A 218475-nucleotide genomic window follows, 5' to 3' on the forward strand; every position below is an offset into this window, starting at 1 on the left:
CCCGCTCGGCGGCGCCCGGGGCTCCCCGACTGCGGCGGGGGAGATTGGGCGCGGTCCCGCCGGGGAAGTTGCTCGGTCTCCCCGGGCTCTGGCTGCTTTGCTGTCCCCGGGAGTCCCCAAACCCTCTTCTTTGGATTCCGGAGCATGAGGTCAGCAGGGAACCACCGACCTCCCCCCTCCCGCGTGGGGATCTTTGAGGCCCCCACAAGATAGGTGCTGAATCCTGGCCACAGGCAGGGGGCTGAATTCTGGATCCTAACGTCACTGGATCCCCTTCCATCTCCTAGGATGCCCATGATCCGGTCAGCCTTGGGATCCAGAAAAGCAGGTTCGGTTTCAATGTCAACCAAAGCCTTTAAGGAAGATAACAAACCAATAAAGAGGTCCACGCCAAAGAGATAATACATCCCAAAGGATTTTTTTTTGAATTATCCACTCCATAGGCCTTGTTCTTTGTCGTGTAATATTTTGAGTTTTATTTTCTTTGCCAAATGGTGGGTTAGTAAGCTCTGGATCACAGTTATAGTTTTCGCCTTAACTAACCCTTTGACCTTTACAAGCCATTTGTTATGTTTCCCGTTTCACGCTCGGTGTGGATCAATGAGTGATTGGTTGGTAATGCCCTTCTGGTGAAAGGAATTCTAGAATTCTATACTGCTAATTCTTTTAATTGGTTTCTAATAAAGCCGTGTTTTTTCTGTTCTTTTTCTTGCTCTTTTTTCTCTTCTTTCCTTCCTTCTTTCCTCTCTCTTCTTTCTTTTTCCCTTTCTTTTTTCTTTCCCTCTTCCTTTCTTTTTTTTATTTTAATTGTAAGGTGATGTGCAGAGGGGTTACTGTTAAATAAGTAAGGTAGTGATTACATTTCTTGTCTAACTTGGTACCCCTTCTCTCATTTTTCTCCCTCTTTCCCTCCTCTCCCTCCCACCCTCCCTTCCTTCCTCCTTCCTTCCTTCCTTGATTCCTTCTTTCCTTCCTTTCTTTCTTTCTTCCTTCCTTCCTTCCTCCTTCTTCCTTCTTTCCTTCCTTCCTCTTCCTTCATTCTTTCCTTTTTAGACAGGGTCTTGCCATCTAGCCCACAAAATAAGAAATTAGCCAATCAAAAGTAGTCTTACAATCCTTGTCTACATGCTTCTGTGCCTCTTTGGCTGGCTAGCTTCCCTGTTGTGTCTATTTTATACAGGCATCCCAATAGCCTTTGTTATTCCTACTGACATCCTTGGTTTTATTAGGCAGTAACCTCAGTGCCAAATAGCCATCACATCCAGTGAATTGAGGCCAACCTGAGCAATATAATAAAACCTCCTTTGGATGGAGGTTTGAATCCAGACCAGGCAGGAGATTTTGTGAGACTCTTCTCCCCAGTTAACCACAAAAAGCCACAAAAGGGGGGCTGGGAAGGTGGCTCAGTGGTAGAGCGCTTGCCTTGCATGCATGAGGCCCTGTGTTCGATTCTTCAGCACCATATAAGCAAAAAGAAAAAAGCTGGAAGTGGCGCTGTGGCTCAAGTGGTAGAGTGCTAGCCTTGAGCTGAAGAGCTGAGGGACAGCAGCGCCCAGGCCCAGAGTTCAGGCCTCAAGACCGGACCCTCCCCCCCCCAAAAAAAAAGAAAAAAAAAGCCACAAAAGGAGGTATGGCTCAAGTGGTGGAGCACTAGCTATGAGCAGAAAAAGCTAAAGGACAGCATCCAGGCTCTGAATTCAAGTCCCAGGGCTGGTGAGCACGCATGCGCGCGAGCACGCATGCGCGCGCGCGCGCGCGCGCGCACACACACACACACACACACACACACACACACAATGTTGGGAATAAGGAGACAATGCAGTAGAAAGAAAATTGGGCTTGTGAGCATTTCTTTCTGGTCCTGGGCTTTGAACTCTAGGCCTGGGCATTGAATTCTAGGCCTGTTTATTGTCCATTAGTTCCTTTGGCTCAAGACTAGGACTCTACCACTTGAGCTACAGCACCACTTCCTGCTTTTTCTGTAATTAATTAGAGATGAGTCTCTTGGACTTTCCTGTCTGTGGTGGCTTTGAACCACAATCCTCAGATCTCACCCTTCTGAGTAGCTAAGATTATAGGTGTGAGCCACCAGTGCCCAGCCTGGTGAATGTTTGTTTTTTTTTTCCCTTGGTCAGGCATGGGGCCTGAACTCCGTCTGGGCGCTGTCCCTCAGCTCTTCAGCTCAAGGCTGCGCTCTACCACTGGAGCTAAAACACCACTTCCGGCTTTTTCTGCTTATGTGGTGCCCAGCAATCAAACCCAGGGTCTCATGCATGCAAGGCAAACACTCTACCACTGAGCCACCTTCCCAGCCCTGGTGAGTATTCTAATTTGTGAGATCTAATGCATTGCCTTTATTTAAACTGAACTGCTGCAGGTTTAAAAGGAGACAAATGATTACAAATTTCAAAACAGCAATTTGAATGGAGCACTGTTTGGGATACAATCACAAAGCTACTGCTGTTTTTTCAAAGAACTTTAGACACAAGAAATAATCCTTCTGTGAGAAGGGTGGTGAGAAAAAAGAAATTAGGAATCATTTCTGTATGACCTAGATTTTTCTATATGATATAGATTTTTCCTGGAAATAGGCAGAGAAAGTAATTCTAGAAATAGTAACTTTGAGCCGGGCATTGATGGCTCATGCTTGTAACCCTAACTACTCAGGCGGCTGAGATCTGAGGATCGTGGTTCAAAGCCAGCCCGGGCAGGAAAGTCTGTGAGACTCTTATCTCCAATACACCACTAGAAAACCGGACGTGGCTCAAGCGGTAGTAGAGCACTCGCCTTGAGCTAAAGAGTGCAGGACAGAGCCCAAGCCCAGAGTTCAAGCCCGTAACCGACCAAAAAAAAAAAAAAAAAAACAACCAAAAAACCAGAAATAGCAAGTGGTATGTGTGTGTGTGTGTGTGTGTGTGTGCGCGCGCGTGCATGCGTGTGTGTGTGCGTGCATGCGTGTGTGTGTGTGTGTGTGCGCGTGCATGCGTGTGTGTGTGTGTGTGCGTGTGTGTTGAAACTTTAACCAGGGCCTCATGCTCTCACTTGACCTTTTCACTTAAAGCTAGTGCTCTACTATTTGATCCACAGCTCCTCTTTTGACTTTTTGCTGGTTAACTAGAGACCAGAGTCTCATAAACTTGTCTCCCTGGGCTGGCTTAGAACTGATCTCAAGCAGGGAGCCAGTAGCTCAAGCCTGTAATTGTAGCTACTCAAGAGGCTGGGATCTGAGAATCGTGGTTAAAAGCCAACCCTGGGCAGGAAAGTTTGTGAGATTCTAATCTCCAATTAACCACCAGAAAACCAGCAGTGGTGCTATGGCTCAAGTGGTAGAGCATTGGCCCTGAACTGAAGACCTGAGGGACAGCACCCAAGCCCACAGTTCAAGCCCCATGACCAAAAAAACCACACACACACACACACACACACACACACACACACACACACACACACACAAAAGAACTGATCTCAGATCTCAGCTTCCTGAGTAGCTAGGATTTACAGGTATGAGTAAGTTCAATAGACTAAAATGTTTTGGAATATGAAGTATAAGTTAACATTTAAAAGTGAAATAGTTTAGGAGTAGAGTGCTTGCCTAGCATGCATGAAGCCTTGGGTTTGATTCCTTAGTATCACACAAACAGAAAAATCCAGAAGTGGTGCTGTGGCTCAAGTGGTAGAATGCTAACCTTGAGCAAAAGAAGCTCAAGGACAGTGCCCAGGCCTTGAGTTCAAATCCCAGGAATGAAAAAAGGGGGGGGGGGGAATAGTACCCAACATGCTTTAAAGTGTGCTATGAATCAAATCAAATAAGGTATCTAATTTCTTTCTCTGAGCCACACTCTGAAAAGCAGCTGAAGATATCCAGATTTCTTCATTCCATAGCCAGTTACACAACCCAGGGATGAAATTTTGATTTCAGAGCTGATAAGAATTCTAAAACCAGGCATGGTAGCACATGACTGTAATTCCCATACTCAGGAGGTGGGGGCAGGAGGATCATAAATTTAAGGCCACCCTCAACTATATTACAAAGAAGAAGAAAAAAACATGAAGAATGTTCTAAAGGGATAAGAAGAACCAAGGATAGTGACTTAAGATAGGAGAAATGAGAAGAATGCTTATTTCTGGGTGAGTGCAATGCTATCTCTTACTCTTTAAAGACATTGTCTTGTCTAGATTCTTAGCATGCTGCACATAACTATGAGTACATGATCACTCATATTACCAACATCTGTTTCCAGCCCTGAAACCAAACAAATCTATTCCTCCGCATTCTCTGTCTCTCTCACCCCCACCCCATCCCCTCCCTCTAATTTATTTACTTGTTTATTTTTTTTGCTAGTAGGGGCCTTGAACTCAGGGCCTGGGCACTCTCCTTGAAAATTTTTATTCACGTCTAACACTTTTTCACTTGAGGCACAATCCCATTTCTGGTTTTTTAGTGGGTAATTGGAGGTAAGTATTTCAAGGACTTTCATGTCCAGGCTAGCTTTGAACCAGATCTCAGCTACTTGAGTACCTAGGGTTACAGGTGTGAGCTATTGGTTGACCAGCTACAACATAGTTTTAATAATTGGTCACATACTAAATACTTTACTACCACTTAAATAATATGAAATCTTGCTGGGCACCAGTGGCTAATGCCTGTAACCTTAGCTACTCAGAGGCTGAAATCTGAGGATTGAGGCTCATAGCCATCCAGATCAGGAAAGCCCATGATACTCTTTCCCATTAACCAGAAATGGTACTGTAGCTCAAAGTATAGAGCACTAGCCTTGAGAGAAAAGACCAGAGATAGTGCCCAGGCCCTGAGTTCCAGTCCTATGACTAACTAAAAAAAAGAAAAGAAAAGAAAAAGAAAAAGAAATCTTTTGTTCTCTTGAAAATAAGGTATACAAGCCAAAAGAATATTTGAGTAAGATTCATGTGAATTCATTTGAAATGTCAACTATATAGGACAATTTCACATATTCACCAGGGGTTTGAAAACTGGCAAAATCTGAAAATACTAAGTTTTTTCAAGAATTGACAGCAATGGGGAACTCTCCCCATTGCTCTCTCTATAGCCTGGGCCTGGGTGATGTCTGTTAGCTTCTTCACTCCATGATGGCACTCTACCACTTCAGCCACAGTTTGGCAATTTTTTTGTTTTTTGGCAGTTAATTGGAGGTAAGAGTCTCATAGACTTTTCTGCCAGGTCTAACTTTGAGTTGTGATCCTCAGATCTCAGCCTCCTCAATAGCCACTGGTGCCCAGTGTACGCACGCGCTCTCTCTCTCTCTCTCTCTCTCTCTCTCTCTCTCTCTCTCTCTCTCTCTCTGTGTCTCTGTGTCTGTGTCTGTGTCTGTCTGTCTGTCTCTCTCTCTCTTTCATCGTGTGTTTGTATGTGTGTCCCTCTCTTCCCTGTCTCTGATATAATCTTTCTACAGCTCATATTGGCCTCAAACCTATAATCTTCCTGTATCAGCCTCCCACATATTGGAAATTTCCTTAGGTTGTGTATCTATGTGTGCCAGTACTAATGCTTGAACTCAGGGCCTTCAGCTCTGGTTCACATGTTTGTACCCAACTGGTACAAATTTCCAGCCCATGGAAATTTCTAAGTTACTGGGAACATCCTGTGTTTTTGTTGTAATTTCTGCAGAGGCTTCTTGAGGGAAAAAGAAACGTGGGAATCTTGCAAACCTGATGGTACATAGGTAGGCTGCAAAACTCCAACTATAGAGTTTTCTCACAACTGATAGTTCTTCCTTTTCTTCTAGGATGATACCAAAACAATCATCTCCTTCAGCTCATTGGCAACAGATAACCTTAAAACCTGCTGTGGTTGCATTAACAAAGTAACTTGCTTAAACAGTAGAAATTAATTTCCTTGCAGTCTGGAACTTGGTTGATCATTTCCAAAGTCAAGATGTCTGCCTGGTAGCTTCCACTGTGAGCTGTAGCTGTGTGGGAGAATGTATGCCATAGGTCTGTCCTGGCTTCTTCTGGTGGTTTGTTGGTTAGCTTTGCTCCTCGGTTTGTTACATTGCCCTGCCTTCCTGTCCACTGGGTGTCCCCTTTGCCTGTCTGTCTCAAAATGTTTCCCTCCCTTTTCTTTATGTTACTCAAATTTTATTTGATTACATAGAACAAACTAAATGTAATGGTTTGGAGAAAACTAATAACATCCATCATTCAATACTTATCACAGTGAGTAGAAACAAAGGCAGTTGACAGTAAAACACAATTACAATTTAGAAACCCTAAAGGGTTTCTATCCACTCTGAAGTGTTTACATTTAATGTTACCTGTGGGAACAGCCCTTTTTTTGCTCATCTCTTTGCAAACTGGTAGGCCTCAAGACTCACCCTTCTGAAAATGTTTCCTTTTTATAAGAACACTAGATATATTAAACAGCTTTCCCACCCCTCGTGGCCTCATTATAACTTGATTACCATCATAAAGAATGATCCCCAAGTGGGGCTGGGAAGGTGGCTCAGTGGAAGAGCGCTTGCCTTGCATGCATGAGGCCCTGGGTTCAATTCCCCAGCACCACATAAGCAAAAAGAAAAAAAGCCGGAAGTGGCGCTGTGGCTCAAGTGGTAGAGCGCTAGCCTAGAGCTAAAGAGCTGAGGGACAGCACCCAGGCCCAGAGTTCAGGCCCTACGACTGGACCCAAAAGAAAAGAAAAGAATTTATCCCCAAATAAGGATACATTCTGAGGTAAGAGTAAGACTCTAAAGCATTTTGTTTTGGCGGCAGGTTGACACAATTCGGCGCATTGAACAGCTTTCAAAACTATGACCTAGCTGAATGCTGGTGGTTCATGCCTGTGATCCTAGTTATTCAGGAGGCTGAGATCTGAGAATAACACTTCAAAGCCACCTGGGGCAGAAAAAGTCCATAAGACTCTTATTTCCAGTTAACTACCAAAAAACTAGAAGTACAGCTATAACTCAAGTAATAGAGTGCCAACCTTGCTGGAAAAACCCAAGTGAATGGGTAAGGCCCTGAGTTCAAGCCCTAGTACCAGCACAGAAAACAAAACAAAGCACCAGCACCTAAAATTAATTTATATGATTTTTCTGTTTTGGGTTTTTTGTGGGGTTTTTTGCCAGTTATGGAGCCTGAACTCTGGGCTTGGGCGCTATCCCTCAGCTCTTCAGCTCAAGGCTAGCACTCTACCACTTGAGCCACAGCACCACTTCTGGCTTTTTCTGCTTATGTGGTGCTAAGGAATCAAACCCAGGGCCTCATGCATGCAAGGTGAGCATTCTACCACTGAGCCACTTTCCCAACCCCTTCATATGTTTTTTCTGTTGGTGTGGATAACTTCGTTAAGTAGATTGATTTTTTAAATTTCTTACAAATATGAGATGAGGTATAATTTATAGCATAAAATATAAAAATATAGTATTATAATATAAGCCAGAGCTGGACGCCAGTGGCTCACAACTATAATTCTAGTTACTCAGGAGGCTGAGATCTGAGGATGATGATTCAAAGCCAGCTCATGCAGGAAATGCATAGTAGACAAGATGAGGCTGAGCACCAACAGCACAAATTTATTCAGTGGCCAAAAAAGAAAAAAGCTTGAACACAGCTTGCAAATCAATTACTCAAAAGTAGGGTAAAGAAGTCATAAGTACAGGGTAAAAGAAATAGGAAACAGGTTGCCAGTGGCCCTCATCTGTCATCCTAGCTACTCAGGAGGCTGAGATCTGAGGGCTGAGGTTTGAAATCAGTCTGAGCAGGAAAGTCTGTGACACTCTTATCTTCAATTAACCTCCAAAGAGCCAGAAGTGGAGCTGTGCCTCAAGCAGTAGAGCTCTAGTTGTGCGACAAAGCTAAGGGATAGCACCCAAGCCCTGAGTTCAAGACCCAGCACTAGGCCATGCGCTAGTGGCTCACCTAGCTACTCAGGAGCCTGAGATCTGAGGATCGGGGTTCAAAGCCAGCCTGGGCAGGAAAGTCTGTAAGACTCTTATCTCCAATAAACCACCAGAAAACTAGAAGTGGCACTGTGGCTCAAGTGGTAGAGTGCTAGCCTTAAGCTGAAGAGTTTAGGGACAGCACCCAGGCCCAGAGTTCAAGCCCCATGACCAAAAAAAAAAAAAAAAAAAGACTCAGTAGTAGCATGTGTGCGCGCATGCGCGTGTGCGCGCGCGCGCGCGCGCGCGTGCGCACACACACACACACACACACACACACACACACACACACACACACACACACACACACCAAGCTGGATGTGTGGTGCACATCTGTAGTCCCAGTCATGTGGGAGGCCTGTCCAGACAAAAAACATGATACCCTGTCTGAAAAACAAACTAAGAGCAAAAGGATTAGGATATCACTCAAGTGGTAGAACAAAACAACAAGGACAAAAAGCCAGGTGGGGTCTGGGAAGGTGGCTTAGTGGTAGAGTGTTTGCCTTGCATGCATGAGGCCCTGGGTTCGATTCCTCAGCACCACATAAGCAGAAAAAAAAGCCAGAAGTAGTGCTGTGGCTCAGGTGGTAGAGCGCTAGCCTTGAACAAAGAAGCTCAGGGATAGTGCCCAGGCCCTGAGTTCAAGGACTGGCAAAAAGAAAAAAAAAGACAACAAGAACAAAAATGCTAGGTGGGGATAGCCTAGGTGTAATCACATATTTTCCTAGAATAGAGAAATTTCTCAGAACTCAAGCTGTACCTGTTTTACTTTCTGGTGCTTCCTATCTTGATTCTTGATTGGTAGATCTCTCTCTCTCTCTCTCTCTCTCTCTCTCTCTGTATGTGTGTGTGTGTGTGTGTGTGTGTGTGTGTGTGTGTCTGTCTGTCTGTCTGTCTGTCTCTGTCTCTGTCTCTCTTGGGGCCTTGGGCTTGTTCTCCAGGCCTGGGTGCTGTCTCTGAGCTCCTTTTGCTCAAGGCTAGCGCTTGAACACTTAAGTCACAGCACCACTTCTGGCTTTTTCTGTGATTAATTGGAGAAGACTGTGGAGAAAAGTCTGTGAAAAGACTTTTCTGCCCAGGCTGGCTTTGAACCACGATTCTCAGACTTCAACCTCCTAGTTACCAGAATTACAGGCATGAGACACAGCCTCTGGCATTATTTTCTTAGCAGTAGATACATAGCATAGTGTGGAAATTAGATGATAATGAAGCTAGAGTCTAAGGGTGTTCACTTTGGCAACTGTCTTAAATTCAACTGGCTTTGACTAGTCTGCCCCAGAGGACCTTTTGGCTTATAGATGTCTTCACAATAAGTAAGACTAGGGCTGGGTTGGAATTCCAGTAGGACATAGAGGAAGGACACTAAGCAATATTAGCAGAAAAATTACCACCACTGACAAGAGCCTGTAATATGCCAAATATGGTACTCTTCACTACTTTCATTTCATTTAAGTATAACAATAATCCCAAAAGTTAAATATTATTCCTATTTCAGAAAGTTTTAAGGAATATAAACTTGAAGCAGATATAATTGGATGATTCTAAAAGCCAAAGCGTAATGTTCATGGAAAGAGGGCTGATAGCTCTCATGGTTGTGCATACCTATAATCCCAGCACTTCAGAGACAGATGCTGGAGGATTCCAAGTTCAATCCCAGGCAATGATAAATTGGTCTGTTGCTAGTGGTTGGGGCATTCCAGATGTTCCCCAATTTCTGTGGTACAGTCAAGATTAGGATACTGACCCAGGTGAGATCAAAGAGCCAATAAAGAAAAGAACCATGGGTACTGGTAACTCATGGATACTGATAACTCATGCCTGTAATTCTGTCTACTCAGAGGCAGAGATCTGAGAATCCCATTAGTTAACTACCAAAAAAATAGGAAGTAGAGCTGTGGCTAAAGTGGCAAAATGCCAGCTTTGTATGAAAAAATGCCTAGATATTAAGTTCAAACTCCAGTACCTGTATCAAAAGTAAAAAGAAGCAGGGCGCCAATGGTTCACGCCTATAATCCTAGCTACTCAGGAGGCTCAGATCTGAGGATCTCGGTTAAAAGCCAGCCTGGGCAGCCTGTGAGAGTCTTATCTCCAATTAACCACCAGAAAACCGGAAGTGACACTGCGGCTCAAGTGGTGCTCTTGCCTTGAGCCAGGCTCAGTGTTCAAGCCCCGTGACCAACAACAACAACAAAAGTAAAAAGAAAAAACAATGGCTGGGCTGGGAATGTGTTTTACTGGTAGAGTGTTTGCCTAGCATGCATGAAGCCTGGGTTCAATTCCTCAGTACCACATAAACAGAAAAAGCCATAAGTGGCACTGTAGCTCAAGCGGTAGAGTGCTAGCCTTGAGCCAAAGAAGCTCAGGGACAGTGCCCAGGCCCTGAGTTCAAGCCCCAGGACTGGAAAAAAAAAAAAGGGCTTATCAACAAAGCAGAAGTATACTTCCAGACTCAAGAAAGAAGCTAAATAAGAATCAACTGCTTTCCTGGGGACCTTACATCTCAAAGGGGGAGACAAGCAAGTTGGGTAAGGATTGGCAGTATATTAGCTGTTGGGGCTTGGGTTTTATCCAGTAGGGTATGTTTATTAGGTAGTACAAAACTGATGCTCTCCTCGGTGAGGTTCACCAAAAAAATTGGCAATGCCTCAGAGTACCCTGTATGTAGGGAAGCTAAAACATTTGTTCCTTTTTGACCATCCCACTTCAGCCTTGATACCCAGTGTGGGTTCTTCTAAAAGAATGCAGAGCCATTATCTTAATCATTGGCCCAGGGTGTGAGCCATCTTGGGCTTTAAAATGGAATCTTTCACCTGAGGCATTTTCTCCTTCCTACTCAAGCTTACCTAAGCTACCTAGTAACAACCAAGTAAACAAATAAGACTAACGATCTAGGTAGAGGTACTTGTAAATATCTGGTCCATCTTAAGTGATTAAAAAGTAGAAATGGTACTCACTGGAACACTATGTTGAAAATAAACTATACAAGTTGTGAATCAGGATAAGAGGGAAAAACTGAGAGAGAGCAAGGGAAGGCGTGACATTATCCAAAAAGAAATATAGTTACATAAGTAACCCCTCTGTACATCACCTTTATAATAATGACAATTAAAAAATTAAAGTAAATATATAAATAAGGACAGAGGAGACTAACATTTTGAAAAATGTAATTAACAAAGAGTTAACATATCCATATTGAACAAAGCAGTCCAAACCTTTCTATCACAGTTTATAAACATTGGTTGTACATGAAACCCTTCTTCCAAATAGAAACACATATTACTCTCCCTGAACACACTGTAGTTTTCTCAAATAAGATAGGGTTAGTGGAAAATTAAAGAGGTGAATTGCATGATGGATAGAGACCAAGGCTGAAACTGGACTTTTAGTCCCAGGCCTTAAGCCCTAGAGTTCCTCAAGTCTTGTCTGGGCCACTTACCCATACACACCAATTAAACCAGCAGAGACGAAGAAAATGCCAGAAATGGTTCTATGTGGTTTTTTTTGTTTTGTTTTTTTGGGGGTTTTTTTTGGGTCCGGTCATGGGGCCTGAACTCTGGGTCTGAGAACTGTCCCTCAGCTCTTCAGTTCAAGGCTAGCACTCTACCACTTGAGCCACAGTGCCACTTCCGGCTTTTTCTTTTTGCTTATGTGGTGCTGAGGAATCGAACCCAGGGCCTCAGGCATGCAAGGCAAGCGCTCTACCACTGAGCCACCTTCCCAGCCCCGGAAATGGTTCTATGGCTCAAATGTAGAGCACTAGCCTTGAGCTGAAGAGATGAGGGACAGCGCTCAGGCCCAGAGTTTAGGCTCCATGACCAAAAAAAAAAAAAAAAAAGAGCTGAATTTTAGCAGTAAAAATCCACTGGGGCCTACATGGCCAACCAAGACCAACACTAACTGTCCTTTGCTTCCTTATGATGGCATCTCCATTTTATTAGCTTTGTTAAATTAGCTATTCCTCATCATTCATTTGATGCCAGGAAGCTCATAAATATAAGGACAGCAAAGGGGAATGAACCCTATTCTGGGAAAATCCTGATCCATTACTGCAAATCCCCCTCTCTGCCTTAACTCATGAAGAAACTCCCTTTCCATTTAGTTTGAGTGATGCAATCTCTCTTGAGAGTCTTCTTCTGTGCTGTAATAAAACATCCTCCTAATTCCTTACATTGTCTCATCTCTGAATTATTCCTCTGACTGGGACAAGAACCTGAAAACTGGGTAGAGGTTGCAGGCATCCCTCAGTGTCTTTTAGATGTCTAAGTCTTCATCACCACATGTACGCTTTTACTTTTTTTGTGCTGAGACATGAACAGGACAGTATTTTCATTCTGACAACATAGGGAAACACCTTAATATATGGTGAAGTAACAATATGAAAACCATTTAGGACTTTTTTTGCGGGGTGGGGAGGGTGGGGGGATGGCTGTACTGGGTCATGAACTCAGGGCCTGGTGCTGTCCCTTAGTTTTTTCACTCAAGGCTAGTGCTTTACCACTTGAGTTATACCTCCACTTCCAGCTTTTTTGTTGGTTATTAGAGATAAAAAGTTGAAAGGATTTTCTTGCCCTGGTTGGCTTTGAACTGTGATCCTTGTAACTTAGCCACCTGAGTAGGTTAGCGTTATAGGCAAGTGCCACTGGCACCCAATGGCATTTAGGATTCTAAGGAGCAACCCTGAAAACCACAACTACCTACATCCCTCTAGACTGCAGTGTAAGGGAAACTTTGGTCTGAATTGCGCTTGGCGTCTTTGTAACATCAATTTTACCTGAATTCTACATTTTGGGAGGGAGGCCTTTTGCCAGGCCTTGTGGTCTGGCAAATACTTTTCTATTTGAGCATGTCTCCTCTATCCTATTTTTATTTTCACTGTTCATCTGTTCAAACCCCAAATCAGAGTTAGAGTGAACTGGATTGAGTTAAAAAATGATCACCAGCCAGGCGCTGGTGGCTCACGCCTGTAATCCTAGCTACTCAGGAGGCTGAGATCTGAGGATCGCGGTTCAAAGCCAGCCCGGGCAGGAGAGACCATGAGACTCCTATCTCCAATAAACCACCAGAAAACCGGAAGTGGCGCTGTAGCTCAAGTGGTAGAGCGCTCGCCTTGAGCTGAAGAGCTGAGGGACAGCGCCCAGGCCCAGAGTTCAAGCCCCACGACCGACAAAAAAAAAAAAAACAAAAAAAATGCTCACCACTTTGCCATTCCTGAGAATGAACAGAGTTTATGAGTAGAGTTCTTGAATAATTCTTCAAACTAAAAAGGATTATTTCAATAGGATGATTTTTTTTTTTAATTTGGTGCTGGTCCTGGGGCTTGAACTCAGGGCCTGAGCACTATTGCTAAGCTTTTTTTTTTTTTTGGTCCGGTTGTGGGGCCTGCACTCTGGGCCTGAGCGCTGTCCCTCAGCTCTTCAGCTCAAGACTAGCGCTCTACCACTTGAGCCACAGCGCCATTTCCGGCTTTTTTTCTTTTTGCTTATGTGGTGCTGAGGAATCGAACCCAGGGCCTCAGGCATGCAAGGCAAGCGCTCTACCACTGAGCCAACTTCCCAGCCCTGTTGCTAAGCTTTTTTGCTCAAGGCTTATGTTCTACCACTTGAGTCATACCTCTACTTCCAGCTTTTTTTTTTTTTTTTTGAGGGGGTGATAGTTAATTGCAGATAAGAGTCTTGTAGACTTTCATGACCAGGCTAGCTTCAAACCATGATCTTTGCGGCTTAGCCTACTGAATAACTAGGATTACAGTAGCCACCAGCACCCAACCAATAGGGTGAATTTATACCATTTAGGCAATTTGGTAAGGAGGTTTAGCCTTCCTTTCTTCCTTCCTTCCCTCCCTCCCTCCTCCCTCCCTCCCTTCCTTCCTTTCCTCCCTTCCTCTTCACTCAAGGCTGACTCTCTCACTTGAGCTACATTTCCACTTCCAACTTTTTGTTGGTTAATAGAGATAAGATCTCTTGGATTTGTCTGCCTGAGCAGGCTTCCAACCTCACTCAACCCTGAGATCTGTCTCCTGAGTAGCTAAGATTATAGATATGAGACACTGATGTCCAACTAATTGCAAATTTTAGAACTTAGTGTTTTATTTTATTTATGTCTAATATAGTTTGTTTTGATATTTTAAACATTTTAGCTATGCTTTGATTAGTAATTATCATAAATTTAAATAATTGCATATTAAGTCCCCTAAACATTTAATGCCTTCAGCAAATTCCCTTAGACATTACAAACTGCAGTCACACATTTAAATTTCTCTTCAGCACTTCAAATACTTAACAATCCAATCAAACTTCTTCAGCATTTAAAGAGTATTTACAGGCATAATAAGGCAAATTTTGTACAGTTAATATTTTTAAATGCTTACATAGCAATTATAAACTTAATTAGCTAAATCTTCTAAGTTTTTTACTTAAAAATGTATTTTAACATGTTAGGTTCTCTTAATATGAAATACCGCAAATCATGAATAAAGCATGAAACTATATAAATGACCAAAAAAAATTAGTATAACACCTGTACACAGATTTAACATTACAGCTGGGCACCAGTGGCTCATGCCTTTAATCCTAGCTATTCGATATTCAGGAGGCTAAGATCTGAGGATCACGGTTCAAAGCCAGCCCGGGCAGGAGAGTCTATGAGACTCTTATCTCCAACAAACCACTAGAAAACTGGAAGTGGTGCTGTGGCTCAAGTGGTAGAGCGTTCGCCTTGAGCTGAGGGACAGTGCCTAAGCCCAGAGTTCAAGCCCTATGACCGACAAAAAAAAAGAAAAAGAAAAAGAAAAAAAATTAACATTACAGCCAGGCACCAGTGGCTCATGCCTACAATGTTATCTACTAAGAAGGCTGAGATTGAAGGACCACAGTATAAAGCCAGCATGGGCAAGAAAGTTCATGAGATTTTTTTGTTGTTGTTGTGGGGCCTGAACTCTGGGCCTGGGCACTGTCCTTCAGTTCTTCAGCTCAAGGCTAGTGCTCTACCACTTGAGCCACAGCGCCACTTCCGACTTTTTCTGCTTATGTGGTGCTGAGGAATCGAACCCAGGGCCTCATGCATGCAAAGCAAGCACTTTACCACTGAGCCACCTTCCCAGCCCTCATGAGATTCTTATAGCCAATTAACTATCAAAAAGCCAGAAGTAGAGTTGTGGCTCACGTAATAAAGCACTAGACTTGAACAAAAAGATCAGGGACAATGCCCAGGCCCTGAGTTTAAGTCCCAGAACTGGAACAGCAGTACTGAAAATTAACAGTATAATTTGGGATACTTTTTAAATAAAATATCTAAAAACTTTTCAGAGCTAGTAGTGAAGCTCAGTGATAGATTGCTATGTTTGCAATCTTTAGACTACTACCACAGTATTTTTATTTTCTGCCAGTCATGGGGCTTGAACTCAGGGCTTGGGCCCTGTTCCAGAGCTTCATTTGCTCAAAGTTAGCACTCTACCACTTGAGCCACAGTGCACTTATGGCTTTTTCTGTTAATATGGTATTGAGGAATCAAATCCAGGGCTTCATGCATGCTAGGCAAGCACTCTACCACTAAAGCACATTCTCAGCCTCTGAGGGTTTTTCCCTCAACACTGGAGTTTGAACTCAAGAGTCTCCTACTTTGTAGGTAGAAGGTATCCCAATTGAGCCATACCTCAAGCCCTTGTTTTTTGAGATAGGATCTTACTCTGTCTTATTTTGCACCTAGACCATTATCCACCTATTTTAGGCAACCCTTGGTAGATGAGATGAATGGCACACATCACCATACAAGATTTTTCTATTGAAATGGAAGTATTATGAACTTTTTTCACCCTATCTGGCCTGGGATCTCAATCTGCCCAATCTCAGCTTCTCATGTAGCTTGGATGATAGATGTGTGCAACTGCATTCAGCTATTGGGTAAGAAGGGATCTTGCATATATTCCTAGGCTGGCCTTAAGTGAAGTAAGCCAGGCCCAAAGAAACATAGGTCCTATGGTTTCCCTTATTTGAAATAACTAGTATATGTCTGGGACAAGTAGAAAAGGCAAAAACTATGTACATACGACCAGATAAGATGAAGTTAAGGAAAGTAAACCCCAAGATAGGGACACAAGTGGTTTTTTCTTTCTTGCTATTGTTTCTAATGTAGTTATAAGGTTCCATGTGATATTTTTGTTGCTTTGTATGTTGCTCTCCCATGGTACAACTCTGTTTTCACTGTATTTGATGTCAGTATAATTTGGGGAGGGGAAGGGAAAAAACAAAATGTTTAAATAGGGATACAGGTTGACCCATTGTAACAATGAGATGTATAAGACACTATGTTGAAAAATGAACTTTACAATTTAGGGCAGGGACAGTGTAGTTGTGAAGGTGGGAGGGAAAGGAAGATAGGGGAAAAACAAAGGAGGAGGCAACAATGCTTGATAAGAAATGTACTCATTACCTGGCTCATGTAACTGTAACCCCTCTGTACACTATTTTCACAATAAAACACATTTAAAAAACCATAATTTTACAGTCTCAGTCTTCAAAAAAGCTAGCTTAAGCCAGGTACCAGTGGCTCATGCTTGTAATCCTAGCTACTTCAGGAGGCTGAGATCTGAGGAAGGAGGTTCAAAGCCAGCCCAGGCAGCAAAGTTCATGAGACTCTTTTTTTTTTTTTTTTGTCAGTTGTGAGGCTTGAACTCTGGGCCTGGGCACTGTCCCTCAGCTCTTCAGCTCAAGGTTAACGCTCTACCACTTGAGCCACAGCGCCACTTCCAGCCTTTTTTGAAGGCTGAGATCTGAGAATTTAAGTTTAAATTCAGCCTGCCCGGACAAGTCTAGAATTAACAAGCACAAATCCAGAAGTGGAAATGTGGCTCAATGATATAGCACCAGTCATGAGAGAAAAAACTGAACAAGAGCAAGAAGCCCTGAGGTCAAGTCCCAATACCTGTGCATGTACATATGTCCATCCGCACACACACATGCGCACACTCACACAGCACACTCACAAATGTAAGCCCAATACCACTAGCTCATGCTTGCCATACTAATTATTATTATTATTGTTGTTGTTGTTGTTGTTTTTATTGCCGGTCCTGGGGCTTGAATTCAGGTCTTCCTCTTCCTATTCTTCCTCTTGTTCCTTGTCTTTTTCCTCTTCTTGTTCTTCCTCCTCCTCCTCCTCCTCTCCCTTCTTTCTTTCTTTTTTTTTTTTTTTTTTTGTCGGTAGTGGGGTTTGAATTCTGGGCTTGTGCGCTGTCCTTGTGCTCTTCAGCTCAAAGCGAGTGCTCTCCACTTGAGCCACAGCACCACTTCCGGTTTTCTAGCAGTTTATTGGAGATAGGAGTCTCACGGCCCGGCGCTGGTGGGTCACGCCTGTAATCCTAGGTACTGAGCAGGCTGAGATCTGAGGATCGCGGTTCAAAGCCAGCCCGGGCAGGAGAGACCATGAGACTCCTATCTCCAATAAACCACCAGAAAACCAGAAGTGGCGCTGTAGCTCAAGTGGTAGAGTGCTCGCCTTGAGCTGAAGAGCTGAGGGACAGCGCCCAGGCCCAGAGTTCAAGTCCCACGACCGACCAAAAAAAAGAGTCTCACGAACTTTCCTGCCTGGGCTGGCTTTGAACCACGATCCTCAGATCTCAGCCTCCTCAGTACCTAGGATTACAGGCAGAAGCCACCGGCACCAGGCTTCTTCTTCTTCTTCATGGGGCTTTACCTCAGAGCCTGAGCTTTGTTCCTGAACTCTTTTGCTCAAGGCTAGTGCTCTACCACTTTGAGCCACAGTGCTACTTCTGATTTTCTGGTAGTTAATTAGAGATGAGAGGCCCTGGGTTTGATTCCTCAGCACCACATAAGCAGAAAAAGCTGGAAGTGGTGCTGTGGCTCAAGTGGTAGAGCACTAGCCTTGAACTGAAGAGCTGAGGGACAGCGCCCAGACCCAGAGTTCAGGCACCCTGACTGGCAAAAAAATAATAAAAAAATAAAAAGGGCTGGAAGCTTTGCTCAAGTAGAAGAGTGCCTGAATATCAAGTATGAAACCATAGGTTCAAATCCCAGGACTTCCAAAAAAGAATTTATCAAAAGAATAAGTTTCACCGGGTACCAGTGGCTCATGCCTATAATCCTAGCTACTCAAGAGGCTGAGATCTGAGGATCTCAGTTCAAAGCCAGCAGGGGCAGGAAAGTCCATGAGACTCTTATCTCCAATAAACCACTCGAAAACTGGAAGTGGTGCTATGGCTCAAGCAGTAGAACACTTGCCTTGAGCTGAAGAGCGCAAGGACAGCACCCAAGCCCAGAGTTCAAGCCCCACGACTGACCAAAAAAAAAGAATAAGTTTCATTCTAATAAATGAGCAAATGATCTGAATAGATACTTCTCAAAAAAGTACAAATAGCCAATAAAGACATGAAAAATGCCCAATATCTTTAGCTATCAGGGAACTGCAAATCATAACTACATTGAGATTTTACCTTAACCCACTCAGAATGACTATTACTAAAGCAAAAAACAAAAAATCAGGGCTGGGAAGGTGACTCAGTGGTAGAGCGCTTGCCTTGCATGCCTAAGGCCCTGGGTTTGATTCCTCAGCAAACACATAAGCAAAAAGAAAAAAGCCAGAAGTGGCGCTGTGGCTCAAGTGGTAGAGTGCTAGGCTTGAGCTGAAGAGCTGAGGGACAGCGCCCAGGCCCACGGTTCAGGCCCCACAACTGGACCAAAAAAAAAAAAAAATCACTAATGCTATGATGATATGGCACTGGGGTAGGTGGGGGAGATGAAAGAATTGTCATATGATTTCGTTGTAATGTAATTTAGTCTAGGCAATATGGAAGTTTCTCAAAACCCCCAATATAGAACATCCAGATGATCCAACTCTACCACACACACATAAATTCCTAGAGGAAATGATGTCAACACATACAAAAGGTACATACATAGCCACATTTGGCACAGCAAGTTTCACAGTAGCTAAGCTGTAGACACAACCTAGGTGCACATCAACAGATAAATGGATAAAGTATGACGGGTATACACAAAGCCTTAATGATGAATAAAATCACACAGTTTGCAGGAGAGCAGGTGGAACTGGAGGTCACCCTACTAAGAGAAATGAGGGGGAAGGTAAGGGAAAAGCAAAGTGTTAACATTCTGGTCAGAGGTAGTTGGGTTCTTTTTTCTGGATTTGACAAGTGACATTTACAGACAATGGAAGGGAAGAACAAAGTACTAAAGAGTGTATTTAGGGAGGACAGAAAGGCAATATTTATGCAGGAGGAAGGGGGTCCAACAGAGGGTTATTTACAGAACTTTGTCTAGAGCTCTTCCTGGAACTTTTGAGAGGAAATTCCCAGACTTTTATGACGATTGGTCATTTAGTGATGAGAATATGCAACTTGGCCTTAACTGAGAAGTCCCCTACGTGTCTGAGCATCTTTTATCCAATCAGGTAATTGGTCAAGCACTGCCCTGAAGCCTGTGTTGGCTAGGGGATTAAACAGTCTACATTCTTTCCTAAATCAGAGAAGTGATCGTGATCATGTGCTGTTCCTGCCCTGAGGCTCATGCTGACTATGAAGTTGCACCATCTCAAGAATGAAATGCCATTTCATAATCCTTCTTTATACCAGAGACCTCCACTCTAACTACTTCACCAGTATCTTCCTTCTGACTCATTAGGGAGGGTGGATATGGTGAAAGCATGATGTATGAATGTAAGCTCTGCACAGGGATACCTCCCTACCTCTTGGCTAAGTTTCTGCCCAGTATCTGTTACCTAGGTAACTAGCAGATCTGGAAGTAGCCACATTCCCCTCTGGCTAGGTCACATCATGGGCCACCTCTGGTCACGTGCCACCTATCTGACCATCTGAGGGTCCCAGGCCCTGAGGTCACATCCGGATCCAGTGTGGCCACACCTTTCCCCTACCTGGCCACGCCTCTTCCTGTCCCTGGCCTAGATAAGTCCTGGCCCAGGGGGTGGGTCGCCCCCATTCTTTTTCAGCCATGCCTCTCCACTATGCATGGTGGGGGCAGCAGTTTGGTAAATAAACTTCTTTTCCTGCCTGAATAGCATGTGGTGTTGTCTTCATCGGCTTCCTAATGAAACCTACCTACTTAATATACCTTACAGAATGTATTTAATGTCATAATGAAACTCATTGATTTGTATAGTTAACTCTAATAAAAATGTTTACTTTGCAGGGCTCTGGTGGCTCACAACTGTAATTCAAGCTACTCAGGAGGCTGAGATCTGAGGATTTCGGTTCAAAGGTAGCCCCAGGAGGAAAGTCTGTGAGACTGTTGTCTCCAACTAACCACCAGGAAACCGAAAGTGGTGTTGTGGCTCAAGTGGTAGAGCACTAGCCTTGAGCTGAAGAGCTGAGGGACAGTGTCCAGGCCCAGAGTTCAAGCCCCCATGACCACCACCACCACTAACAAAAAATGCTTACTTTAAAATTAGAAACTGTGTTAGTCAGCTTACTGTTGCTGTGACAAAATACTTGAGATAAATCAACATAAAAGAGGAAAGGTCTATTTTGTCTCAGTTTCAGAGGCTAAGTCTATTGGTTTTTTGACCTGTTTATTTTTAGATCATGGTGGAATTATGTGTTGGAAAAATCTGTTCACCACATGGTGGTTAAGGAAGCACAAAGAAAGTTTGCTTTTTTCCTTCTTCTTCCTCTTCTTCACCAGTCCTGGGGCTTGAACTCAGGGCTGAGCTCTGTCCCATTTGACGCACAGCGCCACTTCTGGCTTTTCTGTGTATGTGGTACTGATGAATCGAACCCAGGGCTTCAGGCATGCTAGGCAAGTACTCTACCACTAAGCCACATACCCAGACTGAGACTTTGCTTTTTATAACACAGCTTTTCCCTCCAAACTCATTAACTTAAGAATCCGTAAATAGATTTATGGGTCAGAGCTTTCATGATTAAATCACTTTCCAAAGGCCCCAGCTCTGAACAGTACTACTTTGGGGACCAAGCCTTCAACATGGGTTTTTGAGGAATAGTTAAGATTTAAATCCTTAACACATGAGCTGGGAAGGTGGCTCGGTGGTAGAGCGCTTGCCTTGCATGCTTGAGGCCCTGGGTTCCATTCCTCAGCACCACATAAGCAGAAAAAAAAAAAAAAGCTGGAAGTGGTGCTATGGCTCAAGTGGTAGAGTGCTAGCCTTGAGCTGAAGAGCTGAGGGTCAGCGCCCAGGCCCAGAGTTCAGGCCCCACAGCCGGATCCAAAAAAAAATATAAAAAATGAAAAAATAAATCCTAACACATGCCAAGCTGGTAAAATGGTGTGTGTGTGTGTGTGTGTGTGTGTGTGTGTGTGTGTGTGTGTGTGTGTGTGTGTGCGCGCGCGCACATGCGCACACGTGCGTGCTGGTACTGGGTCTTGAATTCAGGACCAGGGTGCCTCCCAAGTAGCCTGAGTTTACAGGCATGCACCACCACACCAGAACTGGTTTACTGAATAATCATAAAGAGTAAAGTGTGGTGGTACCAACTGTAAACTCAGCTGCTTGGGATATATTTAAGGTTAGTACAGGCAAAAGATAGGAAGTTCTTTCCCTCTCTGTCTCTGTTTCTCTGTTTCCCTCTCTTTCTTTCTCTCTCTCTCTCTCTCTCTCTCTCTCTCTCTCTCTCTCTCTCTCTCTCTCTCTCTCTCTCTCTCTCTGTGGCAGTAATTGGATTTTAATTTAGGGCCTTGACCTGTTATCCTAGCTACTTGAAAGTTTACATAGAAAGCCTACCCAGATAAAATTATCTTGAGATCCTATCAGAAAACCAAAGTTAAAGCAAAATGACTGATATGGCTGAAGAGTGTTAGAGTTTGACCAGCAAGCTCCAGGTCAATTTTAATCTCTGATACTACCCACTGCCCTCCCCCCTCCACCCACAAATATGCTAAAAAGAAATGAAGAAAAAGTTTATGGAAGGAATTATTTTATTTGGAGACATAACTTTGCTATGATCTTTATAATATTTTAAAGAGGATTTAAGAGACTTAAGTGGAAGAGTCCCTTTCTACAAGGCAAATTATGGACTCATAGGGACTTTGTACTATGTAAAATTATCTAAACCAGAACTTTAGTCACTAGAATTTCTTTCCTCTTTTATCATTAATACTGAGGACAATTGAGAGGCAGAAGTGAAGCATCTTGCATATATTCTCAGTTAGCTGACAGTTTTTATAATTTCTGGGCCAAGTGTGTGAACAATGTTGGCAACCTCCGATGTCAGTGAGGAAGAAATGAGGACTCTAGTTTGTCCTGATGGCTTCCAGTTGTCCTTTTGGCCTTCCATTTGCCCTTGCTCTTATGTGACATTCCTTCCACGCCCTTCACTAAACTGATTCATAGTGTCTTCAGTTCTGCACCAGAGGTAGACAGAAGCAAAGCACAGACACATTCAATCCCCTAGGGGTTGACATAATTGAGTTAGATGTAATCCCTGTCATATACTCCTTATTTTTCGTCACTCAAGGTTGTGCTTCTCTGATTAAACCATAATGCATGTGTCCTCTTATCCTTTTCTTAATCTAACCCCCAAATCCATGTCTTTTATTTGGATCTTGTGTGTGTGTGTGTGTGTGTGTGTGTGTGTGTGTGTGTGTGTGTGTGTGTGTGTGTTCTGGGGCTTTGAACTCACCACCTGGGTGCTGTTCTTGAGATTTTTTTGCTCTACCACTTGAGCTACAGCTCTGCTTTAAGCTGTTTCGGTAGTTAACTGGAGATAAGGGTCTCATGGACTTTATTGCCCAGGTCAGGTATGAATCATGATCCTCTGATCTAAACCTCCTGAGTAGCTAGTCTTATAGGTGTGAGCAACCAGCACCCAGGCCATTTTTCTGCTTTTAGACATGGAAGTAAACTGTGTTGACCATATTTATCCTTATTCATCTTAGCTTTTTCAGCTCCTGCTGATATCGACACCTCCTATCCTGTTTTGCTTACTTGTCATTTCAGGTATGTGTTTTGTGTGTGTAAAACTATAAAGTTTTACTATGCATTTCAGATATTGCCTTCCCCTGCTCTAGACTGATTGCCTTGAGGGAGAAATTTTAAAACTCAAGAAGCTATCACCAAAGTAATCACTATTTAGAAAATGTGAAGTTTCTCCTTCAATTATGGTATTTAATACAAATTATTAATAATATTTTTCTTTTGCAAGGTAATAACAGTTGATAAGGGAATATTGCTGAAGCCCATCTAGACAAAAAATAATTTCACATCCAATCCCAATGCAAATATAATTGGTAGATTACTTGCAGTTTGGGACATAATCTTCATTAGCATGAAAATGACTTACAAGTTGGCTACAGATTCATTTTTTGTAAAGGTTACTCAAGAATGAACCATTTGCTGGTAGCTCATGCCTGTGAGCCTAGCTACTCAGGAGGCTGAGATCTGAGGATCATGGTTCAAAGCCAGCCTGGGCAAGAAAGTCCCTGAGATTCTTATCTCCAATAAACCACTAGAAAACTGGAAGTGGCAGTGTGGCTCACGTGGTAGAGCTCTAGCCTTGAGCTGAAGAGTGCAGGGACAGTGCCCAAGCCTAGAGTTCAAGCCCCACAACCAACAAAACAAGAAAGAAAGAAAGAAAGAAAGAAAGAGGGGCTGGGAAGGTGGCTCAAGTGGTAGAGCGCTTGCCTTGCATGCTCGAGGCCCTGGGTTCGATTCCTCAGCACCACATAAGCAAAAAGAAAAAAGCCGGAAGTGGCGCTGTGGCTCAAGTAGTAGAGCGCTAGCCTTGAGCTGAAGAGCTGAGGGACAGCGCCCAGGTCCAGAGTTCAGGCCCCACGACTGCCCCCTCCCCCCCAAAAAAGAAAGAAAGAAAGAAAGAGAGAGAGAGAAAGAGAGAAAGAAAGAAAGCCATTTGCTGAGTGCTGGTGGCTCACACCTGTAACACTAGCTACTCAGGAGGCTGAAGCCTGAATATCGAGGTTCAAAACCAGCCCAGGGAGAAAAATCCCCATGAGATGCTTATCTCCAATTAGTCTCCTAAAAACAGGAAGCAGTGTTATGGCTCAAGTGGTACAGAGCTAATCGTGAGCACAAAGAGGCTCAGAGATAGTGTCCAGGTCCTGAGTTCAAGCCCCACAACTGGGAAAAAAAAAAAAGAAGAAGAAATTATTTATGGTGAGCCAAGTTCAAAGAGACAAATGGACTATATTCTCTCTGATATGTAGAAGTTAGAGTTAAAATACACTGGGATATGATAAATTATAGATTCTAGACTCACACAAAGTAGAGACCAAAAGAAGATACTTAGGAGAGAAACACAAAGGCACAATGCCTATATATATGTATAATAAAATATATACATGCTGAAACAAACTCCAAGATATGGAAAGAGACCTCTTTTTTTTCTTTCTTTCTAGTTTTTAGTTTTTGATGATTCTGACTTGTTTACCTTATGTATGGTGTATTCAAGTATATATCTTCAGAGGGGTTGGAGGGAGGGTAAGAACTCAAGAGAAAAGGGGTGGAAAAGTACAGTGGTGGAGCTCACTGGACATTGATGAAAGTGAACTATACAACTTGTGGGAGGAGACAGGAGGGACTGGGAGAAAATGTACCAAACATTCTCTGGAGAGGGAATGAGAAGACACTGTATGAAAGGAAATGTACTCATTACCTGACTCATGTAATTGTAATCTCTCTGAAAGCACCTCTATCAATAAATTTATAAAAAGAACCACTTATGAAAGGATTGCCCTAAATAAATTAAGAATTAAAGACTAAAATAGAGACAGCCTCTATTATTATTATAATAATCATTATTATTATTATTTGTGTGTGTGTGTTGATACTGGGGCTTAAACTCTGGGCCTGGGAACTGTCCCTTAACTTTCTGGCTTAAGGCTGGTGCTTTACCACTTAAGCCATCCCTCTACTTCTATTTTTTTGGGGGGGGGTCCGGTCGTGGGGCCTGAACTCTGGGCCTGGGCGCTGTCCCTCAGCTCTTCACCTTAAGGCTAGCACTCTACCACTTGAGCCACAGCGCCACTTCCAGCTTTTTTCTTTTTTGCTTATGTGGTGCTGAGGAATCAAACCCAGGGCCTCATGCATGCCAGGCAAGCCCTCTACCACTGAGCCACTTTCCCAGCCCTACTTCTATTTTTTGAGATGGTTAATTAAAGATAAGGGTCTCACAGATAAGAGTGTCACAAATGTTCCTTTTTCTATTATGTGGTACTGAAGAATCGAACCCAAGTCTTCATGCATGCTAGGCAAACATTTTACCACTAAGCCACATTCCCAGTCCCCAAAAGATTAGTTTTGGCTGGGCACCAGTGGCTCATGCCTGTAATCCTAGCTACTCAGGAGGCTGAGATCTGAGGATCATGGTTTAAAGCCAGCCTGGGGAAAGTCTGTGAGACTCTTTTTTTTTTTTTTTTTTGTCTATGAGACTCTTATCTCCAATAAACCACCAGAAAACTGGAAGTGGTGCTGTGGCTCAAATGGTAGAGTGCTTGCTTGGGCTGAAGAGCTGAGGAACAGTGTCCAAGCCCAGAGTTCAAGCCCCACTGATAAAAAAAAGTTTAGTTTTGATTGAAGTGCCAAGTTTCAATATTATTTTAATCACAAATGACACAATTCTGTTTGCTACATTTTTAAAATTATTTATGTATCTTTTGTTGGTCATGGGGCTTGAACTCTGGGCTTGGGTGCTATCCTTGTACTCTTCAGCTCAAGGCTAGTGCTCTACCACGTGAACCACAGTGCCTCTTCCAGTTTTCTAGTGGTTAATTGGAGATAAGAGTCTCACAGTCTTTTCTGACCAGATTGGCTTTGTACTGTGATTCTCAGATCTCAGCCTCCTCAGTAGCTAGGATTACAAGCATGAGCTACTGGCACTCGGCTCTCCGTACATTTTTATATTTACCACATCTAGTTCTGGCTCTAGTAACTTTGGGTCATTTCCAGTCATTAAAATTTCCCTTACAGAATGAAGATTTAGGGCTGTGAGTATGGCTCAAATAGTAGTATACCTGAGTAACAACTATGAGGCCCAGAGTTCAAACCCAAGTACAGAAAAAATTACTATGAGGAGATTTTAAAAAATGTCATTTGGCTGTTCAAGTACCATATAATATGCTAATAATATATTATAATTTAGAATATGTATAGTTTTTAATTTTTTTTTATAGTACTGGGGTTTGAACTTCAGGTCTTATATTTGCCAGGCAAGCGCTTGACCACTTTTATGGGTTTTTTTGTTTGTTTGTTTTTTGCCCGTGATGGGGCTTGAACTCTGGGCCTGGGCCCTGTCCCTCAGCTCTTCAGCTCAAGGCTAGCGTTCTACCACTTGAGCCACAGTGCCACTTCCAGTTTTCTGGAGGTTTATTGGAGATAAGAGTCTCAAGAACTTTCTTGCCTTGGCTGGCTTTGAACCATAATCCTCAGATCTAATCTCTTGAGTAGCTAGAATTACAGGCCTGAGCTACCTGCGCAGGGCCACTTTTATGTATTATTATCCAAATAGGGTTTCACATTTTTGTCAGTGCTGGCCTGGATAGTGATCTTCCTATTTATGCTTTCTGTATAGCTGATTTAGCAAGAATGACAGGAATATTTCACTACACCCAGTATTTTATTGGCTGTGATAAGATCTCACAGCTTTTTGTTTTTTTGGCCTTCAATTGTGCACTGTACAAATCTTAGGCTCCTGACTTCTTAGGTTTATATGCATGAGCCACACCTTGACATATCTAGTTTTTTGTTTGTGTTTGTTTTTAACAAGGTGACTACTTGGAAAGTAATATTTATTCAAACTATCAGATTAATGAGTAAATACCCTCATTACTTCATTAGACTTTCCACCCAAAAACAGCAATATTGCTGCTTTTGTAAACTTCTGGGTGGTAAGCTATAGAATCTCACAGATCCTTCCAAGCTTTCCCATTCCCAGTATTAAAATAACATCCTCGGAAATGGTGCTGTGGCTCAAGCGGTAGAGCGCTCACCTTGAGCTGAAGAGCGCAGGGACAGCGCCCAAGCCCAGAGTTCAAGACCCACGACTGACCAAAAAAAAAAAAAATATATATATATATATATATATATATAATAATATCCTCATGGGGCTGGGAAGGTGGCTCAGTGGTAGAGTGTTTGCCTTGCATGCATGAGGCCCTCAGTTCGATTCCTCAGCACCACACAAGCAGAAAAAGCCAAAGTGGAGCTGAGGCTCAAGTGGTAGAGCACTAGTCTACAGATGAAGAGCTGAGGGACAGTGCCCAGGCCCAGAGTTCAGGCCCCACAACAGACCAAAAACTAACAAACAAACATGTTTGGTTGTTTTTGTAAGTTGTGAAAGCCTCTGGAATTTGAAGCATCATTACAGTAGTTATTATCATAGAACAGAGGGTTATAGAGACAATGTGAAAAGCAGTTTTATTAAAGGTGCCTAAAAAGGTAATTAGTAAAAGGTAAAAGAGTGGGGGGTTCCTATTTGAGGCCTCTCTCTGGATAGTCTTGCTACTTTCTTTTACATCTTTCCTTTCACTTTCAAATAAACTTATTTATTTATTTATTTATTTGTTTATTTGGTGCTGTTCCTGAGGCTTGAACTCAGGGCCTAGGTGATGTCCCTGAGCTCTGAGCTTTTGTGCTCAAAGCTAGCACTCTACCTCTACCACTTAAACTATAGCTTCACTTTCAGCTTCTTATATTGATGATTGATTGGAAGTAGAAATTTCATGGACTTTCTTCCCTAGGCTGGCTTTGAACCGCAATCTTAAAATCTGAGTCTCCTGAGTAGCTAGAATTACAAGTCTGAGTCACTGGTGCCTAACTTTGTTTACCTGCCTTTCCTCCTTCCTTCCTGCCTTTCTTCCTTTCCCTCCTCTCCTCTCCCTCCCTCTCTCCCTTCCTTCCTTTTCTCTTTTAAAATAATTTGTTGTTATTATTAGGGTGTTGTACAGAGTAGTTATAATGAGTACAATGATTTTTATTTTTGTCAGTTGTTGTGGGGGCTGAACTCTGGGCCTGGGCTCTGTCCCTCAGCTCTTCAGCTCAAGGCTAGTGCTCTACCTCTTGAGCCACAGCTCCACTTCTGGCTTTTTTTGGCTTATGTGGTGCTAAGGAATCGAACCCAGGGCCTCATGCATGCGAGGCAAGCACTCTACCACTGAGCCAACTTCCCAGCCTGTACATTGTTATTTTGGACAATGAAACCCCTTCCTTTAATTTTCCTCATTTCCCCTTCCCATCCTGTCTTCAGGTTAAATAGGTCATTTTCCATATAGTGTTTACTGAATAACATGATTGCAGTTCTTCACCTTTCCTCCCTCCCTTTCTGTACCCACCCCTTTAACCTGCCCTAAAAGAAAGAAAGAAAGAAAAAAAAACAACCCAAATCTAAAACAAACACCACTACTACCACCTACAAAAAAAAAAAAAAAAGCTCTCATGTTTCTCTTTCCTGGAGTTTATTTCAACAACAAAAAGTATTTTAAATGTTCAGAGAAGTTACTTAAAACACACACACACACACACCAAACCTAAAATAGTAGGAAGTAGAATCCCTACTATACAGGAAGCTCATTTAGTATTAATTAATTTATATTTGCTGGTACTAGGGCTTGAACTCTGGACCTGGGAGTTGTCTTGCTTTGTTTCTCAAAGCTGATGCTCTACCACTTTGGCCATAGCTCTATGTCTGTCTTTTTGATGGTTACTTGGGGATAAGAGTCACATGGATTTCTTTTCCCAGCTTGCTTGGAACTGTGATCCTTAAATCTCAGTCTCCAGAGTAGCTAGTATTACAGATGTGCACCAGTGGCAAACAGCAAGAAAAGTGGTAAAATAATTCTGTAGGGTTGGTAATGTGACTTAGTGGTAAAGTGCTTGCCTAGCATGCATGGAGCCCTGGATTCGCTTCCTCAGTACCATATAAACAGAAAAAATACAGAAGTGGTGCTGAGGCTCAAGTGGTAGAATGCTAGCCTTGAGCACAGAGAGGCTCAAAGACAGTGTTCAGGCCCTGAGTTCAAGCTCCAGAACCCACAAAAAAACACACCAAAATCTGTAAATGAAATTCTGCTTTTCACTTAGTGGCTTAGAGATAATTTCTCTCCATGAGGTTCGCTCATTCTTTATTTAAGCCTCAAAACCCCATAGGGTAGGTATTCTTTTCATTTTAATGAAGAAAGTGAAGTAAGCAAGGGAAAGAGAGTTGCCCAAAGCCACACAGATATCATATAGTGAGCACCAGGTTTTACCCTACTTACTTACTGGAATTCTAATCTCATTGTATTTCTCTCTTTACAGCAAACTTTTAAGCTCAGACAACGTCTGTATATTATATTGAATGGAAGTTACTTGCAGTGTTTTTCTGAAGTATTTCTAAAAGACCTGCCATGCAGGCTGCATGAAAGCATGAATATCAGAGGCAGAGGAAATCCTGCAACAATCTGAAAGAAGGAAAACTGTGTTAGTCAGACTTTTTACATCTGTGTCATTTGGGTTCTCAAATTCAGAGGTTTCCATCTACCATCACTTGACTCTATGCATCTGGACCAATTGTGAGGCAGAGAGTTATGACAGTGGGAGTATGTTCTTTACTTCCTGTCAGACTGGAGGCACAGAGAGGGAATGGGACTAGACACAGCTTCTAAGGACAGGTCTCTACTTACTTCCACCTTCCAATCTCCATCTTGTAAAGTTCCCCGAATCTCCCAAAATAGGGCCAGCAGCTGGGGACCAAGCCCTCAATAGCCCTATGGGGGATATTTCATATTCAAACTCTGTTAGAGAAAGGCTAACTGGAAGCTGAGAGAAGGGAGAGCTGTGAAAATAGTTGAATATTATTGATTATAGTAGGTTGGCTTTGGCAAAAATACTTTAATTCGGCCAAGACAAATGTCACCTATGCTCAATTAAGGGGGTAGGAAGTGAACATCATTATGCATCTCCTGAGCAAAAGTATTTTTTCTGGAGCTTATGGGCTTAGCTGGAGCCAGGACACACGGTTTAACATGGGGTCCTGTCTCCAGCACCCCATACCCACTTCCCCAAAGCGTTTTTCTACCATCTCTAGTACCCCTACATCTACTTCCTCCAAGTGTTTGTCTGCCATAAGTGGTCATTGCTAAGTTATAGGCTATGGACCCTCAAAAATCTTACAGATTTTGGGGCTGGGAAGGTGGCTCAGTGGTAGAGCACTTGCCTTACATGCCTGAGGCCCTTGGTTCGATTCCTCAGCACCACATAAGCAAAAAGAAAAAAAAGCCAGAAGTGGGGCTGTGGCTCAGGTGATAGAGCGCTAGCCTTGAGCTGAAGAGCTGAGGGATAGTGCCCAGGCCCAGAGTTCAGGCCCAACGACCGGACCCCCAAAAAAAAGAAAAAAAAAAAGTTTACAGTGTGGGGCTTGGAAAGTGGCTCAGTGGTAGAGCGCTTGCCTTGCATGCCTGAGGCCCTGGGTTCGATTCCTCAGCACCACATAAGCAAAAAGAAAAAAGCCGGAAGTGGTGCTGTGGCTCAAGTGGTAGAGCGCTAGCCTTGAGCTGAAGAGCTGAGGGATAGCACCAAGGCCCAGAGTTCAAGCCCCATGACTGGACCCAAAAAAAAAAAAAATCTTACAGATTTTGCCAAATAATCCACCAGAAATAGCTGTAACCTTTTAGTCTATCTACTAGCAATTTGTTGCTTCAATTTTGTTTTTTTTTTTTTTTTTAAATTTTATTTTATTGTAAAGCTACTATACAGAGGGTTACAGTTACATGAGTGAGGTAATGAGTACACTTCCTCTTGAACATTGTTACCCCCTCCATTGTTTTCCCCCTACCATCCCCTCCCTCCCTCCCTTCCCCGAGGTTCTTTTTTTTTTAAATTGTGATTAAATGATTACATAATTTCAAAGTCACAAGTTCATTCTAACTTCCCTGGAGCAAATTGTCTACCACAGTCTGTAATATATAACAGTGTTCACATGTTATATACCATGTTTGTGATCAGCAGCATGGGCAATTTTGTTTTGATTGCAAAAAGTTCACAGTAGAAAAAAAGAAATACCTTAAAAATTATTGATATACTTAGAGGAAAGGTAAAGACAGACGGTCCCGGATAGAAAAGTATATATTCCTGAGAAAAGGTTAGAGGAAGATGTTCAGAAAATGAGTAAAAGGGTTTATCCTAGGCCTGTTTTTCTTATATGGATGTATGAAACAAAAGAAGAAAGGCAGAAGAGATGGTGTAGGAGGACTGCTTGAATGTGAGTGTGTGTGTGTGTGTGTGTGTGTGCGCGCGTGCTGTTCCTGGGCTTGAATTTGGGACACAGGGGCTATCCCTTGGCTTTTGTGGTCAAGGTTAACACTCTACCTCTTGTGCCACAGCTCCATTTTAAGCTTTTTTTTTGGTGGTTAATCAGAGAAAGGAGTCTCATGAATTTTCATGCCTGGGCTGGCTTTAAACTATGATCCTTAGAGCTCAGCTTCCTAAGTAGCTAGGATTACAGGTATGTGCCGCTGATGCCCTGGAAAAATGAGAAGGCAGGTGACTAAGACAGTATAGGAACCCTTAACTCCATGAATTATTAGAAAAAGTGTACCCTGGTTTAAAAAGTTGTTAAGTGCTGTGTATTATACATCATATTTCTAGAGTTACATATTAATATAGTAAAGATTCTGAAAAAGGGCTGGAAAGGTGGCTCAGTGGTAGAGTGCTTGCCTTGCATGCATGAGGCCCTGGGTTTGATTCCTCAGCACCACATAAGCAGAAAAGGCCAGAAGTGGTGCTGTGGCTCAAGTGGTAGAGCGCTCACCTTGAGCTGAAGAGCTGAGGGACAGTGCCCAGGCCCAGAGTTCAGGCCCCATGACCAACAACAACAAAAAAGATTCTGAAAAAGTCCTGTGGTAAACATGTTTAATTCAGAATTTCTGACTTTCCTGATGTTAGAACAATTATTTATATACAAATTAGCATTTATCAGAAGCAGAGATGCATTAATGAGAATTTGAGAAAAATGGCCAACAATACCCAGCTTGTTTTCACAAAAGTGATTTATTTGAAAACAAAGAAAAAACAAAGCAAAACAACCCAGGGATTAAACACTATATACCTACTTCTCAGAAGTAAAAAGCTAAAATTAAATCATAATACTCAAGCTTATATTTCTACTATTAAGTTAACATATTCATAAAATGAAGTTGGGAAAGTAGTAAAAACCTAATCTTGGGCTGGGAAGGTGGCTCAGTAGTAGAGCACTAGCTTTGCATGCATGAGGCCCTGGGTTCGATTCCTTAGCACCACATTAGCAAAAAAGAAAAAAGCTGGAAGTAGCGCTGTGGCTCAAGTGGTAGAGCACTAGCCTTGAGCTGAAGAGCTGAGGGACAGTGCCCAGCCAGGCCCAGAGTTCAGGCCCCACGACTGGACCAAAAAAACCCAAAACCTAATCTTGTCATTTTATTTTTACTTTTTTGGTTGTGAGGCTTGAACTCAAAGGCCTAGGCACTGTCCCTGAGTTCATCTGCTCAAGGCAAGACTTTTAGCACTTCAAGCCACAGTGCCAGTGCCACTTCTAGTTTTCTTGTGGTTAATTAGAAAGTCTCATGGACTTTCCTGACTGGACTGGCTTCAAACTGCAATCCTCAGATCTCAGCCTCCTGAATAGTTAGGATTACAGGTATGAGCCACCGGGCTACTCTTGTCATTTTAGCTACCTTACTGAAACTACTTGTTAAAGTTTTGGGGTAATTATTTTATTTCCATAAGTCAGTCATGGGCCTGGGAGCTGTCCTTCAGCTGTCCCTAAGGCTAACCCTCTGCTACTTGAGCCATACATAGCACCACTTCTGGCTTTTTCTGCTTATGTGGTGCTGAGGAATCAAACCCAGGGCCTCATGCATGCAATGCAAGCACTCTACTACTGAGCCACCTTTCCAGTCTAGGCTTTTTTATTAATATCACAAATAGCACACACAAATTCCGTATCATGGTAAATATATACAATGTGTCATAAATACTTCCTTTTGGTTTATGGTATTTTGTTGTTGTTGTTTCTGTTGCTTGTGGGGCTTGAACTCTGGGCCTGGGTGCTATCGTTGAGGTCTTCAGTTTAAGGTGAATGCTCTACTACTTGAGCCACAGAGCCACTTCCGCTTTTCTGGTGGCTTATTGGAGGTAAGAATCTCATGGACTTTCCTACCTGGGCTGGCTTTGAACTGCCATTCTCAGATCTCAGCCTCCTTAGTAGCTAGGATTACAGGTATGAACAACTGGCGCCTGGCTTACTTGTTTGTGTTTATCTTTTTCTTTTTTATCCACAGAGGCTCTAGGGGTTGAACTGAGGGTCATGTGCTTGCTAAGCAGGCTCTACCTCTTGAGACACAATCCCTGCTCTATAACAATCATTTTAATAGCTACATAATATTTGAATCTTGTTGCACTTGACCACTTGAGTCATACCTCCAGCTGTATCTGCACAATTATTCTAAGTGTATAGTCTTATTTGTTTAATTATTTCCATAGGTTTTTTTTTTTGTCGGTTGTGGAGCCTGAACTCTGGGCTTGGGCGCTATCCCTCAGCTCTTCAGCTTAAGGCAAGCACTCTACCCCTTGAGCAACAGTGCCACTTCTGTTTTTCTAGTGATTTGTTGGAGATTAGAGTCTCACGGACTTTCCTGCCCAGACTGGCTTTGAACCATGATCCTCAGATCTCAGCTTCGTGAGTAGCTAGGATTGAAGGAGTGAGCCACTAGCATCTGGCTTAATTATTTGGATAGTTTTGAGAATTTAGGTTGTGTGCTAGGTGTGGTGACATATGACTATAATTTCAGGACTTGGGAGCTGAAGACAGGAGATTGGTAACCTTTTTTTTTTGGGGGGGGGGGGTAAGTCATTGGGCCTGAACTCTGGGTCTGGGCACTGTCCCTCAGCTCTTCAGCTCAAGGATAGCGCTCTACCTCTTGAGCCAAAGCACCACTTCTGGCTTTTTCTGCTTATGTGGCGTAGAGGAATTGAACCCAGGACCTCATGCATGCAAGGCAAGCACTCTACCACTGGGCCACCTTCCCAGTCCCAGACTGTTAACTTTGAGGTCAGCCTGAGCTACATAGTGAGGAAAGTAGAAAACCAACAACGTAAAAAAGAATTTAGTTGCCCCTCCACCCAACTTTTTTTGTTTTCGGCTTTCCTTAAGTAATATTGCAATGAGAGTGCTAGATTAAAGAAGTCATTATAGTTATTTTTCTAGGATTTGCTAGTAGAATAGTAATAGTTCAAACACAATGACTGATAAAAATAGTCAAGTTGTTTTTGGGGAAATGTATAATCAGTGATCTATACACACACACACACACACACACACATACACATACATTTAATTAAAAAACTTAGGGCTGGGAAGGTGGCTCAGTGGTAGAGTGCTTGCCTTGCATGCATGAGGCCCTGGGTTTGATTCCTCAGTACCACATAAGCAGAAAAAGCCAGAAGTGGTGCTGTGGCTCAAGTGGTAGAGCACTAACCTTGAGCTGAAGAGCTGAGGGACAGTGCCTAGGCCCAGAGTTCAGGCCCCACGACTGACCAAAGAAAGAACATTTAAAAATTTAACATTTAGCTATATTAAATTTAAATTTGGGGACTAGGAAGGTGGCTTAGCGGTAGAGTGCTTGCCTAGCATGCATAAGCCCTGGGCTTGATTCCTCAGTACCACATAAACAAAAAAAAGCCAGAAGTGGTGCTGTGGCTCAAGGGGTACAGTGCTAGCCTTGAGCAAAAGAAGCTCAAGGACAGTGCCCAGGTCCTGAGTTCAAGCCCCAGAACTAGCAAAACAGAAATGAAACAAAAACAAATTTAAATTTTGTTACAGTTGTATGTTTCTCAAATTGATGGATATTTACCAATCTTAATCTGTCACTTAATTCATTACCTGCCTTCACTGGTTTTGTAACATTCTGCAGTCTAATAGATATGCTACAAATTTCTTCTTTTTCTTTTCTTTTCTTTTTTTTTTGCGGTCCAGTTGTGAGGCCTGAACTCTGGGCCTGGGCACTGTGCCTCAGCTATTCAGCTAAAGGTGAGTGCTCTACCACTTGAACCACAGTGTCACTTCCAGCCTTTTTTTTTTTCTGCTTATGTGGTGCTGAGGAATCGAACCCAGGGCCTCATGCACGCAAGGCAAGCGCCCCACCACTGAGCCACCTTCCCAGTCCTACACATTTCTTTACCCAGGCAATAGATACACTTTTAAAAATTATTCATTTATTTTGCATGCCAGTCCTAGGGCTTAATTCAGGGCTTGGGCACTGTCCCTGACCTTTTTGCTCAAGTCTAGTACTTTACCACTTGAGCCACAGTTTCACTTCTAGAAGCTTTTTTGGTAGTTTAGTGGAGATGAGAGTCTGACAGACTTTTGTGCCCCAGCTGGCTTTGATCTGTGATCCTCAGATCTCAGCCCCCTGAGTAGCTAGGATTACAGGTATGAGCTACCGGCCGCCCGGCTATGTCTGGGTTTTTTTGGGAGGGTATTTATTTAAATTTATTTATATTTGGTGCTGGTTCTGGGGCTTGAACCCAAGACCTGGACACTGTCCCTGAGCTACTGTGCTAAGGCTAGTGCCCTATAACTTGAGCCATAGCTTTACTCTGGCTTTTTTGTGATTAATTAAAGAGTATCAGTCTTCAGTCCTACCTGGGCTTGCTTTGAGTCCTCAGATCTCAGCCTTGTGAGCAGCTAGGATTTCAGGCATGAGCCCACTAGCACCCAACAAGTTGTTTTTTTTTTTAATTTTTATTACTATACAGCATTGTGACATTTCAAGGATGTTTACAGTATTCCACTGAATCTCATATCCTCTATTACTCCCCTTTCTACTTGTCCAGTAATTGTGTGTGTGTGTGTGTGTGTGTGTGTGTCTGTCTTCAGGGCCTAGGTACTGTTCCTGAGCTTTTTTTTTCTTTTTTTCTGCCAGTCCTGGGGCTTGAACTCAGGGCCTAGGCTCAGTCCCTGAGCCTCTCTGTGCTCAAGGCTAGCAGCGCTCTACCACTTGAGCCACAGGGCCACTTCTGGCCTTTTCTGTTTATGTGGTCCTGAGGAATTGAACCCAGGGCTTCATGCATGCTAGGCAAGCACTCTAACACTAAGTAACATTCCCAGCCCCTTCTCAGCTTTTTTTGTTCAAGGCTAGTATCTACTAACTTCCAGCCACAGCTCTACTTCCAACTTTTTTTGGTAGTTTATTGGGGATAAGTATCATGGACTTTCCTGCTCAAGCTGATTCAGTGAACCTTAGATCTCAGCCTCCTAAGTACCTACGCCTCCTGAGTACCTAGGCCAAGTTATTCTTGAGACTTTATCTTACAGATTTTACACATTAGAACTTGTTTGGTACATACTAGGACTCAGTAGATTTTCAATTAAGGTTTGCATAATGTGCTTAATCTGATATGAATTTACCAAATCTCTGTTGTCTCACTGTCAATGCCCCCTTCTTTGTCAAGGCATCCTAAGATACATCTACTCATTTAACGATGTCAAAACACATAATACAAACAAACAAACAAAAAAAACCCAAAAAGACATAGTGGTTCACACCTGTAATCCTAGCTACTCAGGAGGCTGAGATCTGAGGACCGCAGTTCAAAGCCAGGCCAGGCAGCAAAGTCTATGAAACTTTTATCTCCAATAAAACACCAGAAAACTGGAGGTGGTGTTGTGGCTCAAGTGGTAGAGTGCTAGCCTTGAGCAAAAGAAGCTCAGGGAAAGTGCCCAATCCGAGTTCAAGCCCCAGAACTGGCAAACATAAATCAATCAATAAATAAAATCTTGTAATGGGGTTGGGAAGATGGCTCCATGGTAGAGTTCTTGCCTTGCATGCAAGAGGCTCTGGGTTCGATTCCTCAGCACCACATCAGCAGAAAAAGCCTGAAGTGGTGCTGTGGCTCAAGTTGTTTAGCGTTCGCCTTGAAGTAAATTTAGAGCTGAGGGACAGCACCCAGGCCCAGAGGTCAGGCCCCACCACCAACCAAAAAGCAAGCAAGCAAACAAACAAAAAAAAACTCACCTTGTAATAATTTCTACTTGTTCTCAAGAAAAAGTCCAACCCTTTAACCATTCCAAGGACTTTTTGGTCTCTGCTCAGATTTGGTCTCTGTCATTATTTTCCCTAACAATGTAAGATCTTTTCTATGCTTAGACTTTTTACACAAGCCTGTTTGTTTAGAATGTTTTCTTTATACTTATTACTACTGGTAGGAATTAAGCAATAAATAGTAATAGCTAAAATGAACTGAATTCTTACTAAACATAGGGTACCTTATACACAAAATTAGTTTATAGATCCTGAAGAACTTGGGCTGGGAAGTTGGCTCAGTGGTAGAGTGCTTGCCTTGCATGCCTGAGGCCCTGGGTTTTGATTCCTCAGCACCACATAAGCAAAAAGAAAAAAGCCAGAAGTGGTACTGTAGCTCAAGTGGTAGAGTGCTAGCCTTGAGCTAAAGAGTTGAGGGACAGACAGCACCCAGCCCAGAGTTCAGGCCCCACGACCGGACCCCAAAAAAACCCAAAAAACCAGATCCTGAAGAACTTTTCTTATTCCCAATAGTACAAATTAGGTACAGAGAAGCAACTTACCTAGAATAACATACATATAGAGTGTGGTGACTGGGATTCAAACCCAGATCTGTCTGAATTAATGTTCTCTTTTTTTGATACTGAGGACTGAACCTAGAATGTTGCACTTGCTAGGCAAGCACTTTGCCACTGAGCTACATCACACCCTCAACTGTTTTCAATCCTGATATTATTGTTTCTACAGGAAGTATAGAATCTTTAATTTTCTCTAATAGCTAATGTGATTTGGTTAGTCCTGAAGATAAAGATGTAGGTTTATAATGAACCACCTATGTATTTCCTATCTCCTTAACCAGAGCATAAATATCCATTTAAATTAAAGTAAGAATCCATGTAGTTCACTTTTGCTTCCCTGGCTTCTTCCACAATTCCAGTTACAAGTAATGAACATAAAATATTTGCCTCCTGATACATATGATGGGCAATAAAATTTTTGCTGAATATTGGGTCAATGAAAATGCTTTCAAACAGAAAGAAGGGTATTAATAAGTTGGGCACTGGTGTCTCACACCTGCAATCCTAGCTAATCAAGAGGCTGAGATCTGAGGATCTCAGTTCAAAGCTGGCTCAGGAAAGTAAGTAAAACTCCTTCAATTAACCAGCTAAGTGTTCAAAATGGAGATGTGACTCATTCAAATGGCAAAGTACCACCAGCTTTGAGCACAAGTAAGCCAGGGACAGGGCATAGGTTTTAAATTTAAGCCTTTAGTACTAGTGTGTGCATGCACACATGCAGATATAAATGTTAAATTCAGCTATGTGACATAATGAAGCTTGCCAATCTGTGATATAGCAGAATACAATTTAACCCTTTTTTTTCCAGTGTGTTATTGGTGCAGTATCTGTTCTTTTGTGACTTCTTGTCTACTTGTCAGAATTCCTTAAATTCATCACATACCTGCTCTTCACCAGTGATATGCCTTTTGATTGAAATCTTTTTACAGAGAAAAAGCTAAGTGTCAGTTTTAGGTTCATTGCTTAACTTTCAAAATGCTTTAAACATTTTACTCTTTCTTTCTTTGTATTTAGTTTTACCCAAGACTAGCGCCTACTCCCTGCCTTGAGTCATAGCTTCACTTCTGGATTTTTGGTAATCAGGAGATATTAAAAGTCATTTGGGATTTCCAGCCCGGGATAGCTTCGAACCACCATCCTCAAATTTCAACCTCCTGAGTAGCTAGGATTTACAAAAACATTTCTTTTTGGAAAGAATATAGTGTGTGTGTGTGTGTGTGTGTGTATTCCTTAAAAGCAAATCCTAGGCTGACCAGAGCAAAGCCCAGTGTTGTTCTGGCGGCATCTCATTTTTTTTTCATAAAAAAAACTTACAGGGGCCTGTGGCAACATAATTGCAGAGAAAACAGGTGCCGCACGGGGGGGGGGGGGAGGGAAGAGGGGGGGCCGAAACTGAGCTTCTTTTAGACTCAGCCCCGCAGCTCTCCACACGGAGGGGGGGGGGACGGGGGCGGGGGAGGACGGGGACGGGACGGGGAGGGAGGAGAGGGAGGCGGGAGAGGAAGCGGCTCGCGGCCCCAGGTGCAGCTCCTCCAAACCCTCCATTTCCGTTTGTTCAATTAAAAAGAAAAAAAAGTGACACCTGGTGAGAGAGGAGAGCCTGCGGCGGGGAAAGGTAGCTGGTCTCGTGAGGCCACCCGACGTCGCCCGGGACCGGGGCACCTCGAACACCGGCCGTCGGCTCGCGGACGCCCCCCGCGGGGTGGGGAGGACGGGAGAACCGGCTCTTCTCGCGTCCTCCCCCCCTTCTCCCCCTCCCACCCCTCCACTCCCCCCTTCCTATCCCTCAACGCGCTCTCCCTACCCACAAGCCACCGCGCCCCGCGCGCAGGCGCAGCGGCGACGGCCGTCTCAGGAAGAGGAAAATGGAATAAACAACTCGGAGGAACCCGAGCGCGAGGGAGCGAGTGGAGGCAGAATTTAAAAATAAACCGGCCCCTCCGTCCTTCCCGCCCGCTGGCCGGCCGCCGCCTCTCCTGGCTCTCTCAGGCCCGCGCCCATCAAGGCGCCGTCTGGGCCCGTGCGCCCACCCCGTCCGTCGTCCCGCGCGGCCCCTTTAAGAGAAGAGAAGGAGCGAGTGAGTGAGAGAGAGAATCCCGGCTCTCCCCCCCCCTCCAGCCCCCTCCTCCCCTCTCCCCTCCCCCTCTCCCCGGGCGGCTCCGGCTCCCGCTGCGGGACGACCCGCCCGCCCAGCCGCGTCGCGGGCCTCGGCCGCGTCTGCCTTCCCTCCCCCGTCTATGGTGGCCTTGGCGGCGGCGTTGGCGGCGGCCGAGGCTGCGGCGGTGCCATGAACAGTGGCGGCGGCCTCCCGCCCCCCTCGGCCGCCGCCTCCTCTCCCTCGTCCTCGCTGGCGGCGGCGGCGGCCCCGCCGGGGGTCGGGGGTGTCCCCGGCGGGCCGGCGGCGGCGGCGGCGGCGGCGGCGGCGGGAGTGAAGCTGAAGTACTGCCGCTACTACGCCAAGGACAAGACTTGCTTCTACGGGGAGGAGTGTCAGTTCCTGCATGAGGACCCGGCCGCCGGGGCCGCCCCGGGCCTCAGCCTCCATAGCAACAGCGTCCCCCTGGCTCTGGCCGGGGCGCCGGGGGCCGGCTTCCCGCCGGGAGCCGTGCCAGGAGGGGGAGCCGGACCGCCCCCGGGACCCAAGAAGCCGGACCTGGGGGCTCCGGGGGCGGCCGCCGCGGCCGGCGTTGGAGGAGGCAGCAGCGGGGGACTCGATGGACCGCGGCTAGCCAGTGAGTTGTGTGGCCGGGGCGGGGAAGGAGGGCCCTGTCGGCCTCGGGGCGCGGCGCCGGGGGAAAGGCCTGGGCCGGATGAGGCCCTGACTGCTGGTGGGAACCGAGCCCGGCCCGCGAGTTTCTCCCCCTCCTTTCCCCCCCGCCCTGCGCCGGGTGGTAGGAGAGGCCTAGGCCCGGTCCGAGCCTGCCTGCCAGCCTTCCTTCCTTCCTTCCTTCCTTCCTTCTTCCTGCTGGCCTTCTCCGCTGCCTTTAGAGAGCCCGGGAGCCAGAGGAGGCTGGGTTCCCGGGGAACGTGGGTGGGTGGACTGGGGTGCTGGGGGGGGCTGGAAGGCCGGGGGATGGGCTGTGGCCTGCCGAGTGGGGAAAAAAGGGGTGCCGTTTCCGCGGTGTGTGTGTGTGGAGAGGGGCCGGGTTTGCGAGCACATGTGTTTTGCGTGTTCGTGTGGAGTGGTTATCTACCGTGCGCTGAGGTTCTCGTGTGTGTGTGTGTGTGTGTGTGTGTGTGTGTGTGTGTGTGTGTGTGTAGGGGTGTGTGTGTGGGGGAGGTGAGGGTCAGGCTTAGGGCTTGCCGGAGTCGATTAAAAATGAAAAAAAAAGTTGAAGGCTCTGGGGGAGCGAAAGGTTTTCCAGGTAGGGCATTGCTTTCTAAGGATGAGCAGGGAGTGGGAACTTCGAGAGTTTAGGAATTTCACAAGACTTGCTTTGCATTTCAACATAGTTTCCTGAAAGTTTAGACCAAGTTAACCGGTGTCAGTAGGTATCTATCTAGTCTCCCACAACTTCGAAGCAGTCACACTGAACGTTGTATCTTGAAAAGTTTCATTGTGCTTCGGCACGCGTTTGTGTGCGATTGTGCCCGGTAAGGCTGTTTTACATAGTCTTAGGCAGTTGATAAAGCCTGGCATTTGTCATTTAGCTGTGACTGGATTTTGTAACTGTCATCTGTCCTGAAAAGAGTACGGAGGTCCCAAATTTTGCTCTTTTGTGTCTTATAAATCGTTTCCAACCAAATGAGTTCTGAATGGCTTTTAGATCTTGAAATAATGATAGGCAGAACTTTTTTCTTTTTCTGTTTTAACACAGCACTTGATCCATATATCTCCTCCCTTCTCAAAGATTGTATTTCTTTTGGAATGATAAACTTGACCTTGCAAAAGATGGTACTTCCTTTGGAGTGATGGACATGACCTTGTTTTGTGGTGCAAGGTCCAGAACTTAGATCCTTGTACATGCTGGAGAAGGGCCTCTACCTTTGTAGCTCAAAGGGCTTGACTTCAGTGCAAAGCAGATACATTTGATAAGGCAGATAGCTTAGAAAATTAACTTGTAGCCAGGTGCTGGTGACTTTGGCCTGTAATCCTAGCTACTCAGGAGGCTGAGATCTGAGGATCTCCTGCCCAGCTAGCCTGGACAGGAAAGTCCTGGGACTACTATCTCCAATGAACCTCAAGAAAACCGGAACTGGAGCTGTGGTTCAAAATGGTAGAGCTCTAGCCTTGAGCGGAAAAAGCTCAAGGACAGTGCCAAGACTGAGTTTAAGCCCTATGACCCACCAAAAAAAAAAAAAAAAAAGGAAAAGAAAAGAAAAAAAGACATTTCAATATTCTAGTGTTTTGTTTAACAACAACAAAAGGGTTGGTGGAACTTATCCTTCCCCTTATTTTTGTGTTTTTGCTGGAGCTTGAACTCAGGGCCTGGGAACTGTTCCTGAACTTTTTTGCTCAAGGCTAGAGGTCTACCACTTGGGCCACAGCTTCACTTCGGGCTTTTTTGGTGGTTTATTGGAGTCTCATGGACTTTTCTGCTCAGGCTGGCTTCTAACAATGATCCCCAGATCTCAGTCTCCTGAGTAGTTAGAGTAACAGCCAACCATACCTGGCTGGAATTTAACCTTTTTGAAAAGCAGCTTTGTTGTTTTCAAGGTACATTTCTCAATTTAAGGATGTTTGAACCAAGCGCTTGTGGCTCCCACCTGTAATCTTAAGTTATTCAGGAGACTTGAGATTTTTTTGCTTTCTCAAATCGAGAGAAGTTTGCTAGACTATTTTCAAAATAACCAGTGAAAAGTGCAATTGTCAAGTCTTGAGATCAAATCCCAATACTCCCCCCTAAAAAAAGTTTGATGCTGGTTAGTATTCAATATAATAGATGATCTTTCTTTTTTATAGCTTTTTTTTTTTTTTTTTTTGGATCTGGTTGTGGGGCCTGAACTCTGGGCCTGGGCGCTGTCCTTTAGCTCTTCAGCTCAAGGCTAGCACTCTACCACTTGAGCCACAGCACCATTTCCGGCTTTTTTCTTTTTACCTATGTGGTGCTGAGGAATCGAACCCAGGGCCTCATACATGCAAGGCAGGTGCTCTACCACTGAGCCACCTTCCCAGCCCTACATGAGACTCTTATCTCCAGTAAACCACCAATAAAACCGGAGGTGGCGCTGTGGCTCAAGTGGTAGAGCTCTTGCCTTGAGCTGAAGAGCTGAGGGACAATGGTAGAGCTCTTGCCTTGAGCTGAAGAGCTGAGGGACAGCGTCCAGGCCCAGAGTTTAAGCTGCACCACCGACCAAAAAAAAGAAAAGTAGTTTTGACTTGAAACATAGGAAAGGATTTAAACTGGTGAAGATGGTAAAACTAGCGAAGCACACAGCAGCTGGAGGAAAAAAGCAGTGGCTCAAAGGTGGGACAGTTAATGCTAGGGAAGTATTTAAAACGAACTCTTAGGTTTCTAATTGTTGCTTGATTTAAATAGAAAATTTATATTTGGACTCCAGTGCTTGGTTTAATTTGGCAAGCTTCTTGATATTTCAGTAATAACAGGTTGTGATTCCTAGCTAGGATAAAATTACTGTATAGTCCCCACCACCTGTGGCTCACACCTGTAATCTTAGCTACTCAGGAAGCTGAGATCTGAGGATCATGGTTCAGTGAGACTCTTACCTTCAATTAACCATCAAAAACCCCACAAGAGCCCCCCCAACAGTCCAACATGAACCCTCCCCCCCACCCCAAATAAACCCCAGACAAACAAAACCAGAAGTGGAGTTGTGGCTCAAGTGGTAGAGTGCCAGCCTTGAGGACAGCACCCACTCTCCTGAGTGCAAATTTCAGGACCAATGCACATACACATGAATGTTTCATATTATAAGTGGCTTGTAAAGTTGATCATGAATGTGGGAAGATGATGGTATTGGAGATTAAAGACAGTTCTGAATTTTTAAAAAATTTTATTTATCATTTTTTGAGTCCGGTTGTGGGGCCTGAACTCTGGGCCTGGGCGCTGTCCCTCAGCTCTTCAGCTCAAGGATAGCACTCTACCACTTGAGCCACAGAGCCACTTCCGGCTTTTTTCTTTTTGCTTATGTGGTGCTGAGGAATCGAACCCAGGGCCTCAGGCATGCAAGGCAAGCGCTCTACCACTGAGCCACCTTCCCAGCCCCCAGTTCTGAATTTTTACACCTGGTTTACTTATTATTAGCTTTCATATGTTCATACTATCTCCTTTTTTTTTTTTTTTTTTTTGCCAGTACTGAGGTTTGAGCTCTCTTGAGTAGATTATTGGAGGTAAGAGTCACCGACTTGCTCTGGTAGGCTTTGAACCATAGTCCTCAAATCTCAGCTTCCTGAGTAGCTAGGATTACAGGTGTGAGCCACCAATGTGCCTGGCTGTAGTACATTTTTTTAAATTAAGCTTAATTTACAGGTTATGTTCAGCAATTCAGACAATACATTCTGAATAATGCTTTTAGAAGAACATTAAGCTGGGCATGGTAGCTCACACCTGGTATCCTAGCTACTTAGGAGGCTAAGATCTGAGGATTCCAAACCAGCCTGGGAAGAAAAACCCATGAGACTCTTATCTTCAATTAATTCCCCCCCAGAAAAGTTGGAAGTGGAGCTGTAGCTCAAGTAGTAAGAGGGCTAGCCTTGAACACAAAAGCTCAGGGACAGCACCCAGTTCCTGAGTTCAAGCATCAGTGCGCATGCGCGCGCGCGCGCGCGCGCACGCACGCACGCACACACACACACACACGTTTAAATTTTACTCTGCTAACCTGATTTTTTTTTTTTTTTTTGTCACTTGTGGGACTTGAACTCTGGGCATTGTCCCTCTGCTCTTCAGCTCAAGGCTAGCGCCCTCCCATTTGAGCCACAGTGCTACTTCCGGTTTTCTGAGTGGTTTATTGGAGATAAGAGTCTCCTGGGCTGGCTTTGAACCTGGATCCTCAGATCTTAGCCTCATGAATAGCTAGGATTACAGGTGTGAGCCACCAGCACCCGGCTGCTAACCTGATTTTTATATTATCATTAAGGCAATTTCCTTTTATTTTTTGACTGTCATTTATTTTGTTTTGTTTTTTGCCAGTCCTGGGGCTTGAACTCAGGGAGGGCCTGGGTACTGTCCCTGAGTTGCTTTTGCTCAAGGATAGCATTCTACCACTTGAGCCATAGTGCTATTTCTTTTTATGTTTTACTGCAGAATTGAACCCAGGGCTTTGTACATGCTAGGCAAGCACTCTACCACCAAACCATATTCCAAGTTCTTGACCATCATTTTAAATGTAAGGATTTTGAGCTGAAAGTCATTAGCCCACCTGGTATGTAATAAACTAGATAGTAATAAACTAGATAGCCTGTAGAAGTATTGTTTGACCTTCATGATGTCTTGTATGTTTATGTTACGAGTGTTTAGATTTTCTTTTTGTGTGTGCTGGTATTATGGCTTTAATTCTGGGCCTTTCACTCTCCCTCGGTGTTTTATTCAAGTCTGATGCTCTACCACTTGTTACTCTTCCATATCTGGCTTTTTACTGGATAATTGGAGATGTCTCATAGACATTCTTGCCTAGGTTAGCTTTGAATTAGAATCCTCAAATCTCAGCCTCTTTTGTAGCTGGGATTACAGGTGTAGCCAGCAGCATTGGGCTTGTTTTTAGACTTTTTGTTGAGGTACTTGTAGAAACTGCTGTCAGTCTGTTTCTGTTGTTAGAATACAATACCATAGACTGAATAATTTGTAAAGAAATGTATTTCTCACTGTTCTGTTGACTGGGATGTTCAATATCAAGGTGCTAGTGTCTGGAGTGGGCCTTCATGTTGCCTCATTCCATGTCAGACAAGCAAGAAAGTATAAATAAGAGCACGACGATTCTGGGTGCTGGTGTCTCATGCCTATAATCCTAGCTACTGAGATCTGAGATCCTTGCTACTGAGTCTGAGATCTGAGGCTCACAGTTCAGAGCCAGCCAGGGCAGGAAAGTCCATGAGACTCTTTATCTCCAATAAACCCCAGAAAACTGGAAGTGGTGCTTTGACTCAAAGTGGTATAGTGCTAGTGCCCAGCTTTATGCTCAGGGGCATGCCCCGGCCCTTAGTTCAAGCTCCATAACTGACCAAAATAAAAAAAGCATGCACAAGACTGGGCACCGGTGGTTCACTCATGTAATCCTAGCTACTAAGGAGGCTGACATCTGAGGATCATGGTTTAGAGCCAGCCCTAGCAGGAAAGTCCGAGATTCTTATCTCTAATAAACCACCAGAAAACCCGAGGTGGCGCTGTAGCCCAAGTGGAAGAGCGATAGCTTTTAGCTGAAGAGCTCAGGGATAGAGCCTAGGCCCAGGCCCAGAGTTCAAGTCCCACGACCAAAAAAAAAAAAAAAAAAGAGTGCATAAGGATGCTCTCAGATTTGGCTTTATAAATTCAGAGTTAACTAATTCAGTGTTTAAGTAATAACATTAATTTGTTCATAAGGGCAGAACCCTTGTTGACCTACCTCTTATTAGATCTTACCTCCCAGTACTGTGAATTATGGGTTAGAAACTCTAAGGAATTCATTCCATTCAATCATCCTGCCACTGAGCCTCCAAATTCATGACCTTCATGACCTTCTTTATATGAAATATATTCATTCTGTGTGTGTTGGTCCTGGCACTGTCCCTGGGCTTTTGTGCTCAAGGCTAGTGCTCTACCGCTTGAGTCCCAGCTTCACTTTTGTTTTTTTTGGTGCTTTATTGGAGATAAGAACCTCACAGACTTTCTGTCTGGGCTGACTTTGAACTGAAGTCCTCAGATCTCAGCCTCCTGAGCAGGTGGGAGCCACTGACACCAGGTTAAGTCCTGAAAGTTTTAGTTCATTCCTTTATCAACTTAAAAGTCCATGGTCAAATCTCATCTAAAGCACACATTGGTGAACTAACCGGAAGAATGTTTCATTCTATGTTAAGTCCATCTTCAGTCCCCTACCCCAGCTTGTGAAGTTAATAAATTATTTGAGTCCAGAATTCAGTGGTGGAGCAGTTACAAGATAGTCATTCTCAAAAGGGTAACTTGTCCTAAGTCTACAACCTGACAGGGAAAAGTCTTTAAACTGGGGAATAATCCTTCTTGATTCCTACGAGAGAAAGAGAGAGAGAGAGAGAGAGAGAGAGAGAGAGAGAGAGAGAGAGTGTATGTATGTGTATGTTGGGTCCCCCAAGGCTTCTTGGCAGCCCCAACCTTGTAGTTCTGGGCTCCCATCTGTTCAAGTAGCTTTTACTGGTTGGAGTCTGTTATCTGCTGCTTTTCCAGGCCAAAGGTGCATACTAGTGGCTTAAAGGACTATAGTGTTTGGCATTGTCCTAATGAGGACAGTGTCACCACAAGTCATTGTAGGGCTTTCATGCTATCCAAGACATCCTTTAAAATTAGGTGAATTCCACCATTGCCTCACTGTTGTTGTATTCTGTCTGTGTGCTTACAGAGGCAGTACCATAGGGACACTGCCAGTGTTTATAGCCTATACTTCTGTAGCAATGGCCTATGCTGTTCCTGGGCCTTCTTGAGTTGTAGCTACTAGGAGTGGGACAGCTGGGCCTGAGGTGATTCTTGTTATCAGGCAAGTTGAGGGCATCCTGGCTGGGTCCCCCAAACCAAGCTCTGGACCTGTGACTGGGGAAGCAGTTTTAAAAAAATTGTTCTCTGGGGCTGGGAAGGTGACTAAGTGGGAGAGCGCTTGCCCTGCATGCATGAGGCCCTGGGTTTGATTCCTCAGCACCACATAAGCAAAAAGAAAAAAGCCGGAAGTGACGCTGTGGCTCAAGTGGTAGAGCGCTAGCCTTGAGCTGAAGAGCTGAGGGACAGCGCACAGGCCCAGAGTTCAGGCCCCACGACCGGACCCCTCAAAAAAAATTGTTTAAAAAAAATTGTTCTCTGGAAGTCACATATTTTCTTCAGGTGGCATATTCTTCAGTGACTAATATAGTCTGTTTAGTTTTTTTGTGATGTGCTGTGAGCCCAGACTAGAGAGATTAATTTAATTATAGTACTTATCTTTAAATTTATTATTGTTGCTGTTATTATTAAGTAGTTGTACAAAGGGGTTCAAATTCCATAAGTCAGGTTATGAGTACAATGCTTCTTGGTCATTGTCACCTCTTCCTTCATTTTCCCCTCTCCCATCATTCAGAGAAGTTGCGCCTTTAGTTTCCTCCCCTAAGTATACCATCCTTATAATCAGTTTATGTGTGAATGCATCTCAATGCATGTATTATCATACATAGTTGTATTCAAACTTTTATTGAATATTTTCATGCCAAGTATTTTGTTAACTGTTAGGGAATATAGAAATGAATCAAACATTGTCTTGGCCATTTATAATTACACAGGCTAATAAAGAAATTTGAAATGTATTATTTATGGTATGGCTCAATATGCTATAGGTATAAAATGTATGTATAGGTATAAAATGATAGGTATAAAATGTATGATGGGGCTGGGAAGGTGGCTCCGTGGTAGAGTTCTGCCTTGCATGCCTGAGGCCCTGGGTTCGATTCCTCAGCACCACATAAGCAAAAAAGAAAAAAGCGGGAAGTGGTGCTGTGGCTCAAGTGGTAGAGCGCTAGCCTTGAGCTGAAGAGCTGAGGGACCGCGCCCAGGCCCAGAGTTCAAGCCCCATGACTGGACCCCCCCCAAAAAAATGTATGATAAAATGTATGATAGATAAACTTTGTTCAGGCATATTTTAGAAGGTTTCATAACATGTAGCATTGAAGTTTTTTTTTAAAAATATATTGTTATTTTAGAGGTGATATACAGTGGGTTACATTTATATACATCAGATAATGAGTTTATTTGCTTTTGCATAATGTCAACTGTTCCCCATTCTCTCTTTTTCTCACTCCCAGCTCCACCCATGAGTTGCATATCACTTTCATCCAGTGCATTCCACTGCTCACTTTTTTTCTTTTTGCTTATGTGGTGCTGAGGAATCGAACCCAGGGCCTCATGCATGCAAGGCAAGCGCTCTACCACTGGGCCACCTTCCCAGCTGCACTTTTTTTTTTTTAACCTTTTTCCCTCAGATTCTGTGCCCTCCCACACAGATGGGCACATGAATACACAATATTTAAGGTAAATAATGCAGAGTAAACAGAAAAAGAAAAAAACAAATTAAGAAAAAAGGCCTTTGTTTCCACATCTTTGGAGTTTGTTTCAGTATGTATATTATTTTATATACATGTGAAGAGGTGCTTGGGTATTGCACCTTTGTGATTCTCTCCTAAAACTGTCCTCTTTTGGTCTCACTATGAGTCTTTAGAATCCTGTGTATGTATTTTTTTTTTTGGTTGTTGTGGGGCATGAACTCTGTACCTGGCCACTGTCCCTCAGCTCTTCAGCTCAAGGCTAGCACTCTACTACTTGAGTCACAGCACCACTTCCGGCTTTTTCTGTTCATGTGGTGCTGAGGAATCAAACCCAGGGCTTCATGCATGCAAAAGCAAGCACTCAACCAATGAGCCACCTTCCCAGCCCCGAATCCTGTGTAATTTGGCATTATCCTACTGCATTTTAGATCTAACTTCCTTATATCAGGTAGAACTTGCGCTATTTGTCTCTCTGACTTACCTCACTTAACATGATTTGTTCTAGTTCTATTCCTTTCCCTGTAAATGAAATTATTTTCAATTAGCAATAATCGCGCCTCGGATAAACCTCATTGGCTACGATACTGCCACTGCGCAAAGCTGAAATTATTTTATTCTTTTTTTTTTTTGTTGGTCATGGGGCTTGAACTCTGGGCCTGGGCACTCTCCCTGAGCTCAGCTCAAGATGAGCCCTCTACCACTTGAAACACAGCACCACTTCGGTTTTCTTGTGGTTAATTGGAAATAAGAGTCTCACAGACTTTTCCTTCCCTAGGCTGCCTTTGAACCGCCTATCCTCAGATCTCATCCTCCTAAGTAGCTAGGATTACAGGTGTGAGCCACTAGTGCCTGGCTAGTTCATTCTTTCTAATGGCTGTGTAAAATTCCATTGAATATAGGTACCACATTTTTTGGGTTTGCTGGGCTGTTTGCATATTTTGGCTATTGTGAATAGTGTGGGTATCCTTATATCCTGGCTCATGATGCTCAGTGTAGATGCCAAGGAGTGGTATGGCTGGGTCATAGTGAAAGTCTATGTTTAGTTTTTTGAGGAACTTCCAGACTGCTTTCCAGAGTGGTTGTACTAGTTTATGTTCCCACCAGCAGTTCAGTAGGGTTCCCTTTTCCCCACATCCCTGCCATTTGTTTTTTTTTGGTAGGAAAGAAGAGAATTGTTGGCAGATGACAGATTTTTAGAGAGAGTGCATTGTACGTAGTTTTGTTCACTAGTCATTTGATGATGTGGCAAGAATTCAGGCTGAAATTTGGATAGTGGCATTACATGCTAGGTTATAGCCACAATTTGAAGGCCTTTCTGGCATTGTAATAAGTGATCTGTGTTTTAAACAACCAAAGATTTTCTTTCCTCCCTTTCTCCTTAATTAATTAGTTCAGTTTTTGCCTCTTAGGATGGAAGCAGGGAAACCGTTTAGAATAAAAGTCTTTTAACACTTGAAGGAAAAATTGCAAAGGACTTGTTTTAGGGTAGTCAAAATAATAGAGGGCACATCTGAGGGATTTGTAAAGCAATTTCTTGGAGGGGAGATAGCTAAGGAACAGAAAGGAATGGCTTGGTACTATATTTGAGGTTTCAGCTAAAAAGAACATGTCATATACCTACTCAGACATTTAGTAATGTGCAGTTGGAAATGTGAATTTAGCATCAGCTGAGAATATAGTAGTGTAAAGCCTTTGAAATAAGACTGTATAGGTTTCAAATACTATTTCTGACACTCCCACTCTGGTGGACAATAATCATACCTATTATAAAGGACTGTTGAGATTGTGCATATGAAGCCAGTAAATAGTTGATAGTATTACTTTTATCTTTTTTTCTATATAGCTATAATAACCAGGAAGGAATGTTTCAAAGCAAAAGAATAAGAGCCCAGGCCCACAACTGCGTACCCCCTCCCCCCAAGAAAAAGAGTTTAGGGCTGGGAATGTGGCTTAGTTGCAGAGTGCTTGCCTAGCATGCTTGAAGCCCTGTGTTCAATTCCTCAGTACCACATAGAGAAAGCCAGAGGTAGCACTGTGGCTCAAGTGGTAGCTTGCTAGCCTTGAGCACAGAGAGGCTCAGGGACAGTGCCCAGGCCCTGAGTTCAAGGTCCAGAACTGGCAAAAAAACAAAAAAAAGGTTAAAGGGGAAAGATTGGTCTAGTTAGATTGCTAGAAATCTAGCTTAAGTACTTTCAGGACATTGTTAGTCCTTTATAGAATTACCTCAGTTAGGTTGTGGTTTAACATTATGTTCTGTATTTCTCTTGAGGATAAAAAGTTTTCTAAACATTTTCTTTTTGTCTGTTTGAAGATGCCATGGTATTTAATGCTTTGCATATAAGAATAATGGTAGTGGGCTGGGAATGTGGCTTAGTGGTAGAGTGCTTGCCTAGCATGCATGAAGCCCTGGGTTCAATTCCTCAGTACCACATAAGCCAGAATTGTCACTGTGGCTCAAGTGATAGAGTGCTAGCCTTGAGCCAAAGAAGCTCAGGGACAGAGCTCAGGCCCCAGGATCGGAAAACAAATTGTAGTGATTTTCCTTAAGAGTTTAGTAGTAGGAAAAGGTTCTCTCCCTTCTCTCCTTCCCTTTTGCTGTAATACATTGTTATTTGCTATTTTACTAGCATTACTATAATAAAGTATCTTAGGCTGTGGACTTTATATAAAAAAAAGGTTTGTTTAGCAGTACTAATTTGTAGGCTATAAGTTTTGTGAGTCTCTCTTAGCTGAAACTTGGCAGGTGGTATCATGGCAGGAGCTTATGAAAGAAGCCAAAGAACTGGGAGAGCCCAGTGTTGCTCTTCTAAAACAACCTTCCCAGAGAGGGAAGGTTATTATCTTGTTACAGATCTTAAGGATCCCTGAAGAACAGCTTTCTTTTTAAGCATAATGGCTTCAGTGACCCAATCACTTTCTACTAGATTTCATCTTTTGAAAGTTCTATCACCTCTTAATAACACCACATGAGAACAAGCTTCTGGTATGTATATATGAAACTTTGGGAGATATTCAAACTATGTCTATAAACTACATAGTATGAGGTGAACAGTTTATTTCTTATTTTCACTCTACTACTCTTGAGTCCTTTTAGCTTTAGTTATTCTGTGATAGGGTCTCCTGTTTTTGCCCAGACAGGCTGTGACTTTGATGTTCCTGTCTTTGCTTCTCAGCTGGGATGGCAGGTGTATTACCATTCCTGTCTTTTGGGGTTTTGCTTTCTTTGTTGCCTGAGCTGGCCTTGAACTTCAGTCCTTCCAATTTCTCCCTCCTATGTAGTTGGAATGACAGATGTGAACCACTGTACTTGGCTTAGGTTAAGAATTTCTCCTCCCTCCCTTATTTATGTTTTTATTTTGGGTCTGGTCATGGGGTCTGAACTCTGGGCCTGGGAGCTGTCCCTCAGCTCTTCACCTCAAGGCTAGCACTCTACCACTGAGCCACAGTGCCACTTCTGGCTTGTTTCTTTTTGCTTATGTGGTGCTGAGGAATCAAACCCAGGGCCTCCTGCATGCAAGGCAAGCGCTCTACCACTGAGCCACCTTCCCAGCCCATTATTATTATTATATTTTTGATGGGTCATGGGGCTTAAACTCTGGCCTGGGTGCTGTCCCTGGCTCTTCAGCTGAAGGTTAACGCTCTACCACTTGAGTCACAGCACCACTTCCGGCTTTTCCTGCTTATGTGGTGCTGAGGAATTGAACCCAGAGCCTCATGCATGCAAGGCAAGCACTCTACCACTAAGCCACCTTCCCAGCCCTGATCCAGCGGTTATTCAACAGTGTGTTGTTCAATGTCCATGTATTTGAGTATTTTCTGTGGTATCTTTTGCTGTTGAGTTCTAGTTTAGTTCCATTGTGATCAGATAAAATACAGGGAATTATATAAATTTTTTAATATTTAGCTAAGCTTGTTGAATGTCTAGGTTATAACCTGTTTTGGAGAAAGTTCTATGGATGTTGAGAAATAGGTATTATTTGGTTACTGGGTGAAATAATCTGTAAATGTCTAGTAAGTCTATTTGGGTTAAGATGTCATTTAGAGTTTTATTTTTGTTGTTTTGTTGCTCTTTTGTTTGGGTGATCTATCCTTTATTGAGAGTGACGTGTTAAAATATCTCACTATTTATCGTGTTGGAATCTATCAGTTTTTGTAAATCTTAAAAATGTTAAATATATTTGGGTGTGCTAGATGGGTACTGGTGGCTCATGCCAGTAATCTTAGCTCAGGATGTTGAGGTCTGAAAATTGTGGTTTGAAGCTAGCCCTGGTAGGAAAGTCTGAGACTCTTATCTCCAACTAACCACTAGAAAAGTAGAAGTGGCTCTGTGGCTCAAAGTGCTATTCTTGAGTAAAAAAGACCTCAGGCACAATGCCCAGGCCCTAGATTCAAGCTCCATGACTGGTGGGGGGCGGGGGTTGGGGGGGAGGAGAGAAATTGGGTGTGTCACTGTTTGCTGCACACACACATATATACCTCTCTCTCCTTCCTTCCTTCCTTCCTTCCTTCCTTCCTTCCTTCCTTCCTTCCTTCCTTCCTTCCTTCCTTCCTTCCTTCCTTCCTTCCTTCCTTCCTTCCTCTTTCTCTTTCTCTCTTTCTCTTCTCTCTCTTTCTCTTTCTCTCTCTCTCTTTCTCTTTCTCTCTTTCTCTTTCTTGGTACTGGATTGAACCCAGGACATGGCACTTGCTAGGGAAGCACTTTGCCACTGAGCTACATCCCAGCCTTTGCATATATTTCGACCAGTACAATTTATTTTCTTTTCTTTCTTCTTTTTTTTAGGGGGTCCGGTCGTGGGCCTGAAATCTGGGCCTGGGCCCTGTCCCTCAGCTCTTCAGCTCAAGGCTAGTGCTCTACCATTTGAGCCACAGCGCCATTTCTGGCTTTTTTTTTTTCTGCTTATGTGGTGCTGAGGAATTGAACCCAGGACCTCATGCATGCAAGGCAAGTGCTCTACCACTGAGCCACCTTCCCAGTCCTTTTCTTTTCTTTTTCTTTTTTTTGGGTCCGGTTGTGGGGCCTGAACTCTAGGCCTGGGCGCTGTCCCTCAACTCTTCAGCTCAAGGCTAGTGCTCTACCACTTGAGCCACAGCGCCACTTCTGGCTTTTTTCTTTTTGCTTATGTGGTGCTGAGGAATCAAACCCAGGGCCTCATGCATGCAAGGCAAACACTCTACCACTGAGCCACCTTCCCAGCTCCTTTTTTTTTTTGGTCGTTTTTGGGCTTGAACTCTGGGCCTGAGCTGTCCCTGAGCTCTTCAGCTCAAGGCTAGCACTCTACCACTTGAGCCACAGTTCCACTTCCAGTTTCCTGGTGGTTAATTGCAAATGAGTCTCATGGACTTTCCTGCCCAGGCTGGCTTTGAACCGGGATTCTCAGATCTCAGCCTCCTGAGTAGCTAGGATTACAGACGTGAGCCTCTGGCTGGCTCCTGGCTACATTTTCTTCTTTATGGATTATTCCCTTTATTAAAGTGACCTTCTTTATCTCATACTCATATTATGAGATGACAGTAGGTGTCCTTCTTCCTTCTTATGGGATATGTGTGCTTGGAAGATCTTTTTCCATCCTTCCTTGAAGAATTTGTGTTTATATTTGACAGTGAGATGTATTTCTTTGAGTTAAAAGAAAGGTTTTTTTACTTTTTTGTGTGTGTCAGTCCTGGGGCTTGAACTCAGGGCCTGGGCACTGTCCCTGAGCTTCTTTTGCTTAAGGCTAGTGCTTTACACTTAAGCCACAGTGCCACTTCTGGCCTTTTCTGTTTATGTGGTACTAAGGAATTGAACTCACGGCTTCATGCATACTAGTCAAGCTTTCTACCACTAAGCCACATTCCCAGCCCAGGTTTTTTACTTTATAGGTTTGCTGCTTGATGCCTCATGATTAGAGAATTGAGTGCCTTGATGTTTAATGTTACTAATGAAAAATATCATGTTTACTGTCATTTTGTTATATTTTTGTTACTTCCTTCCTCTTCCTGTTTTACTGCACTAATCTTCTAGTAGTGTTTATTCATTGTTGTAGTGCTTTGATTTTTATTGTCTTCTTCTGAGACTGTGCTTCCTTATGGTTTCCTTTGTAGTGTTGGTTTAGTGTTCATAACCTGCTTTATTTATTTTTTATTTTATTTTATTTTATTTTTTTGTCACTCGTGGGGCTTGAACTCTGGGCTTGGGCACTGTCCTTGTGCTCTTCAGCTCAAGGTGAGCGTTCTACCGCTTGAGCCACAGCACCACTTCCACAGCACCACTTCTGGTTTTCTAGCAGTTTATTGGAGATAAAAATCTCACGAACTTTCCTACCCGGGCTGGCTTTGAACGGAGATCCTCTGATCTCAGCCTTCTGAGTAGCTAGGATTACAGGCGTGGGCCACCGGTGCCCTACACCCAAACCCGCGTCCAACACATCAATTGAATACTGAATACACTGAATACACTAATTTGAGATTGATTACATCTTTCTAGGCTTTCCTTGCAATTTGCGTTTGCATTGAGAAATCTTCAGTTATTCTGTTCTTCTTTCCCTTGCAATAATGTTTCCTCTTTACTTTTGCTGCCTTTAGAATTGTTTTTATTTTTTCATCGTTTGTGGAGCTTGAACTCTGGGCATCGGTGCTGTGCATCAGGCTTCAGTTCAAGGCTAGTGCTCTACCACCTGAGCCACAGAGCCCACTTCTGGCTTCTTCTGTTTATTTGGTGCTGAGGAATCAAACCCAGGGCCTCATGCATGTCAGGCAAGCACTCAACCACTGAGCCACCTTCCCAGCCCTAGAATTCTTAATTTTTTAAGAGTCTACTAGTTCTTGGATGTCCCTTTGTTTTTTGTTTGTTCGTTTTGGTCCTGGGACTTGAACTCAGGCCTGGGTGCTGTCCCTAAGCTTTTTTGCTCAAGGTTAGCACTCTACCACTTTGAGCCACAGCACCAATTCTCAGTCTTCTGAGTAGCTAGGATTACAGGCTGAGCCACCAGTCCCCAGCTCCTTTGATATGTGTTGAGTGATTTTTTTTCCCAGTACCTTTGTTCTAAGTCTGCTTATCTTCAATCTCTGATACTCTGTTTTCAATTTTCTTTATTCTGTTGCCTAGGCTTTGATCTGCATTTTGTAGTAGGGTGATAGAGGTCTTCATGCTTTCCATATCTTTGTTGATTTTTGTCCCTTATGATCTGCATTGCCTTCATTATAGTTCACCTTGCTGTTTTTCTGCCTTGATAATTCTAGTTTTTTGAGGATCTGCTCTGTTATTTCATCACCATTTTTATCATTGCTTTAGTGTTTCTTCTTCACTCTCAATCCTCCACTGTGTGATTGGTGCTTTTTGAGGGTGACATGTTGTCCGTTGATACATGAATTTTGTGATCTTTTGCTGTGATGTACTTTGTGAGGGCTCTTCCATGTAGGTAAAGGGATAGTTAAATGATGGGGAATGTTGATGTGAGAGCTAAAAGTAAGAAAAATTAGGGTTCTTAGGGAAGGATGGGGAAGAATACTGTGCCAGAGAATACAGCAGAGAATAGAAATCCAGGTTTATAGATAAAAGAGAACAAGAAAGAAGGAGAAGACAAGGAATGAGAGAAAAAAAAGGGAAAAAGAAGAAAAACCATATAATCTACTCCAATTCAGAGGACAAAATTGAGCTGGGTACCTGTGGGACACACCTGTAATCCTAGCTACTCAGGAGGCTGAGATCTGAGAACTGGAATTTGAAGCTAGCCTAGGGCCTCACAACACTGTCACCAATGCTGGTTAAAATGGTTTGGAGTCAGATGGAGAACTGAAAAAGATGACTTAATTCCCCCCCCCCCCCAGTCCCTCCCCTTCCCTGCCCCCTTTTCTTTCCTAAGTGAAAGTCATGGGAAAGAAGACTTAAAAACTTGATCTCTTTTCATGACTTGTCACAAAAACATTATCCTAAGTATTGGAAACATGGTGTTTGTCGTTATTTGTTACTGTTTTCTACAGCATAATCTTTTTTTTAAATAAGGTTTTTTTTTTTTTTATTGTGAAAATACCATACAGAGGGGTTACAATTACATGAGCAAGATAATGAGTACATTTCTTACCAAGAATTGTTGCCTCCTCCTTTGTTTTTCTTCTACCATCCCTGCTCTCCCATCTTCACGACTACACTCTCCCCCCTCCCAGGAGCTAGGATTATAGGTGTGAACCATCAGTGCCCAGCCAATATTTTTCATACATTTGCTTTCAGTTGTAGATATTAGTGGCAGGTGTGTGTGTGTGTGTGTGTGTGTGTGTGTGTGTGTGTGTGTGTGTGTGTGTGTGTGTGTGTGTGTGTGTGTGTGTGTGTGTGTGTGTGTGTTTGGTTGATGTTCTTAGTGACTGATTGGAGAAAGGCAACTCTTACTGAAGCTTAGCTTTACTAATAAGGCATATGGCTTTGTACTTAAGTGGCAGCTTAGATAGTAGTGGGATGCAAGTACTCAGGAAGTTGCATCCAAAACACCTTGTCTAGTAGGTTGTGATATCCTAAGACTGCCTGTTAGGATACTGAATTCTACCCCTGTGTTTCCTTTGCAGACTTACCTAAGTGTGAGAGTGGTGGTCTGTTTCAAAAGATGTAAGGAAACAGTCTAGACAAACTAGAAATTGCAGTGGTTTATGTTCTACTACCCTTTGGTTATAAAGTAGAAAACTTGACAAGGAAGTTAGAAAGGCAAGTGTGATTTCTTCATGGTATGTGTGGTAGCGGTTAAGTAATTAGTATAAAATGCTGTTTCTGTGGGGGAAAGTAATCAACATGAACATTGTTTAGCAGCTTTTTAGAGTAGAGCAAATCTTGATCTTGCTTTGTATTGTGAATGAGGAAATAAGCATGTGTCAGTGTCTTAAGACTTTGAAATTTATTTAGGAACACTGAAGCAAAATCAGTGATTTTTCTTCTTGGATAATTTTAAATCCATTCATTTTCCTTTTCTTGCAGTTCCTGGAATGGATGGAGGTGCTTTAACTGATACAAGTCTCACAGATTCCTATTTCAGTACCAGCTTTATTGGAATGAATGGATTTGGAAGCCCTGTGGAAACAAAATATCCCTTAATACAGGTATATTCTTTGTGAGAATTTATAGTGCACTAAAAGTGAAATTTATTACAAGTGCAGGGCATACCTAGAGGATTCATTTATTCCTACACTGTTTGAATTGAGAAGAGTTTGAGATGATGAGATGGGGTAAGCCATCTCCTGTAGAGTTATAAGAGATTTCAAAGGGTAGAGGCTGGGAAGGGGAAATGGTATTAGAATATATAGGGTATGTTCGGGTATATATGTATGCTGATTAAACTTGGTGTGTTGGTGGGTAGGTGGGTGGGTCATTGGACTGGTCAGTCCACTTAAATGTCATATATAAGATGTGAATTTGAAGGGCTTTCCAGATTGGAAAGACATAGAGGATATAGAGTATATCAGGAAAGCAGAGGACAGGTTTAGAAAATAGAAGATAACCTGATATTTCTAAAGTGTATGAAGGATAATATAAATTGTGAGGCTATTAGAGCATTTAGTTACTTTAGATAGTTGGCTATTGGAAATCATACTTTGTGTATAAGGAAGCTTGGTAGTTATCTATGTCTTGTTTAAGCTAGTGAATTATGGAAGTGAATTCAAAATAGATCTGTAATTTTGCCTTAAATTAACCTGGCCAGTGAGAAAAAATTTTTGAAGTTGATATCTCAAGTTTTTCAGGTTTGTACAGAGAGTTGTATTCTAACATTTATAGGAAAATTAATTTGTCAATCATGCAAAAGATGGATTGAATAGAGAATGAAGCAAATGGGGTTAGTCTTAATTGTTGACAGTTGACATTGTGTGTGTGTGTGTGTGTGTGTGTGTGTGTGTGTGTGTGTGTGTATGTATATTTATTTTATTTTTCAGAGAATGACTAATAGTAGCAGCTCCCCAAGCCTTCTAAATGACAGTGCCAAGCCATATGCAGGCCATGGTAAGTCCTGGTTCCTTTTGCTTGTGTGTGTGTGTGTGTATACACATTTTGAATTCTATAAGCACCATGCCTGTTACAGAAAATCTGAAAACTAGGAACAGATATTAAGTAGAAAGTAAGATGAATCTGTGATTTTTGCATGTTACATACAAGGATAAGAATTAAAATTCTTATTCCACAATTTTTCTTTATATATCACTGCATATAATAACAAAGATCACATTAAATATACTTTAATCAAGAATGCTTTTCAAGCACTGTGGATTAGGTGCAATTATTTAATTTCACAATTTACTCCTGGTTCCCCTACCTCATCCCCCTTTTTATTTTTGGTGCTAGCTGGGGCTTGAACTCTGAGCTTCACACTCTAGCTATTTCCATTCAAGAAGCTATACCTCAAGCCACATATCCACTTATGGCATTTTTCTGGTTAATTGGAATCTCTTTATTTGCCTAAGCTAGTTCTGACCCTTTTTACCTGAGTAGCTGGGCTTATAGTCATTAGTTACTGGTGTCTGACTACTTTACTTTGTCTCGTATGTGTGTCCTGATAAGGGTGGTGACTAGTGTTCTACTGGTGTGTGTGTGTGTCCTGATATGGGTGGTGACTAGTGTTCTACTATTGGTGTGTGTGTGTGTGTGTGTCTCTCTCTTGTCTGTCTGTCCTGATATGGGTGGTCATTAGTTACTGGTGTCTGACTACTAGTGCTTTACTACTGGAGCCACAGCTTCACTTCTGGCTTTTTGATGGATAATTGTAGATAAGAGTTACTTTTCTGCCCTGGCTGGCCTTGAAGCATCATTCTTTTTTTTTTTCTTTTGGTCAGTGGGGCCTTTTTTAAAAAATATTTTTAAATTGAGATTGAGTGATTACATAAATTTCACAGTATTGTGAGATAGTGACACTTAGTTAAAGTTTCAAACACATTTTAACCTTCAGGAGGCAAATTGTCATTATCATGGTCTATAATGTTTGTGAATTCTATGAGCTTTGACAATACAACTATTTCTTCCACTTTGGGTGATACGTACATTTCTTTCCTTGTGCTTAGTGTAAACTTGAACCATGAGTCTTAGTTCTCAGCCTTCTGAGTTGCTAGGATTGCAAGTATGAGCTATCAGTACCTGGCTTTACATTCTATTTTTTAAAAAAAGTCCTACAGTAGTCTCTGCATCAGTAAGTTATTTATTTTTTGACCAGTATTAGGGCTTGACTTGGCCTCATGCTCTTACTTGACTATTTCATTAAGGCTGATTCTCGACCACTGAAGCCACATTTCCATTTCTAGCTTTTTACTAGTTAATTAGATTTGTTTGTTGGGTTTGTTTTGAACAAGGATCCTCATATCTAAGTCTCCAAAGGAGCTTGGATTACAGGTGGAACCCACCAGTGCCTGGCTCAGGAAGATGATAATAATAATGGTGAGAACAAGAGTTTGCATGTTGATTTGGTTATGATAAGAGTTTTATGTATGTATATCAGATTTCTATCACTATTTAGAAATTTCTATCTTGTGCTATTGAAAAGTAACATTTTCATAGTGGATAAAATGCAAAAAGGTAATTTTCCGCATTATGTATTTTATTTTTTGTCAGTCGTGGAGCTTGAACTCTGGGCTTGGGAACTGTCCCTCAGCTCTTCAGCTCAAGGCTAGCACTCTACTACTTGAGCCACAGCACCTCTTCTGGCTTTTTCTGTTTATGTGGTGTTTAGGAATTCAACCCAGAGCCTCATGCATGCGAAGCAAGCAATCTACCATGGAGCCACCTTCCCAGCCCAGCATTGTGTATTTTAATATTCCCATAGAGTTTAAATGTTGCATTTCATTTCAGATTTTTTTGTTTGATTCTTTGTTTTTTTTGTCGGTTGTGGGGCCTGAACTCTGGGTCTGGGCACCATCCCTGAGCTCTTCAGCTCAAGGTTAGTGTTCTACCACTTGAGACACAGTGCTACTTCTGGCTTTTTCTGCTTATGTGGTGCTGAGGAGTCGAACCCAAGGCCTCATGCATGCAAGGCAAGCATTCTTACCACTGAGCCACCTTCCCAGCCCCTGTTTGATTCTTTTGTTGTTTTTTTTTGTTAGTACTAGAGCTTAAACTTGTGCTTAGGGGCCTTGTGCTTAGGAGGTAAAAACACTTGACCCTAGCCTGCAACTTCCTTTGTTTTTAGTCTCTTCCCTTTCTCTCTCTTCCCTTCTCTCCTCCCCCCCCCCCCACTCCTCTCTCCCCTCTCACCTTGTCTCCCCAGTTTCCCCTCTCCCCTCACCCACCCCCTTTCTGTCTTTCAGTCTTAGCTAAATAGCAGTGGCTCATGCCTGTAATCCTTGGTACTCAGGAGGATGAGAACAGGGCAGTTCAAAGTCAGTTTGGGTAGGAAAGTCTGGAAACTCTTTTAATTTCAATTAACCATCAACAAGCTGGAAGTAGTGCTATGGCTCAAGTGGTAGAGCACTGACTTTGAGCAAAAAGCCCAAGGATAATGCCTAGGCTCTGAGTTTAAGCCCTGCAACCCCACCTTCCCCCAAAACAAAAACAAAATGATTGAATTTTACCCCATTTGAACCTGGGTAGGGATTTACCTACCTACAGCTTTTTCCTATCACATAACTGGGACCATAAATGTGCATCATCATTCCTAACTTATTGATTGAGATTTGGTATATAACTTTTTGCCCTGTCTAGGAGAGATTTTTCTGATCTCCACCTCCTTACTAGCTAAGAGCTAGTTAAACTTGTGCCCAGTATAAATGCTGACTTTTCAGTGCTCTCAAAGTTAGCACAAATATGAATAATAATGAGAGCCAACAGTGTAAAAATTGTAATTTTGCTATTGTAATAGCTTTCTTTATTAGCTATTTGATAAATTAATGTTAACATCAATGAATTGTTAGATGAAAATCCAGATAGAAAAAGAAATTAAGATATGTACTCTATATATGTACTATATTATGGAATAATTTAAAGTTCTTGTAATGAGGACATTTATTTTTTTTAACTTTACAGATAATCTACAGAGATTTAGAAATATAAGAGCTTTTTTCAAAGCTTAAAAGTGAAAGTAAAATATTTCCTTGTACTTGGAAGGCTGATTTTTGAGGATTGTAGTTCAAAGCCAGTTCAGGCAGAAAATTAACCACCAAAAAGCTGAAGTTGGAGCTGTGGCTCAAGTAGGCTATCCTTGAGTGAAAAAAGCTCAGGAACTGTATCCAGGCCCTGAGCTCAAGCCCTATTACTGACACGCAGTTTTTTTTTTTTTTTTTACTGAATCTCATGAATACCTTTTCAGAATCTTGTTATATGTAAAATGACAAATAACAGATATAATTTTGTTTAATTTAGAATTTGTGAAATCGTGAAACTTACCTTTAAATTCTTTGGATTCTGTTACTATGTTAAAGCATTTAATATTTCCATTTTTATACACTATACACTTTATACACTGTATGTTTCTAGTAGGAGCATAAAATAGATGTTGATAAATTTGCAAGTATGGAATGGTTTGTAGAGTAGATGACTTTAAGACCTTGCTAACGTATTTGTTTCTAAGTCTATAACTCTGGTTAGCTTCCCTGTTCTGTTTTTATCCTTCTCAGGATTTGGTCTTAAGAACACAAACATTAACTATAAATCAACTTAGATGCCCGGCCGGTGGCTCATGCCTATAATCCTAGCTACTCAGGAGGCTGAGATCTGAAGATTGTGGTTCAAAGCTTGCCCGGGCAGGAAAGTCCAGGAAAGTTCCTGAGATTCTTATCTCCAATAAACCACTAGAAAACTGGAAGTGCCACTGTGGCTCAAGTGGTAGAGCTCTCGCTTTGAGCTGAAGAGCACAGGACAGCGCCCAAGCCCAGAGTTCAAGCCCCACGACTGACCCCAAAAAACCCCCCAAAACAAAAAATATAGCTTCCTATTATAAACACATAGCAACACTATTTGGAGGTTTTTTTCATATTGGATTTTCCTGTTTAGATCAAACAGATGTATACTAATCAATGAGTTTCTGAATAGTTATATGAATACCACATATAGTATAAAGAAGTATTCATCAGTTTAATCCACTCAGATAGTAGTCTGTGAACATCCACTGAGTTATGTGGCTTATGACTGATTATAGGCATTGTTAAGTTACTATTTATTATTACATTTGTGGGTTACTTGAGTTGCCTGTGTGGAAACTTATGTAACTTGCCTTCCAGATCCTCTAACTTCATCTGCTTCATCCTTGTTTAATGACTTTGGTGCCCTCAACATCTCTCAGAGAAGAAAGGTAAGTAAAATTTGAAAAGTGAAACGAAATAGAATTTAGAGGTGATTTTGGGAGTGTTATCTGCTTATTGTCAATGTTCTTTTATCTGGGATGGTGTGGGTGCTTTTATGTAGTTTGAAATATTTTTCTCGCCTTTTATCCTTTGCTTGTACTTCTTATACATGGAATTTTATTTGATCTCTGTGAACCCATTGTCTAATTTGTGAAGGATGAAATTCTGTTTATTTTTGCCCATGCTCTTTATCTTAAATGGGTACTTAAGATGACATGTAATGATACAATGGCTGTTTATGTGACCAAATGTAGGCATGTTAATCATGATTTAATTTTATTTGCAACTATTTTGCCTCAATTGCAAAGTTCTCCTGTGAATTCCTCATAACCTAAAATTTTGAATTTTTTTTTCCTTCTGCTACTGGGACTTGAGTTTAGGTCCTTAAGTTCTTCCTTGGCTGGTGTTCTATTAATTGAGCCACACTTTCAGACTGCTTTTTGCTGGTTTTTCAGAATCAGATGGCGAAACTCTTTTGCCCGAACTGGCTTTTAATTTTTTAATTAGGATTACAGATGTTGAGTCACAAGGGCCTGGCCAAGTTTCCAACATTTTATAATTGATCCGACTATTTAAAACCAATACAAAAACTATTCTCTCTCTCTCTGTCTCTCCGTCTCTCCGTCTCTCCGTCTCTCCGTCTCTCCGTGTCTCTCTCTCTCTCCCCCTCCCTCTTCTTCTCTCTCTCCCTCTCTCTCCCTCTCTCTCCCTCCCTCTCCCTCCCTCTCCCTCCCCCTCCCTCCCTCTCCCTCTCCCTCCCTCCCCCTCCCTCTCCCTCAGTCCCCCTCCCTGCCCAACCCCTCTCTATTAGGTAGGGTTGTTTTTTTGAGAGAGTACTGCTGTCAAGCCCAGGCAGGCCTACAATTCTGCTTCAGACTCTGCTTCAGACTCCCCACTGCTGGCCCTAAAGTGTTTGCCACCATACCCAATTCTTAAAACATTTTTATGTTAGGGGCTAGGAATGTGGCTTAGTGGTAGAGTGCTCAGTTCCTCAGTACCATGTACACAGAAAAAGCTGGAAGGGGCACTGTGGCTCAAGTGATAGAATGGTAACCTTGAGCAAAAGAAGCTCAAGGACTGTGCCCAGTCCCTGACTTCACACCCAGGATTGGGAGGGGGGAACCCAAACATTTCTTTAGAAATTGTATTTAATTTGGAATTGAAGTTAATAGACTATATATAGAATTTCATCCTTTTTGTGTGTGTGAGCGTGCGTGCGCGCTTGTGTGTGTGTGTATGTGTATGTGTATGTCTGTCCTGGGGCTTAACTCAGGGATTGGTTGCTATCCCTAAGCTGCTTTTACTCAAGTTAGTGCTCTAGCCAGGCACTGGTGGCTCACTCCTTTAATCCTAGCTACTATGGAAGCTGTGATCTGAGGATCATGGTTCAGAGCTAGCCTGGGTAGGAAAGTCCATGAGACTGAGAAAACAAGAAGTGGTGCTGTGGCTCAAGTGGTAGAGTGCTCACCTTGAGCTGAAGAGCTGAGGGACAGCGCCCAGGCCGAGTTTAATCCACAACCAACCAAAAAAAAAAGTTAGTACTCTATGACTTGAGTCACAGTTCCACTTTTGGCTTTTTCTTTTACAAGTAGTTTATTGGAGATAAGAGTCTCACAGACTTTTCTTTCCAGGCTACCTTTGAACCATGATGTTCAGATCTCAGCCTCCTGAATATCTAGGATTACACACACGTGAGCTACCGGTGCCTGGTGATTTTGATATTACTTTATTAGACTGATTATGTGACAAGTAGAGCTGAGTAGGATGATGCCTTTGTTTTAATAGTCATGTGGAGGAAGGGTCCTTTCTTGGTTAGGATCTGTAACAGCTACAGACGTTGAAGAGCTTACACGTTTTAAAGTGACAGTAAACTATGAAGTTAACAAAGTTTTGTTTTCAAAATCATGGAAAAAAAAGACACCAAGTAAAATACAAGGTTTATTATTATTATTTTTTGGGTCCGGTCGTGGGGCCTGAACTCTGGGCCTGGGCGCTGTGCCTCAGCTCTTCAGCTCAAGGCTAGTGCTCTACCACTTGAGCCACAGCACCACTTCCGGCTTTTTTCTTTTTGCTTATGTGGTGCTGAGGAATCGAATACAGGGCCTCGAGCATGCAAGGCAAGCGCGCTACCACTGAGCCACCTTCCCAGCCCCAAATAACAAGGTTTAGAAAAAGTGATATGAGCATAAGGTTCTTAGGGGAAGAATCAGACCCAGAGGGTAGTATAAAATGCAGTTCAGGAAGACTGATGGTGTTGGTTGTGACTTATACTTACCTTGAATCTCATTAAGTTGTACACTTAGATATATGTGTTTACATGTCAGCCATTCTATAACGAAGTGGTTTAAAAAATTCAGGAAGACTAGATGTGTTCAAGGCAAAACAGATTTTGAGGGCAGGTATAAGCACATTAAGATCTACCTAATAGTTGATTTTGAGACATGGATAAGAACAGGGCAGCTGTGCTTTTTGTTTTTATATGGAGACCTTTCACATACTAGACAGGCACTTTAACACAGAGCCTTATCCCATCCCATCCCTGATTTTATAAATTTCTTAGAGTATGTCACCAAGAATGTTTATTCTTGCTTTGCATACTTTTCTCAGTGGGTGAAATGTTTAGTTTCTAAATTGACATGCTAGAAGCAGAAGAGAGTTGATCTTTTGGCAATAGAGAGGGCAGTGAGCAGAACCTGTTAACATGTGAGTGAAGTACAAGACACTAAATAACCAAATTATTCTGAAGCTCCTTATAGGAAAACAGGAAGCTTGAATAATTTGTTTGGGAGGGGCGGGAAATGGCTTTTTCTTATTTTTAAATCAGATAATCAGTTATTATAATGAGTAGCCTCCCCCCCACTCCCCCCCCCCCCCCCCCCCCCCCCCGGTCTGGTTATGGGGCTTGAATTCAGTCAGGACTTGGGCCTTGAGCTCCTTTGTCCAAGGCTAGCACCTTACCACTTTGAGCCACAGCTTCATTTTGAGTTTTTGAGTGGTTAATTGGAGATAAGAGTTTCACAGGGACTTTTCTGCCAGGGCTGACTTTGAACTGCAATCCTCCTCTGATCTCAGCCTCCTGAGTAGGTAGGATTAGAGGCATGAGCCACCAGCACCTGACAAGTAGCATTTCTGATATATGAAAAGATAATAAATACTTAAAAGTACTCTTAATATTGTGTCTTAAAGATGAAGTATAATTTAGAGTCACAGTTTTTTAAAATTTTGTTTTGCTGATACTGTGGTTGAACTCAGGCTTCTTTCTCTTCCTTGGTTTTTTACTTTTTTTTTTTTTTGACTACCATCCCTGGTCACTTTTTTTTTTTTTTTGTCGGTCATGCGGGCTGAACTCTGGGCCCTGGCACTGTCCCTCAGCTTTTTAGCTCAAGGCTAGTGTTCTACCACTTGACCCACAGTGCAACTTCTGGCTCTTTTCTGCTTATGTGGTGCTGAGGAATCGAGCCCAGGGCCTCATGCATGCAAGGCAAGCACTCTACCACTGAGCCAACCTCCCAGCCCTTTTACTCCTTTTTTACTCCTTTTTTCACTCCTTTTTTTGTTGGTTCTGGGGCCTGAACTCTGGGCTTGGGCACTGTCCCTCAGCTCTTAGCTCAGAGCTAGTAGCACTCTACCACTTGATCCACAGTGCCACTTCCAGCTTTTTCTGTTTATGTGGTGCTGAGGATCGAGCCCAGGGCCTCTTGCATGTGAGGCAAGCATTCTACCACTGAGCCACTTTCCCAGCCCTGGCTTTTTTACTCATAACTGGCACATTACTGCTTGAGCAACTCTCCAGCTTTTGCTGGTTATGTGGAGATGAGAGTCTCAGATTTGTATGTCTACACTGGCTCTGTACCATTTTTGTTTCCTGAGTAGTTAGGATTATAGGGGCGAGCCTCTGGTGCCTGGCCTGACATTCTTTCTTTATTTTTTTGGACAGTGTGAGGCCTGAACTCTGGGCCTGGGCACTGTCCCTCAGCTCTTCAGCTCAAGGCTAGCACTCTACCACTTGAGCCACATTGCCACTTCGGTTTTTTCTGCTCATGTGGTGCTGAGGAATCGAACCCAGGGCCTTGTGCATGCAAGGCAAGCACTGTATCACTGAGCCACCTTCCCAGCCCCCTGACATTTATTTCTGAGAAAGTTGTAACAATCACTGGGGATTGAAAGTGGGAAGATACAGGGGTGTGTGTGTGTGTGTGTGTGTGTGTGTGTGTGTGTGTGTGTGTGTGTGTGTGTGTGTGTGTGTGTGTGTGTGTGTGTGTGTGTGTGTGTGTGTGTGTGTGTGTGTGTGTGTGTGTGTGTGTGTGTGTGTGTGTGTGTGTGTGTGTTTTCCTGGGGTTTGAATTTGAAAGTGGGAAGATACAGGGGTGTGTGTGTGTGTGTGTGTGTGTGTGTGTGTGTGTGTGTGTGTGTTTTCCTGGGGTTTGAATTTATGCCTGGCATTTTCCCTGAGCTTTTGTGTGCAAGGGTAGTACTCTTACCATTTTGAGCCACAATGTCATTTCTGGCTTTTTGGCAGTTAGTTGGAGATAAGATTCTCATGGACTTTCCTGTCTGGGCAGGCTTTGAACTGTGATCCTCAGATCTCATTCTCCTGAATGGGACTGTGATCCTCAGATCTCATTCTCCTGAATAGGATTACAAGTATGAACCACTGATACCCAGCTAGTGTGTGTGCTTTTTAAAAGAAAGTTATTTTAGGGCTGGGAAGGTGGCTCAGTGGTAGAGCGCTTGCCTTGCATGCATGAGGCCCTGGGTTCGATTCCTCAGCACCACATAAGCAAAAAGAAAAAAGCCGGAAGTGACGCTGTGGCTCAAGTGGTAGAGCACTAGCCTTGAGCTGAAGAGCTGAGGGACAGTGCCCAGGCCCAGAGTTCAGGCCCCACGATCAGACCCCCGCCCCCCAAAAAAAAAAAAGTTATTTTAGAGGAAAATAAGGAAATAAAGTATTATTTTAATGTGATCTCAATATTTGTGGAGCTAATAACATAGTTCTTAGAGGAAGCAGACTAATATAATGAAATGAGTATTCTGTTGTTTTTTTTTTTTCCTCCCATGTACTGGGGTTTGAAGTAGGATATAGAGGCAAGCACTCTATTTTCTGAGCTATAACTCTAGTCTTTTTTTTTTTTTTGGGTCCGGTCGTGGGGCCTGAACTCTGGGCCTAGGCGCTGTCCCTCAGCTCTTCAGCTCAAGGCTAGCAGTCTAGCACTTGAGCCACAGCGCCACTTCCAACTTTTTTCTTTTTTGCTTATGTGGTGCTGAGGAATTGAACTCAGGGCCTCATGCATGCAAGGCGAGCACTCTACCACCGAGCCACCTTCCCAGCCCCTAACTCTAGTCTTAATGAGCTATACCTCTAGTCTTTAGTTGTTTTTCAAATACAGTTTGCTTTTTTGCCCCTACTGACCTCAGACTGTGATCCTCCTACCTATGGCTTCCTTAGGAATCTAGTTGCTCACTACCTCTCCTGGCCTTTTTTATTTTATTTTATTTCTTTATTGTGAAAATACCGTACAGAGGGGTTACAATTATGTGGGCAAGATAATGAGTACGTTTCTTATCAAGCATTGTTGCCTCCTCCTTTGGTCTCATGACCAACCCTCCCCCCCCCCCCCAAAAAAAATATATATATATGGTAGAACAATTTGAATTCTTCCTTTATGTTCTGTGGGAGAGTTAAGTCCCCCAAGACACTAGTTGTTGAAAATGAGAGCTAATATACTAGAGACTAATAATACATGAGGAAAACTTTGTAGTAGGGTAGGTTTAATGAAAATTTCAACACTGATATGAAGGGACAGAGGCTGGGAGTTGGGTGTAGATGAGTAAAAGGACTGTCATGAAGTGACTTGAGTTGCAGGATTTCAAATGTGATTTAGACAAGCAATAAAAATTTGTGTAAGAGGGCTGGGAAGGTGGCTCAGTGGTAGAGCACTTGCCTTGCATGCATGAGGCCCTGGGTTCGATTCCTCAGCATCACATAAGCAGAAAAAAAAAGCCAGAAGTAGCACTGTGGCTCAAGTGATAGAGCGCTAGCCTTGAGGTGAAGAGCTGAGGGACAGAGTTCAGGCCCCACGACCGGACCCCCCTTCCCCCCCCCCAAAAAAAAAAAACACAACAAAACTTGTGTAAGAATGTCTCTGGGAACTAGGCCCTTTTCAATAAAAATAGATGTTGAAATAAAATAAAATAAATAGATGCAGGTTTCTTGCCAAGTCTGTGTATGGATCAACTACATATCTGATTGGTATAAATCCTAGGCATAAATGAGAAGTTTTTATCTTCTGTGCCTGGTGTTCTTGTCTCTTGCTAGGCTAATGACCTACTTCTTCTCTTTTTTATTCACTTAGTCATCTTCCTATTCTATTTTACTCCTTCACTGTACCTAAAGCAAAAACAACAACAGCAAAACCTGAAACCAACTACCAAATCTTCCATTTACATTTGTTTGGTTGCCTCCTCCTCAGGATGAGAAAGTGTGGTCAGATCATCTGGTGTGGCTTATTGAGAGATATTGATGTAGGAGGTACAGTTTTGGATTATTCTGGAGAGAAAATTTTAGTTTTACTAGTATTTTTCTGTACTTCCCTTTTTTGAATCCAGTTTGTGTCTCCTTTTGCCCACTTCTATCTTAAAAAAATCTCTGCATCTATTACTATAAAGATGACTGGTGACAAATATTTCATAATTTCTGCTAAGTTTAACATGGAGTGTTTTTTTTAAAAGCATTTTCTAAAGTTTTTAAAAGGTAACTTATTATTTTTGTTCTGGTGGGAATGGAACTTAAGCTCAGTGGTATAGATAGTCTCTTGTAGAAACTTGTGGACTCCCAAGTTCCTAGGCAAGGGAGCACCCATGCATGATTCCTACTTACAGTTGTTCAGAACCTCTTATTTCAAAAAGCAAACATTAAGAATAGTACTAAACCAGTAGTTTGAAGGAATAGTTAAGATTTTAGATTTTGGAGTTGGATACAAGGCAGTTAAATTTTAGTATCCTTTTCTTCACTGATTATTTTTGTGTCTTTAAATTTGATTTGTAAACTGTTTTGTTAGGTTTTTACAAAGAGGTAGCCGAGTAAGAACAGCACCAGCACACACGTGGTATTCAGGTAAGGGGTAGGTTTATTCAGTAGACCTGCTGGGACCAGGCAAGGTTGGCACTCCACATGGCTGGGAAAGGCCTGGGAGTGAGAGAGAGCTGGGAAAGAGAGGAAAGAGCTAGAAAAGAGCAGAGAGAGCAGAGAGCTAGAAAAGAGCAGAGAGAGAGCAAAGAGGAACAGAGAGAGCTAGAAAAAGAACAGCAAGAGAAAGAGAAAGAGAAAGAGAGAGAGAGAGAATATCTGGGCCTGGGCTAGGCCTTATCTAGGGTATGGGCGGGGAAAGGTGTGGCCACATCAAATTCAGATGTGACCTCAGCGGATACAGATGTGACCTCTTCCAGGTGTCCCAGTTGCCTAGGTAACGCAGGTATTGGGTGGAGATTGCTGCGTGGAGGGTGGAGTCTGCCAGGAGAGGACCTTACATGTTTGTCTTCATTTTCAAAATGAAAAATTAACATGCATAGTGCTTGTGTACATTTGTTTTGAGGACTGTGGGATATGTTTTTTGGCACAGAAGGCCCAATAAATGGTAGCTAATATTGGTACATAATGTTGGATGGTCATTTTCAAGTCTTGTTTGGAAATAAACTTTTTTTTTTTTTTGAAATAAACTATTTTTAAATACCATTTTCCACTTAGTTGGGATTAGCCTGTCTGGAAAAGTAAGTCTGTGGCTGATCAGAAGATGTCAGCTTTGAGGTGTCGAAGCCCTTCATGTCCTAAGCATTGTATTCCCCTCTCCACAGTAGTTTCCTGTTAGCTTCTTAATCACATCCTTTAACTTTGGAGAAAATCAGTGTAATAACTCCTTTTTTTTTTTTTTTGTCGGTCGTGGGGCTTGAACTCGGCCTGGGTGCTGTCCCTCAGCTCTTCAGCTCAAGGCGAACGCTCTACCACTTGAGCTACAGCGCCACTTCCGGTTTTCTGGTGGTCTATTGGAGATAGGAGTCTCACAGTCTCTCCTACCCGGGCTGGCTTTGAACTGCGATCCTCAGATCTCAGCCTCCTGAGTAGCTAGGATTACAGGCGTGAGCCACCAGCGCCTGGCAATAACTCCTATTTTTTGTGATGTATTGGCAGGAAGAACAAGTTTGATTTTATTTATGTTGGATGATTTTTTTATTACAGGTAATATAGGAAATTTACATATTCTGTTAAAAACATCTCACATTTTGTTATTTAATGATTCCAATAATTCTTTGAATTTTTTTCATTTTAGGATTGGAAGATTTAAGAACTTAGAATAAGATAGGTAATACTTAATTATATTTCAGATGAAAGGGAAAAAATCTCTTATGTAAGGCAGTATGAGGAGAGTACAATGACTGAGTCTTCATTAGGTGAAAAACCATGAGATAATGGAGAAAGGCTATGGGTGATTCCAAGAAAATAGAGCTTTTTCTTTTTAATGGTTACTACTTTTCCAGTAATGTTATTTCAGTGTTAATTTTTGTTTGTTTGTTTGTTTGTGTCAGTCTTGGGGCCTGAACTCTGGGCCTGGGCCTCAGCTCTTCAGCTCAAGGATAGCACTCTACCATTTGAGCCACAGCACCACTTCTGGCCTTTCCTGTTTATGTGGTGCTGAGGAATTGAACCCAGGGCCTCATGCATTTGAGGCAAGCCCTCTACCACTTAAGCCACCTTCCCAGCCCCATTCAGTGCTAATTTCTAACAACCTAGTTTCTGAGGCAAGAGCACACAACTGTAAGAGTTCAGTTTTTCAGAATGTAGCACAAATGTATATTCCTAATTATAGGGTCTGTTTTTTTTTTACTGTTGCATACACTGAGTTATTACTATCTTTTATATATTTGTAATTTTGTAGGCAAAGTTTTTTGTTTATTTGTGATTCCTAATGCTTTTGAACGTCTTTTGTTTTTATTGGCTATTGGTGTTGGATGTTCACATCTTTTCTATTGGGCTATCCTTTTTTAATATTTGTTGTATGAGCTCTTGTAAATTAGAGATTGAAAGTTCTGCAATTAGATCTTTACATTCTAGCTGGGCGCCAGTGGCTCATGCCTGTAATCCTAGCTACTCAGGAGGCTGAGATCTGAGGATCGTGATTCAAAGCCAGCCCGGGCAGGAAAGTCTGTGAGACTCTTATCTCCAATAAACTACTAGAAAACCGGAAGTGCGCTGTGCCTCTAGTGGTAGAGCGCTCGCCTTGAGCTGAAGAGCGCTCTGCCCAAGCAGAGTTCAAGCCCTGCGACCGACCAAAAAAAAATAGATTTTTACATTAATTCCTCATTTTGTATTTTGGTTTTCACAAGTAACTTATGCTATCAGTTTTGAACTGTCATTCTAATTCACATTGTTTTAAGTGCTTTAAAAGGAATAAAATATTAACCTTATTTCTGTTAACATAGTAATCCCCAATCTGATGAGTTAGTAATTTTGAACACAGATGTCATTTTCATTTAATGAAGTTGAATACTTATTAGTAACTAACTTGCCTTAAAAATGACTAGGTATTCCCACTTCAGTAGAACATATTTTTGTCTTATTTATTTGTTTGTTTGTTTGTTTCTTATTTATCCTTATGTCTGAATCAATTTTTTTCTTTCCTTTTTTTTTGTCGATCATGGGGCTTGAACTCTGAGCCTGGGTGCTGTCTCTGAGCTCTTCACCTTAAGGCTAGCACTCTACCACTTGAGCTGCACTGCCACTTCTGGTTTTCTGGTGGTTAATTGGAGATAAGATTCTTACAGACTTTTCTGCCCACGGTAGCTAACTTCCACTGCAATCCTCAGATCTCAGCCTCCTGAGAAACTAGGATTACAAACATGAGCCTACCAGTATGTCTGGTGGTGTGCAGTGAACACCTATTTTGTTGAAATAGATTTAAATTCATGTATTACAAGGAAATTTTGTCCTACTGATTGACTAAAAACTAGTTTTTATTTTTAAAGGTATGTGTGTGATAGGATTTTTTATTTTACCATATTTAAACATACGAACTGAAACTAGTCCCTCATGTAGGACTGTTAACCATAATCGTCACTTAGTTTCCCAGCTTTGGAGATTTTTCAATTTGTTTTTATATAATAATAGTATAGTAAAACCAAATATTGGACTTAAGATGCTGATTAGGCTTTTTACACTCTACTGTAGTTACAAAATGTAATAATTGGTATTAAGAACTTGTTCTTACTGGTGTTTTATCTGTTTTCGTAGGAAGTTAACATGCTAACATGTTAGCCTAAGTTTAAGGTAAAATTTAGCCAAAACCATGCTGTTTTCCTCAACTCTGTTGCAGTCTTCAAATTTGTTCTTTCATTTTCAAAATGGGAAGGAGAAACTCTTATTTCTTTGAATTACATCTTCTAGCTGTTGGTTCTCATGATTCAAAGCATCCAATAAGATTCAAATGATTTGAGTAATTTCAGGTTTTGCTAGAATAACATGATTATTCTAGAATAACATGATTATTCAGGGAGACTAGCCTGGTATTCTGACCTACCTCTACCTTCTACATAGTTGGGATTGGAAGTATGGATGCATGGCTATTAGACCAGGTTTTTGTTTTTGTTTTGTTTTGTTTTCATTTCAAGATTGAATTTAAGCAAAAGGAAAACTTTTGCCCAAGTAGGTAATTTTATAGTGATGATTGCTTTTGGTAAGGACTGAAATTATTAAAACAATAAGCATCATTACAGGTGATGGCTTATTGCAGAAATAACTTTCTTGACAAAAACCTTTCACTCTAAATATTTAAACAACTTTAGCATTTATTTCACTAAGTCTTGCACTTTGGTTCTACTTTAAAGTAAAACAATATGAAAAATTATGAATGAGTTGAGTTTTTTTTGAAGTTTTTGTCTTGCTAAGCAATTAATATTCCAAGTGATTTTACATTATTGATGGTGCTGAGGTTTAAACTCAGGCTGACTTGAATTGTGCTCTCAGTTTTTTTGTGTTTTTAGTTATTTCAGAAAATTTCCTGTCTCCTGCTTCCTGGTAGCTCATGTTACAAGTATAAGTTGTAATGTTCAGCTTATCTATTGAGATGGTGTCTCTGCTCACTTTTCCCATAAAATTAAAAAAATCTTTTGTAAAATTGAGAGTGTGTGTGTCTGTGTGTCTTGGTCCTGGGGCTTACACTCAGGACCTGTGTACTTTCCTTGTATGGACTGTTGTGGTCAAGGTAGTTCTCTAGCTCTTTGATCTATAGCTCCATTTCTAGCATTTTGGTGATCATTGGAAATAAGAATTTCATGGACGTTCCTGTCAGGGCTGGTGTAGAACCATGATCCTCAGATCTCAGCCTCCTGAGTAGCTAGGATTATATGTATGAGCCACCAATAGCACCCCGCCTGTCATGGTATATTGACTGGTATTTATACTTTGGATCTTTTCAGTATTACCTAGGAGTTTTTATTTTTGGATTAGACTTTAATCTCTGGCTGTTCACTGGAAAACACTTTGTAAAGGTATATGTTTGGAGATCTCTACCTAAGAGGAAAAATGTTAGTTACAGGTTTTTAGCCTAGGGTTAAGGGGAGCAAACAGTAAATGAGTTCCTATTTGGAAAAATAAGAAACATAATTATATAAAGAAGGCTTTTTGTGAGAGTGATGATACATTGGATATATTAAAAACTTTATAATGCATATCTGTATAGGAGATAATTGATTTTTTTGGGGGGAGGGGGTCGTAGGGCCTGAATTCTGGGTTTAGGCGCTATCCCTCAGCTCTTCAGCTCAAGGCTAGTGCTATACTACTTGAGCCACAGTGCCACTCTTATTTTTTTCTGCTTATGTGGTGCTGAGGAATAGAACCCAGGGCCTGAGCCACCTTCCCAGCTCCGCATTGATTATTTAACTGGATCAAAAAGTGAGTTTGAGGGTTGGGAAGGTGGCTCAATTGGTAGAGTGCTTGCTTTGCTTGCATGAGGCCCTGGGTTCAATTCCACATAAGCAGAAAAAAACTGGAAATGGCGCTGTGGCTCAAGTGGTAGAGTGCTAGCCTTGAGCAAAAGAAGCTCAGAGACAATGCCCTGAGTTCAATCCCCGGGACTGGCAATACAAAACAAAACAAAACCAAAAAACAAAAAGTGAGTCTGACTGCAATTTGGTTGGACTGTAATTTGTATAAGTTTTGTTGGCAGGTTGTGATTTTAAACAAACAATATGTGTTGGATTTTTGTGATAGCACAGTATTTTCTTTTTTTGGTCAGTTGTGGGGCTTGAACTCTGGGACTGGATGCTGTCCCTGAGCTCTTCAGCTCAAGGCTAAGCCCTCTACCACTTGAGCCACAGCGCCACTTCCAGTTTTCTAGTGGTTTATTGGAGATAAGAGTCTCACGGGCAGGGACTTTCCTGCCCGGGCTGGCTTTGAACTGTGATCTTCAGATTTCAGCCTCCTGAATAGCTAGGATTACAGGCGTGAGCCACCAACGCCCAGTTAGTATTTTCTTAAATATACATATTCCCCCCCAGAGAAAACAGACAATCATTATATGTCATCATCTTAGTTTTCTACCTGAATACAAAAATGTGTAAGTTTAATATTATGCTCTCTCCAAGGATTTAGCTAGCTAAAACTTGATTTAAAATTGTCTCACTTAAAATGTGAGATGTGTAAATTATGAAGTACACATCTTCATCCACAGAAGTTCCTAGTAATCTAGATGTGTAGAGGATTACTGGATTGGTCAAAGATTGCATAAGAGTGGAACTAGTTTTACCATCATAAATATCTTTTATAGTATTGTAATTATGCTATATAGGTAGGTAATCTCGTTGCTTTTCTTAGTAGAAGCTTAATTTTTTTTTGTCTACCTTAAAGACAGTATTATATAGGTCATTGGTGGAGAATCTGATTTTCATAGAATATTTCTATAAGCATTATTTGTAAAGTTTTTGAAACTTACATTAAGTGAATCAGATGTTTTCTTTAAATTAATTCCTTTTATATTAGAATTTTTGGTATTTGGAGATATGATCTGGCTTTGTAGCTCAGGCTAACGTTGAACTTGAGTTCTTTTCTTCTTGTCTCAGACTTCTGTATGTTGGTATTACAGGCAAGAGCTACCATGTCCAGTTATACCATAAGCTTTAAGGAATTTTCTAGCTATGGTGTATATATGTTTTTAAAGATTTTTTTTTTTTTTTTGGGTCCGGTCGTGGGGCCTGAACTCTGGGCCTGGGCACTGTCCCTCAGCTCTTCAGCTCAAGACTAGCGCTCTACCACTTGAGCCACAGAGCCACTTCCAGCTTTTTTCTTTTTTGCTTATGTAGTGCTGAGGAATCGAACCCAGGGCCTCTTGCATGCAAGGCAAGTGTTCTACCACCGAGCCACCTTCCCAGCCCATTTAAAGATATTTAATTTTAACTATTTTTGGCAGTTATAACTCATGACAGAACGGAGTAAATTTAACTTTCTTCAGTTTTAAAACTCAAGCATGTATCAGTTTATTATTTTCTAAAGGAGAAATATATTCCTTTTAAGATACAGTTTAGTGCAAATTTGCTGTAATCAATAGATTGTAGAAGCTGTGATCTAATAATTTTCCTTTCCTTTCCTTTTCTTTCCTTTCCTTTTTTTTTTTTTTTTTTTTTTTTGGTCGCTTTTGGGTCTTGAACTCTGGGCCTGGGTGCTGTCCCTGAGCTCTTCAGCGCAAGGCTAGCTCTCTACCACTTGAGCCACTTCCGGTTTTCTGGTAGTTAATTGGAAATAAGAGTCTCACAAACTTTCCTGCCTGGGCTGGCTTTGAACCAAGATCCTCAGATCTCAGCCTCCTGAGTAGCTAGGATTACAGGCATGAGCCACCGGTGCCCAGCTGATCATCTAGTAATTTTCACATGTAAAGTTAAAATGTTTTACTGACTTCATTATAATAATGATGCATTTATGATTTTTATTGGACAGTTTATTAGAAATTCAAATTAGTGAATTTTGAATGAAATTTGTGTTATTTGTAGCTTGAAATTATTTCTTTTAAGTACTTTAGATTGAATACACACACTTGACAGAGTGACTTGTACTCTGGTTCATTGAACAAAAGTAAATTGTTTCTTTTAATGTACAAAATTGTTCATGAAGAATTGATTGTAACAATTCAAAACAGTTTGAATGATCATCAGAGGAGAAATATTTATCGCAGCATTGTGTGCAGAGTTTGGAAGCAAAAAAGAATGGTCCTTCGTTGTTTTCTAAGCCTCCATCTGTCTCATTTCTGCACTGTCACCGGGAAGATGATAGATGAGGGCTTCCCTGAGCTTTCTAGTTTCTACTCAAAATCACAGGTCCTTGACATTCACTCATGAAGAGCATTTTGTGGAATTTTCACAACAAAAAAATCTCACAAGATAGAAGTTGCAGTATGGATTTATTTTTGTATGACAGGATAAAGCAGGAATGAGTGGGGGAAAAAGAGAAATAAAAGAGGGTAACAAGTTTGACAAGAGACGTACTTATTACCTTATGTAACCGTAACCCCTCTAAACTTCACCTTGACAATTAAAAAAAAAAGAGAGAGAAACGTTCCTATTCTTCATGCAGGAAATCGAAGCTAAAGTTTCTTAGGGTGGGTGCGTGCGTGCCTGCGCGCGCGTGTGTGTGTGCGCGCGCGTGCATGTGTGTGTGTGTGTATGCATTCACATCTGCGCACCTCATCCAAGGGCTTGAACCTAGGGCTGGACACTCACTGTCTCTTAGCATTTTTGCTCAAGGGTAGCACTCAGTCACTTTAGCCACAGCTCTACTTCCAGCTTTTTGGTAGTTGGTTAGAAGTAAGAGTTGCAGGGACTTCCCTGCCAGTGCAGACTTTCTGAGGTGCTCAACTTCCTAGGTAGCTAGAATTGCAGGTGTGAACCACTGGTGCCCAGCAGTAAAATAGTTTTTTATTAAGTCATTCCTTAGCATCAGCAGCTAGCTTCCTTTAACTGGGGGATAGTTCTCATTGGGAAATAAGGTTAGCAAGATGAGTTGGTAAGAAAGATAAAGTTTGCAGAATTTAAAAATTTGTATTGTATGTCCTTGAAGCCATTTCTTCATAAATACAGTAAAAATAGGTAAGTTCTAGTGGGGGAAATAGTTGTAAAGTATTTACTTAGTTCACTTTTATTCATTAAGTAGCCTCAAAATCAGGCTACAGTACATCTGAAACAACTAATGTTTTATATATTACTTATTCTGCTAGTACTATGGGTTATCTTAGGGGTGAAGGGTGGGAGCTGGTGGGAGTGATATGGGCATTAGAATGTCTTAAAGATTTTCCTTGTTTCCTATCCCATCATTCCTGATACCATCTATATGTTAGTTACTTTAGTTTAGACTAGTGTGGGGATGTAGGAGTGGCCTGGTCTCTTTCCTTCTTTTTCCTAGCCAAGGAAGTATCGCCTGGGGATGCTGGAGGAGAGGCTAGTTCCGATGGGATCAAAGGCACGGAAAGCAAAGAACCCTATTGGCTGCCTTGCTGACAGGTGTAAATCAGGAGTACCCATCAATATGGTTTGGTGGAACAGAGTCACAGAAAACAATTTACAGGTAAAAAAATAATTTTATTAGACATTCTTTGAAAATGGATATCTTGGCTGCCTTCTGTGTCTGTGGGGAGTGGGGGGTATGAAAGGATTGGATGGCTCAGCTGAAATACTGAGGTGATTTGAAAAAATTACATCATAGTAAAGTTAATAACCTATTACCTAAACTTGGGGGTTTGAACTCAAAACTCCCATCCTTGGCCTATTTATTTTTGCTTTATTATTTTCAGATAGGGTCTCTCTCTTTTTTTTGCCTGGGCCTATCTGTATTGTCTAGTCCTGTTCCACCTTTTTTTGCTCAGATGGAGTCTCACCAAGTTTTTGGCCCTGGCTATCCTTGAACATAGTAACAATTGTGGGTGACTGGGCTCAGCCTAACTAAATGTTATTATATTTGTAGAGTTTTGACTTTTTCCTGCTTTGGAAAGTGTATTTCTTTTTAATTGTTTTGTTTTTGCCAGTCCTGGGGCTTAAACTCGGGCTGGGTGTTGTCTATGAGCCTCTTTGTGCTCAAGGCTAGCACTCTACCACTTGAGCCGCAGGCCACTTCTGGCTTTCTCTGAATGTTTATTAGAGATAAAAGTCTTCTATAGGCTTTCCTGCCTGGGCTGACTTTGAACTGAATCCTCAGATCTCAGCCTCCTAAGTAGCTAGGATTACAGGTCTGAGCCATTGGCACCCAACTTTAATTCTTCTTTTATATTTTGTTAACATTTGAGGCCTTTTTTTTTTCTCCCCTTTTTGGTAGTGCTAGGGATCAAACCCAGCACATCCAGGTTACTTAGGGCACTAATACTCAAAACATATTATAAAATATATTATAAGAATAAGTTTTATTATTTGGTATTTGAACACTGGAAAGTTCTATGTTATGTCTTTGTACATTGTTAGTAGGAAATAAAAGCTATTTAAAGAAACAAGCTTCAGCAATATGTTTTCATAGGGTTATTACAGATATGTCAGACTTTGACTATCCTAACAATGCCAAACAATAAAAATGAGGTTTTGTAGATCAATGACTAGCTTCTACATAACATTGTAAATGACCTACAAAATAATTTGTGTTCCATTTTTAACTTGGATTATAATTATTACACTTGCTAGTCATATAGTAGGGATAACTTTGTTAATATGCTACATTAACAAAATAGCTTGGTTTTATATCTATCTAACTTCAAAAGAAATCCTACAATATTTTATTGTGTTCAATATTAATATGGTAGCAATGTCTGTGTTGCTTTGGATAAAAGATTATAAAGACATTTTTCCAGGAATATAGCAAAATATGACATTTGTCCCTGTTGACTTTGGAAGTGGTTTTCTGAAAATAAGGGAACAGTGTACTTTAAATTAGAAAGTTTGGATATATTATGAATAGTAATATAGTTTTAACTAAATTTTTCTTGTCTTTGAGATCAGTGGGAAAGATAATTAACTTGGGTTATTATAGTTGCTTTTGAGCTTTCAAAATAAAGTCTGAAAATACATTGGGCCCCAACTATTAAAAGCAGCTGTGATAGAGACTGTCTACTGCAGAGGTATGGACACTATTTTGACCTCTCTGCCCTGATTCTAGAGATGATTCTGAAGTGCCTCTTTTAGCATGGTTTGAAAAAATGATTAAGTTAGAATAAGACTATATATTTGTTATGCTTTAGTTTTAATTAAAACAGCTAGTAGAACATTCAATGTATTAACACTGAACAGGTGTCATGAACCTGATACATACTTTAAATACTACTGCTAGTTTATGCTTCAAATAGTTATTTTCTTTTAAGGACATAAGGTATTTTATCCCCCATATTTGCAGTGTTATAAGCCCTAAAATTTTCCACATAGATCTGTCACTTTTCTTTTTTTTTTTTTTTGCCGGTCGTGGGGCTTGAACTCTGGGCCTGGGTGTTGTCCCTTAGCTCTTCAGCTCAAGGCTAGCACTCTACCACTTGAGCCACAGCACCACTTCTGACTTTTTCTGCTTATGTGGTGCTAAGGAATCAAACCCAGCCCCATGAATGCAGGGCAAGCACTCTACCACTGAGCCACCTTCCCAACCCCATGTCACATGTTGAAGTATTGAAAAATACCCATCTAATCTCCCTTATCTTTGGGATCCCTAAACTGAGGCCTTGGAGTAGAGTATTAAGAACAAAGAGTATGCCAGTGTATTCTCTTTCTTTTTCCCGTGGTAGTTTTATTGTAGATGAAAAACAATTTATGTAAATCTGATTTCATATCAATTGAATATAAATTAGTTTGATACTGATTTTTGGCTTTGATACTTACCTTTTAATATGATTTAATTTTTTTGCCATAAAATTAAAAAAATTTACAGCCAGATATATTAGTCTTTTTATTTTTATTTTGTTCCATTTGTTTCCCTAGGTCTTCTCTAATTTTAAGGGAAGAAAAGAAACATTTGTTTTTTTCCAAAATTATAGCTTTTCTTTTCTTTTCTTTCTTTCTTTCTTTTTTTTTGGTAATGGTCCTGGGGATTTAACTAGGGCCTAGATACTATCCCTGGGATTTTGTGCTTCATACTAGCACTCTATTACTTGAGCCACAGCTCCACTTCCTGCTTTTTTGTAGTTAGAGATAAGAGTCTCATAGACTTTCCTACACAGGCTGGCTTCAAACCTTGATTCTCAGATCTCAACCTCTCCTGTATTGCTTAGGATTATAGGCTTGAACTGCCAGTGTCTGGCAGCTATGCTTTTTAAAAGGACAAATTTGTGTCAGGTACTAAGAATAAGCTTTTCCCATATAGAGTCTTTTGGTCTTCTTAATAGCTTATTGTTTTTAAATGTTACTGCTAAATGAAGAAGCTTTTATTCAGAGAGAGCTAGGTTTAGAGTAGAGGAGGAGGGGCTGGGAAGGACGTTCAGTGGTAGAGTGCTTACCTTCTATGCATGAAGCCCTGGGTTTGATTCCTTAGTACCACCACATAAGCAGAAAAAGCCGGAAATGGCGCTGTGATTCTAGTGGTAGAGTGCTATCCTTGAGCTGAAGAGCTGAGGGTCAGCGCCCAGGCCCAGAATTCAGCCCCCAGGACCAACAAAAAAAAGAGTAGAGGAGGAGAAATTTGAAGCCATATTTGTCAGATTCAAAATCTCATTTCTGTATGATGTATCTCTAGTTGGAATAAAAAGGACCAGAATTGTTTGGATTATATAAATGGTTTAACTGAAGTATTTGAAAGACACCTTGTTTTGAAAATAATAAATGATTCCATAGATTTCTAGACATGAAATGTATGTGGTTAGGAGTAACTATAACATTTAGAAATACCAGTGCTTTTTCCTTGTAGTATGTCTTTATCTCAGTGACATTTTATTTAGTTTTTTTCTAGACTTTGAGCATTTTTTACATTGATTTCCTAATCTTGACCCAACACCTTGGACTTTTTTCACTTCCTTTTTCTACTTCTGAAAACAAAAACTAATCAGCCAGCAAAAAAATTGAACGATAACATCTCAGTCTAGTGTTTGAAGTCCGGAGGCAGTATGTTGCACTTACTCCTTCTGTGTTGGAATATTATAAATGATTGTAGTATCTTGCCAGTGATTCCCATCCTATCATTTTATTGTAATCTTTTGATTTATTTTCTTCCAAGAATCTTAGATAAAGCCTCTTGATAGGCTGCACATGCCATTTATAAGACAGTGGTTTATATTTCCATTTAAAAATATATGGACTCAATGAATATGAATACCTGCTCAATATACATGAAAATAGAACTGAGAATCTTCGAGAGGATGGGTAACATTGGGGTAGATGGGAGGGGAAGAATGATAGGAGGGTGACACAGATCAAAATGGACTGTACAAATAAATTTACATGTTGAGCTGGGTGCCGGTGGCTCACGCCTGTAATCCTAACTACTCAGGAGGCTGAGATCTGAGGATTGAGGCTCAAAGCCAGCCCAGGCAGGAAAGTCTGTGAAACTCTTTATCTCCAATAAACCACCAGAAAACCAGAAGTGGCACTGTAGCTCAAGTAGTAGAGCTCTAGCCTTGAGCTGAAGAGCTGAGGGACAGTGCTCAGGCCCAGAGTTCAAGCCCCATGACCGACCAAAAAAAAAAAAAAAATTACATGTTGAATCGAAATTTCTTTGCACAACTGTTTATATATATATATTTTTATTGTAAAGATACTGTACACAAGGGTTTTGACACAACTATTTAAAAATAATAATTTTCTGTTTCTAATTGCTACTACTTAAGAGCCAAAGAAATACAATATTTTTTTAAGATCTCTTGTAGCTTTGCAGAAAAAGGGTTTATTCTTTGTGTGGCTGCCTGAAATGTTGATAAAAATTATCTTAGTGTTGGTGGGACAATCTGAGGGCTTGAATTTGGTGCCTAGACATTGTATGTGGGCTTTTTTCTTTTGCTCACTGTTGGTGTTCTTCCAATTGAGCTACTACTCCCTTCACTTGTTTTTTTTTTTTTTTTTCTGAGTAGTTTTTTTTTTTTTTTTTTTGAGATAAGAGTCTCACAGACTTTCCTGCTTGGGCTGGTTTCAAAATGCAATCCACATATCTAAGCTTTCTGAGTAGCTAGGGTTACAGGCCTGAGCCATCAGCTCTGAATACTTCTGCTCTTTTATCTCTCCCTCTCTGCCTCTTTCTCTCTTTCCCTCTCTTTCCCCTTTTCCCTCTCTCCCTCTCTCCCCTCTGTGATCTGTCTCTCCTCTTCTCCCTCTCTCTCACCCTCCCTCTCTCCCCCTGTGATCACACTCTCCCTCTCTCCTTCTTTCCCCCCATGGTTGCTCTCCCCCTCTCTCCCCTCTGTGATTTTAGGTAGGTTTTCCTTCCCAAAAGTTGAAAGACAACATTCATTTAATATTGTATTTGACAGATATGAAAATTGTGCTTTAGAAAAGGCTAATGATAGTAAGTGATAGAGCCTAGGATTCTATTCAGTATCTACTTAATTCTAAATCCTGAGATTTTCCTAATATATTGTTTGCCTCTGACCTCCTTCTGTCTCTGTTTTACAGAAGTCTGCATTATCTTTCTCCCTGTTTTCTTTTTTTTTGCAGTTACAGATATGGTTATGCTTTTTTTCTTTTTTTTGCTGTGTTGGTACTGGGGCTTGAATTTAACTGCCTCAAGCTCTTGCTTGGATTTTTTTACTCACAGCTGTACTCTACCATTCTATCATTTTAACCCATGCCTCCAGTGCAGGCTATTTATACTGCTTTTACATAAATGTCTTCTATGTTTTTTGTAAAATCTTTTTAGGATCTGTCCCTTCCCTCCTTCCCAAGGCTGTCTTTCCTTATATGTCAACATATCTGACATACACTGGTTCTAATCATATGGGAGTTTTTATATTATACATAATGACCTTGTCAGCTCTCAGGATCCTTATTATCCTTGCCTTACTGTTCAGAGTCTTAAACTGCACAGTTCTTCATTTCTTTTCCTTGGGAGATAGCTAAAATGCTGATTTCCCTTCCTCAGATATCTGGAGGAAATTACATACATTACTGATTCCATAATACTTGATGTTTGAGTTATTTCATTGTTTTTTAATTAATTAACTAATTAATTAATTAATTGCCAGTCTTGGGGCTTGAACTCTGGGGCCAGGCACTGTTCCTGAGCTTCTTTTGCTCAAGGCTAGCACTCTACCATTTGAGCCGCAGAGCCATTCGGGCCTTTTCTGTGTATTTGGTGCTGAATCATCGAACCTAGAGCTCCATGCATGGTAGGCAAGCACTCTACTACTAAGCCACATTACCAGCCCTTGTGTTGTTGTTGTTTTTTTGTTAGTGGTGGGGCTTGTACGCTGGGCCTGGGTATTGTCCTTCAGCTCTTCAGCTCAAGGCAAGCGCTCTACCACTTGAGCCACAGCACCACTTCTGGTTTTCTGGTGGAGATAAGAGTCTCATGGACTTTCTTGCCTGGGCTGGCTTTGAACCACTATCCTCAGATCTCAGCCTCCTGAGTAGCAAGGATTACAGGTGTGCTTTTTATATTTTATAGTCACCATTTGTTGCCACTGATAGTTAGCTCTGATTTCACAACTGATTCAGAACATAAGATAGTGATTTCTTTTGAAATGTTAAAGATTGTTTAGTCTTTAAAAACTCAACATTTAACATTTTCCAAATAGTCCTTGATGTGATGCCATCTTCAGAGGCTTGACGGTCTAATTATTTGTGTGTGTGTGTGTGTGTGTGTGTGTGTGTGTGTGTGTGTGTGTGTGTGTGTGTGTGTGTGTGTGTGTGTGTGTGTGTGTGTGTGTGTGTGTGTGTGTGTGTGTGTGTGTGTGTGTGTGTGCGCGCGCGCTAATCCTGGGGCTGGAACTCAGGGCCTATCCCTGAGCTGTTTTGCACAAGGCTAGCACTCTACTACTTGAGCCACAGCACCATGTTAGGCTTTTTGCTGGTTAATTGAAGATAAAAATCTCATGGACTTTTCCTGCTTAGTCTGGCTTGGAACTGTGATGGCCAGATCTCAGCTTTCTGAGTAGCTAAGATTATAGGTCTGAGCCAACAGCACTCAGCTGTTTCATATTCTTTTGTGTTTCATATTCTTTTGTGTTTCATAGTCTTCTCATGATACCAGCCCACATACCAAGTAGATCAGATGAGTTGTAACATCAGCATCCTTTGTGCAAATTCCCTGTTATCTTTTCTTTAGTTTTTACTTAGGATATTTACCTACCTTCTGCCCTACACATTTATAATGTGAATTCAAGGGTTCTGCTTTATTCTATGATTACACAAGCTGTTGCTTGTGTTTAAAACCTCCCTCCCTCCCTCCTTCCTTCCCTTTTTGGGTCTGGTTATGGAGCCTGAACTCTGGGCCTGGGTGCTGTCCCTCAGCTCTTCAGCTAAAGACTAGCACTCCTTACCACTTGAACCACAGAGCCACTTCAGGCTTTTTTTTTGTTTTCCTGCTTATGTGGTGCTGAGGAATCGAACTCAGGGCCTTATGCATGCAAGGCAAGTGCTCTACCACTGAGCCACCTTCCCAGCCCCTTCTTTCTTTCTGTCTGTCTGTCTGAACTCTGGGCACTGTCCCTCAGCTCTTTAGCTCAGGGCTAGCACTCTACCTACCACTTGAGCTGCAGTACAACTTTGGACTTTTTTTCTGCTTATGTGGTGCTAAGGAATTGAACCCAGGGCCTCATGCATGCAAGGCAAGCACTCTACCACTGAGCCACCTTCCCAGCCCAGGATTTCAGTTTCTAAATCATGGTTTATTCTTTGAATTTCACCTTTATTACCATATGTCCTAAAATTGATCTTTATATTTATTTGGAATTTAGTCTGTAGTTACATTTATTGTGTATAGCACCTAGTGGTATTTTGTTTTATATTTTAAAGTTAACTTGAATATTTTTAAAAATTAGTTTTAACTTAATGTGTGTTTTCCTGTAAGAATAAGATACTGATGCGAATGAAAGGATTAGGGAAGTGGATGATTTTGCAGAGTCCTCAGAGTATGATGAGTTAAGACATATCTAAAGGTAATGATAGGTGAAACAAAATCATAGTCATTTTGTTTGAGTTCTTTTGGATCATAAATTATTAAGTATTATTGTTGCTTTAAAGCATCCAGCAAAATATTTTAAGTGAATGAGAACTATTAGACCATTGGACATGTCAGAGGACCCAGCTGACTCCATTGTCCATTTACCAATTTCTCTTAATGTGATTTAAAAAAAAATTGTTATTATAAAGATGATGTATAGCCGGGTGCTGGTGGCTCACGCCTGTAATCCTAGCTACTCAGAAGGCTAAGATCTGAGGATCATGGTTCAAAGCCAGCCTAGCCAGGAAAGTCTGTGAGACTCTATCTCCAATTAACCACCAGAAAACCAGAAGTGGCACCGTGGCTCAAGTGGTAGAGCGCTTGCCTTGAGCTGAAGAGCTGAGGGACAGTACCCAGGCCCAGAGTTCAAGCCCCATGACTGACGACGACCAAAAAGGTGATGTACAGAAGGGTTCCAGTTACATAAGTCAGATAATGAGTACATTTCATTTTGGACAGTGCCACTCCTTCCCTTGCTGTCTGTTTTACCCTCCCATCCCTACCCACAAGTTGTATAGTTCATTTTCAACATATGGTCTAGTGAGTACCACTGCTGCATTTATTCTCCCTTTGTCCCTCTGTTTCTGTGTCCCCCTTACCCTCCCAAAGATAGACAAACAAGACAAAAAGAAAAGAAAACAAAAACAACAAAGGAAAGACCATTTCCTGGAGTTTAATTCTATAAACATTTCATGTGATCAGAGGTTCATAGGCATTGTGCCTTTGTATTCCTCCCTTAAGAGTCTGCTTCTTTGGTCTTACTGTGGGTAAATGTCTATAGAGTCCTGTATAGTTTATCAGGTCCTAATATTTTAGATCTAGCTTCCACATATGAGAGAAAACATTTGTCATTTGTCTCTCTGAACTTGGCTTACCTTACTTAACACAGTTTGTTCTAGGTCCATCCATTTCCCTGCAAATGACATACTGCTTTTGTAATTGCTGTGTAAAATTGCATTGTGAATATGTACTGAATTTTTTTTTTAGGACATCTGGGCTGTTTCTGTAACTTGGCTATTGTATAGTGCCGCAGCGAACATGGATTATATCTCTATGGTATTCTGGTTTGTGATGTTCTGGATGCTCAGGATTAGTATGGCTGGGTCTAGGGAAGATCTATGTTTTAGTTTTTTGAGGAAACTCCAGACTGCTGTCCAGAGTGGTTGTACTAGTTTGACATTCCTACCAACAGTGCAGTAGGGTTCCTTTCCAGCATTTGTTGTTGTTTGAATTCATTATGTTGGCCTGGGGATGAGATGGAATTTCAGTCATTTTGATTTATATTTTCTTTATGGCTAGGGGTGACTAGCATTTCCTCATGTGTTTCTTTGCCATTCTTACTTCTTCTGAGAAGTCATTCTCTCCATAGCCTCTTTGCCCATTTAGTGATTGGTTTATTAGTTTTGGGCTAATAATTCTTGAGCTCCTTGTATATTCTGGATACTATGTCTTTGTCAGATGTATTACTGATGAAGATCTTCTCCTAGTCCTTTGGCTGTCTTTCTAGTTTAGAAACTGTCCTTTGCTCTCAAACATGTTTTTCATTCACACATATCTGAATACATTCCTTCATAAAATTATCTGCTCTCTATTTAGCTTTGTTATTGATGTCACTCATTTCTGAGCTTTTCTTAATTCTTCTTTCTTTTTGACCTCTACCACATCATTCATCTTCTGAAAACTTGTTTGTACTACTTCAAATTGTTTCTTCTTGCTACTGACTTATAATTTGGATCTTCCTTCATCTTCCTGTCATATTCTTGTCTATTTTCCTATTTTTGGTCTTACCTCTCATATCTGATCTTATTTTCTCACCTTTGTTATTTCTCATCTTTGTTGCTTCTCGCCTTTGTTGTCTTGTTTTTATTTATTTCTGTAGACCTACTGAACTACTTGTGGAACCTTGCAAAAAGGCTTTTTCTGGCTTCTGCCTTTGGGCATTCTCTTTGAACATGTGTTGGGTAATACTCCTTTCTTGTCTTGATTCAGGAAATTGGTCATTGTCTTTATTTTTTGGTCTTTAGCTGGGTTTGATTTCTTTTTTCTTTTTTTTTTTGTCGGTTGTGGGGCTTGAACTCTGGGCCTGGACGCTGTCCCTCAGCTCTTCACTCGCTCAAGGCGAGCGCTGTACCACTTGAGCTACAGCGCCACTTCTGGTTTTCTGGTGGTTTATTGGAGATAGGAGTCTCATGGTCTCTCCTGCCCGGGCTGGCTTTGAACCGCGATCCTCAGATCTCAGCCTCCTGAGTAGCTAGGATTACAGGCGTGAGCCACCAGCGCCCGGCAGCTGGGTTTGATTTCAAGGTTTCATTTTTGCTTGTCACTTTAATGTTCAACTTATGCATATGATTTTGCGACTTAGGTTGTGCAATGCTGTTACTGCTCACTTTTTTCCCTAGCTTTTTCTATTGTTCCAATTAATTAGTTATATAACTTGCCATATAGACTTGTAGTACATAGCACATTGCATGTAATGTTGCTTAGACTTTTGTTTGGGTGTATGGAATTGAATTCAGGGTACATTGTACACCTGTGAATTGCTATCCTGTGAACTTATTGAACAGATTGTGTGTGTGTGTGTGTGTGTATGCATCTTCTCCATACAATGTGCTTTTGTTTTTTTAAATTGTTATTATAAAGGTGATGTACAGAGGTGTTGCAGTTACATAAGTCAGGTAAAGAGTACATTTCATTTTGGACAGTGTCACCCCTTCCCTCTCCTTCTCTCCCCCCCACTCACAATTTGTATAGTTCATTTTAAACATAGTGTCTAGTGAGTATCACTGCTGTATTTGTTTAGTTTGTCCTTCCATTTCTGTGCCTCCCCCTCCCACAAAGCTATAAATGAACAAGACCGAAAAGAAAATGAAAAAGCAATAAAGAGAAAACTTGTTTGCATTTCTGGAGTTCATTTTAATAACTACTATTTTATATGATCAGATGCACATTGGCATTGTGCCTTTGAGTTCCTTTCCTAAGAGTATGCTCCTTCGGTCTCACTGTGTGTTAGTGCTTAGAGCAGTACTTTTATGTATTGTCCATATGGAATACAAATGTCTAACCATATGTAGAGAAAAAGGTATGGAATAACATCTAGTGGCCCATTATACTAGTAATTGGAGCACCTAGAGAGGCAGGTGCTTATTTAAAAAAATATTTTGAGAAATAATGGACATGTATATTCCAAAGGTGAGGTAAACTATAAATTCATAGATCCAAGGAGCCAAATGAACCTCAAACTCAAGAAACATGAAAAAAGTTACACCTAGCCACATCAAAGACAGTCCTAGAGAAAAGAAGAACATTTTTAGGAGCCAAAGAAATAATATAAACCAGGACTGGGAAGGTGGCTCAGTGGTAGAGTGCTTGCCTTGCATGAATGAGGCCCTGGGTTCGATTCCTCAGCACCACATAAGCAAAAAGAAAAAAGCTAGAAGTGGCACTGTGGCTCAAGTGGTGGAGGGCTAGCCTTGAACTGAAGAGCTGAGGGATAGTGCCCAGGCCCAGAGTTCAGGCCTCACGATCGGAAAAAAAAAAAAAAGAAAAGAAATAATATAAACCATACTGGAGCAATATTCATAAAATAGATGAAGAAAAAAATATCAGCCTAAGATTCTGTATTTTGAAAAAATTGTCTTGTAGGAATGCCAAATGAGTAAATTCAAATTAGGTATATAGTTTAGTTATCACAGCAATGCTAATTTCATGGTTTTGGAGAGAGAGAGAAAGAGAAAGAGAGAGAGAGAGAGAGTATAACCATTATGTTGGTGAAAGGTTCTATTTATTTATTTATTTATTTATTTATTTATTTTTTTGTCGGTCGTGGGGCTTGAACTCTGGGCCTGGGCGCTGTCCCTCAGCTCTTCAGCTCAAGGCTAGCGCTCTACCACTTGAGCTACAGCGCCACTTCCGTTTTCTGGTGGTTTAGTGGAGATAGGAGTCTCATGGTCTCTCCTTCCCTGGGCTGGGTTTGAACCGCGATCCTCAGATCTCAGCCTCCTGAGTAGCTAGGATTACAGGTGTGAGCCACCAGCGCCCGGTGAAAGGTTCTATTTATTGTGAAACGTAAATTTATATTAAATTTATTTTGTGAATAGCAAAATAGCTGTGGGTATAATTCAGTGTTTTCCCAAGGCCTTCAATTCAGTCCCTAGCACTGCAAAACAAATGAAAGAAATGAGAAAATGAAGTAAATGCTTTAAGACATTAAAAACCTTACAGAGTGACAGACTGGGATGCTTCTATAATTACAACACCAGTTTCAAGGCCAGTCTGGGATACATGTATAGACTGCTGGAAAAAATTCACTACCAACAGATCTATTTCAATAAATACTAAAAGAAGATAGAAGGAAAGTAATTCCCTATGGAAATCTGGATCGTCAACAGAAACTGTGAGTAAATGCGAGAAACTTACTTAAGTTTTTTCAAAAGTAATTTTTGAGACCCAGAGTAGTAACAATGAACTTACAGTATTTATAAACATGTAAAAAAATAGGACAATAGCAAAATGTTGGAGAGGAGAAATAGAAGTATAATTGGCGACCTTCTACTGTATCTGAGGTAGTAAAGATAATTAGATGATGGTCAGGGTCAGTATTATGGATTGAATTATGCCCATTGCTCCATATATGTTGAAACCCTAAACCCTAATGTAACTATTTGGACAGGAATCTTTACAGATTTAATTAAGGTTAAATTAATTAATGTTTAATTAAGTTTAAGCCATAAGGATGGCATCCTAACGCAGTATAACTATTGGCCTTATAAAACAAGGAAGAGACTATATATGATTTGAATACACAGAAAGACAATGTGAAGATACAGTTGGAAGGTATCTGTTTCAAGACCAAGCCAGATGCTGGTGGCTCACACCTGTAATCCTAGCTACTCAGGATCTGAGGATTGTGGTTCAAAGCCAGCCTGGGCAGGAAAGTCCATGAGACTCTTATCTCCAATAAACCATTCGAAAACTGGAAGTGGCGCTGAGGCTCAAGTGGTAGAGCACTGGCCTTGAGCTGAAGAGCACAGGAACAGAGCCCAAGCCCAGAGTTCAAGCGCTGCGACGGACCAAAAAAAAAAAAAACAAGACCAACAGATTCAGGAAAAACTACCTATGGTACCACCATGATCTTGGTGGTAAGAAAGTTTCTTTTGTATAGTTTCTGATGTCTTGATATGGCATTCCTAGAAGACGTTAATACAGTTGGTGATAAGCTACAGATACATACTTGAAATTTAAGGCAACCAGTAATAGAACAGATTTTCAGCTAATAGTGAAGCAAGAGTACAAAAGAAAATCATAAAAATATTCAGTGGATCCCAGAATGAGAGAGAGGAGTAAAAAAGAACATCAAGTGAAACAATTATATTATTGAGACATTAAATTGTCCGAACATCACAGTAAGAGGAAGTGATTTTCAGGTTGAATTATAATAGGCTTGTTGAGTGTTAGTAGTTCATGCCAATAATCATAATAGGCTTGCTGAGTGCTAGTAGCTCATGTAAATAATCATAGCTGCTGAAATCTGAGAATTGAGATTCAGCCCTGGGCATTCATTTTTAATTAACCAGTCTAAAAACAAACCAGAAGTGGAGGCATTCCTCAAGTGGTACAACATGGAGGGGGGGGGGGGGGGCTCAAGTTCAAGTACAGAAACCAAATCCTAATACAAGTCTCAGTTATATGATGCTAACAGTTAGAAACTTTAAACAAAACAAAAAATGTTAAAGTTGAGCCACACTACTCAAGATAGCTGGAACTGCATATTATTTGAATTAACTAGGCTTAAAAGTAGAAATTGATTCCAGAGAGAGTTATTTGGAAGAGAGTCTGGGACTGGAGTGACAGGAAGACCATAAGTTTGAACTTTGTTTTTGTTTTTTTTTTGGTCAGCCGTGGGGCTTGAGCTCTGGGCCTGGGCGCTGTCCTTCAGCTCTTCAGCTCAAGGCTAGCGCTCTACCACTTGAGCTACAGCGCCACTTCCAGTTTTCTGGTGGTTTATTGGAGATAGGAGTCTCAGAGTTTCTCCTGCCTGGGCTGGCTTTGAACCGCGATCCTCAGATCTCAGCCTCCTGAGTAGCTAGGATTACAGGCGTGAGCCACCAGCGCCCAGCTGAACTTTGTTTTTTTTTTTTTAAAGAAAAATCAGAGGATAAAAAACAACAAGGAAATGGACATACCATTCTTAAATGTTGATGTACCTAAAAATAAGTTGTGGTTTGTTTTTTTTTTTGTTCCCCCTCCTCCCCCCCCAAAGCTTGAACTACTCAGAGCTTGGGTGATGTTCCTGAGCTGCTTTGTGCTCAAAGCTAGTGCTCTACCACATGAGCCACAGCAGCACTTCCAGCTTTTTCTGTTTATGTGGTACTGAGGAATCGAATCCAGTTTATTGGAGGTAAAAGTCTCACAAACTTTCTTGCCCAGGCTGACTTCAAATCATGATCCTCAGATCTCAGCCTTCTGACAAGGATTACAGATGTGAGTCACCAGGCACCCAGTTTTAATAATAGCTTTAAACTACATGAGATAAAGCCTGCTAGAAATGGAAAGAGAAATAGGCAATATTAGGCACTTTTTTTCTCCCTCTCAATAGTAGGAAACAGCCAATATGAAATAGAAAACTTGAATAAATTAAATCCTACAAGTTAGCCAAGTGCTGGTGGATCCCACCCATAATCCTAACTATGCAGAAATCAGGGGATCGCATATTGAAGCCAGCCCAGGCAGAAATGTTCATGAGAGTCATTTCCAGGTACCCACCAGAAAAGTCAGAAGTGTAGCTATGGTTCAGGTGGTAGAACACCAGCCCTGAGTATAAAAGCTAAGGCACAGTGCCTAGACTCTGAGTTTAAGTCCTAGTACCAGCAACTCTTCCCCCTCCCCCCCAAAAAAATCCAGTTTTTTTTTTTTTGGTCGGTCGTGGGGCTCAAACTCGGCCTGGGCGCTGTCCCTCAGCTCTTCAGCTCAAGGCGAGCACTCTACCACTTGAGCTACAGCGCCACTTCCGGTTTTCTGGTGGTTTATTGGAGATAGGAGTCTCATGGTCTCTCCTGCCCGGGCTGGCTTTGAACCGCGATCCTCAGATCTCAGCCTCCTGAGTAGCTAGGATTACAGGTGTGAGCCACCAGCGCCCGGCTCCAGTTTGTTTTTTGTGATTGGCATTTTATAGAGCACTGCCTACTAATGACTAAATACATCTTCTCAAAGTGACTTGGAACATCGACCAAGATAGACGAATTTTGCTAAGTCATGAAACACTCCAGTAAATTTAAAAGAATTCATATCGTACAGATTTCTGGCATTACAATGTGTCCTGATCAAAATTAGCCCTACTAGCACCCTTCTTTACCTTTCTTTTAATACAATTTCAGCAGGCTTCAGTGCTGAGATTTTTTTTTTTTTGCCAGTCCTGGAACTTGAACTCAGGGCCTGGGCATTGTCCCTGAGCTTCTTTCGCTTACAGCTATTGCTCTACCACTTGAGCCACAGCACCATTTCTGGCTTTTTCTGTTTATGTGGTACTGAGGAACTGAATCCAGGGCTTCATGCATGTGACACAAACACTCTACCACTAAGCCATAATCCTAGTCTGAGATATATTTTGAACTGAGTAGAATAAAAAACATCAAAAGTTTTGGGATACTACTAAATCAGAATCAGACATATATAACACCAAATGCCTATATTAGAAAAGGATTCTAGGATGGGAATGTGGCTTAATGGTATTGTGCTTGCCTAGCATACATGATGCTCTGGGTTTGATTTCTCAGTACCACATAAACAGAAAAAGCCAGAAGTGGCACTGTGGCTCAAGTGGTAGAGTATTAGCCTTGAGCAAAAAAAAGAAGCTCAGGTACAGTGCCTAGGCCCTGAGTTCAAGCCCTAGGACTAGCAGGAAAAAAAAAAAAAGATTCTAAAATCCATGAGTATAAAGTCAGCCTGAAGAACTAGAAAAAAACAGCAGGTTGAAACCCTCCTAAAGCACAAGAAAATCATATCAGCATCAATAGAAAACGGTAACAATGGAAAAAAAATTAATGAAACCAGAAGCCTGTTCATTTTTTTTGTTTTGTTTTGTTTTTCGTTTTTTTGGTTGGTCATGGGGCTTGAACTCTGGGCCTGGGCACTGTCCCTGTGCTCTTCAGCTCAAGGCGAGCAGTCTACTGCTTGAGCCACAGTGCCACTTCCTGTTTTCGAGTGGTTTATTGGAGATTAAGAGTCTCATGGACTTTCCTGCCTGGGCTGGCTTTGAACTGCAATCATCAGATCTCAGCCTCCTGAGTAGCTAGGATTACAGGCCTGAGCTATAGCGCCCAGCTCTGTTTTTTTTATTTATTTTTTATTTTTTTACATTTTTTAATTTTTTCCCCAGTACTGGGACTTGAACCCAGGGCTTGGGCACTGTCCCTGAGCTTCTTTTGCTCAAGGCTAGCACTCTACCACTTGAAGTCACAGTGCCACTTCTGGCCTTTTCTGTTTATGTGGTACTGAAGAATCGAATCCAGGGCTTCATGCATGCTAGGTAAGCACTGTACCACTGAGCCGCAACCATTCCCAGCCCAGTCTAAATGCCTTCATTGGTGAATTTTACTTAATAGTAGAGAAATATTTGAAAGAAATAGTACATATTCATCATGAACTTTACCTGAAAACAATAAAGGAAAGAAATACTTTCTAGCTTATTTTATATGATTCCAAAAGCTAGAACCAATGCCCTCATATCCATAGTTGCATTGTTCACGAAATTTTTTAAAGACAGACTACATAATAGTGGCAAAACTTTAGAACAAGTAGATCTTGTTTCTTGGTTCATTATTTTAGAAAGTCACTTAATTCAATTAGCCAAATAAAATCAGCATAATGATCTAAGTAGATGGAACGTATTTGACAAAAATCAAGTATCTGTTCCTTATGAAAATTCAGTAAACTGGAAAGAAATACAAGGGATTCTTATAAAATACATCTATGAAAAAAATTACAAATAACATACTCTATGCTAGGAAGCTAAATGCAAAAACTAAGTTCAAAATAAATATAAAATCAGTATATCCAACTAAACTCTATTGCTATACCAATGGTAATATCAAAAAAGATATGTTCATGCCTTAATTCCCAAAGAATGAATTTTATCTTTTTTTTTTTTTTTTTTTGGTTGGTCCTAGAGCTTGAACTCTGGGCTTGTTCCTGGGCTCTTCAGCTCAAGGCTAACTCTACGACTTGAGCCACAGCACCACTTATGGTTTTCTGGTGGTTACTTGGAGATGAGAGTCTCACGGACTTTCCTGCCTGGGCTGGCTTTGAATTGGGATCCTCAGATCTAACTTCTGAGTAGATAGGATTACAGGCGTGAGCTACGGGCGCCTGGCATGAATTTTATTCTATTTGAAAAAAGTGTATTAGAAAATAAAAGATATTAAGATGAGATCATCTGGAATTATCCAGTGGGTCTTAAATCCAACAATAATTGTTCTTACAAGGCTGAAATACAGGGGCTGGGAAGGTGGCTCAGTGGTAGAGTGCTTACCTTGCATGCTTGAGGCCCTGGGTTCGATTCCTTAGCACCACATAAGCAAAAAGAAAAAAGCTGGAAGTGGCGCTGTGGTAGAGCACTAGCCTTGAGCTGAAGAGCTGAGGGACAGCGCCCAGGCCCAGAGTTCAGGCCCACGACCGGACCCCCCCCCCCCCCCCCAAAAAAAAAAAAAAAAAGCAAGGCTGAAATATATTACACACATAAGAGAAGGTGATTGGAACATGTAGCAGAAATTGAAGTGATGTAGTATAACCACAATAAGCTGAAGAATTCAAAAGGCTAATATAGATAGATTTTACTCTAGACTTTTTGGAGGGGATATCAATCTGCCAACCCTCCTGTTTTGGACTTCTGGCCTTCAGAATTGTATGAGAATAAATTACTGTTAATGGTAAGCCACCACCTTTGTGGTGATTGTTCTAGCAGCCAATAGGAAATAGCAATAGTCAATCATAAGGTAAAATTAAAACTATACCATATTAACATAAAAATTATATAAAATTTGAATCTTAGGAGCTTGGTTCAAAGTCAACTCAGGGTAGGAAAGTCTGGGAGACTCTTATCTCCAATTAACTACCAAAAAGCTGGAAGCTCAAATGGCAAAGCAAAAAAGTTGTGGGACATAACCCAGGTCCTAAGTTCTAACTCTTAAGGATCATTGTGACAAAAGGTATGAACATTTAAAATTGAGAAACAACATTGAGAAAAATTAAAGACCTAAATTTGGGAGACTCAGTAATTGCTAAGGTGTCAGTCCCCAAAATTGATGAGATCCAAGATTTTTTTTTTTTTTTTTTTTGGGTCAGGTCGTGAGGCCTGAACTCTGGGCCTGGGCGCTGTCCCTCAGCTCTTCAGCTCAAGTCTAGCACACTACCATTTGAGCCTTAGCACCACTTCCGGCTTTTTTTTTCTTCTGCTTATGTGGTGCTGAGGAATCAAACCCAGGGCCTCACGCATGCAAGGCAAGCGCTCTACCACTGAGCCACCTTCCCAGCCCCCCAAGATAATTTATAAAATGAAGTCTTGGCATATTATTAAGTAGAAACCAGAGACTTTATTCCATTATTTGTATGAAAATGAAAAGGAATGTTAAGCCAGAGCAATTTAAAACAAGATGAAAAAGATGTAGTGCTTATATTACCTGAATTACTTTTATAGTAGCTGCACTGAACAAGACAATGTGACATTGACATAAAGATAAACAGATTTTTCTCCACAGAATAGAGAGTTTCTTTATTGAAATTAACTTGTGAGTTAAGTTTCCGGACACACTATTCAGTGGAGAAAGATCCTTTTAGGAAATTATGTTAGAACAGTTGAAAATATATGTGCTTAGAAAGAAAAATGTTCTAAATGAGATCATAGGCTTAAATGTAAAGTATAAAGCTACAAAATACAGGAAGAAACGAGTAAAATGTCTGTGGCTTTGATTAGGTAAATGTTTAGATTTATGGGTCTATTAAAAAGAAAGTGGGTTGTTTGAAAGAGAAATAAAAGATAAACCATATTCTGAGAGAAAATATTTGTAAATTATATGACAAAAGGAATTTTGTCTAGAATATATAAAGAACTCTCAAAGTAACACAATAGAGAACAAAACATTTAATAAAATGACCCCAACATGTTAACACTTTATCAAAGAAGAGATAGAATAGCTAATATTATTATTATTAATAACAAACAGCAGTACATAGTCATAAGAAGTGCAGATTTAGCCAGGCTCTGTGGCTCACGCCTGTAATCCTAGCTATTCAGAAGGCTGAGATCTGAGGATCATGGTTCAAAGCCACCCAGGCAGGAAAGTCCGTGAGACTCTTATCTCCAATAAACCCCTCGAAAACCGGAAGTGGTGCTGTAGCTCAAGTGGTAGTGCCCTTGCCTAGAGCTAAAGAGCTCGCCTTGAGCTGAAGAGCGCAGGGATAGTGCCCAGACCCAGAGTTCAAGCCCCACGACTGACTCTCCCCCAAAAAATGCAGATTTAAGCCAAAAAATGTCGAATACAACAGTGAACAGATATGTTATCTCAGCAGTTGAGAGTTCCAGTCAAGCTTGTGTTTCAGAAAATAAAAACTCAGTGCATAACCATATATGAGTACATAACTAGGATGTTTAAAATGAAAAATACGTTGGTTTTTTGGTTTTGTTTTATTTTTGTTTTTTGTTGGTCATGGGGCTTGAACTCTGGGCCTGGGCACTGTCCCTCAGCTCTTCAGCTCAAGGCAAGCACTCTACCAACTTGAGCTACAGCGCCACTTCCAAAGCATACATTCTTGAGAACAGAGAAACCTGTTCCCCTATACAGCACTTTTGGAAATAATGAAACAGGACAACTAGTTTCTTTAAAAAGGTTATGTATAGTCTGGGTGCTATTGGCTCACGCATTCATGAGTCTGAGATTTGAGGGTGGAGATGGAAAGCCTACCTGGGCAGGAAAGTCCATGAGACTTTATCTCCAATTAACTACCAGAAAAGTGGAGCTGTGGCTCAAAGTGGTAGAGCACTAGTCTTGAGCAGAAAAGCTCAGGAACAGCATGTAGTCCCTGAGTTCATGCCTTCTGGTTGTTATGTGTACATACTTACAATGTGTAAGTATTCAATGTTGATAATTAAGCAGAAGTAACAAAATATATGTACATAAAAGGACCCGTATATGATCGCTTATAGTAACTTAATTTGTAATAACTCAAAATTGGAAAAATCTAGTAGATGAAGGGATTAACAAATTGTGTTACTGTTTGGTAATATTGTTGATTACTGATCAAATATTATAGATGGAATGGAATAGATGACTCTGATGCAGAGTAAAAAAGAAGCCAGTTGAAAAACTTAGAGGCATATACAATTGGTTTATATATAATTCTAGAAAATTCAAACTTACAGTGACTTAAAGTTGATCAGTTATTTGGAAACATGATGGTAAAAAAAAGTTTGAAGAAGGGCTTTAAAGAAGTTTAGAAAAACTTAGTGATGATGGATGTATTGAGTAAATGTATTTGGATAATGGCTTTAGGGCTGTGTATGTTATGAGTTATCAAAACTTGTATATGAGCAATTATTTTATCTCAGTTATAAATGGAGATGCTAAGAACAGGTTCTAGTTCACTCAGTATCTTAGATGATAACATCTTAATAAAGCCATTAAAGCTGGATAAACTGAGTTCATTTTTGAGAAGCTAAATATTATGCAAGATAGTTTGTAGGGTCATGAGTTTTCAGTGTGGTTTTCAAAACCCTGAACAATAGTAGAGAATTCAAGTAGTTTCTTGGTCATTCTTCCATCACTATGAAACAACTTTGTTTTGCTTTGCTATACAATATATTTTACAATATCATGTAAAAAGAATTTTCATTCAATGTGAACCTGTTCCTGTTTTTCTAATTAGAAATATAATGGATGTCTGTTTTATCTTAATTGCCCTGCATATTATACTGGGCCCTTACTTTATGGATACTTTACTAAAGTCTGCTTTTAATAATGTCCACTGGGTATTAAAAACTGCATTTTACTTAAAAAACATGTTTGTTTTGGGTAATGTGATAGTAGAAAAGTATCAACTTGTATTTAACTTGGGGTTAGAACCCCATCAAAAAATTACTTCATTAGTAAATGAACCTATATTGATCAGTTGTCTATTGATGGTTATCAGTTGGGTTATGTGGTTGTCTGGATTTAATGCTATCTCATTTAAGATATAATCAATGATGTAATACTACTTTTGTGTGTGCTGGTACTGAGGCTTGAACTCAAGAGTCTAGCGCTCTATAACTTGGCTTTTATACTCAAGGGTGACATCCTCCCAATCGTCACTTCTGGACTTTTTGTGCTAGCTAGTTAATTGGATAAGAGGCTCTGGGATTTGTCCTGGGAACTTCTAGCAAGAACTGGCTTTGAATCTTAATCCTCAAAGCTCAGCCTCTTGAATAATGAGGATTATAGTTGGGAGACACTGGCACCTGGCCTATAAATAATTCTTGTAACATGTCAAAATTGTATGCCTTCTGTTTTCACTAAGTTTTTATAGTTTTAATAAATTTATTTATATTTTAAGTCAGTAATATTAAAATAATTTTAAACTAGTAATATTTTAAGAATGAATCTTTATATTGTAATCATTATTTTAAGGAGTTTTATGGGGCTGGGAAGGTGGTAGAATGCTTGCCTTAGCATGCATGAAACCCTGGGTTTGATTCCTTAGTACCACATACACAGAAAAAGCCGTAAGTGGCGCTGTGGCTCAAAGTAGAGTGCTATCCTTGAGCAAAAGAACCTTGGGGTCGGTGCCTAGGCCCTGGGTTCAAGCCCCATGACTGGCCAAAAAAATTTTTTTTTTTTACCATGAAAAATACTTTGGGTTAGTTTAAAGATACTTGAGAGCTAATCTAGCTGCAGTTAATTTATTTATACTGTTTGTTCATTATAGATTTCTTCCTGACATGGTGTCATTATTGATATAACCTAAATCATATATAGGACTGTTTCTCCTTTTCTCTCTGGTATCAATTCCTGCAGAAGAATAAAACAAATACCCAAACCATCCACTTAAGGACCTTCTTAGGAAAGGAAGCTGTTCTTTTAAGTTTCAGTTTTTATTTATTTATTTATTTATTTTAATTTTAATTTTTATTTTTTGTCAGTCATGGGCCTGAACTCTGGGCCTGGGCGCTGTCCCTCAGCTCTTCAGCTCAAGGCTAGCGCTCGACCACTTGAGCTACAGCACCACTTCCGGCTTTTTCTGCTTATGTGGTGCTGAGGAATTGAACCCAGGGCTTCATGCATGCAAGGCAAGCACTCTACCACTGAGCCACCTTCCCAGCCCAAGTTTCAGTTTTTAGGTTATTTATTTATTTGGTCTGGGTCCTAAGGCTTGAACTCAGGGCCTGGGCACTGCCCCTGAGCTTTTTTGCTCAAAGCTAGTGCTCTACCACTTGAACTTCAGCTCCACTTCAAGCTTTTTGCTGGTTAATTGGAGATAAGAATCTCACAGACTTCAGTCCTCAGATTTCACCTTTCTGAGTAGCTAGGATTACAGGCATAAGCCACCAGCACTTGGCTCAAGCTCTTATTTTAAATTCCAACCCACCGTTGAGTAGGTTTTGGACATCTGTGGTTATCTCTAGAAATTTCAATTAATGTGTTAACTTTAATAGTTTCATTAATTGTAATATACTGTAATGAATTTGAAAGCTCTTTAAGTTTGTTATAAAATTCTATTTATGATTGGTTAAAAACACAATGAGCTTTTGTCTCTATTTTCTTCTTTATAGTTCTGTAAAAATAGGCTTTCAAAATAAAATAGGTTTAAGTTGGAGAAGCTCAGTTTCAAACCCAGATAGTCTGGTATTCATTGTAATTATAGCACATATATGAAAAGCTGTTTATTTCTCAGCAAGATTCTAAAAATGTTACATGTGGATATTATTTCCTTATCCAATTTTGCAGTCTCCCTAGGAATTCATTAGTTCTAAAGTCTCATTTCTTAGGCATTTCTACTCCTAAGTTATGTGATAATTTTATTTTGACTGTCTTCTCTAAGGATAGATTTAGGGTTAACTGCTGCACATGAGATCTGATGGACTTACTTGTCCTTTCTGCAACCATTTATTTTTTATTTTTTTGGCCAGTCCTGGAGCTTGAACTCAGGGCCTAGGCGCTGTCCTTGAGCTTCTTTTGCTCAAGGTTAGCACTCTACCACTTGAGCCATAGTGCCACTTCTGGCTTTTTCTGTGTATGTGGTACTGAGGAATCAAAACCAGGGTTTCATGCATGCTAGGTACACACTTTACCAGTGAGCCACATTCCCAGTCCCCAATGTATTCTTTTGTAACAGGAAGTACTGCATTAGTAAAATGCCATGGTTGGTTTTCTTTTCCAGAAATTCTTTGGCCATCCCTTAGAGAACATGTCATTCTTTAAGAAAAACTTCAGAATCTGAAAGAGTTAAAAAATAAATTTATATATAAAACTTTTTTTTCTTTTTGGAATATACATTTTAGCTTAGCCTGGTATTTCATATCTTTGATGTATAAGTAATAGAGACTTGTTCTCTTTTTGAGGTGTATTTTACGTAACCATATACTTAGAAATTCCATATTTTATTAATATGTGTCTTATTTTCTCTGACTCAATTGTTAATGCTACGTTAAGTTTATACTTAGATTAGCCCATTGACTCATTATCTCTTAATTCTCCATTTGAACTCTGGTGATTTAAAATATCATTCATACCAAATAAAGAGGTTGTTTTGGTAGTGCTTATTAGTTGCTTATTTTTTTTAATCTCGTATAGAAATGAAACCAGACATGAATTTAATGTAGTTTGATAAGGCCAGAAGAACAATCAATGCCATAATATCTCTGAAAAAAAGTATTTTTAGTGTAGAAAGATTCATGTGATACTTTGTAGGTATTGGGTCCTCTATATTTAACTTTTCCTATTTCCTAATTGTTCCTATATATTGTTTTTCAGTCTTTTTCTTGTCTTTGTCCTATTAGTGAAATACATGCCACTATGTTGTCAAAATGTGTGTGCTTACAAAGAAGGAAGTGATTGATTTGGAAAGAAAGGCACTTTTAACCTCTATCTGTTAGAAGTGGTTTAAAGATACTAAAATTGAAACTTGTGTTTAGTTGTTTTTTTTTTTTGTCGGTCGTGGGGGCTGAACTCTGGGCCTGGGCGCTGTCTCTCAGCTCTTCAGCTCAAGGCTAGCACCCTACCACTGGAGCCACAGCTTCACTTCTGGCTTTTTTATGCTTATGTGGTGCTGAGGAATTGAACCCAAGACCTCATGCATGTGAGGCAAGCACTTTACCACTGAGCCAACTTCCCAGCCCGAAACTTGTGTTTAGTTTTGAGGTCGTTTTAATCTCCTACTTCTCTAAAATGTTAGCGTAGTTTGATAAGATGACAATAAAGGCAAAATTTACGTTGGGCAGAGATTAAAATTCTACAAATGAAAGGCTTAGATTTTAAAGTGGATTTTCAAGTTTGCTTTCACAAGTGTAATTGTACTACACTAACACCTAAAAATTAAAACCCTTGCAAATACTATCATTAAAATGGTTACTCTGTAAGAAAAGCACTGTAGAATAATACCGAGTAGAGACAAGCATTTTTTTGGGGGGGGGGGGTCCAGAAGTGTGTTAACTTCTATATTTGATTTTTAAATAGACACCAAATCCTACTGCAAGCGAGTTTATTCCTAAAGGAGGATCAACCTCCAGGCTGAGTAACGTGTCCCAGTCAAATATGTCTGCCTTCTCTCAAGTTTTCTCTCACCCATCCATGGGAAGCCCTGCTACTGCTGGATTAGCACCAGGTAAGTTGAGTAATTATTTCCAGTGAGTTCCAGATACAAATCTGTAAGCATCATTTTTTTTTTAATTTGTCAGAACAGAAATTGTATATTTCAATTAATTACTTTAAAACACATTATATATAAGTTTTATGTTGTAGCTTTTGGTACCTCAGATTGAATGTATAATTGAGAATTCTAAAACAAAATTTAAATATCAAGCAATTATATGTGAGGATTTTTTTAAAGCAAAAAAATAAACCTAAAGATGTTTGTTTGGAAAAAATTCTGAATCTTGGTGTTTCCCTTGTTTTAAAAGCATCAGCGGTGCTCTTTCAACCTTGTATAAAGATATAGAAATAGAGGAAATATTAATGTGTATATATGACTCAAAGCCTTCCTTTTGTACTGTTTTTTTTTAAGTAGTCCCATGTCATTTCAAACATATCTTTCCAGATGTTTTTAGATGAATTCTAAATACCTTTCAGATGTTTGATTACAAATGCTGTATTAATAATTTAAAATTGGATAAAGTATTTGAAACAGTAGGAAAACCATGCAACATCAGGAATCATTGTAGTTAGGAAAATTTACATCCCAATCATTTTCTTTCTGATATATCCATAATGACAGAAGAATTGAGCAAATGCACTTGTACTTTTTGTTTTGTTTTGTTGATTGTGGGCTTGAACTCAGGGCCTGGCACTGTCTCTGAGCCTCTTTGTGCTCAGGGTAAGTGCTCTACAATTTGAGCACAGCACCACTTTCAGTTTTTGAGTGGTTAGTTGAGATAAGATTCTCAGGGGACTTTTCTACCTGGGCTGGCTTTAAACTGAGATCCTCAGATTTCAGCCTCTTGAGTAGCTAGCTAGGATTATAGGTGTGTGTGCCTGGCTGTTCCTGGGGTTTTGAACATAGTTCAAGGTGACCTTTTGAGGGACACATAATCCTTCAAAGTCTTTTATCTTAAAAATTCACACTATAATGAATAGATTTTTAACGTAAAAATATGAAAAATGTCTTAGATAATGAACATTGTCCATTCCCACTAGTGTATGCCTTGGTTTGGAATGCAAGGTAAACATATTGCTGAGTAGGTTATTGTTGAGTAGGTTATTATCCTGCGATATATTTCAGCTCCATACACAGATTGTTTCTGCATCCTGTACCAGAAAATCATCACTTTGTCTTGGACAAAACAAAAATGAAACAAATGAAATACTTGTATACTAGAACAAAACCAAAAGACTTAGCTTTATCATTTGAGAGCTAGACTGCCTTCACAGCTTAATTCAACAAAGTGAATCTTGGTTTGTTACATCTGCATCAATATCTACATTAATAAGAATGGTAGAAGATAAAATATTGCAGTATTGAGTACAGCATCTGTCTAAGCAAATAAAGTATGAGTGACCCAGAACTTCTGTTGCTAAAACTTTTATCAGTACTCTCTTTCTCTCTTGCTGTCCCTACTCATCCCCTAGTATCTTAACTCCTTCCACTTGTCCCTTTACTATGTTTTCTACCATGTTCTTTTTTTTGGGGGGGGGGGGGGGGTTTCTGATCGTGGGGCCTGAACTCTGGGCCTGGGCGCTTTCCCTCAGCTCTTCAGCTCAAGGCTAGTGCTCTACCACTTGAGCCACAGCACCACTTCCAGCTTTTTTCTTTTTGCTTATGTGGTGCTGAGGAATCGAACCTAGGGCCTCATGCATGCAAGGCAAGCGTTCTACCACTGAGCCACCTTCCCAGCCCTACCATGTCTTTTTATAGATTAAGTTAAAACTAGTATACTTGCACTGCTTCCCTAGAGAGCAGTGCCAAAAGGGCATAACTCTAATAGCCTGAAAGTTTTATTTGTAAATAATACATATCATGATTTTTCCTCCATTGAAGTGAATTCACATTATTTATAGAAGTATAATCTACAAAGTTGCTATCTAAGTTTCTTAAAGAGACATTGTCTATACTTACCAGTAAAGTTGTAATCTACTATTATGTATCTTTTTTTTTTTTTTTTTTTGGGTCGGGTAGTGGGGCCTGAACTCTGGGCCTGGGTGCAGTCCTTCAGCTCTTCAGCTCAAGGCAAGCGCTCTACCACTGAGCCACCTTCCCAGCCCCTCTTGATTGAATTGTATCAGAAGTAAATATAAATGTGTTTATAAACATATATTTATAAATTAGATAATCAAAAGCAAATATATTTACATATAATATATATGCATATGTATAGATCTTATATGTAAATATACAATATATACACATATGTCTATATGTAATATTTACACACATACACCTCCCTCCCCTACACACACACCCACCACTGTTGTGGGGCTTGAACTCAGCTTGAGCACTGTCCCTGAGGACTCAAGTATAGGGCTACCACTTTGAGCCACAGTTCTACTTCTCGTTTTCTGGTGGTTAATTGGAGATAAGAATCTCACAGACTTTTTTGCCCAGGCTGGCTTTGAATCGTGTTCCTCAGATTTCAGCCTCCTGAGCAGCTAAGGTTACAGATGTAAGCCACCAGCACCCGGCAAAGTAAATATTTTTATTTGCATATTAGATCAGACTTTCTAGATTTGACATTTTCACAGATAAAAATGCTGGGGATCAACAAACCATGTTGAACACCTCTACTACTGAACTATACCCATAGTTCTCCAAAATAATCTTTTAAAGTAATGGGGCATTAAAAATAATAATAGCATTTTTAAATTTTGGAAACATTTAGTTAAAATATCCATTAGTATTGTGGTATTTCTTTAAGTGTTTTTTAGTAATTGTTTATAGGTGTGTGTCCCAGTTGGGCACAACAATTTATTTATTTATTATTGTGAAAATACTGTACAGAGGGGTTACATTTACATGGGCAAGATAGTGAGTACATTTCTTATCAAGCATTGTAGCCTCCTCCTTTGTTTACCCTTCGGGGCACAACGATTTAAATGTAGGGTGAAATTGACTGACTTTAAAACTAACATAGCTACTGCTTATTCTTCTATAAAACCTTAGTATTAGAATGGTCATTTTACTTCCTAGTAATAATGAAAGCAATTCCAGACCTATTTGAAATAAGTCAAAACCTTAATTAGATTCTTCAATTTTTTTACAACTTATTTCAAAAGTGTTTTATTCATGTGACAGTATTTTTTCTAAAAATACTGAAATGATAATGTCTTTGCATTTGTATTATTCTTCATCTTAGCTTATGTCTTAACTGCAGATTTAGCAAAGAATAAATAACTTAAATATGCTTTTATTTCAGAAAATTATTTTACTCCCTTCAACATCTATTATTTCTTACCTGTAAATACCTGGAGAACGTTCTGGGCATTTTCATTTTAGATTACAATAGTATAATCATATAAGATTATATGCTTTCTTTACTTTGTGATGCTTTAATACTATACTTTTCTATTATCAGCCTAATATATTGATAATTTATATATATAGCACCTTTTTTCGTTAGTTTTTTTGGTGTCGTTCTTTAGGCTTGAACTCAGGGCCTAGGTGCTGTCCATGAGCTTTTGTGCTTAAAACTAGTACTCTACCACTTGAGCCACAGCTCCACTTTTGTAGTTTTGGTTCTGAATTTGAGATAAGAATCTTGGACTTTCCTACCCAGGCTGGCTTTGAACCTTGATATTCAGATCTCAGCCATAGGAGTGGCTAGGTTTGGTGTGAACCACCAGTGTTTGGCTTTTTCTTTCAATTTTGATTATCCTAAAGGCTGTTGCTCTTGACAGTTGCCAAGTTACTATTTTTCTAAAAAATAAACCTTAGTTTGACATTTCTAGTTTCATTTTCTTTATGGATATCTAAACGTGTGTGTGTGCGCTCACGTACGCAACACAGTTTTTTTGTTAATAAAAAATGTAAAATATAAAAAATGTAAAAATATTTTAGCAAAATTGAGTTAGTCGTTAAGATTTGGCATTTCCATACATGACAAAAGAACAAAATTGTAATGTCTGGTACAGAGTAGGTCCTGAGTGGGTCAGCTTTGTTTTTCAAAATTTGTTTTGATCATTTAAAAAATTACAAATTACATTTTTAGCAAGTTTCAATGTACAGTAAGTAAAACATACAAAACAATTTGAATTTATAGCTAATTATAGTTGACATTAAAAGCACTAATAGGGGCTGGGAAGGTGGCTCAGTGTTGGATTGCTTGCCTTACATGCCTGAGGCCCTGAGTTCGATTCCTCAGCACCACATAAGCAGAAAAAGCCAGAAGTGGGGCTGACGCTCATGTGGTAGAGTGCTAGCCTTCAGCTGAAGAGCTGAGGGACAGCGCCCAGGCCCAGCTTTCAGGCCCCACGACCGACCAAAAAAATAAATAAAAGCACTAACAATATGTGATTATATTAAACTTCTATTGAATTGTATAGGTACCAATTTTTTATTTTTAAGAAATCAAGAGTATAGAGTTGGTGTTATTATGCTCATTTAACTAAGAAACAATAGCTACATTTCTAATCATAGTAAGTATTTGTAAGAATATTTAAGGCAGAAGTGGCGCTGTGGCTTTAGTGGTAGAGCGCTCGCCTTGAGTTGAAGAGCTGAGGGACAGCGCCTAGGCCCAGAGTTCAAGCCCCACAACCAACAAAAAAAAAAAAAAGAATATTTAGGGCATGGTACCTAACTTGGGCTTCATTCTCTTTAAGAACACTTGTAATTACATGTATGTTTTCTATTTGTAAATAGATATTTTTCTCTGGTTACAACCTTCATTATCATGAGTTTTACAAATTTCCAAAAGTTCAGAATCATTAAATTATCACCCTTAACAAAATTAACTGAGTGTGTTATATTAAGAATACTTTTCTAAGTAATTTATAGTCTAAAGATATATTTTTCTAGTGCTTCTTGCTTAGCAAAGATTTTTTAATAAGCCTTTAGGAGTGAAATTATGACTACTGAGCATTTGAAATGATAGTTTAATCTTTTATGCCACAAAAATAACTTAATTGTGAAAACAAATTGATAACTGTTCTTTTGATTCAGGTTTTTCCTTTAAAACTTCAGTTTGATCATAGACTTAGCCAGTGAATTCTTAAGAGTAATTATGTATTAAATTGATATTATTGCAATAAGATTTTAAGAGGTAGTACAGGAGCACCATATACTTCTGAGTAGTATTCAGATTTTATATCACAAGGTGGTTTGTGCATAGTTGAGACTCTGGAATCCAGCCTCTCTTGTTCTGTTTAGTTGTATGTGGGTATTGGAGAGGGGCAGAGATAAATTTGAATTTGGAAATGTTACTATTGATTTATTTTTATTTATTTTTTGGGGGGGGTTCTGGTCGTGGGGCTTGAACTCTAGGCCTGGGCGCTGTCCCTCAGCTCTTCAGCTCAAGGCTAGGGCTCTACCACTTGAGCCACAGCACCACTTCCAGCTTTTTTCTTTTTGCTTATGTGGTGCTGGGGAATCGAACCCAGGGCCTCATGCATGCAAGGCAAGCACTCTACCACTGAGCCACCTTGCGAGCCCCTGATTTATTTTTTTAATAATTTTTTTTTGATTGTGAAAATACTGTACAGAGGGGTAGCAGTTATATGAGCAAGGTAATGAGTACATTTCTTATCAAGCATTGTTGCCTCCTTTGTTTTTCCCCTACCATCTCTTCCTTCCCTACTATCGATTTATAAATGAAGAAAAGAGTCATAATGACTTTAGCATTTACACGTACTTATTTGGTAAAGATGGGGAGCATACAACATTTTGGACCATTAAATATATTTTTGTTGCAAATTATTGTGGTTAATTGATTTAGAGAGAAGAGTAATTATTGTACTAAACTCAGCATTATTAACAATCATTTTAAAAACAATTTTGTTATGGGGCTTTTGTTCTGTGTTCTCTGATTGGATTCAGGATCTCAGACATGCTAGGCAAGTGTTCTGCCACTTAGTCATATCCTGGCCTGTTTAGGTTTTTTTTTTTTTTTTTTAAAGTAGTCATAGACAGTGGTTCTCATTCAAGAAATTAAATTTTAGAAGTACAATGCATCAAGATCAATGTCATCCCTTCTGTGTTCTTTTGTCACCCCTTTTGTGTTCTCCTCCATTTCTCCCAACCTTTCCTATATTCTCAGGTTTTTATAAAGGATGAACATGAGGAGAATACTTTTTTTTTTGGTCGGTCATGGGGCTTAAACTCTGGGCCTGGGTGCTGTCCCTCAGCTCTTCAGCTCAAGGCGAGCGCTCTACCACTTGAGCTACAGCGCCACTTCCGGTTTTGTGGTGGTTTATTGGAGATAGGAGTCTAATGGTCTCTCCTGCCCGGGGTGGCTTTGAACCTCGATCCTCAGATCTCAGCCTCCTGAGTAGCTAGGATTACAGGCGTGAGCCACCAGCGCCCGGCTTGAGGAGAATACTTCTTATATCTGTTTTATGAGATACTGAACAACCATTTAATACAGTCTGAAGGTGATAGTGCCACATTGATGAGTCAACTGGCCAATACTGTTCTTTTTATTTTTATCTTGGCAAACACATTGAAGGGATGAGTCAGGATGGGAAAGAAGGAAAAATGAATATTTACTCAGTCTTGTTCACAGAAACCAAAATATTTTAATTAATTTATTAATTTTTTGTCAGTTGTGGGGCCTGAACTCTGGGCCTGGACACTGTCCTTGAGCTCTTCAGCTCAAGGCTAGCACTCTACCACTTGAGCCACAGCACCACTTCTGCTTGTGTGGTGCTGAGGAATTGAACCCAGGGCCTCAGGTATGCAAGGCAAGCACTCTACCACTGAGCACCTTCCAAGCCCAAAATATTTTACAAGTGTGTGTTAAAATAGCTCTTCTATTATGTTGACAAGACCCCTTTTAGTTTTAAAATTCTGTGCTAAAAATAATAAAGCTCTGATTCTTTTTTTTTTGGTTGTTGGTTTTTTTTTTTTTTTTTGGTCGTGGGGCTTGAACTCTGGGACTGGGCGCTGTCACTCAGCTCTTCAGCTCAAGGCGAGTGCTCTACCACTTGAGCCACAGCGCCACTTCCAAAGCTCTGATTCTTTAGCTCTGTGACATTTCATGTCACAGATGGGGAAATGGAGGTTTAATGTATCTAAATTGCATTGTAGTTGACTTAGGTAGTAATATAATATTGGTTATTCATCAAACTAGTCATAGTACCCTATTAGAAGAGCAATGAGATTCTTGACAAATTATTAATCTAGCTTCTGCTAAGTTACCTACAAGTTGTGAAGATTTCATTAGCAGCAAGGCAACCTGGTCTACATATTAACAGTTTGAATTGAAATGAGATATGTGTTATGTCCAACTGAACTCTGTTTTGTCTTCTGTCTGCTAGTATTAGTTGAATCGGATAAATCAAAATGTTTTCTTATTAGGCCTTTCAAGTTAACTTTATTCATTTGACTAGTTTTTGTTTGTATCTGTAAAATGAGTTGACTTCTAAGACTGTAAGATGAGAGAATTGGGGAAAATATTATTGAAACTAAACAAAATGTGTAGGTCAAACATGACCTCTAAAGACTGGAACACTATTGTAGATGAAGTTAAATCCACAGATGTATTTGGCTGTATTATTATTGTGACATATAATCTAAGATTATACCATTGGCAAAGTAGGAAATTTACCAATAGGGTGAATCTGTGGTTTTGTAAAGGATCTTAGCTTATATTTAAATTTTTACTATGTGTCTTTGGCTCTATATTTATATACCCAAGGCCTCAATACTTGTGCGTGTGTGTGGTGTGTGTGTGTATGTCCCTGTCCGTGTGTCCATGTGTATCCTGAGGTTTGAACCCTGCGCCTGGGCATTGTCTCTATAAGTTCTTCTGCTCAAGGCTATTGCTCTACCACTTGAGCATCAGTTCCACTTCATGGACTTTCCCACCTGGGCTGGCTTCAAGCAGCAATCCTCAAATAGCAGCCTCTTAAGTAGCTAGGACTACAGACAAGCCATCAGTGCCTGGCTGGACCTCAGTACTCTTAATCTATCACTTTTATGTTTATTAAGTAGTATAATTATTGATACATAGTTTTTAAACATCTCCATCATGAAGAGCATATAACTACAAATTTCCCTTGTAATTATTTTTCAATGCTTACCCTTATATATCAGTTCAGTGTGGTTACTTGTATAATTCTGCTATGAATTTACTTTGATGTTCAGTCTGAACTGATTTCTCTGAATTATATATACTTCTAATAGACATAATTTAGGATTGTCCTAGGTTATCAGTCTAGGTTTCCAAGGCATATTACACATCCAGGTTGCCTTAAGACAAGAACAGGCCATTTTTCATCACCACAAATGTAGAGGTGATTGATGCTTAATAAGTGCTTACTCATTTTATTACTCAAAATTTCTTTTTATCTTGGGAAATAATTCATTTTGCTCATGTTGTGCCCTGCCACTTGAGCCACACCTCCAGTTCCATGAGGAATAACTTTATAATTAATTCATGAGTATTTCTTAAGTGTAGTAAAGTTTAATGTTTCGCTAAACTTGTATGAAAAGACTTTAAAAAATCATAAATGCCCAGTTTTTGTAGATGAATAATAGTGAAATGAGGAACAAAAAATGTGCCTGTTTAGAAAGTTTAATAGCATGAAAACTGAGTCATTGTGTGTTGTGAGATACTCTTCAGCATTCTTAAAAGCAGTTTTAAAGCATTTGTGTTTGCAATTGCATGTTTTCAGTTTTTGGTAACTACTTTGTTTTTCAGGTATATTCAGCAGAATCACTCAAAACTTTGAAAGGTTCTTTAGTTTTCTTCATTAAGAGGAGTTAGTAAAAACAACAACTATTAAGATCAGGTTTCCCCCAAAGTTTTTGTGAAGAGGAGCTTTTTCATTGCCCCTAGAAGGGGCTGCTGTGTATACATACATGCAGATCCAGATTGTGATGTCCCAGGAAAGGTGGCTGACAGTAGAACTATAGGAACGTAACCAGGTTGGGAATGCCACCTGGCTATTTTCCTGTCCCAGTTGGGAATTTCAGGAAACTGAGGCAAGACGTTTATGGCGCAGAGGGGAATGTGGCTGCTGCAGCTGGCTTGGAAACCTGTCAGGTAAGGATTAAGTAGTGACCAGTAGATAAAGACTACTGGTTGGGAAATCCTTGGTTAATGTGTCTTGCAAGAATGGAGAGTTCCTCTTGTGGACTTCTCAGTGTGAATTGCATTATCTTGACTGTCTTATCCCAAACTAAGGGGTAGGGGCTGGATGGGAGTGGGCAGGATTTCCCTTCAACTTATAGGTACAGATTCAGTGATCTACAACTGCAGCAGAGTTCCTGTGGCTTTTGGACTACTTTCATTGGATTATGACTCGATGGCCCTTAGAACATGGTACTTTGTTTCTTATTTAGGGTCTTCATTTCTGTAAGATGAAGATAATATTAGGTGATTGGAAAAGTCTTTTAAATCTTAAAATTCTGTTCTTCAGTGATGTAGGTTTATAGGAAATTGAGGACAGTAAAGTAAAAGACAAATGAACACAGTTTAGAAACAGCAAAAAGAGAAGAATTAGAAGGATTTTAAATGGAACATGGGCTTTTGGTAAATTCTGTATAGATAGAAAATTCTACACATTTACATTTTTGCTTCATAGGTAAGGGTCCTGTTTCAGTAATACAAGATTAACCTGGGGTGAACAGAGAATTTGAGTGGTTTGGAATGACCTGAAAGGCAGAGACTATGTGAATTAATTAATGCTTGAGAACATTCATGAATCTTAGCTCAATGTGGAGAATTATAAGTTAGTGGGTTTGCTTTGTTTTGTTTTCTGTTCTCTACAAATCAAATTGGTTTGGAGCACTGGAAACCATTTCTGTATCTTTTGATTTACTGGCACCTAATACATTGTAATTGTCCAGTGGAGAGATAGTATTTGATGAACAAATCCATCATGCCCTGTGTTACCTGTACAGTTGTGAACAGTCCTCAACTCTTTTTTTTTTGGTGCTAGTCCTGGAACTTGAACTCAGGCCCTGGGTGCTGTCCTTGGGCTTTTGTGCTCAAGGCTAGCACTCTACTACTTGAACCACAGCCTCACCTGCAGTGTTTATATTTTTTAACTGGAAATGAGAGTCTCATGGATTTTCTTGCCCAGGTTGACTTTGAACTGCAATTCTTAAATCTCAGCCAGAGTAGCTAGGATTACAGGTGTGAGCTACCAGTGCCCAGCTAGTCCTCTATTTCTGTTAGATAATTCTTCAACTGTCCCTTCATTCTAAGCTTCATTTTTTGTCTTTCATATGTGCAGTAGAGCATGTGGGAAGAGATATAGTAAAAGAGTTATAGATGTAGCCTGTTCAAATCCCTAGCACACGTAGACTTGTAAACCCTTACTATGAATGCTAGTGAATGCCTGGATGTGAACTGAATTTTTAGTTCTAGATTCTTTAGTTTTTTTTTTTTTTTTTTTTTTTTTTCCTCCCTGTTGGTGGTAAGGAGTCACTCTACCATTTGAGTCATATCCCCAGTTCTTTTTTGCCTTTGCCATTTTTGTGATATTGTTTAAGTTTGTTTGTTGGTAACTGTTTTTTCCTTCTAACAGCTCAAATAGCTGGGATGACAGGCATGTACCATCAAACTCAGCCTGTTGGTTGAGATAGAAATTTACTAACTTCCCCTAAGCTGGTCTTGGATAAAAATCTTAAGAGTGGTGTTCCTAGAAATAGTAACTGGTAGCTAATAGTTGTGTGATTGGGATGAGCAGTGTTCCTTTGATAAAACAGTATATAGATAAATAGAATTTATTATGTTTTTAGTCACCGACTACTTGGCTTACTATGGGCCATAAATCTGGTCGTCCACAGTCTGAAGTAATGGTGGTTAAACTTCTACAACAAGTTGATCACAAGTATAGTTACTAAATATGACAAAAGGCCATGTCTTGCTTTGTAAGTATGAGACAAGTTCAGATTAGTTAGGACCCTCCTGTACACAGCATGTCATTGTTAAGCCAAGTGACCTTTTAGCATACCTCTAGTCAGCTAGAAGGAAGGAGGCATGGAGGAGTATGAGTGGAAAACTTGGAAGCCATATGCAAATTACTCTATAAACTCTGGATTTAATGCCTTTTTTTAAAACTGTTTTTTGTCTTTTCTTTTTTGGTACTGGGGATCGAACCCAGGATGTTGTATTTGCTAGGCAAGCACTTTGCCACTGAGCTACATCCCAGCCCTGGATTTAATGCTTTTAAAAGTAGTTAGGACACACACACACACACACACAGACACACACACACACACACACACACACACACACACACACGCACACACACACGCACACACGGCTTGAACTTGGGGCCTGGAAGCTGTCTCTCTCACACACACACACTTTGTTCTAATCTTGGGTCCTGGAAGCTGTCAATGAGTTCCTGAGATCCTCAGATCTCAGACATCTGAGTAGCTAGGATTACAGGTATGAGCCACTAGCTCCAGACTGAATCTACTTTTTTTGGGGGGGGGGGGTGTCAGTCATGGGGCTTGAATGCAGGGCCTGGTTGCTGCCCCTGAGCTCTTTTACTTAAGGCTAGTGCTCTACCACTTTGAGCCACAGGGCCACTTCCAGTTTTTAAGTAGTTAATTGGAGATGAGAGTCTCATAGGAACTTTTCTGTCTGGGTTGGCTTTTCTGTCCAGGTTGGCTTGGAACCATGATCCTCAGATCTCAGCCTCTTGAGTAGCTAGGAATATAGGCGTGAGCCACCACCCTGGCATGTATTTACTTTTAAAATATCACCAAGCAGATCTAGTAACCAAATTAATAGTTGTCATCCATAGAAATGAGTCTTTCCATCATAGTTGATTTTTTTCTTACTAGATAATTATAGTTTTAATCATTAGAAATTTTTATTTTTACTAATGTTTTGCTAGAAAGATTACCAAATTTTACTGTTTGCTTGTTTTAGGCAAACTTGTTTTGTTGATTTCTGCTGAACGCTGTGTGCCTCAAATAATTGTATTGAACCAGAATATGTTTTAGGTACCAGAGTTGTAGAGTACTTTGTTTCAATATTATATAATTATTTAGATTCTTTATTCTTTTCATTGGCCTTCTGCTCCAGTATATTTAGATTTTAGCTTCTTAAAGGTAAGGATTTTCTTTTCCCTAAATCTGATCAGTGCCTAAAAGTAGCATCTTCAATAGTCTTATTCAGGAAAGCCTATATGAACCATTTTGGTCTTTTATTTTAATCACTTGTTGACCTGTTACTGATGATGCTGTTTATTAATATTCTTAACTTGAGGACAGTACCTTCTAAAATTTGAGATTCTATCTACTCAGAGACTTTTTAAAACCCAACACTTGATGGGTTGTATGTCCAGAGTTGCTGATTTTTAGTAGGTTTGGAGGAGTCAAAAGATTTGCTTTCCTAATGTGTTTACTACTGCTGTGGCTGCTGCTTTGCTATTGCTACATATCCTGGGACAGTATTTTAAAATTAGCTCCTTTATTTAGGTTTTTAATGTCTTCTATTTCCTTTGGAAACTCCTCTTCTTCCTCCTCTTAACCTGCTGAAAGCTAAGAACACAAATGAATTTTAAATACTTCACTTTCAGTTAAGAGATTTTTTTGTTGTTGTTGTTGGTTGTGGGGGCTGAACTCTGAGCCTGGGTGCTGTCCCTTAGCTCTTAGCTCAAGGCTAGCACTCTACCACTTGAGCCACAGTGCCACTTCGGCTTTTTCTGCATATGTGGTGCTAAGGAATCGAACCCAGGATCTCATGCATGCAAGGCAAACACTCTACCACTGAGCCATCTTCCCAGCCCCACGAGAAATATTTTGAATCAAGTACTTGATTGTTGCATGTGAACTAGGTACATGGGCATTAGATTATCCTTTGAGGCTAGTTTTACTTCATTTTTGATTTGTGTTGCTGTTCTGAATAACTGAAGTTATGTTGAATTCATTGTTGCAGGGGTTATTGAAGCTCAATGAAGATCACAATACAATAAAACTGGGCATCAGGGATTTCTACTTTGGTAATGTTAATAGGACAAAATAATTTAAATTAATTATATGACATCTAATAAAGTTTTTCAGACTGCTTGGAAAATAAGTAGTTTAAATTCTGTGGCTATTTAAAGTCTCCCTCCCTCCCTCCCTCCTTCCTTCCTTTCCCCTCCCTCCCTCCCTCCTTCCTCTTTTCCCCCTCCCTCCCTCCCTCCTTCCCTCCCTCCCTTCCATTTGAATTTTTGACACGTCTTGTGTATTTAGGCAGCAGTTTGACCATACATGGTTCAAGAACATTCAAACAATAAGTCAAATATAAAAAGATACTAAAGATTGGTCTTTAACATAAATTTGCTTGCTATCCTTATATGGGGGCCATGCTAATCTCTGTATTTTTTCCCAATTTTTGTAGTGAATGCAGGGAAAAGAAGTGCATTCAGTGTAAGCTGAACCAAACTCTCCATGTTGTATTTGAATATGTGTGTTTTAAAACTGTCACAAGCAAGGTATGGGGACATGCTGTATAATTACAGTACTTAGGAAGCTGCAGCAGGAGGATCACAAGATTGAGACTAGCTTTTTCTTTAATAGTTTAGTCTGCCATGAGCCTAAATTTTGGGTGTTTCATTAATGGAAAATTGTTATTACACTGTACAAAAAGTATTGCTTTTAATGATAGCTATTTTTTGACTTATTCCTTCTGTGATAAATGTGCAGATAGAAGAAGCTCTACCAGTTGAAACTTTAGAAAGAAAAATAGATGAAATGCATATTTCACTGAGAATTCAATTTTCATACATGTAAAAACAAATGATATTCACAGTGTTGGATATTCTTTTCAGTGTTAGGCAAGAATCAGATTTCAAGACAAAATTACTTGTTTGAGATGAGAAAATAATTTTGTCCAAATTCATTTCATTTAATTATATCTTTTCATTCCCTTCATCTTTCCTCTTATACTTCCTTTTCTGCCTCATCCTTCCCTCTCTCCTTTAATTAATTAGTTTGTGCTATTGGGGTCAGAATTGGAGGCTTGTGAATGTTAGGCCAATTGAGTAACAGCCTCAGGCCCCTCAGTTGTTAATGCCCCCTTTTGTCATGTTGTTTTAAAGTCATAATCTGATAATAGAAAAGTAACATTTATAAGTAAGATCACTTGGGGAATTATGCCTCTATTTTATAATAGTTGATCAATGTAAATCCTACTATTCTATCAATGAGTTTTTAGGTTAAACCCATTCTGAAATTTTTACTAATATTTACAGATTAGGATAGTATGTTCTTACACTTTTTTTCTTCAAGCATAATATTATTAAACTTAATAGAATTATGAAAAGCAGTCTTTTGATGTAATTGGAAGAATCATAGTAGTTTTGTATGTTTACCTTTTTTTTTTGTCAGTTGTGGGACTTGAACTCTGGGCTTGGGCACTGTCCCTGAGCTCTTCAGTTCAAGGCTAGCACTCTACCACTTGAGTCACAAAGCCACTTCCAGTTTTCTGGTAGTTTATTGGAGATAAGAATCTTACGGACTTTCCTGCCCGGGCTGGCTTTGAGCCGTGATCCTCAGATCTCAGCCTCCTAAGTAGTTTTACAGGTGTGAGCCACTGGCACCTGGCTATGGTTACCATTCTTAAATAAAAACAATAGAGTTAGTTGTACTAAGTAACTTCATGTGATTATCCTAAATTACTAACTATACAATCTTAATTTGAATAGTTATATGGTAGAGTTTTGTGTTTTTGCTTGGTGTTTGTATTTATGTTACCTTTGTGCTAATATTCCATTTTACTCTTTATTTTTACTAGTTACTTCATATTACTGTTTACAGATTGGTTATGTTCCAGGCACAGTGGCACATACTTAGGGTCCCAGCACTTAGGATACTGAGGCAGATTGCTTCTCGGCCTTTTGGCTAAGATCAAGTGTAGGATACTGAGGCAGAAAACTTGTCATTTCATAACTTGAAACACCGAGATCCTGAGTATGGTGGCAAATGTGTGCAGTACTTGCTACTGATAATATTAGGTCTGATCTGAAAACCAAACTAAGTGGAAAAAGACTGGCAGAAAGATTCAAGTGAGAGCACTTTCCTGGGAAGCATCAGTGCCACAGAAGTAGACAGACTGATGGATAGATAATTTGATCTCTTCTATGTAGAAGAAACAAGATTTTGGTGATTTGTTCAAATACATCTTTTTCTAATAATTTAGAAATTATAATACTCCCATTGCAATTAGGACTTCTTTTCTTTTGAGAAAGATACATTGGTATAGTTTGTGACATGTGTGCACATGTGTACACATGCCAGTCCTGGGGCTTGAATTCAGGGACTAGGCACTGTCCCTGAGATTTTTCCTCAAGGCTAATACTTTACTACTTGAGCTCTACTTCTGGCTCTTTGGTGGTTAAATGGAGATAAGCATCTTACTGTCTTTTCTACCTCACCTGGCTTCAAACTGTGGTTAGCAGGTATCAGTCTCCTGGGTAGCTAGGATTACAGGTGTGAGTCATTGGCACCCGGTTTCTTTCTGCATGTATCTTTAGTCTTACTCTTTGACTCTTCTTGTGTACGTATTCCTACCATACTGGCCTTCTTCAAATACAGTAAGCTTCTCCTGACTCCTATTATTGGCATTTGTTTTTCCACTTGTTCTACCCGTAGCTTAGCAGGTTCTTCCTTTCAAGTCTCAACTATGTGTAAGCTGCTGGTGCCCAGCTGTATGTTCATTTTTTTTTTTTTTTATGTTGCCGATTAATTTGTCTTTTGAACATTTTATCTATTCCTTGAAGAAAATTTAATCAGAATATAGTTGCAATGGGCTCTCATTATTATGGCAAATATTAGGTTGAAAGTTTTTCTGAAATCCAATCGTGATTTGTATAAAAATATTATAGGCTCAAATAATTTTTTATAGAAAGCAGTTTAATAGAAAGTTTTGGTGTTACATATTAAATAAAATGACTTGACAATATGCTGATGCATATCCCAACTATTTTAAATATTGAAAATGTTAATTTTTGTTGAGATTAAAAACTTCTTAGTAAAGAAATTTAGGTTTTTCTTCTCATAACTCCTGAACCATTTCGTATCAACTTACAGTCACAATGTTATGACCCTAACAGAATTCCCTAGAGAAGCTTTTCAGTAGATGCTTAGACGTGGTTTTATTATAAAGTGGTACTATGTCTAAATTAAAACCAGTGGAGAACACAAACCACTCTGTAATGCAATTTACACAAAATTATAAAAAGTAATCCTTGCTGCTTTAATAGTTTGAAGTAGTACCTGTTACTAGTCTATTAGTTAGGTTCACTTTACTAATGAAATATTTCTAATGAATTTATTTCCTGCTTAATCCATTAATACTAGAAAGGGTAAATTCTTAAAAATTCTTAAAAGTTAAATTGGCTCAATGTTAATCTATGAAAATTTACCAAGGATATGCCTCATCATTTTCCAAGCTACATTACTGCCAAGTGTGATGCAAACTTGTAATCTCAGAAGTTTAGAGGCTGGAGCCAGAAGAATTGTTAGTTTAAGGACAGCCCAGGCTCCATAGCAAGATACTGTCTCAAAAAAGTATATTGTTTCCTATGATTCTCTAAATTCACCTATCCTGTTTCTCACCCAGACCCTTACTTTACTTTCCCTCCAGTTCAGGTACAAGTCTGTTTTAAGAATACCTTTTTAGTGGGCTCTAGTGCCTTATACCTACAATCCTAGTTACTCAGGAGGCTGAGATCAAAGGATCATGTTTAGAAGCCAGCCCCAGCAGGAAAGACAACCACCACAAAGCCAGAAGTAAAGCTGTGGCCCAAATGCTAGCTATCAAACATGGAGTGCTAGTTATCAAACATGGAGACCTACAGTAAATATGAAAATTGAAAACTTTTAAGAGCTTAAGGATTTCATTTCATGATGAATCTGGTTTGAGGAAGCTTTCATTGATTCATTTCATGATGAATTTGGTTTGATGAAGCTTTCATAAGTAGTACAGATTATAATTGCCTGTGATGCTTTGAAAATATGCACCCCCCTGTCCCCATCAAAGACCTAATAAATCAGAAACCTTAGATTTGGAGTAATGATATTCATCTATATTTTAAAATCAACAGAAAAAAAAAACCCCAACAGGTTCTGTTACTTCTTCTAGAAGGGGAATAAACCAACTGTAGAAAAATTTAAGGGAAGGTTAATTTTGTCTGATTTAAGTGAGAATATAGTGAGGCTAGATAGAATGTTTTTAGCTATCTTTAACGCTTTAGAATCCATGAAGTTTTTGTTGTTTTTTTTGAAGCATAATATAGCAGTGTTCTTTCTTAGATCTGGTACTGAAATATAGGCTTAAAGTAGGATTCTTCTTAGTAGGATAGGAAAATTTAGCCTTCCTTTGGAAAAGCTATGGTAGGACAGGGCCATTTGCAAGTAGGTACTATAATTTTTGTCGTTTATTTTAAGCACAGCATGCACCTGGCTTGCAAAACATGTTGGTCAAATATCACGCTAAAAAGTTGGTCAAATAACACAATAATAATGCATAATACTTGCAAATAACCATGACTTAACTGACATGAAAAATTCTATTTCATATAGCTCTTAGTCACTGATTTGGATTTTGATCTCTCATATATTTTTGAAATAACTTGTGTGATAAGCAGAGTAGTTGTCTTTGAGATATCCAAACAGTATATTTTGTTTTAAAATTAGAATAGCTAGGCAATTGAAAAGGTTAAGTGGTAGTGGAATATGGAAAATAGCATACAGTTAGATTTTTCTTATATTAAACATATCTGATACTCTCTAAAATCTTGAACATTTTTTCCCACTACCTTCCCAGAGTTGGACACTTTTATTTTGGGAATTTAGAATTGGAGAAAGAGATTATTGGGGGAAAAAAACGGGAAAGATGGATAGGAACATTCTTTATATAGCAGGAACTGGGAACTGGAAGCCTTAATTTACCTACCATTTATGCTCCCAGGGAACCTGTGAGTCAAGAATGCTGAAACTTAATTAGAGCTTAGGACAGTGGTTTTCAAGCATTCTTTTTAAAAACTTGAAAACTGGTGAGGTCTGAATTTAATCTCCAAAGCTAAAATTATCATTAAAATCGGCATTTGCAGTGTTAGGTGTATTGAATGAACTGAAAAAAACTTACTCAGTAAGTATAAGAAGGCTATTTGAAATTGTTGAATGAAATAGCTTGAAACTTGATAATTAGTGTAACTATTCATCAGTTTCTTCTGTATTTTTGTCATGATAACATGAAAATTATGGTTTTCATGGATAAAGTATACACTCAGTTTCATCAATTTTATGTGGTCATTTGTGCAGTTAAAGATTATTGGAATCACTGCTTTATAAAATCTATATGTAAGTTACACACGTGACAGTATGAGGGCTTTAGTTTAAGACCTGTAGGAAAATATCCTAACTCAACACAAATGAAGTATGTTGGTATGTTAAAAACCAAGTGTATACTAATTTGAGCCTGCACTTGTGTTTTACCCATCTAATAAGTAAACAGAAAGTATACTTGGAGAATCCCAAAGCATTTCTAGAAGCCTAGTAGGGTTTTACTTAATACACTTTCAGGTATTGATAAAGAAGAGAATTTACTAATAAAGAAGTTACAGATACTGAGAGGGGAAGCTTTTCTTGTTAGAGATTCTCATTGGAACCACAGGATACATAAGATTATATGAGTAATTTTTTTGTCTTTCTTCCAGTAGTGTGTAACAGGTAAATTGCTTATAGTGATGGCCTTATTTTCCCTGAATTCTAGTTGAGACAGGATTGGTAAATGATGTATCAGTCAGTTACTACTAAAAAATAATTACTGAAGTATCAAATGCCTATATTTTAATCAGTATAATTTTCAAGACAATGTATAATAACTACTATGTTGCCTTTTGCAAATCTGAGCTCTGTCGCACTGAGATCATTAGTTGAGTATCAAGAATTTTTTCATAGTATAACTTAAAAATAAGTAGCTTTGAATAGGTTAAATATCTTCATACTTGGTTCATTAATAACTGATAATTTTTTAAACATGAAGAATCATGGGTCATCTTCATAATTGGACATAATGTTGAGTAATATGTTATGAAAACATTTGAGTGATAGAACAAAATATTCCATTATTTGCAAATTAGTTTGAGCAGTTCAGTTAAGTTTTTTCCTTTAATCTTCCTCATCAATAATAGTATATACTATAGTAGACATTAACTCATGAAATGGAAAGACTCCCTTTTGTTGTGTTGTATTTAGAAACCCAAAGACGACACATTTTTTTTAAACGTGCTTGGAAAGGCAAGTCACTATTTCAGAACTTGAAAAAGAATATTACTCTTTAGATTATGATTCAGAACGGTTTTCTTCTAACTGTTGAAAGAACTGCACATAAAAAGTTATGTAACATTTCTTTAGACATGTCCACTGCTAATAGGTGGAGACATTTAGTTTCTCTCTCTCCCACCCCTCTCACACACACACACGCACACGCTCATGTACACAATAAACCTAAAACAGAAGCCAACCTGGTCCTTGGAATACTTAATGGTTTATATTCCCTGCATATTTCTTGCTCTGTTAGAATAGATAAGATTTTGATGGTAGCTTCTCTTGTATACTTTTTGGCTGTTTAACATTCTTGCTGTAAATGAGTGAGTGAAAGTTTTCAAATGCCTGTGGCATAAAGATACCTTCAGTTTACAGCCTACTTCTGTAGTTGAAAGGAAGTTGATCTTTTTTTTTTTTTTCTTTTTCTTTTTTGGACCCAATAACTTTGTCCTGTCCACTTGGGTGTTGAAAGAGCTTATGAGCAGTAGCTGTTCTGATTTTTGTTGGTTGTTTTCTCTAGGGAACAAGCTCTACCCTCTGAGTCAGCACTGGACTTGAAGATAAATCCTACAATTCATGAAACTGACTGATTCGACTAAAGGATGGATAGTTTGGGCAGCGTTGGACAGCTCTATGAGGGGTCTGTTTGTTTAACTGAAGGGATTGTTGAGTTCAGCAACTTTTAATTCCCCAAATAAGGGGTTGCTGTTGTGAAAACAGGGTTTATAAAGGAATCAATTCGGACACAGTTAACATCAGTATTCCTATTGACTCTGTTTTCATTTATCATCAGACATGGAACAATTCTTTAACATGAAAGAATTTTACTGTTACTTGTTACCAGCAAGAATTTATATATGTTCTGAGACGTTAGTGTAGGATTTTTGCATTTTGCTTATGAATCCAAGTTATCCTTTTTTGACATTTGTCTCCAAAAAACTTTTTGGCCCCCGGGTTACTTATTTAACCTTTGCAAAGGTAATATGCATTTATGGCTTGATTTGAGGAATAAACAGGACTCAGTTTGATTAATATTTTATTAGATCAGTGGATAATTTAATTTCAGATTATGGCTAGTATTGTTATGTGCTTTTTTAATAATAATTTTTGAATACTAATGTAATTTTGACGTTAAAATACATAGTTTTCATCAGTCTTGGAGGAGGTTAATTATATAACAAAAGTGGATTTTTAATCTGAAACATGCTGATTGGTGTGGTGTGGTATACAACCATAATTCTAGCTTTATGGGAGGAATAGGTAGGATGTTTATGGTCCAAACCAGCCTGGGAGAAAACCATGAGACAGTGTGAAAAATAATTAATGTAAAAAGAGTGATGGGGCCTGGCTCAGATAGTAGAGTTTCTGCCTAACAAGTGTAAAACCCTTAGTTTAAACCCTAGGACTACAAATAAGTAAAATAAAAATGCTCTGGAAAAAACAATATTATACCTTAATTATCTAAGTCCTAGTAAATTGTTCAGTGATACTTTGAATTACCTTACTGAACATTTTTTTAAAAAACAAGCTAAAGGATAAATTGTGTTTCAAGTATTTGTAAGATTATACGAGTTACAGAAATAATGGGAATTCCATGTAACCAATATTTTGAATAGATTCTAGATTCCAGTAGTTATTCACCATGGCATTTGGACTTTATAGACAAATGAACTTACATATAACTTAGGGTTTAATACTTGCATGATTATTATGACCTTAAGTACTGCTTATTAAGAATATTTTGAGATAGTTTTAAGAATTCTTGGGGCTGGAAATGTGGCTGAGTGGTAGAGCCTTGCATGCGTGAGGCCCTGGGCTCGATTCCTCAGCACCACACAAGTAGAAAAAACAAAAAGCTGAAGTGGCGCTGTGGCTCAAGTGGTAGAGGGCTAGCCTTGAGCTGAAGAGCTGAGGGACAGCGCCCAGGCCCAGAGTTCAGGCCCCATGACTGACAAAGAAAAAAAAAAGAATTTTTTATAAAACTTAGTTTGAAGAGTGAAATTATTAAGGGAAAAAACTAGTTTAACTTTTACTTACTAATTTTGTTGATATTTTTAGATGATGGGTTGGTTTATTTTGTGTACTCTATTCTTTAATTATTAGATCCACAGTTCAAACATACACCTGAACTTGCTATCATGCTTGTTCCAGTCATATCTTTGTGTCTTTCAGTATTTCCTTTTTTCACCCCATTTGGTTGCTTAAGAGGGATAGCGAAATGTTCTCAACTTAAAGTTTGGTAAAATGTTAACTTTATATTTGATGGTAAGATCTTGAAGAATTATTGTCATTAATCCCCTGGTACATAAAAGTGGCCAAAATTATAACAAAATTTTTCATATTCTTAGATTCTAAGATGCCATTTCTTCTTTCTTTTTCTTTTTTTCCCTTGTCTGTATAGGGTTTGAACTCATGGCCTGGGTGCTATTTCTGAGCTTTTCTAGTACATTATCACTTGAGCCACAGCTCCACTTATCGTTTACTGATGGCTAATTGGAGATAAGTGTCTCACAGACTTTCCTGCCCAGGCTGGCTTTGAACCATGATCCTCAGATCTCAGCCTTTTGAGTATCTAGCATTATAGTTGTGAGCTATCAGTGCCTGGCTATGATGCTGTTTCTTATAAAGTGTATCTCAGCAGTTAAATAACATTTTGGGGAAAAATAGAAATTTTTAACTTTTACAAAAAATAATAAAAGGAAAATTGAGACATTTTGTTCTAATTTTTAAAAGACAATAAATTTTAGATTAGGTCTTTAAACTCAGAAATACTCTGATTTATTGTTGTACATACCCTGTATACTTGGTTTCATAGTATTTTGTTTCTTTTCATGAAACCTAGTTCTATAGTTTCAAAAAAAGGTATCATTTTTTCAAAAAAAGTATAATTTTCAGTCTTATTAATGAAGAGTGACAAAGTTTGATGGATAGAGATTTGAATTAGTCATATTAATTTATTTCAATCATGATATTTTAGAATATGGCCTGAAATTTAAAATTGCATTTTTCTCCTTTTTCCTCTATATTTTCTTTCTAGCTAACATTTTTTACAGCCATTAATAGTTTTAAGTTAAACAGCATGAGGTTGCTCCACAGACTGTAATAACTGGAGGGACTAACGGTCAGTTCTCATTTCTATCATTAATGACTTAACGAACCGCTGAAGTATGTTTAGCCCCAATTTAACAGTTTGTAAGAGCGGAGAAAGAACTTGGTCTTCCTCTGGCTTGAAATTTTTTAATAACTTTTTATATATTTGTGTGTGTGTGTGTGTGCCCGTGCGTGCGCACACATGCCAGTCCTGGGGCACCTCCCCTCCCTTCTCCCCTCTCCTCTGTCCTGGGACTTGAACTCAAGACCTGGGCACTGTCCCTGAGCTGCTTTTGCTCAAGGCTAGCACTCTACCACTTGAGCTCTGGCACTGATTCTGGCTTATTCTGTTTATAAGGTACTGAAGAATCAAACCCAGGGCTTCATGCCTGCTAGGCAAGCACTACTACTAAGCCACTTTCCAGCCCCAGTGTTTCCATATTTCTTAACTGAACTAATAACTTGTGCAAAAAAAAAAAAAAGTAGAGTTGCACATCATGAAGCCTTATTTGTAATGTGCTCCCTCCCTCCCTCCCTCCTTCCCTCCCTCTCTCCCTCCTCTCCCTTTCCCCCTCCCTCCCCCTCTCCCTTTTCCTTCTTTCTTCCTTCTTGCCAGTCCTGGGGCTTGAACTCAGGGCCTGGGCACTGTCTCTGAGCTTCTTTTGCTCAAGGTTAGCACTCTACCATGTGAGCCACAGCACCACTCTAGCCTTTTCTGTTTATGTGGTACTGAGGAATTGAACTCAGGGCTTATGCATGTTAGCCAAGCACTCTACCACTAAGCCACATTCCCAGCCCTTGCTTTTTTCTTTAAAATGATTGTTATCTTTGAACTTTAGGTTGTCAGTCCTTAAAAATTAAAAAGTTGAATTACAGTATTTTAAGCCCCCTCTTGTTTTCTTTTTCCTTTTTTTCTTCTTGTTTTGTTTGCTTTTTTCTTCTTATATTCTTTTGAATAGAATGCTAGAAATCAAACTCAGACCCTTGTATGTGCTAGGCATGTAGGTTGCCTTTTAGAAAGCAGTGCTCAGCTATTTGAGAGGTACAAGTATGAGGGTCATGGTTTGAGGTTGGCTTAGGCAGAAACATGAGACCCCACCTGAAATATAAAAAGCTCTTGGAGTATAGCTTAGATAACAGAATGTTTGCCTAGCAAACATGAAGTCCTGAGTTCAGTTTTCAATACCACAAAAAAGGATATTTTTGTGTTGCAGATCTCTTAACTATAAATATCTTCCTGGGTTTTTAAGGTTATTTCTTAAGCTGTTTTTCAGAACTAAAATTTCTGTGACAGTGACTTTAATTATAATTTTAAGATGTTGGAATTTAGCAAGGCACTAGTGGCCTATTCCTGTAGTCCTAGCTACTCAGGAGGTTGAGACCTGGAGGATCACACTTTGAAGATGACCTAGGCAGAAAAATCTGAATGACTCTCTCTCTCAATTAATCAGCAAAATTCCTGGCTATAGGCATGGCTCAAATAATACAAGAAAGCAAACTGAGTCAGAGCATGAAGTTCTGAGTTCAAGCCTTAGTACTGGCACCAAAAAAAAAAAAAAAAAAGCAAGCAAACAGATTTTTCTTACGTAAACCCAGTTACAACCTATACCTACAGAAATATTATTAATAGATGGGGCTGGGAAGGTAGCTCAGTGGTAGAGCGCTTGCCTTGCATGCCTGAGGCCCTGGGTTTGATTCCTCAGCACCACATAAGCAAAAAGAAAAAAGCCAGAAGTGGTGCTGTGGCTCAAGTGGTAGAGCGCTAGCCTTGAGCTGAAGAGCTGAGGGACAGTGCCCAGGCCCAGAGTTCAGGTCCCACGACTGGATTCCACCCCCCCCCCGCCAAAAAAAAGAAATATTATTAATAGAACAATTTATTAATAACAATGAGATTTTTAATGTAGTTTGAATATGTAAAACTTGGATGATTTAATAATTTTAATATGCAAAAAATAAAACATGAAACCAGGTATAATGGCTTATGCCTGTAGTTCCAACTACTTGGTAGGCAGGGAATGGGAGGATCAAAATTTCATGCTACCTGGATACAACAGTTAGTGAGATACCATCTCAATTAAGTCAGGTGTGGTAGGGCTTATGTGTGATTGCAGTTACACAAATGGCTGTAAATTGGAGGATCATGGTCTGAGACCAACCCTGGGCAAAACTGTACTTCAGAAATAACAAGAGCAAAAGTATTTGGGATGTGGCTCAAATGATAGAGCATCTGACTAGTAAGGATGAGGTTCTGAGTTTAAACCCTCGTACGATCTTAAGAAAAAAGTAAAATATAATTTAATTATATTAGTAAATATTTTCTATTAAAGTTAGTAACTAGAATTTTAAGGTACAGAGTTTGTTTCATTAATGTATATATTTAAATACTTCAGGTACTAGAGATTTTAATTGATGATACGAACTTTGCTATGTTTCCCAGTCACTAATATAGATCGTGTGAGTGTATATGGGATGTAAAAGTAGTGTGATCAACATGTTCATTGCTATAACTTAAGAATTTTTTACTTTTTTTTCCCCCTGTCTTCAGCTCAAGGTGAGTGCTCTGCCACTTGAGCCACAGTGCCACTTCCAGTTTTCTGGTAATTGGAGATAAGAGTCTCATGGACTTTCTTGCCCAGGTTGGCTTTGAACCAGGATCCTCAGATCTCAGCCTCCCGAGTAGCTAGCATTACAGATGTGAGCCACTGGTACTTGGCAAGTTTTTTACTTTTAAAAAACATCCCTTGGGGCTGGGAAGGTGGCTCAGTGGTAGAGTGCTTGCCTTGCATGCCTGAGGCCCTGGGTTCGATTCCTCAGCACCACATAAGCAAAAAGAAAAAAGCCAGAAGTGTCACTATGGCTCAAGTGGTAGAGTGCTAGCCTTGAGCTGAAGAGCTGAGGGACAGTGCCCAGGCCCAGAGTTCAGGCCCCACAACCGGACTCCTCCCCCCCACCCCCCCAAAAAAAAAAAACCCCAAAAAATCATCCTTTAGCCATGTGTTCAGATGAAAGACAAGAAAAACAGTCCAAGAACTCTTTTTAATTGTATATTTTTCTGTAACAGTTTTATTTGTATAGCACAAATATGAGAAAATGATGACTTATTAGAGACAGTTCATAGTATCTGTGTAGAAATGAGAGAACAGAAACCTGTGAGATTGTCCTACAGTATCCTTAGAAACCCTGTAAGATTGTCCCTCAGCCATGTGAGAAGTTGGAAGACTTCCCACAGTTCGCAGACTAGTAAGAGTGATTTACTGTGCCTAAATTCTTTTGGTCCAACAGTGATTTATGCTGCACACTCGCTTTCCCTCTAGGAATCTTGGGTTCTGGTGTGTATGCTAGGCATGGGAGAAAGTCTAATATAAACCTTGGGCACCAACTTCTCTCATGAGTAGATAAATTGCACACAGTACTAGGTGCAGTGTATACTTTATGACTTTTCATAAGGAGGAGAGAATATATGAGACTCACCATGAATCCTCCAGTTTTTAATCATGTCTTTTTCTCTTGAGATATGGCTGTGTGCCAAATGGTAAGTCTTAGCTGTGAATGCTACTATATGCTATGTGTTTTAAGTTGTAGCTGATTTCTGAATGTAGGAGTGGTCTTTGTCTTAGGGACGGACCTTACTGAGAAGCTTTAAGTATTGTAAGGTGGTTTTACTTTATATGGGAATGATGAGCACTGAATTTCTTCATTGCTGGTGATATTCTGGAACATCTTAATATCTTATTTCAAAAATGTTTTTCCAAAGTAGGGTTCCACTGTGTATAGTTACCTATATTTGAGGAATTTGTTTGACAGTTTATATTGATTATAAATAACCTCCATGACATTGAAACCTAATTGCAATAGTAGCTACACTGAAGCACCTCCTTAAATGGATTTTGTCCTAATGAGTAATATGAATGGGCTAAAAAACAAAAGTTTGTCTCTCTAGTACTTAAAATAACAAACGGAAAAAAAGGCACTTTGAATTCAACTTTGAAGTTGGGCTTTTGTACTCAGTCTGATTCATCATGAGGAAAGTCAAACTGGAGTAATACGCTTTTAAAAACTGTTAGAATTTGAGGATAAAAATAAAGTAGTTGTATTTGTGGCTATAACTTAGTACTATCTAACTTTATGAGGCAGATGTGTAACTTTACCTATGAATGTAATCATATTAAATTCCTTATTATGGCTATGTTCAGAAGGTAATACTTCCTCTCTTTGTCCTTAATTCAGGTTCATCTTCTCAAGATGTATAGTTTATTAATTTATAATCTAAATTCTTCTCAATATACTTAGACATTTATTTTTGAAAATTTACTTTGTGTGTTGGAGTATCATTAAAACATAGTTTGACCTAGGTTTGTCTAGTCCACAATGATTAGTCCACAATGATTATGAAAAGAATGATATTAGTAATCAGACTGCTCTTTCAGGAGACTATCCCTTTTCCAGATTCCTCCAAAGTCTTGTTTTTTTGTTGTTGTTTCATACATATGGGTTGTTTGTGTTTGCCTGACTGACATCTATCTGTGCTGCTTAGTGGCAGGACCATTTGCTTTTGTTCTTCTATCTTGCTATATTTAATACTTCTGGTGGTGATGGTATGTGCCATTTCTAAGAACTGATGGATTAGTTGTTGATTTATTTCCATTTTAGTTGTTGATACCAGAAAAAGAGAAAATTTTCACATTTACATTGATTTCGTTTTAACATACTTCATTTTTGCTAACAATGTGCAAGTGAAAAATGTTTCAAAAGTATGAACTCTAGAGCACTAGTGTTGGCAGGGATATTGACCATATACTATTTTTATAAAGAAGCAGACTTGGAGACATGGTTACACAAAACAGCCTGTAGCCTCAGGGAAACGTATCTTCAGTGGATTGAACAGTGTCCTCTTCTTTACAGCATTATCTTACTCATGAGCATGGGTTCTGTGTCGGTGTTTTTCAAGTTGTTTTTCATATGTTAACATAGAATTTTCCATGAAATCTTAATTTTTTTGTGTTCAGTTCTTATATATATTGTTGGATTTATTCATACATACTTTAATATTGGTTGATATCATAATTGGTTTCTATTAAAATACAAAATTTTTCTAATCAGTTGTTTTTCCTGTAAAGGTATGAAGTTTGATTTTTTTTCACATTGAAAATTTCTAACATATTAGAGATTCTTGTATTTGGACAGTTAAGTTTTCTACAAATGATAATTTTATTTCTTCCTTTGAAATCTATTTTACAGTGGCGCTGTGGCTTAAGTGGTAGAGCACTCTCCTTGAGCTGAAGAGCGCAGGGACAGCGCCCAAGCCAAGTTCAAGCCTCATAACCAATCAAAAAAATAAAAAAGAAAGACTGAAATCTATTTTACTGTTGTATTAAGCTGGCTAGGGTCTTTAGTATATATAACATAAAAAAGAAAGTGGTCAGAGTTGACCACTTGGTCAACTATGCTATTGTCTTTGTTTTTGTTTGGTCTTACTAGCTCCTTCTTTTAAAAAGAATATTAATGTTTTCCAGTTTTGAATAATCTTTATTCTGGGATTATATATACATTTGATTGAAGAAAATATTTCCTAGAATGAGTATAAAATGTAGAAATAACCTTAACATTATTCAGTGATTGCGAATAAGCTACAGGATAAACAAGATAAGTTTCCACTATTAAGGTATTCATGGTTTAATTTTTTACTTTATGGTTTTCCTCCTTTCAGTTGTTTGTAGTTATTATGATAATGAAAAGTTTTAACACGACTGACTATTGGTGGTGGCTCACACCTATAATCCTAGTTAACCAGGTGGGTGAAATACGAGGATCAGGTGAGGTTTGAAATCAGTCCCAGGCAAACAAATCCTAGAGACTCCTATCTCCATTAGCCAGCAAAAAGCTAGAAGTGGAGCTGTGGCTCAAGTGGTAGATCACCAACCTTGAGCAAAAAAAGTCAAGGGAAAATGCAGGCCTTGAGTTCAAGGATCAGTACTGCCATCAGAAAGAAAAAAAAAAGTTTTACATGACTAGGTATTGCTAAATTGTCTTTAAAAATATCAAAAGTGCAGGTGACTCACACTTGTATTCCTAGTTATTAAGTAGGCTGAGATGTGAGGATCATGGTTCAAAGTCAGCCTGGGCAGGAAAGTCTGTGAGAATCTTTAACCACCAAAAAGCCAGAAATGGAGCTGTGTCCCAAGTGGTATAGGTCTTCCACAAGAAAGCTTAGGGACCGTGCCCAGGCCACGAGTTCCAGTCCCAGGATTGGCAAATCCTGTCCCCCCCCCCTCCCCAGGTCAAAAGTATATGGCAATAGGTCAATTTCCCTTTTAATAATTTCTAATCTTTTTTCTTCATGCCAGTCTTGAGACTTTATTTATTTACTTTTTTTTTTTTTTTTTTGGCCTGTCCTGGGTTTTGAACTCAGAGTCTGGGTGCTGTCCTTGAGCCTCTTTGTGCTCAAGACTAGTGTTCTACCACCACTTCCGGCTTTCTCTGAGTAGTTTATTGGAGATAAGAGTCTCACAAACTTTCCTGCCTAAGTTGATTTCCGCCACAATCCTCAGATTTCACCCTCCTGGGTAGCTAAGATTACAGGTGTTAGCCACTGGGGCCCAGCAAGAGACTATTGAGTCAGTTTGATTGCATTGCTTTTCAGTAAAAAAAATGTTTGAAGCATTTGATTTTCTATAAACAGCTAATATAATTGGTCCATTTTCCATTGCTTGCTTTCTATTTTTAAAATAGTTCGAAGAGCAATATATTGTGCAAAGTAGCTCTTCATTTAAAATGTCCCAAATGTTTTTGCTCTGTAGCAACTTCTATATATGTTTTGGTAACTTTTAGTTTTGAAAATGTTTAATGCATTTCCTTTCTTGATACTTGAATTTTGTGTCTTTATTGTAACATTGTAGTCTTAAAAATAATATCCTGAGAACCTTTTGGTTTCATTATAAACTCTTAAATATTCATTCTAAATATTTATCTGCCATATATGTGACTAATAAAAAGATTGATGTTTATGAGCTTCTTTCCATTATTTGCAGTTTATCACATCTAACTATTGTATAGTCCATTTTGTTCCTAAAGTTTGAAATATATCACTTGTTTCATGGTTATTTTTTTCATATAAAATATGTGATGTCAGTTTTGGTGTCTTATTCTGCTGTTGCTCTACTGTTCATATGAGCCTTTATCAGGCATCTATAATACAAGTTTTGATTATTTTTTAATGTCTAGCTAGCAGTAATACCCTATTTTTAAATTTATGTTTCTTATTTACTGATCTTTCTTAATTTTCTGAGCTATTCTCAATGTCTTTGCTAATTGTTTTATTTTTCTGACATAGCATTATGTTTTTAGGTAATTTTAAGGTAGACTTGGAATCTGTAAAATGATATGTATGTATATTTACTTTGTGTAGGTTATCTTTTATTTCTTTGAGAATTTTAATTTTTTCTTCATAAAGGGTCTCATCATTGAGATGTTTTAAATCTTTTCTGCTTAGATGTGTTATATCTTTATTGCTAGTTAAGGTTAAATGAGTTATGTATTTGAATTTTATTGTTTTCCTGCCCTTTTCATTATAATAATTCTTAAGCCCTTTTTCTCCATCAATAATTTGAATATTATTTTTGTTACGATTCATAAATCAAATTTCTTCCTTGAAATGTATATGGGTTAGCCAGGTGACTGTGTATGACTTAACTTGTAATCTGTAAGCTATAGGAGGCTGAAATCTGAGGAGCATAGTTTGAATCCAGCCCAGGCAGGAAAACCTTTGAGACTTTATCTTGTTAACCAGAAAGAAGTCTGAAATGGAGGTGTGGCTCAAGTGGTAGAGCAAAAAAGATAAGGGACAGTGCCCAGGCCTGAGTTAAATTCCCAGCACTAGCACGTGTGTATGCACGCACATACAATGAATAGTTCAATAGATTTTACTATTTTTACAAGTTTCTACCACTACTAACATCTAATTCTATAACTTTTTCTAATTTTTTTACTTACTAGTACTTTGTACTTAGTTAAACCTTGTACTTACATTTTCTTACACTTTTGCCTTCTTTTAGTCTTTGAAAAGGACTAATTTACTTTCTGACTATGAATTTTCAGTTGGCACCTTTCATATGAATAGAGTCTAATATATGGCTTTTTTGTGTTTGATATCTTTCAGTTAATGCTTTAAGGTTCATCTGTGTTATAAAATGTATAATCTTTTTTGAGTGGATAAAATTATATAGATACATATTTCACTTAGACTTTTTGGCAATTATTTTTATTTTATTTTATTTTTTATTTATTTTTCTTTTTTTTCTTTTTTTTGGGGGTCCGGTTGTGGGGCCTGAACTCTGAGCCTGGGTGCTGTCCCTCAGCTCTTCAGCTCAAAGCTAACGCTCTACCACTTGAGCCACAGCGCCACTTCCGGCTTTTTTCTTTTTGCTTATGTGGTGCTAAGGAATCAAACCCAGGGCCTCAGGCATGCAAGGCAAGCACTCTACCACTGAGCCACCTTCCCAGCCCCTTGGCAATTATTTTTAATGCTTATGTGGATATAATATGTCTCTTCTGTTGGCTAGTATACATAGTGTTGGAATATTCAGGGTGGACGGTAACTCTGTTTAACATTTTGAACAACTGTTATCAAGGCAGCCAAGTATTGCATAAGTGAGAGTTATTTTTGTTTCCTTGTTGGTGCTTGCTATCATGCATATTTTAATTACAGTTGTCTCTAGTGGTATGTCACTGTGGTTTTGATTTTCTTGCTCCTAATGATTGTGAATATGCCTGTTAACATTTGTCTTTTTTGAAGGAATGTGTATTTTAATCCTTTATTCAGTTTTTACTTCAGCTGTTTATTTATATAGAGTTGTGTTCTCTTTATATTCAACATACTAAACTTCTATTAAAGATGTAATTTACAAAAATTTTCACACATTCTCTTAAGTTGTCTTTTCACTTTCTTGATAGCTTCCTGTGAAATACAAAAATGTTTAATGTTGAAGGCCAGTTAAAATATTTAAGTGCTGTTTCCATTGGTTACTTCAGAGTTAGGTCTTTATGTGTTCACTCACACGGATTCTGGGTCTTGAACTTGGCGCCTGGGCATTGTCCCTTAGCCTTTTCACTCAAGGGTGGCTCTCTGACATTTGAGCCACAACTCCACTTTCTACTTATTGGTGGTTAATTGGAATTAAGAGTCTCATGTACTTATTGCTTGCACTGGTTTTGAACCATGATGTTCAGATCTCACTCAGCCTCTTGAGTAATTAGGATTGCAAAAGTGAGCCATTGGAAGCCAGCTAGGTCGAATATCTTTAATCATTGCTAAAGGACAAGATGGTTTATACCTACTTTTTTTGTTTGTTTGTTTTTTAAGTATTTCATGATTTTCTAGTTTTTTAGGTGGGTTTTTTTTTTGGCGGGGGTGGGGGTGGTTGGTTGTGGGGCTTGAACTCTGGGCCTGGATGCTGTCCCTCAGCTCTTCATCTCATGGCTAGCATTCTACCACTTGAGCCAGTGCACCGGTTCTAGTTTTCTGAGTGGTTTTATTGGAAATAAGAGTCTCACAGACTTTCTTGCCCGGGCTGGCTTTGAACCATGATCTTCAGATCTCCGCCTCCTGAGTAGCTAAGATTACAGGCATGAGCCACCAGCGCCTGGCCTGCTTTTTAGGTTTTTGATGCATCTTGAAATATTTCTTGCATTGAATGTGAAGTATATAGTATAAAGTAGTTGCTACATTTTATATATCTTGTTTAACTGTATTTTGTTTTGAGACAGCCTATTACTGTAGTCTCTTCTGGCCTTGAACTTACAGACATACACTATTGCTTGTTTTTATTTTTATTTCATGCCTAGATTTTTACTTAGCAGGCTTTAGTAAGTGTAAGATTGTTGAAGTGATGGGTAGTAAAAATGTTTAATAAAATTGTTTCCCTCATATTTCGAGCTAGGAATTGAACCCACATTGTCACACATAGTAGTCAAGTACTCTACCAACTATTGGGCTGTATAGCCAGTTAATATAATAATTTTTAGTTGTCTAGAGTTTTAGCTGTAGATGGACTTTAACCAATTTTGATTTGTCTGCCTGGGCTGACTCAAAACTGTTTTGTTCAGATCTCAGTTTTCTGAGTAGCATTATCAGCATAAGCCACCACTGCTCACCATGTACACCTTTTTGTTTTTTTTTTGTCGGTTGTGGGGCTTGAACTCTGGGCCTGGGCGCTGTCCCTCAGCTCTTCAGCCCAAGGCGAGCGCTCTACCACTTGAGCTACAGCGCCACTTCCGGTTTTCTGGTGGTTTATTGGAGATAGGAGTCTCACGGTCTTTCCTGCCCAGGCTGGCTTTGAACCGCGATCCTCAGATCTCAGCCTCCTGAGTAGCTAGGATTACAGGCGTGAGCCACCAGCGCCCGGCTTATGTACACCTTTTTTATGGGCTGATGGATGGATATTTTCTGCTTGTATATTTACTGATTGGTTTAATGTTGTTTGTTTTTTTAAAAAAAATTTTATTCTTTAGTTCCATTTTATATATTTTACAGGGGAAAGGCTTTATTCCATATACCTCTGTTGTCATTAAGGCTTCAACTTGTGGGTACCTATCTATATCTGATGTGATTCTCTATAGCAAAAACTCTTGGCTTCAAGTTCTGCTTTAGTTTTGTGCTTTTGGAGCCCTTCCACCCTTCGTTCCTTTCAGTACCTAGATTTGAATTTCAGAATCTTGTGCTTGTAGACAGGTGCTCTGTGATTTGAGCCATGTCCCCAGCACTTTTTTTGTTTCTCTTTTTAAAGTTATTTCAATTAAAAAAATTTGCTGATTTGTTGTTTTGGTCAGTCCTAGGGCTTAAAGGTCTGGGCACTGTCCCTGAGCTTTTGTACTTAAGGTTATTGCTCTTTCACTTAAGCATCAGCTCTACCTTTGACATTTTGATGGTTAATTGGAGATGAAAGTCTTTCAGGCTAGTCTGCTTGGGCTGGCTTCAAATAATGATCCTCAGATCTCAGCCTCCTGAATAACTGGGATTACAGGCATGAGCCATGGGCGTGCAGATTTGGATGTTGTATTCTATTTTGTGGTTTTATGTAATTATAATATTGGTGAGTGTTGAAGGAAAGTGATTGTCTTTCATTTTCCAGAAATAGCATTGTTCATGTACTAAGAGTGTTGATTCGATATAAATAAATTGTGTTATAATTTACCTCAGTGAATTTTATTACTGGTTGCAAGTCTTTTTTTTTTTTTTTTTTTTTTTTTTTGGGTCCGGTAGTGGGGCCTGAACTCTGGGCCTGGGCGCTGTCCCTCAGCTCTTCAGCTCAAGGCTAGCGCTCTACCACTTGAGCCACAGCGCCACTTCTGGCTTTTTTCTTTTTGCTTATGTGGTGCTGAGGAATCGAACCCAGGGCCTCGAGCATGCAAGGCAAGCACTCTACCACTGAGTCACCTTCCCAGCCCGGTTGCAAGTCTTTTTATGTTTGTCTCAGGGTTTCAGAAATTTAATGGACATCTAAATAGAATGATACTTTTATCTCCATAAATTAGCCTTAGAACTGGAAAGAAATTCTTTGTTCTTTGCCCTGGTCAATTCCTCTAGTGGATATTGATGTGTTATTACTTGCTTTTTATTTGAATTGAGTGCTTTTTAGAAGCATTTTTTATATGTGCTAGCATAACTCAGTTTATCATATGCAACTTAGATTTTTCTTTGCAGTTACAATTATTATATGATGTCACTAAAGTTTCATTGGAATATAAAAAGCTAAAATACTAAAGCAAAATATTCTTAATTTGGGATGTTTTTAATATGGAACACGTCACGAATTTGTTTGTCTTCCTTCCTAAGGGGCCATGCTAATCTCTGTATCATTCCAATCTTGGTATATGTGCTGCCGAAGTGAGCACAATTTGGGATGTTTTGAATATTCCTTTTTATTCTTCTAGATTGTCTTTATGCTGATATTTTGCCTATTAATTTATCTGACATCTAATGGATTTCTAAAATCTTTTTTTTGCTGGGTCTGAATGCTTTCTCCAAGCTTGTTTTGCTCAAGGCTAGCACGCCACCATTTTAGCCACAGCATCACTTCTGGCTTTTTCTGAGTAGTTAATTGGAAATAAAATTGTCCCACAGACTTTCCTGCCCGGGCTGTCTTCAAACCATGATCCTTGGATCTCAGCCTCTTGAGTAGCTAGGATTACAGGAATGAGCCACCAGTGCCTGGTTAATTTCTAAAATCTTTTAAAGAAAATATTCCTGTGGATAGACATTGCATGCATGTATAGTAGAAGATGTCATTTTTTATTTTTTTTATTTTTTATGTGTTTTTTTTTTATTGGGAAAATACTGTACAGAGGGGTTACAATTACATGGGCAAGATAATGAGTACATTTCCTATCAAGCATTGTAGCCTCCTCCTTTGTTTCCCCTTCCCATCCCTTCCTATCCTCCTCCTGCTCCCCCCCAATCCTCCCCGCTCTCCCCCCCCCCCCACCAAAGTTGTAAAGTTCATTTTCGACATAACGACTTGTACATCTCATTGTTGCAATGGGTCCACCTGTATCCCTATTTAAATGATTTTTTTTCCCCTTCTCCTCCACAAATTATACCGACATCAAATACAGTGAAAGCAGGGGTTATACTGTGGGGGAAGGACATACAAAGCAACAAAGAAATAATCTTATAAATGTGTTAGAAACAATCGCATGAAAGAAAAAAACATTTGAATACATATCTTAGGGTTCATTTCCCTTAACATCACCTTTTCTGACCTTTTCTGCTTGACTCAGACATATACTAGATATTGCAAATAAGGGAACCCATGGGACCTATGTTTCTTTGGGCCTGGCTTACTTAATATAATTTTTCACAAGTCTTTCCATTTCCTAACAAATGGGGCAATGTCATTCTTTCTGATGGAGGCATAGAATTCCATTGTGTATATATACCACATTTTCTTGATCCATTCATCTACTGAGGGGCATCTGGGTTGGTTCCATATCTTAGCTATAGTAAACAGATGCTGGAGGGGATGTGGACAGAAGGGAACCTTACTGCATTGTTGGTGGGAGTGTAAACTTGTTCAACCACTTTGGAAAGTAGCATGGAGGTTCCTCAAAAGACTCCACATAGAGCTCCCCTATAACCCAGCAATCCCACTTTTGGAATTTACCCAAATGTTTACAAACAAGACCACACTAAAGCTACCAGCACTAAAGCTACTAAATGAAAATGTCATTTTTAACTCACAATTCTTAAGTTTGGATCAGCTTCCCTTGATTTGAACCAAATTGTTTAATTTAGACTTCACATACACACACATGCAAATCCTGGGGCTTGAACTCAGGGTCTGGGCTGAGCTTTTATGCTCAAGGCTAGCATTCTACAACTTGAACCACAGCTTTACTTGAAGCTTTTTTAAGTCTCATGATCTTTTACTGCTCAGGTTGGCTTCAAACTGTGATCCTTAGATTTTTAGTCCCCTGAGTTGTGAGGATTGCAGGTATGAATCACTGGCACCCAGCTAGACCTCTTTCTTTTTCTTTTTTTTTTTTTTTTGGGTCCAATCGTGGGGCCTGAACTCTGGGCCTGGGCGCTGTCCCTCAGCTCTTCAGCTCAAGGCTAGCGCTCTTCCACTTGAGTCACAGCGCCACGTCCGGCTTTTTTCTTTTTGCTTATGTGGTGCTGAGGAATCGAACCCAGGGCCTCAGGCATGCAACACAAGTGCTCTACCACTGAGCCACCTTCCCAGCCCCCCAGCTAGACCTCTTTCTTTCAACTAGTTTCTGTAGTTTTCTGTGTTTATTTGTAATAAATATTATATGTAATTGGTATGCTATAATTTTGTCATAATATTAGATACAAAATAGCTCTAATATTATTTGGCTCAGTACTTTAACATTTTGTCAATAATATAGGGGATACATAGCTCCTGTGTCTAGGTTTCATGTTTTAGTGATGGGTGATTAATTTCATTTATAGTTTCCTATAGAATTTACTACTCTGTCTCCTTGTGAAGTGAGTATGCTTACTGTTGGCATGTTTACTTTGAGTGTATTTAACTAACTCTACTCAGCCTCAGCTCATCACAGTGTTGTAAATTTGTACTAAAATAATTACACAAGATTGGAATTTTTCTTTTTCTCTAGATGAGAAAAACCCAAAATGTTGTATTGATACTATATAGTATAAATTCTGTCATACATGAATTTCCATAACTGATCTTTGATTGATTGTAGTACTCTGGTTAAATATATTCAACCTTAAAGAGAGTCCCTAAATTTTATCAGACTTATATACCTATAGCAGTTTGTGCTCCCCTTTACCCCAGCTTTAAAATAACCATGCTGAATATATTGAAAAGTATTGTGTATTCCCTTTCTTTTCTTCCATGTAAGATAGAAATTGAGCAATATACAGTACTACGTATTAACTGAGATTGCCCATCTCGGAATGTTGATTCAGTTGTTTAGTAATCTATATTCATTCTTAGAATAACGCCTTTAATTTTTTTTTTTTAACTAGTCCTGGGATTTGGACTCAGGGCCTGGGAACTATCTATGAGCTTCTTTTGCTCAAGGCGTAACACTCTACCACTTGAGCCACAGAGCCACTTTAGGATTTTTCTGTTTATGTGGTTCTGAGGAATCGAACACAGGGCTTCATGCATGCTAGTCATGCATTCTACTACTAAATCACATTCCCAGCTTCCTTTGATCTTTAAATTAACTAACCCGTATTTGTACCTTTGTCTTTTCTTTTTTTGCCGTTCCTGGGCCTTGAGCTCTGGGCCTGGGCATTGTCCCTTAGCTCCTTTTGCTCAAATCTAGAAGTCTACCACTTGAGCTACAGCACTACTTCCAGCTTTTTATGTGATTAATTGGAGAGAAGAGTCTCATTGACTTTCAAATTCAGGCTGGGTTGGAACCAGATCCTCAGATCTCAGCCTCCTGTGTAGCGAGGATTACAGCATGAGCCACTAGTGCCTGGCTAGAATAATTCTTTCATCTTTTAAGTTTTTTCCTTAATATGGTATGCATTCTTCCCAGAGTAGTTGTGAGAGTAAAGTTGACTGACACATATGGAACATTTCAGTTAGGGCCAGACACAGGGAAAGTACTCAAGGATTGTAGCTATATTATGGATAATAAATGTAAAGGTAGCAAACTAATCTTTTGTTTGGTGGCTTTACCAATTTTATCTTGGAAAGGTTTGGAGACTGGATTTAAGAGAATCTGTACTAGATAAGTGGAGGGGTATTAACTATTTAATAATTCTAATAATTTGTGCCAGCAATTCTAATAATTCTCACAATTGCAGTTAAATGTATAATAATGTAAAAACATTTGTCATTAAAAGTCAAATCAGGCTTTTATCATAGAGCAGTAACATTGTTTAGAAAGGGCTTTAGGTTTTTTAAAGTTTTTCTTAGGCACATGGAAGACATATTGAGAATTTTGGACCTATTTCAGTGTCAGTGCAATAGATTTTGGCTACAGCTGTAAGGGTACCTTATTGGAAATGTGGTGACTTGACTTTGAGTCCTGGCTTTGATGTTAACTTTGTATGTCTTTGATTAAATAACAAATTTCCTGAATCTGAGTTCTGATCTATGTTATAATATGTAAACCCAGCATGCCTCTTAAACCTATGTATTTAGAGTTGCCAGAAAATCAGATAAAATAATTGTATTGGGGCTCCTTAGCAAGTGCAAGAATCACTTGAAAGCTTTTTTTGTTTTTAACTTGCATGGTTTCTGAAAACAGCTTTTGGTGTCTTATGAATTATTTGGAAATAAATCCCCTATTGTAATTTTATGACCATAGGAATTTTGGTAACTTTTTCTTTGTTCAGTACATAGGCATTCTTTCAGATTTCATCTGTATTTATGCAAGTTGTTTGCAGCATATTAATTTATGTATTTTGTATGTCATCATGTCTTTTACACGTGGTTTGATCTTGTCTACTTAGATAGCTTATAACTTCCTGCAGGATAAGGACATGTGCCATTTCCTTTTCTATACAGTACATGCATGGAAAGGGTATTCTTATACTGAGTATTTATTGGTTATAGGTGAGAAAACTCTCTGGAATAGTAATATCAGCCTTATATATGTATCTACCATAATTTTTAGTTGTTTTCATGTATGCCTGTTTAAAAATTAAAAGCTATTCAACAGTATACTGTTTTAGTTTAGTTCCCCCCTCTCCCCTCCTCTGGTCCTGGGACTTGAATTCTAGGGCAGGGTGGTATTCCTGAGCTTCTCTTTGTTCAAGACTAGCACTCTATCAGTTGAGCCACAGTGCCATTTCTAGCCTTTTCTGAGTAGTTTATTTCTGAGTCTCATTGACATTCCTTCTGGAATGGCTTCCAACTGCAGTCCTCAAATATCAGTCTCCTGAGTAGCTAGGATTACAGGTGTGAGCCACCAGTACCTGGTCTACTTTAGTTTTTTTTTTTTTTTTTTTTAAGTGGTATTTAAACTGCATGTATTGGAATTTAGTTTTAATTATTTTTTTTCTTTTTCAAACTGTCTTCTGTTTGGCCGAAAAATAGTTTATTTTTTTAAAAATGTAAGTAGCTGTACAAAGGAATTACCATATAACAAAGCAGTTTATGAATACAGTGCATCTTGAATCAGTGTCACCTATCATCATTCTCATCCACCCACCCTGACTCACCCCTTCCTTTAACTTTGTAGATTTTGTATTATATACATTGAATTCTTGGCTGCATTACCCACCCCTTTCTCCTCTTCATTTTTCTACTCCAAAGGGAGTAGACTGAGGAATTTTTAATGCCATATTTTTGGGGAATGACATTTCTTGAAAATAGTCATGATTGAACAGAATTCTTAAGAAAGAATTAATTAGAAAGTCATGATAACAGAATTTTTAATGATGTTAATACAAAGTGTAATGAATATCAGTTCTCATATTTCCCACTCTGATTAAATTAATTTGATGTTTTTTCTGGAGATTCTTTTTTTTTTTTGGTTGGTCGTGGGGCTTGAACTCTGGGCTTGGGCGCTGTCCCTCAGCCCTTCAGCTCAAGGCAAGCGCTCTACCACTTGAGCCACAGTACCACTTCCAGTTTTCTGAGTGGTTTATTCCTGTCAGGGCTGCCTTTGAACCTCGATCCTCAGATCTCAGCCTCCTGAGTAGCTAGGATTACAGGCATGAGCCACCGTGCCCGGCTCTGGAGATTCTTATTAGTGATAATGCCAGCTCTGAGACTATTCTTGAAATCATTATGCTAAATTTTTGAAAATGACTACATTTTAAAAGAATCCTTTGTATTTGCTTTAATCAGAACTTCCCTTAAAAGAAAATGAGATTAATATTATGCCATTTACCTTTATGCTTAAAATTTGTTAAAGATGATGTTTCTTCCAAACAAATGTTTCGTGTTATTTTCTCTAATAAAGTTATATTACTAGACACTAAAGATTTTTTCTGCATCTTCCTCAGGAATGTCATTGTCTGCTGGATCTTCCCCTCTCCATTCCCCCAAGATTACTCCACATACTTCTCCTGCTCCCAGAAGAAGAAGCCACACTCCAAATCCAGCAAGTTACATGGTGCCTTCTAGTGCCTCTACACCTGTTAATAATCCTGTTTCTCAGAACCCATCTTCTGGTCAGGTGATCCAGAAGGAAACTGTCGGTGGAACTACTTACTTCTATACCGACACAACTCCAGCACCTTTGACTGGAATGGTATGTGTACATTAAAGTGAATTACTGTACTGTTACAAAATTTTCTTCTTGTTAATGGAGAGGCTTATTCCAATCCCTTGGGTCTTTTTATTGTAAAGTATTGTTTTAATAATGCAGTCTCATCTCAGATTACCATGATTCTGCCTTCCTAATAACTTTTTTTTACTCAAATCTTTACTTCCGTTAGAAATTAGGTTATATTCGTGGTTGTTTAGGATGTATTTTACATTTGAGGTTATGTGGTACATGTGCTAGCTAGAGTTGATGTGCACAAACTTGATTCTAGATAATGACTAGGTAGCTTGACATTTAGGGAAGAAGCTGAAGAAAGTGGAAAGTATTTATCAGCAGTCACTGAAAGCAAAGTGGTGATAAACCCTACCTCTTTTTGGATTTTTGGTATTTTTTTTAACTTCTGTTGTTTTTTTGTTTGTTTGTTTTTGTTTTGGTCCTTTCTTTTTTGGTACTGGGAATCAAACTCAGGATATTGCACTTAGTACGCAAGCATTTTGCCACTGAACTACATCCCGGCCCAGAGTTTGCCTCCGATGAAGTAGTAATTTAACACTCAGATGTAGGAAGTATAAGGGCAGTTACTAATAAGGGCTTACAGTGTGGGCCATTGCTAAGGATGGAGAAGATTCAGACCAGAAGGAGCTTTGATTATGATCTAGGAAAGAGCTACCAAGGAATTGGTGATATAAGGAGAGGAATTGTGGAGCAAAGAAGTAGGCCCACAGAGAAGGTAACTACAAGGACCAAGAAAGGAAGAATATGCTCAAAATGAAAATTGTCTTCCAAGTGAATGGATGTCAGGAGTGAAGGAGAAAGGACAAGAGTGCAAGAGAGACAGCAGGAAGAGCAGTGAGGTCTGGAGGCAGGAGAATAGAATGTTGTCATGCTACAGCGTTAGTTGAACGTTAGTTTCATTATTATGAGTACATTCAAAAATTACTCTCTTCATCTTATGGACTTTAGTAGATAGAGGGCTTACCATTTAGGAAATCAAATTCCATTAAAATATTCAGCAAATTTAAGCTATAGATATCTGGTAATCATAGATGATAGCTTTATGAAAAGCATATTTGGATTTCAGTAAGCACATTTGTGTTCTTGTCCTCCATCCCTCCCTTCTTAGACTAGGATTTGAGCCTTGAGCTTGCTAGCTAAGTCCTCTACCAGCTGAGTCACATCCTAACCATTTTATAGCTTTACCTATGTTTTAGATAGAGTATGGTACGTATGCCTGGGGTCTGCCCTCACACCTTGATCTTCCTACTTAAGGTCTTCAACATATCTGGGATAACAGCTGTGCCCTATTACATGGAGCTTATTGTTGAGAGGTGTTCTCACTAACTTTTTGCCTTGAACCATGGTCTTTCTGATTTCTGTCTCCTGAGTTGCTGAAATTCTAGGCATGAACTTCTTCATGTTGAGCAGTTTCTTGCTGTGTGTGTATGTTTGGGCTAAACTCAAAGGCTTCATGCTTTCATGCTCTGCCACTTGAACTGTCTCCCTAGTCCTTTTTGTATTTCCTATTTTTCAAATAGAGTCACTTTTCACCAGGCCAGCCTGGATGTAATCATCTTAGCCTTTTTTTTTTTTTTGGTCTGGTTGTGGGGCCTGAACTCTGGGCCTGGGCGCTGTCCCTCAGCTCTTCAGCTCAAGGCTAGCACTCTACCACTTGAGCCACAGCGCAACTTCCGGCTTTTTTCTTTTTGCTTATGTGGTGCTGAGGAATTGAACCCAGGGCCTCATGCATGCAAGGCAAGTGCTCTACCACTGAGCCACCTTCCCAGCCTGATCTTAGCTTTTTATAGCTGGTATGACAAGCACCACCAGGCCCAAATTTTTATTAGTTTAGATTGGGTCACGTGAACTTTTGGCCCCAGCTGGCCTGGAACTGGGATCCTTCTAAGTACCTGGGATTATAAGTGTGAGCCATTATACCTGGCTTTTGTATATTTTCAGTTTTTCATATTTTTCAATTTTTTAAGCATTTTTGTGTCAGTATTGGAGTTTACAGTCAGTTAACTTTTTAAACACATTTAATTTTTTTTTTTTTTTTTAGATTTCAGATTTTCCCTCTCCTTCTCGCTCCTACCCTCTCCCCCCATTGCAGCTTGAACTCAGGGCCTTGCCCTTAGGTTAATTGCGCATGGCTGTGCTTTATCATTTTAATCATGCCTCCAGCCCAGCCTTTGACTGCCTATTTTGGAGTCAGAATCTCAAGGACTGTTCTGCCTAGGCTGGCTTCACACCATGATCCTCTAGATCTCAGCTTTCTGAATAGCTAGGATTGTTTACACAAGCCATCAGTAACAGACTTCTCCCCTTCTCTCAATTTTTTGTGTGCTGGTATCTGGGCTTGAATTTAGAGCCTGTTAGCTACTACCCTTTAGGGTTTTATTGTTGTTTTGTTTGTTTTTTGGTTTTGGGGGTTTTTTTTTGCTCACAACTGGCTCATTACAACTTGATCCTTTCCTCCACCCCTCCTTCTCTTCTTAGGGTCATTTCTTTGTACTTGGATTCACATGTTAAATTTCTTAATTTGGATTGAGGATATTTAGGGGGGAGGGGAAGGGGTGTTGGCTTGGGTGGAGGTGTATGATTGGCTACAAATGTCCTTTTTTCTTTCCCTCCCACCTCATTTTTGTTTTTTGTTTTGTTGTTAGTCCTTTTTGGGAGGGGCGGGGGTGTCAGTCTTTGGGGCTTGCATTCAGGGTTGGTTGCTGTCCCTGAGTTCAAGGGTAGTGCTCTACCAATTTGAGCCACAGTGCTATTTCCAGTTTTCTAGGAATTAATTGGAGGTAAGAGTCTTGCAGACCTTACTGCTTAGGCAGACTTCCAGCCACAATCCTCATATCAGCCTTCTGAGTAGTTAGTATTACAGGTGTGAGCCACCAGTGCCCAGCTTGTCCCTCTTACTGTTTTCTGTAAGAGGCAAGCCTACTATCCATGAGTATATCCTGCAGCCATCTGGTTTAGTTTTTTTTTGTGTGTGTGTGTGTGAGAGAGAGAGAGAGAGAGATTCTTTTTTATTTTGTTGAGATAGTGTCTGGCTTTGTGTATAAGCTTCGTCTCAAACTTGAGACTCTCAAGTACTGGAATTGTGGGCATTTTGACTGAGGCTGACACCTCCTGGATGCATCTCCGGAATGCAGATTGAATGAAGATGTGAGTCACAAAAGAACTCGTTGTTGACCACTGCCATGTAGCACAAAATAGAAAGCGTAATGAAGTGACCAGGGTCTGCTAGCTAGGGAGTAGAAACTGTTGAAAAATAGTGACCTGGCAGTCTTTTTGGTTTGGAAGATTAAATGGTGTGATCAGTTAGATGCAACCTAGTTGCTTACTACTTACTAGGTTGATGGGTATGGAGTGTTTTTCCTGCACTCATTCACATTCTCACTTTCTTACAAAATTCACAAGGAGCAAAGAATCCAGTTAAGTTAGTTGTGGGAAGCTATCTCGGCAGATTTTTATCTCTAAATTAAATTAGCATTTATTTTTATGAGACTTTATATTTTACTGTAGTTTGAGTGAAAAGAAAACAAGTTTCTTTGACTTTTATTTTGATGCTAGGACTAAATCTAGGGATATGCAAAGGCTAAACACAAGTGCTATACTGCTGAGCTATAGCCCAGTCTGTTATTTTGAGACAAGATCTCATTGTATAACTTAGACTGGCTGTGAACTTGCTGTGTAGCCGAGTCTGACTTGAAACTTGAGCTCTCTTAACTTTTCCTTGTAAGTGTTATGAATACAGGCATGTGTACCATGTTGACCATTTGGGTTTTCTGTTTGTGTGTATGTGTGTGTGTTAGTGGTTTATTATTTTGTTTTGTCTAGTTCTGCCATAGTTTTAACAGTTCTGTATTTATAAAATGAAAATAGTAATACCTGTGATCTTATGAGGAATAAGTGTAAAGACATACATAGAAGTAATTGTAAATCATACAGAAGTACCTGACAATTTTTCTTTAAAAAATTTGGACCATAATTCTTTGAAAGGTGATCAAAAAACTGTGTGCCAACCATAAGGTCAAGTAATGACAACTTCCCTTGGTTCTTTGCATCAATGTTTTATCTTTGATGGGATTATTCTATTGTAGAGTTTTTTGCATTTTACTATATTTTGTCATACTTGTAGAAGAAGCTCATTTTATTTTTAAAGAGTTTTTTTTGTTACAGATCTTTTTTTTGAAATGAAATATTTTATTATGTTTTTATGCACTTCTTTATGCTTTTGGCAAGTTTGATAATTCAATAGATGGCTAAACTATGCTAACACAAGTAAAGCAAAAGCAAGAAAAATGTGATATTATTCTTGTTGTAGTTCCAGGTTAAAGGAAGTCTTACATGTATTGCAAAGCCACTTAATGAGAGCCACAACAGAATAAAGCTTAAGGCTTTTGCAAATAGGAGAACTTTTTTTTTTTTTTTTTTTTTGAGAACTTGTTTTTAAGAAAGGAATAGTATGTTTTAGTTGGGAAAATGACAAGGAAAAAGAAAAAAATAATAGTGTGGTAGGTGAGTTTCACTGGAGAAATGAAAGACGAGAAGTTTGAAGCAGATTTAGCAACTTTATTGTTCTTTACTTAGAAAAGGTCTAGGTTTTGGTGCTTCACTCTTCATTTAAACAATTGAATGGTAGAGTAGAATAGGTTGTTCTTCGTTATTGCAGCTGGGATTCTTTAGCACAAATGCACATCTTGGCCACAAAAAGCCAGAGCAATGTTCTTTATTTTGCTCTTCCTTAGGATATTTAATTTCTGCTTCCTCCTCCCTTCCCTTGCTTAAAAAAACAGATCTGTGAGCTGCTTGTATATGTAACATTCTATCAAAGAGCTACTTAGGCCTTCTCATTGGAGCTTAAATCTGAAGAAATGTCTTCTTTCTCATTAGAGTTTTAAAAATTGATAGTTGAAATACCACATTTTTTTAAACGAACTAATTTAAACACTATACTGATAGCAGCTGTTCTGTACATAGTTTATTTAATTTACTATCGTTTAAATATTTAAATAGACCAAAATATTACAAGTCATGTAAAAATTAAACTTTTATGAAAACAATGATAAGGGTTATCATTTGAGGAGCAATTGATGATTGCATTTCCCCCTTCTTTTTAGGTATTTCCAAACTATCATATTTATCCTCCAACTGCACCTCATGTTGCGTATATGCAACCCAAAGCAAATGCACCTTCATTCTTCATGGCCGATGAACTCCGACAGGTATGCTTTCAGAATTTGTAGGAGAGAGAGTGAATGTGTAGTCATATATGTTGTTCTAAAGCAAACAGAATTTAGAATGTATTTTATTTATATGTACTTAAGCTCTGTTTTCAGGAAGTTAAAATAATAATGTACTAAATATAAAATAATAGGATAACTTTCTAAACAGGCTTCTGTACTTTATTTCCTTTGTATTGAAAAGACTTTTAGAAGTATATGTATAATTAAATGACTTCTAAAGTTTTTTGCTAGTAGGTATAGATTTGGAGTAGGTATTTTGGCATTAAAGTGACCTAATCAGTTTTGTTTTTTCAATAATAACTAGATATTTTATATCTAGAGTTTCATTTTATACTCATTAAAAAATAGTTTTGCTTTGAAGAAATAGGTTTGACTAGTACAATCATTGTCTCTTTTTTTCCCCCAATGCTGGAGTTAGAAAACAAGTGTTCTATTACTAAGTTATCTCCTTAGACATTGTGCGGTGATTTTTAGAATGAATTTATCAACTTAGTAGTAGTGGGCTTGTGGTTTTCGTCCATAGAATTTACTAGTCTTATGGTTTGTGATACATCAGAACTAAAACATACATGCATACATACATACACGCATACATACCATACATACATGTGGGAGTTGCGTGAGTATTGGGCTTGAATTCACCCTGGGTGCTGTCCCTAGCTTTTTCACTCAAGTTTGGTGCTATACTGCTTGAGCCACATCTCCACTTCCTGCATTTTTTTATGACTGATTGGAGATATGATTCCTAAAGTCTTTCCTGCTGGGGTTGGCATCAAACTACTATCCACAGGTCTCAGCCTCCTGAGTAGCCAGAATCACAGGTGTGAGCCACTGATACTTAGTGCTTGGAATTTAGATATTTTAACATCTTTAGAAATATGACTTTGAGTTAGTAATATTAAAAAGTGCCCACCCCAGAAGTCTTTGAGGGAAGATGGTGGAACGCAGTCCCAAGTCCATGCTATTCATGTGTCTGGGTAATATTTGCCAGTCACTCATTGCAGAAAATTTTCAGAAAACTTGGAGCTGACCAAAATGTTTCAGATAATTGGAGGATAGCCCGCGTGGCCATATCCATATAAGAAGTGGGAAACCCTCCTGATTATCCAGAGCAGAGCTACATGAGGAAGCATGGTATCTCCATGAGTCATGTTGCCTGACAGGTTACTAAAGAAGAGTTTGCCCCCTTCCATTGTATACTGTGTATGGATGAAAGCAATCTGAGAAATTTGAATAGAAACAGTAATCAAGGTAAAAACTGTAACGCTAAATTTGAACTTCTTGGGAGTTGTAATCCACAAAAATAACACATTATTGAATATCCTTATTATGGGAAGGACTCCAGCTTTAGGCTGGCATACTGTGCTAGCACTGCCCACAGCCAAAAACTACCTGCCTACCAGTCCTGTGCCCAAATATGGTAGTATTCCTTAGCTTCAGACCAGTTGTTTCGTCAGCTGACTTTTTCTTATCTTAAAAATAATTGTAGGTGACAATTAGTTGTATTTATAGAAGAATAAATGTCTTATTTAGTTTGGGGAATAATTGACTACTTGAACTTCTCACTTTGCCCCGATTATGAAATAGTGGAACAAGTATATATGGAAGAACAAAATATAACACAATGAAGTAATAATGACCAGACCTGGACAATGTGGTCTCCTTGGCATGTTGCATGCTCAGCAGTGCTCTATGCTGCCTTGTACCTGGCTGACCTGGGCTCTTGCAGAGTCACAATAGGTGTATTGATAGCAGCTCCTCTGCTCAGTTTACTCATAGTGCACATTTGTATATTTAACAGATAGAAGTAAGGTGTGGAATTGCACACATGTAATCCAGCACTAGAGAGGCTCATGCAGGAGGATCATGTTAGTTTGAGTTCAGCGTGGGCTACAACTTGCCTCAAAATACAAAATAATAACAAAAAATAAGGGAGGATCAAGATGCATTGTATACATAAATTACTTTGTTACATGGCATAACATTGAGCCTGGGCACTGGTGGCTATCCTAGCTGAGATCTGAGGGTCATGGTTGAAAGCTAGCCTGGGCAGGAAAGTCTGTGAGACTCTTACCTCCAATTAAATCACAGAAAAGCCAGAAGTGGCGTTGTGGCTCAAGTGGTAGAGTGCATCCAGCCAAAAACCAAACCAAAACAACAACAACAAATAAATGACAAAATTCAATACATAACATAAAAATTAAGAAAGATGAGGAAAGGGGTGGCATGGGAGTGGTAGATGTCAGTGTTGACATTGATCAAGATACATTGTATTCATAAACCTTTCTGTTGAATGGCAACTCCTCTGTACAACTACCTAAAGGAAATAAAAATATATTTTTTAAAAGTTACTGCAAAAAAAAAAAGATAAGGAAGATTAGTAGAATAAATCTTTAGCATTCTTAATAGTTGCTTTGTGTCTAATTATTTAATGGGAGTCAGTTTATTTGCTCACATTTGAACTACTTTGTTGTTAAGAATTTCATTCTATACAGGGAGTGCAGTTTATCTTTGGTTGGTAGAGAAGTATGTTTTTGTACCTAAGCAGCTCAAATTTCAAAAATTGATGTAAGTATGGAAAGGTTTTATAAATTGCAATGGTTCCTGTTACGTTGGTGTGTTGTAATATATGTTAGTAATTCTTTCATCAGCATTTAGTAACTTTTTGGTGTTTAGTTTGACAATCTTTTCAAAATAAACTGTATAGTTATAAAAATATAAGAAAATCTAGTGTTGGTCTGGTTTGTTATTGACAAAAAGGATAATTAATTCTCCTATTAATTACTAGGAAATCTAGGTTTCAGGATTTCTTCAATATCAATATACTTGTTTCCTTTTCTTAGGAGCTGATCAACAGACATTTAATAACAATGGCTCAAATTGATCAAGCAGATATGCCAGGTAAAATCCTTGTTGAGACAGTGTTCATTTTAAAAGGGTACTATAATTATTAGTGTATGCTTTATATATTACTAAGAAGCATTCCAAACTTATCTAGTTATCTTGATTATCTAGTTTATTTCAACTAATTCTAACAGTATTCTAGATTATATTTTTTAATTGTATAACTTTAGAATTGACAGGATACTTCAGTAGTATCATGTCCTGAAAATTAATGGCTGATAGTTTATTAAGCAGAATAACTATTACATTTGATTTTACTGTGTGCTGCTCAAAATGCACCTCCTATCTTTTATTCCTCATAAGCATATTATTTTTTCGCTATTTTACATGTGGGAAAAAGTGAAATAGTTTAAGTACCTTATCTGTATAACTAATGACTTAAAATGTTTTGCTGAATTAGGATCTATCTACCTACCTATCCACCCACCTACCCACCTTCCTACCCACCTACAGCCCTGTGTTGAGATTGAACCAAGGGCAGTCCTTGCTAGGAACGTACTCTACCACTGAGCTACAAACCCAGCCCAAGTTAGGATCTAAACCTTGTTTTTCTGACTGTCCCATAATGATTCTTTGAGTGTTAAATTTCCTACCTTAGCTTACTTTATATGTTAATTACGGTATCTCAAAATACCTGATTGTCATCAAGAAGTCAGTGTAAACCAATGTGTGTTAACTTGATTGCTAAAGACTTAAAAGGAATATCTTTGACTATTATGTCTTGTGACTGATCTTTTCAATAATGAGGCCCTAGTTAAGTAAAAAAAATAAAAAATAAGCCTTTTATTTATAAATCATACAACTATAATTTATTTGAAATAATAGCATTTAGAAAAATAGATGCATGGAAAATTAACATATCAGTTGAATTTCTATAGACTGGTACCCAGAACTTCAAATATAATTGTAATATCAATACCAAATAATATAACTAAGGGTAGGTAACATCTCAATGGGGAAAGAAGAGGAGGAAGGTTAGTAGGCTGTGTTACATTTAAAGAAAAAAAAGGAACAACAGTAGTGAGGTACTCCTGATAAGGAAGATGATGATGATTAAGGTGTGTTTTTGTAACTCATCTATATTTAGTATAATTCTAGTCAAGATTTAACCGTGTTTATCATGGAATATAATAATTTTTGAAAGACTAAAGAGCCAGAACTACCCAAAGTACTTTATAACTATTGTTATATAAAATAAAAAGTTTATGTGTGTATTGAAAGAACAGAGGCTTGCATCAAGTCTGTAATAACCAAAACAATGTGATAGGGATACAGAATTAGATCAGTTAGTTAGTGAAACAGACTAGAGACCTAGATACATTGTGTATTAACGGGGACACATTGAGAAAAGAAAACCATTTTCAGTAATGGTATTTTAATGTAGAGAGGCTAAAATTAGATCAATTATAAATTACATTTAAAATTTGACTAATTTAGGTTAAGAATTTATATACCTAAAAAACTCCCAAGACTCTACTACAAAACAGAAGTGAATAGATTTAATATTTTAATTGGAAAAGATTTCTTGTATATGACACAAAGGAGAAAATACTGACAAACCAAATACTGGTGATTAACATCTGTAATCATAGCTACTTTAAAGTCTGAGAATAGGAAGATATTGGTTTAAGGCCAGTGAGGGCAGAGAAGGCTGTGAGGTCCCTTCTCAACGTATAACTGAGTGAGTGATACACAGTTACCATTCCACGCTATGTGGGAAGCTTACAATCACATTGCCAGGCCACACTAGGCAAGAAAGTCTTAACATACTTTCAGCAATGGTAGCATGGGTCTAAAGGTAGGTAGATCACTCTGATAAGGGTAGGAAAAGAGACCCTATCCTAAAAGTAGCCAGTGAAAAACAGAGCTGGAGGCATGGCAGTATCTTACCAGTCTAGCAAGCCCTGAGTTCAGACACTAGTATTACCACCAGAAGGAGATGGGAGGGGAGGGGAGAAGGGGGGGGAGGAGACAATTTGTATTTTTACTAGAATAAAAAGCCCCCCAAAACAACAACGAATAATTAATACCTTGGAAAAGCCATTTGCAGTCTATACAAATGAGAAAGAGTATAAAAATTCTTTTACATATCAAAAAGAACACAAAGAGCTTAATAGAAAAATGGTCAAAGATGACAGCAGGCATATGTTCATTGTTTGAAGATCTGCCCATGTTTACTGTTAAGATACGAATCCATGTGTTGCCCACATATAGGGTGGTTCTTTTGATCCACCAAAATAAAAATTGTAGGTAGGTAAAGCGTTACTCTAGACCCTTTTGATGTTGCAGCACCAGTGGTTAACAGTGGCAGTAACAGCCAGCCCTGAGCCTTTGACTGCTCAGATGGCAGCACAGGAGTCAGGTATGAGACTCCTGACAATTAAGGTATTGGTACTGGGTACAGGTCTCTTGAGTTTGCAAAGCTTCTATAGCTCCTGCCCCAAGAAGGATCTCTGTTTGCAAAATGTTACCTATCCTGTGGTGGGAGGAGTATTTCTACTGTTGGGGACCCTTAGTATTACAGCTCCTTGTACCAAGACCTTAAGTATTACAGTTCTCTGCTGCCCAGCTATTCTCTTTGCCAGCTATTGCTTGCCTCCACGTTTTTGGCAGTTTTTCTGTGTCTTTCAATTTGCTAGTCTTACAGCCCTTTTATCAGAGAAGCTTCCTTTCTACACTGTTGACTAATAGATGTTTATATCTCAAGTGATACTTTCTAATAATTTTTTCAGTATTCATCTTCTCATCATTGGTCTGTTAATAGTTATTTCTTAGAAACAAAAAGTGTGCTATTTGATGACATACAGGAAATATTTTTGAGTGTATGAACCTTATTGTTCTTCGTTTTATAATGCCTATATTTACTGATACTAAGGCTATAAGTATAGTATAAAATTGTTACAACTATCAACACTTCCATAATGTTGGCTTGTTGTGATATCTAAATGGTTTATACTAGATTTGTTTTCTTCTTACTGTGAGAGATTTATGAATATCTGCAATTGAAAATTACCTTGAATTACTCCAGCAGTCCCTACAGAGGTTGACAGCTACCACAGCCTATTCCCTCTAGAACCACTGCCACCCCCAAACCGGATACAAAAATCAAGTAATTTTGGATATATTACATCTTGCTACAAAGCTGTAAATAGCAAAGATGATCTGCCATATTGCCTTCGGAGGATACATGGTAAGGAAGATAAATTTTCCTTTTTATAATCTTACTGTTCAGGCTAAGATTATTCCAACCTTCTTGAATATACTGATTTATTTAGTATGTAAATTTAAAGGATAATAAATGTGTTTATTATCTTATCAATGGATAACATACAGCGTACATTTCTGATAGAAATACCAGAGTTGTGCCATTTACACTTTATTATAGTAGAAAATTTTCTTTTTTAGGTTTTCGTCTTGTTAACACAAAGTGTATGGTATTGGTTGATATGTGGAAAAAAATCCAACACTCAAATATTGTAACCCTTCGTGAAGTATTTACCACTAAAGCATTTTCCGAGCCTTGTGAGTAACTTGTACTGAAATTTTCCTGCTGGTAAGCTTCATTATCTGAAGCCATATTTCAGTAACAAGAGTTTGTGTTTTATTTTAAGCTCTTGTGTTTGCCTATGATTTCCATGCTGGAGGAGAAACTATGATGAGCAGACACTTTAATGACCCTAATGCTGATGCCTATTTCACAAAGAGAAAGTGGGGTAAGAAAAAGATGCAAGCAACTATATGTTGACAAATGCTTTTGCTCTGTGGAAAAGTAATACACATCTATCCATGTAAGCATTCAGTTTAAGATCCTTCTTTTAAAAAAAGAAACATCTCAAAGATATGATTGATCTGTGACAAGTTAGAAAATATTGTGTTGTATATTTTCTGAGCTATCGATGTGTTGGAAAAGTCATAGATACCTGATGTTTGAAATAACTAGGAATACGTTAACAAAAAGTTTTGCTAATCCAAAGTTAAGTCAAGTGTAGTAGTTCACACCTGTAACCTTAGTTCCTTGACAGGTAGAGATCAGGAGAACTATGTTTTTTTTAAGTCTGGCCTGGACAAAAAGCTAGCAAGCCCCTAACTCAACCAGTAAGAAAAGGGAGCACGGTGGTACATGCCTGTCATCTCAGTATAAATAGTAAGCATAAATAGGATGATTACATTCCAGAATAGCCAAGACATAAATTTGATATTTATATGTGGGTGGGGAGGATAAAGCAAAAAAGGGTTGTAGATGTGACACAGGTGGTATTATATACCAGCCTAACCTTTACTAGGCCCTAATGTCTCCCCCTACCCCTCGGCGCCCCCCCCCCCAAGTTTTCTTTTAAATTATAATGCTTTTTGAATAAAGTTGACTTGAAAAGACAAAGTATTTATGGCTTCACAGCCAGAACAAACATGACAAATCTATGGTATATTCCTTTGTGTTCTTGGTTTATTTTTTTCTCCTTTAGCATTGTTTGGCTCTTATTATTTTGTTATATAGTATCTTTGATTTATTTTAAATACTCATGTTTTTATATTTGATCAATATAATTAGATTCCCTTAGAGTCTAGTGTGACAAGAGGATATTTGTATGATTACTTTCTTAAACATAAGCTTTTGTTTAAAAGTATCCATGTCAAAATAGAAGAAGACAGACAATTCAGGTTTTATCTTATCCTTGTTAGGCTACTGACTTAAAGAGAATTTTTTAAAGCTAACTCTATAGATACTTTTAGAGTTTAGTTCTGTAATAAAACTGAACAATTAGACATTTACATTCCTGAAGAAAAATAAACATGTAATCTTTTTTGTTGGGATAAAAATAGTAAAAAACAAAAACAGGTAATTTTAACGTTTTATTACAGATGTTATTCACTGTTTAACATTTCAGGAAATGACTGCTTCATCAAGTCAAGAAAAACATTTTTTTTGTTAATATAATCAGTTTTTAAAGTGGCTGCCAATAAATAAAGGGATACTTATTACTCAGAAAATTATTTTCGGGGCTGGGAAGGTGGCTCAGTGGTAGAGTGCTTGCCTGGCATGCACACATAAACAGAAAAGGCCATAAGTTGCACTGTGGCTCAAGTAGTAGAGTGCTATCCTTGAGCTGAAGAGCTCAGGGACAGCGCCCAGGCCTACAGGTCAAGCCCCACAACTGACAAAAAAAACAAGAAAGGAAGGAAGGAAAGAAGGAAAGGAAGGGAGGGAGGGAAGGAGGGAAAGAAAAAAATGATTTTCAAGAACTTTACATAACAATGGAGTGGTTTTTTTTAACCTCAATATTTACTTAAACATTTTATAATCAAAACTTTGTAAAGAACCAAAATACTTTAATTATATTTGCTTATTTAAAAGGTAAACAGTTTTGGAGAAAGTACATTATTTTCTGGTTATTTTATGGTTTTTAATCTTTTAAAGATTGTCTTAAAAACATAGATTACAGAAATTAAAAAGAAGAGGCAAATTTTTGAGTTCACATTATAGTATCTTTCAGATTGTGACTCCTTTAAATACTATTTGTTTAAAAGTTTCTGCTTGCTTATGACCTTGCTTTTTGCCTACTGACAGTTGAAAAAGTAAGTTGTGGTTATATGGCTGTTTCACATTAAAATCTGGTCTGGTTGTGTGGTCAGCTTTTTCCTTTTGCCATATCATTTGCAGACACATGCATAATTTTGTTGAAGGGGATGTGGTATAACTTTTCCTATAGACAAATATGGTTGTTCAAATTTATTTTAGTAATAACACCTGTGAAGTGACTGTTGGCTTTAATTTATAGCTGGTTTTAACCCTCAGCACTGTTGACATTTGGAGTACATAATGGTTTTAGTGGAAGCTCTCCTACACATTGTAGAATGTCTGGGCAGTGACCGGATACCAGTAACAACTGCTTCTAAATACTCTGAGTTTACTCCAGATAATGACAGATAAACCATTCCTTCCTTCATAGCATTTTTTTCCAGCTTAAAATAAAAGCTTATTCCATTATTTTGTGTTCAGCAATTGATGTACGAATGATGATATTTTCATCAATTCTTTCTCCAGTATTTTATAAAGTATCTTAGAATTTCCCCCCTTCTTTTGCTAGCACTAGGCTTGCCTGCTAAGCTGGTACTCTTCCTTCATCCCTCAATTTTTGTAACACCTAAGCAACTACTGTTTCTTAATATTACTTAATTCTTTTTACATTCACATTATTAGGACTAAACTAATTTATGTATTATGCATTAATTTAAATATACTAATGTAAAGTCACATTATTAGAAATAAAACTAATTTTTAAAATGCAGGTAGTCATGTCAGAGTTGCTAAGAGTTCTTAAGAGTACAAATTATTAATTTTCAGAGTAGGTCAGATTTTATACACACACACACACACACACACACACACACACACACCTTTTTTTTTTTTTTGGTGGGGCATGAACTCTGGGCCTGGGCATTGTCCCTCAGCTCTTCAGCTCAAGCTTTACCACTTGAGCCACAGTCCCACTTCCGGTTTTCTGAGTGGTTTATTGGAGAACAGACTTTCCTCCTGAGTAGGTAGCTAGGATTACAGGTGTGAGCCACCTGTGCCCGGCTTTATGTTTTATTTTTCTACACCAATGACATATTTACATTTGTGTGAAGTTGAAAAGAGAACAGATAAACATTTAGATATAAGTGATAGCAGAGACTACTGTTTCCATCCAGCCCCACATGAACAATTTGCACAAGTCTGAATGGTAATATAGGCCAGAATTGTGCACATTCTAAGTACTCACCTCTGCACCTCTTTTTAATCATAATTGGTTAATTTTCATGGTGTTGTGATTTGAACTCAGGAACTTGTACTTGCTAGGCAGGTGCTCTACAACCTTAACCACATTCTCCAATCTGATATATTAATATTTATTGATTGATTAACTGATTGATTGGCTGTTCCTGACTCTGAGCCTGGATGCTCAAGGCTTAGCACTCTACCACTTGAGCCACAGCTCCACTTTTGTCTTTTTTTTCTTTTCTTTTTTCGTTTTCTTTTTCTTTTTTGGTTGGTCATGGGGCTTGAACTCTGGACCTGGGCACTGTCTCTCAGCTCTTCAACTCTAGGCAAGCACTCTACCACTTGAGCCACTTTCAGTTTTCTCGTGGTTTATTGGAGGTAAGAGTCTCATGGACTTTTCCTGCCTGGGCTGGCTTTGAACCATGATCCTCAGATCTCAGCCTCCTGAGTAGTGGATTGTACCCAGCAGTAGTAATTATTTAAATACTTCTTGTTTATTGTTGAATCATTTTGATCCCAGGAATAACATTTCACTTAAAGCTCTGCTCTATGTCAATCATAGGAACCTTTTTGTTTGTTTGATAAATTCCTACTAGTACACTGAAATTGCAAATACATACCATGAACATAATTAAATTTTCTTTGTTAATTGGTTAGCTATTTCCTATTTAGTTGATTACCTATGGGAAGATGTCATTCTTTATTTGCTTTGTAGGTCAACATGACGGACCATTGCCCAGACAGCATGCTGGATTATTGCCAGAATCTCTCATTTGGGCATATATTGTCCAATTGAGTTCTGCTTTGCGTACCATTCACACAGCAGGCCTAGCATGTCGAGTAATGGACCCAACAAAAATTCTGATTACTGGCAAAACAAGGTACTCACATTTTGTGTTTAGATTTCTTTACTAACTATCTAACTTAAACTTATGACAATGAATAAAGAATGATTTTTTTTTTTTGGGGGGGGGGTTCCTGGGGCTTGACCTGAGGGCCTGGGTGCCACTTGTGAGCTCTTTTGCTCAAGGCTATGCTCTACCACTTTGAGCAACAGCGCCACTTCTAGTATTCTGGTGGTTAATTGGAGATGATTGGACTTTTCCTACCTGGGCTGGCTTTGAATCACAATCCTCAGATCTCTGCCTCCTGAGTAGCTAAAATTACAGGTGTGAGCCACCAGCACCTGGCGATGATTTGTTTTAATTCTACCTTTTTATATTTCAACCAAAAGAACTGCTGTGACTGTTAAGTACATTTGTAAGTTTCTTAAAAAGATCACAGTCTTAACAAAATGTCTTAACAAAATTATCCAGGAATCTTGGCAAGGGTCAGTAAGATTTTTGGGGCTTCAATGTTAGAAGAGTAGAGAAGTAATGTCAGTACAACTTTCTCATGTAGTATCATGGCTTTCAAATTATTATAGCATGAGTCAGAGTCTACTGGAGGGCTTAGCTACAGATTGTTGGGCTCTACCTTCAGAGCTGGTAAGTCTGCAGTAGGGCCTGAGAATTTGCTTTTTTGTGTTTGTTTGTTTGTTTGCAAGTACCAGGGTTTGAACTCAAGGCATTGCTCTTGCTTGGCTTGCTTGCTCTCACCTGGCACTCTGATATTGAGTCATGCCTCCAGAACAAGTTTTATTGATTATTTTGGAGATGGAGTCTCACATACTATTTTCTGCAATCCTCCAACTCCTCCAAATCTCAGCCTCCTGAGCAGCCAGGATTACAGGTCTGAGCCACTAGTCATGACCAGCCAAGAATTTATACTTTTAAGAAATGCAACAATGCTTGATAAGAAATTCACTCATTATCCTGCCCATGTAACTGTAACCCCTCTGTATGGTATTTTCACCAAAATAAAAATAAAAAAGATTATGCAAACGATAATAATCAAAGCAAAAAAACCCACAAAAAACAAAAGCGTTAGAGAGTGACCACACGACTCAGTTATCAACCTCCCGCAATAAAATAAAATGAAAGCATGTTTTTACACACACACACACAAAATGCCTTTGATGCTGTTGCTGCCACTTGAGTCCCAAGCTTTGAGAATGATATAATTAAATAACAGATCATGCCTTCTCCAGAGTTTTGAGATGCTATAATTCTGAGGATTGGCTTGAATTGCATAGCAGGTTCCCAGGGTCTTTATCCTGGCTTTGTTAATTACTGTTTACATATCAGATTAATCAACTTCTCTGTGCCTCCACAAGTTCATTAGACAGATACTATTATTTACTACATTTTTGTTATTTTTCAGATGCTTGTTTCATGAATTCTTAAGAAATGAATGAATATGTGAAAAAATGCTTAGAGTAATGTCTGGTACATTTTTAGCAAGTGTTAGCAAGCTAACTGATTACTTTTCATGTATAACCAATAAAGATCTTGGGGTGGTAAAAAGAAATCTAAATTGTTAATTTAAATATATATATATTAGTTTCCATCCTGGCTTTATCAGTTTCTTTATATTTGGAGGCACATCACCTGATATTGTTGAGCCTTAATTTCCTTACCTCTAAAATGGTTGGTGGAAATTATGTGGGAGTGAGGTGGGGATAGAGGTTAGAATAAATAGTATTTTGAACTCTTTTCTAATGTTAGCATATAGTAAGAAACACATCTTAATTATTTCAATTGTCTGGTCCTTAAAGGTTGCGAGTAAATTGTGTTGGAGTTTTTGATGTTTTAACCTTTGATAACAGTCAAAACAATAATCCATTGGCATTAATGGCTCAGTACCAGGTGAGTAAGAATTAACATGGATACTTTCTTAAAGCTTTTTAAAATATTAAATTTTTATTTTAAATTATTTCCAGTTTTAAAACTAGACTTTATTTTATTTTGAGTAGTCACAGTGATGTACTTAGTATAAAGAATAGCTTATAGATAAGTTAAAGTATACAGAATTAAAGACAATTCAGATTCATGGTTTTTATGTATATTCATGTATATATTTAAAATATATACAATTAGAAAATCTTCTAAGGTTGCACACTGTAAAACAATTACAATAATGAATTAATGGATTAACAGTAGTTTAAATGACTAATCTTTCACTTTAATTAGAACTATTATTTTTAATTTTGCATCACTTGTCCTACTACCAATTAATAAGTTTAGAACTACTTTCTAAATAAATTGCTGTTTTTTTCTAAGTTTTTGTTTAATAAAGAACTGTCACTCCCTTTTTGTATTTTGTCCTCTAACCTCATTGTAATATTGTTTAACTTACACACCACACGTTTTTGCTGTTTTCCTATTTATTATTACTATGGTTAAATTATTGGGAAATAACCTGTCCCTGATATAGCTTAGTGGTAAGATTCTTGTCTACCAAACCTAGCCTGGGTTAGATCCCTAGTACTGCAAAAGTAAAGGGGGAAAAAAATCTGCTGTAATGAGGAATAAAAATATTTGCTTTCATCTTGATTAGTCTGTATAAGAAACGCAAATATTTCATCTCATGCACTTTGCAGTGTAGTGTTTCACATTAGGATATACAGCTGTCAGTATAAGAAAATTTTAATGTTTTGTGTGTAAGAAGTTCTGGATTTGAAGCATTTGTTTTTTTTGTTTGTTTTTTTTTTTGTTTTGTTTTTTTGTTTTTGAGGGGATGGGAGGGAGCTCAATTGTGGGGTTTGAACTCTGGGCCTGGGTGCTATCCCTGAGCTCTTCAGCTGAAGGCGAGCCCTCTACCACTTGAGCCACAGGGCTGCTTCTAATTTTCTGGTGGTTAATTGGAGATAAGAGTCTTTGAATCACCATCCTCAGATCTCAGCCCCCTGAGTAGCTAGGATAATGGGTGAGCCACCAGCACTGGGCTGAAGCATTTGTTTTTGACCTTTCTTTCTTTCTTTCTTTCTTTTTTTTCTTTCCTTCTTTTTTTTTTTTTTTTCCGGTCAGTCATGGGGCCTGAACTCTGGACCTGGGAACTGTCCCTCAGCTCTTCAGCTCAAGGCTAGCACTCTACCACTTGAGCCACAGGGCTACTTCTGGCCTTTTCTGCTTATGTGGTGCTGAGAAATCGAACCCAGGGCTTCATGCATGGAAGGCAAGCACTCTACCACTAAGCCACCTTCCCAGCCCTGTTTTGATATTTTTTAACAGGTTTGCTGCAAGGCAAAAACCACACTTTTCCATTGCTTTTCTCTTTTCAACTTTCACTTAATATTTTGAAAGATTGACCTTAGTATAAGACAAAATTTTAGAATATGAAGGAAGTGAAGAGAAATAGTCCAAGGTAACATAGTGTTCCTTATTCTGATACATGGACACAGGCCATGCAGTTCAGAGACTTACAGGTATTCATTGCATCAATTATGAGAAGAATTTTTACATCATCTTTCCCTCCACTATCCCTAAGCAGCTAGACTATCCTGGTTGATAGCAGCATCTAGTGGCCTGTTAAGGGAAGAAATAAACTGATAAATTTTCCTCAGATGCAGCATTCTTCTGCCTTAGCAAATTTGTTCCTTTTTATATAGGGTCTTATTTCCCTCCCCCCCTGCCTTGTGTGTATGTGTGTAGATTTTGGGGGGGGGGGGGGCGGGTCCAGTTGTGGGACCTGAACTCTGGGCCTGGGTGCTGTCCCTCAGCTCTTCAGCTCAAGGCTAGTGCTCTACCACTTGAGCCACAGCGCCACTTCCAGCTTTTTTCTTTTTGCTTATGTGGTGCTGAGGAATGGAACCCAGGGCCTCAGGCATGCAAGGCAAGCACTCTACCTCTGAGCCACCTTCCCAGCCCTGTAGATTTTTTAATATGGATTGGTAGAAACATATAGGATAGAATTAAAGATTGTCTCAAAAAGGGAAAGTGTGATTGTATGGTTTTTATAGAGAAGAGGATACATGAGAAAGGAGTTTCTTGAAGTGTTATTTTTCAGTCTTATTTCAAACATGTGAATAGAGACTTCCAGTAAAATGGACATAAGTCCAGCCATAGATAAAATCAGAGAAAGAAATCAAGAATTAGGAAGAAATTGAAAATGAGTTGGGAGGGAGAGGGAGCAGCTTTCTGAATTCACAAATGAGGGGAAAGCCAGCTGAATGTAAGAAGCAAAATAAAAAATTGAAAATACTTAGCTGGGAATATGAAAAGAAGAGTATGATAATCTTTCTAATTAAGGAAAAGTTTGTTAACTTCTTTTATTACAAAGATCAATTCTAATCTTAAAAGGATTATGTCATTATATTTCTAAAAGCAAATACTTGCATCTTAAGCCAGTTTTAGAGAGATGATAAGATGTACTTAAAGTAGATGTTTCTATTTTTTTTAACTCACCTCATTCTTTGGCAATTTTGGATGGACCTTTATTTTCTTGCTTTGTAATAATGAAAAATGAAATGTTCTAGTAGGGAGGCTTAGTAGAACATTAATTCCAGGTAAATCCAAACTGGAAATTTCTATTGCTTCAAGAGTTAGGAGGTTGCATTTTTTTATTAAGTTTTTTTTATTGTGAAAATACTGTACAGAGGGGTTACAATTACATGAGCAAGATAATGAGTACATTTCTTATCAAGCATTGTTGCCTCCTCCTTTGTTTTTCCCTTACCACCTCTGCCCTCCCATCTCCATGACTACACTCGCTCCCTCCCCCCTGCCAAAATGGTAAAGTTCATTTTTCGACATAGCATCTTGTACATTTCATTGTTGCAATGGGTCCGTCTGTATCCCTATTTTAACAATTTGTTTTCTTCCCTTCCCCAAACTATACCAACATTAAATACAGTGAAAACAGGGGTTATATCATGGGGGAGGGACATACAAAGCAACAACAACAACAAAAAAAATCACTTTATAAATATGTTAGAAACAATAGCAAGAAAGAAAAACCACCTGAGTCCTTATCTTGGGGTTCTAGTTCGCCTAACATCAACTTATCTGACCTTTTCTGCTTGTCTCAGACATACAGTTATTGCAGATAAGGGAAACCATGGGACCTATGCTTCTTTGGACCTGGCTTACTTCACTTAATATAATTTTTTCCAAGTCTTTCCATTTCCTAACACATAGGGCAATGTCCTTCTTTCTGATGGAGGCATAGAATTCCATTGTGTATATATACCACATTTTCTTGATCCATACATCTACTGAGGGGCATCTGAGTTGGTTCCATATCTTAGCTATGGGAAATAATACTGTAATAAACACAGTTGTGCTGGTAGCTTTAGTGTGGTCTTGTTTGTGATCATTTGGGTAAAAGCCCAAAAGTGGGATTGCTGGGTCATAGGGGAGCTCTATGTGGAGTCTTTTGAGGAACCTCCATACTGCTTTCCAAAGTGGTTGGACAAGTTTACACTCCCACCAACAATGCAGTAGGGTTTCCCTTCTGTCCACATCCCCTCCAGCATCTGTTGTTATTAGAGTTGTTGATTATAGCCATTCTAACTGGGGTGAGGTAGAATCTCAATGTTGTTTTGATTAGCATTTCTTTTATGGCTAGGGAGGTTGAGCATTTCTTCATTTGTCTATTGGCCATCCCTCTTTACTCTTCAGAGAAGTTTCTCTTTAAGTCTTTAGCCCACTTACTTATTGAGCAGTTGTTTCTTTGAGAATTTGTTGTTGGGGGACTTAATTTTTGAGTTCCAGGTATATTTTAGATATGAGACCCTTGTCTGTTGTATGGCTAGTGAAGATCTTCTCCCAATCTGTGAGTTTTCTATTGATCTTACTAGCTATGTTCTTTGACATGCAGAAGCTCTGCAACTTCATGCAATCCCATTTGTCCAATCTTTCTTTGATTATTTGTGTATCTGAGTGTCTCTATTAAGAAAATTTCAGCCTGTGCCAAGGAGACCTAGAGCTTCTCCTAATCCGTCCTGCAATGTTTTTAGGGTGTCTGCTTTGATTCCAGTGTCCATTTGGAGTTGATTCTGGTGCAAGGTGATATATAAGGATCTAGCTTTAGTTTTCTACAAGTGATTAACCAATTTTGCCAGCATCATTTACTGAAGAGGCTGTCTTTCTTCCATTCTATTTTTTAGCTCCCTTATCGAAGATTAGGTGGCTATAGGTCTGTGGGTTCCTTTCTGGGTTTTCAATGCTATTTCATTGGTCCTGAGGTTTGTTCTTGTGCCAGTACCAAGCTGTTTTGATTACTATGGCTTTGTAGTAGAGTTTAAAATTAGGTATTGATATTCCTCCAATACTGTTCTTTCTGTTAAGGATCATTTTTGCTATTTGGGGTCTTTTATTGTTCCATATAAATTTTTGGATTGTCTCTTCTATTTCCCGAAGAATGAGATTGGAATATTGATAGGTATCGCATTGAGTTTGTAGATAGCCTTGGGAAGTATTGCCATTTTCATGATGTTGATCCTTCCAATCCAGGAGCATGGGAGGTTTTTCCACTTTCTAAGTTCTCTTTTGATTTCCTTTTTCAAGTTTTTAAAGTTTCATCATAGAGGTCCTTCACTTCTTTGGTTAAGTTAATTCCTAGGTATTTTATATTTTGTGGGGCTATTATGAATGGAGTTGCTTTTCCTGATTTCAGCCGCACTCTTCTCACTGTTGGCATACAGGAAAGCCATTACTTTTTTTGGGGGGGGGGGGTTCCAGTCATGGGGCCTGAACTCTGAGCCTGGGCCTGTCCCTCAGCTCTTCAGCTCAAAGCTAGCGCTCTACCACTTGAGCCACAGCGCCACTTCTGGCTTTTTTTTTTCTTTTTGCTTACATGGTGCTGAGGAATCGAACCCAGGGCTTCATGCATGCAAGGCAAATGCTCTACCACTGGGCCACCTTCCCAGCCCAAGCCATTACTTTTTGAGGATTAATTTTATACCCTGCTACTTTGCCAAAGTTTTGAATCAGCTCGAGTAATTTGGGAGTGGAGTCATGGGATTTTTTTAAAATACAAGATCATGTCATCTGCAAAGAGGGAGAGTAATTTTACTTCATCTTTCCCTATTTGGATCCCTTTTATGTTTGTATCTTGTCTTATTGCTGCAGTTAGGCATTCTAATACTAAAATGAAGTGGAGAGAGTGGACATCCTTGTCTCTCGTTCCTGAGTTAAAAGGAAATGGCTTTCGTTTTTCACCATTAAGTATAATGCTGGCTATAGGTTTGTCATATACAGCCTTTATTGTATTGAGGAGTGTTTCCTGGGTTCCTAGTTTATCTAAAGCCTTCATCATAAAGGGGTGTTGGATCTTGTCAAATGCTTTTTTCTGCATCTATTGAGATAACCATGTGGTTCTTATCCTTGTCCTTGTTGATGTGATGAATTATATTAATTGATTTGCGTATATTGAACCAGCTTTGCATCCCTGAAATGAATCCTGTTTGATCATGGTGTATGATTTTTTGGATGAATTGTTGAAGTAGATTGGCCAAGAGAAGTTTTACATCGGTGTTCATCAAAGAAATGGGTCTATAGTTCTCTTTCTTTGATGAGTCCCTGTCTGATTTTGGGATGAGGTTTATGATGGCTTCATAGAATGAGTTTGGTAGTGAACTTTTTCAATTTCATTGAAGAGTTGGAGGAGTATTGGTATGAGCTCTGCTTTGAAGTCCTTGTAGAATTCTGGTGTAAATCCATCCAGGAGGTTGCATGTTGTTCCAATGCTTAGTAACCACCTTCAGTTTTCTTTCTGAATACATTGGATTGAAATACCTGTAGAACTGTACAGTACAGCATTGATGCACACGAACTCTTATTTTTTTTTTTTTTTGTTGGTCGTGGGGCTTGAACTCGAGGCCTGCCCCTGTGCTCTTCAGCTCAACCCAAGTGAGTCACAGCACCACTTCTGGTTTTCTGGTGGTTAACTGGAGATAAGAGTATCATGGACTTTCTGGGCTAGCTTCGTACCACAATCCTCAGATCTCAGCCTTCTGAGTAGCTAGGATTCCAAGCATGAGCCACTGTCGCCCGGCCATGAGCTCTTATTTCTCTAGGCCAAGATTAATAATGAGAAAGTTGTACTTGATCTTAGTATGATTGAAGGGGGAGTCCTTCTGGGAGATGATTTCAGTGACAGTGCCCCTTCCCATTCTGCCTTTCCTTCTGCCACCTGGGCTCCAAACCCTCACTTAAATCTTTGACATCTTTTTGATAGATTAAAAGTATTTTATTTTATCAGGTTTTTAAAAAGTGATTATAGCATCTTATTTGCTAAATATCAGATTGACAAATACTAGTTTCAGATAAACTTTTTAAAAATGTTATTTTAGTGAAGATAGGACTTATTTCTTATTCAGGTAGAATGTTGTTATGGATAGCCATGTGGTGCCAGCATTTCATTAGCATTTTCTTAAAAACATGGTTTTCTAAATAGGGTAGTCGTATACAGCTAGGTTTAAAAAAATCCTTATTATAAACCAATACTTGGTTGATGAGCATGTCGTCAACAGTTCAGACAAGATCTCAGATTTTCAAAGATTTATAGAAAGATTTGGTAGAAATCACTTTAGATTATTTAATGCTTAGAGCACCTGCATTCTGCTAGGCATGTGACAAGTTATCTAATAATAGAATTATTTGGTGTAGTTATTGTGTTTTCTAGTGTTAGAATAGGTGGTAGGAAGCTTATCTCAATTAGTGATATTTTAAAAATCTTTTTAGAGGAAAGCCTCCCAGTAATTAAAAAAAAACATTTTTAAGTATGAAGAAGGTAGTTTGAGTGCTCAAGATCTATTGTAAGTAAAAATAGTCTTATTTGGGAACAGGTAAGATGTCATTGAAATGTGTATCCATTTTGATGTTCCAAAGAGTAAATCAGATAAATGCTTGTGTTTGTAGGGGGATAACTTTTCTTCCAAGTAATTCTTTACTTTTATACCATATCAGGTGATTCATGGAAAGTAAAAATGTGAATCTGTTAAATTGCAGTGATCATAGTAATACAAGTGTAGAGTAACCATAAATTTGTTTTAATGGAGAAGACTTATTGGCTCTACTTATGTAAAAAACAATTTTTTTGAAAACTGTACGTAGTTATTAAGTAATTGACATATGAATGCATAATGTTTCCTAAAACATGACCCTAATACTACTTAATTAGAACTACTTGAGTACTCTAAAAAAAGGGATACCATTGATGCATAGCACTCAGCAAACTGACATGTTGGAACTTCTTCAAATAGCTGCTTAAGGAAAGGATAATAAATTTTAAAGTCAGCCCGAGACTCTGATGAGTGTCCTGCACTTTATTTACAATAGTGTTTGTCTACATAGTATGAAATATATAAAATATGTGCCTGTGGGGGAAAAGTTACAAGTTATATTTATTCTTTCATGTCAGCAAGCTGATCTGATATCATTAGGAAAAGTTGTGTTGGCTTTGGCTTGCAACTCTTTGGCAGGAATTCAGCGAGAGAATTTACAGAAGGCCATGGAATTGGTGACAATCAACTACTCTTCTGACCTGAAGAATCTGATCTTGTAAGTTAAACATAAGAAAACATATCTAGTGATTATGTAAAATTGAGAGCTTATTTTTTTTCATATTTTTTATTGTGAAAATACTGTACAGAGGGGTTACAATTATATGAGCAAGGTAATGAGTACATTTCTTATCAAGCATTGTTGTCTCCTCTTTTGTTTTTCCCCTGGAGAGCTTATTTTTTATAAGGTACCTATCAACAGTGATTTTGTTCAAGCAAAAGACAACTGGTAATTTATTTTATTGCAAAGTATATATTTCTTGGAGTAAATTAATAAACGGACATGTTTAAGAGCACTTTGTAGAGCTGTGCTAATGCTCGGTAGCCACATGTGCCCCTTTAAAGTTAACATTTTAAATTAAAGCTCCAGGGTTTTTTTTTTTTTTTTTTTTTGGTGCCAGTCCTGAGGTTGGAACTCAGGCCTTGAACTGGGTGCTGTCTCTGAGCTCTTTTGCTCAAGACTAGTACTCTACCATTTTCAGCCATGCTGGCTTTTTTGGTAGCTAATTGGAGATAACAGTCTTGTGGGCTTTCCTGCTGGGGCTAGCTTCAAACCTCAGATATCAGCCTCCTGAGAAGTACAGGCATGAACCACCAGTGCCTGGCTGAAGTGTTAGTTCTAGAGCTATACTTGCCACATTTCAAGATCTCAGTAGCCACATGTTTGTTCCTGGTTAATTTACTAGACAGTACAGACCACATTTCCATAATCTCAATTCTCTTGTCATGGAAGCTGTCAAAATAAGCCTCCAGTAAAATTTCATATTTATAGAGAACTTATGTACAGAGGGATATATGATTATGCTCCAATGTAAGTTTGAAATAAATATGGCATAAGAGAAATTCACCATGCAGTACTATTACCACAGAATCACCAAGAAGGATTTCTTCCCATCTCAGATACATGTTAAATTGGGAGATTCCAGAAGGTGGACAATCACAACTTTTATTATAATTGTAAATTATTCTAGGAAAGAGATGTTAGAAGTCTCTGAAATTTTTTTTTATTATGTCCTGGAAGCAATTAGAACTTATTGATCCTAATCAACAGTCTCTTTTAGCTCCAGCTGTCCCTTCTGATCTTTCTGTGTAGCCCTGGATGATCCAGTTTCTTTTTGGACCAGCCCTGGGGTATGAAATTGGGGATGGTGGATGGGGCTGCACACTTACTCTTCGTTAACTGTCCTAAGTATCATGCTTGAGACAGCACTGGAAACTAGTGGCTGCCTGGATCCTATAAGTAATCAGATAAGATGATGATCTTTTCAAAAATATTTGTTTTATATATAATCATGAAATAATTCCTAATTTTAGCTTGCAACACCTAGGATGCTACAAATAATTTTGGGCTATATTCTCTAGATTTTTTTCTTTCTTTCTTTTTTTAAGTGTGGGTAGAGGATATAGCTATTACAACAAATTGGCTGTATGTTAGTTGAAATTGGGTTATGATACATGGGACTTTGTGCTATTCTTTGTACTTTCTTTTGATACTTTGCTTAATAAACCTTACACTTCAATAATGACTATAATTTAAAATTTATGGAACGGTAAACCATGCACGTATAAGGTATTTTTGAACTGCTTATGAATTAGTTTAGTTTTCTTGGTATTAAACCAGATTCCATTTTTAGTCTCATTTTAGAAACAACACTGAGATGGAGAGAGAAAATAGCTTGTCAAAGTCACATGGTAGTAACTTTTAATTATTAGTCAAATATAGATATGTCAGTAGTCATAGAAGAAGAATAGCTAATTCAAATTGTTACTTTTAGGTATAATTTATCCAGTGAAAGACTGCTAAATGTTTTGAATTAGATGAAAATCTTTCATCTTCTGAGAGCTTATACTCTGATGGGGAGGTTACCAAATTATTAAACATTTAAGCAAGTTAAGGTTATATTCAGATAGTGATAAGTTCTATGAAGGTATTCAACTAGGATGGGGGCGTGTGTGTGTGTGTGTGTGTGTGTGTGTGTGTGTGTGTGTGTGTATCATGATACATATAAAATATGTATGATGTGTAAGATATTGGGGGAAGAATGAACGATTGAGATTCTGCTTTAATGAAGAACACAGTTTATCATTTACCTATAAAATAAACAGTAGTGATTAAGAATCATTGTGTTCTAGCAGGTAGCTCTTGAAATGTGAGATACTTTTCACCTTACTTAGAATGATAGAAGTTGAACTGCCTTTTTCTGATGTATTAATACATAAAGACTTCACAGACAATAATGTATTGTGACAACTGGTAAGTAAAGTTGCAGAACTCAATGAACTTCCCAAAAAGTTGGAGCAAAATTGAAGACCCAGTTTTAGTTTTAAAAACTGTTGGTTGGGTGTAATCATATGCACTTAAAGATCTGAAGGCAGGAAGATCTTAGCCTATAAGTTAGTTTGCAAGGCATTGATAAAAACTTTCAGAGACCAATAACAAAAGATCTCCATTCCTATAGCTACCCGGTATTTCATGAATCCTCTTTAAAAAAAAGTCATATAGCATTGTTATAAAGGTTTTGAGAATGGAATTAAATGGTAAGTGTAAGTACGCCCTCCTCTCCCTTCTTTCTCACTCCACAATAAGTGAAAATGAAGGTTAGAGACACATTTCTTCATTGATTCTTAAAATTCTTCAGAGAAAAGTAGTAATACTTAAGTCTCATAAATGAACTTGAATTATATGCTGGTAATAGTAGCTATGAGTTTGTGGGTTGTCTTGTTTTAATTGCAAGTTGGGCATTCAGTTGATTCCTCCTTATCCCATTTAGGTATTTGTTGACTGACCAAAATAGGATGCGAAGTGTAAATGATATCATGCCCATGATTGGTGCTCGATTTTATACTCAATTGGACGCTGCTCAAATGAGAAATGATGTCATTGAGGAAGATCTAGCAAAGGTAGAGTATAGTTGAGAATGTGGACATACTTAAACCTTGTTTTGTATTCTACTGAACATAGTGCCTAAATGGCTAAGATACAAATTGCATGTTTAATAATTTAATTTCCCATATCTGCTGGGCATTTTTTTTATTTTTTTATTTTTTTGGGTCCAGTTGTGGGGCCTGAACTCTGGGCCTGGGTGCTGTCCCTCAGCTCTTCAGCTCAAGGCTAGTGCTCTACCACTTGAGCCACAGTGCCATCTCCGGCTTTTTTCTTTTTGCTTATGTGGTGCTAAGGAATCGAACCCAGGGCCTCATGCATGCAAGGCAAGCACTCTACCACTGAGCCACCTTCCCAGCCCCCTGCTGGACATTTTTTTTAATTAATGGTTTTACTAGTCACATGACAAATATGGTAGTTTTTTTGTTTGTATGGTAGTTTTTTTTTTTGTGTGTATATGTATGCTGGCCCCTAGGGTTTGAACTCAAGACCTGGTTGCTGTACCTGAGCCTTAAGCACTCTACCACTTGAGCCAAAGCTCTAGTTCTGGCTATTTTGAGTTGCTTAAGCGGAGATAAGAGTCATGTGGACTTTCCTTCTTGGGCTGGCTTCAAACCATGATCCTTAGTTCCTGAGTAGCTAGAGTTACAGGTATGAGCTACTGGTGCCCAGCTTGAGGTTTTTGTTTTGTGTTTTAAGGGGATTAGTTTAATTATGGTCAACTGAATAATCTTGAGTATAATGTTGAATGTAGTGGACATACTGTATTTAAAAGCATAACCAAAAGGCGAGGATGCTAAAGTTTACTCTTAGAGGTAATACTGGTATAGAATACCAGTTTTTGTAAATTTTGCTTTTTATATTCAGTTAGCTGGAACATTAACATTCTCTTTCTTTTTAAAATGTTTTGTAGGAGGTTCAGAATGGAAGACTGTTTAGGCTCCTGGCAAAATTGGGAACAATCAATGAGAGGCCGGAGTAAGAATTTACAGTAACTTTACAATGTATTTTCAGTCAAGGGCACTTCCTTGCATAAGGAGAATGAGAATACCTTATTCTTACTGGCTTTATTTGGGAGAAAAATTATCATGTGAAGTGACCTTAACACTGTGTTAGCTTTTAAAGTGCTACTTTCTAATCACTTCTTAAGTGATTAGACACATAGAAAAAAAAATACTGAGTTTGAGATTCGTACATTAGGAGGTGTTTTAAAATAATACCCTGGCAACCTTTTGAATTTTTTTTTTTTTTGGGGGGGTCTGGTAGTGGGGCCTGAACTCTGGGCCTGGGCACTGTCCTCAGCTCTTCAGCTCAAGGCCAGCACTCTACCACTTGAGCCACAGCGCCACTTCCCGACTTTTTGCTTATGTGGTGCTGAGGAATCGAACCCAGGGCCTCATGCATGCAAGGCAAGCACTCTACTACTGAGCCACCTTCCCAGCCCCTTGAATTCTTGTTTGTACTAGATTTTAGTAATTGTCTCTCTCCTCCCCTCCCGTCCCTTCTCCTCCTCTCCCCTCCCCTCCCCTCCGTTCCTTCCTTTTTCTTTTTCTTTTTCTTTGTCAGTTGTGGGGCTTGAACTCAGGGCCTAGGCACTCTTCACTGAGCTTTTTTGCCCAAGGCTAGAGCTCTATCCTTTGAGCCACAGTGCCACTTCTGGTTTTCTAGTGGTTTATTCAGAGAGTTAATGCAGAGTCTCACAAACTTTTCCTGCCTTGGCTGGCTTCAAACCATGATCCTCAGATCTCAGCCTCCTGAGTAGCTAGGATTACCAGCACCTGGCTCATGTTTCTTATTTTCTGTTAAAGTACATTGTTTTTCCAGTGCAGAAATTTTATTCTTTATTCGCCCTCCCAACCAAGATCTGAAATATTACTTAATCCATATTACCTTTCTTTTTATGTTTATTTTATAATTTTTTATTGTAAAAATACTGTACAGAGGGATTACAGTTACACGAGCAAGGTAATGAGTACATCTCTTAGCAAGCATCGTTGCCTCCTCCTTTGTTTTTGCCCTACCGTCCCTTCCCTCCCACCAGCACAACTACACTCCCTTCCCCTCCCCCAATTGTAAAGTTGATTTTCAACAACAGTGTCTTGTACATCTCATTGTTACAATGAGTCAACCTGTATCCCTATTTAAACATTTTGTTTTTACCCTTCCCCTCCCAAAATTATACCGACATCAAATACAGAGAAAACAACGTTTTTTTTTTCTTTCTTGCTATTGTTTCTAATGTATTTATAAAGTACCATGTGGTTTTTTTTTTTGTTTGTTTGTTTCTTTGTATGTCTCTCCTCCACGGTATAACCCCTGTTTACCTTTCTTTTCAATGTCATCTGTAATCAGTTATGTAAAATATGAAGGGGGAAAATACACACTAATTTACAACTTCATCCAGTATTCAGGTCTTGCTACAGCCAATTTAGGATTAGTTTACAGCATTCTAAAGTGCATTTTCTTATAGCTGCCATATTGGTAATATATAGGTAGCGTTGGAAAAACATCACCATTTGATACTGTCAGGTGCCTTGTTTATGAGTTACAGTTAATGTCTTCATAGGCAAAGTTTGTTGTGTTATATGACTACCAAAGAGAGGTTGAACATTATTTGTAAGCTTTGTGACTGTAGATTGCATTTCAGGATTGTTTTCATCTGTTAGTTGAGGTAGACAATAGATAAAGAGGATTTCTTTTCTACCATGAAATTCAGTTCTACTTGCCTTTATTCAAAGTCAGAAAACTCAGAATTTTCATAAGTGAAGAGAGCATAGTATGCATTGAACGTTTTTAGAATGTTTATATCTGGGTTTTTTCGGGGGAGCAGTTATTATATCTTTGTCTATGTTTATATCTGAAGGGTCTTGGGGGGGAGGGTTTTTTGATATTTTATCTTTGTTTCTTGATTTTTTTCATTATTAATCCCTTCAACAATAGAATATACTATCTTACATTGTACTACTGTACCCATACATCTTGTTTGTTTAGTGCTGATAATAGTATGAATAGATAATAGATATGCTCATAGATATACCACATGGTAAAGCACAATTTTATTTCCTTTCTTCTGTGTAGTTTTGTTGGTTTATATGTTCCTGGAGTTGATAATTACCTTATTTGGAGAACTAAGAAAATAAAAAATTACCAGTTCATTTATAATTCTGCTAGAGTTATAAATCACCTTTCAAAAATGGATAAGCTGCCACTTCTGTTTTGATTTTTCCTTAGAGAAATTAGATCCTCTGTACTCCTGTTCCCATCTGGGGGGTGCTTGGCATTCCCCACACTCACATGCTGGACCTGGCATTTCCATTTACTTTCCTATTTCCACCCTGTGGGTTGTACATCTTGATTATGCTTTTTTTTCTCCTTATTCTTTCGTTTTGACAAGCACATCTTTCCATAGCTTCCTGTGAAAGGGAGGGCTTTTTAGTGCTTATCGAGTTCAAAATGTCTTTTTTCTTCATTTGCATGTTATTAATAGTCTGACTGCATATGAAATTCTAGGCTGCCCTCAGAAAATTTGTCCTGTTTTCAGTTGCTTACATAGATTTTGGGTTGTTTTTGTTGTTGTTGTTGTTTTGTTTTGCTTTGTTTTGTTTTGTAGGTCATGGGGCTTGAACTCTGGACCTGGATGCTGTCCCTCAGCCACTTGAGCCACAGCACCACTTCCAGTTTTCTGAGTGGTTTATTGGAGATAAGAGTCTCATGGACTTTCCTGCCAGGGCTGCCTTTGAACTAAGATTCTCAGATCTCAGCCTCCTGAATAGCTAGGATTACAGGTGTGAGCCACCGGTGCCCCAACTTAGATAGGTGTTTTGTTGTTGCTTTGTTTTTGTTCTTTTTTTTTTTTTTTTTTTTTTTTTTGTCGGTTATGGGGCTTGAACTCTGGGCCTGGGCGCTGTTCCTCAACTCTTCAGCTGCAGGAGAGCACTCTACCACTTGAGCCACAGTGCCACTTCCAGTTTTCTGGTGGTTTATTGGAGATAAAGAGTGTCACAGACTTTCCTGCCCCGCTGGCTTTGAATCTTGGTCCTCAGATCTCAGCCTCCTAAGTAGCTAGGATTACAGGCGTGAGCCACTGGTGCCCAGCTTAGATAGGTTTTTATATGAACAAAGACCTTAGAAAAGGTTTAGGGTGAAAAATATAAAGTCTCTTTTTTTCAAACCTGATATTCCCCAGTCACCCTACTAACCTCCCACTAATACTAATTTAAATTTTCAGTTTTCCATATATATATATGTATATATATATGTATGTATGTAGAGTATATGTTCTTATTTGTATGTTCCTATCTAATCTTTTAAAATGGAAATTATATAAAATAGAAATATTGCTCTGTTTCAGTAGTATACTTTAGAAATCTTTTCGTATAAATAAAAAGGCTATGTGAACAATATGTCAAACAAGATTCTAAATAGTTTATTAATATGACTTCTCATGGGAAGGGATGGGAAGGGGAAACAAAGGAGGAGGCTACAATGCTTGATAAGAAATGTACTCATTATCTTGCCCATGTAATTGTAACCCCTCTGTTCAGTATTTTCACAATAAAAAAAGAAAGAAAAAAAATAACTTCTCATGACAACCTGTGATGGATGTATTTATTATTATGTTATTTTCATTTAATAGCTACATTGGGGCATAGATTAGATGGTCTGTTCTAGGTCACATAATTAGTTAATATATGAACCAGGACTGAAATCTAGAAAGTGAGCTTGCAGCTGCTTTGTTCATACTGGCTGTGGTATGTTGACTCATTATACTTTGTGGCCATTATATTGTTTGTAAAGTCCTCTGAATGGGCATTAGGTTGTTTTCAGAGTTTTGCTAGTATAAACAAATAGGGAGTTTTAGTTAGGTGCATAATGATAGAGTTAGTTGAGATTACTAGTGATCTATTGCTGTAACTTCAAAAATATTGCAAAAAGTTGTGAATTCCTAAGACCTTACCAATAATAATTTTTTGAAATGTTTGCATTTTTGTCTGTCTGATATGTGAGAAATTGAATTTCGGTCTTGTTTTATTTTTGAATATACTGTTCCCCCCCCCCCCCCCCCATAAAGTAATTTATTGCAGAACTAGAAGTTGTGGTTGGGCTAAGATCCTGATAAGTTTGTTACAGTATTTCCTTTAAAATTCTAGATGAGAAGTGGAGGAAAGTCTACCTGAATTATAGAACTATCAATACTTTTCTTGATATGGAAAATTAAAGTATCATTTCATCAAATTTATATTTTTTCTGGTACTGAGGTTTTTATTTAGGACCTCACACCTGTTCAGCTTACTTTCTTGGCTAGCACTCTAATACTTGAGCCACATTTCCAGCCCTAGGTTATCATTTTATAGGGAAAATGGTGATATACTGATTGAATCTGATAAGGTATGCATTTTTGCATTACTGTCATGAAGTATTGTGTATGATATGGAAAACTTAATGTCTGAAGTCTCACTAAGGAGTGAGGATCTTGAACTGAAGAACCTTTGTTTCTTGGAAGTAAACCAGGGATGGGGAAAAGGAAAATAATTGTTTATGCCCATATATACATTTCAGGATTTGATTATAATATGTGTGTATCAGTACCAGGGCTTTAACTAGAGGGTTCATGGCCTCATTTGCTTTCTTGCTCCATCTGGCACTCTACTACTTACTACTTGAGCCACATCTCCAACTAGCTTTTTGCTGTTTTAACTGGAGATGGAGTCTCTCTGGCTTTTCTGCTATCTGTTATCCTCCAAGTCTCATCCTCCTGAATAGCTAGGATTATGGTTGTGAGCCACAGGCATCCTGCTTATCCTGATTTTCCAGGATGCTGCTTATACTCCAATTTTTCTGGATTATTATAACTTGGAATTTTTGCATGAAATAAAAATATACTGACTTGGATATTCACCCAATACTTGATTTATATAGAAGAAAGTAGATTTTATAAATGACCTAATATGGAAAAATGTAATCATATATGCTATTAAGGAGCCTCTTTAAGTATCTTTTTATAGTTTTACTCCATTTCTGTTTTTCTTCTGTCAGTATTATTTGCCTGATTTTCTTTTCAATTGAGTTGCTTGTGTATTGATGATGAAGAGGAGCTGGAGAGATTTAGTTTACTCACACACACACACACATATATATATAGAGAGAGAGAGAGAGCGCTATTTTTTCCTTTTTTTTGACACAAGTACGTTTTTCCTATGCATTGTATATGTTAATCAGACTTATGATTCTAGGTTTTTGGTCATAGTTAGCTCTTTTCTACTCTGAAATCATAAAGGAATTTCATGGTTTTTTGTGATTTCATTGTTCCGTATTAACTTTTATATATATATATATATATATATATATATATATATATATATATATAGGGATTAGGTAATGTAAAATATGAATCCAGTGTTTTTCCACTAGACAACTACTTATTACTTATTATTTATTAAATAGCCTAGTCATTGTTAGGTCTTTCCCATTGTTATAGACAGTAGTACCTCATCTGCACTATTTGTGGATGAGAGCTTTCACATCCAGTAGTGTACTTTTCAACTTCTGTTGTGTGTTATGCCATTGTTTTTCTAAAACCAATTAATTTTGTGTATAAATTTCAAATCCACTTGTTTAAAAAAAAATCACTGGTGGTATTTTTGTTATATATCACAATAAACATCGAACATTTGTAATTTTAGATGTTGAATTGTCTCAACAAAATTCATGATATATGATTTAATGTGTTGATCTATATATGTGTATTTTTCAGTAGTGTTTTAGTTTTTTATAGTCAGCATTCTGAATTTTATTTTTAGGGTTTTTTTCTTATTCTCTCTTCTTACTACTAACGTGTGTACATGAAAATTGATTTTTATAATTTAGTGCTCTTATAGATTGCAGTTTGAATAATTTTCAATAGATTCTCAAAGTTTCCAGGTGTACATAGTGTTATCTGCAAATAATTGCATATATTTTGGCAGAGGGGTGGGGGTGGAGGAAGAGGTGGTTGTCAGTCATGGGGCTTGAACTCAGGGCCTGGGCACTGTCCTGAAGCTTTTTTGCTCAAGGCTAGCTCTCTACCACTTTGAACCACAGCACCATTTCCAGTTTTCTTGTGGTTAATTGAGCAGGGACTTAACCTGCTCAGGCTGGCTTTGAACAGTGATCTTTAGATCTCAGTCTCCTGAATTGCTAGGATCACTGGAGCCACTGGCATTTGTCTCTTTTGTTCTACTTTTTAGGCATTATCTAATTTTCTTTAGAATTAAAGTTGTTTCTTTTTTTTTTCTTTCTTTTTTTTTTGTCCATCGTGGGGCTTGAACTCTAGGCCTGGGCTCTGGACCTATGCTCTTCAGCTCAAGGCTAGCACTCTACCACTTGAGCCACAGGGCCACTTCCTGCTTTTTCTATTAATATGTTGCTGAGGAATTGAACCCAGGGCCTCATGCATGCAAGGCAAGCATTCTACCTCTGAGCCAAAAAGTTGTTTCTAATCCTTATGAGTTGGTTTTTTTGTTTTGGGGTTTTTTTTTTTTTTTTGGTGGTTGTGGGGCCTGAACTCTGGGCCTGGGCGCTGTCCCTCAGCTCTTGAGCTCAAGTCTAGCACTCTACCACTTGAGCCACAGCATCACTTCCGACTTTTTCTGCTTATATGGTGCTGAGGAATTGAACCCAGGGCCTCATGGGGGCACTGTACCACTGAGCCACCTTCCCAGCCCCTCCTTATGAGTTTTAAATTCCTGCTATCATAGGGCTATGGGAATGGCTCAAGTGCAAAGCCCTAAGTTTAACAGAAACAAAATAAAGGTCTTAAGTGCTACCAAAAAAAGTCTGCTATCAAATTCTTAGTTTCCAGCAACTTTACTGTTTATCTTATACCATAGAATTTTTACTTCCCTGAGGATATCAGTTTATATATACAATACTTCTTGATTATAATCCTTTCTACAATTCTCTCATCCTTTCATTCTCCCTAAACCAGTCTTACCAAGTTGTCTTGTTGTATTTTCACATGTATATAAAACATTTTCTTTCTTTTTTTTTTTTTTTTTTTTTTGGGTCCGGTTGTGGGGCCTGAATTTTGGGCCTGGGCGCTGTCCCTCAGCTCTTCAGCTCAAGGCTAGTGCTCTACCACTTGAGCCACAGCGCCACTTCCGGCTTTTTTCTTATGTGGTGCTGAGGAATTGAACCCAGGGCCTCATGCATTGCAAGGCAAGCACTCTACCACTAGCCACCTTCCCAGCCCCATATATAAAATATTTTCATGTAAATAAAATTTTGTTTTCACATGTGTATAAAATATTTCATGGCAGATAAAATAGTCTATATTCGCCCTCCCTTCCTTATTTGTTTCTCTCCCATTAATGCTTGTACCCCAGACTAGTAATGTTCCAACTTCTTATTATCCCTTTTTTATTAGTGTTGTATTATATTTTATGTTATCTCTTCAAGACTTACATCACTTGAGCGTCTCTTGCTATTAAGGACAAGGTCCTTTGAGCTAATGGGAAGCTCTGTGAGGGTACAGAATGGAGAATGTTAGTTTCTTTGTTAATAAGTATGGCAGTGTAATATTAATATGTATGACTTTTGTTTTTAGTAGCTTCCCAGATGTCATTACTTTTTGTAGATTGACCCCTTCTATAAAGAATCCAACCACAAATGGTCGGGTTGAGTCTGGAAGGGGAAAGTGTTTGTTGAATAATGTCTCACCTAACACTCCTCTGCTCTTCTGCTTTTCCATTTCATGACTCCTGGAGCCCTATTTCTGCAGGGAGAGATGGGGTGGGGGGAAGTTCTAGTGATTCACGCTTCAGTCCACACCTGTACCTGAAGTAGCTCCAAATAACAGCAGCTTTTGGATCTCACTAGTATGTCTTGCTTTCTCCCTTCCAGACTCCTATACTAATTAGAGTTCAGTTTTGTCATACTACTTATCCCATATGCTTTGCACTTAATAAATTTCCATGTCTTAGGTAATTTTGTGCTTCTTTTGATCCCTTTGTCCTTGTGTTTGTATCCTTTTGTACATATTTATTGTTGAGTTAGGTTTTGAAAGGAAGCAAAGATGAATGTTTTTTGTTTGTTTGGTTGGGTTTTTTTTTTGGTCGGTCATGGGGCTTGAACTCTGGGCTTGGGAGCTTTCCCTTAGCTCTTCAGCTCAAGGCGAGTGCTCTACCGCTTGAGCCACAGCACCACCCCCAGTTTTCTAGTGGTTTATTGGAGAGAAGAGTCTCACAGACTTTCCTTGCCTGGGCTGGCTTTGAACTGTGATCCTTAGATCTCAGCCTCCTGAGTAGCTAGGATTACAGGCGTGAGCCACCAGTGCCCGGCGAATGAATGTATTTTAAGCTACCTTTTAAGGTCCACAAAGTGACCTTGTGTCAAAACCATATAGTAGACTTCTCTGATTCATTGAATAGGAGTCAGGTTTTAAACATGACCTAAAGCTTCATAATGTTGTCTCTACTTCTTCTTGCTTCAAATCTTCTCTATTCCCCCCTTTAATTTTCTAGTTTCTTCTTTATCTTTCTGGTATCTCCATGGCCCTGATTTCTCTTCTCTCTGCCTTTGTGTTCACACCTTTTCTTTTCCCCCTCTTTGCTGTCCCAGCTCTATTTACCTAGACATACTCTCCTTTTCTTAAGTTTCTCCAGTGCTCCAAGCTGTTCTTTGCAAGTAACAGTTTCTATAAGGATCCTCCTTCCTCTAGGAGGAACAGCTACTATTCCTCTGGAAAAATAACACTTGCCCTCACAGATGAACTCTGTGTGTTTCTGTTCTATATTATATCCCTTTATTTCCATAGTATGTAAATAAGCAATTACTACTGTTTTTGAATACTTAAATAACATGTGTTTCTTCACTATACCAAAAGTTCCTGAGGTCATTGAAAACTAATAGTGGCCATCTGGTTCTCTAGTTCTTCTTTGTAGCCTTCACATGAATTGGCAGGGAACCAGAATCTACCAGTTTGGTTTTTTTTTTTCTTTTTTTAATGTCCTCTAAACATTTTTTTCTCTTAGCTCATGGTGAGGTGGGAAAAACTTCTACCCTCTATAACCTACAGGGTGGAAGAAAGTAGAATGTTCTTTTATAAACTCAGTCTTAAACATCTAGAGACTTTTTTCTGTTTTCATAGCTTATGTAATGATAAGGATTGAAATAAGAAGGCAATGGCTGTCCCTGAAAATTGAGAATTGTAATGCTCAGCAAGATTAGTTTTTAAAGACCTACACAAAACTTTTCTTATTTATTGGGAAAAAATTAACTGCTTGAGTCTGAAATGTAAACTTGGCCTTTTGACACATATCATGGATTACTGAAGTAAAATTTTACCTTCCCTCAGGTTTCAGAAGGATCCAACCTGGTCAGAGACTGGAGATCGTTATCTATTGAAACTCTTTAGGGATCATCTTTTTCATCAGGTCACGGAAGCGGGTGCTCCCTGGATTGATCTCAGTCATATAATTTCTTGTCTTAACAAGGTAATTTGTATCTGAATATTAAACATATCTGAATATTAAACATCACGATGCTGCCTACAACTTACAGAGTTACATCTTGCACACATACTAAAATACTTAAGAAATCAGGATGTACTTGTACTAAAGTCTACACAAGATAGCTTCTAAAATAATGTCATTCTAGTATGGAAAGATTTTTTTGTTTAATACCTGAGGGAATAATTCCAGGATTTTTTATTGTGTTCCTTCTCATTGTGATGGAGCATCACAAAATAACTGTTTTCCCTCTCTTTTACACAGTTTGTTTTCATTTTCATAATTTTATTACACCAAATAGGACAATAAATGAGAAAATTATTGGGACAATGAATAGATAAATGGAAATCATTTTGTTTTTTCAATACCTTTAGAAAATTAATCCTTTTATTTTTGTCATTGTCATATTTAGTATTACTGACTCATTTATTGTTAACTTCAGATATTGCAATGAACACAAAACTGGTAACATTGGTAGGCCCTATTGCTAAAGATAGTAAATTAGGTGATTAAATGATTTGGAGAGATACCTTAAATTCATTTGAAGCCAGGTGCCCTTGACACATGCTTGTAATCTTAGCTATTTAAGGGGCTTGAATCTGATGATCAGGGTTTGAAGACAGCCTGAGCAGGAAAGTCCATGAACTCTTTACCTCCAATTAATCACCAGAAATGCTAGAAGTGGAGCTGTGACTCATGTGGTAGAGCACTGGCCATGAGCCAAAAATCTGAGGGACAGCCAGGACTGTGACATATAACACAAATTAATTTCTGAGAGTGATAGGAGAAATACAATTTTCATAGAAAAGAACACTGTTTCTTGTGAATTACAGAGGTAAGAACTTGTTCATCAGTAGTAAATCATAATCTACACATAGAGGATTAGGTGTAAAACTATGTTCAGTGGAAAGATCCACTCCATAGTCTGTTATTTAGCCTAAAAGCTAAGAATGTTTTCTTCTTAGTGCCCCTGCCACTTCCTCAGTTCTGGGGTTTGAACTCGGGCTGGGCACTATCCCTGAGCTTCTTTGGCTCAAGGTTAGCACTCCACCACTTGATCCACAGCGCCACTTCCGGCTTTTTCTGTGTATGTGGTACTGAGAAATTGTGCTCAGGGCTTCATGCATGCTAGGCAAGCACTCTACCACTAAGCCACATTCCCATCCCCAGAATGTTTTACTCCTTAAAGGGTGGGTAAAGAAAAGGAAATAATGCATGACAGAGACTATATATTATCCTCCAAACCTAAAACACTATTTGGCCTTTATAGAAACTATTTACAGAATCTTGGCCTATGTGTTCCTTACATTATTATAAGTACCCTACTCCATACAGTGCATGATTTAGAACTGTTAATGCAGTATGTTGTACCTTCAAGGGAAACGTGCTGTTGCATTTAGTCTTGTTTTGTATGTCTGTAAAACTTAAAGAGACTATTGTGAACAGCACAAAATTATATTGCCATTGAACTAATCTGTTATTTACATGTTAACTCTTCCTATATGTCTCATAAAGGGAAACATTTTCTTGAGAGTAATGAATGGAAAATAATTCTATCAGATTTTAGAATATAGTGTCTTTAGCACCAAAAATATGACAGAACCAGTAGTCAAAAATAAGTAGAACTAACATAAATGATGACAAGTGGAATTTGTGGAATAAGTCATGTATAGTTAAGGGAAGCAAGAGTAGATTATTTAATGAATTTAGAACAATTGAAACATTTTGAAGAAAATCTTACATATCATAAAATAGTTAGAAGTAAATAATTCCTAATCCCAAGTGTGATGTGTGTGTGTCTGGTATTAGAGTTTGAACTCAGAACCTTTTTGCTTTGGTTATTGAGATAGGGTTTCCCTTTCTGCCTGGCTTGCCTGGACTGGGTTCCTTCCTGCAGGGCCAGAATCACCGTCTTGTACGACCATTCCCCTAACTCCGGCCCTTTTTTTTTGGTGGTACTGGCATTGAACTCAGGGTTTCATGCTTGGCAGATGGGTGGGTACTCTACCTCCTCCTGAGCCATACCTCTAGCCTAATGCCTAGATTTTTATTGATTGAGATGTAGGTCTCACAAACTTTTTGCCCAGACTTGCCTCATACTGTCGTCTTCCAATATGAGTCTCCTCTAAGTAGCAAGGATAACATGCATATACCACCACCCCTAACTGAAGTGATTAAAAAGTGTAATAAATTTAATGGAAAAGATGATCATATTGATTATTTTAAAAATTAACATTTCACATAAGCTTACTTTGCAGAAATAACAAATGAACAGGTAGAATGTTTTGAAAGTTAAGTAGAATTAACAGGGAATGTAATTTGCTAGACAGGCTTAGTGTTTATGCTTTATAAAGACCTTACAGAAATAGTGCTACCAAATTGCAATAGAAGAGGTAATTCAACCATAAACTGGCATTTATTATATAAGAGAAAATAAAAACAAAATTATATGTATGAAAAATTAATGACTTACCTTTAATTGTTTGAAAAACATGAGTTGAAAATGTGCACATACTAACTAGTTATGCAATAAATATATGTATATACATGAATATCTGAAAGCAAATGTGAGAAAATTTAATTTCTGTTTTCAAATGTTGTCCTAAGATAAAGTCAACTTAGTTCCACATGAGATAAACTTCATATTTTGTGCACCTGTCTGTTTCAGTTAGATGCTGGTGTGCCAGAAAAAATAAGCCTGATTTCCAGAGATGAGAAGAGTGTACTGGTGGTGACATACAGTGACTTAAAGCGCTGTTTTGAAAATACTTTTCAGGAACTGATTGCAGCTGCAAATGGTCAGTTGTAGTATTTCTAAACATATCCACAATGTGGCTGAGGAACTTAACCAGCAGCAAATTGCACTACAGCTGAACTGTTCTCATCATCTCCTTTTGCATGGGGAAACAAACAGGAGAGGAGCAAAGCTGCTTGCACTTCAGTCAGGTGCACTGTTACTTGAAAGGAAGAATGTCTCACTTATCCAAGAGCTCTGGCTGCCGTTGGAGGCTCAGTCTGTGAAGAATTAATTTCAGATTAAGGAGCGCCATCGAGTGGATGATGCTCCCTACTTAGGTTTTTTCCACTTGTATATGCACTAATTTTAATTTTTAAAGACTTTTTTTCTGATCTTTGAACTTTTGCCACGTTGTATACTTATTAAGGGAAACTATTTGCAAGGACATTTTGGGGAAGCAATATTGGGCAGCATTTTTGCCACTGGGAGATGCAGAATTTGCTCTTTTGGTGTTGGGTTGCCCTGAATGACATAATGGACCAGGTAAATAATTCATAGAAGTGCAGTATATTGCATAATTCTTGTAAGAGTATTGTATGCAAGCTCCATATGCCACCCACTGTTAGTTCAAGTTGAGATTTTTTTTTTGTTTTGTGTTTAAGAACACACAAAGAGAAATATCAGTGAATTTGTTGGATATGAATTCCCTTATTAGATTGAAATCCTTTTCTGAATAACGATAAGTATTAACTGAAGGAGTATATATAGCTCTTTGCTCAGATTTCACCCAGAGTCTTTTTTTTTAAACAGACGCTTGCCTACTCAACAGATAAATTTACATTTATGCAATTTTTAATAGAAAAAAATGAAGAAATTGTTTTAAAAGGCCTAAAGTTCAGGAGATAATATTACTTCAGGTTATTTCCAGTTTGCTTTTTTTTTGTATAAAGTTTTGTTCTTTGAACCACAGCTTTATAATGGTACTTTACACTGGATACAGAGACACTGTTTGGAAGTGAACCAAACACAGCAGTGGTCTGGCATCAAGAGCTTACTGACATTTTACAGCCTGAATCTGGAGATATAATGATCTGCTGTGCCTTTGCAGTCACTGCTTAGCCCAAAGTAATAGTACTTTTGATAACTCTGCAGGATCTTCCTGAATAAGTCCATCTCAAAAGTTTGGAATTTTCCTCCTTGTAACTTTCTTACTATTTGGACATGCAGTTGTCGCCAAACTTGGGTATTCGTGGAATTTCTAGTTAGTGAAATATCTATACTTTGATACTGAAGACTGCCAAATACATAGGAATATTCTTTCTTAAAAAAAAAAAAAAAAAACAGTAATGAAGACTCTCTCCTTTCCCAGCACTGAATGTTTTACTAGCACTGGGTGCTCACCATGCAACTATGAAGAAAGTGTGGAGACTCAGAAGGTCAGGACAGGCTCCCAAGCACTTGCAACTGATGTTACTGTCTTCGATTTTAACAATTATACATATTTGATATGTCAGAGAAGTTTTTAGTATTTCTCTGTCCACTTTTTTATAAGCTTTAAAATGATTTTTTTTTTCTGCCTTGAGATTTACATCAAGAAAAAGCACCTCTCTTCACCTGAAAGCTCTGAAGACTAGAGACATACTTCCTACGTTTAACAAGGGTGTTGCGTCCACATTTGGTAGCATCAGTTGTTGAGTTAACAAGAAAATCAATTATTGCATTTGATCTGGATGGATTTTAAAAGAACATAATGTTCCATATTCAAAGGATAATTAACATTTGCCACCATAATGTTCTTTTTTTATGTAAAAGGAGCAAGAACTTGGAGACATTAACATGCAAAAGTCTTTTATCATTAGCTCATGTATTTGAGAAAGAGCAGCTGTCTTTTTATATGTTTTTTGACAAATCATATTGTAATTCTTTTGTACAAAAAAGAACTACTTGTATTCTAGAAGAAATATGAAATGCTTAATTTATAAGCGGGCTGGAGATTTTTTCCAATATTGTTTTCTTTGAAAATGAAAGGGGGATCATCTATTTTAGTTTTGGGGTCTGGGAACTTTTTGAAAATTTTAATTTGTGGACCAATGTTTTGTGAAAGCTAAGGATGGGCAGGGGCAAAATAGGGCTTGAATCTCTCACTTTGCATAGACCAGCACACTTCCCTCTGCAAACCCGAGAACGTCTGCACCACAAACTCTAGTTTGCTTTGGCCCCTGTAACCTCAGGACTTGGCTTGAATATGAAAGATAGACAGCTGATATGTTTTCGTTGCATAAATATTGTCAGCCAGAAAACACTTGGTGTCAGGTAATGCATATTTTTTTAGCTTTGTTTTATATTTATTTTTCATTTAGTTTTTATTGGGAATGGTTTTCAAAGAATTCTCAGTTCTGCTTAGGTGTTTTTTGGGGAATCCTCTTTTCCATAGTGTAATTCCATTTAAGAGGTTGTCTGAAAGTCTTTAATCCATAGGAAGATTTTAATACCTGAAAATAGTCAAATTAATATAAACCTCCTGTAGCTTCCTGTTATGACAAATAAAAGCACAGAAAGGACAACCTTTGAAATCATGTGACGTTGGTCATTTCAATTTTTTGTACCTGGGACAGCACCCTGGTCCTGTACTTATTTTAAATTCTGTTAATGTATTTACTTCATTGTAAATATTTTTGAGGGTACCCTTGTATTTTGCTTTTGACCTTGGTTCTGTGATGCGGATGTCAACAACTTCCCTAAAAAGCACCAGTATGTTAAGTTCTAACGTCAAGATCCCAATATGTGTTATTCATCTTTAATCCTGTTTTCAGTCTTTATGTGTACAGCAGTATTTTTAATAAAGAATTACAGAGATAAAACTTAGTTTTTTTGGTACCAGTTTATAACAAAAATGATACTTGTCTTGACTGGAATTTTTGTCTTTGGATGACAGGTTTGTTTAATCATTTTATCAGGTAATTGTTTCCTCTTTATCATCTGTGTCCAGTTTTAGGCAGTAAGAGTACAGATACAGAGATTTACAAAATGTTTAAGTTATAAATGCTTTCATATAATACAAGGTTTACATGTAGCTGAAGAGAAAAAACACTACTTAAGTGAAAGGGAGGGATGACATGTAGCTAGTCCCTCTTTGTTTGTTTTGCAGTTCAGGGGATGGAACCCAAAGCCTGCTCATACAGGCTAGGTAAGGGCTCCACCTACTAGTCTGTGATTCCGTACTTAATGTGCCATGTAGATGAGAGACACTCTTCTCCCCCATTTTCTCCAGAAGCAGTCATAATAGAAGGATAAGAAATAATGGCAAATGATTAACGTTCATTCCTTGTGGGTAGTAGCTTTTTTCCCACTATACATTTGAAATGCCTATACATTTGAAAAGGTAAATGCAGTATAGGATTAATCAAAAGTAAGCAGAGGTAGCTTGATTAACATGGGGCTGTTTCCAACCAAAGGACTGCTGAATGGCAGAGAAGAAAGAGCACTGCAAGAGGGTTTTGTGTAGAAAGAAATTGAAAGGTACTGTGGACTTGGAGGATTATCAAAATGCCCACTGTTGGTTCATGAGGAAAGAGAATATACTTGGAATGGAGGGTATGTTTGGAGGCCCCTTAGCTTTGAATATCTCAGGACAACATAAGAAAAATAATGTTAAAGCTAGGTACAGTGATAAATGTGATTATACAGCTTTGTCTTTTTTTTTTTCCTCCTGTGCTCTGAATACTTGGAAAGTGTTCTTCAGCTTTTAGCAAGGACTAAGAACAAAAATCTTCTACAAAAACTGCCAGCAGGGAGAGAGAGTATAAAAGACAAGTGCTTAAACCTGTGTCTTTAAAACAAGCCAGCTGATAGGAATAAGACAGCCTAAATACTGACTATGCCACTTAGAACTGTGATCCTGGTTGGTCTCTTCAGTACCTCAGTGCCACAGTTGACTTAGGATTTAACAATTCATTAAATATTCACTGGTTTGTTTACTGTATGTCAGGCATAGTTTTAGGAAGCAATGGAAATTCTGTGACTGCAATAGAAGGTCTGCTTCCATTTCTACCAGTGAAAAGACAAGGGCAGTTGGCCTTCAGCATCTATGGTTCCCATGGTTGTATGCTCTCAAATTCAACTAATGTCATATTGAAAGTATTAAGGGGAAAGTTTTATCTGTGTTGAACACATAATGACATTTCTTGTCATTGCCCAAACTACAGTGTAACAACTGTTTCCATAGCATTTGCGTTGTATTAGGTGTTTCCAGTCATCTATGGAGTTGATCTAAAGCATGCGGGAGAATGTACAAGAGTTCAAGGTAAAGGTGACACCTTGAGCATTATGGATTTTGATGCCCATGAGGAGGTGGGTTCTGGAGCAAATTCCCCTTCGGTCCTGAGGTACAACTGTGTATGTTCAACAGTAATAATGGTTATGAGAGGAAAAAACAAAAAAACCAAGCAGTGTAAAGGATATGGATGGTGTTGCTAGATACAGTTGAAGGTGAATTCCAGATAATGGATGACTATATGTGTGTGTCTGTCAGTCCTGGGGCTGCATTTAGCAGGGTTCTATCCCTGAGCTTTTGTGAAGGCCTTACTATTTGAAGTACTTGTCCACTCATGGCTCTATGGTGATTAACTGGAGTCTCACAGACTTTCCTAGGCTTGAAACCTTGATACTGGGGTCCCTGCCTCCTGAGTAGCCAGGATTACAGGCATAAACCATCAGTGCCAGGCTCCATACCTTTTTTTTTTTTTCATAGATACTCCTCCAGGGCAATCTATATAAAAATATCTGTGATTCTCATTTTCCTGTTCTACCTGCATTTCATCTTGCCCTTGTAGATATGGAGAAGGTGGTGGTTGGTGGTGATGGTGTAAATTAATAGGGGTGGTCTGGGATATAGTCCTCACAGGATAGCTGAACAAGATTTTAAGGAAGTAAGAAGCCAAGAATAAGTGAGGACAAGGTGTTCACTGAGGGAAGTGCCAGGAATGTTTTGAGGGAAACAAAGGGAGTGACTGTAGCTAGAACAGGAAGAGTGACCTCAAAGTTTGGGGTGATAGAGACCTGTGGACCACTGAAAATATTTTAGCTATACCCTTAGGGAAAGAGGACGATAAGGGATTTTGAACAGGAGAGGACCATGCTACAATACTTCAAGAGGAGCATTGTATGAACATCAGCCTAAAAAGATGTCAGGGCAATGGAAGGGGGACAAGATTAGAAAGCTGTGTGGCCAGGGTGATGCAGAGAGGAAGTGTTGGATTCTGGGTAGACTAGGATATCCTACTTAGATGAAAGTGGGGCAAGGAAATGACTTGTAAGGTTTTGACTTTTGTAGTCAGGAGGGAAGATTCTGCCTAGTTGAAACTTGGAGAGAGAAAAAACTTGGAGGAAGGCAGGGAGGATGAGTATAGCAAGACAGAAGAGTTTAGACTGGGGCCTGAAATTACACGTGTTCTGGTTATTTGTGAAACATCTCCAATCACAGCTCCTTGGATTCTGTAGGTCTGGTTTGGATGGGGTGCAGTAGAAATAGATGGCTAATCTTGGCTGTACTTGGGTTCTAAGCTGCGAAATTCCAGTGGCTAGAGTGGACTGTAGAGTAGACACAATTAGAACCCTTCCTGTGTATGTTGGGCTTCAAACCTGGCACTGGCCTGTGATCGTTAGAGAATGATTGCCTTGAGAGGTGGGTAGAACACCAGTGAATGCATGTGAATGCTATTTTCTGGCCTGACCTCAAGTCATGAAGTATGACTTTGCCATTGTAGGGGAAGAGAACCTGATGGGAGTGGGGGTGAAGGCCACATTGCCAAAGAGGTCAAGTGGGTGGAAGGTGTTGGAGCAGCATTCTGGAAACTACAGACCATCAGAGCATTGAGAGGAAATGGCAGTCAGACAGGTTTATATATAATGTATATGTGAATTTAGGACAGCCTGGTTTGTACATAGGAATGATTACATGAATGCAATTTTTAACCCAGAGGTGGGTTGAGCTTATGCCCAGGGTTAGTACAGACAGAAAAGCTCCAAGGGCTGATCCCAAGGCTTCCTAGAGCAACATTCAAAAGGTACAGGGAGAGGCAAAGCTGACCAGAGACACAAGCAGCCGGTGACATAAGGAGAAAGGGATATGTCCTACAATCCCAAGTTTGGCAGGCATTTTTCAGGAATAAGGGTCAGCTGCCATTGTGTCAAGTCTGATTGATACAGAGACAATCTCAGTGAGACATTGCATTGTCCTGTTTCATTGCTAGACTGAGAAGCTTTGTAAGAGCCATGGGGAGTTTTGCTGTAAAGAAGGGAGAAATGGAAAAGTAGCTGAAGGAGAAAGGAGGGGTGAGATTTTTCTGTAAGCTAGGAAAGTAGCAGCTTGTTGATGTGGTCCAGTGAAGAAGGTGTTGATGGGAGGAAGGGATGGTGAAGAGATCGGTGATCCTGAGTAGAGGAGAGGAAGAGGCCATGTGCTCAAACGAGTACTTGGGGTGTGCCGTTCAGAGGGAGGGTAGAGTGTGAGCGCAGGTACTTTTGAAGTTTTATTCATTTTCCCACTGAAGTTGAAAGGTATAATAATGGACTTATCACTTCATAGATTGCTTCACAAATTTTTATTCTGCCAGGTAGGGCATTTAGAATAGTTGTTGGTATTAAGCTCTGAAATGATAGCATTTACTAGCGGATGTTCAAGTCCCAATGTATTCAATAGCATTTGTTCATTAAAATTTCTTTCCTAGAGTTGCAAATTAAGATGGAGGAAAAAGCCAGCTTCTGGTGGCTCATGCCTATAATCCTAGCTTCTCTAGAGCTAAGATCTGAGGATCACAATTCAAAGTCAGCTTAGGAGTCCCTGAGATTCTTATCTCAAAAAGAAAAAAAACTACCCAAAAAGTCAGAAGAGGAGCTGTGGTTCAAATGGTAGAGTGCTAGATTTGAGCAAAAGAGCTCAGGAACAGCACCTAGGGGCTGAGTTCAAGACCAAGGACACACATAGCCAGAAGTGGAGCTGTGACTCAAGTGGTAGAGGACCCAGACCCTGAGTTCAAGCCCTGATACACACACACACACACACACACACACACACACACACACACAGAGCCAGAAGTGCAGCTGTGACTCAAGTGGTAGAGGACCCAGACCCTGAGTTCAAGCCCTGATACACACACACACACACACACACACACACACACACACAGAGCCAGAAGTGCAGCTGTGACTCAAGTGGTAGAGGACCCAGACCCTGAGTTCAAGCCCCGATACACACACACACACACACACACACAGCCAGAAGTGGAGCTATGACTCAAGTGGTAGAGGACCCAGACCCTGAGTTCAAGCCCCGATACTGGCACACAAAAACAAAGTGGGATAGGGGAAGAAAGCTGGTGGTTCCTGGCTTACAATGGCCTCACTTAACAGCTTAATTGTTTTTTTTACTTCATGACACACAAGCAGTACATATTTAGTAAAAAGTGTATTTGGAACTTTAAATTTGGATATCTTTTGGGGCTAGCATATATAATCTAGTCTTCTTTTGAGATACTGAGTAGCAATGTTGACCACAGCTCCAGCATCCTGAGACCACACAGGAAATAACCAGTACCACATTGTGCTGCACCAGTAAGCCAGGATGTGGGTAAGTTAGGTGTGTTAAATACATTTTCAACTTATTTATGATGGATTTGTCTGGATGTAATCTTTTCAGGTAAGGAGGTTGTATTTCAAATATGAAGTTAGTGTATTTCAACCTGAGAAGCCATTGGCTAGTTCATTCATTTGTTTGCTTATTTCTTTTTCTGGTCCTGGGGATGGAGCCTAGGACTTGGTGTGTATTTGACAAGTACTCTACGCTGAGCTACATCCCAAGCCTCCTCCTCCTTTTTTTTTTTTGGTGCCAGTCCTTGGGTTTGAACTCAGGACATGGGTTCTATGCTCAAAGCTAGTGCTTTACCAGTTTGAGCCACAATTCCATTTTTCCTTTCCTCCTATTAAAATGACATTCTATAAAAAGTTGATTTTTTCTTTTCTGAAGAATAACATACATGCATGCACATACGTTAAAGTTCACAAGTGTACAGCACAAGAAATTATAATTAGATCGTGTTGAACTATAATAGCCCACTGAACAACAGATGAAGAAATGGGATAGTAATAGTGTCTAGTTCAGTATATGAACTGTGTGTGCATGTGCACACGCACTGTCATCTTGGGACTAACTCGGGGCCTGGGCACTATCCCTGAACTCCTTTTTTGCTCAAAGCTAGTGCTCTACCACTTGAGCCAAAGCTCTACTTCCAGCTTTTTGCGGGGAGGGTGGGTCAGTTAGTTCATTGGAGATAAGGTTCCCAGGCTTTCCTACTCAGACTGGCTTCGAACTGCTATCTTCAGATCTCAGTGTCCTGAATAGCTAGGATTACAGGCATGAGCCAACAGCACCTGGCTGATTTTTGTTTTCTTTTTTCCTTCCTTAAATATCTTTAGTTCACAAAATAGAAAGCTGGCTAAGTGTTAAATAATTTTCAGATTTTCCTGACATGTGAAATCCCCAAATCTGGTAATGTGTTTAGTACTGAAAAGTCCAATAACCCTTATGAGGCTATCTTTTCAGTGGTGGGAGAAAAAAATAAATTCCCAAATGTGCTGTAAGTTCCCAGAGTCATGAGAAAAATTTTAACACTCGGATGTGATGCTGGTTCCTCAAACATTCTTCAAATCATTTGCCCAAATGAGTGCCTTTACTCTTTTGTGAAAACCAGCATTTTAAGAGAATTTCAGATTCTTGAAGATAAAATGCCCTTTACCCTCTTCAGTTAACTTCTGTTCATTACTGTCTGTGTGTACCAATCCTGGAGCTTGGACTCAGGGCTGGGTGCTGTCCTTGACCTATTTTGCTCAAGGATAGCACTCTACCTCTTAAGCCACAGTTCCATTTTGGCTTTTATTCATTTTTATGTTTTGGAGTCTCATAGACTTTCCTGACCATGATTCTCCAATCTCATCCTCCTGAGCAGCTAGAATTATAGGCATGAGAAACCAGTTCCTAGCTAATTCTTCAAATTTGTTGAGATTATGAGATTAGGCTTTTTTTTTTTTTGGTGCCAGTCCTGGCTTGAACTCATGGCCTAGGTGCTGTCCCCTGGCTTTTGTGCTAAAGGCTTGAGTCACAGTTCTACTTCCAGCTGTGTGTGTGTGTGTGTGTGTGTGTACACGTGCGCATGCATGTGTGCGTGCGTGCTTACAGGCTTTCCTGCCCAGTCTGACTTTGAACTGAGATCCTTAGAGCTTAGTCTCCTGAGCAGCCCAGCAGATATTAGGCTTTTATCCCTTTTCTCACCTTTGTCCTGAATAAAGTAGGCCCATTTTCATTTCTGTTGTGTTTCCAGATTAACCTCTTGTGTTGTCAATCAAATTGATAGTATGGCCATTTTTTTTCTTGTCTTGTTTGCCAGTCATGGGGCTTGAACTCAGGGCCTGGACTCTGCCCACGGGCCTCTCTATGCTCAAGGCTAGCCCTTTACCACTTGAGTCACAGCACCACTTCCAGCCTTTCCTGTTTATGTGGTACAAAGAAATCAAACCCAGGGCTTCATGCATGTTAGGCAAGCACTCTACCACTAAGCCGCATTCCTAGTCGAAGGATAGCCACTTTTTAAGACAAAATGGTGGTCATTTATACTGGTAGTTACCACCTGGGATTTGTTTTGTTTTTTGTCAGTTATGGGGCCTGAACTCTGGGCCTGGGCACTGTCCCTGAGCTCTTTAGCTCAAGGCAAGCACTCTACCACTTGAGCCAGACCACTACTTCTGGTTTTCTGGTGGTTAATTGGAGATAAGGGTGTCACAGAGTTTCCTTCCCCGGCTTTGCTTTGAACCGTGATCCAAGAGATCTCAGGCATGTGCTACCAGCTACCAGCTACCACCTGGGCTTTTCGCATCCAAGAATGTAACCCACGAAATGAAATAGATGATTCTATTGAAGCATTTGTCATAAGAGGGAATGATTTCTGTTTTATGCTTTTGCCCATTATTTGTTTGCCTTTTTGCACATGACCTTTAATCCACATGTATGCTCATACACATATGCCACAGTTGTGTTGTTTACTAGCAGAAAATTAGTGTGTAGGGAAGACTGCCTCTTTTTGAGGACACTGCTATCAGTATGAGTGAGCACTGCCTAGTGCTCATTAGGGCTTGCTTTATTTCATTATCTGATTTATTTTAGTGTCTGGTTTTCTGGACAATCTACCTACTTTGATTTTGGTTTGTATTAGTAGTTTGCAGTGTCCCCATTGCTTAAAGCAGCTGTTCATCATACTGATGGAAAGTTCTGTCTTTGCATTCTCTTTAGCAATGCTTGTTTGCTATATCTTGTGCCATGCTTAGTAAGTGATATTTGCCAGGCACTGGTGGCTCATGCCTGTAATCCTTAACTACTCAGGAGGCAGAGATCTGAGGATCATAGTTTGAAGCTGGCCCAGGCAGGAAGAAAAGTCAGGAGAGACATCTCCAATTAACCACCCCCCCAAAAACTGAAAGGAGCTCTAGCTCAAATAGCAGAATACTAGTCTTGAGCAGAAAAGCTCAGGTACAGTGCCCAGGCCCTGAGTTGAAGCCTCAGGATCAATGTGTATGTGTGTGTGTATGCATGCGTGGGTGTGCACACATACACATGCACTTGGTATTCAATGAAGTCTCCTAGAACACCAGTTCTCTCCACCCCCCAGGGATAATCTATGACCCATTTTTTTTTTTACTTATAATCAAAGCAGGGAGAGAAACTATGTGAATGCTTTTAGTTAATTTTTATTATATGAAGATAATATACAAAATACATTCATCATAACTAGGAAGGCAGAACCAGATCATATCTCATATCTGTAGCATATATTCTTGATTTGTATAAAAGTAACTTTTAAATTCCAGTTTCCTTAAATAATTATGCACAATGTACACACACACATACACACACAGTTACTACCATTGTCAGTCAAAAGATGCTCCTCCTCCTTTCATCAATTTAAATGGAGCTGGAAAGTATCTACTTCATGTTTGACATTCTTATAGACTGGGAAACAAGGCATGACTCAAAAGACCTAAGCAACCATTTTCAGATTTGGACAAATTTGCCCCCCTGGTCTAAAACTATTGTCCAAGCATTCATTCCCATTCCATTCTCTTTTACACATAGGTTATCTCATAAGGCTTAGACTGATATGCTGTTCATTGGTGCCACCCATTTTTGTCTTAAATGGCAAATAGTCCTATTATTATGTTCAGTAAGAGCTTTTCAATGCTGTTTTGATAAACAAGCACTATGCCATCAGACCCACTCACTTTTCTGTCTACACCAAGATTCAGACAGTACCACTGTTTCGGCTGATGGAACTCCTTTAAAGAAGCAGAATATATATTCTAACAGTATCCTAATAGGTTTTTGTTTTTTTTGGAAAGGGGCTTTTATTGAAGATTTTTAATGATTAAGAATTAGATCATTTAACTCAAGGTATCATAGGATTGCTAAGGTTTTCTTTTTATCACTAGTTGGATCCTTATCTAGCTGAAAGAAGTAGAGGACTGGGTTCTTTCATTTGCTGTCTAACCTCCATCCTTGTTATCTGAGTCGTGTTATTTCTGGTTGTTAGGAACTTTTGTGTATGGAAAGAAGAGAAAGGTCCAAGAGTTCTTACTCCCCATCCCCAATTCTGACTCTACTTGACTGTGTTGAATTCAATTCATTATGGAGAAACCTGCTTCTATCCTGGCCAAGGAGACCTGAGAGCCACCTTGGGCACCCACTGTCTCACTGGAGGATGCTGACTTCTCCCATGTCTTTTTTGTTGTTGTTGTTGGTCGGGGGGCGGGGGGGGGGGGTTAACTCTGGGCCTGGGTGCTGTCTCTGAGCTCTTCAGCTCAAGGTAAGTGCTCTGCCACTTCAGCCACAGCCCCACTTCCAGTTTTCTGGTGGTTAATTGGAGATAAGAGTCCCACAGACTTTCTAGCCTGGGCTGGCTTTGAACCGTGATCCTCAAATCTCAGCCTCCTGAATAGCTAGGATTACAGGAGCGAGCCACCGGTGCCCCGTGCCCGGTTCTCCCATGTCTTACAAAGAACCTTGCACTAGAGTGTAGTGCAAAGGGAAGGAGGGCTTCTTTCTGCTGTCGCAGAGTCCAGGTTCTACAGAGAAGTGATACGCTTCACAGAAAGCATTCTCTAGAAACAGCAGTTCACTGCTCTCTGCTCAGCAGATACTTTCTCTCTCTTCGCTGCAACTTGTGTAGATAATATCCAACAGAGTCAGCGTAGGCATTTGGGGCCCACTGAATTTTGAGACCACGGAAAGTAGGTCCCCTTTTTCTACCCTGTTTCCTTATTTCTACCCTGTTTCCTGTTGCTCTCATCCTCAGACCCAAGGCCAGGTCCAAAGCTAATGAAAATTGCCTTTCCTTCTTTTGATGGTTTATTGACTAGTATGCCAGGTCCCAACTGTAGGAATCTCTTGCATTGATATATAATATCCTGCATCACATGGTTTTTTTCTCTCTCAAGGAATATAAAGTGCTTAATAAACATTGACTAATGTTCTTGTATATATTCTTCACATCCTTCCATGCGACAGTGGAATCCCCTTTAGAAAAACATGACTGCCTCCATTATGGGTCCCAACTCCCTGGATAAGTTGCTTTAGCTAGTATAGATGGAGTTTCCACTCTGCCTTGTTGGGGTTTATTCCATCTGATCTAGTTTGGACACAGAAAACCCGCTACATGATTGCACCTGCACTCTCTCCAGCTTCCTATATAGCTACTGTGCAAATGGGATACTAAAGGAAAAATGTCTTAGCTATAAATCAGTACTTGAAATAGAATCAGTAGGTGGTTTCACCTACCTTCCTATGAGCATCACACTTAACATCAGGCCATCCAATTCTAATAGGTTCTCAGTGTATTTCACTAAAGCCAGTGGTAGGCTCAGAGTAGAGTACCACCTGAGTGCTACAAAATCAAGACGAGCCATGGTATAGGAATAGAACCAGTCCCATAGGTAGTTTTTAAAGATTTGCTTTAGTTCCAGAACCCAGGAAATGTCGCCTCCTTTCTGCCCTGTCAGTAGTCAGGTTTGTAGGATCATGGAGGTGACACTGCAAGAGAACCCTCTTCTGCTTCTTCCCCTGCCTTTCCTCCTTCCTTTCTCCCTCCCTTTCTCATGCATGCTAGAGAACTCCAGAGGCACTGCCTACACCAATGTGTGTGTGATTCCTTTCAGTTCCTGTGCTGCTTGTGTCTGGTACCAAGGTTGCCAGAGCAATCAGTGCATTTCCATCTCCTGACCCCTGTCCTGTGTGCCTTGATCCCTTGGGAGCTGGAGCAGGTGAGTCATTGGGCTTAGAAAGAGTTTCTCTAACGGGAATAACATGATGGAGAGTAGTGTTCTTTCTCTTGTCACTATTAACTCTATTTGGGGTTACATTCTTGTTAGTCAAAACATTAAAAAGCACTATTAAAGTTGTCAAAAGCAGCTGGCTCCTGTGATAAGGAAAAGGTGTAAACTCATATATGCATAATACTGACAGAAACTAGTTTTCTGGGGAGTGTGGATACACATGTGCTTCTAGAAAGAAGGTGTGTGTCAAGTGTTAGGCAGGAGGTGAGGAGTACAAGACCACTGAGTTGTAGTCTGGGGGTGGCGAGCAGCACAACTCCTCCTTTCCTGGCTCCAGGTTGTCATGCACAGATCTGATGTGGCCACAACTGGAAATGCAGAAGCTGGGCCTGGTGGCGTCGGAAAGACCTGACTCCTTGCTTTTATCGGTAACTCTCAAGCTAAGAGAGAGAGAGAGAGAGAGAGAGAGAGATATTAATCATATGGGTTTCTCAAAAACCCTAAACCTCACTCCGCGCATGCACACACATGCCTGAGTCAGTAGTGGAGCCTTATTCTCACTTGGCTTTTTCACTCAAGCTGAATACTCAACGCTTAAACCACAGCTCTACTTCTGGCTTTTTCCTGGTTAATTGGAGACAAGATTCACACAGATTTTTCTGACTGGGCTGGCTTCAAGCTGTGATCCTCAGATCTGAATAGCTAGAGGATTTCAGTGAAGAACCACTAGTGCCTATTCCCACTCCTCCTGTTTGGGTCATTTGTCCATACCTCTTATGGAATCTCAATCTATGATCAGATTGTTCCTGTTGTAAAACTGCATACTGCCTTCCTTGTGCTACTTGGATTCTAGACAGAAAGAGACATGCCAGTAGCTGGGGATGGAATTTGAGACAATACAAATCTATATGGAAATTAAGTCTCTCCTACTTGTGGGTCACATAGCTCTTATGGGCAGAAAAAGTCCCTTCCTTCCTGCCAATATCTATGTCAAATCCTGGGATGTGTGAAGAATACAACCTTAATGTGACAAAAGACAGGCCAAGTGCTAGGGAGAGAAGTTTATCCTGAATTATTAAAATGAGCTCCAAATACAATCACATGGAGGCAGAGGGAGACTCACGGCCAGGCCCAGAGAGGACTTGTAAACAAAGAGCTGAGATGCAGCCACCAGCCAAAGAGTGCCAGAAGCTACCACAGGATGGAAAAGGCCAGGAATGGACTCTCTCCTAGATCATTTGGATAGAGTGTAGCCCTGTTGACACCTTGATCTTGGCCTCCAGAAATGCAAGGAAATAAAGCCTTCTCTTTAAAGCTGGGCACCAATGACTCACACCTGTAATCCTAGCTACTCAGGAGGCTGAGATCTGAGGATAATGGTGCAAAGCCAGCTGGAACAGAAAAGTCAGTGAGATTCTTATCTCCAATTAACCACCAAAAGCTGGAAGTGGAGCTGTGACTCCTGTGGTAGAGCACTAGCCTTGAGCAAAAAAGCTCAAGGACAGGACCCAGGCCCTGAGTTCAAGACCCACAACCACTCCCCCCCCCAAAAAAAATCCTCTCTTAAAGTCACTATCGGTGGCAATTTGCTACAGTGGTCTCAAGAAACTCAGAGCATCACACTCAAAATTCAGTACACTTGTCCCCTCCTCATCATTATATTCTAAAAGAGTTCTGTGTTACTGAGACTATTTTGCCAGCATGACTCAAGTGTAGGTTCAATAATGCTACAACCAACCTGAGTTACGTATGTGGGGAAGAAAGTCCTTTCACATTTGTTTGTCGTTTTTGTTTAACAGGCTCTGGGATGAAGCAGAGAACTTCATACACCGTGCTAATTGGTCTAGTGTGTTGTGGACTAGCACACCCACGGTCTATGGTTTTCATAGTAGAAGATAACCATTCGTGGTTTTCTTTTTTTTGGGGGGGGAGGGGGTCCACCAGTCGTGGGGCCTGAACTCTGGGCCTGGGCGCTGTCCCTCAGCTCTTCAGCTCCAGGCTAGCACTCTACTACTTGAGCCACAGCTCCACTTCTGGCTTTTTTTCCTTTTTTGCTTATGTGGGGCTGAGGAATCGAACCCAGGGCCTCATGCATCCAAGGCAAGCGCTCTACCACTGAGCCACCTTCCCAGCCCCCATTCATAGAAAAAAGCAGTCACCATTTTATGCTGTGGTCTTTTAGGCTTTTGCCTATAATCCTACCAACTCAAGAAGGCTGAGATCTGACGATAGTTGTTCAAAGCCAGATTATGCAGGAAAGTCTGTGAGACTTATCTGCAATTTAACATAAAAAAAAAGTTGGAAGTGGGGGGGGAAGGGAGGTAGGGGAGGGAAGGAAGAGTGGGAGAACAACAAAGGAGGGGGTAACAATGCTCCACAAGAAATGTACTCATTACCTTACTCATGTAACTGTAACCCCTCTGTACAGCATCTTTACAATCAAATAAAAATCTTAAAAGCTGGAAGTAGAGTCATGGCTTAAGTGGTAGAGTACCAGCTTTGAGTGAAAAAACTAAGGGAATCCCTCCCAGGCCCTGAATTCAAGAAACCAAAAAACCCCATAAAAACAAAACATGCTGTCCCTGAGCTTTTTCTTCCCCGCCCCCCACCCTCACTCAAGGTAAGTGCTCTACCATCTGAGCCACAGCAGCACTTCCAGCTTTTTTGAGTAGTTTATTGGAGATGAGAGTCTCACAGACTTTCCTGCCTGGGCTGGCTTTAAACTGTGATCCTTAGATCTCAGCCTCCAGAGTAGCTAGGATTACAGGCGTGAGCCACCAGTGCCCAGCTTCTGGTCAATCCAACTGACTTTATGAAGCTCTGCTGTTCATATTTCTTAAATATACTTGAGCCACCATTTTATTTACATCATTTTTGTTGTTGTTGATCATGGGACTTGAGTTCTTTTGCTCAAGGCTAGCGCTCTACCACTTTGCGCCACAGAACTACTTCCTGTTTTCTGGTGGTTAATTAGAGATGAGTCTTGTGGACTTTCCTGCCTTGGCTGGCTTTGAACTTTGATTCTCAGATCTTAGCTTCCTGAGAAGCTAGGATTATAGGCTTGAGCACCCAGTGCCAGCTAGAACAGTACTTTTATATAATGTCTAAATGTTACTGTTCATGATGGCAAGTAACCCCCTAGAGCCCTCTATTAACCAACATCGCAAGAATCTTCCTCCACACCTCCCCTTCAATAATCATAGGAAAGACATGCAGCTTCCTTACTCCATCTTTAGCGAGGCCACGGGCTTGCTTTCAGTCCAGGTGAAGCGCTTCACCAGTGGGGAGGCCAGCACAGTGCTACTGTCCAGTTGGTAATCCTGGTGGGGAAAGGTAGGAAGGTCATGTGCTTGCCTGGCCAAGATAGGTCCCCACTAAATCTGGAGATGATACTGCAATGTACCCCTGAAGTTACTCCAGCCACTTCCCGCATGCTCCCTGATCCCTGCCTAGTGACAAAAAAACATCTTCTCCATATCAGCAACTACAGTCTTGGGCAATTACAAGTAATGCTCACTCCCAGCAACGTTGTAGCTCTGTTCTAAAGGTGAAGTAAATAAAAGGGAAAACTGTAGGTAACAGGTTAGCTCTTTCCATTTGCAAATTATTTCATGGCAGTATGAGTATGGGTACGTTGTTGTTCAGTAACCATAATATGTAAAAATTAGAGGAAATTATAAAGGTGATTCAATTTTTGTTCCTTGGAGACTATAGAATTTTGAGGCCATACTCAATTGTTGTTTCTAGTAATTGCATTTCCTTTGAGTCATTTCCAACACTGAGTTGTACACAGACTCATTATCTTTAGTACAGTATATATCTTAGAAAATGGATATCACATTTTGTTCCTCCCATTCTCTGAGGCTCTAACTAGACTGTGTTCCTAATTTTAGTTATCAGAAAGCAAAGACCTAAGCAAACAAGGAAGTGGTCATAAATTACCATGTACAGGCTTATTAAGGCTGATTCTATTTTGTTCAGTATTGTTTCATGGGACTTGAACCAACAGACCAAGCAACAAAATTTCTTCCTGCAGCTTAAAGTTTAAATGTGTGTATACATATTTATGTATATATATATATGTGTGTATATACTTATACACTGTATAGTGTATATACACATACACACAATGAGTGAGTGTGTGTGTGTGCACATGTGTGCACACATGCTAGTACTGGAGCCTGAACTCAGAGCCTTGCACTCTCAGTCTTTTCACTCAAGGCTGGTGCTCTGCCACTTATGCCATACCTCCACTTCTGGCTTTTTTGTGTGGTTAATTGGAGATACAGGCCTCATGGACTTTCCAGCTTGGGTTGGCTTTGTACCTTGATCCTCACATCTTAGCCATCTGAGTAGCTAGGATTACAGATGTAAGTCACCAGTACCCAGCTACTATTACATCTTTAAAGTCATTCTCACTTTATCTTGTGCTCTGATAGTTTTTAAGGATGATTGTGGTGGTCTTAAGGTGATCCCCTTCACACTAGAGTTACATTTCCAGGTTGTTTGTGAGGGACATGACATTGCTAGTACTTGTCCAACTTCAATGTGCACAGGAATCCCTTAGGGATCCACAGAATCTGCCTGTGGCAAGGGGGGGGGGTCTGACTTAGTGACAGTGGTAGGTCCAAGTGCCAGCAGATCCAGCCAGATTTCAGCCCCATGTCTGCCTGGAGATCCCACCTTGAGCACAAGGGTCTGCCATACCAGGAGCGCATTCCTGCCTAGCTTCCTCTCCTCCCTTTAGTCTCTTAGCTCCATTCCAAGTCTTCAAAGAGAAGAACTGATAGAAGACTCTGGTGTGCTAAGGTGTCCTGATCTGGGCAGGGATCTGGCTGTTTGTCCTAAAGCACCTTGGAGGAAGGGGTATAGAACTAGGTGGTGGTCTCTGGACTCTGGTCTCTGTGCTACATCACAAGGCATCTGTTACATCACAAGGCCCAGCCAATCACCTGTATGGGGTTCCTGTATTTCCAAAGCATGAGGAACACATGAAGTTTTCTAAGGGACCATGTTACTATCAGATTCTATAGAATGGGCCCTAGAGTAACTTTGGGGCCATTTTCAAAATCATTCAAATCAACTCTGCACAGCTAACTCTGCTTATCCGTCAGTTCTCTTGGCATTGTCATGTCAGTCTCCACTGGTGAGTGGCCCTCACTGATCAGGACTTCTACGGTTGGTGTCTGGATAGAGTCACGCCAAGGCTTCTGCCTGAGGTTCACCACAAATGACTTACAGCAAACATGGAGGTGGTATCTGGAGAAAGTTCTTCAAAGGTTTTGATTCTTTCCAGGCTCAGGATCTTGAAAGCATTCACGTATCTAAGGAAGAAGCAGGAGGGATCATCAAGAAAATATATGCAGCTCTGATGTTAGGAGCCCATGGGCTCCAGGTATAACACAGCTAAGATGAACCACACCACCAGTTGTCTAAGTCCTATGGCTCAAATGTCTTGCTATACCCTCTCGAGCTCTTCAGGGCAATGCCGCTTCTTCCCATGGTTGTCAAGTCACATTTTGTACAGTGTGCAGCAAAACCTCAGAAGGGCCTAGTCTGGTCCCTCTCACATCGGTGAGAGGGGACATGAGGCATTGTGTGGCTTGAGCACCTGATGCTACAAACAGGAGAAATGATGCCACAGGAAGAGAGTGACTTTATCTTAGCACATATAGTTGCCTACTTCCTCAAAGGATGTGGGGTGATAAATAAAACAACCTGTCAAGGCTGCCTAGCTGATTTAATTGTTCAGTTGAGTGCTAGGGCAAGTCTTAAAATATTCTGTACTGTGAATACAGATGGGGAGATGTGTGGTACCTGCAGCATTTGTCTACTTCAACCTGTCAATTTTTGTTGATGACCTCTGAGAAACTACCATCAAGGACATCCACTAGATGGTTGCTCACAGCAAGGTCACCCCACCCATGATTGAATTTCCTCAGTTTGGTAGTCTGTTACTCACTGCCAGGCCTAACTTATTAGACAAGCTCTCTAACCTATGGGTAGCCAAATGCTCGTGGTTTAAACCTAGTAATCCTAGCTTCTCAAGAGGCTGTGATCTCTAGTTCACCAGCAAAATGCTATAAGGTGAAAAGGTATTGCTCAAGTGATAGATCAACAGCTTTGAACGAACATACATGAGAAAGCTTGAGGCTGTGAGTTCAAGCCTCTGTACTGATAAAAAGAACCTACAGCTAAGCAACATACTAGGGCCCAAGTTACTCTGACAACCCCACTCCTCCATAAGTCTAATCCAATCAGGCCTTGGTATGGGATTTACTCCAAGATAATTGGCTCATCTTTAAAACATGGATGACAACTCTGCTCCAGCCTCCTGGGCTGCCTGTGTAGTGGAGCTCTGATACTGAGCCATGATGTTTCATTGGTTCCATGTGCCTTGACTTGGTTGTCAATGTTTTCCTATTGTTGCAACTCTTGTGCTTTCCCTGGTGGCACAATTGAGGTCAAAGTGCAGGGCTATGCCTACTGAAAATAAAGATGCTAGAAGGCCCACAGGACAAATTCTAAAAAGGATTCTGACAGCATAGAGAATGCTAGTGGATGTGGCAAGAACCACCCTCCCAGCTGCTGGCGCATCATGCCTATAATCCTAACTTCTCAAGTAGTAAAAATCTGGCTCTCAGATTTCTTTTTAAACTCAGCCTGGCTTTGAACTATGATTTTCAGATCTCAGCCTTCAGAGTAGTTAAGATTACCAGTGTAAGCCATTGGTACCCAGCCCTTTTGTAGGTTATCAAAGTCTGTAATCAAGTTGGGGGGGTGGAAAAAACTTACCTGACATCATCAGAGCTTCCCGTGTTAAATTTCGGGGCTGAAATACCATCCTTGAAGAAGTCTTCAGAGAAGGCAGGAGTTGAGTATGTAAAGCCACTGTTTCTAGTCAGTATGGCGTTGAGTGGGATATAATCTTTACCATCCTAAAACACCAAAAAGAGAGCTCTAATTGCACATGGTTCAATTGCAACCAATTTCAGTGCAGCCTATCAACTTCAAGCGTATCATTTCCCCAACCAGCAAAGCATCTCTTGCTGACATTCAAAAGCCCTTGGCCTTCTGATATTCCAGACTGAGTTTTACCTGTTGTACATTGGCTTGAAGCAAATCACCTAGTTTCTCCACAAGCTCTGCAAACCGTGGTCTTTCTTTAGGGTCTTTGTGCCAACAGTCCAGCATGATCTGATAGCTGTTGGGAAAAAAGCACAGAGAGAGCTGGAGAGCAGTGATGTGTATACAGATCACCCTCCACCTGGCAAGCCTGACTTTTAACCATATGTGGCCTGGCTTCATGTTTAGGTTTGTCTCTAGCCCTAATAGAAGGATCTGTCTGGGTGAAGTTCTGCCAGGAGTGGGAAATACATGTCCAGCAACCTTCTAAAACTCTCCTGACCCAAGCTTGTTCAGTGTCAGTGGCCTCTGTGGAGTGGAAGGACTAGGATTAAGCTTAGAAACACATTGCTCCCTGCAGTTAGATTCTTTCAAAAACATGATGGTCAGGTGCTGGTGGCTCATGCCTATAATCCTAACTACCCAGAAGGCTGGGATCTGGGGATCATGGTTTAAAGTCAGCCCAGGCAGGAAAAGTCTGTGAGACTCTTATCTCCATTTAACCACAAAATACCAGAAGTAGAGCTGTGGATCAAGTGGTAGAGCATTTGTTTTGAGCAACAAAGCTCAGGGACAGTGTCCAGGGCCTGGACTCAAGCCCCAATACCAGCACCAAAAAAATGAAAACAACACAAGACCAAAAGAAACCCCCAAAACCCAATCAAAAAGTGTGATGACGTCTTGAAAGTTGAAGAGAGCTGTGGACTTGAATGGATGAGTGGTTTGCCACACCCATTTCATTCTTGCATCGTAACCAAGGTTGTTACAAGATGTGTCTCAATATGTGCATGGCAATTCCATGTTCTCACAGTCCCTGAAGCTGTGTAGTGGACATGGATGGAGAAAGCACAGGGTACATGACCCATCACTTCTGAAAGGGGAGGCCCACCCACTGAGGACCTCAGTAGTTCCTCAGGCTGTGTTTAAAGTTCCTGGGTGTGGCTGAGTATTTTTCACCCAACATTTCAAGCTCTTATTACAAAATGACCTCCTACCACTAAGGCAAAAAAGTACAGGCTAAACTTCTGTATTTGAAACATCTGTCTTAATAGCCTAGAGGCCAACTCTTGTCCTAGGGTTCCAATATCAACAGGTTCCTCTGCTCTTCTCCCACTGCAGATATGAAAGAATCAGGCTCCTGTCGATCATGTCTGCTTAGAGCTCAGTCCCTGTCTGCACAGGGTTTATTCTCTGTGGGTCCTTTGTGCTCTTTGTAGGATGTTGATTGTACGTTTTCTTTTAGAAAATCATCTAGATTGCCAGGTGCTGATAGTTCATGCCTCTAATTCTAGATATTCAGGAGGCTGAGATCTGAGGATGGAGATTCAAAGCCAGCCCCGGCAGGAAAGTCCATGAGACTTCTTTTTTGTAGGTTGTAGGGCTTGAACTTAGGGCTTGGGCACTGTTCCTGTGCTCTTCAGCTCAAGGAAAGCACTCTACCACTTGAGTCACAGCGCCACTTTGTGAGACTCTTATCTCCAGTAAAACCACCAGAAAACTGGAAGTGGTGCTATAGCTCAAGTGGTAGAGCGCTAGCCTTGAGCTGAAGAGCTGAGGGACAGCGCCCAGGCCCAAAGTTCAAGCCCAAAGACTGATGAAAGAAAATCATCTAGATCATAGAAGAATCTAAGATCAAACTCTGAATGGGCTGGGTCTCGAATTAGTTCAGAGCTGGGCATCAGTGGCTCACTTCCGAGCCACAGATCTGAGGATCCCAGTTCAAAGGGAACCTGGATCGGAAAATCCATGAGACTTTTATCTCCAACTAACCACCAAACAGCAAAAACAAAGCAAAATGGGAAATGGAGCTGTGGCTCAAGTGGTACAGTGTTAACCTTGAGCAAAAAGAGCTAAGTAACAGGGCACAGGCCCTGAGTTCAAGCCCTAGTAATGGCCAAAAAAAAAAAAGTCAGAACCATCCCATAAGCAGTATGTGGCCTGGGATCTCATCCTGATTTCATTCACCCAGCACAGGCCTAACACTGTGCTAGGATAAGCACTCAGTAAATATGTGCTAAAGATAGTTAAGCCAGACAGCTCTGCTTCCTTCTGCAAATTCTTCAGGCACATCTGAAACATTACTTGTAGTACCGGAAACTGGATGCTACCTGTGGGGAGAAGGGTGGGGGGGGGGGGCCGAATGCCTAAACATCTTCAGAGCTCCTTCTACCCTCTCTCAATTGCAGAATGCATCAAGAGCTCCTGGTGAAGCCAGGCCTGAGTCCCGGGAGTTGGGAGCCTGTTCCATTCAGCCAAGGCCCCAGGCACCTGTCCACCAGCATCAAGGTCATGAAACTGCAACCTGGAGGGAGCAGGCAACAAGGACCACCTACAATTTTCTAGTTTCACTCATGGTTTCTGATTTCTAGATTCCACTCCTTGGGGCGTATCATTTAGCCCAAATGAATCTCAACAAACACCAGAGGAAAAGGGAAAAGAAAACATACTGAAAAGCATCTGATTAAACAGGCTCTGGGCGAGGAATAAGCAACTCTACTCTGCATTGCATAGCTTTCGTCACTAAGTAAACAGGTTTCATGACATCTGTTGCCCTGGGGTAAAAGGGCTCCCTTTCCACACTATCGCTCAAGTTTCCAATATACACACCACTAGGCCAAGTTTTGACCACAGAACCCCAGATCTGAGAAGTTTCCTGTGTCCCTGCCCAGACCCTCTTACTACTGGAATAAATGAGATTACAGCTCTCATACACTGGAGTTGGTAAACAGTATGACCCCTAGCTGCCTATGGAAACATTTCACAAAGCATGGATTTATCTGTTAAATTTCTAACGCAAGCTTCCTTTTTTTTTGTTTTTGTTTTTTGTTATTATTTCCAGAGTAGCCTTGTTTGGGGCTACCTGGGAGGAGATGGGTAAAGATCTGAAGGTTTGAAGTAAGGCACATGCCTGTAATTCTAGCTATTTCAGAGGCTGAAAATGAGAGGATCTCTGGACAGAAAAACGAAAGAGATCCTTTCTCACCGCCTAACTGGGTGCCGTGGCGGGGGTCTATCATCCCAAACTATATGGGAAGCTGAGATTGGGAAGATTATGATGCTAGCTGAGGCAGAAAGCAACCAGACTCCATCTCCACAGAGGGAAGATGGATGAGGAAGCACAGGCCTCTAATCTCAGGGGTAATGGGAAGCCTATAGTAGGTGGGTCACAGCTCAGGTATATGCCCCGGGAAGAGAGAGTGGTATTCTAAACATAACCAGTGACAAACTGAGCGAGAAGCATGATTCAGCAGTATCATGCCAGCCCTAATTGTGAGCCCTAAGTTCAAATCCCAGCACCAGTAAGAAAAATTTAATGTTTGATCAAGCCCAAGGAAGTCTTTGGTTCAAAGTTGAGGTGATTTTGTACCTTTGGAATTATTCTGGACCAGAATTTGGGGAGCTATCCCATTAGGCAGAAAAGTGATGTGGACTAAAAGCAGACCAAGTTTGCTGAATGACTGGCAATGTGGCCCTGGGAAAGTCACATCACTGCTCTGTGCTGTGGGCTTCTCTGTGTAATGCAGCGGCTAACACTTCCTATTTTACCAGTCTGTTAGCGCTAGGGAAATTTATATATTAAATGACATAAATAAATAAATATTAAATAAAAACAATGGTTAAACTGTCTGCCACTTAAAGAAACTAAATATCCATTTGGTTAATATTAATAAGAGCCAGGCACTGGTGGCTCATGTCTATAATCCTAGCTATTTAGGAGGCTGAGAACTGAGGATTGAGATTCCAAGCGAGCTTGGGCAGGAAACCCTATGAAACTCATTTCCAATTAACCAGAGAAAGTTGGAGGTATGGATCAAGTGGTAGAGTGCCAGCCTTGAGTAAAAAAACCAAGTGTGAGCATGAATGTCTGAGCTCAAGCCCCAGTAATGGCGTACAAAAAAAAATGATGTAAAATGTAGAAGACAGTATTTTGAAAATGAACTTTACAATTTTTGGGGGGGAAGGGAGGGAGGAGTTGGGGAGGTGGGGAAGGAAGGGATGCTAGGGGAAAAACAAAGGAGGAGGTAACAATGCTTGATAGGAAATGTACTCATTACCCTACTAATGTAACTGTAACCCCTCTGTACACTATTTTTCCAATAAAAATATATATGGAGAGAAAAAAAAAACTACTGAGAGCTATTGAATAATAGGATGTAGAGGTGAAGGAGAAAGAGCAATAGAGGAGGATTATGTAATTAAAGTACAATGTATGCTTTGTGACTCTTCCTGGCAGAACCCATTTGTACAATTAATGTACATTCAAAATTAAATCAATGAAAAAAATACGTTCTGAAGTTCAATAAATGAGCACATCAAAAAATGATGTAATAATAACTGCAATTATTATTGTTCCCGTTAGTAATTGAGAACTCTCTCCTTACTTTCAGATTACATGGAAAGTGGATGGAAATATTTAATTCAAAGCATCGGTGGGTATATGAGAAAATAATTTCTCCTGGGAAATGGTGGGGGGGGGAGGGGTTTGCATGGGGGAGGGCATGACTTTGTGATCCAGAACAACTATCAGGCTGGGGGCCTGGTTTCTCAACCCGTATCCTCTGCTGCTTACCTGGCAGAGGGCACATGGCTTCCCTCCTGAGTCTGCTACTTAAGTTCAGAAGACAGAAGCCCACCATGCCTTCTTAAGGTTGCAGGCTTCCCCCTATGAGACTATGTTGGGGGAACACTCAGGACGCCATAGGCATAAAGTGTCCTTAGCTTATTCTATTTTTATTATCTTGTTCATTTGTGACAGTATTGGGATTTGAACTCAGGGTCTGGGTGCTGTCCCTTAGCTTTTCACTCAAGCCTGGAACTCTGCCACATTGCCACCTCCAGGACTTTTGCTGGTTGATTGGAAATAAGAGTCTCACAGACTTTCCTAGCCACATTGCCACCTCCAGGATTTTTGCTGGTTGATTGGAAATAAGAGTCTCACAGACTTTCCTACCTGGATGGCTTTGAACCAGGATTCTCAGAGCAGCTAGGATTACAGGTGAGAGCTCCCAGTGTCTGGCTATGTACCTTATTTTCAACCAGGTCTCCTGATGTTGAGTGCAAACTCTCAAGCCTGCAACACACTACAGTGTTGATGGTCCGCTTTTTCCCTGGCTTTTGGAGAGGCTTTAATGAGGACATCACCCTGCAGCATGACAAGAATCCCAGGTTCTCCTGGCCTTCAGACTGTCCCAAGCCCTGCCTTCATCCCACACTCCTCCATTCCCCTCCTCCAGCTCCTCATCCTGAGTCTGACATAGCTTTGTCCTGAGATGATGAAGGAAGGAGATAGTGATCTTGCCCAGGTCCTCACTTCCTTCACCTCCCCTGACTCCTCCCCACAGACCATCCCAGGGCTCAGCAGGGACCTCATTGTGTGGGTGGGATGGGGGGGGACCAGCTGGCCAGTTCAGGAGAGGTGGTGCTGCCTCAGGGAAGCCCATATCCTTGTCAGCAGCTCAACACAACTGCAACTGTCATCACATTCCCACTCAGGCCTCAAAGTGTACAACACACACAAAATCACAGGAAGCGTGCCCAGGAGAGGCCAGGAGAACAGGCTGACAATGGAGCATCCTCCATTGGACGGGCTCTGCCTAGAGTCACCATATTGCATGGCAGGAAGGTGCCCCCACAGGCATCAGGGCCAGGAGCTGGTCTCTCAAAGGATTGTAAAGGAGCCCCATTGCCCACGAAGCCTCTGTGGAAGGAAGGCCCCTTCTCCTCCCATACTGTTTTCCCCAAATCCACACGGAGCTCTGTGAGTCCTTGGTGTGGAAGGATGATTGAGCAAAAGCTGACTGAGCAAGAAATAGGGCTTCTGGTCTCTTTCCATGACAGCTCCACTGATAGGTTCTCCCTTGGTGAGAGAGGCCAACATCTTGGCAGTCTATTTGTTTTGCTCAGATTTCCACCTAGAAACTGAGTTTTGAACTTGAATTCCTGGCTAGTGATCTTTTTTGTTGTTATTGCTTAAGAAAGATTTACTAATGGGTTAAGATTTCAGCAACATCAAAGTGATTGCAACAGGTTTGAAAAGCATACAGTCACACTATTACAGGCTAGAGAGTCACAACTGAGTTTTATACAATTAAATATTATACAGACCTTTGGGATTCATTAACTACCAGACTCAGAAATTGAAATAGACTAAATCCAGTATTAGTGCTCTAAAAGTTGGATTTTTTATCTGCTTCATTCTCTTATATATTCCTTAACTTTCTCCCAAAGACAGTGCTCTAAATCTCCCAAAAAAGTGATAGGCATAAAAAGCTCCGGTACTGGGCTGGGAAGGTGGCTCAGTGGTAGAGCACTTGCCTTGCATGCCTGAGGCCCTGGTTTGATTCCTCAGCACCACATAAGCAAAAAGAAAAAAGCCGGAAGTGGCGCTGTGGCTCAAGTGGTAGCGTGCTAGCCTTGAGCTGAAGAGCTGAGGTACAGCGCCCAGGCCCAGAGTTCAGGCCCCACGACCGGACCCAAAAAAAAAAAAACCTCCGGTACTAAGAACATACAGACAGCTGGGTGCTGGTGGCTCACGCCTGTAATTCTAGCTACTCAGGAGGCTGAGATCTAAGCATCATAGTTCAAAACCTGCCTAGGCAGGAAAGTCTGTAAGACTCTTATCTCCAATTAACCACCCAAAAAGACTGAAAGTAGAGCTGTGGCTCAAGTAGTAGTGCTCTAGCCTTGAGCAAAAAAGCTCAGGGAGAGTGAACAGGCACTAAGTTTAAACTATAGGATGGGCATACACACACACACACACACACACACACACACACACACACACACACACACAAACTCACACGCACACGCAGGCACACACAAACTCATACAAAACAAAATATACAGACCAAAGCTAGAAATCTTGACAGAAGACTTGAGTTTCACTTTACTTGAACCAATCCTAGGTGCAGTGAATACTGTATATGAGGAGAATATGGATCATGAAGTTTGTTGGTAAAATTTAAAACTCCAGCTAGAGGTCTTGCAGAGAGAGTCATGTCAGTAGTTAGGAGAGGAGGAGGTAGGGGTGGATCAAGGACAATGTGCCCTATTCCAGGAAAACGCTCCCCACACTACTGAGCCCAAATAGGGTCAAGGATCCATTCCCTGAAGAAAAAGTGATCATTTGTGCCCTCTACGTCTGCTGGGTGGAGGAAGAGGGAAGCCAGGACTCACATTTCAGGAGTGGCATACTCAGGGGCCCTCATCCGCATGCCTTCTTTCAGGCGACTGCAGAAGTCCTCATCCATTTGCACTCCTGGGTAGGGAGACCCACCTGCAGGGGATGGAGATGTAGGCATGTAATGGTTTTGGGGGCTAGGTACAAAAGCACCACGGTGGGGGAGGCAGTTCAGTGTTTCTTCTGGCTATTCACAATGATGGTTCAGTAATCATTCGCAGTGGCTGTGCAATGAACCTCTTTGGAATTCAGCATATCCTTGGCAGGATGCATGAATGGTATGGTTAGTCCCTGTCTGATCCTCGAAGGCTACTCCTGCCCATTTGGTCAGGGAAGGGGCAATCATGGGTCCCTGCACTGTACCCACAGAAATCCCATCATTACAGACATTCCTTCAATTAATGGCATGGGTTTGTTTGTTGTTGTTTTGGTGCTACTTGGGACTGAACTCAGGGCCTCTCACTCCCTCAGCTTGGTGAGCCATGCCTACAAACATTGCTCTTTTGCTAGCTATTTTGGAGATAAAAATCTCATGAACTTTTTATGGCTGGCTTTAAACATTGATCCTCTAGATTTCAGCCTCCTATGTGAGCCACCAACACATGGCTAATGACTTTTTTTTGGGGGGGGGGGTCGTGGGACTTGAATTCTGGGCCTGGGTGCTGTCCTTCAGCTCTTCAGCTCAAGGCGAGCGCTCTACCACTTGAGCCACAGTGCCACTTCCAGTTTTCTGGTGTTTCATTGGAGATAAGAGTCTCACAGACTTTCCTGCCTAGTCTGGCTTTGAACCTCGATCCTCAGATCTAAGCCTCCTAAGTAGCTAGGATTACAGGCACAAGTCACTGCTGCTTGGCTTTTTTTCTTTTTTCTTTTTTTTTTAAGCTAGGTTGCTTATAGATTAATCTAACCCCAGTGAAAATGAGGATGCTCCCTGAAGCTATTATTTTCAGTGAGCCTGACTAGGGGCAGGGCAGGCAAGGCCTCCTGGTCCATTCTGAGCTAGCCTTCAAGCTAAGCCATTTCAGTGTGTGTGTGTGTGTGTGTGTGTGTGTGTGTGCTTTCTAGTCATTGCTGCTGGTAGGAAGCAGCTGGGAGACATGCGGTGCTGGCACTGTGTCATTGGAGGGCCGCTGTATCCGCCAAGCTGCTTTTAAAGACTAGAAGCAACAGGTGTTGTCATCGAAAGCAGGGCAATGATTTTTACACATTACAGGAAGCCAGGGATGTTACTGGCTGACTTATTTGCTTATTTGGCAGTGTCCAAAATACTCTTAGCTAGAACTCGTGTTTGAGAGGCTTCACATCACTACTGTGTTGAGGAGCAGATGTGACATCTGTGCATAGGGGCTTCAGCAAGGTTTCGAGAAATCCATAGTGGACAGGACTGCAGGCTAAGAAAGATAAACCAGTGTTCATGGTTGGCATGAAGAAAGCAGCATGCAGACCTGTGTTGTTTGTGAATATCAGGATAAGAGCTAGGCTTGCTCTTTCTCTCTTTCTTCCTTCCTCCCTCCATCTCTCCTCCCTCTCTCCTTCCTTCCCTTCCCTTCCTTTCTGTGCCTGTAATAGGGCTTGAACTCAGGGCCTGAGCAGTGTTTTGAGTTTGTTTGTTTGTTTTCTCAAGGCTAGCATTCTACCACTTGAGCCACAGCGATGAGAGTCTTACAGACTTTTCTGACCAGGCTGGCTTTGAACTATAATCCTAGGATCTCAGCCTCCTTAGTAACAAGGCTTACAGGTGTGAACCACTGGTACCCAGCGATAGCCTGCTCATTCCAGCCTCACTTTCCCATTGGCTCAGTGGGCCACGAGGGCCTTTCTTAAGATATTTGGTGGTAAAGGTGAGGCAGGGAAGGAAGGGTGAAGGATATTAGAGCTCTATGTGGAAAACTACCTTCATAATCTCATAAATCATTCCTCCAGTCTGGATGTGCGTGCACACATAAATCACTGCTTATCTGAGAGGCTTCAGCCTCCCCTAGTCTTTGCAACTGGCTCAGGGGTTGACCTTAAGTTTGGGTCTATTCAGAGAATGCCTAGCAGAGGCCACAGACTGACTCCTAGGCTGCTTCCATATTTACCTAGAGAGAAGATTTCCCACAGCAACACTCCATAAGACCACACATCGCTCTTGGTGCTGTAGATTTTGTCAAAGATGGATTCAGGTGCCATCCATTTCAGAGGAAGTCGGGTCTAGAACAGGATAAGGGAATCTTGAGTAGACGAACATGAAAGCAAAGCACATCCAACGCCATTTCCCAGGGTCACCTCCCACATGAGATTGCCGAGAACTGTTTCTTAGAGCAGCTACAGTTTCCTAACAGAAAACTCATAAAGCACAGGGTGTTGTGCCAGAAGAGTAATCCAAGCTTCGCAGAGCTGCTGGAGGCAATACATGGTTAGTAAGTTCCTCTGGTAGGCCCAGCCTATCTTAACTCTGTGGCTTTAAAAGAAACCTCTGCCAGGCTCATGCCTGTAATCCTAGCTACTCAGGAGGCTGAGATCTGAGGTTCATGGTTAAAAGCCAGCCTGAGCAGAAAGTCTGTGAGATTCTTATCTTCAATTAACCACCAGAAAGCTGGAAGTGGTGCTGTGGCTAGCCTTGAGCTGAAGAGCTCAGGGATGATGCCCAGCCCCAGAGTTCAAGCCCCACAATGACAAAGCAAAATAAAATAAACCCCTTTCCCCACCAAGGCCTCTACTCCACAGGGTCACCTGTGAGAGTGAGTGAGAGAGAGAGAGAGAGAGCGAGAGCGAGAGCGAGAGCGAGAGAGAGAGAGAGAGAGAGAGAGAGATTAATGACAAGATCCCCTGAAAGTTGGTGGTGATTTCTCAGAACTTTCCTAAGTAAGAGGATTTATTGTTATTGTTGTTTCCTGTTATTGTTGTTTGGGCTTTGTCTCTTAGTTTTGTTTTTTGTTCACTTAAGGCTTGTACTCTATCACTTGAGCCACAGCTCCACTTCCAGCTTTTTGCTAGGTAATTGGAATCAAGAGTCTCATGGACTCTTCTGCCTGGTTGGCTTTGAACCAGGATCCTCACCCTCTTGAGCACGTAGGATTATAGCTGTGAGCCACAGGTACTTGGCACTGAAAGGAGATTTACTTATTGAGTGTGTGTGTGTGTGTGTGTGTGTGTGTTCTGGTACTAGGGCTTGAGCTCAGGGCTTCTAGTTCTTCCTTGGCTTTTTCACTCAATATTGGTGTTCTACTACATGAACCATGTTTTAAAAGACATCCTGATGTAAAAAGATAGGAGGCTAAGTCATTGCACAGGGTTTAGGTTTCATCGCAGTGGGAACACTGGGTTAGCATGTGCAGATACTGGCTTCAGTCTCTAGTATGCCCACCAAAGGAAAGGAAATGGGAGACTTGGTTTTTAGGAGAATGTATGGCTGGTTTCAAGCATGCAGACAAATCTTCCTTTTCTTCCAGATAACAGGAATCCCAGTGAGTTATCCTGGGAAAGGGATGAATGGGCAGTGGCAGGAAATAGGGAAAAATGGAGAGACAAAGAGATTTTTTTTTAAAGAGGTCTCTTCTAAACAGTGATTCTGGAATGGTAGTTTTCAGCGTATGTTTCTGGCCTGCTATGTATAGACAACATCATCTAGAAACTTGCTAGAGGTAAAGCTCAGAAGTACAGCGCTTGCTTAGCACACGAAAGGTTCTGGGTTTAATCTCTGCCACCACCACCAAAAACAAAGCTTTATGAAATGAGGGTTTTTGCTGGATTTTGGTGGTTTACCCACCAAAGGGAAACCTTGTGGGTTTACCCACAAGGGAAAGTCCATAAGACTCTGATCACTACTTAACCAACAAAAACCCAGAAGTAGAACTGTGGCTCAAGTGCTAGAGTGCCAGCCTTGAGTAAAACAGCTCAAGGGGCTGGGTGCTGATGGCTCATGTCTGTAATCGTAGGTACTCAGGAGGCTAAAATCTGAGGATCACAGTTCAAAGCTAGCCCAAGCAGGAAAGTCAGAAGTGACATGAAGCTGTAGTTCAAGAGGTAGAGTGCTAGCTTTGAGCAAAATAGCTTAGGAACAGTGCCCAGGCCCTGAGTTCAAGCCTTAAGACTGCACACACACACACACACACACACACACACACACACACACACACACACACACACACACACACACACACACTTCCAGCACTAAGAATTTGCATCAGGGCTCTGGGGTGGGGCTGGCTGCGGTTCAGCAGGTCTTCTAGGTGATGTATAATCTCTGCTGGAGAGCCACCAGCAGAGCCCAGACCCAAGCTAAAACCCTTCTGGAAGAGGTCGGACAGGGGAGGACACAGGAGGTCACCCACAAATAACACTGTGTTCAAAAACAAATGGGGGAGGGAACCCAGAGAGTAGGATGCTGCCGTGGAAGGTAGGGTTGGTGAGAGTTTCCTCCCCAGCAAGATAGCCATCCCCTCCCCCACCCTTTCCCCTAAGCGGGGGAACAGACACCTGCTGAATCCATCACCCGGGTTTATTTGAGGAAAAGAGGCCAGGCTGTTCTTTTCAGCAGGACAACGAACTCCCATAGGAGCTCCAGGCAAGGAAGGAGGTGGTCTCACCAAAAAAGGTCCCTGGAGCATACAACTAAGGTAAGCAAATCACGGTCAGCACTGCCCAAAGGATGGACAGCAAGCCCAGGGGTAGGGACCAGCAGAAGCAGATGACGGTGGCCTTCTGCCCACGCCAGTGCTGGCTGGCACGCAGCTCATCGGAACTGCTTGTCATCATAGGAAACCCAGGAGAGTGTTTGGGGACTACTGTTTGAGAAGTGTAAATATTTATCAAGGACTTCAGTGTGTGGTTTTAAAAAAAAAATGGTAGGGTATAAATGAGTCAAATAAACATCAGGCTGACTTACGTCTCCTTTTCTCACATAATCGGGGTTCTTATAAATATCCCGGGCGAGGCCAAAATCACAAATCTTCACCACATTGTTCTCAGATAAAAGAATGTTTCGCGCTGCCAGGTCTCGATGAATGCACTATAATAAAACAGTTGCATAATCAATGCACTTCCTTAATCTAACCGACTAATTTCCTGTGCCCTCTCAGGGTCATTATTATTCACTCGTGGATCCATTTCACATGCTGCAAAGGAAGCGAGTTGGAGCACAGAGTTACCACAAACATGGAAGCGCTTCTTTACAGCTACAGGTCCCTGGAGGCCCCCAGCCAAGAATTGCTCGGAATCTGTTCTACAAGTCAGCATCCTGGCCAACCACATAGACTGAGCTCCACCACGGAGCAAAACTGCCTGCAGCCTTTTATCCTAAGAAGCTGAATCAGACCTGTAGAAGCCTCATTTTTTTTCATCTCAACAGAAAATAATATTACTCACCAGACACCGGGTCAGATATTCTCCTTCCTCTTTTTCTGTCTACAATTTTAAACAATCTAAATCAATGATCGAAGTTGTTTTTGTGTGCACTGGTACTGGAGTTTGAACTCAAGGCCTGGGTGCTGTCCTTTAGTTTTTTTGTTCAGGGTTGACTCTCTACTACTTGAGCTACACCCCCACTTTCAGCTTTTCAGTAGTTAATTAGAAATCAGACTTTGCTGCCCAGACTTACTTTGATCCTAAGATCTCAACCTCCTGAGTACCTATGATCAGAGGTCCGAACCAGCGCCTGGCTACTAAATTATTCCAAATAAATGATTTTTATTAGTGTGTGTTAATTGTACAAAGTGAGAATTTTTGTTGTGAAATTTTCATACATGTATATACTATCCTTTGATTGTATTCACCCACTCTGCTTAAAAGGAACTTTTTTTTTTTTTTGTCGGTCATGTCGGCCTGAACTCTGGGCCTGGGCGCCATCCCTGAGTTCTTCAGCTCAAGGTTAGCGTTCTACCACTTGAGACACAGTGCCACTTCCGGCTTTTTCTGCTTATGTGGTGCTGAGGAATCCAACCCAGGGCCTCATGCATGCAAAGCAAGCATTCTTACCACTGAGCCACCTTCCCAGCCTCTAAAAGGAACATTTTTAAACTGTATCCTAAATATCTTTTATTTAAATTCAATTTTTACTAGTGGATATTAATCATATAATATAATGGATTTCATTATGACATCTTCACAGGCTCTCTCTTGGTAGCCCAGTCTGACTTTAAACAACTCCTGAGATGATCAGCCTGCCTCAGTCTGCTGAGTCTTGGGGCCATAGGCATGTGGTACCTCATTTACTCAAGCCAAAGTTTTGTGGGAGGCCCCATGTGGCCGCATTGTTAGCGGCTCTCCTGGGCAGCTGTGTACTCTGAGAGTCTGGCCAGCTTTAAAAAGCATGCCAAAAGCTGCTATATTGAACAGCCACTGGATTTACCTGCTCCTAGGCAAGGTTCTCTAAAATTAAATTCTACCAACTGGGGCCCAGGGCTCATGATTCTCAAAATTCCTCATATGAGGCAAGGTAAGACCCTGGGGTGATGCTTATTTTGGAGTTGAG

The 218475-nt window shown here is 39.9% G+C and overlaps 2 protein-coding genes, 1 long non-coding RNA gene, 1 other non-coding gene and 1 pseudogene across 6 annotated transcripts in view; 2 read left to right on the plus strand and 3 right to left on the minus strand.

Moving 5' to 3' along the window:
- Positions 1 to 39644: 39644 nt before the first annotated feature.
- Pan3 (poly(A) specific ribonuclease subunit PAN3) lies at positions 39645 to 187222 on the plus strand. Of its 3 annotated transcripts, XM_042685359.1 has the most exons (19): positions 39645 to 40208; positions 57546 to 57667; positions 58496 to 58562; positions 62759 to 62829; positions 78318 to 78479; positions 102722 to 102869; positions 142678 to 142925; positions 148061 to 148165; positions 151030 to 151087; positions 154119 to 154280; positions 154496 to 154612; positions 154702 to 154803; positions 158566 to 158731; positions 160507 to 160597; positions 168096 to 168235; positions 171009 to 171138; positions 172035 to 172099; positions 181455 to 181593; positions 184277 to 187222. In XM_042685359.1, exons 1-19 carry the CDS (start codon positions 39764 to 39766, stop codon positions 184415 to 184417), a joined length of 2679 nt encoding a protein of 892 aa, XP_042541293.1. In that variant the 5' UTR covers positions 39645 to 39763; the 3' UTR covers positions 184418 to 187222. The 3 variants fall into 3 exon arrangements, with proteins under 3 accessions (XP_042541293.1, XP_042541294.1, XP_042541295.1); XM_042685360.1 differs by lacking the exon at positions 78318 to 78479; XM_042685361.1 differs by lacking the exons at positions 39645 to 40208; positions 57546 to 57667; positions 58496 to 58562; positions 62759 to 62829; positions 78318 to 78479 and adding an exon at positions 122653 to 122772 and having other exon boundaries at positions 102787 to 102869.
- On the minus strand, positions 49032 to 49209 carry LOC122112922 (annotated as a pseudogene).
- On the minus strand, positions 137008 to 137111 carry LOC122112946. Its single transcript, XR_006148323.1, has one exon. It is a non-coding gene; the product is annotated as a U6 spliceosomal RNA (small nuclear RNA).
- Positions 187223 to 196351: 9129 nt separating the features above from the next.
- LOC122112550 lies at positions 196352 to 217303 on the plus strand. Its single transcript, XR_006148239.1, has 3 exons — positions 196352 to 196920; positions 213898 to 213903; positions 217293 to 217303. It is a non-coding gene; the product is annotated as an uncharacterized LOC122112550 (long non-coding RNA).
- Flt1 (fms related receptor tyrosine kinase 1) overlaps positions 197515 to 218475 on the minus strand; it is a 184212-nt gene continuing 163251 nt past the window's right edge. Inside the window, exons 23-30 of the mRNA XM_042685381.1 lie at positions 216892 to 217014; positions 214103 to 214214; positions 212018 to 212117; positions 204815 to 204920; positions 204512 to 204654; positions 202956 to 203040; positions 200942 to 201036; positions 197515 to 198156 (exon numbers count right to left, since the gene is read on the minus strand). Of these exons, the coding sequence (XP_042541315.1) occupies positions 197970 to 198156; positions 200942 to 201036; positions 202956 to 203040; positions 204512 to 204654; positions 204815 to 204920; positions 212018 to 212117; positions 214103 to 214214; positions 216892 to 217014 (951 nt within the window). The 3' untranslated portion in view covers positions 197515 to 197969. The remainder of the gene's footprint in view (positions 198157 to 200941; positions 201037 to 202955; positions 203041 to 204511; positions 204655 to 204814; positions 204921 to 212017; positions 212118 to 214102; positions 214215 to 216891; positions 217015 to 218475) is intronic.

The sequence above is a fragment of the Dipodomys spectabilis genome, unplaced genomic scaffold, assembly GCF_019054845.1.
Source record: "Dipodomys spectabilis isolate Male_0828 unplaced genomic scaffold, ASM1905484v1 ptg000095l, whole genome shotgun sequence".
NCBI lineage: Eukaryota > Metazoa > Chordata > Mammalia > Rodentia > Heteromyidae > Dipodomys > Dipodomys spectabilis.

Bases quoted from the DNA above. Each gene is read 5' to 3' on its own strand.
- Pan3 (XM_042685359.1), top strand. From the start codon at position 39,764: ATGAACAGTGGCGGCGGCCTCCCGCCCCCCTCGGCCGCCGCCTCCTCT. The intron at 148,166-151,029 runs GTATGCTTTCAG...TCCTTTTCTTAG, and splicing joins TGGCCGATGAACTCCGACAG to GAGCTGATCAACAGACATTT. The intron at 160,598-168,095 runs GTGAGTAAGAAT...CTTTCATGTCAG, and splicing joins CATTAATGGCTCAGTACCAG to CAAGCTGATCTGATATCATT.